Below are 247,599 nucleotides of genomic sequence, written 5' to 3' on the forward strand. Positions count from 1 at the left end.
CTACCCCAAGCGGTTGTCTAACTTGAAACGCCGTAATAAAACCTCTCTAAATTGTGTGGAGAGCGGGGTCGAGGGCATCGAGTGAAGTAGTTTCTTGGCACTCGAGTGATTTTCTATGATGAGAAAATCAAATGCGTACATACTTGTAGTCTATCCCACATTTGGCTAGTTAAAATAATATACTCCTTATTATTATCTTCTTATCAATACAGTTCGGCATGAGTAGAGTAAGAAAGGTGCTCACACACTCTTTAAGTTTTGTTGTGAAATACAATTAATGAATTATCAATCAATCAATCAAGTTTTGTTGTGAAAATGGATCTGCCTTCGCGGTGCCGGGCTGGATTCTAAAGCCAAAGAAAAGGGATGTGCTGGGACTTCTCAGTGCTAATGCACCGAGCCAAAGATTCAAGATGCATGAATCCATTTCTCGGGGTCAGTCGTGAACTAGACCTGAGCTCATTGAGAGGGCTTTACTACAATGATTCGCCCCCAGGAAGCACAAAGGGCCTAGGAGTCATAGCGGTGGCTTACAGATTGACAGTTACGATCACCGCCTTAAAAATATTCAAGAAACAAACAGGTGACACTGAAAAGGCATAAGAATAAGGGGCGGCTGCATCGAGGAAGTAGCTCGCACCGGGGAGGCTCGGGGTATATTGCACATTTTCTGTTCAAAAATCTACACAGCAATTGAGCCCCTCAACACGAAATAAGGGCTGACTCTGGCCGCCATCGAAAGTGAGCCCTAACTGTGGTTAACAGTCACATAATTCTTAGTACGAAGCTGTATATAAGTCTCCTACCCCCGCACTCTACTTTCATCGTCCTTCTTCCTCTCATCATCGTAGGCCCTGTCTCTAAACCTCTATGCCCATCGGATTTGACTACCTTCAGGCATACAGCACGGGCATCAAGCCTGATAAAACCAATTCCTGTAACACATATCTTTTTTTTTTATCTTCTCGTTTTTTTTTTTTTTTCTCCATCCCCTTCGTTTTGTTGTCTAATACGCTAACACTTGCCCACCGACCATCCAGACCATCAACCGATGACATTGAACTTCTGAGAGTAATATCTTCTGGAATTCCGAGAATTCCTCAGCTCCCAAGTTACCTTACAGGCCGAGGAGAGTCTTTTTCTCAGCTCATCGCTCCTGTCTATTCTTGGCGATGCCGAGGATTCGAATGTGGATGGGATGTGGGCCATGACGGAGCGAATACCAACCCGGAAAGTGAAAATTGTACAAGAACTAAAGATTGCGGATTGCGCGCAGGGCTTTTGTACAATTTCCACCTGACTTATTGGTAACCGATTATGGGGCGGTAAATGTCTCAAAAGTAATTTTACCAACGGTAGTAAATTATTTTACCACCGGTGGTGAAAATAATACCAGTATTTATACCCTATAATGCTAATTTTTATGATAAAAGCACAGACCTTTTGGCCAAAAGGGGCCATATAATGCCAATATATATGAAAATTGTCCACCGGTGGGGAATCTCACCATCGGTGGCGGTATTTCACCACCGGTGGGAAATTTTCATAAGTTTTGGCATTAATGATTGAACATTTACTTATTTAGTATAGCGCAGCATAAAGACCGAAACTCAGTGTTTATACCGGTGGAAATGTACTAATGTAGGATAGCGTGCAGATACAATGACTGAAATTCAGTGCTTATACCACCGGTGGTAAATAATTTACTACCGTTGGTAAAATTACTTTTGACACATTTACCGCTCCATAACCGATCCCCTGAAGAACAGATGTATCGTAGTCAAGTCTCTCATCACGTCCCCATTTTGGATTTAGACATGGTACGTGAGATATGAGTAGGTTTTTAGTCAAATTTCACGTCACTCCAACAGACCCAAATTTCACAACCTACATTAAACATGTTTGTGGAGATATATTTCCTTGCACATATATCATTAGCCCTATCAGCTCCTCCACGCCATAGGTATCCCAGCGGGATCTTTACGCATGTTATAACCCAGAATATCATTCCTGTGCATCGGTCCTTATTGGTTTAAGATTTCCGGAGCCACATCTGGGAGGAACACGTCAAACGCCCCGAAACAAACGCTACAAGTTAAATACCGAGGGAACAGGCAAGATATTAGGATTCCAAGTCAAAGATCACCAGACGGATGATCAAGCTGCCCAAAGTCCTAGCTTTCAGTAGAGAAAGCCAATGGCAAATGTCCAAACTCCGAAATGGCAAAAAAATACCTGTCATATGTGTATGTGCCCCAGTTCAATGTTTCCACCCTGCCGAAACTCCGAGTTCCGAATTGTCTAAACTCGACTTTGCATAATCCTGACTTCCATGATTCCAGATTAGTCCGATATAACTAAGAAATCTATGCTTATAAATACCCAAAAACTAATACCGTCGACATCAATACTCAACCCACCCCTACCATAACGAAGACCAGCACAAACCAAACTTTTAAATAGAGTAAGCAATTGCATTATTAGAACTCATATAACTACTAGTGGTATCTAACTCGCCCATATTTGGAGCCTGAGAAAAGAAAAGAAAAAAATAAAATACACTAAGCTCACGCAGCCCAAATCCATAACGAAACAAAACAAATTACATGTATCTACCACTGACTACCAAGTACTTATGCACCCCCATCCCGTTCCCTGCAATGGTATCTAAATTTCCTAAAAACGCCAATATCCCATAGACTCTACCACCTGTAATACAAAAATGTAGTGAAAAAAGAGAGAAAGGAGAGAAAGGAGAGCAAGATAAACGACAAACAGGTTTGAAGAAAAAACAAAAGAGACTTACAAAAAGGTATATGCACTATTCACGGGCGGCCTGCAACATACCCCAGACCTTCATCTTGCCCCTCTGTGTGGCTATTTGATACGCTGTTCTCCCCACATTGTCTCTAACGCGGAGGTCTGCACCACGACCAAGGAGCACCCTAACCACCTCCTCGCTATCTTTCGCGGCAGCCAAGTGCAGCGCAGTCCTCCCATAGTGATCCACCCCTCCTACATCTGCCCCAGCTTCTACCAGAGCCCTGACAACATTAGCCCTACCGAACTTCGCAGCTAGCTGAAGCGGTGTTCTGCCAAAGACATCCCTGGCATCTACATCTCCGCCGCGCTCCAACAAGATATTGATTGACGGAACACCCCCATAAATAGCGGCTAAATGTATCGCCGTGCGTCCCTCATGGTCCACCACGCCGACATGCGCGCCAGTGTGCAGACATAGTATCGTGAGTGGGACCCCCCAGTACCTCACCGCCAGGTGCAGCGGCGTGCGGCCATAACTATCCTGAATGCTTGTTGAAGCACCTGCATAGATCAGGAGGCGCGCGACCTCCTGGTATTGCCCCGCGAGGCAGAGCGGCGTCTCTCCGTAGCTACCCTGGATATTTGGGTCTGCACCATGCTCCAGAAGCGTCTTGACGAGGTCGGTAACGCCGAGTCGGGCCGCCATATGCAGCGGAGTCCATCCGCCATTATCCTGATGGGCCGTTGAAGCACCTTTCTTCAGGAGTCTGTTAACAAGTGGGAGGGCCTTCGCCTTGACAGCGCGGTGGAGCGGCGTCTCGTTCGTGTGCTGGTCGAGGAAGACGAAGCTGATATTGGGGTCTGTTGACTCGAAGAGGGCCTTGATGGTACAATCTAGGGGTTTACCGGGAATAGGGTGCACGGCGTGTTTATTTGGGGGCGAGACACTGACAACGACGATGTTCGAGGCCTTTCGGAGGATATTACGGGCGGCGGGGTTGTTGTTGGTTACGACCGACCAGTAGAGGGCTGTGAGGGCGTGGGTGGGTTGGCAGGCGATGTCGAGGAAAACGGGGGTTAGAAGGTGGTTGAGGCGATGGTTGGTGAGGAGGAGAGAGAGGAGGTCAGAAGGGGTGGTGAGGGATGAGGCGATCAGGAGGAGGAGCTCGTTGGGCAGAGTTAGGAGTGACATTTTTGCAATACAGCTGTGGTAGATACTTCTTGACAAGATCTGTAGAGTGCATTAGTGAGATGCCATGCACGTACTGGGGAGGGGGTGTTGGTGCTTACCTCTGCAACAATCTTGTCTCTCGCTGAATGTTGCTTGAGAGGGTTGACGTGAAATCAAAGTTTTGTGGGGAAACCGCGGTATTTAAATCGCCGCTGATTCAAAAAGTATTAACGTCATCACTTCCCCCACAAACGGCTGGGTGAGGGGAAGAGAACCTTCGTCTTGTTTTTATACTTTCTTCTTTTTATATTTCACAAGAAGGGTGGGGCTCGCATCTATGAACTAGCACTTTGCCCGCATGCGTTGACTTTTTTTTTTTTTTTTTTTTTGCCTTGGTCGTGTTTAGCATCGTTACAACCAGATTCTGCAATCTTGCAGCCTGAACCAGAGTACTCGTAGTCTCCTGGCGTTTTTGGACTGGGCCACTATTGCATACACCCAAAATCAGGATCTTGGCGTATTTTTGTATGGTATGCAATATCAGTCGCGTTCAAAAACGTCAGGAAGTTACGAGTAGAGCATTGCCAATCAGCCAATCACAGTGCTGCCGCGGCTTCCCTGTCCGCCTTCGAGTGAGAATATGTGATATATCCTCCCCGGGTGTAATACAAATAGTCAACTACAATACGGGTGAGTAAGGTAAGCTCCAAACCCGATTGTAAGGCTAAATCACGGCAGAAACGGATATCATACAGCTTATATTGTATGTGCCTACTACAAGAGGTCCAATCGTTGGAATATGTATGCTTAAAATCCCAGATGGTGATCATGTTTTATGTAAAGTGCAGAAAGCGCATACATACATCTAGAGTAATATTATTACAGTGCACACCCGCTGCCCGTGGTGTTTAGCAAACAAGTACTTTATTTTTGATATGCTCGCCCCAGCTAGCTAGCTAACGGAAATTCTATGCGATAACTACGGTTTAAACTATTCGTAAATCTAGGAAATGAAGGGAAATAACAATGCCGGAAAAAAGAGATTCCTAACAATAATCGGGATATATGTGGGTTTCTTGACCCGAGATATAGATGCCAGACAAAAGCAACAGTAATAGAGATGAAAAATATAAGGGCAATAGCAGTGCAAGACAGACAGGTGCGTGCTAATTAACATGAAGAGAAATACTCAATGGAGAAAAGAAAGGAAACTCAAACTAATCTTTCTGGAATAGATGACTAAAAAAGTATGATGATAAAGAACATTACCACAGATGAAAAGAGAGAAACGAGCCAACGTGCATGCTCTGCAGTACTGTCCCCGCTCCCACAATCTCAAGTACCAAGATTCCCCTTTTCTAGCTCATCCAACAATTACACGCGCAACAAGTTAAAACTCATATAAAAGATATCCCAAGTTTCAAACTCGCTTTCAACAATCCAAAATAAAGAAATGCACACGCAGCCTGGACCATGCTAGAGAAATTTTAATAATAGCTCCTTTTTTTTTTAAAAAAAAAAAGAATCCCCCCCCCCTTCCTCCTCCCAGACCAGCAGGTGGCTTCTTTCTGTTCGTCAGGGTCATCAAACTCGTTACAGGATAATTCAAAAGCCTATAAATACCCGATTAGCGTTGCAATCATGATTGGAGTCTAGTGTACAACTTACAAAGGTTATTCATTACTCGTGCACCGGCTCTAACTCAGCTAGGGTGGCCATTTCTGATTTGTCTTGCTTCTCATCTAAATCTGTGATACCAAGGCCGGCGGTAGTGGTGGTGGTTGCAATAGACATCGCCTCTTCCCGTGCGGCTTGGTCCGCGCGTGCCTGCGCTGACGCAGAAACGATGTCTGCGAGACGTCTTAGGCGGGATGTCTGCAGGTACGATGGAAGGTATGTCTCAAGTGCGCTGATCTGTCTGGGCTCTGCGATCTCGTAGGGACCACTATCATCCATATCAACGGCCTGCAATAATAGTACATCACTCTTCTCAGTAACCCTTGATGCAACAGCCTTCATGATCTCCCCATTAATAGGTTGCTCATAGTCAGCCACCAAATATTGATTGAGTAACTTTTGGATCTGATTCGGCGATAGCATCCAGCAGATGTCTTGGATAATCTCGATATCACTGAGTGTTGCCTTCTTGAGCTGCAAGAGTTTCGTAGCTTGCTAGGGGGTATATTAGTCAAATGTACTATATTCAGGGGAAAGTATCTTCTTACCATCAGGTGCTCTAACTGGAGTGTTCCCTCGGGCATATCATGGCTCTTGCACCACTCTTCGATACGAGTGATGTTGTAGTTAATCTGCAGCCCACGCTTCCATGACAAGAAGTTCCTTCTCAATAGGAGGTCGTTAAATGCCGTAACACCTACAAGTTTCAAGAGCTCGGTGACTGCTTGAGTGATGATTGAGTCCTCAATATAGTACCCCCTGAGCGCCTTGTAGATCTTGTTCAGAAGACTCAACAGGTCATCCATGCTGTACGCAGGTGTACTTGATGTTTGCAAGAACTTGTTCAAAAATCTATTGCCATCGTTTGTGATAAAGCCGGGAAGTGACTGTGACTCGATGATCGCTGGGACAATCATCTTGTGTAATCGCCTCTTGAGAACCTTCATCCATGTATGGTAGATATTGAACTCAAGACTCTCCAAATCATGCTTGACAATCTCTAGTAGTCGGTCATACTCGAAATCGTCCTTTTTCTGCATCTCGTACCAGTCCTCGGCGAGGAAGACGAAAGACAGCATCTCGTGGACATTGGAGAGCCAGAACGCGCCTTGGTTAATGGCATCGTCGCCATCGTGGGCCTAAAACATAGTCAGCTTCCCTCCTATCTCTATTACCAGAAAACTACTTCACTCACCATAACTTCATGCTGTATCGATTGCATGACATTTGCCAAAAAGCGCTCAGATTCTTTGACAAACCCATTGTTCCACATCTCAGACGTAACCACATTGATGATATAGGCCGGGAACAAGACCTCCTTCTCCAAAGGCGGAGTTGTCGGGTTAGGCTGTGGGATTTTGAGGTTCCTTACCAAGCCAACGGCAACCTCATCACTGAGCCCTTCATCATCCTCAAGTATCCTGTGCAACTCGTACTCATTATTCTCAATGGGACTAAAGGCTAGCACCTCCGCGTCCCGGTGCCGCATAGGCACAGATTGGGGCATCATTGAAACAGGGCGAGTCTGGTACGAGGACCGATACATCCCATCGCCCTCAAACCTCCCAGTTGCGCCACTTACATCAGCACTACGTCTCTTTGGCTTCTTATTCGACACAAAATTGATGAGTCCATTGGCAAGGCCACCCGCAGGTTTCTCCGATACACCATTCTCCTCAATCGGTGGACCAGCATGCTGAAGTTGATCCTCTAAAGCCTGGATCTGTTGCCTGAGAGTCGTCTTCTCGTCCTCGTGTGCTTGGTCTCGAGACTTTGCAAGGTCGAGCTCCGATGTCCTGTTAGACAGGGCCTCGCGCAAGGACTTTCCTTCCTCCTGTAACCTCTTCATGTTTGCCGTCGACTCGTCAAATTGGCGTTGCAGAGCCTTCATCTCCTCGTCCATTTGTGACAACCGAGCTGAAGCGATACCAGCTTGATTGGCTTCTAATTGCAGCTCCTTGTTGCGGTTCTCGAGCGTCGCATGCTTCGTTCGCCAGTTTTTAACCTGGTTGTCGAAACTTTCTACCTTCTCCAGTAGTGCCTTATTGTCTTGCTTAAGCTTTCCTACCGTTTGGGTAAGCTCAACGACCTTGTTCTCAAGCTTGTACGATATCTGCTTAAGGTCACGTGCTTCCTCGCGCATTGTCCTATATTGACGTCGAGCAAGCTTACCCCGCCAAATACTTTGAATATAGATAGCCCTCTTTCGATAGGTTCTCCAGGCTTTCAAGAAACGCCTTCAAAGATAGAGAGTTACTTTCCGGTATACAATAAACTCATGGGAGAAAAACAACATACCTTGATCGCCAAGCCTTTTGAATATATCTTACAGCGTTTCCGATTATCCGATCGGTGATGCTCTTCCTCGTGAGGTAACCCTTGGCCACTAGTAACAAGTTAGACCGAAATACCACAGGAACTTAGGGTTAATTTAATGCTTACCAGCTTGTAATGCAATAACATTGTCGCGTATCTTGTGGTAAGCCTTACGTTCCTTTGAACCACGCCAAAACCTTTGGATTGTAGTAACAGCTCTGACAGTACGCATCTCCTGCGCCTCCTTGCGAGCAAGATATCCCCTAGACCATGCCTGGACGTGCAGTATCGAAGCACGAGCTTCCAAGTACTTACGCCTATAGTATTTCTTTCTCAAATTCTTCTGAATCAAGATAGCACATTCATTCAACCGACTCGTTCTCATGTTCTCCAGATACGCCAACTAAAATCCTAGTAAGTAACAAAATTCACGTCATTGTGGAATAGGCTTTCATACCATGCCAGCACGGAAAAAGATCTTTGACATTCCCAATTGGAACTTGTCTTTACCATCCTTTTGCCCATCCTTTGGATGACCCTCCGCTGGAATTGTCTTCTGCAGAATACAGAGTCCAACGTCCCGAATACTTCCCGCCTTCCACTTATCTGACTCAATCAACATATAATAGCGGCTAGCAAATTCCTCATATGTCCATCGGGTCGGGTAACCAGCGCAACTGATCTTTACAGTTTCCAGTACACCACAGGCTTGAAGCTGGCTGAGAACCATGGGACCTTCGAACTTCCACGCTACCTTTGCTTCGTTCGGTTTGATACAACGGATATAATGGACATTAGTGCCACCAATAGTGCTCATGAGGTCAATAAGCGAAGACTTGAATATACCACCCAAAGTTGGCTTTCGGACAGTGGCACCAGTTCTTCTTCCGGGTGGAGCGGGGGCGGCAGCGGGAGCACCGGGCTTGACTGGGGTAGATATCTCCTTATCCCTGACTGATGATCCAGCCTGAAGAACCTCTGTGAGAAAGGGGTTCGTAGAGGCTCTGAGGAGTTCCAAATGCTCATCTGGCACCGTATCCCGGTTTTTCTCGATGAATCCCTCAGAATCGTACGTAACATCGACAGCATAGTGACACACTGTGAAAGCAGACTTTCCGAATCTAGGCTTCTGATAAGGGAAATCCTTGGGCTTGCCGATACCGAAATTTTGGTGAAGCTTATTGACAAAACTTTCGTCCGTTCCTGCAGGAAGACGAGATTCCTCGTCCAAAAGGGAAAGTACACCCAATTTTCCTTCAATCAAATCGATACATGGCCTATTGTCAGAGAACTCGATGTATGCCCAGTTGATTTGCTCTCTTGCGTACTCCTCCTGCTCTAGCTTAAAGACGTGCTGGTTGAATTCCTGTTGTAGCTTTTCGTTCGCATAATTGATACAAAACTGTTCGAAAGAATTGCGCTTGAAATGCTCAAAACCGTAGATATCCAATACACCAATGAAGGACTTGACCTTCTCCCGAACCTCTTCCGTAGCCAATCCGGCATTGATGGTTTCCACGAGCCAGTCAAACAAACTCGAATAGATGAACTTAGAGATAGAATCACGGACGACAAGTGCTTGTTTCTGACTCAAGGGAGAAACAGTCTTCTCGTTTCGCATAACCAATTGCTTTTTTGTAGTCCATTTGGCGAATTCTTCGTTGTCAACTCCGAGAAGTTCACAAGCTTTGACTAACGATGGTTCTGTACCAGAAAGTATAGATCCTCCTCGGGCAGCTTCGATATTTGTGTTACCAAGATGCAGTAAGGCTGCCAAGACCTTCCATATACGGGATTGAGTGATCTCAGGAACACCAATCGTTCCAAGAGCGGAGCGGGTATCCTTGAACTCGGCAGCATCATTGACATGTGGAATGTGTGGGTCTCCTCCTTGGTTCAGATAGGCGTAATCCTCGACAGCGCCAAGACCCAAAGCTTTTCTCTCCTCTTCTGTAGATCCAGCAATCAACTGATAAAAGATATGGTAGTTTCTCTCGGTTGCTGGTTGGTAAACCAATCTAGATCTCTCGAGCAAGTACGTCCGAATCTTGGCTCCCACAATGTCGATGTTCTTGTCGAACAGAATCTCAATATACTTTCCGAAACGGGATGAGTTGTCGTTACGGGTAGTTTTCGCGTTACCGAAAGCTTCCATGATCGGATTGGTAGCAAGAATCTGCTCCTCCGTTTTGCTCATGGTTTCCCCCGCCGCGCCCTTCTTCCGCTTGCCAGGTCGGCTTGGGTCTTCGACAGTAGCAAAGTATCGCATGATGTATTTCGCGCTGACTGTTTTACCAGCACCAGACTCTCCCGAAACAACAATGGTTTGATTCTTATCATCCCGAACCATTGCCCTAGAAACCTCCGTCAGCTCCAATTCTGTGTCTGTTATTATTTCAGGGGGTCATTACTGGTAAGCAGTATCAGCGATTGCGAATAGATGAGGGTCCTGATCCTCACGCCTTTTCCCGGCATAAGCCTGTACAAGACCCGGATCATATAGATAGTCCATTCGATCGAACGGATTTGTCGCAATGAGGACAATACCGGAATAGGTATAAATCTCACGCTTTGCATATCGAAGTTTGATGGCTTGCAAAACTATACAAGAATTGAAAGATCAGCTTCATAAAACACGTAAAAATTGATCTCTTATGTTAATTACCTGCAGGCTCATTGAGATGTGATAAACTGGTAAGATCGTCTGATGCCTCAAGAATGGGAGGGTTCATTAGCGGCGGAAGATCCTTATCCTCTTCATTGCCTTCGAGCACAACAAGAGATGTTGTTTTAGTGATTCTCTAGAATCGTGTTTTGTCAGATATTTACTCCCATTCCGTTGTCCTTTATCCGGGAAAGCAGCTGAATCTTACCTCTCCAAACCGATCACCATGAGTGATTTCAAACACCAAAGTAGCTGTTGTTCCAGTTATGTTTTTGGAGACCACTTTGGAGGAGACCCATCCTTCTGTGGGATCCTGGATCCACGCCCCTGTGTCGATATTATACGTGTGCGCCATGATTCGGCGGTAACTGCCCCCTAATGCTGTGGGCTAGCAGGTAGATTGACTACAGTTCTCCTTCGGGGGTTTAGTGAAGATGAAGATGGCTGATTTGAAGTCAAGTAACTCGAACAAATAACAGCAAAGGATGAAAAGGGAACCAAGAAATGGAATTTGGGATGAAGGTAAAGATGGTTGCCAGTTGTAGTTGATGAGGGGATGAGGTTCAGGGCGGGGTGGTTGTTGTTCCGTAGGGGAGAATAGCTGATAGAAGCTGACAGCTTTCCAGAAGAACCCTTTTCTTCCTGGGGTTGTCCGACAAAGTATGTAGAAAGAACCTTCGGAGATGGGCACAAGGAAATAAATCTGAACCAGGAATGATTGAAAGGTAACAGAGAGGTGAGTGAAGATATGATGGGAAAGACCCCGTGGATGCTTGGCACTGAATTTCCGCGAAAAGGGGCAGGACCAGGCGGGTTAAACTGTCTCAGGCAAGCCAACTAACTTCGGAGGCTTCATCCTCCTCCTCCCTTCCGTACACATGGACACCCGTAAGAATGCCCACTTACTGGAATTTAAGCTTACATGTACCTACTAAATCCAGTATCTCTTGCTATCACTAATGAATGGGTTTTGTGTAACCATCCGAATTCATAACGCTGCTAGACAAAATTGTTTGAGCATTCCTAAGGTACTTCTACGTATGTATATACAAACCGTTGAGTGTTCACCGCAATTGTACCAGTGTTCGTGTCCTTACCCCCACCCCAGGCACAATCAGGAACGTGACCTGCACCAACAGGCAAAAGCAAATCTGGGACCGTTTACTAAGAGCCTCACCCCTCGATAATCGACCTGTCTTCTGAAGTCCTGCTAAACACGATCAGACACTAGCGAAATTTAAACGGTGAATACAAGTACAATCTGGCTATCTCCTGGTTTCAACCCCAATCCAGCCAACGAGAGATATTTCACCGGTTCAATATTTTTCAATATAAATTTCACACAAGAGTTCATCGTATCTATCGTGGCAAACAATATATATCACAGTGTTCAAAGCTTACAACATGGAAAGCAATCTTTCATACATGTAGTTTTACCCCAATAGAGCATAGCATAGCATGTACATGACATACGTTCCCAGCCACACCACACGTGAAATTCATGAATAGGACACAGAGACATTCACCACAGGAAGAATTTAGAAGAAAAAAGAAAAAGAAAACCGGAGATAAACACAGCAAAAGAGTAAATAGGACAAGACCAAACTACACATTCCTGTCCTGCCCGATGAAACACGACAAGACAGAAGAAACACTAAAAAAGAAAATGTGATCCGTAAGAGATCGTAATAGTTTATAAAGGGGGTTGAAAACGAAGAGAGAAACAAATTTCCTAGCACAAGATCACTTTTGTCTTTTGAATCCTACCCAGATACCCCCCCTCACCATTTTGCCCGCTCCAAAGTCCCTGAAAACCCCAAGAACATTTAGACATACACTCATAGGCTCGTGGTAACATGATAGTCAGAAATGACTATGCGGGAGATGCAACAATTAACGCATTTAGCTTTGCTTGCAGTCGGCAGCCTCCTGCTTAGGCTTTGTACCATCATCCTTAACATACAGTAAGCTCGCGTCCAATTGAAAATAAAAGATAGGAGTTGGGAGTTACGTCATCTTCGGACTCTTCATCATCGTCATCCTTGTCCTCGCTGAGCTCATCGTCATCATCCTCATCATCATCGAACTCTTCGTTGTCCATGTCATCCTCCAGTTCCTCGAACTGAAGAGCTTCACCAGTGTACCAGTCAACGGCACGGGGGATAAGCTTCTCTTTGATGTCCTCACCGAGGTGGTAGTCGAGCTCGAGCCTCTCTTCAAGTTCAGTGGAAGCTTCATCGTCCTCTTCGTCGCCACCGGTGGCCTCTGGAGGAGAGAAGAAGTTGAAGAAACTTTCAGTGGGAACAGTCCTCTTTACAACACGGGTCTGCTTGGTGTCTGCTAAGAGTGTTAGATCCAAGGATTGATCGGAACGAGATGAATAAAATGGGAGTGGAACACATACTCTTATTGCGCTGCTTTTTGCTCTCAACTCTGACAGTAAGATCTTTGCCTTCTTTCCAGTTGATTTTATCACCTTCTGCGTGGTCGTAGATGAAGTCACCACCGTAACCACTCTCCTCCTGGTAATAATAGGTCTTTGTGATCTCCTTGTTGGTGAAAAAGTCGTTTTCGGCAAATTCGAAGATAAGCTTGAAGCCGGGACGGTCAAGGTAGGTCATGCGGATATCGGTGAGATGCTTAAGGGCAGCCTCGTCCCTATCGGTGATGGTCTCGGCGAGCGAGAGGTGGTTCTTCATGGCAGACAGCCAGAACTCTGGAACACCCTTAAGGTCCTCTGCATCCTTCTTGTCTTCGGTTTTAACATCCTCCTCCTTCTCTTCATCATCCTCCTCCTCATCATCTGCTTTTCCGGCCTTGACCTCGTCTTCTGAAGGCTCAAGGGTACCATTGACGATCTTAGCACGCTTTTGATACAGAGGGGTGAATTTAGCAAAGTATTTCTTTTCGAGCTGCAAAACCTCCTCCTGGAAATCGGCCTCGATTTTCGAGTGCTCCTTTTGGACACCCTTCAAGCCAGCGATACGACGGCGGACAGCCGGCGGAAGAGACTCAATATAGCCGGAAGAACGTCCGACAAGCGAGCCAAGCTTTCCTTGAATCATCGAGACCAACCGGGGGTCGGAAGCAAAGATTGAAGCAGCGGTGGCGCGGTCAAACTGTTCTGTTAAGGGAATTCCGCCACGGGTCAGCAAAAAATTGTGCAAGAAAAAGATTGTTTCGCTAAGTGGCAAACAGGATTACAAACCTTCCTTGATGGTGGAAACCTTTGGCTCAACAGCATGAGAGTTGATTGGGGCATTGACAGAAGGGGTGTTTTGGGGGGTGCTGTGTTTTTACTCATGGTTAGTTGGATTATTCCTGACTAGATAAACAGAGGGAAAATCTGATAGAGAGAATAGGCGTTGACTTACGGAGCACCAGCGAGGGTGTCGAGCTTCTTATTCCTGATGGGTTCGGACATGGCTAATTATGAATATTTTTCCCGCGAGGAACTTTACGGCTGGGATGATAAAACGAGAGGAAATTCCGCTCGCAAAAAAGAGATACAGAAAACCTTGAGAAGAGATGAGTTGAGCAGGAGAGATGCAGTAAGGGGAGTGTTCGGAAACGATGGAAAGTGGAGGAGGTTGATGGACGCAGAAAAGTGATGAGAGGAGAATCAATGAAGAATGGAGGGGCCTACTAGGGCTGGGCCCTCCAAGCAGCGGGGGAAGCTTAGTAAACAAACACGTGACAGGGCAGGGGCGCTTTTACCCCACCACGGCCACACTTCCACCTGGCCGGCCTTCAACAATTTTTTTTTTGTTGCCTCTGCTGAGCGCGTCGCGTACAAGGCGGTAAAGCATAACCCCCCCCTCCCCTTCTGCCTTCTTTTTTCTTTTTTTGGGTCTGTTTTGAGAGATGTTTTAGACAAAAGCTACATGCACATATGAGCTTGATGCCGGTTGGGCCGGTGAAAAAAACGACCAAGGATTTCCAGCGCGAAAGCTTGAAATCCCGACTATGTGTTTGAATCAATTGCACCCCTTTCCCGGGCTAACAGAGCGATTTCCCGTTTCCGGCGTTTATTGATATTGATCCGCATACAATATTAGGCTACGCAGAGCATCCTAAATACGTTAACTACGTCAACGGTGGAATTTAATCACCTGATCTCTGCATTAGAATGAAAGAAACCCAAAGCAACTGGCATGAAGCTTCTTCTCATCTCATCTCTCAAAGACTGATGTACTGCGCACCAATCCATTCTGGTGTGTGCATAAACGTAGAGATCTGACCCCACTGTTGGGTCTCTATCTCTTACGAACTTTTTCTCAACTGTCCATATACTAAACGACAGACAAAGCGCTAATCATGGCAAATACGGCCCCAGTGATTCTTATTTGAAGAGCTTTGGACACTACTGCCCATGCTCCCAGAAGCGCAGGTCGGCGATCAGATGTAGGTACATGTACTCTACCTACTTGCATGCAGTTACATGTAGTCATGGTCCATCACTCGGGATCTGCATTACTACACAAAAATATAGCCTGTTGTATGAATTACTCCCAAAAATCGAGAACAATCTTTCCCCTCTTCAAGTTCCGCTTGTTTTGATCATTTAAATCTCATATAAAGAAAGCATTCTTATTCAAAACTGCTTGGAAAATATTTCCTTGTTCAATCCTGCCATTCTGGTTGTGCACCCTAGACAGAAGTAAGGTAGACTAGCTGCGTCACTAGCATAAAACAAATATATCCCCTTAGACTAGCTTTTCTTATCTTTGGTCAGGGTCTTGTTAAGTGATAAGAACATAATCTATCACTCGATCTAATAAGACAGGAGGGGAAGATTCGGCAATGAGCTTTGATCGCCTTTGGGTATTTTTAATAGAACGATTTAGGGATGATACGGTTCCAACTCATCACTTTTGTGTTTGTGTTCAGTCCAGTAGCAAACTCGACTGCTTGATTGATCAGCTGCTCCAGTGGGTTCGTCCACTTGAATATCTCGAGATAGAGCGGAAGCCCATTCTACCCCTCGCGCGCGTATTTTTATGCAAGTATGGACATCGCAGGTTCTATTTAATGCATGACATACACTCACGCAGCCTGTTGGCTAGAGCTTCTTGGCCAAGGACTAACCTATGCGCAAGAGCGGGAGCGGCGCAAATCAAACGTTGTGGTTGGAATAGCGAGAAAAATCAGTATGCACTGTTTCTTGCGTCAGCAGAGGCAGGAGTGAGTGACAATTACCAGATCCAACAAAATCAGGCTGTGTTTCTAGGACCAATGGCAGACCTCCACAATAATTGTGGGGTTGTATGTAGAAGAGTACTTAGGGTAAAATATACGCAGAAGGTGAAACTTAGAGTACATAAACTAGGGGCATTGTCGTTGTCAATTGCCAGCAGTTAGTACCAGCGGCAAAGATTGTTAGCTGACTCTCAATTGAAAGAATTGAAAGAATTGAAAAAGCACTAAAACCACCACCAGTACCTATTTTGATACCTATCTCGTGTTGCGGTTAATATGGTTGCTGCCAAGCCTAGACACCATACCTACTCCCGTGATGTTCTGGAAGCAGGACAGACTAGGATCTGTGGTGTACCATCTCGGCACCTCTGAAGCGACCACCCTGCAGCGTCGAGCATCTCCCTGACATCCCTCGTAAGGACCAGAAAGCACACTCTGCTACCACCACTCTTCACAAGTTACAGTTTGTGGATTCTGGTTCCTTCTCGACAGTAACCCGAGCTCCAAGCCACCGTTAGCCACCAGTCTCTCGAGCCGCATCAAAAGACAAAGGAGAGGACAGAAAGCGACAAATATAAACAAGTAGATATGCTCTCAGGAATACTTCTTTTCAACCAGAAGGGCGAGAATCTGATCTTTCGCCAATTTCGAAATGACTGTAAGCTTCGCGCCCTATCTATGATCAGTCATTTTGAGATCGTCTTCTAACACCAAAACAATGTAGGTCGGCCAAGACTGTCTGATGTCTTCCGAATCCAGGTCATTTCGAATGCCCAAGTCCGTTCTCCAATTCTCACACTCGGGTCAACTACGTTCTCCCATGTCAAGCACGAAAACATCTACATTGTTGCTGTAACCAAGAGCAACGCCAATGCCGCATTAGTTTTCGAATTTCTGTACAGGCTGATCGCGTTAGGAAAGAGCTATTTTGGGAAATTTGACGAGGAGGCCGTGAAGAACAATTTCGTGCTGATTTATGAACTTCTCGACGGTGCGTTTATTTCCCCTCTCCTCAATTATTTGCTGGAAGAAGTGGCGGGTATGTCAAGAGTGGTGGGGTGCTTCGGCAATAGTTGGATAGGGGTTCGGACTCGGAATACTGAAACCTTACCTTATGAACAGAAATCCTGGATTTTGGGTATCCCCAGAATACCGAAACTGATACACTAAAGATGTACATCACAACCGAGGGGGTAAAGTCTGAGCGAGCAATAGTAAGTGTTAATTACTTTTAAAATTTACTCCCAGAGCGGCATAGTAACTTCAATTGTAGGAAGATTCAACACGCATCACTATGCAAGCCACCGGTGCCCTCTCGTGGCGGCGTGCGGATGTAAAATACCGCAAGAATGAAGCCTTCGTCGACGTCATCGAGGACGTGAATCTTCTCATGTCTGCCGGCGGTACCGTCCTTCGGGCAGACGTTTCGGGGCAGATCATAATGCGTGCTTACCTCTCTGGCACCCCGGAATGCAAATTTGGTCTCAATGATCGTCTTCTGCTCGACGGAGATGGACTTACCAGACCATCTGGAAATAAAAGTGGCACCAAGGCAACAAGAGCTGCTGCTGGGAGTGTGACACTTGAGGATTGCCAGTTTCATCAATGTGTAAAGCTCGGAAAATTCGATACCGATAGGATTATATCGTTCGTACCGCCTGATGGAGAGTTTGAGTTAATGAGATATCGTGCAACGGAAAATGTGAATCTGCCATTCAGGGTGCATGCTATAGTGAACGAAATTGGGAAGACGAAGGTTGAATACCAGGTCGCAATCAGGGCGAACTATGGTACTAAGCTCTTTGCCACTAATGTTGTTGTGCGTGTTCCGACACCCTTGAATACAGCTGGTATTCAAACTCGAACGAGCCAAGGAAAGGCCAAGTACGAGCCCTCAGAGAATATCATTGTTTGGAAGTAAGCATCCCTACCAAATATCACGATCTCTTCACGCTTCAGATTTCTCACAGAAATAACACAGGATTCCTCGTTTCACCGGCCAGAGCGAATATGTTCTATCCGCAGACGCTACCCTCACATCGATGACGAACCAGAAAGCATGGTCACGACCGCCATTGTCGCTCAGCTTCAGTTTGTTGATGTTTACATCCTCGGGCCTCTTGGTACGATACTTGAAAGTATTCGAGAAAAGTAATTACTCAAGCGTCAAGTGGGTTAGATATATGACAAGGGCGGGAAGCTACGAGATCAGATTTTGATGACAGGACAATTGGAGCAGAGAAGGGAGTTATTAAAAATGACCGAAAGAAACGGGGACGTGAAGGGACTGAGCTGGTATAATGGTTTTCTAATTTCATAAATGTGTTCTATTTTGTGTCATGTACTTTCTTGTTGTGTGCGAAGTGTTCAATATGGTTAAGTACATTACAGGTACTGGTTCATACATCCTCGGTTTTCCGGTGTTTGTTTAGTCTATAGATTTAGTTGGAACCTTTGTTTCGGTGGCATGATATCAAGTTGTAGCAAGGTAGACGGGGCAAGGTCGAACATATTTGCGATAGTTTCAAGCCTATATATATGTTGGGAGGGAATTATCTGCTTTTTGATGTGGGTGTTCAAGTTTGCCGAGAAACCCCAGTAGCTACATGTAGACAGGGCCCAGCTAGTCCATTTAACAAATATTACATATAGGTACATTTACACGCAGTTACAAGTCATGCGCAGCTCAGAATCTAGATTCCCACCGAAAGACATTCAAGTACACACATACTGGAGTCTTATCACTTTATATGATTGCCAACCTTAAACACTTCATATGATCATGATAGGAGGACATCATTTTAACTTTCGGGTCTCACAGGCTTTGATCCTTTTCTTTTCACAGGAATCGTAATCAAAAGTTACCTTTATATGAGTGATACTGCGTGCAAAAGCCATGGAGAGTACGCCCTTTATTGACTGGTCATTCGCGTTGTTGGAGTGATACCGAGTGACAAAACATGATCACAATCATAGTTGCTATTTATGGTATTGCACCTAATACTCTACATGTAGTTACACTTGTAATATCCATGTAACTTGCCGTGAGACGTCCTGTCTGCACCGAGACACAAACACATGCACAAGTCAAAACAATGCGACGGCCAGGTGTCGTCCATTGCGCAGAATTTCTGATTCAGCTGGTCATCATTCTCAAGGAAGGAAAACCTTATCGGCATATCAAATATTTCCCATCCATTCGCCTATTAGCCGAAAGATTGGCGATTTCCCGTCGATCGACGTGACTCGATGATCCCAGTTCACGATCCCACCCCATCCCGACCCGACAAGGGCTGTTCCGCCTTCATACCTCTTGGGGGAGTCCATGCGAGCTGGAATGTTAATAGGAGCCGATGGGTGGGACTTGTGGATGGTCTGTACAAGCGTAAGGTGGTCCAGGAAACTGGGTGGGGATGTTTTGATACCATCGTATATATGCAGGCCTTACTGGTAAGACCCGTTTTGCGCTTGGAATTCACCGCGGTGCTGGCTGAACTTTGAACTTCATAATCCGCACCTATGGTCTTCTTAGCGAGCCTGATATCTTATCATATGCATAACCTTAATTAATTAATACCGGAAGAGGACATGTGTGATATGTCTTTGATATGGAAAAGTAATTATTGACAACTCGATGAAGTAAGAACTCCATTGAGACAATAATTCTATGGTCGCATAATTGGTCCGTTCGGTCATTATATCGGTGCTTAACAATAAATCATTCCCTTCCGTTTCCATATCAATGAATGATATGATATCAGATAATATAATTGTATGTCTAGCCTTGGCAAACACCTCTGCGATCTTATCACGAAAGATAAAACAAAGGTATCAGCATATCATGTATCATTGACACGCCGGTTATGATATCGGTTTTTGGGACTAGCCCAAGCGTGTTCGAGCAACTCTCAGAATGGTGGGGCAAGAGTATATCTATTCGTCTGTTAGCTTTCACACCTATTCAGGCTGGAGTTGGCGGATTGATAAATACTAACCTGTCGTCGTGGATATATGGGGAAAAAGAAGTGGCTTCCCGTGAAAAGAGATCCTTTTGCAACACCGGAAAGCTTCGGGTTCACCTTCCATCACAGGCTGCCGGTTTTGCATAGTGGGTCGCAAATAGTCACAAGGTCCGGAAGCCAGGCGAATATCAGAAGCCATATATTCGGGTTCCGGGCAGACCATATGCAGAGCGATCCGGATTGCCCTCGGGCCGGGCCATACACCGCCGCTAAATCAAAATTCAATTTCTACTGCACATCTAGGACATCAGGTGATCCTGCCACTATCGCAAATTTCTCTCAAAATGAGTATCATTAGATCGTAAGAACTCCATACGATACGATCCATACTGAGAGTGAGGTTGGGGATGGATAAATATCGCTTGGGGTATAGTCTTTGAAACACAAAATGTATGATAGCTGCTTTTGGGAAGGACCGGTCGTTCCATTGTGCTCTATAGTGGAGTATTCCAGCGATTCGGACTCCTATAGTAAAATCAGTAGTGTATGTGGGAACAGATCCTTCTAACGTCCAAAAAAACCATCGGGGTCAGGTCTGCTTAGCGGTATGGACGACTTTTACCATCTGATTGAGATTCACTGCTACCAGAGAGCGGGAAAGGACCACCGCGATTGTATGGCGTCATCCGAGCGCGAAAGAGGGCGCTGGGTAGATGTGTTATAACTGGGCACCTCCTGATGGGCACATCTTATATGTAATGGCTTGCTCACACTGTTTGGCTAACGAAACGACAGGGTTTTACAATTGATTGGAGTATAGGAAATTAAAGGTAAAGAGGGCGGTTGTATGGTCTGGCAAAGCAGGGGTTCGTTGACGGCCTCATAGAGCAGCAATGGGTGACTTTGACGTGTGGATAAGTGGCTTTGATAGGAGGTTTGTGCACTAGGCGCCTACCCGTCACACCGAGTGACACGAGATGATCGTCATGACCCAAGCCAGTGGTTATGAGTGATAGCATGTGATTCAGAGACAAACAAAATCATACCGGAAAACATGATAAGGACAAACAACAGCCCATCACCTTGTATGCTATAAACAAAATGCATCTAAAATCTATATAACTCAGAGATGAGTGAGATGAGTATGATAAAATTTTTACTGAGACAAACACCAGTCCATCTTATCGATCATGATCGATGGCCGTCCATCTAGCTGTCGGCGCATTGAGAGCCAATCCCACGATAAAGATGGCAAATTGGTTTTTGTTTGCCGCCAGAGAACGCTGATCATGATCATGATCGTCATTACTATTGCTGCCTCATCAATTGAAATGGCTGAAGTGTGAGTAATATTCGAATATAGTCCACATCCACCAGGCCAATCAGGCCTTATCCGCGGTAGTTCGACGGCGGTTGTTACCGGCCTGCACTATGATTCGTTCTGGAACTCTAGAGAAATTTTTCTAGCTTCTCGGCATCCATTGGACTGCATGAATGATCGCCTGGAGAAGGAGCTCCCAGCCAATCTCGTGTACCTCTCATCATCAGCAAGCTTACTGGCCACTGCAGACCTCGTCGGAGATACTGTGGCCTAAAAGAAATCAGCCCAGATGCACAACAAATACAATGACCAGACCACCCCAAGTATCCACCTTGTCCTCGCAACATGAAACTGCACCCCGGAAGCAAGGTAGCATCAATACTATCATCAGCACAACAGGCCGGGACAGGTCCGCTCAATTTCAGGCGGTGAAGCAGGCAGGCCAGTAAGATCGGCCGATTCTAAATCGATACTGCCGGAGGGAGAACTCTGTCAAGTAAGTTGAAAAAAAAAATCCGCATATCTTCCAAATACTCAAAACCGAGCCTAGGGTGGGGTATGATCCAGGCCGGTCTATCGTCAGAGATGCGGACATGCAGTATAGTACTTTCATAAGTATAATCTAACACTATCGGTAACATCAAGCGATGAGCTGTATACAGGTCCACAGACGGCGTGCGCAGCCTACGACTGCCTCCTCGAGGTTGATGGCACAAGATGTTCATCACGATGGTCATGATGATGCTGACTCCACCGGGGATGAAGAATTGACGCCGTGGTTTTGTTATAACCAAGTCCTGCACGGGGGTCCAAGGATGGACCCGGGCTGGCGTTGATTGCCTTTGATCCTGTGAGGTCGTCTGTGCCGGCTTATGTACAAGGGCAAGCCGGTAGTACTGCTGCGGGGTAGAGGTCTCACAGATCGTGCTCTAGGAATTCCTTGGAAGTCAGAGCACGTGGGAGGAGAAAATCCACGGAGACGAGGAAGTGACGGATTTTGGAGATTGCGCCAGTGGTGTTATCTAACGGGGGGTGTTCGAGATACCATATCCGATGTCAAATGGAGGAGCTGGAAATCCCAACAAGACGGAAGATCTAAGCAAATATTATCCGGAAGAGATGTTGGGATCATGGGATATATAAGAAATATGTATGTTGTGTTCTTGGGCCGGCTGGTGAGTTCCCGATGGGTTCAAAGATACGAAGTTGTGCGCACCCCGTCTGCTTAATACAGATGTTTGACGTCGAGTCATATATCGATATATGTATAGGATATACACGGTATTCTCAATCCCACACAGGTCTATCCGTCATCCCGTTTCGACGCTGATTGCGCAAAAACGATATGTACCCCAAGTGCAGCATTCGATAGAGCACAGATAGACGCGTGCTTTGAAACGTGCTTTTTGATCTGAGCACCCATCATATCTATCTGTCCTCAATTCATCCCAGAGGTACGTCCATGCGATGAAATCAAGTTGTCCACCTTGTATAATTGTCATGGGTTGCCTTGGTTGCCATCTTATATGTGAGTTAAGGCTTTCGAATTTCACCTCGTCACCACAACGTCCAACCCAACAGTAGACATGGATACGAGGGGGGGAGAGGGAAGGGTGGGGGAAGCATCGCATCTTATTTCTGCGCCATTCCGAAATCCGCAGTCCCTGCCCTCAAGCTTCTTCAGGCTCTCGCGTCACCCGGCGTACCGAGAAAAAAAAAGGTTTGGGATCATGATCCATCTGCTCATCGCACTCATTACAGGTGTCTATTAGCGAGAACTCCTCAAAACAAGTTAGCCCTCTGCATCCATGGCAATGTCAAGGAAAGAAATAGAGAATTCCGAGTATAGAGTAAAGCTGTCCTCTACTCTACACACCTAGCTTTGTACTCTACCTTACTCATTCACTCACTCACTGCCTTGCTGCAAGTTTGCCTTCCTGGCTGGCATGGTCACGGTATGTACTGTATGTAGGGTACTTTCTCAGCGGATACTGAAAGAGAAGAAGCAAGAGAGAAAGACAAAAGACATGTTCTAAAGCTCGAGCCTATTCTCCAAAAACGTCATAATGTCTGTGAATAGAGTAGTATCAGTAGTAATGCTCCCCAGTTACGGTGTTGAAACCTCCGCATATGCACGTAGCACTTTTATCGGTAGGGCGGGCAAGCAAGCAAGCAACACCCATCACGGTCTTGGAACATGCAGTTCACAGTAACGAACGAATGCATATCGCTATGCCCGAGAATGACCGCGAGGAGAGTGAAAGGCTTCGCCCCTAACCTACCCGGCCTCAATCCCGGTCCCGGTAGCTGCAAACAGATGCAAAACAGTTCCAACACGGAATATTATATTAGTAGTAGTAGTAGAGTAGCAGTAACAAGCGAATAGTTCTCAACACCAACCTCATCCTTACCAGGTTTTGGGTAGGGCATTTCGGAAGTTATCGGTAGGTACAGACGTAATCGTGAGACCCTGGGCCGAAAAAAAAGAATAAAGTCGGCAGATTAGCGGCACGAAATTAATTACAAAGAAAGAAAAGAAAGAAAGCGGCACGAATAAACATAAGTGCAGTACAATATGTACTCATGTGCGTACTCTACCTATCTTCTTCACAATCATAGTCCGTGCTGGTCACAAGACCGCGTAGAGATTGTTGATAGACATGTATTTATATCTTCCGTTCACATACATACATGGGCTTTGTTCACTTCAGTGGAGGTTCATATGCTGTCCGATCACCTGGTGTTCCGGAGTTTCAATGTGGATTCTCATCTGTGACTTGTCCGCCCCCAACCGTCTAACGGGCTATGATTCCTCAGCCTACATATATGTAGTGCCGTACCATGTATATCAGTACACAAGATAGGTAATTAAGGAGGCATGTAAAACTACTTTGAGTACAACTTTGATCATTACCAACCTCATTCTAGTTCCATATTGTAAATAAGAAGGGGGGAGATGGGGGGGTAGAAGCATATTTATATACTCATGTATGATTGAAACCAGAACAGGACAATGATGACAGAGAAAAGGGTTGGCAATAATAGCCCAAGGGTAACATATAACTAATACAATTGCTTCGAAAAGAAAATGATTTGCAACAATAAATAAAAAAATAAAAAAAAAGGTGCCTCGGAAAAATATCCTGTCTGGTATCCAATCCAACCAACCCCTGTCTCGCCCAATCTTGACATCACTCATGTTAAAACGTCCATGTCCAACCAACAAAAAAAACTGAAAACAAAGACACAAAAAAAATGCGAAGCCATTAGCCAAACGGGCTAAGTGAAAAAAACGACTTCCAACTCCTCAAATTCCCTTGGTCGAAACGTATCCCATAAAAAACGTAAAACGTCAAAAAACGGTCCCAGCACAAAAACAGTACCTCAAAAAATGAAAATAATAGGTAAAACCCATGCGAGAAAATATGCATGCAACCCATGCTTCAAACCAATTGAAATTCAATCCGGAAAAAAGCGAGAGGCAGGGGAAAAAGACAGTGTGAGTAATCCAAAAAAAAATAAAAAAAAATAAAAGGAAAGGAACCAAAAGTTTAGGCGTCAAGAATGGTCCCTGGATTAGGCGACGTCGTAATCTCGTTCGCCCTCAGCATCTGCATCACCGACTTCGCCTTGTTCGTTGCTACCCCCTGCGCCTTGGGGATCTTGTAAATGGCCACGTTGGTTGGGCAGTTGATACATCTGTTGATCATGAGCCAATGGAACAGAATTAGGTATTGGCAAATGGTCCCGTGCTCCAGGGTGTGAAACAAATGGGAAAGCGGGGGAAACATGGGAGGATGGTCGGTGATAGGAGGGTCTTACATGAGGCTGGTGTGGCATTGGTGGATATCCATACATCCCCTCTAAGCTCTCTTGGTAAATCGGATGCGATGGATAGTTTCCCTGCTGTGGGACCCCTCCACCATAAATGTTTGGCTGATTATACCGTTCCGGATCTTGAGCCATTGCAGGATGGTTAAGGTAATCTTGCCCAGCGGGAATCTGAGGTTGCTGCTGGGGGGGAACCTGTTGTTGAGGCTGCTGCTGCTGTGGTGGTTGCTGTGGAGGTTGCTGTGGTTGTTGTTGTTGATGACTTGCACCACCTCCGGACCGTTTGGTATGCGATGCTTCCTCCCGTGGGACAATATCAATAAGGAAATCAAACATGTCGCTCTTCGCCAATGCCGACGCAATATCGGAACGTTGCAGGGTACGGCGTTTATTCTCCTCGGCGTGGATCCAGGCGCGCATTGTGAGTTCCGTGATGAATATGTCACACCCTTTTGCAAAAAGTATAGGTGCCTCTGCGGAAATCATCTTGACCTCTGGATCTGCCTTCATGACTTTCTTTATCCTTGCCAATGGCAATTGATGAAGCTTGTAATCATGTTCTTCATTTTCTAATTGATTTATGGTCTGTTGCCAGTACGTTGTAAGGATATCGCGGTAATGACCGTGCAAACCTTGAGAAACCTGCGAATCCATCAATATTTTGCTCAAATGTGATGGAGGGAGAAGTCGGTAATGGTGAGAAGGATGGAGTTAGAATACATTTGCGAATGCGCCGCTGTATATATCTGGAGCTGGCACTGATGAAGATGCTACGAGCGCCGCGCTGGCTCCATACTGTTGAATCCATCCCGAACCGGAAGTCAGCATTCTGCGCGCAACACATCATCCATCACCTGGGGGGTCGAGATAAAAATCCAGATAATTCTTAAAAAAGAATCGAAACGGGGTGATTGTTTCAAAAGGAAAGGTAGACTGACATGGCCCATCACGGAGATGTCGTAAGGAGGGACATTGGGCTGCTGGTGTTGCGACTGCGAAGGATCGTGCCTTGAGCCCGCAGAGGGGAATTGCGGATCCATTCTATTCTATCGACAAAACAATGAACGCTGTTGGAACAATAGTAAGAAGGCACTTTGGATTGAATGATACTCTAGTGGCGCGAGGGTGAATGGCGGGACGAATGGCGGAAGAAATAGATGAAACTGGGGAAGAAGCGGAAAGTTCGAAGATTATGTATGTATTCCAGAGTACGACGAGTAGTAGTAGTCTATGTAAGTAGTATGCTTATGCCGTTGGGGACGTAAAAACACACACACACACACACAACCACACACACAACCAAGCAACTGCAGCAGCGAAACACAAGACTGTGACGTGAGAGACCGGGGGGATGTAGGTCGGGGGGGCCGGGAGGGAGTGGCCTTGTGCTTTGGTGCTTTGATATTAACTGGGGTTGTGGTAATAAAATGGGGTCCAGTTAGTGGGGGAGGGTGACAACTATTGGTGGTTGTGCTGCACAGGAAGAGACTTGGGACTACACTTGATGGCGCAGGACAGATTTCTGGGCAGGACGAGTGACGAACCAGGTTGGCCGACAACGTCGACCAACAAAAAACTGTGACTGGGTAAAGGTAAAAATTGAATGGATGGATGGATAGGTGCTCTATGTGGATGCGGAGGAGCTGGCGAGGCAGGAGTTGCAGAAACAGCAGCAGCAGCAGGAAGCAGCAGCAGGCAAGCGCACACCCCACTGACTGGTTCACTGGTAAAAACGGTGGGCGTGTAGAACATTTCCTGGGCCCTTCTCAATATCTAATTCTTCTTCCCGTTTTGTCTTCCTTTACCAGTCTATCTCCCATTCTCAATTATCGTCTTTCCGTTATTGTAGGCACATATTCTAACTCGTAGCTATCACTGCTGCTCGGCCTCAATGCCTCTCTCGTTACTCTGACGCTGTCGCTCGGTCTCTCACTCGATCTCGTCTGCTTCTCGCGGCAGGAATGAGGTGTCGCTGCAGAAAGCGCACGCGCTAGCTCATGTGCGGTTAGTTCATCTGCGGTTTCCTCTCAGCCTCAGAATCTGCCTAGCCACCGCCCATCATCACACAAACACATCCCCACGCGGTTTTCAGCCTCATGCCCCTCGGGCGGTGAAACGTTCAGCCACACCTCGGTTTTTTTTTTTCTTCAAATCTTTTTACCGACTGTCCATGCCCAGACATTTCTTGACTGCTTTTTTCTTTTTCGTCCTTCCCCTTCACTCTCTCAAATTTTCCTCTCGTGTTGGTATCTTTTCTCTTTCTTCTCTTCTCCCACTCCTACCCCGCAATGCCAACAGAAGAACCCCTTGAACTCTTACAAACAGCAGTAGGAGCAGAGAAAGGGAGAAACATCCATGACGTGGTCAAGGCTTCCACCGTCTCTCTTTCCTCGCCGTCTGGTGGTGTGGTAGAAGGTGATGACGCCGAATTGTCGGATGAAACCATCAACCGCCTTCTCCGCGAGGCCGAGGAAAGAATGAGAGTCTCGTCTGCACTCTTGAATTCATCCACAGTCGTTAACAAAATCTCTATGACGAAGTATGCACATCCCTTCCTTTAATCACACCTTTTCCTTTCGAATTATCTTTTTCCCCTGTGTGTGTGGGAGGCAGTGTGCCCCGCCATGCATTATTTGGTTGTTTCCCTTAAATAAACTACTGCGGGCTGATACGTGTACCTGCACTAGATTCCCTAAGCTCGACCCTGGCTCTGCTTTGGCAAACGCACCCATCAAATCCCAGGGTTCTGTTTCTAGAATATCGGATCCTTCTATGCTGGTATCCTCATCTGATCGCGAGCTGGCGGACACCTCAGCAGCTGCAGGGGGGATTTCGCGTGTGGATCGGGCTGCATCCAAGAAGAAGACCAAAGAAGTTTGTCGCCTTTTTCTTACTTCCATTGATTTTTACTTTCACCCCTATGTTTCGGATTTGCCTATGAGGAAAAATTCCCATTTAGACCCTGAGCGAAATCAGGCCCCGTCTTGGGTGCCTGTCTTGCACATCCTGATGTCTTTTACATCATAGTTACTCTGAGGCTCCCCTCCGAAACACCTGTTTTGCTTTTGTTTTCGCGTCCTATCGCATCTCTTCGGAGATTTTTGTTCAATGAGGACTAACAAAATGCCAGGATAAGGAAAAAACTGCCGGAGCAAACTGGTTCGATATGCCAAGGACAGACTTGACTCCACAGCTCAAGCGAGACCTACAGCTCATCAAGATGCGTAATGTCTTAGACCCGCACCGTCATTACAAAAAGGATAATTCTGCTCTTCCAGAGTATTCTCAGGTCGGAACGATCATTGAGGGCAACACGGAGTTCTTTTCCTCGAGGATCACTAAGAAGGACAGAAAACGGACCATTGCAGAGGAAATCATGGCTGATGAAGGGAACCGCAAAAGGTTCAAAAAAAAGTACGAAGAGATCACAAGCAGCAAAAGGAGCGGCAAGAAAGAGTTTTACAGAAAGCTCCTTGCGCAGAGGGGCAGCTCGAAAATTTAATATGCGCTCCTCTTTTTACTGCATATCCACTATACTTAATATCTTCATTGCTTTACTGTATATTACTAGGGATCCGGAGTTTGGGCGATAATATAAGTTGCAGTTTTTTTGTGGGAATATTTAAATTGATAGTTAGCTCAGCTTGCTTTGTTTGTTATCTTATCTTTGATCCTTGTGATTCTCTCGGTAGAGATATGTAGATGACTTAGGTACCCGGCCATCGATGTGGTCGCTGTCAATGACAATGTCATTATCAAGGGTCTCCCGGCTAAAAATATGACATGTGCCGCCCACATGGGATCGTTCTACTGCCAGCGTCAGGGACCGATTAGATCTGGTCTGTGCACGATTACAACATCACTCAGTATTCCTACACAGCCGATCACCGTCATAGATATTATTATTTCTTACCCACTGGACCAGGGTATAAGCTCATCCCCCACCTATCAAAAAATTCAACGTAGTTTACGCAGACAGGTAGCCAGGTAGTTATTGTTCTAGAATATTTATGCGTTCCTGCCAGCTTTACAAATTGTCGTATGTAAAAACAGCTGGAGGATCATAGGGCCTAAGGGCAGAACCCAAGGCAGAATCGACCACCCAAACGCGATATACAATTATAAGAAGGAAGCGGTTTGAGACAACAGCAGGGTTTACGTATGCCAGGCATGGGAGCTATGGCGAAGAGGAAAATATTGGGATCGAGATATGTTTGGAGTAATCAATGGCCCTTGACAAAACTTCTTGTAGAAAATGTGGGTTCAATTGAGTTCTTTAAGGGTCAGTAATATTGTAAGTAGCAATAGGGTTAGGGGGTTAATATTTACTTGGCATTGTATTTAGCTAAGCCTAGTTGGTATTCGTACAAGTAATAGCTACTACATGTATTTACCTATGATAGGGAAACGCCGCTGAACGACAACGTTTTCCCACCGGTAGGTCGCATAGCAACGGGCGGGAAACATAAAAAGCGAGATTATCTCAGCTGTTATCGATGAAACCAGCTAGCTGTAAAAACTCGTGCAAAAACAGACTGGAGTACACATGGGACCGTGCAGGAGTTTGTATTGGGATTCTGGGTGGTGATTAATGTACTCAACCTCACTGATAGTTTAGGTAATATTGCAATCAAAAGAGAGGGACCCTACTCACTCATGGTCTTTTATTCTCTTTAGTCTAAGGTAAATATCTGGCGTGATCTTGACTGACAGAGTTCCCGGTCAAAATTATGATTTGCATTTTGATATGCTGTGCATGTGGACAGCAACGCCAGCCAGCTAAAAGTACTTACGATGCAGTCTCTCAAAGATACCCAATATATAACTGAAATAAATGCATTTACAGTAGATGAGAATTTTAGATAGAAGGTTCCATGATGCGCCCTTGATAATCAAAGGTAGCTTTGCAGTTACAAAAATGAAGGATGAATATCTGGACTCGTATATTTGAGTCCAGCTGGGCTCTTATAGCTATAATGAAAACCCCGCGGCACACCATAGTCTCCTTACCTCCTCCATACTGCTGACTCTCACCGAGCCATCATTATACTCCGAAGACTCTATGTGGACAGCAATAAAAGTTTCGTTTAATATCAAATATCTCTTGGAACATTAGGGAGAGACACGAGGCTTCACCGGCTATATATATACTAACCTATAGCCCAGATAATTCCGGCTGACAATCTCAAAAATTTACAGCTCCTCCAGAGAAAGGGTCAGGTGAATATATCATGTGAACGCTGAATTGATATCATAAGGGGGCCTCGCAGTAGTTTCTGAAGCTATTACAGTTATCTTCTTTTATAGCTATATAGAGACGGCATCACCTTAATCTCATCAAATTTTAGGTGGAAACATGATTTGGATTGATCACGAAATTTATAATTTGTTGCACATCTACGGGAGGTATGCATGGGGCACTGTCGTTAATGTGTATCACCTATAAAGATCAATATAGCACCGAATTGCCGCTATATTCGGGGATACTCGGGTTGAATAGAAGATAGGTCCCACGGCATTCGTGAATAACCTCTTTGGTTTCATACGAATAAGATTGCGACATGCTATTTAGAATCGGAGTTTAGCGAAAAAGCTGGCGGTGCCGGTTAACCATACATAAGTTCAAATAACTGTGTTCAAGACATTCGCCAAACAAGGATACTGCAACAGAGTCAATTGAGTGAAACATGCATATATGCCCAAGGAGCTTGAATCCGCTTCCCACAGATTTAACCGTTTACCAAACATGGTAGAATAAAGACATATAAGGACGCAGATGAATGTTTATCTAACTAAGATTGTATATTCTGTTTCTAGCAATGTCTATTCAGAGGAGGCTCGAAACAGGGTGTCCGGTAACAAAGTTGCATGTAGGTACTGATTCTGGTTTTAGAAACAGCTAGGGTAGTAGTTAGACTCCGTTTACTTATTTCGGCACATGCATATGTCGGCCAAGACCGAATCCTGGCGTTTAGTAGCTGAAGATCTGCATAGTCGGCAATCTTTACGAGTAATGCACAAATGATCGTGAGAAAACGAGCGGGATGTCTAGTAAATCAGTCAATCCTTTGCGGTATTTTGATGGCTAGGTGCGGGGAAGATGTTGGTTTGTTCATCGCGATCGTACCAAGCTAGCTGAGTAGGTACCTAGGGGGCGATCATAAACCATCCGCATTGCATCAAATTGATCTCCCACGATGTTTATCTGCAGGTTCTCATAAGTTTGGAGTTCCTCAGTTTAAGTTCAGGTAGCCATTTGGATCGGTAGATATTTGCTCATGTGGCCACGGCAACTAGCTCTAGGTACCTCTAGTTCCGCCTGCAAAGATGATTGTAAAGGGAAATCTTTTAGGACACATCTCACAATGTCATGATACTAGGCTTGGAAAGATTGCCGAATGCCCTAAATATTTGGTGCGGGGTTTAAGGTTTCACCCAGGGCTTAGTATGTTTCGCTACATGCCACCGAGCCTGAAATTTGTATTTAAAGGGCCTAAATTCTCAAGTCGAGTCTAAGTAGTTTCAATAACCAGAACTACTCGAATCAGTAATCATGTCTGGAGGAACTGCTACTTCGCCTGTACGTTTGATTATATGTGTTGACGGGACCTGGGATACGTCTGAGGGCTCTTACGATGCAATTAAAGGCATGTACCCAAACTTCTAGTCATTGGTCGTGATGTTGTTGGTAAATGCTAATTTCTATCCTTAACTATATTTATAGGTGCTTTAAGCGGGGCTGCGGACAATGTAAAGTCAATCAATGATATGGTAAAAAGTGGAGCCGTTGGGGACACATCTGGCAAGACTTATGACCAGGTAGGAAACAGGATATATTATATTCTTCGGTATATATACGAATTTGATAAACTAATTTGAGTATCCCAATAATTTCAGCGTGCACATTATTTTCAGGGAGTTGGGACCGAGGAGAGTGCCAGGCCGGCCAACGTCGATTACCCTGGAATGCACTTGGTTGTAAGAGCAACTTCCACCTTCCAAGGAGCAACTGGAGAAGGTATCCATCGAATTAACCCCCTCTGAAGTATTTACTCGGGACAAAAACTTAACCAACGGATATATAGGCTACCTGGATATCCTCAAAAAGGCTTACAAGGTGAGCTAGATCCTAGAAGATGTAACTGTCTTGGAAATAAATATCTGATATGCAAACCTAGGTCTGCTGTTCAGAGCTACAACAGTGGGAGAATGATGAGATATTTATGTTTGGTTTCAGTCGTGGAGCTTGTAAGAAAGCAAAAAAAGCCAAAGCCTTGGTATAAACAAGACGAAATCTGACGGCCTGCTTCACAGTTATTGTCCGTGCACTTGCATCCTTCCTACAATATGTTGGAGTGATTAAACCAGAACATATGAAAACGGATGCGGATTTTGATACTCGGTTTTATGATCTCATAAGAAAGTATTATGAACTTACAAAAAAGGCGCAGTTCTTAGGTCGGGTAAGTAGTACCTTGAATCCGCGTTTTATGAATATTTGAGTTGTATTTTTCCTTCGTTCACTAACATGAGCATGAATATATATATAGTCTGATCGTCCTAAAGATTTGACGTAAGCAAAATACAAATATCGACATTTTTCTTCCATGAATCTTAACTCACTTAAGTTATAAAGATCTTACTGCCAACCATCCCCTCGCGTTCGGTTTATTGGAGTTTTCGATACCGTCAAAGCCGTATTTCAACTTCCAGTCCACAACACGCTTAAGAACGGTGTCCCAATAATCGATTTCGAGCAAGATGCACCTCACCTCGTCGGCCATTTCCGGCATGCACTAGCACTGAATGAGGGAAGACCTCTTTTTAGCCCAACCCTTTGGAAATCTGATGTGAAGTTGGCAGACAGCAGTTATGAAGAAGCCTGGTTTTTAGGTTTTCATCATGATATTGGTGGAGGCTCTGAGCGTCAAGGTTTAGGCCTGTGGCCCTTGCAATGGATGTTGCGCGCTGCAATGGACAAAGGATTGGTACTCGACACCGAGAAGGAACGATATAACGTTCTTTTCTCGGGAGAGGGGAATGTCTTTGAGTCAGCCCATGCCTCAGATATGGCAATGAAGATGACAGACATGATACACTATCATACATCTAAGGCCGGTGAGATGTTTAAGCTGTATCTGAATGAATCTAGCTGGGGGCTTTTGGACACGCCTCGAAATTACCTAGAATATCTCACAAAAGCGCCGTATGTCCAACACACCAAGGCCAGAGTGTTTTTACACCCGTCAACATACTTGGTCTTTGACATCAGTTTGTCCCTTCGCATTCAACTCTACGAGTGGAGGTTCTTCCGCAATTTTATCCGCGATAGGCACTTGGTAATTCCAGAGAATGTGTTGCCATGGTGGGAAAACCAAACGGTAGAAAGTATTCTGAAAGAAGCTTCATCTGTTAAGCACATGCGCCTTTTAATTTATGGTCGGCCGGCAATTGGAAAATCCTCTCTTATCAGCAGAACCTTTGGAAAGTGGGTCAAGTCAGACCCTAGTTCGGGAGCAGCGCCAGTGGCTGGAGCAGTGGTAAGAATTCTCTTGATCTCTAAGGCCATACATCCATGCTTATAGTCTATTAGGTTTCGGAGATTGATAAATCGATTTGTTCGGACATTGGGACGCCAATATTGATTCCCGAAAACGACCTGGTTCGTGTGCATTACTCAGATGGCTTTGGGCCTGGTGGCAGCGACAGTTTTGAAGTTGTCGATCAGTTCTTGACCCAGTACCGGGGGAGAACAAATCCAGAGGATAAGCTTCATGCTATCTGGTAAGTAGACCATTTCCATATAAAAGTCGATTCAAGAGTTTATCTCACATATAAAATATTTAGGTACTGTATCGATTGCACTGAGGACGAAACCAATGCTTCGGAGAAAGCATTCTTCAATTTGGACTTTGGAAAGATTCCAGTAGTTGTCGTTTTAATGAAAGAAGAAGAGTTGAAAACCAAGATTCGCAAAGAATTGTCTGGAAGGCGTGCAGCCGACGAGAAGCAGGTTGAGGAACGCTTTAACCAAATAATTGAGAAGAAAAAAGCAGAACTGGCGAAACTCTCTCCTCGGAGCTGGGTATCTATTGGAAGCAGTAAGTTTTTGACCTAGACTTTTCATGATTGATATCAATATCTAAAATCCGTTTTGCAGGTGTCAACACAATCAAGACACTTCTTTCAGAAACATCTCGAAACCTTGTCGATACAGCTGCTCAGCTCACTCAACTCAAAGCCCAGAGAGTTTCAGTTAAACCCAAGGTTGCTCTGGCTACCGCTGAAAGTATTCGCGCCTATGCGATTTGGAAAAAGTCTAAGTTTGATGGAGAAAAGATCGACTTTCTCCGCGATGCCAAAGATGAGCCAAAACTCTTTCGACTGCTCATGAGGCCCGTTCTTGATAGCTTTAATATGCGTTTCCCCGGCGATGATGTTCTGATTCAGTCCCTACTCAGTAAATCGTGGCGGGACCTTGACAGTTACCCAGCAAACTTGTGGGATAAGGACATCCCGGGTGACCTGATTTTAATGTGTATGCTTGATACCATCATTATTATGGCTCGTGCTTTCAACCATACCCAGATCCGTCAACCGTTGGGTGCAATTGCTCAACCCTTGAATACAGTTGCTCTCCAGCTTGCCTGTACGTGGTATACACTTGCCACCCTTAACAAACAGAAAGCGATGCATTCGAGGATCAAATCTATGCTCTCCGAGAAAGACTGGTCGCCAAAGGACATCTCAATGGGAAGCCTGCAGATGAAAGTGATAGAAGCTGTTGAGGTTGGATTAGAGAGCGCCGAAACATTTTTGGAGGATGTAGGAACTGGAGCACTCGATGGCGTTAAAAAGGTTGTCGGAGGGATTGGATCTCGCCTTCCTATCTTTTCATAAGTTGTCCTGGAATTTTTTGTTGGCTATTGAGATCGCTTTGTTTAATTTATTCCTTATTTTGCACTGAATTGATAACACTATGCTATCTTATGACCTTTATTGGCCGAACCTGAGATGATGTCTGTAGACCCCAAAAAAACAATTGAAAAAAGACTATCACAGGTTACCACATATAGTCATTTAGATAGTTATACCTTTGTAATGGTTTCATCCATAACAATACTCCTTCTATTATTACTACGAAGTCTGCCTGTATGGCATTGGTATACTGCACGGATAACTCCCCAATGGGAAGAAATAGTGATAAGTTCTGTATTGCACTACTCGACTAACTTGTCGTCTATTCTGTGATTTCTGTCCTTATGTTTAGTGACTAATGAACCAATGAGAAATAAGATACTAGAAAGAGCCGCAACTATGAGTACATGCTCCGCCATCGACCCTCATACCAATTTAGCCATACCTTCGTGTCATAACGAAATAACTGAAAAAAAAACATGGGGGAAACATGGGTGGGAGAAAAATTAATAGCCAAATGAGAAAGGAAGAGATATAAATTTCCCCACGTGCCGTCAAACATCCTTTTTCAGATGATAAGTCTTTTTGTCATTCGTGACGGTCAATCTCTTGATACTCGACACAAGTCTCGCCTTAACCTCGTCGTTTCTGACCCTCGATTTAAATTTGTCTGCGATAAACTTCAATGTTACACCCCCAGGGTTGCTTGACAAGAGGCTCTTGATTTCCTCGTCCGTGATGAACGCTGCTTCAACCGTTAGTCAACACCCACTTCCAAGATTTTTTATTTGGGGGGGGGGGGGGGGGGGGCGCGCCAATCACCGGCCATTAGGTCAGCTAAATTAAATTTGATGAAGGTATCCCGCCTCCAACCAAAGGTAGTTTAGCAGACCAAATGGCCCACCGTCGTCTCATATAGCATGAAATGGAGGAACATACCGTCACCTCCAGCTGGTGCAGGAGGCGCAGGGCTTCCCTGCCTACTCGCAGCTGCACTTGGCGATAATGATCGTCCACCGGACAGAAGCTTGATCCTCTGCTTCTTGCTTCCTGGTCCATCGCTCGTTTCCCCTGACTTCTCGTCTGCAGTCGCATTACCATCGTTCTTGCGTTTCTTTGCGCTCATACCCGCGACTGAGGGAGGGGACGGAGAAGGCTCAGAAGACGAGATTTGCTGGAGATTCTCGGGGGGGACCTTGAGCTTTACGATACTCTTCTTGTCTGTTCCTACGGGCAATGTGCTTGTGCCCAGCTTCGGCGCTTGGCTCTTCTTCGGCTTCTTCCTCGACTCGGCCCCGGATTCGATCCCAGAAAGGTTTGGGGACCCTGAACGCTTGAGCTTCGACCCAGCGGTGGGGAGAGGGGTGGATGTACCAGGTGCTTGTGTTGCTTTCTTAGATACAACAGGTTTAGCTGTTTTTAGATCAGAAGGAGCAGCAGCGGGAGTAGAAGGAGCGGCAGCAGCAGCGGCAGCGGGAGTGGTTGTGGCAGCTTTTGCTGCAGCTGCGGCTGCGGCCTTCTCGGCAGCCTTTTCAGCAACCAATTTCTCGAGTGCTTCTTTCTCAGCTGCCTCGACCTTTCTAGCTTCCTCAGCCTTCTTGGCTTCTTCTTGTTTACGCGCTTCCTCCTCTTCGTCATCGGAATCGTCGTCCTATAACCGAGCCGGGGGTTAGTAACAGTACAATTGAGTGCAGAAGTTCTGTATCAAATTATATTGGACGGAATGACATACAGTTGAAGCATATGGATCTGCGTCGGAGTCCGTTTCGTATGTGTAGTTACCCTCACGGTTCATGAGGGCTTTCTTGACCTTTTTACCATGCTTACGACGGACGGCCTCAAGCTTTTTCTTCTCCTTTTCTTCTTCCTCGTATTCACGTTCGCCACGGGCGTCAAAGAAGTTCGCAGACAGTTGTTCCTTTTTGATACGATTCTGTAGGGGAGTAACTTTTTTGAGTAACTGTATTTTAGATAAAGCAAAGAGCGCATAACTGATATTACCTCGATTTCTTTGTTTTCATGCTCCTCACCTTCCATGATGGGAGCTTCTTCATCATCGGCGAATTGGTCATCGTCAAAGTCAAGGTCATCTGCATCTGTTTCTGCTTTTGGCAATCTATCACCCTTCCGAGTAAAGAGCTTTTTTGTCGCCCTCGCATTTTCTTCGAGAGTTCTTCGCTCTCGCTCTTTCTCCTCTGTTCGATTCATCAACCATCTTGGTGGTTTTGCATTTTGTTTCATTACGACCTCCGCCTCCTCTGACGTCATGGTCTTGAACTTGTTCTTCTCCGTAAACTTATACCACTTCTCAATAGGCACCATCTTAAAGGCACCGTCATCCAGCACAAACATTGCGAATACTCCCTTGCTAAGTGAACTCTCAAGTTGCCCAACCCACGTGTTCTTATTATCAAAATCTTCAATAAACCATGGAAAGAATTCCTCGTAGCGTAGCTTTTTCTCGGCATCATTAGATTTGTAGACTTGTTGGGTCTTCTTCTGGAACGCGTTCTTCTTCTGCTTCTGCGCACCGCCATAGGGCGCGATCTTCTCCAGAGCAGCGGCTTTATCGGCGTCCTTCTTGTCCTGTTCAGCCTGATTCTTCGCCTTTTCCTCCTCCTCCGCAGCTTTGTGGGCAGCGGCAACTGCGTTTGCAGCAGCCTCCTCCTTCGCACCCTGAAGTGGGGCCCTTGGATCCCGTCGATGAAGCTTTATGGGTCTTGTGAATTCCTGGCTGTCGAGAGGGTTAACGATGCGCTTCGACTGCATGCGCATTACGTGGTAACGGAGGTCCTTCATGAGGGAGGCCTTTGTGGTTGTGAGCTTGTATTCCTGCCATTGGACCTCTTCTTCCTGCTTGACGGGGGCAGCAGTTGTAGTGGCGGTAGATGCAGACGCAGCAGGAACAACAGCAACTGGGGCGGTTGGAGGTGTCGGCATCGAGGTCGATGCGTGACGAGGAGCGATGGCAGTTGCCCCGCCTGCTATGGCAGCAGCAGAGGGACGGATACCGGGAGCTGGCCGTGGACGCTTCTGGCGCTGCACCAGAGGGTTGTCGTTTACAGGTCTTCTGCGAGCTACTGGCCGAGGAGCATCATTTGGGCCTGCAGCGACAGCAGTAGAAGCTGGAGACGCCATGATGCGATGGGAGATACTGCGGAGAGAAGATTAGCGAAGGTTCAAGTGTTGTATTTAAACAAGTCGTAGGTTGGTGTGGTGGTGGTGGCGATGGTAGAGTTCTGTTCTGGAGATGAGTGAGCGGGTGATTGTTAGGACTTGTCCGAATACTGATCTGCCTGACGTGACGCCAAACAGGATCCCTCAGCCGCCATGCTGGTTATGTAATGCGAATATCGCGCCAAGCCTTTGGTATCGACCTCACTCGTCACCAGCGCGACCGGGACCAAATAACACCAACGGAATAACAAGTAGCTCCAGTACCACTTCTACGCTTTTAAGACACTTCTCCCCGGATAATAGAACATTAATACCTCACCATGAAGCCTCTCTTTTCTGCGTATGCCTCCTTCCTTGCTCTGCTACACCTTGAGCCCTCCCAAAACCTCTCCTGGAAGAATGCTAACGTACGTACATAGATTCACTGCCTGGTCATGGTAACTACTTCTCTCCCTCACGCTCTCGTGTAGTCGCAGAAAGGTCTTGCCAGCCCGGATTGACTAACTATTTCACTAGCATCGTCATTTCCGCATTCGCCATCGTCATTCTTAGCGCCCTTGGGACGCTTTTCAAGTCTGGGTACGACTCCACCGCATTGCCCCTTGGAATATAAAGCGACGTTTACTAACTCCGTTTTTGTAGACATGAATCGATGATGGGCTCTACCAATGACCCCAAAGACGGCAAGAGCGTTGCTGCCACCATATTTGGCGCTGTTATTGTCTACATTGTTCGTGCCACTTTCTCTCCTCTATACATTTGATGCAAGCTAACCGTAGTTCTTAATCTAGGGTTTCCTCGTATTCTGCTCAGGGCAGGCATGGCTCCATAGTCGACAGCGATCGTCGATTCAGTTATCGTAGATTTGTTGGCTGTCTTTCTACTGGGACCCGAGCTGGTGTAATAACTTGAATTATCGTATACGGTTTCTTTTGACGGGATGGAATGGAATGGACAGGTCTTTGGTTAATCTTTTACATACATACCTCTCTATGGCGCAGGATGTTTTTTAGTACTTGTTTTGTTTGCTTCCTATTTATCTTGTGCTTTTAGTAGCTGCCCGAGGCGGAGAAGAGAATTGATAGAATTTGGTCCTTCCTCGGACGTTTGTGGTTCTTTTTAAGGGTGTGACAACTTTTTAAACCCGTGCAGCTGCCGGATATACACGGGTTGTCACACGAATACATAGTCTTCAAAGTGAATCTAATCCACGTGCAGCACTTGATCATGTACGGTTCCGAAATCGTGAAGGTAGTCTACGATAAAAGGGCGATTTCCGGCCGATCAGGGGCCTAGGACTCAGGCCAATACCACAGCGTGCACCATTCGGCCCGGTGAACATCCCTGTTTAAATCGTCGTGTAACCCTTCGGTCCTTGGCCCCAATTGACTACTAGTAGAGTTACTGTACCTACATGTAGCTACTTATGAATGAATTACTGAGCTCCTTGCGTCTTTATGTTTCAGTAGAAACACCTTTCGGAGTCAGCCTAGTATGGTAATTGTTGCTCCATATATTATCGAATACTGGCGTCATGCCAAGAATTATCGAAAGATGGCGTTTTAATGCTATCCGTACCATCCCGATAATAACTTAGGCAAGTTTGACTCTAAAGCTCCTACTAATACCATGGTCTTTCTGGCTATTAGTTGAAAAGTAGTGGTAGGCTGCAAGTCATGGTGAGTCACTCGATGACGCCAAGGCCGAGATTTTGAATAAAGTCGCCCGCTCCTCAACCATCCGCTAATTGAAAAGGAAGTCAGTCTATCCAACCCATGAAGCACGATGTGGTCTCGAGATCTTTAGCTAAGGCGAAGGCCATGACTACCGTGTATGCGACCCCGGAATTAAGTCAAGACCTGGGCGAATAGCAGGGCCTAAGTTGCCTCTCACACGAAATGGAGTAGCTCGACGTTTACAGGCAGAGAATAAGCACGCCGTCTAAGACTTGTCTCCTACTGTAAGAGGGCTAGTTAGTGGTTAGTGTTCTCTTTCCATATGAGTCTCAATTTCAATGTGTGCAAGAGGGTTGTTTCGCCCTTCAGTAAAATCGTCTTGCTGCCATGGTACATATAGTGCGTAGCGCCTCCGAACAGCGTGTTAGACCATACTTCGCTTGGATAACTCTGACTCCGCTGCCGGTCAGACTACTCATCGTTATAGATGACAAAGTCCTGTTTTTGGAGTGTGGAGCGAGAGGGAGACCTCGTCCATGATGGAGGAGGCAGTCAAGGATTGATCCCGGCCTTGTAAGCTTAACCTCATTGTTAAGAAGGAAAACTCCTCGGCGACTCGATGATGATATATTGTATCTGCTGTATGGGTTGAAAGATTTAAACTTTAAATCTTTTCTCAAAGCTTCGGAAGCGCTCAAGCATCAGATGAAGAAAGCCATGATCAGGAAGATAGATCCTGTCTACCATGTACCATCGTTCGCTACTTTTGGCGGCGATAGCTTGAGGTGTGTAATTATCACGAAGCCGTATTACCCAAGATTCGGCGGCTATTAGGTATAAGATGAGGATGGTAATTGATGACTGTGATTCTAGTGATAGCTGCGACATTGGTGATAACTGGGATGTTAGTGATAACTGGGATGTAGTGATAGCTGCGATGTTAGTGATGCTGTGATGTTAGTGATGACTGCGATGTTAGTGACAACTGTAGTATCCGTGCCTGTGGGTTTGTGGTTGTTTGGGTTTGTGTTTGTGTGGGGTGTGGTTGTATGGGTTGTGGTCGTGTAGGTGTGTGGGCATGTGGGCGCCAAGAGCGAGTGATATAGTATGAACAATCATAACCGGCTAGTTGCTGGTTGAGCTAGACCATTGCAACCCTTCACCCCATTAAGCGTGCGGTCCTTATGAGCGAAACTTCACTGGAGGACACATGTATATATTAAGAGGGCCAATTGATCTATCCATTCGCCTTTGTGTGGTTCTGCATAGCTCCCTACACAAAATCCGGGGAAACTTAGGGCGGGGAACACTTGCCACGCCAGCGAATATCTCAAACAATTCCTGCGGATTATACGATCTAATAAGCAATGTTTCATGAGTAATATAATCTTACGAGGTTATCTATAACTGTCCTCTAGAGTATGTGGATAATGCACTAAGATCCAAAGTGTTATTATATACTACAGTGCCCAAAAAGCGGGTGGATTCAGTACCCTATCTGGCAAGGTTACTGTATTGCTGTGGTATAATGGTTAAGATTCCGATTTAATTCGAAATTTTTGCACATTCCGTATTGCTAGTTACAGTAACCTTTTTAGTACTGTAGCTTATCCTGATAACAGAGTGGCCAAAATAACCTGGCGCCCAAATAAATCGTCTTAGAAAGATCTATTTGCTATAAATCCACAGTCTCCCCCACCTCTCTAAAACCCCATAGTACTACTTTTAGTTTTGGGTTAGTCCCAGCTACTCCTCAGCAGCACACAGAATCTCTCATGAATCCCTGATCTCCCAGTCTCTAATCTTTTGAACTGGGAGCATTGCTCCAATCCCGGTTTCCCGTTTCAAATTTCTGGAGACGGGGACAAGCTACGGTTGGAGCAATCCACGGTGGGTTAGGGTTCTTTGTAGGTTTTTGTAGATAGCTCTTTTTGTACGGAGCTTTTTTTACAAATAATTACATATCTGGATCTATATCAGAAGAAACACTGCGAGGCACGAGCTCGTGCCAAGCTGTATCTAATATAAAGTCTGGGTACGAGGTAAGCCAAGGTAATGTTCAGAAGTTGCGTTCCAAATCATTGACGAGTAGCCGTACTGCATTGGATTGCAACCAATTCAGTGTCAACCGAACAGGCCGGCCCTAAGCGCATTGCAACGTATCTTAAAGGACCTGACCAGCTGGCAAATCTAAATGCTGTTAGAGCACCGGGCCCCTTCGCATAATTCCGTACTTATTGAGCATCGGCTTCGACACTTCAACACTTCCTGAAAGCCGTTAAGCTGTACGCACTTTTACTTTTCCAAAGCGAACCCCCTATGAATAAACGCCCAAAACGGCCCCTCGCAACCCACCCACCGGGCGAGTGATCCTCCATGACCCAACCCCCGGTTACCCTACCTCCCCCAGGGCCAGGGTTCCACACACCCCTGCAACGCAACCCACCAAACGAAAAAAAATAATTCCAGTTCCGCAAAAAACCCAAGCTCCCAAAAACCAACTACGCTCCAAAGCAATGCCCGGCCGCGCAGCCTCCCCCACGGGGAGCGAATTCGAGTACGACATTTCCGCAGCCCTCGGCGCCGCCGACAGCGACAGCGAGACCGAAGCCTACAACCCGCGGCGACTGCACGCCGAGAAGAGTGTCAACGAGATCTTGGGCGAGGAGGACGACGACGACGATGGTGATGAGGCGTTTATTGCGGCGCAGCAGGCGGCGAGTAATCGCAAGGGGAGCAATTTGAAGGGGAAGAATACGGTGAAGAAGGGTGGTGGGTTTCAGCAGATGGGTATGTGTGATTTTGGTCTTTTTGTGGGGGAGATAGTGGGGGGGGGGAGGGGAGTAGTATCTAGTGGGGAGAAGTGAGCTAATTGGGGGGGGGAGTGTAGGATTGAATATTGGGATTTTGAAGGCGATTAGTAGGAAGGGTTTCTCGGTGCCGACTCCAATTCAGAGGAAGACGATTCCGTTGGTGCTGGAGGGAATGGATGTTGTGGGAATGGCCAGGACGGGATCTGGAAAGACTGCGGCTTTTGTTATTCCCATGATTGAGAAGTTGAAGGCGCATAGTGTTAAGGTGTGCCTACTATAGTTATACTCAGTTCTACATATATGCAATTGTATACTAAACTACCCAGGTCGGCGCAAGAGCAATCATCCTCTCACCCTCCCGTGAACTGGCTCTGCAGACACTCAAGGTCGTCAAGGAGCTCTCCCGCGGCACCGATCTCAAGGCCTGCCTCCTCGTCGGAGGTGACAGTCTCGAGGACCAATTCGGCTTCATGGCCTCCAACCCCGACATTGTGATTGCCACTCCCGGTCGTTTCCTGCACTTGAAGGTCGAGATGGAGCTCGACCTCAAGTCCGTACAATACATCGTCTTCGACGAAGCCGACCGCCTCTTCGAGATGGGGTTCTCGGCGCAGCTCACCGAGATTCTGCACGCTCTCCCATCCAACCGCCAGACGCTCCTCTTCTCCGCAACCCTCCCAAAGAGTCTCGTCGAGTTCGCAAAGGCCGGTCTCCAAGAACCCGCGCTTGTGCGCCTCGACGCCGACTCAAAGATCTCGCAGGACCTCGAGTCATCCTTCTTCACCGTAAAATCTTCCGAGAAGGAGGGCGCTCTCCTGCACCTGATTCAGGACGTCATCAAGATCCCGCAAGGCCCTGTTGCCGCACCCCCGCCTGTTACAGGCGCAAACGCAAAGAAGCGGAAACGACCTGAAGGCACCTCCGCACACGAGGCGGCATCGCCGCATTCAACTATTATCTTCGCGGCCACCAAGCACCACGTCGAATACCTCTCCCACCTCATCTCCACCTCCGGATACCCTGTCTCATACGTCTACGGTACCCTCGACCAGACCGCCCGTCGAAACCAGGTCGCGCGCTTCCGTGCCGGCGAGACAAGCATCCTCGTCGTGACCGACGTCGCCGCAAGAGGTATCGATATCCCCCTCCTCTCAAACGTCATCAACTACGACTTCCCCCCGCAGCCAAAGGTCTACATCCATCGTGTTGGACGAACCGCCCGTGCCGGTAAGAAGGGATGGGCCTACTCGCTCGTCCGCGGCGAAGACGCCCCCTACCTCCTCGATCTCCAGCTCTTCCTCGGCAAGAAGCTCGTCCTCGGCCGCGACAGCGAACACAGGTCAAAGTCCGACTTCGACTACACCGCCGATGTCGTCGTCGGGGGGCTCGTCCGCGACAGCGTGGAACGCTGCATGGAGCACATCAATAAGCTCCTTGTGGAGGATAGCGAGCTCGCATCGCTCCGCGGCGTCATGGTGAAGGGTGAGAAGCTCTACCAGAAGACGAAGGTCGCTGCCTCCACCGAGAGCGTCAAGCGCGCCAAGGACACCATTGCGCAGAAGGGCTGGAGCGCCGCACATCCGCTGTTTAGCGACGATGTGGCGGACGCGGAGCTGGAGCGCGTCAAGATGCTGGCCCGCGTGGCTAACTTCCGCCCTAGCGAGACGATCTTTGAGATTGGGCAGCGCGGGCTGAACCGCAGTGAGGCTGCGAACGTGATGCGCAACAGGCGGGAGAAGATCAAGATTGATCCGAGCAAGAAGCGCGGCGCGATGGAGGATGCGGCGGCGGCGGAGGAGGAGGTCAGTGATGAGGAGATGGAGGAGGTGAACTTTGAGGGCGATCCGGGCAGCGATGTGGATGGGGCCGATGAGGACGTGGATATGGATGCGGCCAGCGACGGCGAGCTGGAGGCAACGTTCAAGAAGCCGGCGGTGACGAGGATGAACAAGAAGATGAAGAAGGCGCAGAGCTGGGAGGATAAAGAGCACTTCATGTCCTATGTGCCCACCTCCTCCCTCGCCGAAGAGCGCGGCTATTCCGTCACCGGCGGGTCCTTCGCCGAGGCCGCCCGCAGCGCCACCTTCGACCTGACGAACGACGACGGCGGAAAGGGCTTCGCGGAGGCGCACAAGGCGAAGGGCATGCGCTGGGACAAGAAGGCCAAGAAGTTTGTCCAGCGCGCCAACGACGAGGACGGCTCAAAGGGTGCCAAGATGATCATTGGCGAGTCCGGGCAGAAGATTGCCGCGTCGTTCCAGTCGGGCCGCTTCTCGAGGTGGAAGAGCGCCCATAAGGTTGGGCGGCTGCCTAGAGTCGGTGAGAACGAGACGCCGGGGGCTAGTGGGAACCGATTTGCGACGCCGGGCGCGCCGGGTGGTGGCGGCGGCGGAGTCGGTGGTAGACGCGGTGGAAGACAGTTCCATAAGAGTGTCAAGGCGCCGAAGCCGGCGGATAAGGCGAGGGATGACTATGAGGTCAGGAAGAAGAGGTACTCGGAGGCGAAGGAGAAGGGCCTGGTCAAGGGCTCAGTGAAGAGCGAGTTGAAGAGCAGGGACCAGATCGGTAAGGACCTGAAGCTGAAGCAGAGGAGGAGAGAGAAGAATGCAAGGCCGCAGAGGAAGAAAAAGTTCTAGACTGCGGTGAAGCATGGACAAGGCTGTTAGTTAGATTTAATTTCCTTTTTTGAAAACTTATTTTTACATGGCAAGCAAAGGGTTAATAAAAAGTTTACATATTTGTTATTGAATTGCAGTATCAGGTTAGTGCAGCAGCTGTATGTATCATATCGCCAGTGTCGTTGTACTCGGGGCAATTGTGCCTGTGCTGTATGTATGTTGTAGATGAAGGTGCAGATTCCAGAATGTTGAATCTCGATTCTCGATTTCCGATTATCGATTATCGACTGTGGCTGATACACAAGAATCCGGTATAGGAAGCTGCAAGAAATAAGCTCTTTCCTTTCTGACAGGCACAGAAACACCACCAATCCCGCCAATATCTCAACCCATCCAACCATTGTCCCTCAGGCGAAATAGCTACATCCATGCCAAGTACCTACATCCATAAATCACAGTAAGCGGTTATCGTAAGCACAGCAGCAGCGGCATCCAGGAAATCAGATATCATATAAGTTAATTGAAACCCCCCCCCCCCCCCCCCCCCAATTTAGGAGGAATACAGTTCTGTTTGACATGCGTATGGGAAATAAATAACGCCTGCTGTCCGCGGCCGTCCGGCCAACCAAAAAAGCAATGATTCGATGCCACAGAAGTTGGAATTATCCTAACTGCATTATGTTGTTGCCCCATCACCGCGGCCGACCGACTGCTGACGTCGAGTCTTTACTGGCGGGATTATTACCTGGCGGTCTGCACACTGCAACCAAGCAAGATCGGCCTACTTTGCGACCCAGTAAGTCGGTAACAGTATCTGGTAGTGGTGGTGGTCACTCCAGCTGGAAGGGGGAAAGGGGGGCGGGTATGCTCATGAGTGAAGGGAAAAGTACCTATCGATGGAGATGAAACATCGAGGGGGATCTACAAGCGCCAATAGCGCGTTTGAGAGAACTTTTCTTCAGCAGCAGCGCTTTCTGAAGATTCACTCACTAAACTAGAGTCGCTCACTCCCCCTAAACTAGTCGCTCACTCCCTACTTTACTCACTCACTCCTAGTCAGTGTCAGTCAGTCAGTAAATCACTGTTGCAATTTTCTATTCTTGGCCTACTATTCTTGGCCCCTCTCCCGCTGCCCATGTGGAGATACAGAGATCATAGACATGTTTGAGGGCGAACAGACGGACGGAACATGGAACAATTGGAATGTTTCCGGGACGGGCTGGGGATATGCACCGACTGGCGGAGGTGCGTCCGTGTGGATGGAGAAAGCAGTTGAAGACCAGGGGAGTTGTGGCAGCCAGCCATGGGGTGGGTGGATGGCCACCACAATCCACCGCCTGGGGATCTGCAGGGATGATGGAACGCCCCAGCGCCTCTCTTTCTCCACGGCAGGCTGACTGACCCCTGTGGAAGCACTTTGGCTGGGCCTTGGATGAGCAAAGACCTGCCTGAGCTTGGAACATCTCTCCTGCACAGCAGTCTGTGAGAGACAGACAGACAGACGGTAGAAGCCATGATCGGTCTGGTCTAGCAGGGTGGATGGAAGAAAAGTGGCCAGCCTAGAGGGAGATAGACAGAAGAGCAGCACGCGTCGTCCACCACCCCTCCTCACTCGTTCTCACTTTCCTTACCCCCCCGCCCAGTATTTGCCATCCATGAATTCGCTAAATTGAAGCTGTCGTCCGCATCTTGTCCCTACCCGCCTCTCCTTTTCTTTCTTGGTTGTTCTGCTTCTCTGAGGTGTTTTTTGTTCTTGGTCTTCTTCTTCGTCTTTGTACTCGTCTTCTTCCTCTTTTTCCTTCTTCTCTCGTTAATTAAAGATAACCGTCTTCACCATCCTCATCGTCGTACATACAATACAGAAACATCCATAGTTATTCCGGGAAGAACAAAAAAGTTACCTTCAGTTTAATTGCACCGGTTGCTGCTCGTTTTCTATCTCTCGCTCTATCTATCCATTCCTATTTATTACTGCCGCTGTCACCACCCCACAAACACTCAAGAAAAACCACTTGTCCGGATTCGCTCTTGTTACCACCGTTGCCTCTCACTCACCCCACACTCCTAAAAAAAGAGAGGTTGAGCTAGAGCATCAGTAGAACCGTCTGTCAATTGTTTATTTATTAACGGAAGCCCACACTCCCGACGACAAAGCACCCTATTACATCGGTCGTCGTCAGCTTTTCCTACAGCAACCCCCATCACGAAACTAGACTAACCACCACCACATCAACTCTTTCCCCTCGATACTCAGAGCACCTCCAGCAAAGATGATGAACAAGGTAAGCCCGTTATCAACATTTCTGCCTGTCCTACAATGCTGATTTTATGGGGGGATTGCCAGAAGCTCGACAGGCTCAAGCAATGGGCAGGTGAACGAATGGGAGGCGAGGTGAAAACCGGCGCATCCGATGAGTTCAAGAACCTGGAAATGGAGATGAATCTCCGACACGAAGGTACCACCGCATCCTGACATCACGGGAACACTTGGTTGCTTGGGGAGACTGGCCGGTCTAACAAAATCGCTGCTATAGGAATGGAAAAGCTCCACAAGTCCATGAACGTCTACGTCCAATCGGTTTCCGCAAAAAAAGAGGGCGAGGCCAGGGAGAAGATGCTACCTGTGGATGTGTTGGCCCAGACTATGATCACCCATGGAGAGGAATTCGAGCAGGATAGCTTATTCGGCAATTGTCTCATTAGTATGCCCTCATCCCCCTTGCTTGGTGCTACCTGCATTGATCTCCCAGCTGACGACTTGAAGAAATGGGACAGGCGAATGAGAAGATTGCCCGGATACAGGATGCATACGTAGCGTCAGCCAGCGAGAGCTGGCTCGAGTCGTTGGAACGATCGCTGGCCCAGCTCAAGGAATATCAGGTAAGGAGACATGCGATGTGTGCCCAATCGGTGCGTTACTGATATTCCAATGTTTCCAGGCTTCTCGTAAGAAGCTCGAGTCTCGAAGACTTGCCTATGACGCAACCTTGTCCAAGATGCAGAAGCAGAAGCGCGAGGACTTCCGTGTTGAAGAAGAGCTGCGGGCTCAGCGCATCAAGTACGAGGAGTCCAGCGAAGATGTTCTCCGCCGAATGGGTGATATTCAGGAATCTGAGGCCGAGTCAATGGCAGACTTGGGCGCATTCCTGGATGCGGAGCTTGAGTATCATGATAGATGCAGAGACATCTTGATGAACGTTAGACGGAGTTGGCCGGCCGGGTACTACCATCCCGTTATTTCCTTATTGGGCGATCTAGGGAGCTAATGTTTATAATTAGATCAACCACGAGCAAGGTTAAGCGGATCCGTTCCCGCTCGGAGACGGCTCATGCTTTCACTGGTAATGGAACCCGTGAGCGTGAGGAATCCCCACCACCACCGGTGGCCGAACGTCCGTCCATCCGGTCCCGTCACAATGCCGGCTCACCAGAATCGGAGAGATCCGGTCAGTACCGTCTCCCGACACCGGACTACCGTGATGATAGGCTCCCGCAGAAGCCAGTATTCCAGAGGACAAATACTGCCCCAGTAGGACGCAACTACGATTCCATGGGGTCCGAGAGGATGGGAAGAGCCGGGTCAGACCAAGGGGCACCGCCACCATTGCCTTCGCAACGTAGCCTGCGACCCGTCAACACGGAGGTGTTCGCTGACAGCACAAACTCTTCGGTCCACAGCTCTCCCGACAGGCACACATATGATGACCGTTCTTCTTCCCCGGCGAGATCGAACACCCCTTCGATCGGTAGCGCGAAGTTGAGGAGCACCAGTAGCTCATACACATCGACTACAAATAGTGTAAGGAAACAGCCACCGCCGCCACCAGTGAGCAGAAGTTTGAAGAAGCCTCCACCACCGCCTCCAGCGAAAAGATCGGCGTTAGCAAGTGTAAACAACGATTAAGGGTTATAGCTTTATCTTGGTTTATCCCTGTCTTGCGTCTTACGAGTTCATTTTTATCGCTAGCCACGAGAATAAAAAGAAGTTCAATCTCTACCTGTTCCAAAAGGTAATTGGAGGGGCGGCAATTGTCTGGTGTTTTTTTTTTATTGCTGTATAGGTCTGCAGTGGGTAGTGGTAACAAGTTTTTTTTTTCTTTGATCGTAGCTTTTCTTCAGTGTTCATTTTTTTCTTTCTTTTTTTGTTTATCAGGCGGGTAGGATAGAAATACGGGAGGGTTAAGTTAAAGGTTATTCTTTGGGCCCAAAGTTGGCATATGCAATGGTTAGGGTTGAGAAAGGTCAATGATCGATTGTCTGGTAACCATTAATAAAAATCACAACTGACAGAGTTTCTTTTTCCACCAAAACCAAACCAAACCAGACTTGTTTTTTGCAGATATGGCCCTGGACAACGGGCGGAGGCGAGCGATCGCTTCCGAGGAATCTTTTGCCTATGTAATTTCAATTTACCGAGGTCATAGATGCGGGTGCCCCGGTTCCCCCGCATCTCTCTCGCGTGGCATATCTTGACGTTTTTTTTTTTTTTTTTTACCGGTGATGGTGGTGGTGGCTTTTTTTCACGAGCTCGGGGACCGACCGACTTGACCGACGGCGAAGACAAAAAACCACGCATGGCGATGCCAAGATCATCGGTGATGTGTTGATGATGCTTGTTGTGTTACACAGACACACACATGCCCCAGGGCTGCAGATTTACATATGCAGGCCAGTTAAGGCTGTCTGCATCCCGATGGCCTGGGTCGTGCGGGGGATTTTGGGGGGGGGGGGCGGGGGGCGCCGGGAGGGGTTTGTGGGATTGGATGGTAGGAAGAAGCTTGAATTTTGTGGTGGGCTTGGGAGTGTTGGCGGAGGTCGGACCGGTTGTTGTTGTGGGGGTTGGGGTTTGTATGGGGTAGATGGCGAGATTGGGTTGGGTAGATGGATGGCGAGGTTGGGGTATATGAAAATAGTGAGGGATGGGGGTGAGGTTGATAGCCTGTAGAGTGGTTAGATTGTAGGTGGTACATGATGTATGATAATCATAATAAGGATGTGGTTTTAGGTTTTTTGCCTGGTCTGGCTGGGTTATCAGGCTGAATACATGTACGTCGGTGTAGGTGTTGGCGTGTGCTTGTAGGGTGTTATATTCCCAGGTATAGTAATAGAGGTTGGGGGCTGAAGGTTAATTGGGGACTGGGGTGGTGAGGTGATGGGTGAGCTGAAGGAGGAGGAGGAGGTGTGCGAGTGATGGGTTGTGAAGTAGCGGTGGTGGGGGTTGTGGGGTTTGGGTTGCGCTAGGAGTTGGAAGTTTGGATTTGTGGTAGTGTGGAAATAGGGTTTAGACTAGCTAGATGGGGTGGGAGTAACCCTAGGGAGGGAGCGACGTTGTGGGTAGGGTGTGAGTCCCGGTAATCCCCCCAGGAACAGCCCTTCGCGGGGGGTAAAGCTTCGCCAGCCGGATAGAGTATAGGGTGGGATGAATGAGCGAGTGATAATCTATGATGGACGTGGTTTTTTTAATCATATGATAGACGTGGTGTGTGCGGGGGATAAGGCTTCTGTTTGTAAAGGGCCCACTTTACTGGGTTGATTCCTGGGTAGAGATGTTTCTGTAGAGAGTGTGACAGGATGGATCGATCGAAGCTGGTTGGGAGACAGGCTAGCTTAGAAATACACAACAAGAATAAAAAGTACTGTTCATCATCGCCGGTAAGCACCTCTAGAGACTACTCACACCCCTGAATTCGAGCCCAGAACCTTCTGGTACCACGCGGTGTCGACGAGCTTCGTAGTACACCACTACGCCACTCGCCATTGTTCCTCAACCTTTGAGCGAGCTGGTGCCAAGATACATCCGGACCCCTAGCCTGAAGTAATGATAGCCAACTATGCACGGCACGGACCATGGCCGTTGGAGACTTCGTGGAATCACGCACCGAATCGATATCACAAACACCATCAAAAAAGACTGCTCGGGCGCATCCTTCGATTTTAATCCCACTGAAACCTCAATCACTGACTTGCATGCTTGGGGCTAGATATATGTAGATAAATGGAGGAGAGAGGAGTTATGTGGTTTGGCCCAGTTATCAGCTATGGCTGGTAGTTCGGACTTTCATTATTTGCCAGCTTCTATCTGGCCAGGCGAATTTCTCACTGCTCAACTCACTCCGTCCCGCTACCTCCCCCAGCGGGGTATTCACAAACTATCACTCGATAGGCAACCTCAGGCGTCGCTACACCATACCATACATACACCCTAGCCAGAAGTAACACTTTAATCTCGAATGTTAGATATTAATCTCGAGTGTTGGATATGTGTCGTTCAAGGCAATAAGGTCAGCGGGAGACCCGCTGTCAAGAGGAATGACATCCTACCCGGATTCCTATAAGACAGGCTGCATTAGCTTTATAATTTAGATATCGATATTAATTGAAGCTCTCAGACTCAAAATCGTTCCAAACCCTATCCCCGTTTCCCCCTCTTTGTTTAACCCACTCTACTTGTTGGTAGCCAGGTGTACTAAACGCTACCGCGATTAGACCGCGATTAATTTCCTGTCCATCGCTACCGCCGCAAGAGTAGGAGCCTGCAACACCGCCCCCCACTCCTGCTACCCAATACCATGCCCCGGGGGGGGGGGGGGGGTCAAAGCAAGTAACACGTCTGCAGCAGCACCCCGTCAAGTGGTAGAGATGCGATGTAGGAAGAGCATGGCAGGCTTTGCGTCGTTTTATATAAAAGTACGGGTGGGCCGGAAGCCTTTCGATCGAACCCTACTTAGCCCTAGGCCTTCTCCCTATTATCAGTGACTTTCGTCAGGTCAATTAAGGTTCTCAGAGCGCCAATAGACGCATTCTACAGGTCATAATTGGAGGCCGCTCTCCAAGGATTCTGTTCGGGTGGAGGAGGCGTCTGGGCAATGTTTCAGTACAGCGTTCACAGATAAGGATCACGGGTAGCTACATGGTGTAGTAGGCCGCTAGGCTACAACAACGGGCAAGAAACGACGCATCTAGTCCAATTATCTTACTCCTTCAACGAGTGGAGGAGCGCTTAAGTCGGGATTAAGAGCATAGCGTCACCTGTATCTACGTTTTGGTAAAAAGGCACCACCATGCCGGTTTGTGAGGAACTTGTAAGTTGGATCTATTTTCCCAGCAAGATCCAATGCGAGTGATAATTCATGAAAGAAAATAGTTGTAAGTATGCACACGCCAGCGATATATGTACTCCATTCGCAGAACTTTCCCTTATCTCCGCGAGAACAGAAACGACCACTGGCCTGTATTCTAAATGATAGCTAGGAGACTACTAGTACATGTAGGGGCTTGTCTGGCGTTACTGAGTTCCTTTATGATGAAACAAGAGGGTCATGATAAGAGGGTTAGGGTTCCCTAGCTCCTCTTATCCTCACCTATTAAGTATTACTTCCGGGTCACTGACAATTGTGTGGGCGAGCGTGGTCTAGTGGTAGACGCCTCGTCAACGGAGGACACTCTTCGGCAAGACTTTTTGTGTTTAAATTTATTGACATTTTTTTCTGGAGCTTATTACCCGTAGGTTAAATGTGGTATCGATCAGATCTCTGGCCCGTAACCGCAGCCTGATTATCTTAGCTTCTCGCACATTTGGCCAATTATTGGTCTCCCTCTCCCCCATGGTCAGGGCCGGATGTAGGATTAGGGTTTAGCAAAACTTTTTTAGACTGTATTCTTTTATAGTATAGTAGATTATGTATATATTCTCATTCTTTGGATAGATTCTCGCGCGTGGTCGTTCTTGGACCTAGAAAAAAGATTCACAAAAAAAAAGAAAAAAAAGGAAACAGGCGGTTTGCATTCAATGGCGAAGGTCCCATGTGTATATAATATATACAGGATTAAGCTCTTTGATTCTAGCAAATAGACGTCATTTATTCGCGAGACTATTTCTGCATTGTCGTTTTAGACATAGTCATACTGAGATATCCTGACAAACGTTGAGTGATCCTTTATGATTCAATTCCATTTCCTCATTCCTTGAGTATCCTTTTATCCACCCTCTAACTTTTATAAATAAACAGGAAAAAAAAGAAAAACGTAGCTAAATTAAATCCCATGTGGTGATAGCTATACTATCCATCCCACCAATCTAAGCAATAATAATTCAGTCCCAGGAGACATAATACAGTAGAATAATTTTGTCACAGGCCGCGGTCATCCTCTAAGCAGTGCTCGTCCTGCATTGGAAAGAAATCCCCGCCATAAGACGTGCAATCGCCGCCCTGTCAGGATGACACGCGATCAACCTTGGACTCCTCCCAATAGAGTCATGAATATCCGGATCAGCCCCGTGATCGAGCAACACCTTGACCGACTCCGAATCCCCCATACGCGCCGAGATACCCAGGGCAGTCCTCCCCCTATTATCTTGAGCGTCTAGAGCAGCCTTTCCATGAGGATTTTCCAGAAGCATCTCCAGTATCTCTGTATACCCGCGCCTCGCCGCCTCATGCACCGCCGTACGCCCTGACTGCCCAACCCCCATAGTGGCCCCCAGATCCAGCAGCATGCGGATCGTAGACGCGTGGCCAAGCTGTGAAGCAATCGAGAGGGCGTCACGGGACTGTGGGTCCTTCTTGTGCACATCGGCGCCCTTGGAGACGAGGAATTGCAGCATGTCATCCTTTATCCAGATCACGGCTGTGTGCAGGGCCAAGAAGCCATGGTTGGGGGAGTCCAGCTCGACGCCACATTTGAGTAGCTGCTCCACTGCGGGCTTGTTGTCCTTTGCTATTGCGTACTGCAGCACTCGGGAGCAGAGCTTGAGGTGGCATTGTGGAGAGTCATCACTGGAGGATGGTTTGACGCTGGCACGCTTGGTGATGAGTTTGTTGACGAGGTCGGCGTGACCCCCTGATGCGTAGGTGTAGAGAACACGGATTGCGTGCATGTCAGTGCTAGGAGCATAGACAGCAAAGTCGAAGAGAACATCTGCGAGAAGTCGATAGAATTCGGGGCAGGTGAGAATGAGGGTGTAGACTTCTTCGGGATGTTCGAGATATCTGGCAATCTCGAAAAGAAGCTCATTGGGAAGCTCAAGGAGGTTGATCATTGTGAAAATTGATTGATTTGGAGATGGGGGGATTTGGTATCTGTCGGTTCTACTGGTTGTGGACCTCAATATATGTAGAGGACAGGTCGGTTATGCCGAGCTGAGACGGGTTGTTGTTGGTGACGTTTATATAAGTATCTCGCGGGAAGCTGAAGCTACTGACAATAGTCACACCTGTTGTCGGAAAATAAACAGAATCGCGTGGAGACTGGTTCGGTTCGATCGCTACAAACGCCTTACTTTAATTGCCCATTAAATACTTCCGACTCCGCACAAAATTAGTTTCCGCTCAATCTTCTTCTCCGTCTCGGCAGCATGCAGTACAGGGTATGCGATACCTCTGTACGTAGTACTCGGGGTTCTCTCTCACCGGTAATCTGTCTACCCTAAATCCGACGTGAAATCTGTTCTTCTATAGAACTTAAAATTATATAAGCTTACACCAACTAGCTGAATTAGTTTTGTTAGCGATAGACGGATCTGAAATGGGTTTCCTCCAAGACCGGTTGGTGTTTGTGTTGTATCATCTAGTTAGCATTTCCACGTGATGCGTACTAGTTGATGAGTAAGAGCTGACGAGAATCATCCCAAGAGGAGATAGAGAGGTCTTGGTAGTCAGCAAGTCCAGGTTAATAGATTCAGAACGAGGTAAAAGCGATTCCAAACGTCTTGGGATACTCATCTCGGGGATCAAATATAATTGTCGAAGTTTCTAGAGGTGACACTTTTGACCGGCGCGCTCTTTGGTTCTCCTATCCACATAAGGAAAAATGACTATAGACTATGTAGCTAAGTGGAAACAGCTTTAAGAGTACTCAAAAACTTAAGCCGGGTCCTGGAAGGGGGAGATGTCAGTGTAGAGAGAAGAACTTCTAACAGCATGAATTCAAGTGGGAACTGTTTTCTATTAAATATTTTGGCTAGCATTCTCGAAAGATTCTAAATTCCCTCTCCGTAAACTTGTGCAAAACCTTACTCCCGTTTCCGTTGCAATGTTAGTTTTGTAGCGGTTTCCTTATGAGGATATCTAAGCCCAAAGATTAGGTGGAAGAATGCAAAAGATATTATGAAATGCGCCCTTTGAGTAGTACACATGAGATGGAAGAGCAGTATGAGGAGGATGGACCGACGAGAATACAGCACTACAAACTCGGGTTATGACCATCCCGCTAAACCCATCCTTAAATCCATCCTTAAATCTATTGTTAAATCCACGCCCCCATCTTAAGCAAGCCTGATATTAGTATTTGGACCAAAGAAAACCTGGCCCCGGACACCAATGTTTCCTGTGCCGTCGGGAGAACACGGAAAAGGGATTGTCAGGTAAGAGCAGTCGTACAGATTGTGTGCACGTGATCGGATGCCGGGAGCTGGTGAAATAAATGGATAGATATGAGCCTGAAATACGTCGAATAATGAAGTGTTGGTGTTTGTATTTGTGCTTGCGTCTGTGGTTGCGTTGCTCGATATTGAAGGTCGAAAATTTAGATTATCTGCTAACTATGCCAGTGGGGGCCGGACGATAAGCCTATGCTTGGAGCTACTGTGGTCGGTTTGGTTCGGAGGAATAGGAGTCCTCAAATTCAGTGCTGGGAAGACTGTGCGTATACGTGGATCGAGCGCCTGTTAGAAGAACCCGAACGATTTTGGGTATCCGGCATCGACACTCTATCGTCACCGACCCGCAAATCTAAACTTTGAAAGGAGGGACCTGTCCAGCCAAGCTGCAAAGTGGTACAGGGTAATATCATTTCTAGTCATACTGCCGTAGTGGTGACGGGCCGGGTGTAGGTGGCTTCTGTTTAAAACATGCTAATAAACTTAAATAACAGATACCTCTGTCTCATGCCATGCCAGTAATCAACCACTGACGCCCATCTCACAAGGAGCTCAAGCCGATCCATCTCTTCACCATCCACCTCCCTAAATTATCAAACATCCCCTTCTCCGCTTCCTGTTACTAGAGTGAGTAATAGTTCCAAACGTATTTGGGGTGGGGGTGATCACGTGAGTGGGGGTATAGACTTTTGAAAAAGATCTATCTGTCTGAATCCATGGAAGTAACACGCCTGCAAACGTTCTTCTAGGTGTTAAATATCGTTCCAGCTATTGCTTTCGTGAATCTATGGACTGTGTTTCTCATGGTGGTTCCTCGAGTCTTGAAGGTTGATATTGGGGATTTCTTGGCTAGCGAACGGGATGCACACGCGTAGACTAATCTAAGCCTTTTTCCTCCCGGGCCATGATTTCTCCGGCACTAATGCGCATCGCCGGGTGAGATCCAAATGCTCAAGGTTGGTAGAAATCCTGAGAGTACATATTTTTAATATCAAAGTACCACCCACCACCACTGAGTCACGGTCGAGATCAACAGAAAATAAGGCACTCAATCAGAAACTGCGTCCGACCACCCTATCTATATCATAAATTCACAAAAGATAAAGTATGTACCCAACCAAAAAGAAAGTTGTCCACGCATACAAGACAAGCACCGGAAGGCTGCAATACGAGTGATCTTCGATGACAAAACATAGTTATGAGTTGTTGAAATTCCCCTATTAACCCATATGCTGATAGGATAGATATTACGCGGCCTATTTTCCCTTTAATCTTCGTACCATGACTACCGGAACTCTTTGTGTATCATCACCGCCTAAGCTGCTAGCAACCTCTGAGTCATGCAACCACACGAGTGATGGTCCATGACCCGCAGCTTTATCGATATCATCACCTGACTAGACAAAAGGAAGGGAGAAAGCGACGCGGTACGCCCGCCAGTATTCAACATGGAGAAAACGAAGCGAATCACCTCCCGGAGTCATCGGGGAAGCCTGAATTTTTCTTTGACTCCTCCAATGTTGCTTCGTTGCCTCGTGTGGAGGTGCGCAGTATCGGTGCGACAGACAATAGTTGTTCGTGTAACGGTCCTCTAACCGTTTTGGAGAAACGACAGTTCTGCACTTTTGATTGGCATATATGTGACATCACGTCATATTAATACTCGCCCCGCAGAAGTCATGTGCAGATACAGCTAACGAGGAAGATCTTATTGGTTATTTCAATATTATTGGTTATTTTAACGTAGAGAGATCTAGAGCATTTCTCAAAGCAGAAAAAACGGACGATTACAATTCTTAGTCTCGATATGACTCTACTTATTTACCCCCCCCCCCAGGGGCACCTCTACCCTATGACCAGGGGGCAAAACTCTGCTTAGATCAGACCAAGACCTCTGGCCATGATAAAATATATGTGCCTTGTTTCTCGCCCGAGATCTCTCTATCATGCCATTGATCAACGGTTGACAAAAATTCTGTCCAAAAATCAGTACTCTGCTTTAGACTCACGATTTGGTAAACAAGCGCACATTTAACTAAAGCTTATTTTCTATTGGGCCAGGGGTCGCAGTTGCCGGAACTCCGTGTTTATGATGAGTACATACTTTATGCGCGCGGGGCCGAGGATGGATGAAATCTTGCGAAATTTGGACCCTGGTTTTAAATTGGGACTGGTTTGGTTCGCCCAATTTTTTATGCAATGGGAATACGGGGATATTGATTAAATATGTGCTCTGTACTATTTGCATTTCAGGTTGAAATTACTCAACATGTAAAGTAAAAAAGAAAACCATCAGGATGTTTTTTTTTTGTACTCGGGTACAGGAATAAGAACCAAAAAAATGCTGCCATACAAATAACCCTATTGCATTTTCTGGTTCTTTCTCCTGTACCCGAGTACTGAATTGATTCATCCTTGGCACATATTGCCGTAGCAGCAGCGCAGCAAAATGAAAGGGTGATGTTTGGTTTGTTGTTGAAGAGGAGTCAAGAGTTCAAGACATTATGCGATTTGGGTTTGGATCTCTGCTTCTCGGAACGACGATTTCCCGGTCTTTGTGATTCTCCTGAGCGGCACTGGGATTTCGTTTGAAGGGTCTCACTTTAGCGAAGGCTTAGCCTCTTTCGGGAAAGTTTACCATTACCACCACGCGTTCTGGGGAGCTGGAGGTGTTTCAGTTGATTAGATTTAGAGCTGGTTAGGAGCAGGTGCCCTGCCTATGATAGATACAGCTACACATGTAGTTTCCAGAAGAGGTACCTTGCTAGATATCGTACCTACATACCCGTTGTGTGAGTGTGTGCGTAAGACTCTAAGTGGATGATGGACTGTGTGTAGGCACACTCACAAGCTAGGAGTAACGGCACTGGTGTACGAAAGTCAAAGTGCGGCCCGTAGCCAGTCAGGCTGTCCCGATTAGGTAGTTCCAGTTGCTTGTATCTCTACTTTCTTCTAGGGGGGCAAAGAAGATGTGAGGGTTGGGTGGGGGAGGGTGGAGGATGGTGGAGGCGTTTTTCCTTGTATTACCATGATCACAACCACCACAACCGTCGGAACTTCGTCGTTCCGAGATTTCATGAGGAAAGTTAAGATTAAGTTGGTGACTATATAGAAAAGCCACATTAGGCCCCATGTCAAGCAAGTTTGGAGATTCAATACTTAATAAACTGCCTCTGTCCCCTTTTTTTTTATTTATTCGTCAGTCGATTAGTGCAGTGCTGTTCTGTTCTGTACAATTCAGTCCAGTCCATTCATTCTCACCATCAGAAGCTGTACTGTTTTTTTACAGTCTTGTTCTTCTCTTCCCTCTCAGATATCTCTGGTCGGCCTACTTATTGCGGTTGCCTGCCCCGACAGGAATTCAGAGACAGATAAGGTCAGTTGAAACCCACAAGCCCTACCTACTATCTACTATCTAGATACTACCACAACACCCAACCCAACCCAACCAAGCCCTCAAGCCCTCAAGCCCTACCTTACTGTACCCAGCAGACCATCCCATCCACCCCACTTGCTCCAACCTCCCAATGCCTCGCCCCACCCGTCAGCTCCTTGCCCGATCCAGCGTCGGTTGCGGGCCGAGATCGTGCAGACAAAAGCTTGAGCTTGCCCATGATGGATTTGGAATATATCGCTAACCGTCTATATTATAGCACAGGAGAAGAGCTCTACAGTACATACATAAAAGGAGTGAAATACCCACCTAGTAGAACATAAAAACAATAAAATCACACTCCCCAAATAAACCGGGCTCGCTATAGCCTCCCTCCCCCCTCTAAAAGGCCAGCCACAATGGCTTCCTCCCTCTCCGAAAAAGAGCCCATATCGGCACCCACCACCCCCGTGCCCGCCGCCCCCGCCGCCGACACGACAGTCAAGATCCCCTCCTCGACTACCTCCGACTCGGGGGAAGACCCGTTGGCCCACCTCACCCCCGAGGAAGCGGCGATCGTGCGGCGCCAGCTGGATATTCCCGATGTCAAGCTGACATACTTTACGCTGTTCCGCTATGCCACGACGAATGATAAGATATTGATTGCGTGTGCGTGTCTGGCGAGTATTATTGCCGGCGCGGTCATGCCGCTCATGACGGTGGTGTTTGGTGAGCTTGCGGGAGTGTTTCAGAAGTTTGCGCTGGGAACGATTACGCCGGAGCATATGCAGAGTGAGGTGAATCGGTTTACTGTGTGAGTATATATATTTTGTTATTGTGATCTGGAATTGGTGGATGTGGTTTGCTGATGGATGATATAGTTATTTCGTGTACATGGCCATCGGCGAGTTTGTGATGGTCTACTTCGAGACCGTGGCCTTCATCTACTGCGGCGAACACATGGGGCAGAAGATCCGCGAACAATACCTTGCCGCCATCCTCCGCCAGAACGTCGCCTTCTTCGATAAGCTCGGCGCAGGCGAGATCACGACCCGCATCACGGCCGACACCAACCTCATCCAGGAGGGCATCTCGGAGAAGATTGGCCTCACGCTCACCGCCCTCGCAACCTTCTTCACGGCGTTCATCATCGGCTTCGTCAAGAGCTGGAAGCTCACGCTGATCTTGTGCTCGACGGTGGTCGCGATCACGCTCATCATGGGTGTTGGCTCAACGTTCATGGTCAAGTATAATAAGCAGTCGCTGGCGTCGTATGCGGAGGGTGGAACCGTCGTGGAGGAGGTCATCTCGTCCATTAGGAATACGACGGCATTTAGCACGCAGGAGAAGTTGGCGAAGATGTATGACGAGCACTTGCGCGTGGCCGAGAAGTGGGGGATGAAGATGAAGATGTCGTTGGCAGTGATGCTGGGGTTCATGATGTGCATTGTGTATCTCAACTACGGGCTTGCGTTCTGGCAGGGTAGTCGCTTCCTGGTTACGGGCGATACGAACTTGTCGGCGATCTTGACGGTGCTGTTGGCTGTCCTCATTGGTGCGTTCTCGCTCGGAAATGTGGCGCCGAATATCCAGGCGTTTGGCACGGCTGTTGCGGCGGCGGCCAAGATCTTCTCGACGATTGACCGTGTGTCGCCTTTAGACCCGGCGTCGGATGAGGGCACGAAGCTGCCTGAGGTGCAGGGCACGATTGAGCTGAGGAATATTAAGCACATCTACCCAAGTCGCCCGGAGGTCGAGGTCATCAAGAATATGAATGTAGTGATTCCCGCGGGCAAGGTGACGGCGCTGGTGGGTGCGTCCGGGTCTGGGAAGTCAACGATCATTGGCCTTGTGGAGCGCTTCTACGATCCCGTGGGCGGGCAGGTGCTGCTCGACGGGCACGACATCTCGACGCTGAATCTCCGATGGCTGAGGGAGAACATCTCGCTTGTCTCGCAGGAGCCGGTGCTATTTGGAACTACTATCTATGGGAATGTCTGCCATGGGCTCATCGGTACAAAGCACGAGAACGCCTCTGAGGAGGAGAAGCGTGACCTGGTTGTGAAGGCCTGCATTATGTCCAACGCCGACGGCTTCATCCGCACTCTCCCCGAAGGATACGAGACGAATGTTGGTGAGCGCGGGTTCCTCATGTCCGGCGGTCAGAAGCAGCGTATCGCCATTGCCCGTGCAATTGTCTCCGACCCCAAGATCCTGTTGCTCGACGAGGCCACCTCGGCGCTCGACACCCGCTCTGAGGGCGTTGTGCAGGCCGCACTCGACGCGGCCTCGAAGGGACGAACTACCATTGTTATCGCTCACAGACTCTCGACCATCAAGACCGCCGACAACATCATCGTCATGATGAACGGCGAGATTGTGGAAGCCGGCACCCACGACGCCCTGCTCGAGCGCAAGGCCGCCTACTACAACCTTGTTGAGGCGCAGCGCATCTCCGCAGCCAATGATAGCGCCGCTCTGGCCGTTGGTGGCAGCGACGACGAGGAGGACATCGACGACGACGAGAAGCTGAAGCTGACGCTCACGCATGCAAGCACCAAGGGCGGCGCGCCCGTGGACCTGGAGGACCTCGAGCTCGGCACCAAGCTTGGCCGCACGGGAACCGCAAAGTCGAAGAGCTCTGTGGCGCTCGCAAACCGCGCCGCCGAGAAGACACCGCAGTACTCACTGTGGACGCTGATCAAGCTGACCGCCGGCTTCAACAAGACCGAGAAGTTCTACATGGCTGTCGGCCTCTTCTTCTCCGTCATTGCCGGTGGTGGGTATCCTACGCAGGCTGTCTTCTTCTCGAAATCCATTGTGGCCCTCTCGCAGCCGCCGTCAGGCTATGGCCAGCTGAGGAAAGATGCAAACTTCTGGTCGCTCATGTATCTCATGCTCGCGCTCGTCCAGCTGCTTGCCTATCTCTGCCAGGGTGTGGCTTTTGCCCTCTGCTCTGAGCGTCTCGTCCGCCGTGTCCGTGACCGCGCCTTCCGCACCATCCTGCGCCAGGAGATTGGCTACTTTGACCGCGAGGAGAACAGCACCGGTGCCCTGACGTCCTTCCTCTCTACCGAGACCACGCACCTTAGCGGTATCTCTGGTGTCACGCTCGGTACGCTCCTTATCGTCTCCACAACCCTCATCGCCGCCATCTCCGTCTCGTGCGCCGTGGGCTGGAAGCTCGCTCTCGTCTGCACCGCCACGATCCCAATCCTGCTCTCGTGCGGTTTCCTGCGCTTCTGGATGCTCTTGCGATTCCAACAGCGCTCCAAGAAGGCCTATGAATCATCTGCGTCCTTCGCCTGCGAGGCCACTGCCGCAATCCGCACCGTCGCTTCCCTGACCCGTGAACAAGACGTTTGGGACATCTACCACGCCCAGCTCAAAGCGCAGGCCAAGAAGTCTTTCGTCTCTATCATATCCTCATCGTCCCTCTACGCCGCCTCCCAGTCACTCATGTTCCTCTGCATCGCGCTCGGCTTCTGGTACGGCGGTACGCTCATCAAGACACGCGAGTACGATATGCAGAAGTTCTTCCTCGTTTTTGCGGCCATCGTCTTTGGCGCCCAGTCTGCAGGCACAATCTTCTCCTTCGCCCCAGATATGGGCAAAGCCCGTGCCGCCGCCTCAGAGCTCAAAGCCCTGTTCGACCGCGTTCCCGAGATTGATAGCTGGAGCGAGGACGGTGCCCCCTGTGAGTCCATGGACGGCGCCGTCGAGTTCCGCGACGTGCACTTCCGCTACCCCACACGCCCTGAGCAGCCCGTTCTGCGCGGTCTGGACCTCACCGTGAAGCCAGGCCAATACGTCGCCCTTGTCGGACCCTCGGGCTGCGGTAAGAGTACCACTATCTCCCTCATCGAGCGCTTCTACAACCCGCTGGCTGGCGGCGTGTTCGTCGACGGTAGGGAAATCTCGTCACTCAAGATCAATGATTACAGAAAGCACATTGCGCTGGTCAGTCAGGAGCCGACGCTGTACCAGGGGACGATTAGAGAGAATATTTTGTTGGGTGGCGCGAGGGAGGTGATTCCCGATGAGGAGGTGGTGGCGGCGTGTAAGGCGGCGAATATTTATGATTTTATTGTAAGTCTCTCCCACTTCCTTTCTCCCTTCTTCTACCCCCCCACCCCCCCCCTCCTTCCTTTCCCTGATAAACAGAAAGCTAATAGCAAACAGATGTCACTGCCAGAAGGTTTCTCGACCATGTGCGGGTCCAAAGGCGCCCTCCTCTCCGGCGGCCAGAAGCAACGTATTGCAATCGCCCGCGCACTCATCCGAAACCCCAAGATCCTCCTCCTCGACGAAGCCACCAGCGCGCTCGACTCGGAGAGCGAGAAGGTTGTGCAAGCGGCACTCGACGCGGCCGCGAAGGGGCGCACGACGATTGCGGTCGCCCATAGGCTCAGCACGATCCAGAAGGCGGATATCATCTATGTGTTTGATGCGGGGCGCATCGTGGAGGCGGGGACGCATAGCGAGTTGTTGGGGAAGAAGGGGAAGTATTTTGAGTTGGTGAATATGCAGAGTTTGGGGAAGAATGAGTAGTGGGTTGTGTGGTGCGGGTGCGTGTGCGTGTGCGGGTGAGGCTGATGACGCTTTTTAATGGGTGGTGGGTTTATGCATGCTTGGATACGAGTTTCTTTTTTTTCGCTCTCTATCCTGGGTACTCTATGTTGATTATTTTTACGGCTTTTTTAAATCTCTTTCTTTTCCTCCCCCCTCCTACCTTACTCTATCTCTATATAGGAAATTGATTTTGTATAATAACTTTGTTTTCTGTCATTCTTACGGGCGCGGTGTTGATTGCATCTTGAAATGTCGGTATTTTTCTTCTTTCTTTTATTGTTCGGTCTGTTTTTATATGAGATCTAGAGTATGGTAGTGAAGTGAGTTAACGTGAGCGCGCGGGAGACGCTAGTTATGTATGTGATCTATTGGTAGCTAATTAGTACTATTGATGAAGTCGTGGATTGTATGTGCATGTGGATTATAGTTATAGTGTTATGCAGTAATATCATCATGGTGCTCTGGAAAATCTTCTCTCCCCTTGCTTGGTTACATTGTTGGTGTCGGGGATTATGATAGGGTCATGGAGTGTCACTCGTACGCCAAGATCGGCTCTTAAAACTGCACGTGAAAGCGCCCTAGACACCTATATATCACCAGATGATATCATTTTGGCAAATACCTTTCCGGGAGCAGATATATATCCATAGGGCTGTTCTCAGGGACGGCACGAGTCTCGGGGGAGAAAAAGGGCAACAAAGAACTTCACTGGAAAGGGCGGCGGATTTGTTTCGAAAAGACTCTGCCTACTTATATGTGCCCTAAAGTTGGTGCCACGAGAGTGTGAGTGTGGTCTTTGCTCATCGAAGATAGTGATGGGCACAATGCAAGACGAGACGGGATTTTAGAGCATAGTCTTGTCTCGTCTTGTAATATTAGGGTTCATGTTTTGTAATTGCCAATACATAAGGGTCGGTCTTGCCGAAGTCTCGGGACTTTGCAATCACAGACATAGATGTCTTAATAGTGAGAATCTTAAAGCGGGTTAGGGTTATCAATTCAAACTTATGGTTGAAATGAATGAAATAAACATATCTTTTGCTTAAAAACAAAGTCCCGAGACTTTTGCAGAATGATCTCGAGATCTTGCATATTGAACTTGACGTGGTCTCGTTTTATCTTGTCCAAAGTCTCGAGACGAAGTCTCGCCAGGTTTTGTCTCATGCCCACCACTAATCAAAGATCTCTTTTTATCTTATCGGTCGGTCGGTGGTGTCTGGCGGGTAAGTCGTCTTTACCACCTATTCCTGGGTATCATCAGTAGGACGTTTGGCCAAATAGGAAGAGGGGGGTTTGAATCCCCACGAAGCTTATTTTTTGTATTTTTCTTCTTTGTTTTCCAGCTGTGGAGATAAGAGATAAAAACATGAGAGCGAGAAACGATAACTGTAATAGAGTAAATGGTACTTAATAAATAGGGAAAAAGGCAAGAGAATAGAGGCAAATTATTGAGGGCCTCTAGAGAGAGTATATAAGCTTTCGACTAGAGTAAGTGTCAACCAAATATAAGCTTCTGCACGCTCTTCTCCTCGAGCCAAGCCGCCCCTACACGTTGGTCAACGGAGTTCTCCATCCACCAAAATTCCCAGCGGAACGATCCGCCCAGACGTTATATGTATTGTCCAAGCGCGCCCAAGATTAAACGGGGGCCGATCCTGCCACTGGGTTGGAATCTTTATTTACCCCCGTTCATTTACTGGTGGGGTGGAATGCACTGGCCACCCTGCATCCTACTCCATAAATGTCTGGGTATGCCCAGTTGGAGACATTCTTAATATTACCTTACTACCGTCAAATGTTGCAGATGAGGCACTCTTAACACTAGCAATGAATTGAAACGTGACGCAATAAATCAAGGGAGAGGGATCGAGTAGGTCTACCTAGCGAATGGGCCGTCGAAACGGCCAGTACCACGTCCATAAAACTGCAATTAAGGCTCTCAGAACGAATAGTTGAGCCTCTTATCAGATCTGCTGTATTGACTATTGGGTCCGCTCCATCCACCAGCCTCGTGGATAGAGCGTTAAGTCAACAGGGGGGGAGGGGGACTCGTTCATTCGAGTAGAATACCTGGGAGAGGATGAGAATATCAAGGCATTTCAGTCTCATTAGAATGGGTCGGGCTTTGGCCGTCTTAAATTCTGTCCTACTATGCTTCGAGCCTCGGGAGAACCCAAGATTCAGGAGGCTGCGGCGCACCCGGTTGTATCGAGTTTTGGGACTCCTGTGGTACAAGTTAGTATGGCGCTGCTATTGACTGACTTCGGACCGCGTCGAGGCATACATCTCGAGATGAGGATTAAACGTCTCAATCTCGCGCGCAGCGGGAGGGGAGTGTTTGAAAATGAAATTTCGAAATCAAAAGCAGATACCATTGCTCTTCGAGAGGCATAGCCAATCTATATAAGATCTGGAGGGAAGTTATTGGCGTCTTTGGATATGAGGAGGCGTGCCATGCCGTGCCGTTTTTATTGCTCTAATAGTTAATGGGTCATAATGTATCACTCGTATTTTAGTGTCATGCCAAGATCATCTAGTGAAGTTCTTTACTCCCCGTAGATAAATAATAGCTTTTTAATCAATAAGTCATATTTTATGGTATTAGAGCATTCTTCAAGCGAGTCTATAGTTCTGTGACCAGTATAAATAGTAGATTTTATAGTCCAAAGTCCCAATCACAATACATAAGCTTTTCAACCAATCCCATATTCCAATTCCAAAAACAGAACCATAGCCCTTCATCCCGCCAATAAAAAACAAACATTACATATCAAGAAATAAAACATTACCCGCTCTATCTAGAGCTTCATGTCGCTGGAGTTGCACGCACCCCACCATCCACAATTACTACAGAATTTCTCGATCTTCTTACAGACATTCTGGCCATAGTTGTTACAGGTAGATCTATCGTTTCCCCAGTTCTTTGCATTACAGGCGCTAACATCAATATAACAGTCAGCATAAGCTCCCCAGCACCCAGTAGATTTAGTGAAAGGTTTAGGTGTTGTGGCACACCACTTTCCGGCGCAGATGGCGGTGGAGGTTGGCGCTGCGGAAGTGGTAGTGCTAGTGGCGGGCGTGGTGGCCACAGAGGTAGTGGAGGTGGCAGATGAGACAGAGCTCGTGCTGGAAGTTGAAGCCGCAGTGGTAGAGGTGGAAGTCGACGAGGACACCGATGATGATGCAGAGCTCGAAGTGGTGGTGGTTGTGGCCGAGGAAGTAGAAGAAGAAATAGAGGAAGAAGAAATAGAAGAAGAAATAGAGGAAGATAAAGTAGAAGAAGCAATTATAGAAGAAGAAGAAGAACTAACCGAAGAGGTACCAGAGGCATCTCTATACCAGTTTGCCTCAGGATCACCCAAGCAAGCACCGGCAGTCACAGCTATTCATCACCGCAAAGTCAGCATAAATACCTAAGAGAATAGTTAAAAGAGAGGCGTACCCTTGAAGCCGTAGGCAACCATCTGGTCTAGGAAATACCCGGTCAAGTTGTGTACGGACTGATCATGGATATCGTGTTCGATCGACAAGAAGTCATCAACGGCCGAGTTAGCAGAAGACAAGATGTTGTGAACGACATCCTTTGAGAGCTGCTGAGTCTCGGGGGTGGTGTGGAGGTAATCCTGGGTGTCGAGATCGAAGTAGGTGACGTGGTATCCGAGCTTGGTCATGGTAGACTTGCAGACATCGTTGCACTCAGAGTATGGAGGACGCATATAAGTTGGGATCTTCCCGATGATGTTGCGGAGCGCCATCTCGTTCTTGATCATCTCCGTTTCCTGATCAGCAGCAGAGTACGAAGACAAGTTTGCGTGAGACCAAGTGTGAGAAGCGACCTGATGACCGTCTGTGATCATCCTCTGGATAACTGACGTCCAAGCAGCAGTTGTATCAATTGAACCCTTTCCGTTGTTGTTTCCGGTGATGAAGAAGGTAGCCTTGACACCATATGATGCGAGAAGATCGAGAAGGTCATTGGTGTAGAGGTATGGGCCATCATCGAAAGTCAAACCAACAACACCCGGGTTGTTACCACAGTCATAGATATCCGCACCGTATGGCACACTTCCCAAAACTGGTCTCGGAATGCTCGCGGTACTGGCACCAGCTGGTGTCAAGCTCGCATCGCAGGTACCATATCCAACCAAGCAATCCGGAGACTTGCAGTAGTCCTCGGTGGTACCGCAGTAACCGGCAGGACTACAGCACTCTCCATTACCACAAACCGCACCATTGTTCATTGGCCCACAGAGGGTATCACTGCCAGTGTCGGCCCCGGTATCACAGGTTCCATAGGTAGATTGGCAGCCGGTATCGCAGTAGTCAGTGGTGTTTCCACAGTATCCGTACTGCGAACAGCAGAGACCAGCGGCACATGAATTTCCACCATTTGCAGCACCGCAGAGGAGAGGGTCGACGGGGGTGGTGACGGTACCGTCACCACCGCCAGTGCAGGATCCGAAGTCGGATTGGCACCCGGTGCCACAGTAGTCTGAGGTAGAACCGCAGTAACCCTATTAAAATTTTAATTAGTATGGAGATAAAACCTAAAATTACCGAGATATGTATCAAGAGGTGGTACTAACATATTGAGAGCAGCAGGTTCCGGCAGTTGTTGAATCACAGGTGTAGTTGTTACCAGCTCCGTTATACGCAAACCCACAAGTGTTGTCTGGGGATACCGCACGCTTGAAGAGGGTCTCCAAGGTGGCATCAGTGAGCGGGTGGGCGACTACCAAGCTGCTGAAAGCAGCCAAGGCCCCAATGAGGGATGCAGTACTGGAACGCATGTTTTCTGCTCAGAGTATCGAGATAGATATGAATTAAGTAGTAATAGTAATAGATCAGCGAAGGGATAGGCGTGCAAAGACACCAAAAAGATAGTAGCAGCGCTTGAAACGAGTGAAAGAGCTGTGGTGGTGAGCAGGAATATTTGGAAAGGTAGAAGGGTAGGAGGGTATATATAGTATATCGATACTCTACTCGCCCCCCCTAAACAAGCGGGCGGGACCTGAGATGAGAAACACCGAATGATTCACCCAAAATTGTGGCATCGCATTAAGAACCATAGAGTACAAAAAAAAGCCCTGGACAGGAAGCACAGACGTCCCTCATGCTCGGTCTGCCTAGAATTTCTGCTTCTACTGCTGCCGGATAACGGCATCCCTGGTCGATACGAGTAGGCATGTATGATGTGGAATGTGCAGTAATTGGTAAGTAAGTACTTTATTACTTCTGCGTTATCAATTGCAATCACTACCAAATCTACTCTACTTCTTTCCCGATGGGTGCTAACAAACCAAGAAGATCCCCCTCAAAGAAGGATTTCCTCAGTTTTCTCAACCCCCCCCCCCCCCCCCCCATATTCAATGAAGCCAGGGCCTAGGGGCCAGATCGAACAACATAAGAGTAGAGCAGGGCGTAACCTATCGCGCTCTTCCCGGGTAAACATCCATCCCTACTATATTCCAGGCCCAATATTCCAGAACAGGACGACTCCACTAGCAACGGAGGCCCCTGTAACATATTTAGTACGCATATAACGCCCCAGGGGAATCCAAAAACACTAGAGCATACGTACTGGCACTCCCAGAGTAGAAATCAACCAGGGGCGGGAGGATGATAGTCATCTAAGAAAGGAAAAGCAGGTACAGTTTACGGGTTACACGCAAACATCTGCCTCCCATGGATAATATGTGCAGCAGCAGAAGGGGAAGAAAACGTGAAAATGCAATGCTGTGAGACCAAGAAAAGCTTCTTTGTGTACCTACGTTGTCTTCTTTTTCTTCTTCGTGTATCATGTCTTAGGTGCCGAGGTCCCGGGAAAGAGAGTAAGACATTGCCATTGGGCTCACGAAACTGATCGAATGGTGGAGTAATTGTAAATAGCAATTCGAGGGGAACTCCTTGTGGGTGATTTTGTTGGTTGGTTGGTACCTGGCGACTAAATGTGGTCTAGGGCTTGGCCTCCTTTATTCTCGGCAGTGGCCGATTATCAATATCAGATCCTGACCCGCGCTGACTGAGCTCTATAGGTAAGTATCTACACACACGTACCTACATGTAGATAGGTATGTGCCCTGGGAGAATTTTGTCTGGCGAGTCGCGGATACAGGTACGGCAGACAGTTAGAGCGTGCTCCTCATCTGATTGCTTCCATAGGTAAAAATCGTATGTGCAGAAAGCCACCTTCGACTATGAACGCCATGAGGAAAACACTCTACCGCCTTAACCTCGTGAAACTTTACAGCAGCTAACTAACCTCAGTAGAGTAACTAGGTAAATGTACTTACTTACCACCTCCCCCACCCTTGAGGATTCTTCCCTACCTGCTTCAATTGCGCCTGTAGTGTTCCTACCTTTATTAAAGATTTCCAGGATTCAGGGTCCTAGTTTCATCCCTACGAACTAGAACTTCTATGTTTAGTAACCCAACAAGTGCCTCTAACAACGACAAACGAACTAAACTAGCCAACTCGCCTTCCTCGCTTCGACAAATCCCTAGATCCCACTAACTAAACCTCCTCCCGACACGCGCTAGAAGCCGATGAAAATCAGCGGCACGTAAAAACTCCGACTAAAGACAACAGATTTGGGTACCATACGTTACATCATAGTCTTTCTTATTTACTACATGTACTATATGTAGAGCTAGAAACAAATTCAATAGAACCTTCGGATCGGTTGCCCCTAAAAATACAAACAAAATATCTAGCCGTTGTTCTGTCTCTCCTTACTAGCTGTTCTGCAAGCCGAGGCAGTAGGCCAAGGTTCGCTTAAGTGATCGTCGGATTGCTACAGACGTCAGTTGCGTCGGGTGAGAGCAGCATACTCCAAATACGTTCTCAATTTTACGACTGTAGTTACACTACCGAACGAATAAGCTGAAATAGGCAGAGTAAAAGCAAAGTAAACCTGCAAAGTGTACTCCCGAGCCAATCGTAAAAATGTCTTCAACGCCAGAATCGGAATTGGAGACACAACAATCAGACGGCTCTCCGGCACCGTCACAACAATCAACACAATTACAGCCCGCCTTGCAGCTATCAGCCCGCGAACGCAAGCTGGTTTGTCTCCTCATTCCATCCGATCCCATCTTGTGATGTGCCTTTGGCTGACCCTCAACCCCGCAGGAATCACTCAAGGCTAGCAATCTCGCGCTCGAGAAACAGATCGCGCAAGTCCAGGCTAAGCACGATGAGAGTGTGAAGAAGCTCAAGTTTCTCTTACCTTGCCCATATTGCTTGCCTCGTACTTTTGTTAACATTGTCATGTAAACAGAAACCCGGCAGCATCGGAGACGGTGAAGCAGCATATTAAGTTACTCCATGACTTCAATGAGATACGGGATGTTGGACTAGGGCTGATCGGTACGTACCCTTCCATCTAAGTTATCCTACCCCCTCTATTATGCATTCTAGATGATTTGTTTAAGCTTACTCAATGTCCTGCACAGGGATGGTTGCGGAGAACCGGCAACGGAGGGTGGGAGAAGTCATGTCTGGTATGTTGTTGCTTTTCCCTCGTGGTAATATCACATTACTTGAAATTGTATCTCTGCATGCAAACTGCAAATTGGTGGCTTGATGAACACGCGTACTGATAGTAGACGGCCCAGAATTTGGAGTATCTCTTGGTGATTGATAGGTGCCGATACGAGCTGAACTCATCCTCTCAATTACTTACAGCATCAAGTAGGTCACGTTGAGTGAGATGATAGTGAACGGTCTCTCATAGGGTATTTGCAAACGATTACTTAGCTAGTATGCCTGACATTACTATAACTCTTCAAGTAAAAGTAGATGATTCTTTCTAGGAATTAGCCTAAATACTGGTTGATATATGCAAGCCACGTAGAGAAGTAACGTTTATATCGTGGTGCGATATCGATATATTACCTACATCTGTACAGCTGTAGCCCTTTACATATTAAAACAATATCAGTAGGAATTCTTACTGCATTAACGTTAGTGTCGAGGTCCAGTCTTCTTAAAAACTTGACCCCTCTACCTCTTCCTCCTCACGATACCACGTAACAAATCCCCCTCTAGTCTCTCCCCACTAACGGCATGGCATTGTGTAGCACGAGACCAGCACTTCACCCCACTAAGGGCCTTGAGCAAGACATGCAGGGGTTCAATTGGCTGCAGGAACCGAACCGTCAACTAGTCTCCTATTAGTGCATTCCACGGCTCCGGATTATTAACCCACGGATCTTCGGCCTCGCTCGTCGCTCGGCCTCAAAATACCGGGAACTAATAAGACCCGAGATCTTTTCTCAGGTCTCCAGGGCAATTTCCCAATAGGTCTAGCGCTGATCAAACACATCTACTGTCGCAGGTCAACACAAGCGCTAGAAGTCCGTGTCTTGTCTTGTCTTGTCTTGCAAGCTTGTTTTTTTGTTTTGTTTTGTTTTGTTTTGGTTCAAAAAAAAGACAGCGGGTCTCCTATTCTGTTTTTAGGTGTTGTATTGGTTGGTTGGACATTGGTTGCTAACGCCCAAGCTCTGGTGTTGTTTGTACGTTTATAGCTGAACCGAGGCAAAGATGATCAGGGGGAAGTACTTAACTCAAATACTTGCAGTACACGACGTATTTGGCCCATGGATTGTCGATAAGCAATTCGAATCTCGTAATGGAGTTTCCAAGTGCGTTCTTTCTGGTGCCTGGATCGAAGCCAACCTTAATTCAATCACCGTTTAATCTCGCTAGTACTGAGGCACAGGAACGCGCTATGTAACGAAACGGTGCGAAGCACAGGCACCGTCTGTGAGTCGTGGGCTCTCTTTCGCCACTCGACGATTAGCTATCACGTATAGACGCACGTGGCTCTAGGTTTAGCTACAATGCAAGTACTCTATATAGAGAGAAGAGACCATTTGAGTCTTGTCGGAATCTCTATGATTGATGCACCTATTATGACAAGGACCCGTACGCTTTGTAGAATTCTGCTGTGTTAAAACGCGTATAGTATACTGTACCAACTCTACTCCATCCTAGGAATATTTGAATGCTGGTTAATTATAAAGTGATGAGACCCAGAAAAATATGGCCCAAGATACCTTCGGGATCAGGTGTCATTCCTTCGGAAAACAGATTTCTCGTGATATGATAGGAGCCAGTATTTCTATACTCGCCTGCCAGCATAAGAACCAGAAAATGGGAGTGACAAAGTCAAGGGTTGTTTGTATGGAGTGGCGCCGTTCTGCCATACAGATAATCCTTGACTTTGTCACTCGCATTTTCTGGTTCTTATGCTGGTAGGCGAGTATATATTGATCTACATTACAAGAGGCTAATATTATATTTGCCAATCATTCATTGCCAGAGTAGATAAATATAGACTGGTTAAGTGTGCTTATCCTCTTAAAGACTCGCCAGCCACTCTTGACGATATCTCTCTCCGGTTTTTTCCTTTTCTTAATCCATCACCAAAAACATCGGCACGATAATTATTTATAAATGTATGTATCCGATCTCTTGGCCCACGCCACAATCAATCGCTCGGAAATTTAGAACAAACCAAGAAACCGAGTGATACCCAATGACTGACTTACTGTAGGCCAAGTAATGTCTCACTTGCCTGCACCGCCGATCGCAAATCTCCCACTGATCTGGATGGCGAAGTTTAAATCAGTTCTTATTGTGTGGAAAAAGAGGAAAAAGAACATCAATTGGCTCCGTTCCACAACATCCCGCTGTAATATCCGGTCGCTTTAACGGTTCACGGGGCCGCTCAAGGGGTGACTGCTGGATGTCTCGGCCTCGTTCATCTTTGGCTTTACATTTCCGACCTCAATCTATTAGACTTGGATACCTCGAAGTGCCCCAAGTCCAAGTATCAATTAATATTTTATCGAAGCGCGGCCAAATAATCAGCGAATACATGTACATGCCCATGTAACACGTACTTACTATCGTAAGATGTAGATTGGTACTCATAGCGTATGTATGTATTTATATACATGCGTACTATACAATGTACTATAAATTTACACGCAGTTCAAAAACACCTCGAGCACCTCGAATTTATCGATCTCGTACCTAGATTACATATTATGTAGTCATTGCGGAATACCAACGTCAACCCCATCATACATGCTGTTCGTCGATCACGGAAATATCACTCTGGCCCGTACGCGCGTGATCGATTCCACTCACGTTAATTAATTGCCCATCGATCCCGCCTCCGCTCTAAAATTAAACTGGATATTCATGGACGAAGGGTCTGGCTTAGGGTCCGGCTAGCACTTTTTGCTTCCTTGCGTTTTCCCTTTTTTTCCCTCTCCCTTTGCATATGGAGGAACGGTGGGCTTGGAGCCGGTCATTTAATCACCGAGAAATAGAACTTGGGACGTTGTGTCTATTTGTTAGCGTCAGGTCATCCCGAAGCAAGCCAAGAGCATGTGGCAGTCGAGGTATCTTGACTAGTTTCGTGTAAACGAAAGGTTCAAAATCGCATAATTTATGTATATAGCGCGTCTATATATCTATTTAGATATTATATATATATAGGGCCCTTAAAAGAAAGAAAAAGGTTGATATGGGTATCGGTCAGTACTCAACCTAGCAGATTGTTATTCGCACTTGATAAAGACCCGAGTTACCAAACTCAAAGGGTTGCTGGGATATATGTTCTCATCACTTATAGAAACCTTCATCCGATCATACTCTTTGGTTTTATGTTGATGTTATTTTAGTAAATGGCGGATATAGGACGCTGTTCAGTCTCTAATAGGGAGAGAGGGCAGGAGCATTGCTATGTATGTACATATATGTAGCTATAGCGAACTGGATACTACGGAGAAAGATATCATTGGAGCCTTCCCCTTCAGAAGTCAGCTGTGTTTCATACCAGGAGCCAAAGAAAAACTATGTATAGAGGTATGAATGTACTATGTAAGTGGTGATTGGAATAGGGTGTTGGTTTAAGGCACAATAAGTTGGAGCTAGTAAAATTGATAGAACCTGCGCACCCGGGCATGTGGAACGATTGTCTCAAGCTGATAATACATCTATTTTATGGATTTTCCATAGTAGTATTATACATCAAAGATAAATATGATTATATCTGAATATCGAATTCAGACACAGCCAGTGATTTTAATAGTGGATACCAGTAAAAGTTTCTTAAATATCCCACAATCAACAAAGTTTTATATCCGCCGTACTCCCTGCTTGTCTAGTCTTGTGTATAGGTTGTTTCTATACAGACAAGCTGCACCTCAGGTCTAGGGAAGGGAGTACCGCTTGTCCTCTATTCCTTTGAACCAAAAGGTTTCAAGTTACCCGTACTCTTTTGCAAGGAGGTATCATCATAACCTTGAAGGATATGAAGGTGAAAAGCATCGCTCTTCATATGCTCCTGCCATGCATCCAATGTACCGAGAATTTTCTGGCAACAATCACACTGAAAATCCACATGTTCATCCCAAGGATAAACTAGGCCTGTTTTTTCAGCACAATGGGTTTGCATTTTCTCTAAAGTTTTGTAGACCCTTCGACAGTTCGCTCTCGGGCATGCAAAATCAAGAGGGTGAAATTTGCTGATGTGTAACTCAAGTGCTTTGTCCTTCGGAAAATCAAGCCTACAGTCCAAGCAGTAGTTGTGGTTTGTACTCGTATCCTTGTGATTTTTCCAAATAACTAGAGTATCATGTGATGGGCCTTTTTCACTAAGAACCACCTTGCATCGATGACAATACATCCAACCTGACCGATCCGTTACGGTTAGAAGAGAAGGGTCGTAACAAACAGAGCTTGCGTACTTCAGGATCTTCCGATCACAATGGATCAAGTCTTCAGACTCGTGGCGTCGACGTGTGGAGAGTGATGGGAAGATCATGTAACAAACTTTGCAGTTGTAACAATGCTCGAGGTTGAACCTCAGATAATTTCCTAGATGGGAGCGACCAGAAACACCACGTCCGCGTACATGTTCAGCAAGATCCTCAGCCGTACTGTAGTCCAGTCCACATGCCCAGCAAACATGGTGTTTTGCTGTAAATCCCCAGTGATGTAAAAGATTCTTAACTACTTTTGAGCAGCGAAAACAGAAAATGGGAGTTTCGGTATAATTCGGATGTTTGAGTTTCCAGAGACCAGCATTAAACGCATGATATTCATCATGGCTGAAGTGATGGATCAAGTCTTCATGGGTCCTGAATTGATATACGCAATTTGGACATTTAAATTCATATTCCGCATAGGCGTAGGGAACTCGAAGGTAATGTTGTCCGCCGATTTCCATAATTCGCAATTTAGCTGAGATAACAAATTGAGAGAAAGATTGAACTAATTCAGTGTTTAGTGTCAAAGGGGAGGATGAAGAAAGTAGTAGTAGAGTTCAACTGGAAGATAGTGTGAATACTGTTGCTTGAAGTTATCGGGTTTTGGTTGGAGTGGTGATGTGGATAAGTGTACCGATGGCAGGCACTGACGGTGTGGCTGTTCTCACATCGGTCAGCTTGAAACCCGAGTTCACGGTGGCCTTTTATCAAGCGCTTCATATTCGGATACCACACATACCAGCCTTGAAGGATCTACCCCTAATTCGGAATATGTTTGCCTAATTAAACATTGCTCAAATTTATTTTTTCCGGAGGAATTTAGAGAAGATCCCTCCATATCAATTTCACCAAAGATTACTAATTACATAGATCAAAATTCAAGTATACACAATATATCAAAATGTAAATCTAAAGAGACTGAAATAGATGTGAGAGAAAGTCTGAAACCAATCATTGATGATCACTCGATCGTATTTAACGTAAATCTGAGCTTTTTGATTTATCCTTAAGCTTACCATGATGCTCCAGGAATATTCATACTGTTTACAATTGAATGAAATGAAGATCACAGTGTGAAGCTATTTCCACGGCAATTACAAATCAATCAAAGCTCCAGGTGACTATAGAGGTGTAAACATCTAGTATTCGGATTACACATTTAGCTCTATGGTATCGTAATACAACATTTTATTAGCTCCAGAAATTCCCTGGAACATACTGTATTGCAAGAACTTTTATTCATATTCGCCGTATTCCTTAAGGACCTTCCTTCCATCCTCAAGAGCTTTAGCGGCTTTCTCCTTTGCTTCGGCGGTCTCGGCCTCGGATGCATCGTCCTATTTTTATTTATGTTAGACGATATTATTGTGAGACTTTAAAAAATGGATAGCTAGATGGCAGCACTAACAAGAGCCATTTGAAGAAGTTCAAGGGATGAAGCCAATCTCTTTCTAACCGCAGGAGCCATCACAAGAGTTTCTTCAAGAGCTTTTTTCTATATTCAAAGAGTCAATACGTGTAAAGAGCTGTCTCCAGAACTTGAAGAAAGACGAACCGGTTGCCTCAGCTCATATTCGTCAGCGCCGTCTGCTTCGAGCTTTTCGACTTGAGCTTTCTGCTGAGCAGCTTCTTTATGATAAGAAGCCTCCTCTTTTACGAGTCGGATAACAGAGGATGTTTTAATAGCGAGGGCTGATGGAGGAGGCATGGTTTGGTTGACTCAACCTTAAGGTTTGGTCGTAGAACGAGTATCATTACCCGGACCGTATTGCCCTGAGCCCTGGGAGCCGCTTCCTAGGATCGCTTAGCGTAACGCGTGCAGCTCTTACCTCTCCCCTCCTGCTGTCTGATGCCATAGAGAATATCGAGCACCACAAATTAAAACCAAATCCCAACAAACTACTATCATCATCATCATCATCTTCCATCCATCCACCGGTAACCAGAACTTCTGTCCGTCATGGTAGCTACTCCCCCAACTTTGTTTACCGAATGTTTCAGGATGGATTGTGGGGTCGTTGCGGGGTGGTTGCTGATTGAGGCTTCGGCTTAGACATCGATCGGAACAGGATACGATCTTTCAAATTCCGTCTTCAGTCCCGATGGAAGAAATTTTCAGGTTAGTTAGTGGCTTTCTCTCTCTCTGTGTTTTTTCTCGAGTCTTTGACCAGATGAGAGTTCCTCGCTGATTAGAGTTTGGTCAATGTCTAGGTAGAATATGCTACTAAAGCTGTCGAGAACGGCGGAACCGCCATCGGAATACGGTGCAAAGATGGCGTCGTCCTTGCAGTCGAAAAGCTGATTGGGAGCAAGCTTTTGGTCCCAGGAAGTAACAAAAGAATTGCTACGGTCGATAGACATGTTGGACTCGTAAATCTCACCCCCCAGAGCGCACTCTTCTCAGTACTACCAACAGCAGATAAATTGACCGTTACCGGTCCTGTTTTTAGGCATGTTCCGGTCTTATCCCCGATGCTCGTCATTTTACCTCCCGCGCCCGTAGTGAGGCTGCATCCTGGCGAAAGTTCTATCACACCCCGATCCCAGTTTCCAGTTTGGCGGACAGGATGGGCGGGTATGCCCAGGCATACACTCTCTATTCTAGTGTGAGACCATTTGGAGTCACTGCAATCATTGCAGGGATGGACGAGGAAGGTGGCCCGGGTTTGTGGATGGTTGAGCCAAGCGGTGTCGGTTGGGTATGCAGCTCGCTCTAAAGATTCCTTCAAAAAGATAGACAAAGAGCTCTCGTTATTTACTAAAACTCTTAATACAGGGCTACTTTGGTGCTGCTACTGGTCGTGGTCGTCAGGCTGCCAAAGCCGAGCTCGAGAAGCTACCTTTGCCCAACATCACCGTTAAAGAGGCCGTCAAGCATGCCGCCCGAATCATATACTTTGCGCACGACGATAATTCCAAAGATAAAGATTTTGAACTTGAAATGACATGGGTCAGACATGAAAAACTTGTTACCGCTGAATCAGGCGAGGGTATAGTAAAGGGATGGGGAAAACACGAAGAGGTTCCAAAAGAGCTGGTCGCTGAAGCCGAGAGGCTGGCTAAGGAAAGTATGGTCGAGGGTGGAGATGATGAGGAGATGGAAGTAGAAGAGTAATACTCTGAGTGCACATTGTGCTGCGACCAACTTATTCTTTTCAAAGAGATAGAATAGACGGCGGTTAAAGCTCATGAAATAAATAAATACAGATGGTCAATACAGCGGCCGAGATTTGATATCATATTGTTTTTGGTGAAGCGATGATTACCTTACTGAAAGTTGTGTTTGCCAGCTCTGTTCCAGTCTATATGCTTGGATGATTTTGGACTCATATTTCCGAGCAATTAAATACGGAGAAACCACAATATGGAATATGCAACATAGACATAGGTTGTAAAATCTACTGCGCATCCCACCTCTTGCAGGTCTGCCTTGTCAACTTAAATCTTGAATCTTTTACTCAAAGGAAAAGTCAACATAACCGCAAAGTACACCTCTTAAACTACGCCAATGGTCATCAAGATTCGTATATACAATCCATCGGAAAAGAGTATTATTCTTAGAAATCGACAAACAGTGGATCATCCGCTAAAATTGTGTAAGACGATAGCCTTCTTTCGATCGTTCAAGGGTGTGGTTCGATCGCAAATATAGCGGAGAACCAGCGGGTGCTAAACTGCTCTCCTCGAAACTTATGTTCCCCAACAACCAAGCCGCCGAACAGAGCCTGCTGGAAATGTAATAGCTACTTCGGAAACTGGGAGTATTATATACACCATCAGCGAGACTATGGGTAACAGAGACAAAAAAGCATATTATACACTAGCATAATACCTCAAAGTCGCATGAATTTTAATTTGCACCGCAGCTGCTGCTGCTGTATAATGTTTCAATCATACGGTTTCTTAAGCACCACATACTAGAGGGCCCTTTCCACTGGAGAAACCTACTAGAGGAAGACCGAGATGAACCTGATATGGAAATTTGCTGTCATCAATGTAATTGTAGTGACAATATTGCTTATATCAACGACTGAGACAAGCACGAGCTCTTCAATAGAAATCATAATCTTTATGGTGTTTGCGATTTTGATATCCCCAAGGTTGAAGGACTGGCAGTCCATATTTAGAGGCGTCTTTCTGACGGAAAACATTGGTTTGTGAGAGAAAGAGACTTATTAACTATTTTCGAGTTCCAAGAAAGCCTGGAAGATTATTGCTATTCCTAGACTAAGCAGAATGATCTGGGTGGGGAACTTGCGAAATTTTAGTGCGATCACTATATGAAAATCCTTGGGATATTGAGGCAAATCCATATGAAATCTATTCACCAAGACGTGCTTGATGGCTTCGAGCTGACCCGGGGAAAGGGGGGGGGGGGGGATGATACTGATCGATATGCGTCTGTTAATAGCCGCTAAGCACCGGTGGTAGATATATATATATATAGCTATGGTAAAGTTTTACTTATTAATCTCATGATCATATATAGATGATTTTGCAATTTGCGTGTATAACTTTAGTAGGCTAGAAGTTGCACTGCATGTTGTATGAATAATCTTGACTGGCCCTTCTAGTTATGAATATTTCATAATCATCACGTCTAAACTATATAGTCTTCCTCATCGTCACTAGGAACGTTTTCTAATGGTTGCGTACTATAGCTATTTCTAATATTGGTTGCATATTACACAAGTAGACAAAGACCTACTCCCGAGATGGAAGGGAACTGGCATTAAAAGGCGTGTAGCTATTGCAATTTGATGGATATAAAAGAACAAACACTGACAGAACTACAGCTATATTTTTATATATCCAGGTCGAACTTCCCTGATAGCATTTTATCATGAACTACATGTACATACTAAAGCTACTCATTGAATGACTTAGAGTGCATACTAGAGCTAATAAATCGCAGATTACCTATAAGGAGAGATGGAGATGAGGTTTAGTGCGTGCGCGTGCCTGTACCCAATAATTCAGAATGGCAGCAATAATCTAAGAAATTACTATCGCAATACCGCCCGCACCTTCATTTCCTCACTACACTTGGGCGGCCGGAGGCCGCACTCCGCTTGTATAAATATGATATTGCGCGCAGCGCTGCATGATCGATGTGGTTGTTACTAATTATAAGGCCTTCAACAGCCGGGAAACCCTTTGTTCACCAGGCGTCACTCGTCTTGGCAAAATTACCAGAATGAACAATCTGGTTAGACAAAGGACGTGGATTATTATAACTATGTCTCCAGTGTTTTGCCTTGCACATTTAAAACTAGAAAACTGAATATTAATATAATAAACTACCTCGAATTTACATGTGAATTTTTTGTTTATAAAAATATAACTAGTGAAACGGCAATGACGGCGATTCGGTTCCGGTTCCTCGTTCCTTTGCGCATTTAAGGCTTCATTGTGACAAAAGAAAGTCCCTTATTTATGATAAGCAAAAATTTGGCTGGGAATGAGCCAAAGGCTTTAAGCCGCTAAGGAGGGGGGACAAAGGATATAATAAAAAGGAGGTGGATAACATAAAAAAAACGAGGATAATACCGCTTCTAACAATGAATAATAAGCTAAATCGACACTCGTCGGGGTAAAAAGTTGATACCATTCTAAGTATATATGTGAATTGAACGAGCGTTATAAAATGCAGGGATAGGGCATGTAAGTAAATAAAAAGAAAGTAGAAAAGAAAGAAAAAAGAAATATGCAAGAGGTACTAAGACCCGCAGGAATGAAACCCTAAAACTCCATCGCCCAAATCATATACACCACTATTACACCACTATTCCAAATTTTGTGTGGGATTCGCTATTGTCGGATCGGGTCCTCGCAAACTCTACACGCCACCTTTCTTAACACCTTCCCAAAAATTTATAACCCTTCTTTTGATTAATCAATCAGATCATCGTGCCCAAATTCAGAGCGCGGTCCCTTGGGAAGAGCCGGGGTTTCCACTCCCAGGAGTTCCAGAGCCCCAATTGCCGTCTCTGGCCATTTGGTTTAAATTTTTTGACAAGTTATCCTCTTCGAAAACTGTTCCTTGCGACAGTGTAAGTGAAGGCAGTCTCTCAATGGTTGAAGGTGCAGTTTTATAAACGCCATCACCAACATAGTACTTGACTGGTTCTTGTTGCGGCCCTGCAGGTGTAGGGGTAGTAGGCGGTAGAGTAAATAACTGTGGTGCTTTTCCCTCGTAGGGGTGCTTCCCCTGTAAACTATTTCGAGGATGTGCCGGGGTGCTTGGGGCTTGTGATGTCCCCCAGCTCGGACTTGGAGGGTACTGTCTCTGGTATGGTGGGGGTAGAGGTGCAGTTGAAGTAAAACCTGGTGGAGTGAAGTAAGGAGGTTGGCTATTATAGGGAGTTTGAGTAGAGTTATTAGACTGGAACGGATTCCCAGTAGGTCCCGGGGTATTCCGAACTGGCCCTCCCGGGACGCCATAGGGACCGTATCCGACAGGAGGAGGGGGTTGGTATGGAGCTTGGGGAGGCACTGATGAACGCGAGGGGTCATAACTATACTCGCCAGACGGTGCGTATGGAGATGAAGATTGAACTGGGCTCGTATAAGGATAAGAAGACCCGGCCCATGTGGGATTGGGACTATCGCGGGGATCATATGGGGGCCTTGACTGACTCCTCAGGGGGGAAGGCGTCGTGGCGGCAGTATATGGCTTTAGATACGGGGGTTGAACGGTAGAATTAGACTGTATTGTAAACTTTGACGCAGGGTATCCAGTCGGAGGATAACCCATCTGAGTTGGTGTTTGGGGCGGCTTTGGTGAAAGAATACGACCTTTGCCCTGTAAAGGATATTCGGGCTGCACATACGATAACGGGGTGGAGGGGTTGTTGGGCTTTCGACCCGGTCTACCAGGTTCTTTGCGTGAAGTCCCTCTTGCTCTAAAAGTAGCACTAGGACCTGGTCGGTTACCTGCTGCTCCGGAGGCACCATTTGAAGAAGATGAAGACATCAGGACGGGGGTGAATCCAGGTGGATCAGCAAAGAGTTTCTGTGCATTCTTTTGCGGACTATGGTTCACGGTGACCACATTATTTCCTTTTATCGGTTTGTCAAAATTTCTATCGGTCAAAAATGGATGTCTAGCACCAGTAGAAACCCCTGGATAGATAGCATCATAAGGCGGCCTTTTGAGTGGTTTTACGGTTTCTAGTCTGTCGTTTGGAGGTTTCGGGTTATCTGGAAGCTTGGGCCGAAGATTTTCTTTGCTAGAATCTTGTTGTACTTTTTCGGATCCATCGCGAAGGCGTTTTTGTGGTGAACCTACAGCCTTGATCAAGGTTCCATTTCCGGGTACTGATGGGGTTAATTTATCGTTTGAATGACCTTTGAGAAAAAGGTTGTCAATTTCTTGATATCATAACTACGAATTATAAGGTAAGATGAACCTACCGTTTGCCTTTTGGGGAAGATCAGCACTGGTGCCCAGCATTTGTACCTCCCCATCTTCCATGGCCCTAGCTGGATAAGACACAGGATCTTGAGATGATGCATCAGGGGTCAATACGAAATCAAAATGCTTAGATGTGAGAGGGCCAGATGATGGCGATCTCTCTCGAGAAGGTTCAATGCCTGAAGTCTTAGGTTCGGCAAGATAATTGGGGCTTGGCACTATGACCTCTTCCCTCTCAGACTCCACCGAGGATTCCCGCCCCTCCCCGCTGTTCCGGTGAAGATTGGAAGGAACAAAATCCCACATTTCACTTTCTCGATCAACAAGCTCTCTGTTTTCATGGTCCTTTCCCGAACCACTCTGATCAGGACTTTTCTCGTTAGGTAGATCCTTGTCTACAGACATAATTTCATCCTCATCATCGTAGTAGTAGTCCCCTTCAGAATATTTATCGAACTCGTCCTCTGAATCAAGTTCTATGCCCTCCTTCAAGCGAACTAAGCTGTCAACAGCCATGGCTTCGCGAGTGGTGTATCTCCTTGGTGGGAGAACCTGGGCAGGGTTTTTAGGGTCATATTTGTCTAAACACGTGGTGTTAGGTAAACAATCTTTTATGAGATATACTAATCGAGAAGACTCACGGTCAAGAACAAAATCAAGTTTTCCGACTCCTGACTTGTCGTTATCTCGAAGACGATCGTAGATTGATTGATTCGACAAAAGTTCATCCAATATTTGACTATCAATCTCCATATCATCTGTGTTATTTGCTTCTAATCCTGGCGATTGAGGGGGTGTCATAAGTGAGGCCTTTTCAACTCTAATGCACTCGCCAAATATTCTTCTCGCTCTTGCAGTGCATGTCTCACTGACCTTGCGGTCGAATAGACCTTCGTTAGTCCGAGTGGCCAATTGCGGTCGATCATATCTACAACGATCGCGGCCTTCACGATGCATAAATGTTTCGATCAAATCGGTCATCGTAACATTCTCGGTCCTGTTTATTCCACATCTGCGGAGGATCCATTGATTGAGATATGGATCTCTGACTTTCCAAAGCTCAGAGATGTCACGCTTCTCTCGGATGAATGCCACGACACAGCGATCCATCCACTCGCCCATCGATATCTAGAAAAAATAAGGGTTAAAAAAACTACATAAATCTTTTTATACACCAAGTAAAATATAGTAGAAAAATGCCTACCTCAAAAGATCGTTGTACGATTTTACAGCTGTTTTGAAAAACTTGTACCCCGTTGATCTGTTTAAACTCCTTTTCGCCATCTAGATAGCTCAAGTGTGTCTCGAGCCTATCATCCAACGTGCCATAGATCTCCTTAGCCCATGGCGCCTGACTGGTAACGTCCCGACCTGTCTTCAATTCCTTCAAAGTTTTGCTTGCACGAGTCTGATGGCGAGTAACTATTAGTTTTGCAATAACTTTAAATCGATCCTTTATATCAGAGTTGCGTTTTTTGAGATCTTCCAGTGGTGCCAAGTCGGCAGCAAGCTTAATCTTCTTTTCCCGAAGTGCATCTAGCTTGCTGTGTAATGGATTACGATAAGAAGTGCCTGTGACACCAGAATACCACTCGGTTGCCGACGTAGTGTCTTGTTCTTTCTCCTCTTTTTCTGGAACCCTCATCAATGCGGCCTCTACTACAGGCCCCTCTGCCACAGTCCTGACTGGGACGCTGCCGCCTCGGCCGCCTCGTCCTCTTCCCCGTGTGCGATATGCACCTCTTCCACCCCTTGAGCCGGGGCCACCACGTGACCCTCTTCCTCGGCCTCTACCTCTACTACCTCTGGGCCTACCGACTTCTGCACGAGCTCTTCCCCGGGCTCTTCCCCGACCCCTACCTCTCCCCCTTGTGGGGGTGGTAGGTGCAGCATCCGATGTAGGAGGAGCTGCATTAGCTGATCCATTTTCAAGAATCCTTCTTCTCTTTGGCTGTCGATCCTCAACCTCCGAAGAAGATCCATCGTGGCCTGAAGTCTCCATCGTAGTAGGAGTATTAGGTGTCTCAGCAGCTATAGCAACAGCAGTAGTGTTCAAATTGCTGTTCTCCTTTGCCAATTCACTATCGGCAGGACTACTGTGTAAGCCCTTCCTGGCGCGCAAACTAACCTGCAATGGCATTGAAGGAAGGCGGGCCAATGTTCTTGGAGCCGGAGGAGTAGGGACAGTAGGAGCAGGTGAAACCTCATCCTCATCTACTTCTATTTCCTCAGGCTCACCATCTTGCGGTTGAGGTGTAGGAGGCCTCGATGAGTCCTCATTGTTATTCTCTTCTGAGCCTTGATCAGTGAGTCTACGTTGTGGATAAGATTGCCCACGAACGCGTCCTCGACCTCGACCACCACGTTGACCTCTTCGGCCCCTCATGATGATTGATGTTGGTTGGTGGTGTACTAAGAGCAACCACAACACACACACAACAAAAAAGATTATTACGAATAAAAGTTGCTATAAATTATTAGCCAGTTAAAATGAAGTAATAGTTATAAGATATATATGATGTATATTGTTCAAGTAGATGATGGGTTGTCGATGACGACGACGAAAGGTGTTTATGTAAGGAAAAGAAGAAAGGGGGGGGGGGGGGGGTAGGTAGGTTAGGTTAGAGGCAATAATGGGATTAAGCGACAGGGGTATCAAGACTGATACAAATTTTTAAAAGGAAAAACGATTCTTCCACAAACAGAAATAGCAACAACGTGTTGTGAAAGAGAGACAAGGCAGGGAAAGGCAAGAAGGGTGATGGTTGGGGGGGGGGGGGGGGGTTGTGGCACTTACAGATTTCCGAGATGGGTTGTTAGACAGACAGAGAGATCAGAGAGGTTGATCAAATATAAGCACCCTGCAAACAGGAGGTACTTCTATAAACTCGTGAAGGTATTATTAGCTCTTGGTTTTCGGAGATGATAATTCAAATAGAAATAGTAGAGCGTATTTAAAAAAAGATTCTACTGACTTTTTATCAATCAGACCTTTTCTCAGTGCAGTGTAATGAAGCGCAGTGAGTCGAGGCTGATGGATAGAAAGGCGCAAAAAAAAAAACGTGTGAATGATGACCTACACCCCCAAGCCAATCGTTCGGGGATGTAAAAAAACGAAAAACGGAAGTGTACGAGGAAACGGCCGCGTTTATCAAAAGACGCACAAAGTAGAATGAATATAGAAAGAAGGATTAATTACCGGTAAAATAAAAAGGCTTGATTAGATATGGTATCAGTCGAGACAGATGGAGTTGAGAGGTAGGCCAGGTTCAGTCAGGCAGGTTGTGTTGCAAGAGGGCTCTGGATCGAAGGGATGATGGATGGGAAGATTACTGGCGATGCGCGGAGGTTGATTGATTTGATCTAGACAGCCCTCCTCCGGTTTTTCCGGCGCCCAAAGAAAATAAAGAAATATCGGCCGTGTACTTTCCTTAGCTCTCAAGACCTTCAAGAGAAAAGTGGAATCAATGCTCTCCAGGCGGTTGGCAGATACTTTTCTATGAGTGCATGTAGGTTCTTTTGGGTAGAGAAAGATAGATGTGGTCTGGGAAGCTGTGTTGCCCAGACAAGACCTCCCCTGTATTGGGAAAAAGAACAGAGGTACGTTCGGCTCGCCACACCCTTAGTAAGAAGTGTAGCAACAAATGCACAGCTTTAAGAACAAGCTGAAGAAGAATTTCCACGTGCCTGCCTGACTAGCGGAGATAGAATGAGAGGGGTAATGGAGGTGCAACTAAGGGTTGGTCGATAAAGAGTTGAAGAAAGTCGTTAAAAGGCAATCAACAACTGATGCTTAGTGTAGAGTAAGGGAAAACGCTTGGAAACTTGCGGATTGGGATACTGAACCAGTCCAGATTGAAATGCCATCCCATATGATTAAGGTCATGATCAATCAATGTTGCCTTACTTTTACTCACCTCATACAATACTCTTGACAAGCGGGAGAGTTTCATGATATCCAATGAGTCTACAGAATTTCACCATGATGACTCTACTTACTACTTGTTTTTTGTTCAATGCCTTTATAATTAAGTGAGGATCTGGTGAGGTTGAAATCTACCAAGCATGAATTTACGCAACCAGCCATTTGTAACATGATCATCTCCTTTCGACCGGGGCTGAATTGCAACAGCTGCATCTCAGACAATATCGATATTATCTTTCTCGACGTTTTATGTTTGGCAAGATTTAAGCAATATCTTTAAATTTCTTAGAGCCACCTTGCGTGTTATTTTGATGTGAACTTCAACGTTATAGAATTAATAACATTCAAGTAACATCACTACGCACATGTGCATGCAATATATTTTTATATACGCGTGCCTATAAAACCTTTCGTCTCCAAGAAAAGATGTCCAGCAACTCATAGGTATTGTATATGTATAGTTCTTGGACATAAATCACCGTCTTCGCGCCAAAACACACGCCAAAATGGGCAACCTCTCTAACCTTCAATTATTTATCAATTACCACAGAACCTTCAGGATAGGGAGATACACTATAGAATAAGATATATTTCAAAGCGTAAGTTTGTTCAACAAATGTGTGGGAAGTTATGTAGCTTTGACGCATGCAGCGCAGCCTTAGTACATTTCCTGAAAATAACCGAACAAAATTCTCTACCATTAATTCTACAATGAATATTTTTGAAATTCAAGTCTGTCAAGTGATTCTCCTAATAATTAAGCTATATTAAACTAATTGGTACAAGTTATATCTTAAAATGGCGGGTTCTGGAGCGATTGGAAAAAGTGCCAGTTTCGGCGTGCGTTTTTTGATGTGGTTTTGCTTCGCGACGGTGATTTATATCTACTAGGTACATGTAGGTACATGTAGCTACCGTTACCAGCCCTTGGCGTGCACGCATGCTGAAAGAAATGAGAAAACGAAACTAGAGTACATGTACCTACATCATATTAATGTAGTACATGTAAAACGCACAGGACTCTGGCTGATAGCCTGTAACTACAATATGCACGTAAGGTAAGGAAACGAAACAACTCGGCAAGCCGGAAACCCGAATCAACGGTGCGGCAGGGTATGTAATATAGGGCTTTCGGATCTAACCGAATTTCATGGCACGGGCCAGGGAGACCTAGGACTAAGGAAGCTCGTATAAAATATAGTGTAAAATACAGTGTATGTATCAGTATGACTCTAAATTCCCCTGGTAGCGTGTGAAAGCGGCGTAGACAAATGAATTTTCACAAGGACTAGCTACATGTACTAGGCTAAATCAACTCACTTCCAACCAGTCGCAAGCACGAGGGGGTTTAACGTCGAATTTCATGATACCTCCAACTTCCCTTATAGGATGCTTGTACTACCTTGGCTCCTCCTTTTTCACGGAGGCGTGATAGCTTGAGGAATTTAAGCTTCTTTATTTGCGCTTAGAAAAAGGATAAGAAGCCCGAATTTCGCTCCTTCTATATTACCTTTTTTTCGGCACCATCATTCGTTACATTGGCCGGTATTCACATTCCTTTGAGATTTACTGATCTGATTCATTCGTTAATATCAATCAACTTAATCCAACAACAATAATAAAATCAACCGCCAACAATATGGTCTCTCAACGCTCTTTACTTAGCGCCCCGCGCCTATTGACTATCCTTCTGGCATCCTTCTCTGTAATTTCTAGTGTAAATGGAGCCGCGCAGAGTGAGGACGATTCGACAGAAACCATTAATGGTATTACCATCAGCGAGGCCGACCAGGCACCAGATTGCATGTACGAATGCCCTGCACTGGAGAAATACGGCTCTGGAAGTGAACTGCCTCAGGTATGCCCAATTGCGTTACTGCCTCATCACATGACCTCCTTATAAACCTAACTGGGGCTGATAATCACCCGGTGCCGGGCATCTAGTGTGTCACGGAGCAACTCACGGATAATTCACAATACGCTGATATGATCAAAAGTGGCGACTACGGGAGTGATGAGGAGACTCTGCAAGCTATCAACGAAATCATGAGTTGTATTTGCACAGATGTCGACTTTGTTAAAGAACTGGCCGACTGTGTTTTCAATGAGCCTGTAAGTTTCCAGCCAGCCACACTTTGCTCCTATCCACACAGAGTTATCAGGCTAATATATATAACTGTTTCTATTAATAGTGTGGCAACAACAACACCGCAGTGTAGGTTTTTTAATTCTCTATTTGGAAGAGGATTTTCATCAAGAGCCTTTTAGAGTAGTAGTGCTGACTTCTCTGATCTACATTCAGTTATGAGGCTATCAGTATTGGCTACAAAGTTTGTGGAGTTATGTACAATGTCACCTACCCAGCCCCTACAGGTAAGCAACCTGCATTATTATCATCCCCCTCCCACCCACACTTAGCATGGATTTCCCTCACCGGCACTCAAAAATCCATTTGCGACAATTTCTTTCTTGAAAAGACTCGTCAGCACATTATGGCATCCCCTGCCCAGCCCTGGTGAAAAAATAATTCCTTTTTTAGAAGCACTGCTGATCGAAAGGTGCAAAATGATATAAAGAGGTGGTCAAGATGCTCCAGATTTCAGTTCCCTCCGGTGTTATCGTTCCTACTACAATCACAGGAGTACCCCAAGCAACCACCTGGCCAGGAAAAACAGTTGACGCAACTCCATCTGCTACCAATCCTTCCTCTGCTACTGCTACTTCGTCGTCCTCCTCCTCAAACTCAAGCGACACTGTCATTGCAAACACAAACGCAGCCATGAAGTCTTCTCCAAGCTACTACCTCGTATTCCTCGCGTTCTTCGCCTTCCTCGCTGCCTCGGTTTCAGCCCAGTCAAATGGCACAAACCCCATCTCCAGCACCACTACTGGTATTGCCTCTACTACAACGACAATCGCGAACGGGACTTTGACATCTACATCTACTGTTGCCGTCACAAGTGGTGCTTCAAATGGAACTTTGACCTCAACTTCAACCGCTACAAATAACCTCACAACTTCTACCACCAGCACCCGAACTTCCTCCGCTGGTACCAGCTCTACCACAGCTGGCAGTTCCGCCAGCGCCTCTTCAACCGGTGATGCGCCTGGTGATGCTATTAGGAACGGTGCCTCTTTCGGTCTTGTGGCTGCGGGTGCCGTTGCTGCTGCATTCCTGTTCTAGAGAGTCGAAAAATAGATTGAGATATAATAGCCACCTCTTTACATCTTCTTCATCACACCGAATGGGGATATGTTGAAATGGCAATTGTTTTTCTGTTTTTCTTCCTTTTGTCATGTACTATTATGGGAAATGTGTAAAGGGACGGAATAGGGAACGTAGTAATTCAGGGGTATGTTCACGTTACGTGGGGGTGGTTGTAATGGAGAGAAATAAAATACGAGAATTATCTTTATCTGTTACTTTTGTCCTACACATCATTTCCACATCGCGGGTGAAACCTCGCGTACATGATGCATACATGTACGTATGAAAATTGCTTTTTGCGACAGGTTACGTACATAACGTGTAGAGTAGAGCGTAAGTATTGTATTAATAGTGTTAATTCGGGCTTTGTTTAGTTAGACCCACAGCCATGAAGTAACCACCAGTCACAAACCCTCTTAGATAGGCCACGCACATTCAATGGTGAGGAGATCATGTTGACTGCATTACTAACTGAAGTTTGAACGCCGAAGAAGGCACGGCCTGAATAGCCATCTGATTCTCTCTTGTATGTAATAGAAAATCATAAGATCCTACATATGTACATCTAGCTAGTATTTATGTGACGGTAATAGAAACTACACGTAGTAGTAGCGACAACGTTAACGGGTGATATCGTATGATGTTCAAATTTCCCCATTGTCGTAAATCTCGACTAATTTCATTCTGGTTAGGAACAAAGGACTAAAAGCAGACCCGGGACCTCAAATTAAGCTTAACTTTCAGCGGCGCGAGAGGGACAACGCCTAGGATTGGTATCATCAAGTCCCCAATCATTTGGCGGCAGGATTTCAAAATCAACCCGTTTTACCGACACTATTCCTCCAAGATTCTTCTAAGAGAATACCTACCTTCTACTTCTCATCGTGTGTAATAACAAGACCAATTTATGCAATGCTCGCCAAGCGCATATCCATGTCTCATCAGCGGCCCCATCGGTTCAAACCCCGAAGCTCTCGTACCTGACATGAATGCCCAGATTCCACATCAAGTGCAATTCCATGTAATAGCCGGGCATTCTATTGCTGCCTAATTAATTGACGGACTATCTGAACGGAGTAGCCTCAGTTTACTTCCATGAAGACAAGAGGATTTCGGGACATCGCATATTGAACTCCGATGGTATGCAATATAGAACTTCTGGGCAGTGGCCTTTATAAACTGGAGATGTTGTAGATAATTTCTTCACCAACTTTGCAATACTCCCACGATGTTCTTGAAAGGACTCTCTCTTCTTGCTGTGGCCGGCGGTGCCCAGTTTGCCATCGCGTTCAGGGTTGTTACTGCCGAAGAAGCATGGTCTGCAATCAACCCCGGATGGAATGTAAGTGCATATGTGCAGTTAGTAACTAGTGTCATTCTGATTATTCCCACAGCTTGGAAATACTCTCGATGCTATCCCAGATGAGACCAGTTGGGGCAATGCGGCAGTGGTCGAATCTACATTCGACGAGATCAAAAGAGCCGGTTTCAAGTCCGTCCGTATTCCCGTAACATGGACCGACCACTTTGCAAGTCAAGCTCCAGACTGTATGTCATGATAGCTTTCCACTACATGAGCTTTCAATACCGGTGCTGACGTTGGGCATAGATATTGTTAATGCAACATGGATGGATCGTGTTGAGACGGTCGTGGATTGGTCTCTTAGTAAAGGTTTCTGGGTAGTCCTCAATGTCCACCACGACAGCTGGCAATGGGCAGACTTTACAATTGAACCGGAAACTCTCGAAGAGAGGAAGACCAAGTTTGAGAAACTTTGGCTCCAGATCGCGGACCGGTTCAAGTCAAAGTCTGAGAAACTCATTCTTGAGCCTTTGAACGAACCAGCTGGTAGCAGTAGTCAAGAGAATGCCGAACAGTAAGTCAATTATTTGTGCTATTATCATTATTGTTACTAATACAACCTAGATATAACGATGCAAATCAACGTTTTGTCAATATCGTCCGCTCTTCCGGTGGTTACAATGCCGATCGCCTCCTCACCCTCCCCGGCTTGAACACAAACATCCAACGCACGGTTGATTGGTTCGTCGAGCCGGCCAATGCCTCCAACTACATCCTCCATGTCCATGACTATGACCCCTGGGACTTCGTCTCTACCTCCTGGGGTCGCACCTTTTGGGGAACGGCCGCCGATAAACAGGCGATTGAAGATACTTTTATTGCACTTCAAACAAAGTTCCAGGCTCCTGCAATGATCGGTGAGTGGGGTCTCACGGGAACGTCGGTGGAAAACGGAGCGGCATGGAATTACTTTGACTTCTTCGTCCGCACAAGTAAGAAGTATGAGCTTGGTGCACAGCTCTGGGATAACGGAAACGATCATTATGATCGCGTTAATAAGAAATGGAGAGATCCAGTTAAACTGGCAATCATTCAGAATGCGGTGAAGGATATTCCGAATACTCTACCTGCATATGGTCAGCTTGCCACAATCTGGGTAAAGAAGGGACAATCCGCTGGGGCAGCAGCACAGGTGAACTTGGAGTACAACGAGAACGTGTTGAGGAGTGTTGTCAGTAATCAAGGTAGCACGCTGAAGAAAGGAACTGACTACATTACCACCGCAACGGGGTTCAATCTCACGTCGGCGTATTTTGACAAGGTTACCAGTAATCCAGCTGTCGGTGTGAGGGATACATTAACAGTCAAGAGTTCAGCTGGTATTCAGCTTCCACTTGAGGTCACAGTGTACGATACTCCAACTGTGGCTCAGAACGTATACGAACTTACGAGCACGGCCGATTTGAGCATCCCAGTTGTGTGGAATGGAGCAAAATTAGCGACTGTTAAGGCAGTTAGGAAGGACGGCGTATACCTCAAGGATGACTGGACACAGTGGAACGGGCCTCTACAGCAAGCGTAATTTCCCCATATCTCACCCCCTTAGCTATCGCTAACGTAGACGCAGTCGCATCAATTGGGGTGACTTTGGAACCAATGGGAACAACCTAGTCCTTTACTCCTCCATTTTGAATATAGTGAAGAGTTCAGGACAAGCCGTTGATTTTACTTGTAAGATCACACTGAAATTCCATTTGTCGAATAGATATATGCTAATACCGTGATAGTCGAGTTCTGGCCGAGGACTGACCAAACTAATAATGTTACTGTAACCGTTTCAGTCGTCTAGGAGATATACTTGGAGGATAGTGCATGCAGTGAATTATATGGCATAGAAGTACATACATACCTTATTAAATCGCATATTTAAACCCCCATATATTAAAACCAGCTCTCTATGTGACTGTCTCCAATATCTGTATTCTAATTTGGAAAAGATCTATTTTTATCCAAGAGGCAGACCTGAAAGTTGATAATTAGAGAGCTAGATGGACACGGCCACTCGAGCTATTAATAGGGTGAAGATATAAAATCACATCAACTTCAAGGGGCAATCAGCATCACTTCTGTATCTAAATTATAATTCGGCTCCCCCGATATTTCCTCTTAAGGTTGTTGGACGACTCTAAACTTGAGCCGGGATAAAGATATTATGGATATGGAAGTTTGCAAAGCTTCGATAATGAAATACATATACCTTAGGTTGAAGAGAGAAAACATGGTTATTGATTGTGATGATAAAAGGTGGCCTCTAGGAATGTGTAGAGTGATATAAGTAAGAGTAGAAATGGTCCAATAGTGGGAATTTGCACGTGTAACGCAGCTGAACATAGACCTAGCGGGACCACTGAGATACACAAAGCAGGATCACAGCCGCTTTATAAAGTTATCGGGAAATGAAATGAGACTTGAAGTTACAAACACGTATCTCCATTACTCACGGGGGCCGCATTTATGGTTGGTATTAGCTGGAACGAGCAAGCAAAGGGACAAGAAACCACGTACATGTACGTTATTTGTAAGACCCTGGGGACCGTCGCCAACCCAAAGTTAAAGGTGTCGCTAGTGGTGTGGTTAACCGCTCTCGATCAACCATGCCATGATGACGTTTTCACAAGGAGTTTGGGAAGTGTAAAACGCACCAACTACATGCACATAATTCAAACCATCAGGATATAGGAAGCGTTAATTTTGAGGCACGAATACAGTCACGGATACAGTTAACTACATGTAAATTTAACCATCTCAATCCCCGAACACGAAAACTTTTGAGATGACTGCACATGATGTATACTTTACATGCAACGTATACATACATGATGCGGTATCACCGATTATGTGGGAGAGGACATACAGTACGTAACTGTAGCACATATACTAAGGCCCGACCCATCCACACCTCCGACTCCGTGAATCCACCCTAGGCTCTGCCGTGGTGCATGTACATGTAGACACGACTTATGGCATACATGTATCTCTGGCCGCATAACGATCGAGTGATAATCTGTGAATGGCAACCTTCCATGTAGTTTAAGATGGTTTGGGTTATTGCTACAGAGTCTAGATGCGTATTAACAATCATTGATCTCATCATATGAAAATTTACAAATACCTCCTTTCACTATAGTACTACCAGGAGACATTTACCCAATTTCAACGATTGATTTTCGAAAGCTTTTGTCTATATACAATGACACGTAACGACACTGTATCAATCTATGGTCCTGTTAATTAAACCTGAGATGAACGTTAAATTTTTCCTTCCGTCCAATAAGAGCACATATTTGGGTAGAGTAAATAGTACATTAGTGTAGTAGACCAAGGCTAAGGGTGATTTGTGAGTTTAGTAATTAACTATAGCCAAAGCTGGGGAATACATACATGTATGTTATGCAGAAAAGATCTATTCAAAGATAAATTACATGTACGTAAGTGTCTGAATGAAGCTCTTTCTTTCACACTACAGCCGTAACTGTATTTTTAGTATTGTTTGGGTTTGGTAGGCGTCCCCGATTGCTCCTGGATGTTAGAAGTGACTAATGCTCTTGCTTGCTGGCGCTATAACTGGCCATGAATCAAAATCAAAATACTTAAGTAGATCGAATCTCCACCCTATGCATGCAATATTAAGTGATTGCGGTTCCTTTGAATCAACCTCCTGGACGAATTTGCAGGCATGTCTATATTATTTCCGAGCCGATTGGATGCAGACAGCCGCCAAGTTATTGGAATAAGGAAGGAGCTTTGAGTGGACCGATACAAAATAAGTTGCATATCCATGAAGCACTTCGCCTTCGGACCGTTTCAGGATGGCAAGTCTTCTGTAGGAAGGTAAACAACTTCTCTGCCTAGGGAGGTCCGGTGAAGATGAACCTCTGACTAGCATCTGCAAACTGACTGGAACAAGGGCATAGGGCGACTGAGGGCGTCTAGACAGGGAAGTGGTGTGGCCTTTTCACTAAAGTACCGACCCGAGCACCTATGCAGATAGATGCATGAAAAGGTGGAGACGAAACGCGAAACAAGTTGATCTCAGGGTTAGGGTTCATCATCAGGCAACTCCAGGCGGCACCAATCAACCACACATCCCCAAATTGCAAAGCTCACCCCCGTCCGTAACACCCAACAAGCTGCCTGCTGCTGCTCCACGGCTTGTTTTCCGCTGTGCAGTTAGAAAAGCTGATATCTACAATTCCCCTACTTTCACCCCTTCTTCTCTCATCACTCCTCCCATCTCTTCGCTCGAGAATCATCTCTCTCTTTACTCACAGATGGCTCAACAGCAGTGGATCGTCACCCAGGACAAGACCTTCAGAAAATGGTATGCTCCCCCCCCTGTTATCGCCGCCCCGCTTCCCCTCCATCCGCTGCGTTATCCTTCCCCTGAATGAGGACTGGCAGATGTGAACTGTGACTGATGGTGGTATTGAACCAATGTTTTCAGGCTCAACTCCAAACTTGCAATTAGGAACATTCCTCCCGCAAACTCTTTGCAGAAAGATCTTGCCACAGGGGTATTGCGCCCTCCTTTCCTTGCTCTGTCCCACCCTTCTTCACGTGGCGCATGTGCGCGCGATAAACAAACAAACAATGGTGGGGTGACTGACCTGGTAGCGAGCCAACCTGACAGGTACTACTCATCCACCTCCTAGAAATCCTCGGCAATGAATCACTGGGGAAGTATGCTTCGAACCCTCGACTACGAGTGCAAATGTGCGAGAATGTCCACAAGGCGCTCGAGTATATCCGTGGCCGCGGGATTCAACTCTTGAACATCGGCGCCGAAGATATTGTAGATGGGAATCTCAAGCTTATCCTGGGTCTGCTATGGATGTTGATTCTACGATTCACGATCAACATCAACGAGGAAGGTTTAACAGCTAAGGAAGGTTTACTACTCTGGTGCCAGCGTAAGACGGCATGCTATGAGGAGGTTGATATCCGCGACTTCTCGAGTTCATGGAATAATGGTCTCGCTTTGTAAGCAGCTTCCTCCCCCCTCCCTGTGAGCTACACTAACAAAATAAACAGCTGCGCCCTCTTGGATATCCACAGACCGGATTTGATCGACTACGATGCTCTGGACAAATCTGACCACAGGGGGAACACTGCCCTCGCTTTCCGCATCGCAACCGAGGAAATCGGCATCCCCGCCCTTCTCGATGTTGAGGATGTCTGCGATGTCGCTAGGCCGGATGAAAAATCCTTGATGACCTACATCGCTTACTGGTTTCACGCATTCTCGCAACTTGACAGAATCGAGACTGCTGGGCGTAGGGTTGAGAAATTCGTAGAAGTTATGCAAGGGGCATGGAGTATGCAACATAATTTCGAAAAACGGATGACCGAGCTGCTTAAGCAGATTAACGAAGTTCGCAATACGTGGACCACCGCAAAATTCTCGGGAACATATGCGGACGCAAAGAGCCAATATGCCAATTTTGGTGCCTATAAACGGACGCTGAAGCGCGCGTGGGTGGCGGAGAAGGCGGACTTGGTAAGTTTATTGGGTAATATTAAGACCAAGTTGAGTACCTATCGATTGAAAGACTACGATCCACCCGCTGGGTTGAGTTTGGCGAATCTGGACAAAGAATGGAAAATCCTCCTTCAGTTTGAGGGCAAGAGGAGTATGCAGATAAACGAGAAAATCAGGGATATCAAAGAGGGACTGCGTCGAGAATTTGCCAACGCTGCAAATGAGTTTGCATTATGCTTAAATACCGTATCGCTTCAAATCAGCGAACTTGACGGAGAACCCGAGGTTAGTTGCAACCACTTTTTTCATGAATGCTCACTCGGACTTGTTGCTGACAAGCCTACTATAGTACCAACTCCGAATAGTTCGCACACTCCACAACAACATTATTCCCCTCGAACTTGAGCTCGACCGCATTGAGAAATTAACAGAAGACTGCGAAGAGGCCAATATTGAAGAAAATGACTACACTGTGTACTCATATGACGAGCTTGAATACGAATACGGGCTTGCAAAGGAAAGTGTTGCCAAGAAGCTATCTTTCTTAGATAACCAGATTGTCGCCCGGAACATGACAAATCTTACGCCTATTCAACTGGAAGAGTTTGAATCTGTGTTCCGCCACTTCGACCGTGATCTCTCTAACTCTCTCCACGAGCTTGAGTTCTCTGCTGCCCTCGCATCACTCGGTTTGGTCTATGATGAGGAAGAAATGCACAGCGTCTTCAATACCGTAAGCTGCGGCGGCCGGTCAGTGACGTTTGAGCAGTTTATCCGCTTCATGGTCGAAGTAACAGAGGACCAGAACTCAGCGGAGCAAGTATGGCAGAGTTTCCGAGAAGTTGCCGATGGCAAGCCTTATGTAACCGAGGTGGACCTACGCCACTCTTTGATACCGGATGGAATGATTGAGCAGCTCGTGAAAACGATGCCAAAGGTCCGTGTCAAGGTCGAGGATGGTGATGAAGAGAGGGAGGAGGAGGGATTCGATTACGAAAAATACATGGAAATTTTGACAGGGAAAGGGCCAGGGACAAATGGCGCTGGTCATCGTTAGAAGGGGCAAGCCCTAAGACGGACGGAAATTGTTTAAGTATTAATTATAGCATTGGGTTCGCGGTTTTATCCTTTCCTTTTTCTTTTTCTTGAAAAGCGGACACAGCGTTCAATGGGCATAGGGGGGAATCATATAATTTGGTTTTTGGGTCAAGCACAAAGCTAATGGCCTTTCTTATTCCCCTTCGCCTCACCTTATGCCACCCCTTGTTATTTTTTTCGTACCTTCGATTGAAATACCCTTTACTGCTAGCTAAACTTTGGGATGTTTTTGAATACCTGGGTTATCTTTCCTCCCTGGACCTGTTCTATCTTTTTTTCTTTCTTGATACCTTTATTTTACCACTTCTCTTTTATACTTTTTTTGTCTGTGGTTTTCACAAATTACATTTTGTTTCTGGTGGGCGGTCGGTTGGTCGGTCGGCAGGGGGGTGTTATTTGACCTTGAATGAAATGATCGCGGCGCGCTCAGGAAGGAAAACCAAGGGATGTAATTATGATGCATGTTATTTTACCTTTCCCTTCATATTCTTTTCTTGCCCTTCTTTTTGTGTCTGTTCTTAAGCTTGCTGCGGGTAGAATTTGTACCTCTAGTTATTAGTAATATGGAGAAGCTAGGTGGGTGTGAATTCTATCTATCTAGGCCGCCGTTTGGTCTGGTTTTTGTTGTACCTATGTAGTTACATGTAGTCAATCATCATCTCTCACTCTCATGCGCGCACTGACCTACATACCTGGCTATGGCTCCACATCCATATCGTACATGTCTCACTCGGGGGGTATAATGCATGATGTGATATGATGGAGGGGTCGAATGCGTGATTATTTGGCAAAAGAAAAGAAGTGTCAGCCTGGCTTCTAGAAGAGCCAGGGACAACTCCGCCACCACAAAAGACTCCTATTGGCTAATCCAACCATACCAGCTTTCATCTAACACAGGTAGGATCCACATAAAGAGATTGGTCCTGAGGCCGGGAAATATAGGACAAGGACGCGATCTGAGGGGTGGCTCACCCACAGACGTGGTGGAGGTGGGAGTAATAATATGATAGCTAGACCTCCGTCCCGTGTAGATGAAGACACGATACCGATCGGAGCCTATATATACATCTATCCTCCAGTTACATTCCATTAGTATATACCACCAACGCTCATATCAGATGTAGAGTTTTCCGTTTAAGATATCTTCCCCCTCGCCTATGACCGACTGCCTAAGAAGGAATTAGAGGAGGAACAATCGATAGTTGAAATTCAGACATATTCTACAGGGTCCATCCAATCTAGTAAAAAAGCCAAGCGTTGTCGGTAGCGAGTGATATACTGTGACCCACACCTCACTTGAGCATGTTGCTTCTAGCCCATTCATAACAGTGCTTATCCGCCGGCACTAGCGGGCAGGATAGTATGAGCATATATTGGTAGGTCAAAGATATTGGCGTATAGGGAACCTCGTGACTTTATGGATCCGGATTATTCGGAATTCCTCGTCAAGGATATCCCTTTGATATAAATTGTGCTTCATTCACTGTGGGGTGTTCTGATAGGCCAACACATCAATATTCAGTGTAGCCAGCGAGACCTGTCGAGGCAAGGCAGAGTGTGTGCAATAATTCCGACAGACCTTTTAGCGGAGGCAGCCGGTCTCTACCGACATCTAGGAACATCGCTCGAGGTGAGGTATAAAGCTGATACCCATGAATCGTCATCCTCAAAGTTGAATACTGGAAGGCACATCAACTATCGACTAATATTGACGTATCAAACGGTACGTAGATGATGGTAGGTTCCACTATATATATACCGTTCGTTGAACGGTAAGATTGACGGCTCACAAATAGGCCAGTGAAGAGAATCTCTCATAGTTTGTGTCTTTTGGTACGGTACTAGGTGTACGGAATGGCCTTAATCAACTTGAGATGGGGAGGTGAGTCGAGGAACTGGCTGCCGGTTTGCGAAATGGCTGTACGTACTAGTTTAAGCCCACCGGGTAACACGATCGCTCTACCCAAAGGTCACCTCACTCTGATAAGACACGCTTTTCAAGTCTCATACCCACCACCACCACCACCACCACCACCACCACCACCACTACGACCACACTCTATACTGTCACTGCTACTGTCAAAGCTGGTAATCGTCAAGAACCACATCTTGCCCTATGGCCTCTCATATTGACGGCATTCAAGTAGTAGCATAAGGACAAGCAACTACTTCACGCAGGTGCCTATTGCTACACTATTGAGAACAACTCGTACCCTCACAAGAACAAGTGGACCAAGTCACTACCACATGAATCCCCTTCTCTTCCTTGCCCCCTCCGCTAACACTAGCTTCAAAAAGGCAACTTTAACTTCGGATACGGCCATGAATCACAAGGTATCACTCGCAACATATCCGTGTATAAACTTCACATATCATACATGAAGACCAACCCGCAGAACCTGAGAACGGGCCGGCTCTACTGGCACTGTCATTGCCGATAGTGGCGGGTATGAAGCGGCCTGGATTGTAGATAAAAAGGTCCCGGCTATTCGGGCTTGGGAGTGCTACAGAAGCTTATCCACGCAAACCGGGTACTCCCCCGTAAGTGTATATATGGCTAAATAGAAGAGAAAGGAAGAGGCGCAAGTACTGGTGTCCGCAGGGGTCGGTCGACCCATAGAGTTGAGGCTGGGCACCCGCAGAAATTAACCCGACCGGCCCCACAAAAACCAAGCGAGAAGACCACGTGCCAACCATCCCTCCTCACCTGTTGCAAATAGCCAGAGAAAAAATAAAGAAAAGAAGGATCTGGAATCGAGTTGAGCCCCATGAAAAGAAGCCTACACACTATCCCACTCTAAGGTCTCTGCGGTAGAATAACCCATGGTGAATAACACGGATATCCGGATGCGACGGGAGATGATGGAGGGTGGAAGAATGCTGCTTTATAGATGGCCATTAGGCGAAATCTTACCGACGGTGGTGAATGTAGTTTCGAGCTTGCAGTGTCGGCTTTTATCGGATCAAAGATGACTCCGCTGGTTGGTCATAAGTGCTTCTGTCTGCTAGTTTATTGTGTATGCACAAGAGAATGATACGTTCATCTAGTTAACAGTATAGCTAGTCATAAATACGGGTAATCCCACGCCTATCATCTACAGGAGAGGACTAGGCTCGAGTTTTGAGTAACAACTTTTGTTGGGATGTGTGTGCGTGTGAGGAGCCAAGTTGCAAGTTGGCCGATGTGGGTGGGAGATGCAGGGGATGTTGGTCACGACTGATCACTCGACTGCAACCCCGGTACTGTAACGACCACATTGGGCCATCGGCCTTGGCTGTCTTGCACATACATGTACATGTATGTACGGATGTTAGTAATACATGTACTTTATGTAGATGTTGTATAAGTACATGTATCTAACGTTTCAGTAGCAGGTGGTCACGGTTATCGGACAAGGGGTTTGAGATTGAGATATGGCTAACTATGTACATATGTAGACACCCGGTACTTTGATTGCTAAAGTGTCAGATTATTCGTCTGGATTAATTTTCCTTGGATCCATCAACGTGGCCTTTATCCTCCATTTTAAAGATCCTGTAGGAATATGAGATCATGGGGGCCATCGAGCTCTGTATAAATCATCTTCACTTGCCAGTTTAATTAAGCTTGGTGTTACGAACTGGTGGGGTCGTAATCTCGTTTCTATCCTTACTCGCACCAAGCTATGTGATCACTACAGCGCTCGCCATATTATATTGGATAAGGCCTGTCGGTGTTATGATGGAGATGTGCACGTTCTTCGGTTCCATAATTGAATCGGCGGTATATTTGCAACAGAAGCTACATCACTCCACAGATGCTACACTGTAGGGACATAGCGGAAGAACGGATTAATTGCAGGGGAGTGAACTCTATGCACTCAAAATAGACTATGAGACAACTGTTTGGCAGCGCGGAAATGGAAGGGACGGGCAATGGCGCCATCGTGAGGTCAGTGCTGTAAAATTGCCCGGTCCATCATGGTCTTTGTCTAAGAAGAAGCAGCTTAGTGTTACGCGTAGGCATCACAGCGGTGTTCTTGGGAGTACAGCTAACTACATGTACTAAAGTAGATGTTGAGACTTGGGGGAAGTTGGTCCAACCAGCTAAAGCCGTCCGACGATAGAGACGTCTTCGCACAACAACAAAATAGAGTGCTGGTGGTGATCACTCACATTTGAATCCTCAGATCGTGTCCAACCAAGTACTCGGGATTCGGAATTCGGAACATATGTATTAGGGCTGCCTGTCTGTTGGTGATGGATGATGATGATGTGCTTGACATATCCGTAATTCCCCCGTTGGCCGTTGGCCGTTGGGTCCTTGATTTCTTGGCAGGGGGGTGAGATGCTGGGCAGCTGGACCCTGGTAATTAGCTCTGTAGCCAGGGTGTTAGTTCTTTTTTTGGAAGGGTTGTTTGGCTGCGGCTGTGAGAAAGAAGAAGAAGACGACGACGACGACGAGGGCATGTTTTTCTTTCTTCATTCCCCCGTGTTTGTGGGGTCGAGCATACACATATAATAAGGTACCACAAGTACTGTAGAAGGGAATAAAGTTGGGTATCTACTTTAAACAGCCATCTATATATCTGCTACACTCAACTGCTATTGGCCAATCTGTCCACCGGCTAGATCTAGCACATCCACATCCATACTTCCTGGCTGTCACTCACTCACTCCCGAGTTTTCCAGGACCTGTCTGTGATACCCTTGACTTGATACCCTTCCTCCTGCATTGGAAGCTGGGCCCCACCCACCCACCCACCCACTTCCCCCCGTGCTGCATTACGTTGTAATCCTGCCCCCCCCCCCCCCCCCCCGCGCCCGATACAGACAGTTCCTTTTCAGGAGACCGATTCAACATTGCGCAGGCGCAAGAAAATCAATCTATCTTTTTGTTTCTTATCAAATATCTGTCTCCTGCACAAACTCACCAACCTATTCACCCATTCACCCACCCCCATCCACTTTACACGACTTACGCAACCCACGCGAGCCAACCTCCGATAAACGTCAACCAGTTGCAGCCTCTCTTTTTCTGCCCTTTACCCCCCCGTGCCATTTGTTGAGTGTGCTGGTTGGCCCCGGCGAATTCCATACACAGCGGAGGAGAGAGAGAGAGAGAGAGAGAGGAGTGCAGAAGTAGTCGAGTGTGAGGGAAGGAGGAAGGAGCCTAGCTGCGTTCTTGGACGATAATGCCCTCGCTGTCACTATCATCATGTTCGTTTAGCCTCACGCCGCTACAATCAAAATTCCTCGCGTCCTTTTTTGCTACGACTTTGCTTGTGCTCGTGCTGTTCTTTGTGTCAAACCCGAGATCAGCGTACTCGTTCGATACCAGTGTTCGACTGCCTGGGTTGGAAACTTTGGGGGGTTTGGAGCTGAATGGCGACTTTTGTGCACCGTTGGATGAGGACTGCCGCGGAGGAGGAGCAGCTGGTGGAGGCGATGTTGACGATACTGATGACTGGCATGAGCAGATACTGGAACTACAGGACCTTCAGGAATTGAGGACGAGGGATAATGAGATCGTTCGAGGGCTGGGGAACGGTGTTCCTGGACGGTATAACCTCCAGTTTGGGGAAATCAACTACTGGCTTTTGGAGCCGAACGATCTCTACGGCTCGACTACCGCTAAGCGGGGCGCTGGAAGTGAATTACGGAAGAGGGATGGGGAGAATGGGAACGAAAAACGACAAGACGACAATGCCGTGGAGCTCTACATCACGTTCAATACATGTCTACAGCCCCAACCAAATCAGGACCTTCCGGAGTCGCAGCGCCCCATAGCACCACCTCCAGAGCTCCAGGTTTTCATGTCCAACACCGGCGAGAATCAGGCCCCAGGGCCGGCAGTTACTGACAAGCCGCAGACCGTGATACCGATTATTGGTGGTTTTGGAAATCTCACAATCACGACATCCGGCTCGACGTGGATTGGTGTCTACGCCCCTACTGTTGACGATACCGACGAATGGGTTGATATCTGGAACTACGAGATTGTGCTCTCCACCACCAGGCCGTATCACCAATACATCGAGGACCAATTCCTCTATCTTATCGACACAGACGACAGCTCCGCGCTGCTCATCACAGGGAACATGACTACAACCTCCTCCCGCGAGGGCGGTTTTGACGAAGACGTAGACGGCGACGAGCTCATGACCCGCACTCCTCCCTACAAAATGTACGCGCAAAATACCGGCGTGCAGTCCCGCTTCAATGGGCTTGAGCGCTCTTACTGCGCCGTGAAGGGGCTCGCCCAAACCAGCACCTCCGACGTATCCATGACTCGCCGGGGGCTGGGTAACCTCCCCAAGGAGCAGTTCCACCTCCGGGAACTCAACAGCTCCTCTACATATATTGGGTTCCTGACCCGCCCCGGCGGAAATGGCTCAGACCCGGACGACACCTCGGGAACAGTCTGGCGTGCAATGCGTATTAACACCAAGGGCGACGGGAACTGCCAGATTATCTACAACCTCCCCTTCTGCAGCGAAGTCGCATACGCAGTGCCCAGCAACCCCACCCTTTTCGGCATCGAGCAGCTCACGTCCTTCTACGACAACATCGCCGTATCGTGGTACAAGAACTTTAGCTACTCGCTGCAGCAGGTTCCGTGCAATGCCAGCAAGTCTTCGGCCTACTCGCTCGCACGCACATGCGATGACTGCGCCGCCGCGTACAAAAACTGGCTGTGCGCGGTGACCATCCCGCGGTGCATGGACTACTCATCGACACTCCCATACCTCGCTGAGCGCGCATCAAATGAGCTCTTCTATAACGCCACCGACAAAGGCTTGCAGCTGCACCCATATTCGCCGACGCTATCCCCGGCGTCGCTCGCCGCACACACAAACACGACTGGGACTAGCGTTGCCAGTCGAAATAAACAGATTGACCAGGTAATACGGCCGGGCCCTTATAAGGAGGTTAAGCCGTGCATGGACCTGTGCTGGACGCTTGTGCAGAGCTGCCCAACGACGTTTGGCTTTTCGTGCCCGAACATGAAGCAGGCGGGGGGCGAGCAGAGCTATGGCGACCGGGACGGTGATGGTGACGTCACCTGTAGTTATTTGGGTGCGGTGTACTTCTTAAGTGCGGCCGGGAGAGGGTGGAGCGTGGGGCTGGGCGCAGCAGGGTGGGTGTTGTGGATGGTTGTGTGGACGCTGGTGTGAGAGGGTATGTAGACGCCGTCTATGGGGTGCTGACGTTCTTTGCACCTGCGGCGTACATTTCTTGCTCCTTTATTTGTTGTTCTTCTTCTTCACTGTCTTCTATGCACTCTTTTTCTGGTTGGACCTTTCTGTTTGAAATTACTATTGTTTAGTGGGGTGGAGGAGCGAACTGACTGAGAAGAGAGAAAAAACGTTTATGATTTGAGTGGTTTGGGGGTCCGGGGGTCGGGGGGTCGGGGGGGCGAGGCGTTTAATTTGTATTCTTTTTTTTTCCCTTTTTTCTTTCCTTTCTTTATATCCATATTTTCCTTTGGCTTTTTTTTTTTTTTTTTTTTTTTTTTTTCATTTCCCTTCTATTTTCTTGTGGTGAGTTTTTGATACTCCTTTTTAATACCCTTTTTCTTCTTTTTCCTTTTTAGCACGCATCTCTCTCTCTCTTGCCTTTTTTTTTTTTGTTTGGCATATCATATGTTATGTTAGATTAGGATTCGGAAACGGATGGATGGATGGATGGACCTTGGAAATTAGGGATGTTAGATAGATGTGCCGCATGTGCGTGTGTGCGGGGGGAGTGCAATTTGAGGGTTATGTTGAAGATGCTTGTTGCTGTGCTTGCTGTGTGTGCTATGAGTAGGTAGGCTGAAATGATTATTTGGCTGCTTCCTGCTGTTGGCGAGGTAAGGTGGTGCGGCTTGCCGGTTAGGTGAGAGACAGTATGGTAGCTACATGTAGCTAGCTATAGCTGGAGAGTTAGAATACTCATGTGTAAGCAATGGGCGGTCCAATTGATGCAACACCGCAACCCACGACCAGACTAGTAAAGTGCTAGAGATGAGAGCTTCTCTAGTGATCGATGGCTCAAAGGTTAAAAATAGATTAATGCGCGGTCCGGCACGGGGTGTCTTATTGGGATCGAGTGATATTGTAGAAAACGGGTCTTTCCCGCCGCGGCACGTACCGAGGGTGGAGTTGCCGCGGGGGGGGGGGGGGGGGGGGGTGGGGGGGAGCGCTCAGTCATGGGGAATCACCCGGTTTTTGGGGGGGGGGGTATACTCGTGTGGCGTATAAGGAACTTATTTTACTATTATTACTGTTGTTACTAAATATTGGTATTGCTATTGCTATTGGTAATTGCTAGTAGTATTAATTAGTATTGCGGGCAATTTGTATTGGTATTTTACGACCTGGATTTACTACTGATATTTGCATGGCATTTAGTACTGGTGTTTGGCCGGCGAGTGTAGTCTAGGTTTATAGGGGGGGGGGGGGGGGGGGTAGACAGTACAGCTCGTCTTGCACTAGCTACACCGAGCGTGTTGATCATGATCGAGTCCCCATGACCATCAGTAAGTAGGTCAGGGCTCGATTCCTGGGGGGGTGGTGGGAGTGTTGAATGGGCTAGCTACTAGCTGCGGGGTGTATACTATTGGCGGGAAAAAAACTGTAGCCCACAGTACTGTATTGGGGCCGATACCCCCCCCCCCCCCCCCCCGCGGCGGTGAAGCTGGTACATATACAACCCATAAGCATCACTTTTTGAAAAAAACATTTATTGGCCCGAGCTAGGGGCCGGCGGCCTAGCTAGTGGCCGGCGGGGTATGTGTGTGTGTGTGTGTGTGTGTGTGTGTGATATCGATCAGAGCTCTAGCTAGCCTCTGGCCCCCCCATCCCATAACCGCAGCTAGCAGCCTAATTGGTTATAATTATCTTATATAGTAGCTTCTCGTTCATAATTTGGTCTCCCTCTCCACCCCCCCCCCCCCCCCCCACCCCGTCGGAACCTTTTTTTTCAGACCATGTTCTTTTACAGTAGAGTAGATAGACGTATATATATGTGCCGATTTTGCCAGCGATTTAGGCGCGTGGTTGGGGGGGGGGGGGCATGGCTCGTGGGTGTGGGTGTGGGTGTGGGTGTGGGTGTGGGTGTGGGTGTGGGTGTGGGTGTATTACATGTTGAACCCCCATCCTACGCCCAACATAGATGCAAGACTACATACTTGTGCCATATATATAAGCAAGCAGAAGCAGAAGCAGAAGCAGAGCTACCTCTACACATACACCATAGCTAGCCGGCCGCACGCGGCCCATATCCTGCAGCTGCCTAGGCTACTTCATGCAAACCCACCACATTGTCATGCCTGTTATACGTAACAGCCACAGCCACAGCCACAGCCACAGCCACAGTCGCAGTCACAGAGGGGGGGGGGAGGGGCAATGAAGACGTGAGCGATGGGATGGGATGGGATGGGCTAAGCCCGTCTTGGTGGGGGTGGATGGCCGATCGAGTGATGGTCTGTGATCCGCGCTCCGGAGGCCGGGGTGCGCCGCGGATGGACCTGGTGGTGGTGGTGGCAGAGTGTGTGTAGGTGGGGAGGGAGGGAGGGGTGTTGGGGTGCTTGTAACTCGCTCGTAGTGGGTGCTTGTAGGTTTTTTTTTTCAGGCCCCGGGGGGGGGGGTTACGGACGGTATGTAGTCTGGTAATGATCGCGCGGCTGCTTCGGTCTTTATAGTTAGTTACGAGAGGCTGGGCTGGAGGGCTGGAACTGGAATAGAAGGCTGGACGGATGGCAATCGTGTCTATAGATTACTGCTAACTACATACTTATGCATTTCTAGGCTACTTTACTATACACGCAGAAGAAACCCACAATCAAAGCAAAGCAATGCAAAGAAAAGAAAAGAAAAGCGATGAAAAAAAAGAAAACCATGCCAAATAAGCCAAAAGCCCAAACACACAAAAAAAAAAAAAAAACAACCATCACAATTTAACTTTTTACCCCCCCCCTTTCCCTCCCCCCTACCCTACCCTACCCTACCACACCCACCCCCTACCCCCTCCTCCTCCTCTTCCCCCTCTCCCCCCCCTTCACCTCCTCCTCCTCCTCCTCCTCAACCTCCGCATACACCGTCACCGGCTGCGTCTCCCTCCACGCCGCCGTAAACATCGGCTCCCGCTCCGCCACCTCCGCATACTTCAGCAGCGCCGCCCTCGGATCCTCATCCCTCATACTCGCCAGCGGAATACTACTCTCAATGTGCCCCTGATCCGGCTGACTCTTCCCCCACGGCGTGACCGCGGGCCTGCCCGGCCTCCGCGGATCCTTCTCCCCGCCCGCACCACCGCCACCGCCGCCCCTCCGCCCCGCGCCGCCGCCCGTGCCCAGGATGGCGTTCGGCAGGATGACCGCGTCGCCAGACACGGCGGCCGTCTCGGTCGTGTCGTCGATGTGGCGCTTTCGCGGGGCCTTTGCGACGACGAGGAGCGCGCCCTTGGACGAGAGGGTGGGCGAGTAGAGGGCGTGGATCTCGCCGTTGGCGGAGCCCGTGAGGATGTGGTTGATGCGCGGGTGCCAGGTTGCGGCGATGAGCGGGGAGCCGGGGGTCACGGGGAGGGCGTGCTCGGTGCGGAGGGTGGCGGCGGAGAGGATGTGGAGGGTGCCCGTGGTGTCGCCGGTGATGAGGGTGGTGCTGTTGGGGGAGAAGACGATGTTGGCTTCCGGGTGCAGGGGGGTGGGAAAGTCGGTGCGCGTTGTGATGGGTGTTTTGAGCTTGCGGGTGTCCCAGACTGTGGGGGGGGTGTTAGTTTTGTTATGAGAGAGAGAGAGAGAGAGGTAATGGTCAGGATGGGGGGAAATGATCGGGATGGGGGGAAATGATCGGGATGGGGGGAAATGATCGGGATGACCGTTATGGCGGAAAAGAAAAAGGAGAAAGGGGGCAAACCCACGCTTTATGTCCCCGTCCTGCCCCCGCGTCACCAGCATGCGCCCATCATGCGAGAAGGCAATGCCGCCCGTCCACGTCTCCCTCCTATGCGCATCGCGCACCTCCATCGCCGGCCGGCTATACGGCCCATCGCCCGCATACAGCGCCAGCACGCCATCCAGCGCCACCGTCGCAATCAGGTTCAGCCCGCCCGTGCTGCCCCCCGCCCACGCCAGACAGCACATCCTGCTCCGCCCGCCCTTGCCCGTGCGGCTCTTGTGCACCATGATATCCCGATGCTGCCGCTTCCTGGCCACATCCCAGATGCGCACCGTCGAGTCCGTCCCCGCCGTCGCCACCACCCCGCGCTCCGTCGGGTGCCACGCGCCCGCCGTCAGCTCCGACACGTGCCCCTTCGTGTTGTGCATGTCGCGCAGATACATGTCGCCCTTGACAAACTCGACGAGCGTGTCGCCGTGGCGCGAGAGGATCTTGGCCTGCGGGGCCGCGGGCACGACGAGGATGCTCTGCCCGGAGTCGGCGTGCGAGAAGAGCGCGGCGTGCACGTGGTGCGACTCGGAGGGCTCGAGCGACTTGAAGGCGTGCAGGTGGTCGCGGCTCATGGAGGGGAAGTCCCACAGCTTGACGAGGTAGTCATGGCTGCCCGTGGCGATGCGCGTGCCCGAGGGGTCCAGGCTGATGGCGGACACGGGCTTGGTGTGGTCTTTGAGCACGATCTCGTGCGAGATTGGGTACTCGTCTTCGTCGTCGTCGTCGTCGCTGTCACTATCCTCATCATCACCATCATCATCATCCTCGTCCTCGTCCATAGCCATAGCACCACCACCACCACCACCACCACCACTCGCATTCCGCCGCGAAACCTCCGCCTCGTCGTCAGAGTCGTCGACGCGGCGCTGCGCAACAACAACCTGCTTCCCCTTGCCCTTGCCCTTGCGCGGCGGCGAGTCGGGCGCGTCGAGGGGGCGCCGGCGCGTCTGCGCGAATTGCGCCTCGACGTTGGGTTTTGCGGTCTGCTTCCCGAAGGAGGCCGGCAGGAATGCGCGCAGGGCGGCTTCGTCGGCCGTGAGTGGGGGTTCGGGTTCGGGTTCGGGTTCGGGTTCGTGCGGTGTGTTGTCGTCGTCGGCGGCGCCCCCGGGGAGGTCGCGCTCCTCGGGGAGCATTTTGAGGGGTTTGGATTTGGATTTGGACATTGTGGTGGTGCTGTTGTGTGGTTGTTGTAGATAGGTAGTTGTTGTGAATAGTTGAATAGTTGAATATATAGTTACAATCCCAGCCTGCAGCTCTTGGTAGCTTCCCAATTGGCCCAGCCCTGTACTGCACTCCGGGTAACCCCCCACCACACTCCCTCCGCCCCTCCGCCCCTCCACACACACACCCGCCCACACCCGCACACCACACTCCCGCAGCACACTCCCGCACCTTACACTCCCACCACACACACAGCACACACAGCACACACAGCATGGACCCGCACACCCCCTTCGACCCGCAGTCGCTCCTCAAGAAGCCCACCCGCCCCGACCCCTGGGCCCGCATGTACCTCCTCCCTCCTCCCCCTGCACCCAACCAGCCGCGCTACATGTAACTAACACCTACAGAGAGACATGGCGCTACACGGGCCCGTTCACGCGCTGGAACCGCTTCAAGGGCGCCTTCCCCGGGCTGGGCATCGCGACGGTGGCGTTCGCGGGGTACTGCGCGTATGAGGCTGTGTTTATGAAGGAGGAGAAGCACCATGGGGAGGGGCACCACTAGCGGGGGTTAGATATGGGGATGGGGGGAATTTGGAGGAAGAAGAAGAGGGGGGGGGGGGGGGCAGGGGGGCTATGTAGATAGCTAATGGAATTTCTCTTTTTTTCTTTTTTTTTTTTCTGGCAATGGCATTGGGGGGGGTTTGGGACTGGGTTTGCGGGTTTGCGGGGGTAGATGGGGGGTGGGGATGGCCGGCGGGATCGGATCGGATCGGATGGTAGATATGGATATGTAGGGCTGGTGCACGTGGTGTGTGGGTATCAATTGGAATATAAGAGCTTCCCGGGTACAGATGCAGATGCAGATGCAGATGCAGATGCAGCTAGAGATAATGAATTGCACCGTACCGTAGCATTGTGTAGTCGGCCGTGCCAGTAGTAGTAGTAGCAGCAGCAGCAGTAGTAGTAGAAGTATCACCCGTAGCAAATAGACACCAGCAGTAAACACAGCTGCAGGAGTAGTGCCAATAGCACCAAATACCAGTACTAAATGCCAATATCAGTAGTAAATATAAATATCGGTAGTAAAATACCCAGTACTAACTACATAGCAATGCAAATGCCAATTAACAATACCAATACCAAATACTAATACCATGGACATTTAGTAACAACAGCAACAACAGTAAATAAGTTCCTGTATATCCCCCCCCCCCCCCCCGTAGACCTACTTCATTAACCATCCCATCCCATCCCCGCAATTGCCACCTCTGTGACTGTGATAGGCGGTCCGGTGAATCTTGCAGGATCGGAGGTATCTAACCCCCCGGGGGTATATATGTGTACATGTGTGTGTAGAGGTAGCTCTGCCGCTGCTTCTGTTTCTGCTTCCGCTTTTCTACTTGCTTGCTTGCGGCATCTATACTCCTGGATATATATATATATATATATATGTTGGTACTGTAGGATGGGCCGGGTCAAACATGCAACCCAAAAGCACAGCCAACCCCCCCAAACACGCACTTAATTGCTGGTGAATTGGCACAAACGCGTCTACCTACTATACTGTAAAAAGAATATGGTCCGAAAAAAAGGTTCCGACCCTGACCATGTGGGGGGCGGGGGGGGGGGGAGGGAGACCAAATTACGAGCGAGAAGCTATATAAGATAATTATAATCAATTAGCTGCTACAGTTACGGGCCAGGGCTCTCTCTCTGATCGATATCACACACACACACACATACACATACACATACACCACCCACTAGCTAGGCCAGCCCTCGGGCTAATAAATTTTAAACAAAAAGTGATGCTTATGAGATGTATACAGTTCACGGGGGGGGGGTATCGGCCCAATCAATACAGTACTGCAATATAACGGGGCTACATTTTCCCGCTAAAGTATACACCCCACAGCCAGCCCATTTAACACTCCCACCCCCCGGACCTACTGATGGCCATGGGACTCAGCACACTCGGTGTAGCGCAAGACGAGCTGTCTACACTCGCCCACACGCACTGTCAGTGGCCCGGAAGTAGTACTTAAAGAGAGGGGGGGGGGGGGGCGAGCTAGGGAAACCTATGTAACCCTGCCATGACAATCTACCACGACGTACAAGATGTACATATATACAGAACATGCAGCTCCTTCTCCTCCGGTGGTATATTTTCCTCGCCCGCAAGTATGACGTTGTCATGGAGGGAGGCAGCTTGAGTTTTAATACTGGTCGACGCTATATACTTTATATAGCAAGTACTTGTATGTACTAATGTAGCTAATTGTAAGGATAGAGGCCTAGGCTTGATATCCCCCTTCCTCCTCCTCCTCCTCCTCCTCTTCTCCCTGGCCCCCGAACCCTGGACGGGGGCTTTGGAGGCGGTACTATCTTTATGGGGATTAGTTTTTTTTTTTTATTATTCTTTGGGTATTATTTAGACGTTGGCTTTTTTTTTTTTTTTTTTTTTTTTTTTTTGAGGGGGGGTGTACTTCCGGATAGATATGCGGAGGATTGGTTCGGTCTATGGGGGGGGGGGGGGGTGGCTATATGTACTTATCTACTTGCTTAGTTGATCGTTCTACGGGAGTGGTATTTGGGGCTCTTTGCTGAGCGGATAAGTACTCTGGTCTCCGGAACCCCGAGTACACATACACGCGCCATGCGAGTGACAAACCATGATTACCGAGGCCGCAGGCGTCAATGCAACCAACAACCACCAATGATCAATGGGGAACAAGTCTGGTATTGAATTTCAAAAAAACGCCCTAGTAACTACATGCTACCAATAAAACCATAACCATAAAAAAAAAAAAAAAAAAAAAAGCACATGACCCGTTCACAATTTTGCGCCCAATCTTCTCTTGCTCTGGTAGTGCGGCAGCTCCTTGACGCCGTCCTTGCTGTCGACAATCTCCTTCGCGGCCCGCTGCTCCATGGGGACATAGTCGCGCAGCTTCTCGCCGACATATACCTGTCTCGGGCGCCAGATCTTTGCGCCCGACGAGTCGAGTGCCTGTTTCCAATGCGCCACTACACTCTGTCAGCGCTCTGTTATCACTGGGGGTAGAGGGGCAACTTACGCCAACCCGCAACCCTCGGAACCGCAAACAGGATCGGGTAAAAGTCCAGCGGGAAGCCCATCGCTTTATAGATAAGCCCCGACCAGTAATCCACATTGGGGTACAGCTTCTTCTCCACAAACCACGGGTCCGCCAACGCCGCGTCCTTGAGCGCGATCGCAACTTCGATCAATGGCTCGCGGCCACACGCCTCAAACACCATCTCCGACACCTCCTTGATGATCTTTGACCGCGGGTCCGTATTCTTGTAGACCCTGTGGCCGAAGCCAAACAGGAGCTCCTTCTTCTCCTTGACGTCCGCCAGGAACTTCGGCACGTTCTCGACTTTTCCAATCTTCTCAATCATGCGGATGACGGCCTCATTGGCACCGCCGTGAAGGGGCCCGTAGAGTGCGGCCGCGGAGGCCGCGACAGCAGAGTACGGGTCGACGAGGGAGCTGCCGACATGCGTCATGGTGGAGGTAGAGCAGTTCATCTCGTGGTCCGCATGCAGGATGAACAGGATCTCGAGGGCCCTCGCGAGGCGTGCGTCGGGCTTGTAGTTCTCGCCCTCGGACATGGAGTCCATCATGTAGAGCATGTTCTCGGCGTAGCCCAGGTCCGCGCGCGGCGAGATGAAGGGCCGGTTCATGCGCACGCGCATCGAGAAGGCGGCGACGGTGGCGGCCTTGCCGAGGATGCGGATGATGTTCTTGTTCATGATGTCCTTGTTGTTGATGTAGAGGTTGCGGCCCTGGAGCGCGGGATTGGCCTCGGGCGCGAATGCGCCCATTGCCGCAAAGGCGGAGATGAATACGGACATGGGGTGGGAGTCTGGCGATGTTAGGATTCACAAAGGTGGCGTGGGGAGGGGTGTCTGGTCTTACCGTAACGCATAGAGCCGATCAGCTTCGTGAGGTCGTCCGCGAGGAAGGTGTGGTGCATAACCTCGTATTTCCACAGGTCGTACTGCTGCTTTGCCGGCAGATCGCCGTAGATGAGGAGATAGGCCGTCTCCAGAAAGTCGCTCTTCTCGGCCAGCTGCTCGATCGGGTATCCGCGGTGCATGAGGAAGCCCTTGTCGCCGTCTATGAATGTGATCTTCGACGAGATGGCGGCGGTGTTGAGGTATGCGGGGTCAAAGATGCGAATGCCGTTGGCAGTGTCGTCCGTGTCGATTCCATCCTCGGTTTTGGGCACTGGGGCTTTGAGGGCTTTGAAGGCGGTCGCGGGGATAGCGTTGTGGGTTATGGGGATGACGATGGTCTTGCCGGTGCGGTTGTCCGTCACTGTTATCGAGTTGTCGCCTTTGGGAGGCCTTTAGAGGTGTTAGCTACGCGTTGCGAGGGAGAGGGTATGGTATGGGGGAGGCTTACGCTTGTGAGGTTATGACGGCCATGGTGAAGGGTGTTTATGCAGGGACGGGTGTGCTAAGGCGTGTCAACGGGAGTGCTAGAAGGTGTGGAGCAGAGTCTAGAAGAAAGTCCGAGCTGGGGGGGCGAAGGAGGGTGTAAAGTACTATTTAGACAGCAAGAATGGGGTAGATGTTGTAATTGTGAGAAGGGCAGGCAGGATGTAAGAAAGACAGGATGTGAGAGAGAGAGAGACTGACTGACCCGTGATCGTGAGGTCTCCGTAAGCTTGTGATAGGGCGACGGATCGGTTGTTGCTCTAGTACGTCATCTGCTTTACCGAGGCATCTCGGTCGTCCCAGCACCCAATGAATCCCTCTGTTTTGGAATATTGATATTGTCGAATCGGCTGTGGGTATTTTGGCGCATGTGTTTTGACTCGAGCTCTTAACATAAAGTAATTCCTAGCTAAAGTAGATATGTAGAGATTCATGTTGTAGTTATGCCCTTGTTGCCAAAAGTACGAACATGGAGGCTTCTCTGCTATCGTCAATACATTTCAAGTCCTCCACCAAAAGCAGAAAAACACCCACCTCCATATGTGATATACAATGTGTATTACCGACGGAATCACGGAACCACGTAGGGCTCCGGTAACATCACCGCTCCAGTACAAAAAAGCCCCTCCCGAAATCTCGGAAGATCGGATGAGAACCGGACGGCGTAGCGGAAATGGGTTGTGGGGTAAGTACATGTAGCTACAGTAGCGCTACATGATGAAGTAAGAGTAGAGAGGGAAAGAAGGGGAGGGGAACACATCGGATGATAGTACTTGACTTCAAGTAGAGTAATACACATAGGTACTAGCTCTTGGGGATTTCGCATCACGTGAGTCGTCACCGCGCCTAAGAATCACAGTTGATCACTCGTCATTCATTACCTGCGCTCCGAAAAAAAGGAATTTGTCTTCAGTACTGCCTGTAGTCTCAACTAAGCTTATTCACTCTGTAGACTTATTTTCATCGTTTATGTGTAATCTAGATAGATCAGTTAGATAACAAATCAACTCATCATTCATGGATGATCACTCGCACATGTTCATCATATTATAAGCCCAGAATTGGCTCAACAAGTCGTCATATATTCCGAACAAGCTTCGAAAATAAAGTAATGAAATTTTAGCACCCACCTAAGCCATTGTATATAGACAAGTAGGAAGATATATTTACGGATACACAACAACAGATTTCCTTCTTATTCTCTACATACAATATTTATATATCATAATTAAACCTCCACATTCTGCGCACGAAATACAATAACAAGAAACGCTCTTCCAGGACCTGACTGAGAATAACACTCAAAGCCTCCCCTCCTCCCAGTACCTCCTCCCGCCTCCCATAAGATTTAGAAGCCTACCACCCTTCATGTATGCTTTTCTTTGTGCTGATTCTCATCCATATTAGATATGCCTTTGATATAATAAATATCTATTAGAGTTTAGCGTACGAACCTATTCGCTTTTAATTGCCAGTCTCCTCAGTCGCTTCGTTTCGCTTCACATACTTTTTCTCCTTGGTCTAAGGGCAATACTACGAGAGACTGTCTTCTTTTGGTGAAGTCCTACATTATGTCAGATTTCATCGAGAGTAAACCTGGATGGTGACTGGTTATTATTTACCTGAAAAAATCTGAATTATATCCATAGATAACTTGTGCTCTTCTACACACTGTAGAGCTGTCTTCCCATCGACATCCTCTACTGAAGTGTCCGCGTCCCCTGTTTCAAACAAAGCCTTTATTGACTCTGCAGATCCCCATCTGGCTGCGAGGTGAAGTGCCGTCTTTCCATTGATATCTACGGCTGAAATGTCGGCACCTCTAAAAGCTAAGAGCTTAATTAATTCCTTTGACTCAATACTGTCATTGTTTATTGCCGCATGATGAAGTGCCGTCCAACCATCACTATCCGTAGCTGAGATATCCGCACCTTTGGAAAGTAAGAGATCAATTGCCTGCATATTTCCCTGTATAGTTGCATGGTGAAGTGCCGTCTGGCCCTCATTATCTGCAGCAGAGACGTCGACGCCTTTTGAAAGTAGGAGATCAATTGTCTGTGAATGTCCATGTATAGCTGCATAGTGAAGTGCCGTCTGGCCCTCATTGTCTGCAGCAGAGACGTCGGCGCCTTTGGAAAGTAGGAGATCAATTGCCTGTGAATGTCCACGTATAGTTGCATGGTGAAGTGCCGTCTGGCCCTCATTATCTGCAACAGAGACGTCGACGCCTTTTGAAAGTAGGAGATCAATTGCCTGTGAATGTCCATGTATAGCTGCATAGTGAAGTGCCGTCTGGCCCTCATTATCTGCAACAGAGACGTCGACGCCTTTTGAAAGTAGGAGATCAATTGCCTGTGAATGTCCACATATAATTGCATGGTGAAGTGCCGTCTGGCCCTCATTGTCTGCAGCAGAGACGTCGACGCCTTTTGAAAGTAGGAGATCAATTGCCTGTGAATGTCCATGTATAGCTGCATAGTGAAGTGCCGTCTGGCCCTCATTGTCTGCAGCAGAGACGTCGGCGCCTTTGGAAAGTAGGAGATCAATTGCCTGTGAATGTCCACGTATAGTTGCATGGTGAAGTGCCGTCTGGCCCTCATTATCTGCAACAGAGACGTCGACGCCTTTTGAAAGTAGGAGATCAATTGCCTGTGAATGTCCATGTATAGCTGCATAGTGAAGTGCCGTCTGGCCCTCATTATCTGCAGCAGAGACGTCGGCGCCTTTGGAAAGTAGGAGATCAATTGCCTGTGAATGTCCACGTATAGCTGCATGGTGAAGTGCCGTCTGGCCCTCATTGTCTGCAGCAGAGACGTCGGCGCCTTTTGAAAGTAGGAGATCAATTGCCTGTGAATGTCCATGTATAGCTGCATAGTGAAGTGCCGTCTGGCCCTCATTATCTGCAGCAGAGACGTCGGCGCCTTTGGAAAGTAGGAGATCAATTGCCTGTGAATGTCCACGTATAATTGCATGGTGAAGTGCCGTCTGGCCCTCATTGTCTGCAGCAGAGACGTCGGCGCCTTTTGAAAGTAGGAGATCAATTGCCTGTGAATGTCCATGTATAGCTGCATAGTGAAGTGCCGTCTGGCCCATATTGCCTGCAGCAGAGACGTCGGCGCCTCTGGAAAACAGGAACTCCATTGCTTCTATATTTCCTAGGACCGAGGCATTGCGGAGCGCCGTCATACCGCGGCTATCTGTAGCTGAGGAGATGTCGGCGACCCCGGAAATTAGAGGCTCGAATAGCTCTATAAATCCATATTCCACTGCAAAACGAAACGCTCCCAGAAGATTCCCATCTGTCATCGAGAATTTGGCATCATTCTCAATCATTAGACGAATAATGGGCACCATGTTTTTCGATTGACTTATTTTCCAACACATCCAAAAACCACTCGAATTGAGGATTTTATTAAGTCCGACCCATTCATGTCCACTCTTCTTCGCAGTGGGAATACCAGAGTTATTCGCCAGTAACTTCTGAGCAACAGGAAGATGTCCCAGTATACACCCAATCTGTAACGGGCTAGCGCTAGCTAGGGTACTTCCAAGGACATGAGGCACTAAAATATCCAACCATTGAGGTTTCTGGCTCAAAGTGAATACGAGTTTCAAGAGCAAGTCCTCCGATAAACCCTCTTCACACTCGCTAAGATGAAACACGAAGTAAAACTCACTGCAAAGATATATCAAAAGGGGGGGTAGAGTCGTGTTGGCCAGGCGGAGCCTGTGACTGTAATAGAAATTGATATTAATATTGGGAAGAGGAGTGATATGTGTAGTGATTACTCTACTCGAGACATAGGTCACACAGGCATTCGCGACCTTAAAGTTTGCATTCTCCAGGATAATACGATGTGTAAGAAGGTACTCCTGAGCGGTGTAGTGAACCAGTCGTACGGCGTTACTATCTTTATCGAAATTTACCAACCCAGCACAGACATCGATCATCGTCTGCAAGTGCGGTAAATCTGATTCTTCGAAAGTAGTGCAGTCCTCATCGGCCGTTACGGCTTCTTGGAGTTGATGGATCGTAAGCACTTTTCTAGCTTTCACAAGCCATGAAAGGACCCTTGTTGCGAGCTCAACGCGACTTGGAGGGTGTTGGGCATAAAGAATATCCATAGCTCTGTCGTATGTTGGGCTTAAAGATTTATTTATACTACTTTCTGAATCCCTTTTAATTCTTTCAAGCTCCATAAGAATTTGTTTTGTGGTTGTTTGTTGACATAGGCATTCGATATGGAAATGGACAAGTAAAAACCTGAGAAATGTCAATCAACATTTTCGAGAATAAACCCAAGTTTTTCTCTATGAACTTACATCCCCTTAGCACAGTCCGTAAGCTCAGAGATAATTTTTTTTCTGTAGTTGCCTTGGCTAACAAGACTCTCAGCTTGGGGGTATTCGGAAATCTTTTGTTCAATATAGGTCGCGACGTCTTCGTCTTTCGCCCAGAGCTTCATTTTCGATATCTTTTCGAAGGAAATCTGGACATCTTCTGGGTGCTCCCTACTTGTCAAAAATAACTTCATCCCATTACCCCCCATCCTATGAAATAATGGTAAAAGCTCCTTTCTTTGACTACTTTGATCGCATTCATCTAGGGCATCAAAGATGAAAAAAGTTCTGGTAAAAAACTTTGTGACATCGAGGAGAATGTCGTACAACTCCCCAGAGTTCGGTGTTTTCTGATCTTTATGAAAGTTTTCAAGCTTCTTGGGTAAGGGTTGTGTAGATGCCTGGGAAATGAGCTGCTTTGTAAGGCTAGAAAGGACGTGAGTCGGCTTTTGTTTGTCTTGCTCTTTGTAGTTGAAGTATATATAAGCTACCCCGTAGCCCACTTGACCCTGGAGATTGTCGATCATTAGAGAGCTAGAAAGGTTAGAATTGTATATACATTGCAGTCATAGAGATATATAGAACACCTTAAAAATGTCTTTCCAGCGCCAGCTATACCACACAACGCTTTAATTAGTATATTTATGTTCATAACTCGAGCCCAATGCCATAGTACTTACGAATACCGTATCCCCAAAGAAGGTCATGATTTCCAGGCTTTTTCCAATATTGGACCTCAGGTGCATTTAGAATCCACTGTCCCGTGTTCTTCTTTCTTCTACCGCTGATTTCATTATGTCGCTCATTAAAGGAACCCGGGAATAACCAATTGAGAACTGCAACGCGCTTGTCATCTAAGCATATATAACCAGAGCACCTATTAGCCGAGTATTTACATTTGTATGCAGACCTATAGAGTCTCTTGGGTCCCAATCTTACGTACCATCCCTTCTGATATCCTCCTTTCGCCTATGCTCTCTTATCTCCTTCATACCACGACTTAATGTAGATTAGCATCGCTACAGCTCAAAACGATCAGTAGCCAAAGAGGAAAGCTCGCCCCAGAGTACCTAGACACCAGTAATATGTTGGGGATACAATTTCCGTTTTTTCTCTGCGTCTCATGCGTATATATTCTCCATCCTGAAAATCTCACTTCTCCATAATCCCTGTAGATCTATACTCCATGACCTCAGTCCCGAAGCTCCATCTATATACGTGTATCCCTAATTCGTTTACTGCTGTCTATCTTATACCCTACTCTTTTATGATGTTTACTGATCCGTGATACATAGGAATATGTATGCGCATATGCCAAAGTACATGTAAACAGGAGATATAATATTCGGGACGAGATTACAGGATGACGCATGAGCCGCAGAGCACGGGGAATTCTCTCCGACACACTACCTGTGTACTAGAGAAACTTGCGGGGGAGAAACTCACCTCTGGTCACTGCTCATGGCAAGTAACAAGTTGGTTTTAAACCGTTCGATTTCTAGCAAAAACTGAAAAGTTTCAGCTTCCTCGAGCGGCCATTTAAGCTTCTTCCACCAATACTGCATTCTATTTAATGGCTTATTTGACTCTAATTTCCGGTGTCGTCTCGTTATCTCCTGGCGATAGCTTCGGATTGGAGACTCTAGTCGTTGTAGAACTGTTGATTCGGGATCCCGCGCATCCTTTTCTAGATCTCCAAGTGTCTTCGCAAGCATCTGAAGCTCTTCGAATAGTTTTTGAACGACGGATTGTGCGTTTTTGACTTTGTCGATGTACTCATAACTCAAAACAGCCACTTTTATTGTGATGTCAATGAGCGAAAGAATGCTCGATGTAGCGCTTAGTGCCTCCATATCGGTTAGGGTATCGAGTGACGGTATATCCTAGTATATCGAGAGCAGATTGTTCTTGTTATCGTAGTTTGTGGGTGATGATGGTGATAGTAATGATGGTTAGTCGCAGCAAGGCTGAGAACGGATACATGAGCAGTTGCGGGGTGGTCTTTGTGTAACCCGACTTCAGATCGATGTACACTGCAGCAGTTTTTAATCGACTCTTAATTGGCCGAGCAATTGAAGGCAGTAATTGGCTTCTGGGTAGATACATACTATGTACATCTTATATACATATATGTACCTTCAACGTAACGAATTAAGCCGAAATCCCAGAAGAAATAATAGATGAAGTTCTATGTATTTAGGCTTATATAATTATCAGTTGTGCCATCACTAAATCATTTTTTTCTACTACGATCGCGAGCAGAACTTCAATCTATCTACAAATTAAAAAAAAGAAGAAGGAAATGTACCTTAGTAGTTTGATGACACTAGACCTTCCGACAGAAAATGAGAGCTTCTAGGCCCATCGGCGATGTCTAGCACTGATACCGGGCTCAGTGATATTCCAAGAGGACAAGTTACTGGGTACATGGTGTACGTCTACGTACGTGGTTGCGAGTAGGACCTCTAGCTAGTATCCGGGCCACACAACAACTGCAGCAACACATAGTACACCGAACAAATGACTATTTAAAAAAACATCGTATTTAAAGACCGCACCACCAAGCACCACCCACCCGCATGCCTCATCAATCGCTACAGCCTAGTTGACCCGCCAGCTAATATTGACCAACAGTTCTATCCAGTACTTAATTCTTCCCAGTAAACCGGATCCTCCAACACTGGTAACTGGCAATCCCTATCAGACCCAACCACTTCACGCCCCCCTGGTATTCTGCTACATAGCATCCATTCCGCGGGTGTGTCAGGGCGAGTGATAATTCATGACCCACACACCCGTGGCCGCCCGTGGGGTCAACCAGAACGAAAGACAGTGTATGAAGCATGCATAGTAGGGTCTCGCTAGTAAGATCTGGGCTGGTTGGGAACGTCACATAGTGTGCTACTATCCAGAACATTCATAATCTTACGAATACTGACCCGCTTAATGTTGGCGGTAATGTTGGGCACGAGCCTGGCCCCGATCAGCTCGAGCTGGCTCTAGTTGTTGGAACGAACGCTCAATATGCTTGAGCTCCAGAGCGTGGATCCAGCTTCCGTCAATACACCTAAAAACGGTCATCTCGATATACGTTTTCATTTTTAACGACGGATTCAGGGGATTTATTATTCAATTTCGCCGTCATCAGCCCATTACTCGGCCATAGTTTATAAAGCGCGCCCTAGGCTCGAGCTTTCTCTAATATTAGCTTGAGTTGGCTTGAGCTATGAGGAAGAGAGCTCGGGGTGTTTGAGCCTAAAGGTCGAGCCTAACACTAGTTGGCGGCGGTGTGCTGCTGTCGAGATGATGCTACTATCGATATATCAGGACTCCGGTATATTAAAGATAAATCCGTATTTGTCGTCACTGGGTATCGTGTTGTAGTATCTATGCACATAGCAAAGAAGCAGACTAGGCTGGGATTTGTGAGACTCGGAGCGCTCACGATGCGTCCAGTAAAGTAGATGTAGATTTTGAGTACGATTATGTGGGATTCTAGCTACCTAACATTTTGAGTATTTGGATTGGTTATTATCAGCTACTATGTAGATAGATAGATAAGTTATAGCTACGTACTATAGCTAAGCTATGGAATAGATATGTTCTGTTAATACGCTGTACTGGGAGTGTGTTAGTATCTACATGGCGATCTACCACAGATCCGTAATAAGATCCGGAGTCATATATGCCCTCACCGCTACTACAACAATTCCTATATCCCCCCACGACCAATCCCTCCAACCACAACAGACAGACAGATAACCCTACCACCCCCAGTCCTCAGCCACACCTCCCAGCCACCGCCACAACCCTCCCAGCTCCAGCCCAACCCTCCCAGCTCCCAACCCGCACCCAAGCTCCTCCAAACCTCCACCCCCCCACACCTCCCCACACACACACACATACACCATGACAACCACCCCCTTCCCCCTCCCCCCCGGGCTCCCCCCCACCGACACGCTCTACTACCCCGCGCTCTCCACCTCTTCCACCACCACCGAGCGCGAAACCTACATCCTCTTCCTCCCCGGCAACCCCGGGCTGATCGAGTACTACCGCCGCTTCCTGGGGACGCTGGCGGCGCTGCTTGCGCGCAAAGTACATGTGCTCGGCGTGTCGCATGCGGGGTTTTACTCGCAGCAGACGGCCGCTAGGGAGGTAGTGGAAGGAGGGGGAGAGGGAGAGGGAGAGGGAGAGGGTGCGGGGAAAGGGTATTGGACGCTGGCGGAGCAGGTGGTGCAGAAGGTGGGTATTGTGGAGTGGATTGTAGGTGGAGGCGCGGCGGGGGTAGGTGATGGCAAGGGTGGGCTGGAGAACGAGGGTAAGCTGGCCGAGGGTGAGAAGGAAAGGAGGATGAGGCCGAGGGTGATAATTATGGGGCACTCGGTGGGCGCGTATATTGCCATGGAGACGCTGCGGGTGCTGGGGGAGAAGCGGGAGAAGCGGCGGGCGGAGGGTGGCGGTGAGGATGGAGCTGAGGGGGAAGCTGAGGATGAACCTGAGGTGTTTGGAGGTGTGATGTTGTTTCCTACGGTGGTCGATATTGCGAAGAGCCCTAGTGGGAAGATATTAAGTGTATGTACCAGCTCTCTGTTCCGGAGGTTATCTAGCTAGCTAGAAACACCCTTTAGTCAGTCCATTAGTTAGCTAACCCCCCCATTACAGGCCCTCCTAACACTAACCGGCGCCTACCTCCCCCTCCTCATCTCGCACCTCTCCCACCCGCTCTCCCTCCTCCCCACCCGCCTCGTCTACGCCATGATCCGCCTACTGACCTTTCACCCCCCGTCCGCGACCGCCACAACGCTCTCACTCCTCACCACGCCCGGCGCCGTATTCCAAGCGCTATCTATGGCGCGCGACGAGATGGCCGAGATCACGCACGACCGCTGGGACTACGGCATCTGGGGGAGCGAGAAGGCGGGCGTGAGCCGGCTGTGGTTCTACTTTGGTAAGAACGATCATTGGGTTGCGGAGGAGACGAGGGAGGCTATCATGAAGACGCGGGGTAGGGGCATGGGCGAGGAGTGGAAGCCGAGGATGGTGCTGGATGAGGGGGGTGTGCCGCATGGGTTTTGTATAGGTGAGTTGAGTCTGAGTCCTTTGCTTTTGTGTTTTTGGGAGGGTGCTGATGTGTGAGGTAGAACATGGCGAGGTTATGGCAGAGAAGGTGGCAGGGTGGGTGAAGGGGATGTTGGAGGAGTAGAGGCCTGCGGGTGAGTTAGTAGAGCGTAGAAGTGATAGGATAGATTTCTTTGTTTTTTTTCCATTTTCTTCTTTTTTTTTGCCGCTTTCTTCTTTGATTCCCAAAGGCATGTTTGCATTTCCCGGTGTCGATTTGGCACCTGTATATACCATTGTTTTTTTCTAGCGGCCAGTTTCAATAGATTGGGTGCTTGTTTTCTGTTACCGTTGGCACGGCCGAGTGATATTCTGTGCATCCATGCAACACAGGAAACCTAACCAACACAAGCGAGTCAGGCCTTCGCAGTGCGCATTATGGTCAGATAAGGACAGCATAGATACTAGGCCTATAACTATAACCCTCGCGAGCTCGTCTATAATTTGCACCGTTCAAACACAGACGGTCCTTAAGCTTCTCCCCAGCTGTCCATAATGGCCGTACTAAATTGGATATCCTTAGTTCTTGGACCATGGTCTTTACTCATCCCATCGTCTACTATGTAGTGCATGGATGAATTCACCTTCATCCCACAATCCTATCAATTCCAAGATTTCCTGGCACCGCGCGTGACATTCTGTAAACCCGGGACCTCCAAAGGATACGTAGCCCATCCACTGCACGGGCTTGACTGCAGTACTGGTCACGACACATACATGTATGCAGTCCGACTCCTCTTCCCACGGCCCTAGAGTCGCTAAGGCAGGCCTTCAGTCATCTTCGGCTATTCCTTCAAGACCCCTGGCTGGCCGGCACTCGGTGCATTACCGAGCAGTCCCACCCGACTCCCATGCATTAATGGATTAGAAGAGATCGGTCCAGGGTTAGGGTTATCATGTTCCCGGGGTACTCAGTACCATACACGACCTCGTAAAAATCGAAGACAGATAATTGACTCTCCACAGAGTTAAATACTGTAGCAGTCCCGTGTGTATTTATAATCCCTCATAGATATAGATGTAGAGTGGTGCAATAATCTTTGATGTTTGCTCTACATCATACAAATGTTTCACCGCAGCCCGCGGCCGGTGATGACTCCGTACGTACGCTCGCTGGGCCCGCACGCACGGTGTGCACGGGTCTTGGTGTGAGCTTAGTGGTGGGGTGTGTCGTCTACCGTACAGGGCACGACCTGGTAGACTGAGCGAGGAGGGAATAGAACAAGAGGAAGAGGAATGGAGTGGAGTGGGGTGGGGGGAGGAAGGAAGGTATGGATTTACCGAGTGGGTGGGTGCCCGGCGGAGTGAAGACATGTCAATATTGTGGTGGGTCGGCCGGTCTTCCAGGGACAGTGGAGAAACATAATCTCTCGCCCGGTGATTCATCAATATAAACAAATCAATACGAAATACGACCCACTGGAAATTCCCTTACCATGATCCCAATCTTACCATCTCAATCTTGCAATATTACAATCTCACAATCTTACCCACCACCAACCAGCACACACTCACTCACCCACCCACCCAGCAACAACGCCCGAGTGATATCCCATGTCCCACTACCTCTCCACACCTCTGAAATCTAGGTCCCGGGTCAACAAACGCACAACCCCCCCGCAGGGCCGCACCCGGGCACCCAATCCAGTCGTCCCCGCCGCAGGGCCCTCGGAAATTTGGGGACGACCAGGCACGGAAGCTGTGTTGCCGTCTACCGCGCGCTGTTCCTTTTCCGTTCCGGGATGTGCACCCGATCGATCGGTTACCGAGAGTGGGAAGTGGTCTCCTAGGCCGCTAGGCGCGGAGGAAAGTGAGCATGGGCCATGGCAGGCAGGACAGGCAAGACAGGTGAGACAGCCTGCCTTGTGGGTATTGCTTTTTTGGAGTGCTGCTTGCTGCTTTTGGGGATGGTATGGGTGGTGGCACTGGGATGGGACAGAGGAAACGTTTAAACAGAGAGAGAGGTGTAGGAAGAGAGAAACAAGAGTCTTGAATTGAGAATCGTGAAGAGAAGAGGAAGGCTGGGGATGATAAGCTTTGATAGACCCTACTGTTCTGCATGCAAGGAGAATGAGGGGAATGTGGAGTTTGCGTTTGGTGTTTTGGTTGGGGAGGGTTACCATAGGGATGATCCACAAACAGCGGCGGTCGTCGTATGATCGCCCGCCCATCGATCACGTTACCGTTACATGATACGCGGAGGCAGAGGTAGGGAAATTTAAAAAAGAGATTGGATCTTTACATGTGATCTCCATTCATGAAGCGAAGTGCAGCCAGCAGAGATGTATTTTTGGCTTTTGACGGAAAATGTCGAATTGACATGCTTATGGCTGGATGGAGGCTGGAAAAAAGGGCTGGCTGGGCTGGCTGGGCTGGCTGGGTGTGCAGAATTTAATCCGAATCCTGACTTTGCCATCACCTCTGTATGATGATGATATCAACGCCATACCGCACGATGAAAACAAGAACCCAAAGCTCAGCTTTGGCGCACAGAAGAAGCTCTGTGTGTAGGTGTGCGAGTCCAGAGTAAGTATTTGCTCTTTGGTCATGCCTGGTGACGAGTGACAGCTTCAGCCTCCAGCGCTTCCTCACATCAATCCACACACATCCACACCCGCACTGGCGCTGCCCCTGCCTGAAGAGGCTAAATGTTTGCGAGGAAGAAGGAAACCGCGGAGAGCGGGAGCCAACGAACTCGCCAAGTTCTTCCATTCAACTTCGTTCCTGGAGCTAGCCCTGAAGAGTTACCTGCGCGGCTAAACCAAGTGAAACTAAACAACTGTCTGTTAAAACACGTTGCTTGGCCCAGCGAGAAACGGGCAGAAAGGGCCACACTGCAACAGAAAAAGTACAAGAAGAGTTAGAGGAGCATGATAATGCGTGAGTGTAAATACTCAAACAGGCAATCGGTGACAGCCTTAGTAGGTAGGTGGGCACAACTGGTTCTGGTGGTTGCCCCCCTCAACCTTAGTTTGTCTGTATTGTCAGCCACCCCCCCGGTCCATGTCCAATCCCAAGACGTCCAACCTCCCCTGAGTAGAGTTGACAAACGTTGAGTATGAGAGTGAGTAAAGGACGTGAACGGGTGTAAGGAATCGTGTATGAGTGCCCTTTCACCCCCTTCAACCTAACCTATCCTCCTCCCAACTACTCTACCCCATTATCCCTTCTCATCATCGTCAATCTCCTCCCCCTCCCACCTACCCCCCCACACAATTTCCTCCTCTAATTTCGCTACCCACTTCAACTTAGTACTATCCTTCTTCGCTTTCCCTTCGTTTCTTCCCCCATCTCATACTGCTTCGTTGCCAATCGTCTGAGCCAACCGTTCAAACAATCCCGGGGAACTGGGCACGTTTACTGTTTCACGGAATTTTTTAAACCTCTTACTCGAGTCTCCTCATAATTCTATGTAAAAAGCCCTTCTTTCCCCCCTATCCCCGAATTGTCATCGGTTGACTCTGACCAATTGCTAATCTGTCTACAGCCGACAAGTCACTCTGATACATCGCCATCGAATAACCCCCCCGAAACCCACGTTTTGTTACCCACCTAAGCATCCAATCGCCAACGCACCATCAGGAGGCAGGTCTTCCAGCAAGTACATACATATACATCCACTATCAACTCGCACTCGATCATATACAGGAGCTTCATAGGTAGATCATGGCCGACCAACAGCTTCCAATCATGGCGCCCCACGCACCTGCCCTGTCTGATAACGTCAGTCTCCCACCACACACTCCGAACTTCCCCTCTTCGCCTGATACTCCGCCATCATCAAAAGAAGAAGAGCACCAGGAAACGCTCTCCAATTCTCCCCCCAAAGATTCCACCCCGCCTGATATCCCAACCTCGGACACACCCTCAAATCTCTCTTTGTTGGCGCCGTCACAGGATCACCCCAGCGACACTGAAACGGAGAATTTACCTGGGGACAATATAACGGCCTCGGCATCAGCACAGGGCAACGGTGACCAGGATTCGGCGTGTACTGAAGCGCCTCCGACCGATAAAGAGGCTTCTCCGAAAAAGCTATCTACGACCCCACAGCCGGCACCACTCCAGAAGGTTCCCTCAGCTACAAAACACACTCGGACAGATTCCTCAGCAATGGGATTTACAGGCGACAAAGTGCAAGACAAGAAGGTTGGCGCGGTTGCGTTGTTCTCGTCGTTGTTTGCGGCGAAGGGAGCTGCTGAGCTCGACCACCCCGTCGCGGCAGCTGCGCCGGTTACACAGGCCTCTACTGCCGCGGCAAGGCAAAGATCAGGCTCCACGCTGACGGTGCAGAACTCCAAGAATGGAAACAAGGGTTTCTTCAATTCGATCGGCAGCTCGTTTGGGCATGCCATCCAGAAAAACGCCTCGGCGGGCAGCTCGCCGCCAGAGTCGCCAACGCGATCTTCGCGCTCGATGCGTGATTATTCGCCAGAGATTGGGCCGACTATGTTGATCGATGAGTTTGCGGGGATCCCGTTCCGTAATCTGTTGAACTCGTTTGTTCAGGAGCCGGAAGGAACCGCGGAGACTCCGGAGGAGGCTCAGAAACGTACACCTGAAGCGCGTCTTGAGGAGCTTGCTATTACCGCGGGTGATCTTTTGGAGCGTGTCTATGAGGCCTACAAGTCCAGGACCCAGGCCCTCGGTGATATGCACAATGAACAGGAGGTTACGAAGGAGGTCATGGAGGAGTCACGAATTAAGCTATCGGAGTACAAGATGCAGCTTGGACGTCTTGCTACCGAGGAAAGCATACTACGAGAGGCGCAGGATGTGAAGCTTGCAGAAGGAGAGAAGCGGATCAAAGAGCTGGAGAGAGAGCTACAGAGGGAAAGGGCGAAGCGGGAAGAGCTGGAAGGGGAGCTTGAGAGACGGACGACATTGAGGGTAAATAAGAGGACCTCCGCAGCCAGTGACAGTGGATTCGAGAGTGACACTGAGAGCATGTTCTCTCGGGCCAGCCAGGTCGTTAGTCCCATAGACAGCTTCATGGATGGCGGTGTCGACGACCGGAGCCTCACTATTTCAACAAGCACCAAGTGTGAGCACTGCACTCGCACCCTCACTCCATCGAGCGCCTCGATCAGAAACCCGACGCCACTATCGCAGGCATGGAGCGCTGGATCGGACGGGACGGCCACGCCCACACAGACCCCCGTCACCAGCCCAGTCACAACCACTAAATGGGGATTCGCGTCGCTCACACGCCGCGGCACCGGCGGCTGGATTGGCAACAACGATACCGACGTTCGTGCCGAAAACCGCATGCTGAGAGCGCGAGTTGGAGAGCTAGAAGCCGTGGTGAACGATGTATTGGAAGTTGTTGCTGGAAGAGAACGCATCAACGTATAATAGGACTTCAGCACTTTTTTCTCTTCCTTTCTTTCTCGGGGGCCATTGCCTTGCTTTTTTCTTTCTTTTTCGTTTTGCTACTATTAAATGGGTATGGTGTTGTGTGGTGTACTTTTTATGCTTCTTCTTTTCCGTTAATTTCCCTTGGCTACGGGAGTATAACAAATTGGTGGCGTGAGTGCTGGTTATGGAAGAGAGAGAGCGCTCGGGCTCGATTGTATAGGAAGCCTAACCTGGCTAGCAGGTGAATGGGGAGAGATGGGGCGATGGACTGACCATCCAAGGACTGAACAAAAACGGGGGGATTTTTTCTTGCTGTTGCACGATCATATGGGGCTGCAACTTTTTCTTGTTTTCTTTTCTTCCTGTCATTTGGGTGTTTTTTTATTTGATTTCCTTGCTTTTTTATTTTACTATATTTGTGCTATCATGTGGGTTGGTTGGGTTGATTGATGACGAGGACCATTATATGTGTTATGCTTCCTTCTTCTTCTTTCCGCCTTCCCCCTTGTATCATCCTACTTCATCGGGAATTACTTTCGCCACGCTCTTTTAACTGTGTTTATGATACGATATACCCCCTTCCCCTACATTCATGTTCTCTTACATATACTTCGATCTGGTTCTGGATTTGATGATGAGGTGATTGTTTTTTCATGTCTTTATTTTGCAGACATATCTGTAAATTTATAGTGGAATATGATAGATTTGATTTTTTGATTTTTTTTCTTCTTTCTTTCGAGGGTTGTTGAGGTTGATGGTGAGGTTGATGGTGAGGTTGATGGTGAGGTTGAGGATTGTGCTTGGCGGTGGTGGTTAGTTTGGCTGGCTTGGCTGGTTGATCGTTGGCTGGTTGGATGGTCGCAGTTGACTGGATAGTTGATTACTTTGTTTGGTTGTCTTGTCTGGTTGTTTGGCTGGGATTTAGTTAGTTGATTACTTACTCTAACCAGCCACCGATAGTGTGTGTTATGTGGGGGCCGTTGATCACCGTTTTGATTAACGGGCGAGTACCGTACGGTTTTGTACTGTACTGTTTTTTGTTGTGTCGTTCTTTCTTACGCTCTCTACGAACATTGTTCTCTGTTTTTTTGTTGTTTCCCAACCCTTAGTAATGTTGCGAGATGATGACTGGCTTTTTTTTGCGCTTTCTTTTCTTACGCTCTTTATGATACCGCGGATGCGGGTTGTATATGTACCTACTTAGACGGTTGTAGGTTAGTGGAATATGATGGTTTTTACAAATATCTGCTTTCTTTCTAGAGAAATTATTGGGGGCGACAAGCGAGCGATGGAGCGAGTGATGGGCTGTGATTAAGACTATAACGTCGTAAGGGTACGACTTGTGACTACAGTAACTACATGTATGAAACAAAAATGGTCGTGGTCTTCCCTCTTAATGGCTATTCGCGGAGGAGAATTTGGGTCGCTGTCATGTCATGAATTTGGACAGGGTGTCTGGGCGTGTAAGTACGGCGGATTGCCGATATCCTCCCCGGAAAGACACTCCTAGGAGCAGTATGCGGGAGTCGGGGCAACATCGCTTTATAATATGCGGTCGTAACTGTGGAGAGGACATTTAGTGCTGTGTAAGCCTTAGTGCTAGACTATATGTGGCTGGTATATCTTCTCGGTTGGGGGACTCTTCCAGATCTTGTAATCAAGCAAGCATCTAGTGTATTATGTTAAGGGTCGCTTCCACTCCGGACCGGGACTGTCTCTCACTATCGATACCAAGGCAGTTATTGACTTTCAGAAACCTGGGTACGTACGTTGAAAGATTCAATTGCCCAACATCCACATACACTTACGGACAATAGGTAGTACCGAAAAGAAGGTGTAGTATTATGAGATGCTAGCTAAAGCAAAGTAAGACTAGGAAAACAGCTACACAAAAACCAGCCGGGTATAAAGAAAAGAAAGGGAAAAAAAAAGGAGTGAACGCCAAAGGCCAATCAAAGAAAATAACTACTATATAAAAAAAAAAAAAAGGAAAGAATCTCAGAGCAGTACTAGCTACATGTAGTTACATCTATCAAAGCTCCATATCTGCCTCTGGCGGGAAGAACATCTCAAGAGTGACGCCTAACGACTCAAACTCTCTTTCGTGGTCGAAGAAGATCGAAACCCGGTGATCTGCCTTGATGTTAGTTTAAGCCGTTCCCCAAATGAAAGAAATAAATACTCACTATCTTCATACTCGACCTCCAAGGTATACGTCGGCCCCCCATTCCCTCCGGGGAACTCCCAGAAGTTATCTAACAACAACTGCCTCCAATCCGGCGTCTCGAAGATCCAATCTATTAACTTTTTCTTCTCAACCATGGCCTCACTTGCCGGTGCTGGTGCTCTAGAACCCTCCTCAGAACTAAGATCAGCAGCACCACCACAATGAGCAGAAGCACCACTACGTATACTACTACCACAATTGGCAGCACCACCACTATAATTGGCAGCGCCCTCCTCCTCATGATCGCCGGCGGAGGGCTTGATGTATATTGCTACATCGCCCACCTGCTCGTTCCCAGAGATGATCTTGTCCCGTCGGTCGTTGGTGTATATCTGGCGGCATATTTCTGGATATAGCACGTGGATGTGGTCTGTTACGACGGCGAACGCCGGGATGGAATAGCAGGCGTGATAGTGGATCGAACTGAAGGGGTGCGTGTAGTAGAAGTTGACTTTTGTGTCACGGATATTGAAGAAGCGGTGGCGGGAGCGGATCAGGATATTTCGGGCGGCCTCTGGTGCCGGCTCAGCCACAGGCGCTTCCTGCCCTCCTCCTCCTCCTCCTCCTCCTCCACCTCCACCACCACTACCTCCTACTTGCACCGGTGCTGGCACTGGTACCGGTGGACTCTCTCGTTTCCTCTCCGACTCTGGCGGCACTGGAACCGCCTCAGCTCGTTTCTGCTCTTTCTCCATCTCCTCCTTCTCCCGGTTCAGCTGCACCTCATGTCCCAAAAACAACTTAATCAGCTCCTCTGGCTTCCTACTCGTCTTCCCCGCGCGATGTAGCTCCCCAATAAATGGCAACCACTCCCCGGATAGCCCATCACATAGTATAAAACAGTGCTGTGCGGGCCCAACGGGCTCTTCAGGATTGCACGCATCAATCAGATTGATCGTGTCCTGTATCAAGCCCACATACGCCGCCACAGACCCGCACTCGCCCAGCTCAATGGAATACAGCCTTTTACGCAGCCAATACTCGTCCACCATAATCGCCTTCTCGCTCATATCCTTGAGGCTCCGCCACAGCTCCGCCGGGTCGTCGATATCGGCGATCTTGGCTTGCACCTCGCTGTCGCAGTTGAGGAAGATCTGCGAGGTGGCTAGGTCCTGACGCACATGGAAGTGCTCGATTTCTTGACGGCTGCTACCGCTGCTGAGGGAAGGGGCACTTTCGCGCCCTTGGGCGAGTCCCCAGACTAGGTTCATTTTGAGGAGGTTCTTCATGAGGGGTGCCCAGGTGCTATAGTTTGCGATTGTGAGCTTGGGCAGGTCGATTAGTGGGGTGCCGTTAGGGGACGACATGGTTGGTAGGTTTCTGTTTTTATTTTTATTATTTTAAGGGAAAGATTTAATTTGGTATTAGAATAGGAGAAGGGTTGGTGGTGGGATGGTGGTGATGAAAGAGATAAACTCAACTCTCTGGAGTCTCTCATCCTCCTCCTTCTTGCCCCGCTATTATATGGATGGATGCATGGACAGCAAGAAAACAAGGCTGACGACCTACAGGTTCAGGCAGCCAGCCGTCGATAGCTACCTACCTATTAGCCAGCCGCCCGTATTCATGCATACATGCAGTTGTAGATAGAACGCGGGGTTTCTTTCCACCAATTGAGCACCCAGTCTCAGGATCAGTTGTTTTGGATACCGACTATGGGGGATAATTGTTACTATTTGAGAGCTATTAATGCTCACAAAATAAAAGAGGTCAATGATTATAGGTTGGCATTTGTGTACTAGTAGTTAGTCTCGCTTGACGCGATGCGGGGCGATCGGCCGGGATGGGCTTACGCGAGCAGGTTTATTAGAAAACAGTAGGGTACTTTGGGCTACATCATACATGTAGTAGTAGGCAGAGTAGGTACAGTAGGAATAGTAAACACAGTCGAAACACTAGTAGAAGCAACTTGAAACGAAACACAACATCAGCCCATTCGGGAAACGCCAAATTAAACCATCAGCCCATCACCCGGCCTTCGAGTGACCGTCCATGACCCCCTCTCTTTCTCTCGCCCAACCTTCTAGAACAAGGCAACCATGCTCGAAGCCCAATCGCCAACCCCTGCTGCCGCTGGCACCAACCCACAACGGGGCAAACTTGAGTGCGAATGCCTCTCTTGAGTATGGTATAATATCCCACAACGGGGCAAACTTGAGTGCGAATGCCTCTCTTGAGTATGGTATAATATCCCACTCCCGACTAGCTAGTATGTAGCGTTCCTTGGAATCCCGACGGTATGTACAAATTGTGTATGGATTTATTTTATTACAAACATCTACTTGTAAAAAAACATCCACTCTCCACATGTATGTAGGTTAAGTTGCATGTACTCGCAATTTCACAGCGTTTCCGGACGCAACTGCTATTGCATACACAGAAAAAACCCGCCAAGGCTATCTTTTGTATGGCATGCAATAGTGGTCGCGTCCGGAAACGTCAAAAAACTACGAGTATGTAGCTCACCAGGATCCCGCCGCTGCGATAAGAGCTGCGATATGATAACTACCTATACGTTATCGGCACCCGGGCCCCCCGCTATGGGGGCTTATCGCCAATCACAGACAATAAAGTTTACCAACGATCATTGATATTACATGCAGTCAGCTTACCGTACACAATACGATACATAGTATTTATACCACAGCTCCCCGCAGATATATATACCTGCCCAAACACCTCCCCCATCCTTCTCCTTTCCTTTCCCATCAATTAACACAAACAATCGCAACAATGCTCGAACGACTTCAACAGATCCACGACCACCTCTTCAAGCCCGGCACACCGCAGCCCCACCCTCTCGACCCGCTCTCCGAGCTCGAGATCGAGTACGCGGTGTCCATCGTGTCGAAAGACCACGGCCCGAAGCTGCGCTACAACACGGTGTGCCTCTCAGAGCCGAAGAAGGCAGAGATGTTGGCGTGGCTTGAAACCCCCGAGGTGGCGCCGAGGCCGCTGAGGGAGGCGGAGGTCGTGGTGGTGGGAGATGGGTATTTGTGTGATGGGATTGTGGATCTGACGAATGGGGTGATCAAGACGTGGGAGAAGCTGACGGGAGTGCAGCCGATGGTGAGGAATACTCTGTATTTAAGTTGAGGAATTGGGGAGTAAGATGGCTGATTAGTGGTGGGTGGATGTGTAGCTCACGGTGGAGGACTTGCAAGGGACTGAGAAGATTATTAGGGCGAATCCCAAGGTGATTGAACAATGCGCAATCCTGGGAATTCCAGAGAAGGACATGCGCAAAGTCTACTGTGACCGTAAGCTTGCACCTTCCCCACGTAGCTTACGATATTACATATGTCTAACTCCGGTTCGAAGCATGGACAATTGGCTACGATGAGCGCTTCGGCAATAACATCCGCCTCCAGCAAGCCCTGCTCTACTACCGGCCCAATCTCGACGACATGCAATATGCCTTCCCGCTCGACTTTTGTCCAATCGTCAACACCACCACGGGCGAGGTGGTCGATATCGATATCCCCGCCGTGCGGCGGCCCGTCAACACCATTGCCAGCAACTACAACCTCGACCCCGCCGCCTACAGGACCGATGTGAAGCCGATCAATATCACGCAGCCTGAGGGCGTGTCATTCACGGTACAGGGGCGGGTTATTGAGTGGCAGAAGTTTAAGCTCCATGTGGGCTTCAGTCACAAGGAAGGGATTGTGCTCAATAATGTGACATATAATGATGGTGGAGTCGTTAGGCCGCTGTTTTGGAGACTGTCATTGGCGGAGATGGTAGTCCCGTATGGGAGCCCGGAGTATCCGCACCATAGGAAACATGCATTTGATCTGGGAGAGTATGGCGGCGGGTATATGACCAACTCACTCAGGTAATAACTTCTTTCCATGGTCGGCTCTGTCTTTCAATATATGTGTATGGCTAAATATATGATTTCCCAGCCTTGGATGCGACTGCAAAGGTGTGATCCACTACATGGACGCATCCTTCATCACCGCCGCCGGCATCCCCACCACAATCCCCAACGCCATCTGCATCCACGAAGAAGACTCGGGCATCCTCTTCAAGCACACCGACTTCCGCGACAATTCGGTGATTGTCACTCGCGGCCGCAAGCTCGTCATCTCGCACATCTTCACCGCCGCAAACTACGAGTACTGCATCTACTGGAACCTACACCAAGACGGTACCATCCAGCTCGAGATCAAGCTCACGGGCATCCTCAACACCTACGCCATGGCGCCCGATGAGGATACTAAAGGCTGGGGCACCCAGGTGCATCCCGGCGTAAATGCGCATAACCATCAGCACTTGTTCTGCCTCAGGATTGATCCCATGATTGATGGGCAGAAGAACACGGTGTTCCAGGTTGATGCAACCCGCGGCGAGGGCGAGGTAGGTAGCGCCGAGAACAAGTATGGAAATGCGTTTTATGCGAAGAAGACAAAGTACTCGACTGTGGGCGAGTCGTTTTCGGACTACGACGCCAGTTCGTCGAGGACGTGGGATATCTGTAATACTAACAAGACGCACCCGTATTCGGGGAAATTCCCCAGCTATAAACTCGTCTCAAGGGAGACTCCGCCATTGCTGGTGAAGGAGGGTGGATTAGTATGGAAGCGGGCTGGGTTCGCAAGACATTCTATACATGTCACTAAATGTATGCCCACCCACCCTTACTCCCTGTTAGTATAAAACTCTATCTGACACTGACTACTAGACGCCGACAACCAAATACACCCTGCCGGCCGCCACGTCCCACAGACCTCAGGAGAGCCCCCAATGGGTCTACCAGAGTGGGTTGGCGATGGCACGGCTAGTATTGATAACGAGGACATTGTCATCTGGCACACGTTCGGCCTCACACACTTTCCCGCCCCAGAGGACTTCCCGGTCATGCCCGCTGAGTCGATGAGCTTGCTGCTAAGGCCGCGTCACTTCTTTTTGAGGAATCCTGCGCTAGATGTGCCGCCGAGTTATGTGTCGGTGCCGAGTCAGGTGGCGGCGGGGAGAGCGGGCGCTGTCACGGGGGATGGTGCTAGTCAGTTAGCATTTGAGCAGAAGGGTTGCTGTGCAAAGTAGATGATGGATGGGCTGCGTGTATATACTCTTGTTTCTGTTTTTTTGTCTATAAATTTAGTTAGTTATTGGGCGTGTTTTTGTCTGGCGACGTTATCCCTCTGAAGCCCGAGGTATTTCAAGTTTCTGATATTCTAAATGGAATTCTTAGTAGGAGATAATACTAGCTCTGGAAACACTGCTAAGAGGTAAGGAGAAAATATGCTTTATGAACACCGCGTCGACCTGTTTCCAGTGCGCTCGTATGACATGAGAATATAAGATTTCGAGTACCGTCTTAGTACGGGACACCTCTACTCTCATATACAAGTAGAGGCACAGGACATGAGTAGAATGTCAGTATTCAACTCTCGAAGAGTCCAAGAATCGAAGGCATCGCCAAGCTGCATGATCTGGCCTCTCCATTTACGAAGCAACCTTTGGTCTTCGTAAGAAAATAGTAGTTGCTAAATCCAGTCTATAGCTACATGTAGTTCTATCTGGTGTACGAAACTATATGGCCCGGTTGTGACTCCCATGAGGGAAAAAGTGTGAGAATGGAAGCCTATGTCTGGCCAAAACAGTTCTTTTTCCTGCCCCCTTTGCTGAACTACAGTGCTTGCGCCACAGCACATTTTCCAGATCTGTTCTTTTGCATACCAGCTTGACCTCAGAATAACCTCATTTGAAGCGGCTGGGCCAGTATACGAGAAGTGAAATTTATTCTTGATCTGCGTATTGTCTTCAATTTTCCTCTCCGGAGGAGACCGCTAACTGATACTCTGGAATATCATAAGAATGGATGCTTGAGAAGGCTCAACGCGCAAAACGCAATGGGTAGACTTCACGCAATGGTTTGGTCCTCCCGTATTGATATGTCCTTACCGCATCTGCGGCACCTGCAAAGTAAAGTGAAGACAAAGTTTTCCTCCTCTCCGGTAGAAGCTATCCCAGTAAAGCACCCAGGGAAACCGAAGCCCGCGATGTTATACATACAGGAAGAGCAAACACACACCGCCTGCTCTACCAGCTGGTCGGTGCCAAAATGGCTGTCTGTGATGTGTGCTAGTGATGCTGTATGACCGGCCGATATAAGACTTGTTTGTTAGATGGCCTCCGGATCCAGGATGCGTACCCTCTTCAAAAGAAATTGCTGCTGTGAAGAGTATTTGTTAGTAAGTTGTGGAAGAATGCCATGTTTGTTTCGCGATGAGCCCTCGCGTGCCTGGGCACAGGTGTACCGAAGCTGTAACTTTAGGCGTGGTTTCCATGCGTGCGTAGGATATGGCAAATCTATCAAGCTCTGCGTGGGAAGGGAAGATGGAAGTGTCACTGTCTGGTGATGAACATGAATAGCAATTAGATGTAGAGGGGAGCGAGGTTGATGAGTTGGGATGTCAACGGTGGTCTAGTTAAGGTTTCTGCCAAGGACGTTGTCCAAAGCAAACCTTATTTTGCATCACAGAACATCACTCGCGCGCCAAGAAAACGACTTCGCGCACTTAGCCAGCGTACGTACCCTCCCTCTGCCCAGACTACATGTAACACCAACGCCGATTTACTTTCTGATGAGAGGTAGAATCTGTGCATCGGCAGCAAAACTACATGTGGTCAACGCCAATCACCACACTTCAGCTCCTTCGTTTACGAACTCTTCCCCCCCCCCCAAACCTACTAACTCCATATACACAGCGTCACCCCTTTCCCCCTCCTCTCCCCCATCTTCATCAACGCTAGGACCGGGAACGCGTATCTAGGCCCGGATGCATCCTTGTCTTGCCATCATCAGCCTGCAACTCAACTACTGCTCGCCAGTTACGAGTTCACTCATCGTGGCCGGCGTTGGGACTCAAGCGCTAGCTTTTCCGGTTCGGGTGTTTCCATCCCTTCCAACATTGGGGCGCCTGTGTGCTAGCCGAGAGGTTGCGGCGGGGATATGAACGAAGAGCGAGGCTAGGGGAGGAAGTCTAGGGTACTTAGTAACTTCGCCCCCTCACCTGGTGCCGATGAGAGCAACTCGGGGATAGCCCCGTATTACTCCGATTGTACCTCAGAGAAACACATGTAGTGATGAGGATAAGCCCAAGACTTCATGACCTTAATTAAGCACTGCTAGAATAGTTCCCAACCCGTAAAATAAAAAGTAGTGATGGGTACGAGACGGGATGAGACGAGACTTGGGAAAGTACGTAAGTACCCTCTCGTGTTGTATCCTTCAAAGTGAGTCTTGTAAATCGAGACAATGGCCCACCCAGCAACCCTGGCAAAGCGTTGAAGCTTTCCGTCATGTGACATAACCTTGGGGACTGGGGAAGCTCTGAAATAATACTATGTAACTAACGCAAAACCTATCTTTACCATCCTCCCAGGTACACTGTACTTCAAGCTTTGTTAGTATAGTGGTCTATGCACCTGGTTAGGAAACTTATGACGACAGCAGGTAACTGGGTTCGATTCCCTAGCGAAGCCAATTCAAATCTTTTTTTTTCTTTCTTTTTTACCCCGATTTTATTTTTTGAAATGGAAAGATAAAGAGTGGGCCGGACGGAACTACTAAGCTGATAATTACATGTACATGTACTTTCTATGGGTATGTTTATGTGGAGGGGGGAAGTCAAAGAGATCGCGTGCCCATCCGTATGTAGCCCGGGTGGCCTTAGCCATACCACCCGGCCTACATGTACCTGCCGCACAACATTTTAGCCACGGCCGGGGCCACAACACACGGGATGATAGACCACGCCCAAGCTACACCCCGGACAATAAACCGCGCCTACGTACCAATCCAATACTCTCCACGGCCCGACTCAAAACATACAACCACACCCCCCTCGAATCAGCCGGATGGGGGTTGGTTCATGAAATATCACTCGCCACCAAAAAAACCGGCCACTCGACAAGAGGCCTGACGCGTGTCTCCCGCTCGCAAGAAGATCTACTGCCGGCTCACGTGGGTGGGGTTGCTGGGGGTGGGGGTGGGAAGTAGATTACGGGTCTATAGTAGTCATATATGTACTTTGTGAATTCTTTTTTGTTTGGGTCCGCCTCTCGTTTTTTACTCCTGGCGGGGGGACGGACGGGCTGTTGCTTCGTTTGTTGTTTATTTTTCACGATTATACCTCAAGACTTGGGGGGTAGAGAGAGGCGGGCCTAGTAGAATAATCTGGTGAGTAAAATAGCTACGCGGGCCCGGTTTTTCTACTGGCTGTACCGACTGGCAGGTGTGTGTTTTGGGGGCGGCAGCATCCGTAGAACCAGGATGTGAACGCGAGTGACACCCCCCCCCCCCCCCCCCCAAATGACCATGACCACGCAACACGCAAGCGGCAAAAAAAAACCAGTAAACACTCTAAATGCAATATAAATTGACCTTTTCAATATCGACATCGGACATTCCCACTTGACACATGCACATGCACATCACATCCCCCCCGGTCCTCCCTGCTCTTCTTTCTTTCTTTCTTTCTTCCTTTCTCCTCTTCCTCCTCCTTCAAACTAAACTTTAAAAAAAAAAAAAAAAAGAAAAGAAAAATCATAGCGCAAAACCACACAAACTAGAAACAAAAGATGTATAAGAAGTTATACCTCCCCAGCCTAGCCAAGAAGGGAAAAGAAGCACACACACACACACAGTCGCCAGGATATGATTGTAGAAGCAGAAAGCAGAAGAAGAGGCGGAAGAAGAAGAAGAAGGGAATGGTAGTTACAAAAGACACTATATGGCGGTATAACGACTGGAATATGATGCAGTAAGTAAAAGTAAAAGTAAAAGTAAAAGTTGAAGGAAAAAAAAAAGGGTAGAAAGTAAAGTAGAAAAGTAAAAGTAAAGAAAAGATGCAAAGCAGAAACACCTATTTCCGTCCCGCGCGCGCACGGGACCCGAACAGAAAGCGAGAAAAAAAAAAATGCAGAAGACATTCAGAAAAAGCACAAGAAGAACAAGCAGAAAAGAAAGAAAACCGGAAAGCCCAGCAGCCCCAAGGCCAGCTCCACCCCCCCCCCAAAAAAGCGCAACTATTCTAATATCAAGAAGCCAAACATCACCAAACATCACCCCCACTGATTTTTTTTTAAAAAAAGAGCCCCAAACACACACACACATGCACAGAAGAAAGCAAAAAAAAAAAAAAAGGAAAAGCTCCCAAATACATCATCGATCATTCATCATCGGTAACTGCCCTCATTCGAGTAGTCGCCGCTCCCCAGACTGCCCATGCGGCCGCTGCTTCCCCGGCCGTTCATGCTGTTCATGCGGAGGCTGTGGTGGCCCGCCTCGCTGCCGAGCGGGCCGATGGTGCTGCCCGTCTCCGATGCGTCCTCGTCGACGAACCTGGACCCTGTGTCGTCCTCGTCTGTGGCGGCGGGGATGGGGTCGGGGATCTGTATATCGAGCTACACCACACACCCCACCATTAGTCTCCACCAGGCAAGCAGGCAAGCCGGGAACCCGAAACGAAGGGGAAGAAGGGGTCCCGGAAGCTAGATACGCACATTCATATACCCCGCCCTCCTCAACGGTATAAACACCGCCCTCTGCCCCAACCTCTCCAACTCGCCATTCCACCACTCCAGATACGCCTCCACGCCCCTCAGCACCCTCTTACAATGACTATCCACCACCTCCTCCCACAGCCACAGCGTCACCAGCCCCACCAGCGCATCCACCCAGTTCCACACATTCCACGGATCATACGCGCGCAGCATCTCCTCATTGACCCGCGCCACCACCACCCGGAACTGCTCCTCCGTCACGTGCGGCTCGAGGATGTCGGGAAACACGTTCGAGTACGCCGGCGCGAGGTCGCCGTACACCATGAAGTCGCGGCTGATGCGGATGATGCGCGTGGTGCGGTAGAGCGCGCTGTCCACGGGCACGTACGGGTTGCGGTGCGGGAAGCACGGGTGCGTGCTGTTCCACTCGCTGTCGCGCGAGCCCGGCCGCGACTCCTCGTCGCCGATAGAAGGCAGCGTTGTAGCGCCGGGCGGCGGCAGCGCCGGCGAGGTGATGGTGACCTGCGAGGCCTGCTGCGGGACGAGCACCTGGGCGCGCTGGTGCTTGGAGCGGAGGTCGTCGAGCGGGACGTCGTCGGGGTCGCCGAGCCACGAGCGGGGGGTGGGCGTGGACGTGGACGTGGAGGTGGCCGTCATCTGCAGCGGGAGCTTGATGGGGGTGTTTGAGCGGGTGGTGGAGGAGGGCGTGGTGGAGAGGTAGGAGCCGGGGTGGTGGTGCGGGGTGTGCGGTGTGTGCGGTGTGTGCGGTGTGTGGCGGGGGCTCATGGGCGTGTGGCGGGTGCTGGTGCTGCTGCGGCGGCGGGAGGAGTGGTGGTGGTGGTGGTGGTGGTGGTGGTGCTGCGTGGTGGTGAGGCGCGGGCCCTGCAGGGGGAGCACGGTGATGGAGTAGGCGCTGCGGGCGTCGGCTGTTATTGTTGTTGCTGCGGTGGTGGTGGGGGAGGGGGAGGGGGAGGAGGAGGAGGAGGAGGAGGGGGAGGAGGCAGCTTCGAGGAGCTCCTCGGACGACGACGAGGAGAAGGCAGTGCTTGTGGCTGTTGGCGGGGCAGCGGCGTGGGGCGGCGGTTTGGGGGCTCGCCGGGTGGTGGTGGTGGTGGTGTAGACGGACGGCGGCCGGGTGAGGTGCAGGGTGCGGTGCTGCTGGCTGTGGCGGCGCGGATGGGCGTAGGGGGCCGGTGGGTGACGGCGGGCGGGCGATGGGGAGGCCGTTGTTGCGGTTAGGGGGGTTGTGGTGCTGGTGCTGGTGGTGGTGGTGGTGTGTGAAGGGGTGTTGGGGGGCCGGGGCTTGGCGCGGAAGGAAGCGAGGAGTGGTTGGTGGGAGACGCGACGGAGACGGGTAGGCAGAGGCAGAGGCAGAGGCAGGTAAGCAGACAGGCAGGGAGGGAGTATCAAGCAGCAATAGTGATAGCAGGGAATGTTATAATCAAGCCCTCGCTCACTCAATCAAGCAATCAAGGCAAGTAAGGTAGGTAAGGCAAGTCGGCGGGCGGCGGGTCGTTTCTTTTTCCTCTGAATCCAACAGATCTGCAAGTTAACGGCCAAACACACGAGAGAGGCTCCAGAGATCGAGATTTAAAGACGGGACGAACTGGGGGGCGTGGGTGTCGAGGGAAGATTCCGTCGGGTCCTATATTGTAGATATCCTCCCAATTAATTGAGATTCAGCTGATTGTAGTTATTAGTATCGACACAGCTGCTACAGTAGTACACTAGAGATCCGTTAGAACAATCTGAATGAATGCGGGTAGATAACGTCGTGGAGAAATAAACAATTGTAATAGGGATGAAGCCAAAGCCAAAGCCAAAGTCGAAAGAAAAGAAAGGTCGGGCCCCACCAGCCAGCGAGCGAGCGAGCGCACTCCTTTCTCTTCTATGTAAGTAGTACCTGGAACTATTCTCCTCTTGATTACGGGAGTTTGCGTAAGGTAAAACAGAACGCTCTGCACGACCCACCAGTGCACCACCGGCCACCACCACCACCACCACCACCACAACGACCAAAGAGTCAATTGCTGCCTTTAGGCATTATCTCTGCTAGCTAGCAGTTAAGGCTAACACTCGGACTGGGCGGAGCCAAGCTCCGGAGAACGTCTCTTGGTGCAGCTAGTTAGGGAGGTGCTGTAGAGCCTGTAGTGGACGGTACCGGTACCTAGGGCTACGTACTAATCGATGATCTCCAATTGCAATTTCAATTGAGTAGCAGGCTCTTGAGTTACTACTATGTACTGCTCTGCTATGGCAATGATCAAAACCCCCGTTCCCATTCCACCCCCAACCCTGGGATAGAGCACCTTATCCCCCCCCCCCCCTTACCCTACTCCCTCTCCCACGTGCAGCGTAGCCCCATCCAGCATAGCACCACAATCCCCCCCCCCTCTCTCTCTATCTCTAGCTCCAGGGGCACAACCGCAAGTGCAACCCTCCCCCCATCGGCCAGGGTCCCCGTGACGTCACCTCTCCCCGTTTCCAAAAATTAAAAATTCACCCTCCTTCAGCTCTTCAGTCAGGGCAAACGCGCGCAAACCGAAGCTCTCACCACACACACCCTGCATGGTGGGTGGGTGGGTGGGTGGGTGGGCGCCAAGCAATAAACACCACGACACGCTCGCACTGCACGTAGACGTTAGGGGAGACACACGGCCATCAATTGAATGTGCAAAATTGCACACACGCTGTTGCTGTTGCTGTTGCTGTTGTAGCTGGGGAGTGCAAACCCTACTCTAAGCGATTGCGGGACGGGCCACAGGGAGAAGAAGGGCAACTTTTTTTCTTTTCTTGCTTGCTGCAATCACTCACACTCAGGCTCCACTACCTCCATCACTTCTTTCCCCACCATCATCATCATCATCATCTCTCACCATCACCACCACCACCACCACCACCACCACCACCACCACCACCACCACCACACATCATCACATCAACAACCTCATCTCAACTCTCACACTCACACTCACCAACACCACCACCGCATCACACCACATCAATCCCACACGCCACACAACAATCCCATCACCATCACTCACCAACCCCATGCCCCACCACCAACCCCTCTAACCACCACCCACCCACCCACCCACAACAAACACCACAGTTTGCCCACCACCCACCACCCACCATGGACATAGACCCACCCCCAATGACCTCCCCCACCACCTCCCCCACCGACCACCCCTCCACCGCCCTGACGCTCCCCCTCCCAGCCGACCCCTACGACTGGACCCCCCCACAAGTCACCTCCCACCTCCTCCCGCTGCTCCCCCCCGCAATCCACGCCCCCCTCACCACCACCCTCCTCTCCAACGACGTCGACGGCGAAACCCTCCTCACGCTCGTGACCTACAGCCGCCTCCAGACCGACCTGCACCTCCGCTCCATGGGCCACCGCGGCCGCGTCCTCCGCGCCATCGACGCCCTGCGCCGCCGAAGCCCCAAATACCAGTCCTCCCTCGCCCCCGCGGAGGAACTGCAAGCAGAGATCAAGCCCCTGGGCGGGCTCGACACGCTGCAGCACCGCCGACGGCAGCAGCAGCGGCACACCACGCCCGATGCAACACTAACACTGACGCGCTTCCCGACGTCGCCCTCCCCCACACCCACACCCACACCCACACCCACCCCCACCCCCCCACCATCCACCCCCCCACCCCACCCGCACTCCCAATCCCAATCCCAACCGCACTCCCTCCCCCTCGCGCTCTCCCCGCCCCCACCCCCCAGGCCACCAAGCGAAGACCCCTTCCACCTCCTCCAAACCACCACCGACGACCCCCTCTTCGTCGCCGACGCCGCCGCCCTCCTGCGCAGCCACAGCGCCGTCCGCATCGTGCGCAACAAGCACACGGGCGCCATCGAGGCCGTGCCACTGTCCTCGCCGCGCAAGCTGGCCATCGAGTACCACCACCACCACGAGGACACTGAGGATGAGGATGAGGATGAGGCGGCGCTGGACTACACGCTCGACGACGGGTGGGCGCCCGCGGAGAGGCCGGGGTCGCCCGAGCTGCCGGAGTCGCAGCTGGTTGATGCCACGCCGATGCCGACGCCCCCGCCCACTGCTACCGCCGCTGCCGCTGCCGCGCCGGCTGCGCTGCAGTTGTCGAATAAGCGGAAGCGCCCCTCTGGCGACGATGGGGATGGGGACAATGAGGAGGAGGAGGAGGAGGAGGAGGAGGAGGAGGAGGAGGAGGAGGAGGCACTCCCGCTAGTGGTTGAGAAGGAGGATGTAGTCGAGAAGGACGGCGGCCGGCGTAAGGTGTGGCGGGGGAAGGAGAAGGAGAGGGGGAGGGGGAGGACGAGGTATTTACCGCTGAAGGGGACGCCCGTGGATAGGCTGATTTATGGGGATGTGGGTGTTGGCGAGGATGTGCAGGTGGAGGAGGAGGAGGAGGATGGGAATTTTGTGATCGGTAAGGGCTCTTTCTGCTTTTTTGATTTGTGCTTTTTAATTGTGCTTTTTGATTGTGCTTTTTGATTTGTGCTTTTTTTTTTTTTTTTTTTTTTTTTTTGGGTTTTTGGGGATTTTGCCCTTTTTTTTTTGGTTTTGGACAGTGTTTATTGTTTACTATTTACTCTGTTTGATCTGTCCTATTTGTCCCCTCTGGGACAGAGGAGTTGTATATCTGGCAGCTAGAGCTCCTTCTTCCTTTCTTTGTTCTTTCCCAAGAAGATAGTACATATTGCTACCCCCCCCCCCCTCCCTCCCCTCTCATGTAAAGAGCAAACCCACTATCTAAACCCCACTACATACCAAACCTACGTGTACTAACACACATCCACAGTCCATAAGCCCACCCCGCGCGGCCACCAACTCTACATCGACCGCCAAATCCGCCACCTCCTACGCAGCGCCGAGACCTCCGAAACCACACACAACGGCCACGTCCGCCACGGCATCAAGCCCTACCACTCATCCCTGGTGCTGAAGCACCACCACCAGTCCATCACCGTGTTCACCGCGCAGCCCGACGGCTCCTGCAAAGTCACCAGGGAAACCACCGCCACCGTAAGCCTACCATGGGACGAAGCGCCGCAGGCATCGCAGCCGACCTCCGACGTGCAGATGGTCCGCTTCGCCGCGGACAAGAAGGATGCCACCGCCGCCAAGGACGGCGCCGCCGGCGACTGGGACTACCTGCTCAAGTGGCAGAACATCGATAACGACACCGAGCTGCCGACGCTCGGCGACTCGGGCTCCGAGGGCGAGTACTCGCTCGAGACGTGGGGGGAGCTGACGTCCGAGAACGGCGGCGCGCCGCTGGGCCGGCCGCTGGGGAGGAGCAACCAGGTTGCGCTGAGCGCGGAGGAGATTCTCGAGGTGCTCAACGAGGGCGAGCAGGCGGTTATTGGTAACTGGCGCAAGCGCGAGCTGCCGCGGCAGGAGGCGAAGGCGTGGCGCATGTACTGCTGGGCGAAGAAGAGGCGGGAGCGGAAGCGGACGGCGAGGGATGCGAGGGGGTATGTCAAGGAGCTGACGGAGAGGCTGGAGAAGATGAAGGCTGAGATTGTGGGTGTGGGGTGGACGCAGAAGGCGCTGGTGAAGAAGCAGGTGAAGGTCATGGAGCCCAGTATTGCTGAGCGGGAGCTCAACAAGTGGATCGTGGGGTTGATGGAGAGGAAGAAGGCGCCGCCAAGGCCGGAGACAGCTACGAGAGCAAAGGCCGTCACTCAAAACGCTCAAAACGCTCAAGACGGCGATGTCGAGATGGCCGATGGAGACGAGGATGCTGACGACGAAGACGGCGAAAGCCTCGGAAGCACCACTGACGCATACGATAGTGACGACGACGAAGGCCTCGACGGCTTTATTGTTGATGACAACGTGAAGGACATGGTAAATGGCGTCGCAGTCGAAGTCGAGGGCGAGACTGAGGTTCTGGAAGAGCTGGCGCGAAAGGCGGCCGAGGCCGAGGCCGAGATAATCGACTCGGACGGAGAAAGCACCGACTCCCCACGCCGACGACCACCCAGGCGGACGGGGGCGGTCCGGCTATTTAGTGACGACGAGGAAGGACAAGTTATTAGAGATGACGTAGACGCGCACATGGGCGGAATGGGCGACGAAGATAGCATTGAAGAGAGCGAGATAGAGGAAGGCGAGATAGAGGAAGGCACCACGACGCTGGACAAAGGAAAAGGCAGGGTCGTGCCGGATTCTGCCTCTGATTCCGGCTCCGCAAAGGTCAAGGCCGAACCCGTATCCACGCAGAAACCTCGGAGCGCTGTGCCGACTGCTCTAAAGAAAGATATACCGATCATTGACCTTACCGGCGAGGATGATGACCCGCCACCGAAGCGGGGCGCGTGGAAGGCCAGGTGCGAGAAAAGACAGCGCTTGGGCCTGGCTCAAAATTTTGACGACGACGATGACGAGAAAGCAGAGAAGCCGCAGGAATTACTCGAGAGACTGGTCCAAGAGACCGAGCAGCACGAGAGGTCAGCGATGTGGTACCGGCTTGAGCAATTCACCCCTTCAGAGTCATACGACTCGATGATGAGCGTCGCCCAACAACTCTACCGGACCAAGTTCAAGGATGTGCCGGGTTTAGATGAGTATGTGCGCTTGTGGCCCAAGAAGAAGTTCGAGGCGCTAAATGAGACCGATAGATATAACGCGCAGATATTCAGAATGATCTCGACTATCTATGTTTCCTGGGCGCTGGGAATTACTGACACTTCGCAGAAGCTCAAGAAGAACGAGGTGGATCGCCTGACTGACAAAGACAAATTTGGAAAATATATGGGCCTGTTGAAGAATGCTCTGGCGCCGTACTGTCTGGAAGAAGATGTTACTGCTCCTCCGTCATCGCCCCCGCCCCCGCCGCCCCCGCCGCCGAAGGAGAAGAGGAGAAAATCTGGTGTTGGGTATGCTCTAGCGACCTTCTCTATGCACAGTCGCGCGTCCTTGCTAACCGTTTCTTGGTTCCTTTAGGCGGACAGTGGATCTTAACGACTCGGAAGTCAATGTCGCGCCCAGTAGTAGCACCGGCCTAAAGAAGCTGAAGGAGGTTGTAATAGACCCCAATTCGAAAGAACAGCGTGATCGCTTGAATAAAAAGGAGAAGCAGAGGCAGGATAGAGAAAGGGCAGCGAGAAAGAGAAATGCCGGAATTCCTCGGGATCCAAAAAAGATTCCTGTCAACTTGGGTAAGTACGCCAAAGACAACGACATCTTTCTGGACAATTCCTTCACAGATTATTTGAAGAAACACCAGATCGACGGGATCTTGTTTATGTGGCAACAATTGATCCAGGCGGGGCAGAATAGAGGTGCGCTACTGGCTCATACCATGGGACTGGGGAAAACGTTGCAGGTCATTACACTACTTTATACGATCGCGACAGCAGCCGCATCGAACGATAAGAAGACTTATGAGCAAATACCTGAGCATCTAAGAGAATCAAAGACCTTGATCCTCAGTCCTCCGGGACTGATTGATAACTGGTGGGATGAATTTTACCGCTGGCTGCCGACATCACCAACCGGAGAAGTAGATTTTAGCAACATAGGGAGGATCTGGAGGGCAGATTCGATAGTAACGCCACCAGAGAGACGAGTATTAAATATACAGGAGTGGTACGAGAATGGAGGAGTCCTGCTCATAGGGTACCAGGGCTTTCGCAATTTTATACTCAATTCACCCCCATATCCAGAGGAGATACATCAGCAGATCAAAACGATGCTCCTTGATGGGCCAAATATCATTATTGCGGACGAAGCCCATCAGTTGAAGAACCAAAACACGAAGATCTCGGATGCTGCACGTGGATTTAGGTCAATGTCTAGAATTGCGATGACGGGTTCTCCATTATCCAATAACCTAATAGAGTATTGGTCCATGATCGAATGGATTGATCCCGGTTTTCTAGGCCCAAGGAGGGAGTTTGAGGGGAAATATGTCGCGCCGATTGCGGCGGGTTTGTACGCAGACAGCAGTCACTGGGACAAGCGGAGGTGTTTAAAGATGCTTAGGGTTCTCAAGAAAGACATTGGCCCCAAAGTCCACAGAATGGATATCAGCGCCATCGAGCAGGAACTACCGGGAAAGACCGAATTTCTGATCAAAGTGCCGCTGACCCAGTTGCAGTGGGAGATGTACACAAATTTCGTCAATGACCCGACGACCACGGGACAGATGCCGGGAGAGGGAGCGGCAAAGCTTGGACGAAAATTCTTCGACGCTGTTCACCTTCTCTCCTTGATTTGCAACCACCCTCTTTCGTTCGTTGAGACCTTGGACACGCGAGAGGGCAAAAACCAGGCGTTAGTGCCTTTGAAACCCCCCACACCACCCTCAGCCTCGGATGATGAGACCTCCGTCATTGACGTCGACGATATGGACGACGATGTAAATGATCTTCTAAGCGCGACCAATAAACCGTATCCATGGGCGAGGGCACTCATGAACACGGTACAAGACCCAATGGCAGTTGAACACTCGCACAAGATGTACCTGCTCAAGATTATCATCGACAATGCGACCAACGCGAAAGATAAGACGCTGATATTCACTCACAGCACTCTAACCCTTGGCTTCCTTGAGAAAACTTTGAAATCGTGGGGTGTCTCCTTCATAAAGATCGACGGAAAAACACCCATGGGCTCGCGGCAAAGGCTCACAAAGCAATTCAACGAAAAGGACATTCAAGTTGGGCTCATCTCCACCGAGGCTGGCGGGTTGGGCCTAAATCTTCCAGGCGCAAACAGGGTCATCATCTTTGACTTCAAGTGGTCGCCTATGTGGGAGGAGCAGGCTATCGGCAGAGCCTACAGAATTGGACAAAAGAAGCACGTGTTCGTGTACAGGTTCCATGCTTCTGGGACGTTCGAGGAGATAGTGCGAAATACAGTCCTCTTCAAGAACCAATTGCAAATTAGGGTTGTCGATCAACAGGATCCCATCCGCAATGCTACCAGGTGTGCAAAGGCGTACTTTAGGGATCCATACGTTGTTCAGAAGGAGGATATCTCAGGGTTCAAAGGGAAGGATCCTCTAGTTCTAGATAAAATGATGGACCAGTAAGCCTCCACTCCCCAAAATATCAGATGAAAATTAGCCTAACCAGTTCGCCTCGTAGGGTTGATTGCATCCTAGCGATTGAAAACACGGAGACCTTCCAGGACATTGAGGACACGTTAACAGAAGAAGAGATCCGCGAAAGTGACCAGCTGCTCCGGGCGGAACAAGAACAACGCAATAGCAATAAAACTCTAGATGATAACGCACGCAAGGCTGATGCTGAGTATCGTAGAACGGATCTGGGGGCTGCAATAATCCCCCCCAACCCCTTTAACGAAACAGATATGCAGCTACAACGAGAGGAGCAGCTACAACAAGAGATGGAGCGACGAGAGGAACAGCTACAACAAGAGAAGGAGCGACGGGAGGAGCAGTTACAACAAGAGAAGGAGCGTCTAAAACGGGAGAAGAAACAACAAGAGGAGCAAGCGAGGATACTCCTGGAGAATCAAGCGAGAGCACTCGTTCGTGCCAGGGGCCTTGCAACCCTTAATCGAACCCCTCTTCCGACTCCAGAACCAACTGCCCGGCAACCTGCTACTGCCCCAAAGTCAAGAAACCCCCCTCCCACACCGGGTCCCAACGAGCTTGTTGCTTCCCTCCCTCCAACTGTTGCTGGGCGTACAAAGAGCCTGAGCGTACCCAACACCCCTGCCGCCGTTCAAAAGGCCGCGCAGATAGAAAGGCGTGGTTCTTCTTCGCCGTCAATGCCTGGAAGTAAAGGCCGGGGGAGTCACAGAGGTTCGGATTTGCATAACGCGCCCGCCCCCATCTCGGTCCCCGCCAAAGCTAATCAGACGGCAAAGAGAGTCACGCCTTCCACAACACCCACGGCCCCCCCCGCACAGAAAACCCCGGCTCCAGAGGTAAGCCCCGCCTTGGACGAAACGACGAACAAATTTAAGCTTAACCTCACCAAGCTACCAAAGATATTTGGCGACAAACCTAGACGTAGTCCCACCGATAAACCTAATGACTAAGATGAGATGATGCATGTACAGGATGATTGCTTACGTCCCTATATACCTTTTAATCTGCCCTTATTTTTAATTTGTTGCTTTCGTCTGTGTGTGAAGGGGGAGTTGGAGCGGTGGGGAGGTACTGATTTGAAAGGGGGAGGAAAACGCGGCGTTGATGTTTGTGAATACCTGGAGGAGTTGGTTTTTGTTTTTTCTCTTTCATTTATTTTGCCTGTTTGTTGTTCAAAGTATCCATAACCATTCTGTAGTGAGCTTTAACTATATTGGCACCGCTTGTAAGATTTCCCAGCTTTTATTTATCCCCACTAGCGCAAGCTCTCGCTAGCTATAGCAATAGAGTACGGGACGCCCTTACTCCACAAGCACAGCAGCGATCGCCGAGCCCGAGTGATGTCTGATGATGCCGCCTCGCTTCTCTCGGGGGGCAGTGCAGGGATCAACCCAATGAAGTGTCACAATGTCAATCAACCCAGAAAAAAAAAGAAGCTCAAAACCTGCATGGAAACCACCCATGATAGGTGCACACAAAGTCCCAGCTGCAGGAGAGTGAAGCGGGATATCTCGCCGAGAACTAGGCGCAGCCTTCGTACCCCCTCCAAGAGCTCGGGAAATGTCAATAAATACCTTCCTACCCCCCGAACGGTTATCAAGAAGCTCGGACAAGTACAGATACAGCTATGGTCAGAACCTTATTCAGTCGTCGGGAACTTCCCTGTGTCATTCTTGGGCTTTTATCGCTCCTCCCTCTCCTCGCGCTTGCCGCCCCCGCCCCCGCCCCACCGCAGCTCCAGCAGCGTCAGGCCCAAGCATCCTCTCCGGTAGATAATGAATGCGGCTTCAGCGGTGACGACAACACCTATGGCCTCGGAATTCGTATCGGCGTGTACTTGCAATGGGTCACCTCAGCCGTCGCATACGGGTTCCTCCCCACCGAAGCCCAGAGCGTACGTGGTGTAAACAACTGCTTCCAAGCCGCCATGTTCGCCGGTCTCCTCTTTATTACAATTACCAAAGGAAGCGATCTCTATGCAGTTGAAGCGTACATGATGCTTATCTTCTGCATGGGAGGGGTGTGCTCGGGCGACGCCAAAGAAGATGGCGGCATCTTCAAGGCAAAGAAGTTCGCATATCACAAAGCGTCGAACATCGGTGGACTGATTCGGTTTGTCCTGAGTACAGGGTTCTGTGTGTATGGACTGTGGTTCTTTTTCACGGGGATGGACCATATGAAGCACCCAGGATGTAGCACATGGGCCTACTTCTTTGCCAAGGTTAACCTCTACACTTGGCTGCGCACGTTTATGAAGGCCGTTTTTGTTCTCATGGGCATAATTCATTCGATGGTTATATTTTGGCCCATCGCACATAAGCTATGTTGCTTCCCTACGAGCCACAATGAAGAAATCGACTTAGCCGTCGCCAGTTTTGGACAGTCAGAGATAGAGCCAGAAAACACATCAAGGTCAAAGGCGGAGAAGGGCCTTGAGAGCACGAGCATGGTGATACTAAGTGGTTCCTTAATCTCGTTTATGTTGACTGTGGAGTTGATGATTCGATGGAATCATATCCTTGGGGTAAATGAGTTGGGATCGACAGGACAGTTGTTACCGTTAATCATGGCTATTGGTAGTTTTATCAGGGTATTGCATCTTCTCAGGAAAGAAGGGAAGTCTACGGGGAGGTCTATGGATCCGGATGACAATGATATATGTGGTGGCAGTACCATATGATAACTAAGATATATTTGCTTTAGAGTTCTGCAGCGTTCTTTACTTATTATTGGCATTTTCTTTTGTAGGATTGGGTAAATGTACATATCTATATAAACAAGCTTGATGACTTTTTGAACGAGATTACAAGAATTTCATGTTATATAGCAGAACAGTGACATCTTATAATCTTGAATATTTAGACATCTGGTCGAGTGCCCCACTGTGGCTGCATCCGCCCAAGGCCAGAGCCCCCTTTGCGGTTTTTATATATGCGTATGACACTTGAGACATCGTACAGTTAGCTTTTCCCTATTAACTATCTCTGAGTGCACGGGGCAGCAAACCATTTGAGAGATTCCCGAGTTCTCTGATGGCCCACATCGGCTGCAGCCTATTTTCAATGCCTTGTTTTTACTACAGCAAGTTACTTCTTGATTCGGTGACCTATCGGCTATGAGGTTTAGCTGGGGATTCAGCCTTGTGCAAAAAGACGGAGGCGAAGATTTATGTCAAAGCTTCTTCTACTACCCACAGCAAGGGATAGTTGGGGAAGATGAATACGGCTGGCCGGACATTGGTCAAAGTCAAAAGAAAGCACTTGACACGTTACTCCAATATCTGCCTTGACTGAGTGTGGCTTCACCATCATACATATAGTGGCATACGTAAGTACTCATATTACACGTTTGTGCATTCATTTTGCAACCTCTCCAGAGAAACTGCTGGCAGCCTCTTTATGGGAAATATAAAATCTTCGCTGGCCGAGTAAGGCAGGAGGTAAGGCTTTTACCTCTATCTTATCCTCTCGTTAAAACCTCTATTTGTTTAGACTGCATTGTAGATGAAGATATCCAGAACTCCTAGCGCGAAGTCGAAACCTGAGGTCGTGCTGCTGCCTAAGCTTGGCAAAAATCCGGAGGTCTTCCGTTTATGCCCACGACTCGGCCCGGGCTCCGCTCGGTGGGGGTACCCTATCAAGGAACCAAAAACCAGATAGCTCGGTTTATAGGTCTCCGTCGTTCACTGAGCAGATCCTATAGCAGAAGTACATAACCCGTATGCGTTCATGATTCAGAGTTCAATAACTTTCAACCAGAGTATATTGCATGGCCCGATGTTGATGCCCTCTGGTAAGGTGGTGGATGTGGGTTGAGGTAATAATTATATTTCTGTGAAGTTGATAATTTCAAGCGTTTATGTCCCTAAAACCCTGTTGTGAATCATCGTGCCATTAGTGGCGCTCAGAACTACAATTTCGCGAATCGCGGGGGCGGGAGCGGAAACACAATATTGTAGCGACGCTCTAGTGATTACTACTCATCACATAGGCTATATGTACTAGCCATCTTCTTCGCATCTCATGAAAATCCGTTGGAGAGTAACTGTACATTCCCCTGTTTTGTATACTATAGTATACAAAAGAGACTCGGATTCCGTAATATGGATACAGTAAACTCTTTACCCGAGCAGTCATCTCTGCGGCTGGTCACCACTTAACGCAAACTTATTTATAACTCTTAATTGAAGTATATCTTCCCTTCGCCGCTGCAGACTGCATTTGAAGTAATGATTGTTCTGACAACTTTTATCCGACAGGCGAAAGGTCGACACACGACACAGTTCCCCTCATGTCATCCTACATGCGTATGACAAAAAGATAAGAATCGATGCAGTGCAAGGAAACCCCTCCCCCGTATAGGATACCTCGTTGCGTTAGAAGCGCGACCGAGTGATACCGCATGCACCAAACCACGCTGTGCTGCTTTTCTCCACATCATGTCGGCCAGCACCCAGTGCTACCCAGAAAACCCACTAAAAAACCGATTGTAACTTTTGAAGTAACCCCATAAATAATTCCTCCATATCTACTGATTGACTGACTACCCTGCCCTCCCTGTCCATCGATCTGGCCAAATAAAAAACAAAAAAGTAAAGGGCTTCAAACGAGAACGTACATACTATCTGTACACAACATACCCTGACGCCTACTCATCCACAACACCGATATTCACTTGACCATAGAAGCCACGCGTAGCTACCGCCACCTGTACGAAAGAAAAAGAAAATAAGTACGGTGGATAGAAATGGATAAGAATTCATACCCAGAAAACGAAAACAATCCAGATGGCGAAAATGAAAACGATTTCCTAACTCCCCCCATAAAAGAAAAGATATAGTAATAAGAAAAGTAGAACCATTTTGGACAAGAAAGAAAAGAAGTAGAGTGCTCAAATAAGAACGCTCCGGCAGAAACAAAAACAAATTGGAAAGAGATGCAGAAAAGTGTTAATTATACAGTTGATTCCCCTTGCTTGCCAGAAAAAAAGAAAGAAAAAGCGACAACTCCTCAAGGAAAGACAAAGAAGATAAAGACAGCTAGTTAATAAAGGGAAGATGTGGTTAGACGGAGAGTATTGCACCGGATCATCGCTATCCCCTACCATGGAAAAATTCCCGAAAAAGAAATAACAGGACAAAGCCCGCCAGCGACAGAGCATATCCCTATTATCACCTGACACTTCAACAGCAACGTTCTCTTAACCAAAGTTAGCAGACATACACCCCACCCCCACCTGCCATGAACTCTGTAGTAGTTACATTTGCAGGAGGTGTCATGTCTCTTCTTGGGCTCGTAGGTTTAGCTCTCTTCGGGCTCTGCCTCTCCTCACTTTCATAGCCCCTCCCACTTTCATCGCCGTCATCGGAATCATCTCTCCTTCTCTTCCCTGGGGTCAAGCAGGGAGGTGTCTGTGTTCCCCTCGTTGGAGAAACACTTCCGCCAATCGGGCTCATCTCCTGGACGATATCCATCATTTGCGAGTCTACACTCTCCGCCCCTTCAGCACGGTTTTGGGCTTTGTCTTTACCCTTGCCGTCAGAACTGCTACTGCCATGAGAACGTTCCTTTCGATCCTTTCGATGTTGGTCGCGTTTGGCCTTGTTTTCCTTTTCTTTCTGGATATGGTGTATCACTTTCTCGATGTACTGTTTGACGAAAATCTTTACTTTGCCCCTGCGTTTTTCGGACTCAAGCAGAAGGTGAGGGTTGACAATTTTGCGTCCATCTTTCATCTCCTTTTTAACGAGGATTTCCGTGATCTATAGATAAATTGTGAGTAAGGGCCAAGCTGCTTTAATATATGTGCGAATAGAGACGTACATCTTTAGCGTGTTTTTTGACTGCATCACGGCCGCCAAGCTCATTTGTGTATTTACTGACAGCGTTTGCAACAACTTTGGCAAACTAAGAACAACATAATCAGTATTTATCCAGCCATCAAGGAAATAGACTACTCACAGTCTTCATCAAAATATTCTTCGTCTTATCGTCGTCATATACCTTTTCTCTCCTCTCCTTTTCTTTCCTCTCTCTATCCTTACTACTCCGTCTCTTTTGCTGTTCCGTAACTTCAACAACTTTTTTTTCGGTTTCTTCGGGAGCTTTCTCCACCTTCATCACCTTTTTCTCGTCAATGTTCTGCGTAATCGAGTCTATGATTGCCTGCAGCGCATTTCTTTTCGGGTCAAGAGGAAGTTCGCCATGCCTTAGCGGAGGTGGAGGCGGTTTCAAAGGTCTATCGTCCGACCGACATGGCTCAGTTGGCATATCCCATCTTGTCCTGCCATCGTTTGAGTAGTAATATAATTGTTGATCGTGCCAAGCCTTGTGCCAGCCCCAAGGAATATCTCGTCGCGGCTTGTTGTCATTGTTATTGCTATACTGAGCTCTATCTGCTCGAGGCCCGCGAGGAGGTTGGCTTTGGAAAGATTTCTCCCGGGGTTGCGGGCGCGGGCGAGTGGGCGGGGTTGCAGTCCGATCGGGTGGTGGAGTGCCTGATTTAGACCGCGAATCTCTGTTATCACGGTCATTGTATGCATTGTTTCGCTCTTTGTCGTTTGTAGAAGTTGGCGCGCGCCGGGGGATACGGAAGCCTGTCTCAAGAGAACTCCACTCCTGTATGAGAGTGTTTGATGCTTCACGAACCTGTTCGTCTTCAACCGTGGTGAATTCTACAACTATGGTTTCGATTTTGGACTGTGTGATTTTATTCTTTGTGATACGAGGGAACCTGAAAAGGATTCGAAGAGCAGTTAAAACGACGTTCATATCGTCTTTAGTGTCCTGGATAATCCTCCCAAGGATTTGGTAACCGTGCATCTTGACAATGCGAGCGAACACAGCATCGTCCTCACTTGCGATGATGCGGTCAAGGAGTTTGGTGATAATCCATTTCTCCTTGCAGTGAAGGAGTGAAGACATGACTTTGGTGACATCTGCTTCGCTCATTGGTCTGGTGCCAGGTGTGCCACTCTCAGTGTAGTCATCGTCATCTTCTCCGGTCTTCTTTGGTCGTCTACCCTTCTTGGCTGTGGCAGTTACCCAGTCCTCTGAATCCTCGAGACCAAGAGCTTCGATAATATTATGAGAAAGTTTGGGAGCTGCGTCGGTTTGAGTTTTGCCCCCGATGTACCCCAGACAGTTGGGTTCTTGGCAGAAGCAGGTTTGGGGTTCGGCGCCATATCGGTCGACATTGTAATCAAATACCAGTTCCTCGCCCGCAATGATATCTCTCTTCGAAAAGATACCCATTCGCAGCTTGTCACCCACGACCCACTTGTCTATGAAGCAGTTTGGATTGCAAGAGTGGTTGCAGAAACGAGCCAGGCCACCTTTTTTGGTGGCGTCGATGAATTCGTTCTTTCCGAGTGACATGAAATAAAAGTGTTTAATTCCTTCCTGGAAATATTTGTGCGTTCTTCTACGGAATTTGCCTTCATCAATCACTTCGCCAACGTATTCGTAGAGGAAGGTGTTGATCGGGATGTCAACATTTGCTCGGAGCCCGAATCCCTTTTTCTCGGTTTTGATGACCGAAACATTTGCGTACTGGCGTTTTTGGAAGCGCTTGTTCTGACAATCGGAGCCGCAAGAGGAATCATCTTGTGTGCATTCCATGGAGGTCATTCGATTGATACAATCGGAATTTTCGCCGCAGGCAACATTATGTGTCCCATCTGTGGCGGCGCGTCAGCGAAACCGAACAAAAAAAAATCTACCGAAAAAACAGCCAAGAACCAGTAGCTCTAGGACCTGGTAAAAGGGGAGAGGGAAAGTTCTCTAAAGTGCGTGGAATGGATGAATGAAATGGTCTTACCCCACTCTTCTCTACACTCGCAAGACATTCCATCGCCATCCTGTCCAGAGTCTCCGATATGTTTATTACTGTAGATGCACGCATCTATGACGGCGAATGTAGATGTCGCCTCCTCAGTACTGTCCGGATAATCGTTGAACAAAGCCGGCGGCTTCTTCTCCTTGAGCACTTTGGTCGACGATGGTGCCCGCAACAGCTTTGGCTTCTGTGAATCGCCAGTTTCCGCCTCGGCCGGCGACCCCTTGTCCTCCTCGCCCTTAGTCGGTGATGAAGAAGGAGTATTCCCATGTGCAGGTGAAGCCGAAGACGCCTTGGAACTACCGTTCCCTTTCTTCTTTTCCTCCTTGATCTCATCTCCCATCCTCAATATCTTTCCTCCAGCAACGATGTCTCGAGGAGAATCCTCGAGCTTGATCTCCCCCATAGCGGTTTCCGCGCCGTCGCTGCTAGGACTGCGGCTTGTGCTAGTCCTTTCCCTCTTCATGTTTTCGCGTATTGCTGTTATATAGATCAAGGGGTATTTATGATGACTAGTAAAAAAAAAAAGTGTTGTTGTTGGTGGTTACTAGTAGCAGTGGTGGTGGTTAATTGTCGTGGTTTCGTGGGTCCCAGGCTGTCTGTTAGGTCACGCTTGCTTGGTGGCCCTCACTCCGTCTCTCCTCCGTCCGAACCTCGACAAAAAAAAAAACAGAAATTCCTCCTGTTCCAACTTTAAAACACCGCCTCACGCACACAAACAAGCACGCACGATACTCTGCGCTTGGTGTCCGAATCTTTGAACAATAATCCCTTCACACTATAGCCGCGGTGTATCCGTGTTTCTTGAAGACCCTTGGGAAAAAAACTCTTCTCTGGTGGCACTGCACTGGCAACAAAAAAAATTGATTTCAAGAAATCAGAATCAAGAGCGCCGTAGTAGTGTTAAAAGAATAAAAATTATAATATCTATGAAGAAAAATGTGGCAAAAGAGGGACCAGAGCTCAGGCGAAAAGGGAGAAAGGGGAGAACTGAATACTCCCGTCAATTCTGGCTGTTGCGTGGGTGGAATTTCGCTCGATTCGAGGACCACTTGGGGTTGGAAGAGGTGGGTGCTTCTGCAGAATCTGTGATTCTAAGCAAAACGTCGGGTTTGGTGAAATGGCGGGCTTGAAGCTTTGTAGACGACCAGACGAGTCCCAATGAAGAACGACAAGAAGGGCGCTAGCGTTTCGTCCCTATGCCCCTGTCAAACGCCCCTCCTCCCTCTCCTCCTCCCTCCCGATGAGCTTGACTGCGCGTGGCGGGGTGTTATTCTTCTCTCCTATGAAAGTTTTATATGGGCTGATAAGCACAATACCGATCTCCCTCCCTCCCTCCTTGTTGCCGTACTGTAAAATCCCCACAAGTTCTCTCTCTCCGGCTCCCTATCGGGACAGTCACGCACGTATAAACATTATTCTGCTGCAGCCTTGTAACAGCGTGATGGACAAATTCCTGGGTAAGCATGAGCCTCATAAGAAGAAATGGGACTATGCCAAGCCAGACTTGGCGCACTTCAGCCGGGCTTCACATTCTGGGTTCAGTTGAGAATCTTGTTTTCCGGTGGTTTGGGTTGGTTGTAGTCGCAAGATATGAGGTTGAGAGGTCTGGATGTTGGACAAGGACAAGTGTGGTATGGTATAGTTGAATCTCTGAGAGCACATAACTTGATTCCGCGGTTTTGGTTGTTATATTTTTTGCACGTTTCATGAGAAGCTGTCATGCACGTGGTCGCCAGGTACATTCGTGACGGTAGAGCTGGGGACAAGCTATAAAAAGGGCTGTGGACATTGATAGGCAGTTACAGGGTTGTTGTATGCGTAAAGGGCCCACTGGGGCATCTATACCTATGATATCCTGGCTGCGGATGAACTATCACCCGTTCTCTGGAAGCTTCGGCGCAGTTTCCTGCCTCGAGCAGGGCCTTTTGGTAGCAAATATAGAACTACATGTATATATCAGCAAGCTGGCTTTAAAGCATATATTCAATTGTTATTTCTCCACTTTCATCTCTTCATTCTCTCCTGGAGAACATCATATCGTCTAGAAGAGCGCGTACCAAAATAGGATTATTTAAGATATACGTCTTCTCTGAAATCGCATGTTCTTAATATGAAAAACTCAAATAAATAGAACCGAAAGTACCAAATACTTGGGGAGCAGGGGCTAGAACAATGTCAGAAGTCTCATCGTAGCTTATTACTAAGGTTTTTCTAGTTGAATATACAGTTTCTGGTGATTCATGGTTCATCACTCGCATCTCAAAAGACTCTCCAGTACATGAGGTACCAAAGATAAACACCTTTGTTATCCCAAATTCACAGGAAGGGCTCGGGTTGATAAAAAGTTACATACTCTCATTAAATCATAAAACCCTCCCGGATTTGAAGGGTTTAAAAATCGTGCACATGTGTTCGTGGTTACACACATGGTCATTAAACTTTATACATTCAGAAAAAGTTTCAAACATTCAATGAGATATATCAATATGTGCCCTCATGCAGTGCAGATGCGCGAAACATTTCATGGTTTCATTTACTTCCCGCCCCCCACATAACGCCTGCAAGAACAAATTATAAAAGATATGGAGGTAAAACATAATAAGATGGACCAAATCAAGTCATGACAAAAGTCGTGAATGTGATTAGGACAGATAAAAACAATTTCAGAGACTTATAATTACGGATTTCGTGTCTCATCATCCACCGACCGACGAATCCAATTCCTGCTTTCCATCAAACAACCTTCATTTTTATTCTCGCCTAGCTACTCATCTTGACCGGCTACCGCTCCGTCCGGTCCATCTGGCTTATCGGTATAGAAAAGAGAAAGAAGAAAAACAAGAAAACTAACGAACAAAGACCTAATGAAAAATGTCTACGGCTCCATATCATCGTCAGGCTGCTCAAACAAGAAGTTGGCTGCAAGCTCTTCGTTTTTATCACAAGCGAAGTACGCTTGAATTACCATGTCTCTGTCAAAACCCAGACGGCATAGCTAAACCGGATATTAGCGTCTAATTATAGGGATTCTAATTGGGTAAATTTGTAGACTGGGACGGGGGCGTATAACATACTCTCTCAATAGCATCTCTCTCTTCAGGAGTGACCGCGATCTGCTGAGCACCCGGCGGCAAAGGTGCACCCTCACCATCGTCAGGGTCTTCACTAAGCAACTGCAAGAATGCATCCGGATTCTGACTGATTAAAGCAGCGAGTTGAGGGTTTCCTGACCCAACTTGTTGCAAGATTGGCTCGAGCATTTGTGGTTGCTGTTGAACAACTTGGCGAAGCTGTTGAAACTGCGGGTTGTTGCGGAGGAAATCAAGATTTCCAAGTCCTCCAGCTCCAGCTCCACCACGAGCACCACCTCCAGAGCGCTGGCTAGCAGCAGCAGCAGCAGCTTCAAACAAGTTGATGTTCTCTGGATTTGAAGGTTCTGCCGATGCATCTCCTCCAGCTGGAGCAGCCGATCGTGGGGCAGATGGTGCTTGAGCGGCGGGACGAGCATCTGGTGACTGAGGTTGTCTCTCTTGCTGGACATGATCAGGAATACCCTGCAACAAGTCAATCTAAGCCTCTGCCGCAGAAATGAAAGATATCAAAGTACGAATACATACGTTGAGGAGATAATCCACAGCTCTGTCTGGGTTGAAGAATGCAGCTCTCATAGCTCTTTCAGCCTCACTCCTCTCAAATCCCATTGCAATCATATTTTGAATAGCAGACTCGCCGTCTCCTCCCATAGCAAGCGCTGAAGGATCATTGAAGTTGGAGGGGGCTGCAGAACCTGAGCCGGCGGGTGTTGGGGTCTCCGGAACAGCAGAACTGGAGGAACCAGCAGCAGCAGATTGAGCTGGCGCAAAAAGGGTAGCTGGCACAGTGGGTTGCGCAGGTGTTGAAGGAACTTTAGCTGGGGTAGCTGCGGCCTTAGAGCTTGAAGCTGCTGCAGGTGTGGCCTTGGGCTATCATCCACCTTCATCAGTCGCCGTCCAAAAGGGGGCCAAAGGCTATACACGGCAAATTACCTTTGATACCATGCAGACTACGAAGCCTTTCTCCTCGATATTGTAGGATTCTACTGTTTTATCATCTTGCAAGATTTTGCCTTGTGATAGAAGGTCCGTTAGCCTGTAAAATACCTTCAAAATGTCTAAAGTATAAAGCGAATGTAATAAGCACCTGAATAGATGAGCTTCTGGAGAGAGGCATCCCATCCCTTCTCGGCAGTGATTTTTTCCTTGAGCTGACCGATCTATCATATCCCAGTTAGTATCCGCATGTATAAACGTAAGTGAGCTAAAACGAGCTAAAACGAACAGTATCAGACGGCTCGGCATCAATGAGGAACTTTTGCTGTTTGAGATCCTATTAGAAAAGAAAGCGGTCAGTATTGCGTTATGTTGCGTTGATAAACTCGAAAGATTCGAGAAATGACAAGTGGGGGAGGGGCAACGGCTATGACCCACCTTAAAAGTGAGCTTCATGTTGATAAAAGAACAGTACTTTAGATTATTTATTGGGATTTAGCCAGACGGCTTTTGTTAGATGGGAGGTAGATGGAAGATGGATGGAGATGGAGACGATGAAGAAAGACGATGATAGTGGTGGGGTGGGAGTGTTGGTGGATGTGGAGAGAGGCAAAGAAGCGAGAAGCTCTTGCTGGCTCTTGGGTAACACAAAAATGTAGGCTCCCACTAGGGTGCGATACTATTACTAAGACGGGAGACCACTAAGAGTTCAGCACGAGACCGCGGGGCTCTGTTTGTTCAGAGAAGATCTGGACTGCATGATCATCACTTACAGCAACGCAAGTAAATATTTTGGGATGTTTTATTTCATGTTAAGAATTGGATGTGTTAGGATTAGATCGTCGCCTGTGCATGCATTGGAACTGGCCCGTGCGCACGGGGGGATTTCCTGGCGTTGTTGTTTTGTTTTGGTCCATCAGTGTTCCCCGTCAACTATCGACCGCATACGGACGGAAAGCTCGGAAAATCCCCGAATAAAACAAAACAAACACCATAACATGTAGCGCTCCCCGAAGGGGAATTATCTACTTCACCTTTCCTCTCATCCTCACCTCCTACCATCATCACCCCTACCCCTGCCCCATTCCCTCTCATTCTCATTTCATTTCGCCCCTCCCTCCCTCCTCTACCTATCGTCCGAGATCTCCTCTCCCGAGATCCGGGTCGTATCATATCTAACGGCGGCTTCATGGCGTAATACCCTGGTTCTTTCTCGCCCAGCAAATACTGCCTGACGGATCAAGCCACAATATTGACACGAGAACCCCACAACGTTTCTCCACGTCACACGTTGATTTTGTTGTCTTGAAGTCCTTGATGTACAAATTTCTGGCAAACGTTTAATGATCATCACCAAATCAATGCTGCACGCCAAAACCAAATCTTCAAGTAAACCTAACTCTAATCAACCAACAACAATAACCCCTTTACTCCCTTCACCACTTTGCAACCACCCGGACCATAGGCATCAGCTTCTACCGGAAAAAGGAGACAGAGAGACAGGCCACTCTGGTCTGCTCCCGTTTCCATATATACCCTCACCACCGGCTACCCGTTAAACGACATGTCTTTCCGCCCCTCGAGACACATAATTCGTCTCCTGGGCTCTATCACCATAGTGCTCACAGTGAGCACAACTGTATTCTTCATCCTGTATTCCGCCTCTACTATCTCAGCCCGTTCCGTCCTCTCGTCGTCCTGCACCGCAGCTGCAGCATTCGACATTACAACATGTATTCTTATACTTCTTTTCACTATATTCCCCCCCGGAAAACGGCTATATCTGTTAGGTGGGGTTGTCTCAACTGCCCTGGCTGTTGTTCTTTCCACTCTCGCATTAGGGTGGATGAGCTTTCGTCCGAAGGCAATGCCAAATACTATGTTCGGCCGTGACAGAGACCCGATGGTTATTGCGGGGTTTTCATTATTTGTTGTTTCCCTTGTTTTTCAGGCAATATTTTGGACACTACAAGCATTTAACTGCCCTCGCCCATCCGATGGAACCGAAAGACTCGAATCAGCGTCAGAAACGGTCATAGAAAAGCCTCCTGGGCCAGTTGATTTTACTTCACACAATTTCTCTTCTTCTACAACTCTTGGAGACAATAGCCACAATCCCTTTGTTCTGCGTCCAACTCCTACCCACTCAAAACTTCATAATCCAACTGTTCTATACGTCATTCAAACTCCTCCGATCACAGGGCTTGGGGCTGAGGTTGATCCTTTTGACACGTGGGATACATCAGATGTTTGTGCAACTCAGAGGGCGGCTTGCACTCTAGCTGCAATCGAATGTGAACAGAACACAGATGCAACCATAGGGTTGGGAATATTCACGCCCGCCGATATTACTATTGCAGATTGCAAAACTGCTGGGATTGAGGTCGAAATGGAGGAGGTTCTCGATGCTGTACGGATTCATCCGCCAGTAATTGAAAGACAAAGCAGCCCGCCAATACCAGACTACGACATGACACCCCGAAGCGCTAGTTTTCCGGGAAATGCTTTTCGAGAACACATATCGATGATGAGAATGTCTAGAACCCCAACCCTAGTTATAAGTCCTACTGGGGATAGTCGAGAATTTGATGAAGGAAGCGGGAGGCTAGTAAATATTAGGGGTTCTCAAAGCGAATTTGGAACTGGGAATTTACTAGTCAGGCCTCAGACCATGGTGTAACGACCTATATTTCAACTATACGAATAAACGACCCAAGACGATACAGTGATACGACATCTACCTTCATTTCATTATCTCTGAGAGACGAGAGTACGAATTACGATCATCATCGGATAGCTGCATTATTTTATTATATAAAAATCTCCAATCTTAATGACAGCACCGTCACCCTCCACAGCAGAGGAGAAAATAGATCGATACAAGAAGGAGACGGACGAAAACTATCTAAGATATAATTATATGCTACTTTTACGAATTATTGTCTCAACATCAGAGTTTTTAAATTATTTCTGCGTAATTTGTTTATATCGGCGGTAGTTTTTCTTTGATCTTGATTGATCATCCGATTGTTCTGCATTTTCGTCTTCCGTTCAGCCTAACTATACCCGAGCAAGCAAGTCTTCTCACAGCTATAAGTAGTTTACCATATTTCAATCATTTACTAGAGTTTTTCTTTTTGGCTCATGCTCGTCCAGTGGCGACGCAGCTGTGTGACGATGTTTATATATTAAGATTATGCCGAGTTGACCTCTGTTTGATTGTAGCGTTGTATTCTATTTTCCTTCCCTGTCTCGGTGTTCAACTGCTTTTTAGATGTTAAGGGAAAGCACATACACTCTCTTTCTCTGATAAATACCCAACTGTCATATATGTATCCAGTCTAGTGAGTTTCGTTTTTCTTGGTTTCTCTTTTTTTTTGATTACTCTTTATTAATCGTAGATATCTGTAAAGCCCAATTTTAAGCCAAAGAGCAGGCGCTTTGAGACAAATTATTTGGGATTTTTCAAGACAGATCAATTTCGTTGTTTAATCATAAAATCTCACTCGTGTTTTACATAAACGAGCCGTCCGGCCATCGCTCCCGGCATAAGATAATTATATAATAGCACTGGCATTACTATAGGTCTTGTCCAAGTAAGTCTCCTGAATGTCTGGAGCGGGGACTGTGGCGCCGGAAATGCAATGTGATCAATCAACTCACCTCCATTCTTCATTCTCGCTCCCGTGCTCTGCATGGTCAACCAGTCATGCGTTGGATCCTGGAGAACCAATCGACTGCTGGCCTACCTACTCGGTCAAAAAAAGACAGATGCTACCAAGCAAAAAGCCACATTACATAGCTACAAGCATTTTCCGGCCTTTGGCCGGAGTAGGAACTGTTATGGCTTAAACAATATCAGTTTACCAACGCTTAAGATCACTGAAACCCCAAGATGCCCTGTGCACGTATCTGATATACTATTTGGTTGACTCAAGGTATGTTGGAACCAATATCTACTGGCTGACTCAAACATATTTGATAGAATATCTACTAACTCCAACATATTTGATAGAATATCTACTTACTGACAAACATATTTGATAGAGAAAAAGAAAACCCCTCAAACCTGGCCAATCAAAACCTTTAAATAACACATTGCATATCGGTATATCTATATACTTATTAGATATAGATCAGTTATCGATGGGCTTAGCTGTGGTTGGCCAACCCGAGCTAATCATAAAATGGGGGCCGGGCCGTAATCGATCGACCCCAAAGGGATTTGCCGCTAGATAGTATGAAGTACTGGGATTCAGCGCTTATACACAGACATCCTTGGTTTTTGGCGCTCATTGGTGTTTAAAGCCTTTAGTTGACCGCTAGTAAGTTACCGCCAGTGGTAAACACAATGCCAAAAAGCACACACTCTCCGCTTTAAACTGAATATCAGTGCTTTACCTGCTAGTGAGAAAGCATTTTGTTTAGAAATTCGTGAGCTTTACTAGACGAGATGATATTCTATTGGACTTCAGCCATGTTGTAGCTTCTCGCCAATTGCAATTGCGCAACTATTTCACTTAATAAGTCATTAAGGAACAATTGCAAACCAAAGTTGGGCCTATGCACAATGACCTTAGAACTCTACTATTTCCTGGCCACGTGCCTCTTAGATCGAAACCTGCAATTTGCATCCAATTCAATGGAGTCTGCTGAATTGTTTGTTACGACAATAGAGGAAAGCTGTCTAACCTCCCAATTAATGTTTAGATTAGACCAACATCAAAACCCATAATATGCAAGTCACGACTTCCTCCCAATAATCCTCCAAGTAGGGCCAAGTACATGTGCGTACTACATGTGGTTGATACATAAGAGAAAAGCACCACACCCTGCAACACAGAAATACATCTAGGACCCAGGAGATGGGTACCTCTACATGTCAGCTAAGCAGCCCAACAATATATACCCTTCTCTCGATCGAGCTAACAGATCACCTATCTCTCATATGACTAAAGAATTTTTTTCGGCCCGTCATAGTCCCAAGTGCAGTATCGAAACTGTTTACATGTGACGTAACTGAGACTCATCATATCACAATATCAATAGTAGGCGGCTGACAGCTAAGGTTCATTACATAGACGTACGTCTGCGTAACACTTTTCAATGTCAGTCTTGAGAACATGCTGCCTGCTTAGTTTTGCATCTAGTTGCAAGTAGTTGGATTCGTGAAGGGCGCCGTAGCTAGCGGTGGTCGTTAGTAACTGCATAAGTGGCCGGTCTCCCTACCGAAACACATGCAGATATAGTTTTGGGGTCCTTAAGACACCTAACCCTAGCGTGGGACACTAGCTTGACCCCACACTACATAGGAATAAACATGAACCTGTTTAATTACATGCAATTCCTTTCGTTTAATTCTTCAATTGAAACATATCAATCGATACAGAATTTATATAAGACTCCACACTTCCCCAGCTTACGTTCTAGCTATTTATATAGCTTCTATATACATACCAACTTTTAAAAATAAGAAAACCCAGTACCCATCTAAAACGTTCACCCCGGTTCCAGCTCCAATTCCACTATCCGACCATCCTCATCAATGCATCCCAGCAAATAATCCTTCACAAATTCAAAATAGACCCCACATCCAAACAGCAAAAAAAGATGATAATGCTACGGGAGGATTCAAACACACTGTTGAGAGAAATGTAAACTATATATATAGCATATAGCTACTTTCCATCTGTGTTACCAGTACACCACCGCAGCTTTAAACCCAGCTTTTCCCGGTGACAGTGGAAGAGCGAAACCCCAGAAGGTGGAGATATAGTTTAATTCTGCATAGGATAACTGGGTTTGACGGTCGATAGGGTTAGGGGTGCATGATGGGTAAATTCGCTGATGCAAGGTTCGAGATACTTGTAATATACGACTCACAGGGGATAGTAAAGCTTTGATGCCGCAATTTTCATGCTAACCTCATGGCCAATTTAAAGTTTACACTGTATGAAGCAACTATATTAATCATGGTCCGTGAGTTCATGTCCGATCATTACCGGCCATAATTCATACTCTATATATTTCCCGCAACTAACAATAGAAAAACCACTAGCCTAACCTTACCACTTCTTACAACAAAACAGTAGATAACGGCTTGTAGCATCCTTCTCTATAAATGTCCTTTACACCACCACATCTCTTCCCCTAAAGCCCACCACTTCAATCTCAAAAACTGCCATGAGAAATGAGGACTACACCAATTCACCCGTCCGCAACACCTACAAACCACTTCCCCCCCAAAAAAAAAGGTGAATCCCACACCAACACACCCCAAAACCGTTCCAAACTTCTCGCTCCTCCGTTCCTGTAGTCAGCCCGCAAAATATTTGCGTCAAGAGCGATCACTCGACCGCCAAGACACCGTTTCCTGGGGCTCTTAGAAGTACATAGGCAGATGTCTTCTGTCTTCTCCAGATAGCACATTTCCATTGGATATGATTTGCGGTAGGTGTTGTGGGTTAGGATTTTTGGTCTATGGTCACGTCGTGACGTCACGTTATGAGGAATTTGTTACTCTGGCCCAGCCCACGCTTACGAAATACTACCCAGCAGAGCATGATTGATACTGCCAGTTGGCTAAATAGGACAAGTCACAACCATCCGGTTTCAGTTACATGTCCGGCAGGGACTCAACAAACGTACATAGAGCACATAACTCAAGGGTCAGGAGCAGCTGCAGCCTGAGGTGACCCATCAGTTTAACAGGACTAGATATGGATTAGCCTACAGCAGAAGTGATAGCCAAAGCCCTTGGTTAGCACCATCACGCCATACAGGATGCATAGTGCGGGGCCCTGGCTAGACTCGGAAGCTACATGTGCATTTGATAAAACGAGTGATATTATGTGACTCCAATAATAGCTGGGTGTCGGATGACAACTTTGGTTTTGATCAAGGGGGACGTTGTAGGTTAGGTTCTAGCTCTAGGTGCGTATACATACATGTGGTTTGTTAGCTGTAGCTGGCTAATCTGCAATTGTGATAGAGCTGATCGATTTGGTGAATAACGCCAAACGATACTCCATTGCGAGACTTTAAGCGTATAGGTACCAATTATATGTAAACGCATCGTAGAATTCCTCGAGAGAATAGACATGCAGTATGAGTGTATAGTGCTGGTTCATTGTGTGTATTCATGTAGCTACATACATCAGTGTCCCGAAAGTATGCTAGTACGATCGACAAGAGCCCTCAGCTACATGTATGTAGTCGGTTGAACCTCTCTGTCGTTTAAGCATATATGTGGCGTCAGTGCCTATGCATGTATAAAGAAGAAATCATCACGGCTCTCAACTCCCTTATAAACACATCACCTCCCCTCCACCAAACATCCCCACAACAGTAGTCCCCATCATGACCGTCTCTAATCTACCCCGCTGCTACCCCCGCTGATGCTCTCACCGCCCCGCAACCCGAATCCGGTAGACCAGATATAGGTATCAGCCGACATATCATATGTGACACTCTGAGAACTGCACCTTCGAAGGGGAGTTATGAGTGTAGTTCCAGTCTGGTGGCCGTAACGATCCCACTGAAACTTAAACCTATCTACTTACTTCCCGGCAGTTAATCGATATAGTACCACATACATAGTATCGTCAAACCCCGGATCTGGCGGTCGTTGCGCAAGCCAAAAACTCCAGCACGGTACTCTAACGTCCTCAACACTGAAAACAGCAATGATCCTCCGAACTGGTTTTTGAAACATGATCGGCGCTCGTCGTCGTCGTCGTCGTCGTCGTACTGATTTCCTTACAACGATTGGTCTCTGTGGGTAATTAATGTATCCGATCCTTTGTGCCCTAAGTACATATGTAAGTAATAAAACATTCTTCGAGAATAATATAATACCTGTGCCTACTCCAATCAGATCACAACTACATGTATATGTACACCGGGGACTCATGATCAAGGCACGGTGCCGGCCGGCCAGGCTGCGCTGAGACAGGGGAGATGGCAGTATCAAGTAGTGGGGAGCTGCAATTGCGGCGGCGGCGATGGTGGCTTAAGTGGCCATGATCGTGGTTGAGTTGAGTTTCTGATCCCTATATCCAGAGAGTAAATATGTTGACTCAGGAAGGGCCTGAGGTTCTCCCCAAAGTGATCTAACCATCTCACACCTAAATTTGTCGTTACCACCAACCCCACCTCCACATTTTCCAAACCAAACTCAATTAAATTTGGGCTACACCTACCTCATTGCGCCTGTGGCACTCCCGAACCAAAACGACAAATCCCCCAAACCCATTTCCCTTTCCCCCCAGCAGCAGTTTCCCAGCCAGCCAGTTACAGTTAGTTGCACACAAAGAAAAAAACCCGAGCGGAGCGGGGGTTTTGACTCAGTCGCACAAGCACATAAAAAACAAATCAAAAATAACAAAAGCCACCACCCAGCGAGTGATGGCCCGTGAAGCCAGATTCTCGGGTAAAAGGCTCTATGTACAACTACACACCTACACAGGGTATTAACCCCAACCCACATCACAGCCAGATAGCGGCCCTTCCACTGCTTCGTGCAGCAAGCAGCTTGACGCTTTCTTGCTTTACCTTTCAGCCATCAGCCATCGATATCCATCCATCCACACACACACACCCCACAGCTGCCCACGTCCCCCATCCCATCCAGCTGGTCTCGCCAAGCCACTCAGTCAGAGTATTGCTTTTTTCCCTACCTAGCATCCATCCTACTCTACTCTAGCTCCCTGAGTGAGTCCTACCCAACCCAAAAACCCAGCCCATCCTTCCCCAAGCCCGTGGGTTCATCCCACCTCACACCTCCTCAAACACACTTCGTAGGAAAAAAAAATTTCTAGCAAAAGAGATCGATCGATCGCTCGCGATGCCCTCTGACACCGGGAGTCTGGTTCGAGGGTTGAGGGTAGGTGTGGGGAAAAGGTGGTCATGGCCCTCTCCCCCTTCCCCCTCCGCCCTCCACATCCATCGCGAGGGATGGATGTAGGTACGGAGTAGAATGCAGGTTCTTACTGTACTCTACTCTACGAAGGGGGAGATCGGGAGGCGCGGTGCGCGGGCGCGGTGGGCGGATCGAAACGTGATGCCGATAGCCACCCACCCACCTATCCAGCGTCACTACTCTACGACGACGTTGTCGTCGACAACGACAGCAGATGATCATGATGAAGCAGCAGAGGCAGCTACAGTTACAATAGTAATGGGGAATATGGGGGTGGGTGCCTGGTGATTGCTGTGCTGTACAGACCGGTTCGGAATCAATGACAGACGTACCTACTGTACACGTCAAGCTCCGTTCTGGAAGGTGGAGAAGCTTAGAAGACCTCAGCTGCACAAGGCGGAAAACAGGCTGACAGCAACGACAACACCTCCAATTGATTTGGTCGCGATATAATTATGGGTTGTGAAAAAAAGCTATGTAGACTGACTAACGTAGACTACTACATGTAGCTTTAGAAGCTAGTTAATAAATAATTCGTGGTCGACCCCTGTAACTGTAGCATGATAGGATCAGAATACTAATCGATCGCAGGCAGCAACAATGGGACGAACCCATCTGATCATGTTCATGACGGAGCTAGCTAGGGCGGAGATTAAGATATGTGAGAGAGCTCTAGGAGCTCTCAAGAAGGAGGAAGAAAAATAGAGGGATGGGCCGCCGCGTAAACAGCTAGATCCTCCGATGGTCTTCTGTACTGTATGTATATCAAAAAAAGAGAGAGAGAGAGAGAGTACTAGAGTAGACGTAGCAGTATCGAAAACCAAAACCCTCCTCCTCACAACCACCACCACCATGACGACGACGACGACAACAACCACCCCGAATACAGACAGAAGAAGACCATTTTTTCCAACTAAAGGAAGTAGTAAGAGTACTTGGATAGTAGCAAATAAACAAAACAAATCAAAAAATCAAAAAAATCAGACCAGCCAACCCACCCACACGCACACACGCACACACACACATAGCCAACTACCAGCCTTCTTTACGTTTATGAGCGGTCAAAAAAAAGAGGTTGTAAAAAACGAAAGACAGCCAGCCAGATAGACAGCCAGCCTAGCCAAAAATAAAAAAATAAAAATAAAAAAAAGATTATAAAAAAAAGATTCATAGATAGCTGCAAAAAATCAACATAGCCAACCAAACCCAAACGACAAAGAAAACCCCTCCGGTGTCCCGCTTCCCGGGCCACCCCTTAGGCCTCCCAAGCAAATACTGAACCACCCTGATAGCGCGCGCGAAAACAGAAAACAGAACAAAAGTGCCCCCCTGCCCTCCCTAGAAGAATAGTAAAGAAAAAGAGGAAGAAAGATGGAATAAGTAGTGAATAGTAGTAAATAGTAAGAGTAGTAGTAGTAGTGAATAATAATAGTAGTAGTAGTGGTAGTAGTAGTAGCAGTGGTAGTAGTAGTAATAGTAAAAATCAGACAAAAAAAGAGAAAGCCTCCCGGTACGTAGAATACAATAATTCTAGTGCTCGAAACCGCCGAAACCTCCTATCTTCGTACAGCGCCTTACCCTCCCCGAATTCGTAACATGTTTCCGCCCCCAGATCGCAATCCGAATATTCGCATAAACATATCCGACGTTGTTTTATCCTGTTTGTATTTTTTTAATGATCAATTGAGGTGAGGTTTCAGCGAGATATAACTCTAAACCGTCGTCTCCCTCACCTCATCTCACCCCGTTATACCACTACTCTTCCTCCTCCTCTTCTTCCTCCTCTTCCTCCTCTTCCTCCTCCTCCTGCTGCTCACTCTCCTTCTCCTCCGCCTTCACCTTCTCCCCCGCCTTGCTTTCCTCCTTCTCACCCTCCTCCCCCTGTGCCAACTGCTTCCTCTTCCATTCCCTCTCATGCGCCTTCCTCATCTCCGCCTCCGCCTTTGTCGGCCTCCCTCTGCGCCTCTTGACCTGTCCGTCGGGGCCCACCACCAGCGGGCTCGCCGTCTTCGGTACATACGGCTTCGGCTTCGGGAGGATCTCTCCGCGGGCCTCTGCGGCGCGGCGCGCCTCCGTCTCCGCCTTTGTCGGCCTGCCGCGCTTGCGCTTCGTCACTGGTGTCTCCAGCGCGCCGCTCGACGACTGGGCCTCTGCGGCGGCGTCCGAGGTTTCATCTTCGCGCTGGCGCTTCCTGTTGCTGCTGGGCGAGGACACGGGGAGGACCGTGGTGGTCGTGGGGGTGTCGCTGCTGGCAGTGGTGGTGGTCGTAGTCGTGGGTGCGGGCGGGGCGCGCAACTTCATGGTGGTGAAGAGATGTTGGGCTTGGGCTTTTGTGCGGCCTGGACTCAGGGGGTGTGTGTGGTTAGCGGTGGTGGTGAGGGAGAGATGAGGGGGGGTGGCAATGGGTAGGTATGCGTGCGTGTGTGGGGACGGTGCTAGAGGGGACTGCTAATGATCTAGGGAATGGTATTGAGGATATGTGTCTGGCGGGCATGAAGACAAAAAATTGCAATTTATGTCTACATGCCCGCTCTATCAGACTCGGGAGATTGGGGAATTAACAGCTCCCTCCCCCTGGCTTGCCCGCTCCGGCCGGGGTCCTGGTCGTGATCCTTCCCCGAGTCCGGATATGAGGGTTTCGGGCCCGGGGATAAGGAGGACGAACGCATCAGGATGTACCATAGCCCCATGCCGCAACACAATACAAAAGCAGGATCATAGATCCAAGGCAATGGCGTAGAATCGCCGTATGCATGTGTGTATATATATATAATATATATATAGTTGTGAAAACAAAGACGAATTCGAAGAAGAGGCGGTTTTGCGAAAGCAATTGCAACGAAAAGAAAAAAGAGACTTCGGGAGTGAGAGGGCTACAGACCTACAGGAATGTTGATAGCTCTCCAATTAGGATCTTGGTTGACCTGATTCGCAATCTCCAAGAGAAGTTGGATCTACGTTCCAGAGAAAAGACGAAGAAAAAGCATCAGTTGTCAGCACACACGTTTTTTCTCTCTCTTCGATCACCCTTCCCCTTCCCCTCCCTCTACCATCCCACACGCAGCAGAATGGAGATTGATCATAGGGCAGTATGATAGATGCAAAAAAACAAGGAAAAAAAATCAGGATCTGGGATATATAGATAGGGCAGATCTGGGATATTCAGGCATACCTTCTCTGCGTCACTCCAAGGAGGCAAGGCCTTGTTGTGAGCCATCAAACTTCTGATTTAGGTTGCTGGGGAAAGTGAGGGAAAGATTGTTTCGGCGAAACAGGATGCGAGCTGCTGCTGCTACTTTTCTGGAGAGAGGGGATCTAAGCAATTGCTGCAAATATCTATTGAATAGCAAGATATTGGCAAATGAATTCAAGATCGCAGAAAACGAAGAGGCGTGAGGAGATATGTGTATGGAGGTACACTCTGTCCTATACAACTACTATTGCAGTATACGTATTGGAAAAAAAGGGTTCGAAGGGTTAATGGTGAGAAAGAGAAAGAAAAGGATTAAGAAAAAAAAAATGGAAGAAAGGGAAAAGAGAGAAAAAAAGAGAAAAAAAAAATAAAAAAAAAGGCAAAAAGAAAAAGAGAAAAAAAAAAAGGAAAAAAGCAAATTCTAAAAGAGGGTAGGTAAGAAGGGATTAAGAAAAAAAAAAAAAAATAGGACACACGGGAGGAGGGGTGGGTAGTAGGCAGGCAATCGACGGCGGATTTGTTGTCCAGCGCAAAGTTCAGCGCAAAAGAACGAAAACGGAGAGAAACCTGGAGATAGAAAGGAAAGGACAAAAAAAAGCAAATGAAGGAAAAGGGAAAAAAATTACCTATGTAGACCCAGTCTGACTGACTACCTGATAATATAGTGTAACTACACAGGATCTCTGGGTCCTTCCTAGATAAAAGAGTACGAGGAAGATCAAAAGAAAAGAATCCAAGAAAAGAAAGGAAAATTAGAAAACAAGTGAATTTAATAACTACATACATACAAGCTAGAAAGAGTCGAGAAGAGGAAAGAACGAGAGAAGAAAAAAAATAAAATAAAAAATAAAAATAAAAAAACGAGAAACGCAGGCGCTCACGTACGGTTTCCGTGAAATGAAATCCAAAGAATCCCTGCACGATTGCGAGGGTCGGGCGCAGGTGCAGAGACGAGCGACTCGCCTAGCTACGATCCCTCCCCCCTCGCTCTTTGCGCGTCTGTTGTCGGTCACCACCCCTTCCTCACGTTATTTTGCGTGGAGGTAATGTCCTAGGGCTGGCCTTTGCGCGAAAAGACGTGACTTGGATGCAACGTCGTGTCGTGTCGTGTTACTCTACAAGCCTCTCCCTGCCCCATACGCAGCACACCCTACCACTGACCAGTGTATGTACCAGCTCTTCCTACAGTTACCTACCCTTCCCACTACTGCCTGCTGCATCTCAACCCATACCCACACATATCCCTCCCCCCATATCTATCGTGATCATGTAGGTACCTACATACTGTGCACTGCTTGCCTGCTGCACTGTACCCCATCCCATCCCCCCGCGTATGTAGCGATAACGAATTAATTACTTTATTCGACTTCAATTCATGGGCTCCGTTGCCGAACACGTTTCTTTAATTCGATTCCCTTCGGACGGGAACGAACGAGATTCACTCTTGACCACTAACAGACGAAAACAGCTAACTTTTCCCACTGCCAGTCTCGGGAAGGATGATGGGCTTGCTAGGGATGAGGAAGTGAGAAAAATAAAAAAAATAAAAAAAAATAAAAAAAAAAAATAAAGGAAGGAAAAATAAAAGAATTATCATAAAGGAGGGTAGAAAATTTACCTATTAACCATCCTAGGCCTAGCTCAAGTCCTCAATTGAACAATTGCAACCTTCCTAAAGAACAAGCCCATCCAATTTCGTACTGCCAACAAGAATGAAATTCGAAATCTACCTTCAGCTCTAGGAATGTATTGCCCAGTGCCCACCTAACTCGCCCACGGCCAACCTACCAACTCCTATCAATGAGATACGTAACCCCACCTAGGTGTTCATACGTAAACGTACCTGAGGCCGGGGGGTCCTGTATCACGGTGCCAGCTTTCAATGTGATGTAGGTATACAGGTAGGTACTTTATTTCAAATAAAATAAAAAATAAAATAAATGGTTAATTCCAAACCGGTTTTCACAAGTACATTTAGTACGTACCAACTCTTTCCTCCGCCTTCAGTTAAGCTCCATCTCTTGCTTTTTCCACCCGTGTTGCTTGACATACCCTCAATTCGGCACCCCATATGCAATGTTTTTATCTGACTCTTCGAGGATCGAATCCGAATGCGCTGTCTGTACAAGTCAGTGAAATAGAGTACTCTACTCCAGAGCACCTGTCTACATACATATACATCACAATCAAAGTAGGTACCTACATGATCACATACCAGCTCCCCCTCCACGCTTTCGTGCACTGCCGCCGCACCTCACCCGTCCGTCCGTCCCAAGATCCGCCCACCCCTTCTCCATAAAGTTTCCCCGTTCCATCTCTCAGCTCCGGGAGCTTATCGATTCGATCATGTCAAAATCCGCTCCCTTCCCGGATCATTCCTTCATCTAACTAAGCTACAGCCTGAAACTCCACACCACACTGTCGGGAAAGTCTCGTGTCGCACGCAACATTTTTCTTTCTTTGATACGAAACCTTTGGTTGTTTGGCACTGATTTCTCGTCTTGTCACCGATAAGGGAGATTGAATAAATTGAAAACGCCTCACATGCATCTCTCGAAAGAGAAACCACTCTCTGAGTAATAACTAAATTAATCACAAGAGTCGGAGGAAGGATGGGAAGGATGGCTGGAAGAAGAATAATAAGAAATTCCATCCATGTAGCAACGCGCTTCCATGTGACGTGATCACATCTAGGAGGGTCACTCAGATTGTATAAAAGAACGGCGATGACCGAATTCGAGAAGGAGTGAGAGAGATTTACCGGGAGTGGCATGGCTGTATGCTTCTTTTGGTACATCCCCCCCCCCCCCCCCCCCAAACCTATTCTTCTCTTCCGCACTGAACCCAGCTGTACGGTACCTGATGAACACCCGAATGCAGCCGATTCTAATCTGGAAGTAACGCGCTTGTCCCACGAATTATGGACCAGGGAGTTAACTTTACTGCAATATAACTTAAATTGACAATTAAGAGACCGTACTGATGAAAACTCCGAAAGGGTTAGGTGAATTATAGAACTGACTTGTCTTTTATTAACCACCCCCTTCCCCTGGCCCCCAGGTGCGGGAGAAGAGTTGAATCAGTGATCTCCTAGCTTCTAGTCCCCGCCGCCGGCACAAGGTTGCCCAACGTTCGCGACTTCAAGCAATAAAGGCTATATGGCAATTTGCGTTATATCAATCACAATCACATGGTAAATTATAAAGGATTTATTACCAGGCGAAATTAGCAACTTACACATATAGCCCTAGCTCAAGGCCCATAGTCTTCTCTACCACTTGCGGCGATGGGTGTGGGAATCTCATTGTCAAAACTCAGACATTTCACCCAGCGCACGCACTGATCAGAGCCTGGAGGGAGGGGGAGATTACAAAATGAGAGAGCTGGAGGGACACGTTGTATGTAGGTAGGTTGCGTTGTAGAGACAACGCATTTCTTTACACATCTAGAACCGTAGTCAACGTGCACGTGTAACATATAGATGCTTGTGCAGCTCTGGGACAATTATCTTCGGAATTTGGGGGGACGTTCATGCCTTTCACAATGAAAATGGGACCTGAATACGGATTTAGTTATAACAGAAGGTAAGTATAATATTCGAATAAAGTCGTGGCTGCCTATATCTGCGTGCAGTGAATTAGTGATGACGAGGTGTATCCTCCAAAATCTCCTGATTAAGTACGAGTCTACCAGCAGATATTAAGGCGCCTATGTAGACCAAATGTACATACATCGCGCTTTAAGCGAATATAACTGCTATGCTTAGCCGTCGCAAGAGAGAGAAAGAGGGTGCAAATATTGATCATTGCCGTCCAGATGAGAGCTGCGGAGGCTTATCGCCCACCGCTTAGCAGGGATTTAGGTCTTCCCTGCTCATGATGAATGAACAACAAATAGTGCAGCATTTACCAAGCTGAGAGCCAGAAATACACCGGGTAAATAGTCCTCTAAAGATACTTAAGTGATGAAATCATCACTTGGACTGTTGAAGCGGTAATGATCTCATCGAGTGATCGCTGGTGATTTTGCGCAGTTCAGCAGTTAAACCAGTTGATAGGGATTATTAACACGCTAGTCTTCAAAGAAGTATAACAGCTTTGAATTAACTGTGGTGTTCCTCCCTTGTTTTGCCGATATCAGAACACCTGGTGCACGCGCTTTCCCCCACCAGCAGTCGGACATCTACCCGAGCGGAGAGAAGGAATCACATTTCATATTCCCCATGAGTACCGGCTCAGACTTGTATTCTTAGAGCTGTACACGAAGGAAGACCAGCTACTTGCGGAATTTTGGATCGATTTGTAGGAGATAGTGTAGAGATCACCATATTATTGTGATCTGCCATGTTCATTTATAATGGCATTGGTCAGATAGTTGATATTCCAGTTTCACGGGGTGTCCCAGACATAGCTGGACGTTGACGGTTGAAATCACGGGACACAAATAACCTGCGTGTCTTGCAGGTGTGCATGGGCCATACATGAACCCAATAGGATCTGTTGCCAGTGGTACGCCAATCGGTTAAGTATCTCGTTTTCTCCATTTCTTGGCGTTTGACAGTGTCCAATCATTTGGGTATCACAGGCTCCCCAAAACAACGCTGTTTGCCCATATGGGCCAACAGTTTCTTAATCTGCCACCGCATCAAGTAGCAAATGCTTTAGACGCGGCTATCGTGGGATCTCGCTCTAAAAATATCTGGTGTTTGAGAAATCGGTTTTTATGCCAGTCCGGGCCAAAGCATGGATCATCACTCGCTTGAGTTATGTCACGTGATGTCACTTTGAGGAGGTTCTCCAACCGAGTTTATTTCTGCTAGTGACATCTCGATTAACATGTTAAGATTACTGTGCCAAACGAAATGAATGGGCGCTCCTTACCATCTGTAAACATGCGCATCGGTAAGATGCTATCCACATGCTAATTCAGAGCATCGTATGTATGCAGGGCATATTCTTTCAAGAATTTGCGAATTCCACCCGAACTGGATAAGTGGTTCCTCGGAGGATTGGCTTTGGTACTAGCCCGTACTCGTACAATCAATGCGTACTTCCGTGAGTCACGAAAGTTAGATGTCCTGTTCCTCCTGTTGGTTATCGATGAGACCAGGATAGCCAATTGTTTCTGTAAACGAGTAATATGATAAAAACGGGGGGAATGCAATACTGTACGATGGCGACGTGCAGCGATGGCGTAGTGAGTATGAGGGGCGATGGCCGTTGTACTGGCAACGACTGGCAATAATGTTTCTAGTAGCAAGTGCTTAGAGTACCATGCGCCAGTTTGACTGGCTTCATCAAAGATATCACTAGTTCCCATTGGTATTATATTAGTAACATAATGAATCTGATCCCTAGTACGTATGTCTTGTAGTTTTTGGTTGAACCCGAGATTTTGTGTCCAGGGTGATGGCCTGCATGATCAATAACTGAAAGCTGAGAGTGTCAACTAGCATAGTTTCAGATAAATCCATGTTTACCACTTGACGATGATGAGTGTAAAGGGGATTTTGTTTGCGATATCGAACAGACTTGAAGTTATTCAGGGGATGGGAGCGGGGATCGTAACTGAGGTTGAACGCTACCGATGACGTTTCTAAAGTCACATGTGCAGGCCCCCGTCTTGACCATAGTTTTTTTGATCCCACGGCATCATAGGTATACTACATGTAGTCTCGTACCCATCTCCTACTAGGAGGGTTGGGTACGAGCCTATACGTATACGTATACCCATATACACATAAACATTGCTTAGATAATTAGGGTAAACATTATTATAAGCCATCTAGCCGTGCGTTGGCCTTGGGACTCTAATATAGCGCTTTTCAAACCACGGCGATAATCAGAATATCATTACATGCAATATTCTCCAACACACTTAAGAGAAAAAGAAAAATAAACTAAATTGCTGAGGCATCTGTGAGAGCTGTTTGAGGTTGTGGTCCCTGCATGATAATTATGCTATTCATGGATCATGTGTATACATGTAGATAGCCAATCGTTGGCATAGTACCAAGCCTTAGGATGGATCACGCAGCTTACTTGTTCTTGACAGCTAGCTATTAAATTAAATATGTGTAGTGACATCAACAGCAGAGTCAAACAAATATCCTCGTTCTAATCTCCCAAGGTTAAATTTCAATACAGACACCGTAGGGTGTCTTAAAGAGAAAATGCATATGTGACTCGGTGTCAGGAAGATACTTATATATGGCATGTATCGGGGGCTGGTAAAATTTGAGTGTTCTAATCTGATGTCTGATAACTACATATTAACACATGTACTTCACATATATATTAGGTACTTCGTAAGTAAACAAACCTTGATCAGGTCATGTTCTAATAACATACATGTATCAGCTACTATTCGCCCTGCAACCATATGCATACCAATCCGTTGTATCTAAGCTACATGTATGTACATGTAGTTAGTGCATAAATCGGTAGCCCTATCAGTGCAATGCATATGTTACCATCGTGGCCCCTCTGATTGCTCCTCGAATGATGAGCAACTTTACCTACCTTGACAAAGCATCGATGCCGACCTTTCCGTACGTGGTACTTGATCGATGGTTCACATGCGTTGTGGTACCGCCATCACGGATCTAGTGTCCAATTGGTAGCTATCTTTCGTTGATCTACCCCTTAGAATCCCCTGACAAATGTTGCCCAAGGCCACTGGGTCCATGAAAAAGTTGACAGTATCATACTTGTCGCCAACTTATTCGTTTATGTGAGGCCTGTGCACCGGGGTTCTCCGAAAATCTACATAACCTTGAGACCTATCCAAACCTTCCTCCCGTGAAAAACCGTACCAGTAACTAAACTCCAGAGTTGAAGCCGAATCATATTAATTCCAAGTCTTTCAACCTCATAGAGATCAGTGATCATGATCTCGTCAAACAGGGGCCGGAATCCAACCTAGTGAATGGAGAAATAGTGATATGGGAGCATAGGATTATAATAGAAACGCCGGATACTAATGTATAGCTTAATACTCTATTGGAACAAATCCTGCTTCAGACTATGCGCCGATATACGTATGTACTTCCTTGGGTGAATTAATACTACCAGAAAGTCTAATTAACTAATATAATACTATGTAGCTATATATATACGTAGTTAAATTCTATTCTAGCGATAATATATTCCTAGTCATTAATTAGAAACTAGATCTAAGATACTGCTCGTTATTTGTGGTTAGGTTCGAAGACTATCAAACGTATGGGATTCTATCATGGATAGGTACTGTAAGCTGAATGCTACTTAATTAGTAGTCATTGTCAATAATTTTTATTATGTAGCAAGTCCTAATACTAGTCTTGCATGTACCTATAGAATAAACACTCGGCCTCAGTCAAAGTTTATATTCACGCAAAATGAAAAAAAAAAAAAAAAAAAAAGGATTTGAAATCGAACGTAAAGCTGACAGGTCGCAAAAGGGTGCGTGAGACATGCATTAATCTTAAATTCCGACGATTATGAGGCCCTGTAAGAGATATATATCTCAATGGTATAACGTAGATTGATTCGAAGTTCGAATGTTCTGCAGCTGGGCATTCAGCCGCAATTACTCTTACGAAACGCCCTGGCTCCTGGCTGTTTGTGAATTAGGATTTCAAATTCTTGAAGTTAATATTTGTACTCAGTTAACTAAGTGCGCGCTTCTTGCCTCAAGAAGAATAACCATTTGATTCCTCATGGTTATTGGATTCACAATCTATCACTCGGTTGTGGAAACTCCAGTCATGTGAGCAGAAAATGTGGTGTGAGAATTGGTGTTTCTATAGTTTATCTGACCTAAATTTCAAAGCATATCAAACGCATCTGAAGACCTGAAAATGTTCGCTGGATCGGAAACGGGTACTAGCCTGGTCCGGAGTGGTTATTTAAGTGAGATTGTACCCACCGGGATTTCCCGATAGTGCGAATACGTTCGTGCAGAGCGAGCATACACGATACCCCATCTAATTTCGACCTGTACAGCCAACGCGGCGCAAAGCTGTGATAAAGAGATTCAGAATCGAGGCTGTCAGTTATCAGCATACAAACGTCGTGCAGTCGGGATTCTACGAAACAGTCGGGATGGAAATACAGGCTAACGATTAAACCCCACAACCCGTTCACTGCTCACTACGTGACACTGGGGGCGTTATCGACCAACCATCCTATCAACATCGATCTTATCAATTCTACCCTATCACCGTCACCTTGTCAATCCCATATTATCTTATCAAACCTCATCCACTGGCACTTTGGGTAAGATCGGCTTAAGCCAAAAGCCGTCAAGACCGCCTATTCGAAGCGACGATAGAATCGGTCAGTTACGGATGGAATCACATCCTGAACCAAACACCATGGTAAGTGAGAGAGCTATGCGTATGTGCGATATTGTGAACCCTATTTTTATACTCTACCTGAAAGCTAACGGGTTTTCTATAGTCGGTTATCACTTTGCATGGCTGTCGATCTTCGTACAAGTCTAACCATGCACGCAGAGAAATTAAAAACAATCATGCAAGGCTACCAGTTGCAATGAGGCGGCCCAAAAACTAGAGCCATGTCTTTCGACCACAACTCTTTCAGTATGTCCAGTACCAGTACTTTCTAGAATGTTCTATTGATTTAGACCACTCTGGAGAAATAGCGATTTACCATTCCACACGGATACATCATTTGACTGATTGATTCGTTGGGCATGGACACATCATTTTTGAAGAATATCACTCATGGGAAGTACTGCCATTTTGAATTGATTAGATAGGAACATCACATCTGTCGCTACTATCTGCTTCGGAGATATCCGGAGCTCAAGCAGTTACTACTGAGAAACGAGGCATTAAACGAGTTCCGATATCATGCTTACAATTCTATCTAGTAAACCTGATGGCAATTCGACAAATTTGATAAGATCATAATTCTTTGGCAGATTTATCTTCAAAGGCTACCTTATGGTCCTTCGTGGAATGCGCCATTGGCGACCCATCGGATATCCATCACCAAGATACCAATTAACTACCTCTATGATGATTCCCAAACCTCCCGATGTATCCCCTAGTACTTATGGACGGTATTAATGTCCGAGGTGATTTTTGATCAGATCCAGACCCTACGAGAGATTACTCACTGGCCGGCGTGGCTTGGTTGATCATTGACACCATGAGTCAGGTGAAACATTGCGTTCGGCCCTTAAGGCATTTCTGCCTACTTGGTCCAGATAGGTAATTATAAGAATCTTGAATCACCCCACAATTCGCGACCGATAAGATCATCCCTTAGATCTGCTTTCCCGCCAAACCGTTAACATAAAGTGTCATAAACCGGGGCAGACCGGCTGTACAAACAGCCCATTTTCCAGGATCATGTGACACTGTCGTTCACAGAGTTCATTGCGAAGCATGCAATGGGGACGAAAGCCTAAAGTTTCCCCTGAAGATAAAACAACCGCCCTTGGAAACATGTCGCACCTAATCCGGTAGAACGGATTTTTTTCAAGGTGTGGAATTTAGTTACTTTACACGTGACGTAACTCATAAAGAAAAAATCGTTGACAGGGGCTAGTACTAGTCGTTAGATGGTTAGGAGCGAACTTCAACGTCAGTCACGATGCCTACTGTGGGGTACATCTCAAAACGCCCACAAAAGCCTTGGTTAGCCCGGTTCAAACGGAATTTTCAAACAGGTTCGGACTCCCACGAACCCCGGACCGGAACAGGGTCCAGTCCAGAGTTTCAAGCTTACACATGGCCAATTGATGACGTTTTGCTTTGAACAAACGGCATAACTTTGACGCCGGAACAAGAAACTCCGCCCCCACAAAACCAGGGCTTTCTTTGACCCATAAATTTCGGGGAAAGCTTAATTATTGCGCGATAGCTGGTACTTCCGCGCTTGGCGTAGTAATCACAATTACCAATCGAAACATCATAACAGAGCAATTCCACAGACCAGGTATTGTCCTTAATATTTCTCTTCCCACAAACCGGTATTTTGGTCAAGCGAGAAACGATAAAACCTTGCGTAGTGTAACTTCGATCATGAGATATCACTCGTATCATATTCATATCCGGAACTGTACTTTGGTAACCGTGATGGCCGAAACACACAAACGCCTTAATTCAAAAACGGTTACATGATAAATGGTGTTTCTGAGGATCTAGCGGTTTGCCACCTAAGGATCCTGGCTATATTCCAACTATTTATATTCTCTCCAACTCTGTTTCTCTAACCCCCTTGCACAAACGCAGTATATTAATAAATTATTATGTGCATGCAGTAGCTTAGCCCTACTGCAACTCACTACTAGACGCAGGAATAGGCTAGATCGATATAGATGACACCATGATACCACATTTGCAAAACGGATGAGGTTGATTATTGAAACGTTAACCGGCATAACCTGAACAAAGTGTTTACTAATTGCCTTGTACGTTGATGTAAACGCCGAGTCATTACGTCAGGAAATATTTTCACACCTACAAATACTTGACACCGGGTGATTGTTCATGACTGAAAGAAAACACAGGCGCGCGTGCACAGGCGTTTAGCCAGTAGTAAGTTGCACCCGCTTTTGCACCCGGTACCACATGTGCTCATCATTACCCACGCTGCACACCACACCCGCGATCACGGAGGAGATCTCGAGCAGAATTAATACATAACTTGGAAAAAAAGAATAAACCAGAGTAGAGTAAGTAGACAGAGCAGCATACCTACCTACCGCGTACCGGTAGGTATGCAATATACAGCATGCTTAATTACTGGCCTCGTCCTTACCCGCGAGGCAGATCTTTCAGCTTCCGATAGGACAGGGCCCAAGGCCGGGCAATATGAATCTCACCCTGCCTGCCTGTGCTGCGCAGCGCAGCCTGCCTATCCTAATTCCGGCAGATAGATTTTCTCGACATCATGTAGAGTAGGCCTACCTTGCCTTGTAAGAACCTACCATACATACATTGCTTACATTAAGCGGGGGAATAGGCAAAAAAGGCTTGATTTTTTTACTCTCCCTGCGTGGTTTGCTGAAGGTTTCAGTAGATGACAGGTGTACGATACTCTACCTACTTTCTAGGAAATTCCGCTCGGGGGCGGGACCTGACGCGGAAATATTGAAATGGATCGATTCGTTGTGCTGGCCATATCTTGAGCAGATCAGAGTGCTACTGTTACAGAGTAGTTACAGTGCACACGGTACAGGATGGTATTGAAATTTGACTACATTAGTTGGGAGCAGTACTACTTAGTTCCACTCTACTCTACTGGTGGTGGTGGATGGGCTAGCTGGGCGTATTTATTAGCAAGGGAGACAGACAGGCGCGCTACTATTTCTGCTCGCTGGCTGGCTGGCTGGTACGACAAGTGTGATTAAATCTTTTTTTTCTTTTCAAAAAAAGAGTAGATGACCGGATCACCTGCACCAATGAAACACTAGGAGTCGTAGATTATCCCATCATTGAAATTTAAATGCTGCCTTACTAAGCCAGATGTGTAAATCGGGAATTTAGCGATAGGTACAGTGCCACGCTTCCACACTGCAAACGCGTGGCACAGCCCACGCACCCAAAGTGCTACATGGAAGGGTACCGATACTATCCATACGCACGCTCCACTGCCGAAGAGAAGGTAAAAAAATTAGATCCAGGCTGTCACCTCGTCGAATCCGTTCTCGACAACACGGTGTGCGTCCTTGTCCTCGAGGTTCAAGGGTGCGTTGCCGGGACGAACAATGATTGCTGCGTCCATTCCGGCCTGTTTTGCCGCTGCGACTTCTGGAAAGATGCACGTTGATGTTAGTAGGGGGAATGGAGGTGAGGTGATGAATGAGAAGCTTTGGGGATCGGGGCGGAAATGTGCCTCGTTGCGGGTAGTATTTCCTTTTGAACTGGGCGGGATGAGGATGGGGGGTAGGGGAGGGGATGCGCGAGATGAGATGAAAAGCGTGAGTGTAGGTAGAAGGACGGCGATAGGATAGATGCAGCGTGAGAGAAAGATCAGAGTTTTTTTTGGGGGGGGAGGGATGTAGAGGTGGTGGTCGTGGTGGTAGTGGTAGTGGTGGGGTTAGTGTAAGCTTAAGTGCATGATCATGGTATTGGGACTAGGATTGATGATTGATTGGGGGAAAGGAAAATATTGGCAACAAACCCTTGACGTTGTCGCTAAGGAAGAGCCAAGAGGCCGCATCGATGCCGGTCTTTTCGGCAATGATCTTGTAGGAGGCGGCTTCTGTCTTCGGGCCGGCGCTCACGGTGTCGAAGTAGCCCGAGAAGTACTTGGTCATGTCGCTGACTTCGGCATCGGTGTGCTGGAAGAGGAGCTTCTGGGCTGAATGATGACAGTGATGATGTGAGCTTTGATTCCCACCATTGTTTATTTTCATTGATTGCGGAATCATCTCCGGACCCTTGGGAGTATTCCTTGTACATCCTCCATGGATGTAAAGTAGGTAGGCAAGCATTCTTACTCTACCTACTCTCTACCAGTCCACTCTAGAGCGCCCACATTGCTGGTCACGTAGCGCAGGTAGATAGCCGGAAAGAAGCATCAACCCCGACAAAGATGAACGACGCTTGTCGTCCACTTAAGGGTTGTGTTCCTCGGGTTCTCGCCGAGAAGAGGGGAAATAGAACAGGACAGGGTATGTAGGTATCAGAAGGGTACGTAGAAAAGAAAGAAGGGTATGTAGAAGGATACAACAACAGAGCAAGCACTAGCTAGGTATGTCTTACCGGCGACGGATCCGGACGAATATATGTCGACCGTCAGTCCGAGCTCTTCGGACCAGTGCTTTATCGCTGGAAAGACATCTGGGTAGATTGGTGCTTGGTAGGCTCCATCACGATAGCCAGACTGCCAGATAAGTCCTAAAGATAAAGTAGATTAGTTAGTTTATTAATTGTCGGTCACACACATTATTTCAGTTTTGTTTCGTGCAGATTGTTTATCACCCCTCCCTTATCGGAGTTTATCAAACAAGATAGATCTCCATGTGCCCAATCCAACACAAGGACCCAAAGATGAGTACTGATGGATAAGGAAGAGGAGACATTGCTGGGCGGGCACAGAGTGAAGGTGCACAAACTTTAGGTGTAAATGAAAGAGAGTGATGACGTGGGATTGCAGGCATTGGAATTGACTTTCGGGCCGGTGAATTTGGCAGAATGGAAAATGGATAAGCAGTGTAAAGGGATGAGGAAGGGAATGACAATGAAATCATAAACAATAAATTCATAAACTCAACAGTGGTTGCATGGACAACATGCAAACAAAGAAAGGAGAGGGAAAGCCACGAGAAGAAAAAAAAAAAAAAGGGAAGAAAAATTCTCATGTCTCAAAGGGGTAGGTAGGTAGGAGTAGGAATGAGGACGTAAAGGATGAGTGATTCAATCATCTCATTCTTCTGGCGAGGATGAATTTCCCGATGACATGATATGTCACGCAACTAATGGAATGCTTTTCTGCCCTCTGCCTGCCTGTCCTGTCGTGCCTACCCCTTCACTGTACATACTGTCGGAACGCGTAGACGAGACAATTAACGGGAACCCAAGCGCTCGCTTCCGTTTCGGAACGTCTTTTTTTTTTCTTTGCGGGGAACGGGAGTGCATGAGAAGTCCTTTCCCGGGCGAGTGAAACGAAAGAGAGCTCGAGATCAACTTCCTCAATAGGAAAACAGCACAGCTCTCGGATTGTGGCATGCCAAAGTGCCAAAATCCCATTCACGTTAAATGAAATGGGATCGTGTCGAAAGCAACACGAAATAGAAGCTTATGAAAACGAAGCCCCGAGCTCTGAAATGAAGAAATGGTGGAAATGGAAATGAAAAAGAAATTAAATGTAAAGCAAGACAGGACAACAGGACAACAAGACAACGACGTCGTCGTCGTCGTAAGAAATGTGGATTACTGACCTTGCAGCTGCTTCAAACAACTCACTTTGATGTCCTTCTCAGAGACTTCTCGAACGTAACTCATCAGCTGTTCCGGAGAATCCCTTACGTCCTCAGGAAAGGCATCGCGGTAAGGTCTGAAGGATGGACTATCCCACTCGGACCGGATATATCCCGGGAGAGCAGCAATGGCATACGGGAACTGCCCCAGCCGACATCCCCAACAGACAACTCGTCAGCAAATCTCGTGGTGGAAATTATTTGGAGACGATCACCGTTTCGTAAAGAATAAACGTAGTTGATCAGAATAGTGAAGGGGGGTGCCCATGGCTCATGACGATCAAACGCCCTCAGTTGCAATTAGGTCCGTTGTAAATTGACCTGCCATCACCGCGCATCTTATTTCCACCACGATTTCCCAAGTAATGGAATTATTTGCCGATCTCGAAGAGAAGAGCCAAGACACCCCAATAACCTTCGTGGGAATAAAGCAAAAAAAATGCTTAGCATGTCCAACTTACAAGAACATCACGAACGAAGCTGATCGAGCACACCTGTTTTGTCACGTAAGAACGCAGCCCATGGAAAGCATCACGAGCACGCGTAGCTTAAGGTTAGCCAATGGAACTTGAAGTGCATGGTACTTCTTCTAGGAAGGTACTCCATGTTTATACTTTGCTTTTTTTGTGTTCTTCCCCTCATCTTTACAACGGGAGGGAGCAAGCCAGCAAGATCATGTTGATCGGGGAGGGGAGGGATGTATTTACCGTTCCTTGAGACAACAGAGGGTGTGTGAACAGACACACGAAACATGTCAGCAAGATGCTTTTCTAATATACTCTTTGAAGTTGCTTATGGATTGACAACTCGTATTTTGGTTTCCCCATAATCATTGACCATTCTAACGGCCTTGGAATTTGTTTACCTTCTACAATATGCTCAAATTATATGTAAGCCAAGACCCGTCAGCGGTTAGCGAGGAGGCATCCTTGTCGAGCGGCGCCGTGGATGAAACTGTGGGGAATAGAGGCGAGGGGGGGGGGTATGGAAGAGGGGGGACGAATGGGAGAAGAGGGACAAACCGATATCCAGTAGGATAGCCTTGTATGTGGGCATATTTGGCTGAATTTTATTTAACGGACGCAAGTGGTGTGTTGTTAGATCAACGTGCGGCGGAGGTATGTAGGAAGCTCAGGCGGAAGTTGCTTGTTTGGCCTTTGGTTGGATGGGGATTTATTAACTTACTGGCTTATTGTAATAATAGTAGAGACCTATTATCGTTTTTGGCTATTTTTTGCGAACTGCTGATATGCTGTTTCGGGTGCCCTCCTTCTGGGATACTGGAGCTGTTCTGTTGGGGATTTCTTTTTTGGGGCGTTGATCAAGAGAGAAGGTTGTTTCGCGATGCGTGTAGTGGGCCCTTTTATGACAGATCGTACGCAGGAGCTGAGATGGGCAGGGTCTAGTTAAGTTAACTGGGCCACCACTTAATGCTGTGTCGTGATGATGGAATTACCTTTAACTTGCAGGCAGTGCAACGAACCTCGGAGTAGGTTAAGTGAGGATAGTAAGGGAGTTCGTGAAATGTTGTTGAGACGGGCGATTTTGTTGTTGGGGTACGTACGGTGCGGAAAAAAGTCGATTGCGTGCAAATGCGCGAGCTCCAGGACGGTTATTCCACAATCTCAGCATGCCCTACCTACATTCACGAGGGCAGGGGGCTGGCTGGCTGGAAGAGGGGTTGGAGGAGGTTTCGAAATTTCATGGCAAATGTTTTTTGGCAACCCTCTCAAACAAGATGCGGTAGGCATTTTGGTGATGTTTATGGACATTGCAGTGATCCTATTTGCTGAACTGATTCCCTAGAAACGTTTATTGCTGCGTTTAAACGATTATAGGGAGCGCATCAATAGGCAAAGCGGTTTTGCAGGGAATTCTGCCGGGGGGAGGAGAGACATTGAGACATCAGTTACGCTTGGCGCATAATCTGTCCCCAAAGGTACCGAGAACACCTTGGAGTCCCATTTTTGTGGATTATCGATTTGTACGTGCACGGGCCTTGCAAAGAGAGCAAGAGACTCTGTTGCGCAGTCTGCCGGGCCAGGGACAGGACCACGGTCCACAAGCTTGAATTTCAAGGGTCTCGAAAATTGGAATTCCTTACATAGATGTAAGTACTTCCTCTTACCGGCCGTGCCATCAGAGAACACATGTATGTAATAATGAGTGGGATGTATTATGTTTACACACAGATCATACAAGGAACTTTGAGCCTGAGGAGTTTGAAATGTGGTGGATTTTGACACACTGTCCCCTTCTTTGTTTTCGGCCGGCGGGCTCCATTAGGGCGGCGAATAATTAGTCAAAACGTTTAATGAGAGTTGGAAACGAGATCACAGCTCGCTAGAAAGCCGCGTGCTCTCCACGAAGACGACTACCAGGGACAACGATAGCCGTTATCTGCGCCCGCAAACGCCGAAAGAGGGACGGACGACAGTCAGTTTTGGCGCTGGCTGGCAAATCTCACGCTCAGGATGAAGAAGGGGGTATTTTAGCTTTGCATTTTGCATCTCTAAAAACCCGGTGCACATGACGAAGAATTAGAACGAGATGGAAGCCGTGGAAGGGTGGGTATGGGATGGGTGATTTAGGTGTGTATGGGGTGCTCGCCATCCACACTCTCACAAACCCTCACACCGAGTCCTTTTTCGAGTAAACCTGCAAGATTTTGGAGCATTTCTAATGGTCGGCAGGCGCGTCAGAGTGGGTCGGCCTCTCGGTGGGACTTGGAGGATCACAACCAAGAACAGCGCCAACGTCACTGAAATTAGACAGCCAATAACATCAAGGAATCATACCCCTGTACCCCGTCAATTTAGAGCGGTTTACAAGGTTCCCTTCAGGGACGCTAGGCTGAAAATGTGATGGTCTGCTTCCACGTAACCTACGCCCACGATGTTCTGGGCAGATTGATCACACACCTAGGTACACACACCTTTTCCGCCTTTAAGTGGGAGCAGCAAGCAAGTGCAACTGCAGTAGGGAGGGAAGGAAGGGGAAGTAGCAGAGCAGGAGGAGGGCTGTACGACGCGGCCATACTAAGTCAGTCGGCCACCAAAAGCCCTTTCTGGCCCCCTCCGCCTAGAAAGGCGGGTGCAGTCGCCATTTTACTAGTGATCCATATATCAGCATTTTGCCCCTTCTCTTTCTCGTGCTTTCCACCTCCCTCATCGTTGTTTCCAGCCTGCGTTGTCACCATACCGACACATCTGTCCTGTCAATCTAGAGTCAGCTTTCCCCTGGGGGTCCCACCTCTTCTATCTCTCTCCCCCCCCCTTCCTTCCTCCTTCTCTTCACATCACAACCACACCACTCCTTCGCACGACTGAAACTGCAATCCATCAGCTAGAGACGTTTTTCTACGTGTTCTCACGGGAACAGCTTCGCTAAGCCGGATATCCACTCCCCGTTGCAGCATCATCGTTCGTCGCCGTCTATAACCAACTCCTAGCCCCCTGGGCTCATCGACTGTAACTCAACTGTTCCATTCGAACCCCTCGACTCTATTTAACGATAAAGACAACAACCGGGGCTTTTGTTGCTAGGGTACAAGATCAAAAACAACTGCCATCAGAGAATAGATAGCTAGTGACAAGCAATTCATTGTTGGCTCTTGTAGAGCTTCAATCAACTTCTGGTCATCCATTCTCTGATACCTTGCGTCCGGTACCTGCTAGTAGTGTACTCATCTCTTAAATAATTACCTGAGCAATCAAATACCCCCCCCCCATAGCTCGAGAGAGCTATCATCTGAACGAGTTTCCTTATCGTCGATCCGTGAGTCACACCACCATCCGGACTAAACTACAAACTTTTTTTTACATATATATCCTCATATATTGCAAGTTGGAAGTAGAATCAGCAAGCATTCACGGTGCTAACAGTTATTTCCCTGTACAGTTCATAGCAAATCTCTCATGCGTTCATAAGTCCATCCGCTCTTTTTTTCTTTTCTTTTCAAACAACACACGGTACAGCCCACGACCATTTCGATTATCTATTCTCTCTCCGAGGAACGTACCGCCTATATGCGTCTTGTGTTGCCGGTCTAAACATCCAATCATTTCCCTTTTCTCTCTTGCCCCCTCTCGATTAGTATCAATCCTATCAATACCCAATATCCCATCACATCAACAGATTTGAACGTCTGTTTTCTCGAAGAATTATAGATTCTTCATAAACCTTAGGTTTGAAACCTCAGCGAGGGGCATTCCTCAAGTGTGTGTATGACCATCAAAACCGCCTTCAGATAGACTGTTCTGGTTTTTACGAACAACTCGATCGACTCTTGAGTTCAAATAAGATAGTACTTTCCACCTATACCATAATCCTTAAACAACAAATTACAGCACAACTAAACTCAATGGATTGCATTAAAGACATTTTCCAAGAGGGTTCTCTCCTCGATGGGTATGATATCCATTGTATTGCATATCATGACGTGACTCACAGCTTACGATCGTTGAATTTATAGACGCTTCGAATCCATCAAGCTCCTCAACCACGGCTCTTTCGGCATGGTGTACCTCGCCAAAGACGTTTACACCAATGAATTGGTAGCCATCAAGTGCTTGGCTAAGGCTAACACTGGCACCGAAGGTGCAGGCCTCGCTATTGATGAGCTTTCTCAGGAACTGGAATACCACACTCAAATTGGCTCTCATCCAAACATAGTCAACTTGGCCCACTCCTTCGAGACCGAGACCCATGTCTTTCTTGCACTTGAGTACTGCCCTATGGGGGATCTTTATGAGACCATCTGCTCTGGCCGTGGACCTCTGGAGACTGAGCATGTCAGAGAGTTTATGCTGCAGCTGGTTTCAGCTGTGGAGCATATGCACGCCAGGGGTGTCTATCACCGTGACATCAAGCCGGAGAACATCTTCTTGAGTGCGTCTGGATCTGTCAAGCTTGGTGACTTTGGTTTGGCTACCATGGAACAGTGGACAGACGAGTCTGCTGTGGGAAGTGACCGCTACATGGCACCTGAACAATATGACTCTTTTGGTGGATACTCTCCTGAGCAGGCAGACATTTGGGCCATCGGCATCTGTCTATTGAACATTTTGTTTGCCCGTAACCCATTCACAGTCCCCTCAGAGAGTGACCCCCTCTTTGCAGACTACGTTCTTGATAGAGAGTCTCTCTTTGACATCTTCCCAACCATGTCCTACGACACCTTTGAGGTTCTTATCAACTGCTTATCACTCGACCCCAACAAGCGTTCCCTCAAGGGTGTCCGTGAGGCGCTTGAAAGAGCTGTCTGCTGGACCACTGACGAGGAAAGTCTTGATGACTTCTGCACCGAGGATAGAGATGTCGTTGTTGCTTCAGCCAATCGCGAGCCCCTCCGCACCCCATCCATTCCCAGTCCCCAGGTTGCACAAGGTGGCTCTTTCCCTTGGGCCCAGGCTTTGCACTCCACTCCCATGGCACGCCAGCTTTCTGTCATTCCCGACCAAGAGGAGCCCATGGTTCGTTACAGCGAGGATATGTTTGTCAACAGCCCCGATCGTTATGCTCATGACATGGGCTTCTACGTTCCCCCAACCCCCTCATTCGATTCTGGTCTTGGTGGCTCTTTCTCTTCCATGGAGCAACGTTTCAACCTCCGCGAAGACAAAATGCGCGAAAGCAAAGTACGCACTGAGACAATCCCCATTCAGACTTCAGCGGTTGGAAAGACCGAGAATGCTTTGAGTATGACTTTCGGCAAGCCTGAAGAGCCAATTTCTAAGTCTTGGAGTGATTGGGTCATCGAGGATGAGGAGGAGGAGGAGCGCGAGCGCGAGGAACGTGAGAAGGAGCTTAAGCGTAGAAGCTGGAGCTACGAATCCGACCAAGGCTACGATGATGACGGCTATGATGCCGAATGGGTTGGAGGTGGATGGGAGGACCTCACTGTGTAGGTACATACTTGATCTACGCTTCTGTCATCAGATTGGTCAATTGTTCTCTTCTTTTCGATCTTGGGAATTTTGAATCATGGCAGTGAAGCTGGTCGTGTAGGTGTCGATTTATTTTGAGGGATTTCCTTTTTTTTTTTTGCCTTAACCCAGCTGGTGGTGTGGTCAAGGAGGTTCGGGTCAGCATCAATTTTTGTATCTACTGGGATTTTTGCATCCCGACATATTCGAAATACCCTAGCCTCATACCTGGGTTTTCCTGCACATAAGTTTTCCACCTTTTCTTTCTGTACACTTTATTCCCTTCCATTGTTATCTTATTCCCCCCTTACTTCATTGTCCATTTCTTTTCACATTGTTATTACTACTCCTGCTTTGCTTGCTATCTTAGCCCATTTTTTCTTTCTTACTCAATCTCATCGACTTGGTTCTTGGGGGTTTGCTTTTTTCTATTGGGATTTCATGCTTGGGTGGTGTTCGTTTTATATCTGACATCTTATATGGCGGGTTTTGGGTTTTGGGTGGGTGGTGATGATTGTTGGTGCGCTTCGTTCTGTTTGATCGATATCTCTTTCTTTTATTCATTTCCTTTTACTTTTCCTTGCATTTATACGACAACATTAACGAAAAAAAGACGGGGGGGGGGGGGGTTGAATTGTGTATTGTGGTTGTGGTTGAGCTACTGGGTGTTCTTTTAGGTTTGATCTCCTTTTTTTTCCGCTGGCGGTGGCTGCCGGCTGGAAGTGTGTTATTATTGACATTTTGTTTTGTCTATTTTCCTTTACCGGCTTCAATTGGGGGTGTGTTGAATAGTTTGTTTTACTACTATTTCGTTTTTAACATGGTATTGGTGGGGGCAGTTTTTTTCTCTTTCTACTCAGGATATCTTTTCATTATTGGGGTTTACTTGTGGGATTAGCTCTTTTTTTGCTTATATTTTTGTTGTGGGTTTGGAGATGGGGCGGCGGGAACATTAGCATACTTAGAGCTGGTTTCGGGGACGAGATTGTAGGAAGTTGGGTTTGTTCATACATAGTCTCTTGCCAGGTCTGTTGGGGCACGCGGAGGATCCCTTTTTTTTCGAGCTTCTTTTTTCTAGGTGCCGTATTCGAGGCAAAAACAAAAGAGCTGCGGGAGAGTCAAATAAAAATATCAGATTTTGATTCTTCAATAATTATAACTTTTTTGAACTAAAGTGATCAAGAACCACAATTTGCTTGCTTTCTTTTGCCCACAAGAGATCATAAACCAATTTATTGCTACCCATGCGAGTCGGTTTTGCTATAACTGGACCACTTGATGCGCTGGCACGAGTTGTTTGGTTATCTGCGGGGTTCTGGCAGGTTCTGGGGGGGTTAGGGTTGTGATAGTGGGGTTGGCGGGGTTTACGGAATGGCAAAAATTTGGGGTTTCCCCTCCTTTCCTTCTTTTCCCTTTCCTCCCCGCTGCTGCCACGATCCACAACTCCGACTGCAAAAACAATGCTGGGTCTTGTTGCCAGTCATACACCAAACAGCAAGATGGAAGATACATGATGCAGCATTGATTACTGCTGATGATCGAACCGGCCTACTGATACTGGGGAATGGGGAAGATAGAACGGCCCGAGTTGTTGGGAGGAGAGGGGAGGGGGGCGGGGGTTAATCGGCGGACCTTCCGTCCCGTCGGAAGTATCAATTAATTACTAGCTATACTCGAACGGTCAGTGGTTTCGACACTAGAGTCCCTGTTACAGACGACGACCATCGACAAGCTCTATCGTAATATCAGTAGAGTGATTGTCACTTATCCTTCTGTCACCCATCAACGCTTTGATATTCAGCCATCCACTCATGACATCGGCCCGACTTCAACCTAAACGATTGGTAGTCAATGTTATTGGCGATATGTGTTGGATATAGGAGGGGTTAAAAGGAGATATATGCGGCTGGGATTCGTGGGTTGAAGTGTCGCAGGGGAAGTCCTGTTTATCTGATGCAGATAGGGTGATTATGGTTGTGGTGTAGATGGGTGCGTGGGTGGATGGGTGGATAGATTGATTGTTGGATGGACAGGCGAGGGGAGATTGACGAGGAAGAGAAACGACTCGGCTTGACTCCATCGTTGAATGGGGGGGTGGGTGGGTGAACGCGTGGGAGAGCAGGTGGCACTGAGACTGAGACAATAATCCTTGTGTGGATCAGGAGTTATAGCACTTTGCGTATGCCGGCCTCTGGATAGCAAGGTTACCGAAACGCCTCCCGGACCCGGATTCAAGGATCCAACTTGTCCCGTGTATGGGATACCCTGTTCGGCTCGGAGGTAGGGAGTGCATTATGTACATATATGTATATGAGGGCGATATCGATGAGGGTCTGAGCGGTTAACAACACGCTAGGTAGTGGTCCGAGGAAAGACTTTCTATTCGGAAATGTTCTGGAAATGTGAGAGAGGCGGAAACAGTGGCTCAGACTTTGATTCCTGGGCATCTATTGGTTTGGCTCCTCCCAAGGAGGAGCGCTTATATGAGGATCGGAAATTTTTGCCTCTAGTTGTCTAGGGCGTAGATTTGAGCACCAATCGTAATATCAAAAGGTGGGGGAAATTCTACTGGCTAATGTTAATAGCTCATTTTTGGTAGAGGGACCGAATGTGGGTGATAGGATATGATTGAGACCGCATACCTAGCCGATATTCTTGTTTCATCTAAGAACTCAAATACGACATATTCTCAGTTGACAGTTGTTAATGTACGCGTTCATTCACATACACCAAAGGCGAACAGCAATCTAATCGTTGCGTTACGTACTGGTTAGCGTGAAACATAATATTGCTTCTGCATATAAATCCACTTACCAATGACCACGGAGAAATGTCTTGATACAGAGGAATATAGAGAGCCAGTTCGTTCATTTTGAAGCTTCGATGCAGATTTCTCTGTCTTCTGGAAAGGAACGTCATAAACTGGTTGGCTTCATAACATTCCAGTCGCCATAAGCCAGCACTTTTACCAACCAAAAAAGGATCCTTGTAGGATCGGTGGGACCAGGTGAAGTCTTGGACTGGATCGAGTGATATATGTACTCCACAATATACGAACACGGTTGCAGCGGGTCGATTTGATCCATTGGCTGGATGATCTCCCATCATCGGCTCCTGTTCCCCAGGATATGCAGCCTGAGTCTCTCCGCTGACGTTTTTGCCAAAAAGCTTGATGATTTCGCTTGTGCCCGACCCTCACCCCCTCAGAAGTCGATGTATCGAATATCACGAGGATCGTCGTGTTGTCTATGTAACGCAGAGTAAGCTATAAGGGATATGGTAATAATGAGAAAACATACATACACGTCTCACCAGCATCATGCTACGATGCTACGTATACCGGTGCTGAGATGTGTTCGGTCAGTTTACTTGATTGCCCCCGATGATCGTGCAATTAATCGAATTTGATGATCGGACACAAAATTGAGGGGCTTGGTGAAGGAGCCAGCTATGATGCATTATTCGTGCACATCATACCGGTTACTGTGTTGATCCGGTGAGCGGGGAAGGGGGGGGGGGGGGGAATCCAATAAGCATAGTGCTACTAGTTGGTAAGGAAGTCATGAAGTGACCTTTCAATTATGATCTACCGGTATACCGCCGCTCCGTACCGGGTTTCATAGCATACGAGATTTCTGGGAGAACATATATTTCTTGTTTGTTCTGAGTGAGTGAGTTGGGTTTGGGTAAAAAAGGTTGCCCCCATTTTGCTGTAAGGATAGCCAATGGTCAATGGCACATCACATATATGCCACGCGTATGGTGGATGGTCGTCCTACCAGACGTATCCAGCTTCGTGCGGGGAATGGAACTCGATGGTGTCCGCCAAGTCTTCCATGTGTATGAAGCCGCAAATGGTCCAGTCCATATGTTTCCACGTCCTGCAGAGAGCCGTGTGTCTGCATTGAAAGGCCTAGTGCATATTGGTGGAGCAGTACTTTGATCCTGCTATATATAGCCTGCCTCTGATAGCTCCACGATGTCCTCCAAAGTGCCATCCACGATGTCGACATCCTTTGCAATTGAGGTGCACTTTGAGGTGCCCCTTGAGGTGCACTTTGATGTGTCCTTTGATGTGTCCTTTGATGTGTCCTCCACGCTGTTCTCCACGACGTCCTCTAGATTACGATATGTGCCTGCAGTACACATATTTTACTTAAAACCTATGTTATTCTGAAACAGATAGTATATATGATGGTACAAAAGTTAATTTGGTTACTTACATGTCCATATGTTTCATGTTCGTGTGACAATATTGCCAATGTTCTTGAAGACCTCCCGTTCCGGTTTACCGTCATGGAAGAGCTGGTTCTTGCAGTCAAAGAAGGAGATGTGGTTTACAGCAATTGAGAACACAGCCAGCCATGTTTTTACTTCCATGCCAGCCACGTGGGATGGTGACAGACTACATGGAGGATCCGGATTAACCTACATGTACATAACATACAGTAGTTTATAGCAACGTCATCTATATCATCTAAGTTAACCCCGATTTTCTTATCTTTCCCTTACTCCTACTAATGAATAAGCTTTTTATCGATGTCAAGCTTGGGAGAATTGATGGCCATTCAGTTCGCGCTAGAAGATTGCTAATCTATTTGCCATTTACGTCTACGCGGGATTTCCTTTTGAGATTCTGTAATATCACGTCATAGATTTCTTTTTTTATGAAAGGAATTATATTATATACTCTACATCCTTGGCCATGGGATATAAAAATAAAACCGCCTTGAGGAAATATTCGCTGATCGATCTTCGAAGCCTAATTATCTTTCATATAAAAGCCCTCCGTCATATCTTCCATTCATATATATATGTGTATCACCCCTCCAGCTAGCCTTTCACTTATACACAAGTGTATGTCTTTCACTCTTTAAATTTTAAAGACATTGGGCGCGGCCTGCCCAAGAAGACATAACGAGAGCCGAATATTATGCTGTAAAATTATAGCCGAGCCCTTGCTGTAAACCAAAACAGATGACCCCCGAGCTTTGTTGAGTGTATTCGGAATCCGGAACGCCAAGTTTAATATCCAGCTAAATCTGGCCTTTGAGACATCAACTCGAACCTAAAATCCACAACGTCCACAAACAACACCACGCTCGAGTAACTATCTCGAAATACTCTGTCTCTAACTACCATAATTATCCAACTTCCACCAGTCTCAAAAGCCTAAACTTTGTCCCCTCTGTCACAAATCCCCAATACTCAAATTCTATCTCCTTCATCACCACTCAGCACTCGGAGCTCAACAACAGTGTACTTCCGTTATATCCGTCGCCTCTTGGCATTCGGTACAAAGCCCTACCATGCGGGGTAACGGATGATATCTACTCCGACAGGCTGCGCAACACATTCTATGGCTAACTGTACGTATACGCACATGTAAGGGTTGCGTCAAAAAGAGTGCTTGGTTGTTGTAATGAACCTCGGTGCCGATAGCCAGCCATGATATCAGCCGCGATACAGATAGGTAGCGATTCATATTGGTGAAGATGCTCAGTTGGACTCAGTCTATAAGTTGGAGGATTCTGGAGAAGAATGGCCAGTTAAAAGAATAGTCAAGAAAATAAGCGTTTCGGAAACAGGCATGTTTATATTACCTACCTACCTACTTTCTTCCTGAGTGCTTTCTTCCCAAGCTGTGCTATCTAACAATCTCCAAACCCTAGGTATTACTACGTTAGCTATGAAGCAATCAAGCGTGCCTCGGCAACCCATCTATTATTCCCTGCAGCTAGTTGTTACCCGAGATTATTACCAAGAATTTCTAATTGGGGGGAGCCTTATTGTACTCACTACTGTACCTACATCGGTACTACGTAGCGGCACTACGAAAGTTGTTTTGTTGAATATTCACCTAAGTGCTATATAGATCTAGATGAACGAACGACTCTTTATTCAATTCCCATAACCAAAATCTCCTCCGTTCTCTAGATCGGTATTCTTCCCTCCAGATTACTTTTCCTCCCAAAGTTTAACCCTACCTGAAATTCATATTCACAATTCACCCACCGCAACTATGACCGTCAAATCCCGCTGGCAATGCACAATCCCTCAATGCTCCTTCCCCACCTACGTCTTCACCTCTCCCACGCACCCACTCCCCAAAACACCCCTCTACATCGATGCCCTCTCTCCAACCAATCATTACCTTACCATATACTCCTACCGCAGCACCGTGGTGCGTATCGCCTCCGGTCTCATCTCCTACGGCCTCCTCCCCGGCGATAGTGTGCTCCTCTACTCGGGAAACAATATCTACTTCCCGGCCGTGTTCACGGGCATCATCGCCGCCGGTGGTGTCTTCACGGGCGCGAATCCCACGTTCACCGCGCGCGAGCTGGCATATCAGTTGAAAGACTCAGAGGCCAAGTTTTTACTCACAAGTGTAGGGTCGATTGATGTGGGGATTGAGGCGGCGAAGATGGTGGGGTTGGATCCGGAGAAGGTATTTGTGTTTGATGATGGACTATATGTGGATGATGAGGGCGGCATCGTGAGGTGGGCGACGAGGGAGAGAGTCAAGGGTATAAGGCATTGGAGTGATATTGTCATGGCGGGGAATGATAAGTTTGCTTGGGATGAATTGAGTACCGAGGAGGAGGTGAATAGAACGGCGGCGATCAATTATTCGTCTGGGTATTCTCCCCCCCTGAATCTGCCCCCTGGTAAAGTCATTAATTGAGGATTATACCAGTACCACCGGCGTTCCAAAAGGAGTAGAAATCACACACCGTAATTTCGTCGCAAATGCCCAGCAAAATGTCCATGTCCGCCACCAGAGCCAAAAGCCCTACGCGCCCCCGCGCTGGCTCTGCGTCATTCCCATGTACCACGCAGTTAGTACCCCAACCCACCATGAAAAACAGTGATGATTCATTTGTTCAGAGATTCTAACCTATTCACAGTATGGGCAAACGTACTACGCCACAATAGCCTCTGTGCGTCAAATCCCCACCTGGATCTTGCCTAAATTCGACTTCCTCACCTTCCTCTCCTGCGTGGAGCAGTTTAAGATCACCAACATCGGCGGCGTCCCGCCTATCATGGTCGCGCTCGCAAAGCATCCCGAGGTCGTAAAATACAACCTGAGCTCCGTCGTCAACCTGGGCTGTGGCGCCGCGCCATTGAGTCGAGAGATTAGCCGTACCGTGGAGGAGCGGGTTAGCCGGGGCCGGGGCCTGAAGGAGAATATCAACCTGAAGCAGGGGTGGGGAATGACTGAGTATGTATCTTTTTTTATAGGCTGTGAGTATTAATGACTAGAGATATGAGCTGATGAAGATGCTGGTAGGGCGACATGTTCACTTATGGGCTTCCATCCGGATGATAGAGATGAAGATGGATCTATCGGCGAGGTGTTCCCGAACTGTGAAGGAAAGATCATGGATGCAGAGACGGGGACAAAGGAGCTGTCTGTTGGCGAGAAGGGCGAGATCTGGGCTCGGGGCCCGAATATCATGAAGGGGTACTACAAGAACCCGAAAGCCACGCGGGAGACCATCACAGAGGACGGATGGTTAAAGACCGGCGATATCGGGTACTACAACGAGCAGAAGAAGTGGTATATCGTTGACCGGAAGAAGGTATGATATGACGGCTTCTTCAAGATCTTGGGCCTATCGGCACACATAGTCTGACAGGGCCGCGACATCTAGGAACTTATCAAGGTTAAAGGAAACCAGGTGGCACCAGCGGAACTAGAAGGGCTTCTACTGGAGAACCCCGGGATTGCTGACGCGGCAGTCATCGGGATTGCCTAGTTCGTCTCCCCCACCCCCGATATCTATAATATCTCTAACACTAGCACAGTGCCGAAGATGAAAGACCGCGAGCCTATATCGTACTCAAGCCCGGTACCTCACTAACAGCCGACGACGTGAAGAAGTGGGTTTCCGAGCGGGCAAGCAGACACAAATGGCTCACCGGCGGCGTAGTGCTGGTGAAAGACGTTCCCAGGAATCCGGTATGTGACACTTTCATTTTCCTGATATGTCTTTATTTGATACTGACTCAATTTTGCTTGTAGTCGGGGAAAATATTGAAGAAGGTGCTGCGAGAGAGGGCAAAGACCGAGGTGGTGGATACGGCGGACCACAGGGCGAAGCTGTGAGGAGTATATATATAGGTACCTGCGCTTGTGTATATAAGTACATGACTTTATGATCGTCAATTTCATACGTTTTTTAGAATTATAACCATTCTCCGAAGTGTTTGCGACTTGAGATCTAGTGTATCTGGTCTAGCCAGATGAGCGGACGCCTTTTACGTAGCTCTGTAGAAATTATTGTAATCTAGTGACTATTGCTTAAGCCCAAGAACCAACACCCGCAAACACATACTCAGCCGTTGAGCGGAACCCCCACTAACTACATACATGTATGTAGCCAAGTCATGTCCCCAAGCCCCAACCCTAAGAACCCCGCGCAGCCCAGCGCAACATACTCGCGTCTATCCTTCCCCACCTGTCCAAACCATCCGTCCATTCCAGCTAACATGTAGGCACGCCCGTCTCTCACGTTGCAAACTGGTATATACAACACACCACATCGTCTGGCTACATTTGGGTTCATCATGTGCTATCACTCGGGCGCCAAGAACCACTGCGACAACCTAGGCTTGGCATTGCGTTCCGGACGCATAGCTCAGGGCTGATCATGGCCCTCTACCACTGAAATGGAAAAGATACCGCGGCTTTTCCCCCCTCATGCGGTTGGCTACGAACTGATAGGTCTACCTGCCATCAGTGCTATCTGAAGGAGATACATGTTTACATGAGAGCGAGGCGCACATCGAACATGTTATCCCATGGTCCGTCAATGCTGACCCCCCTATAATAGAGGAATAAAATTTTGTATGGGAGATCTATTATTTGATAAGATCTGTTAGTACACAAAACTTGCTTTTTTCTGGGGTCAGCATTTCACTGACGGACGATGGGATAACCCAGGTGCAGTTTGCAACAACTGGCTCGGCTCCACCTATTCCAGACATAAGGGTCGGTCCCGGCATAAGATCCGTATTTTAACTTAACAGCAGCCATATTGAACAGGTACAGCTGCACAAAGCGCGGATAGTAGCAACATTGATGAGCGGTCAGCAGTCTACCCTGGTGGAGTAGGCGGCGTATAAACCCCGTAAGCCCGAAACATGCTGTCATTTTCTTTATGGGGGCTAAAAGTTTGGTTTTTACTATCAAGTTTTTATCATTGATGTAAAGTTGTTAGTCCCCGCTCAAATGGGTCATCAGAAGCTTAGGATAGCTTGTATACACAGTTTAAGGGAGTGATGGTGCTTTCTATGGATAGATATCTGATTGGGGGGAGCCGGGATTGCCCACCCAATCAAAGAGTTGTTAGGGGATGAACATTCGGGCTTTAGGATAAGTGTGCGAATCTCTCGACTTGAAATTCGATTAATTCTTCGACCCTTTGGATAGGTCTTTTTTCTGGAGACACTTAGTATATCAAAGTATTAGTACATATAGTGTCGTCATACAAGGATAAGATTGTACTTGTCCTTATTTCCGTTTCGCACAACTTTACCATTAGTAAGGAGAAGCCTCTGTAATAATTAATAATTAACTGTTTACCTGCCATTAGCACATGTATTTATTATCTACAGTAGTAGCGATATTACATGTAGTAAGAGAAATCGATCCGAGCTTTCCCACCGTAACAGTCCGCGCCGCCGCACAAGACATCACTCGCAGCCCACCACAAGCCGGGTAACCCAACCACACCCAAAAAAACTCAGCAGCAGAAAACTCCAAATCCCAAGCTCTAAAACTTCACCAAGTTAACCTTCACCTCCAACCAAACTCGCCCTATACGCCACAATGCCTTCCCGCGGAAACCCCAACGTCCCCACCTCCGTCAAGAATCGCTCGCGCAGCCGTAAAGCCGGCGTCAAAGCTGGTGTCAAGGCGCGCGCCCGCCCCATCGCCGCCCGCTCCGCTACCATCGAAACACAGACCCAGAGCGGCTCCGGTGTCCACCGCGGGCGCACACTCAGCGCCAAGAAGGTGCGCCGCACCGAGCGCCGTGTTGGGTTCGCGAAGCAGAGGAAGGAGGAGGCCTTGGATGAGATTAGGAAGGCGGGGGAGAACGGCATTGTCGAGATGACTGGTTAGTAGTGCCCGCTTGTGTGTATGGAGAGTGTGGATAGAGTGTGTAGGTTAACAATGATGGTATAGATGTTGCGGCGCTCCCATTGTCGAAGAGGCAGCAGAAGCTTGCGGAGAGAGCGGAGGCTAGAGCGGAGGCGGCGGTGAGGGCTGCTGAGAAGGAGGCGGTTAAGGCTGCCGAGAAGGCGGCGAAGGCGGCGGAGGAGGCTGCTGCTGCTGCAAAGGCTGCTGAGGAGAACGAGGACGAGGACGAGGACGAGGCCGGTATGGACATCGACTAAGCGCCAAGCCATACGACGAGGAGACCCCAGAGGGATTGTAAAGGGCGATCGACGACTTAATACGAGAAAAGGCGACGGAAGGCTATATAGTAGCCGAAATCTGTATATGTACTCTCTACGGACGGAACAGGGCGGATAAAAGTTAGTTGGATTTTGGGCGGCGTTTTCTGCTTTTTTTTTTTACTTAGGAATTTAAAGATAAGGAATTCACTTACAGTTGAGAAGAAGTTTTTCTTTATTTCTTAGAACAAAGTTGTAAATATTGGAGTTTGAATCCTTCAATTGGTAGTTCCTTTTTGATATTTTCGGTGATGGTGCAAGATTTTTATTAATTGAAGCAATGATAGAATTGCAACAATTTTTGCGGACCCGGAAATTTAAGGTATCGCCGAGTGCACTAAAAATTTGTTTTTGTTTTTCTTAGAACAACTCCTGTAAACTCGACATTTGCGGAGATATTTGGTTTTGGTACTAGTGCTGTATGTGCAGGTCATAAATCCCAAGTAATCATCTGGTACCACTCTCGGTATCCCGATTCTGGCGAATCCCGAATCCCGAATCCCGGATTCCTTGCAAATCCTCGTGCCACACCGCAGGCGGCGAGCATTGTAATCTGTGCCTCCCATCCACATCGGGGGATAAATTCCTTAGAATTTCCCAGTGCCCTTCCAAAAATACAGTGTTACGTCAGTCCCGAGATTGCATGAAGAATGAGAGAGTAATATTTGGAGAGTGTAGACGCTGAGAAGTGAGATTGTGGCAGCCGCCGCCGGATTGGTAAACTGCAGGGCTGCAGACAAAGAGGGTTATCGATAAGGGGCGGCTATGTATGTATGTTGGGGATAACGGTGGTGTAGTGGTGTGAAAGGTGGGGGTTACGCGCCGAAGGGGGATAGGTTGTGTTACGCTGGTGAGACTGTAGAACACACGGGTGTGGCATCTATTTGAATTTAGAGACATTGGGATGTGGAGATGTGGAGTAAAATGTGTTCTTTTGTTTATGTATGCTTTGGGTTCCGCTTACCTGCCTCGAATCTCGGGAGAGAACGTCTGGATATTCAAATTTAGAAGCTTTTCTTTTTTTGCCCCCTTCTTTTCCTATTCACCGCTGTATGGAGAGATAATGATCCAGCGCAGCTCGAAAGCTCACATACGTAGAGCTTCATGTTGTTGTTGTCTTTATTGTTATCACGGTACGTACCATCCTGTCTCTATTCTATATCCGATCTCCGGCTGAGAGCGAGCGAACGTGCCTAATTTACCACTCCTTCCGCCGCCTCCTTCTTTCCCGCAGCCACGGGATTGGTACGGGAAGGAACGTTGTAGAACAAGGGAATCACCTTGCATGTGTCTATTATGTCTGTGTCTCTCATGTCTCTGTGCGACAACTAGGTAATTGAGGTACGTCTTGGCACGGGAAATAGCTGCTGACCCCCAGCGGCGGTGATGGAGTTGAAGAGAGTATGTACTTTATGGTACGCCCTACTCTAGGGATGTATGCAGCTAGAAGGACGATAATATAGAGTTGCGGTCAGTCAGCCAGTCATTCAGTCACCAGGCGGCCCAGGAGGCAGCGATATTCGGAGAGTGCGGCTGAGCTTCCTTCGGGGATGGTAAGCCCGAAGTCTCATCTAGGCAATCGGCCAGGGCTCAGGAATCTCAGGGACTTTAGGGTGAGGTTTTGTTTAGTTCTCCCGCTAGTGGGGCCCAATTGCTGATGGCGAGGAGGACAAGGGCATTGTCTATCATCCAATTGCATATGGCTAATTATAATAAGCAATAACTTAATACATAACTAAACCTGAGACGTTGATCTTTCTGGGCGCTGTTTGAGGTAGTTGAGATACGTAACCTCAGGAAGGTAATCTACAGGAGAATGAACAAATTTAAATAGGTCGTTCTAGTTATTTGGCGGTAGATTTGTAGTGAGGTGCCGCGTTTTTGCTGAATATGGAGATCGGCCTGTACGTTTGAATAGAGTAAACTACATGTAGCTTGTGCCTGTAGATTCGCCCAGGAGGAGCAGGAACAGGAGAGGAAGATAGTAAGTGGGGGCGTTTTATTTTTAGAACAGAGGAGAGACCTCTAAACCCAGGTTATGATAGCAGGGAAGGGGAAGGGGAAGGAATAGAACAAGAGGAACAAGGTTTAGGGTTCCGGGTAGAGAGAAAGAGAGGAGAGGGGTTGAAATTAAGATTGAGATGGTGCACGGCGCGAGCGATGTTCTTCGGTCGTGCATGCAGCGCAGTTGCTTCTGTGTTGTTCGTTTGTTGCGCCTGTTTCTGTTTCTTGCATTGTACTTTAACTGCTGTATGTAGGGTTCCTCATGTCACTGCACCTACGTTTACCCCTTCCTTTTGTCTCTATTCAAGAGTACATAGCAGTCGCGCCTGATTCTGACCGGTTTACTTCTCAGTAGCCAGCAAAAGAAGAAAAAAGAAACAGCGGCAGAGTAGCAGCAGTATTAAAGACATAAGCAGAAGTTATTGGTAGCAGGTACCTACATCGATAGTAATATTACATGAAGCCCTAAGTAGGTGTAGTACCCCACACAAAGTTACGCCGAGCACTGGCAGGCAGCAGTAGCAACAAGCGTCCCTAGGAATTCTATTCCATTCTCAGATTTCAGCAAGTGTGTGACCGATATACTGTGTACTGTTCCACGACTACTACCCCCCTCACCTCCCCTCTCAAAGCCGAGAAGCGCCAACCATCCCGGCTTTCATCTCCCTGGATACAATCATCATCATCTACTCAGCAATAAAGAAACTTGTCTCTATCGAAAACTTCTTTGTGGCACACTTGACCGTTACTCTCGGTCAAATTCTCTGCTCGCACAGCTACTTTTTTCGGTAAGCATCACTTTCCCTTCACTCCCCATCAGCTCCCTTCCTAGCTTTCCTGCATCTCACCAGTCCTCCCTTCGCCAGTCTACTTACGCTGCAACCAGCCGAAGAATATACAAGGCAGGAAAGAGCACCCGTAGCTCAGCTTCTTCGAGCCCACAAACTCCTACCACAAAAGCCCAGAGACAAAAAAGCACCGACATTTCAATTATTCCAGAGATTCGGAACGTGTCATAACGTGTGAGTCGAAATATCAAAAAGTAAGTTAACCTCCAAATAACCTGTGAAGAGGTTGTATGTGGCTTGTAAAATTCCGTTGCTCATCCCCGAAGTTTGCCCGCCGTTAAGGGGCTTTTCGCGTCTTCTGCCCGCCAACCCCACCGGGTCCTTCACAACACTCTCATTCTATAAACCATCAACCACCACATTCACCTCCGCCTCCGTTAACTATTTCGAGTTTGACGGCTTGGAACCCCGTCGAGCTGTTTTATCTACCACCTACATCACTCCCTTCCTTCCTGCACCCTCCTGCGTTGGTTCCCCTTGCATTTGAGTTTGTCCTAAACTGGTAGAAGTCAGTTACCTCCATCCTCTTACACTACTACTCAAACCCTACCCCCACTCCTCCCCGAACGAGAAAAAGGATCAACCATGGCCTCAGGTTATCAATACAATGACAATTCCTTCTTGAACCCCGGACCTGCCCCGCGTCCACCTCAGGGCCGTCCTCCTGTCGCGAGCTCTGCTGCGTCTATAGCCTCCACAATCCATCACCCTCACCACTCCACCGTGTCAACCATCAACTCCCCATCTCCATACGGGTCTAACATGAGTCTGGTCAACACAAACACCAGTCAAATTATTGCTAACAACGGGACTCAGATGTCGTACGCAGATGGAAAGATTCACGAAGGATGGGCTTCCATTAAGGAGGATGGGTTGAAGTCCCTCTACTGGACAAAGAAGTACCTAATTCTGCGCGAGATTTCGCTGGATTTCCACAAGAATGAGTCGTCAACGTCCATGTCTCTCTCTATCCCCCTGAAGGACATCATCTCTGTCAACCGCACAGACTTGAAGCCCTACTGCTTTGAAGTTGTTCGCACATCCTCATCCCAACAGGGAAATACCATCTCCCCCGATGCGCCTCGACGCACCGTGTTTGTCTCCGTCAAGTCAGACCAGGACCTTTATGCCTGGATTGACGAGGTGTACTCTCGGTGCCCGTCCATGGGCGGTGTGTCCAACCCCACAAATTTCACTCACAAGGTACATGTCGGCTTTGATCCCATTAGCGGGGGTTTCACAGGTCTTCCCGAAGAGTGGAGTAAGCTGTTGAACTCCAGCGCCATCACAAAGGAGGACTACCAGAAGAACCCGCAGGCTGTCATCGAGGTGTTGGAGTTCTACACCGAGGGCCAGCAGCGCATGAATGAGGAGGGTGGATTCGCCGGCATGCCACCGCCGCAGGGACTCAGTGCGACACAACAGCGGCAATTGGCTGGGTTGGCTAACCAACAGCAAGAAGAGCGTGAACGTGAGCAGTGGGAGCTGGAGCGTGAACGTGATGCGTATAGAGAACAGGAGTACGAAAAGTCTCAGCGTGAACAGCAGGCACAGCGTGAAAAACAAGAGCGGGAACGCCGCCAGATTGAGCGCGAGAACGAACAGCGTGAACAGGAAGAACGTCAAAGAGAGGAAGACCTGTTCAACCAGTCCGGTCATCAACAGGATGATTACGAGGAGGAGGATTACCCTCAAAAGGTTAGCACAGCTCAGCAGCCGATTATGATGACTGGAGGTGGTGGAGGCTTGTCTTCTCAAGGGCGTTATAACCCAATGGCTCCCAAGACTTCCGGCTCTCAGCGAACACCTGCGAAGGGAGCGAATGGCCGGGATATGGATCCCAGAAGGCCTGCTCCTTCTGCTCCTGGCGGAACTCTTCCCAGACCAACTCATGGCTCTCAGAGAACACCAGGTGGTCAAACTACCCTACGTACTCCTCCGTCAAGGCCGGACCAGAAGACTCCGTCAAGGGAACCCAGCCCAGCTGCTGGAGCTCGTGGTCCGACCCCTGTCAACACCAAGCAGACAACACTTCAGTCTTCAAACCAGGCTTCACGCATCCCAGCTCCTACAACCCCGACTGTCAAGCCACTCAATGTCCCGACAAAGCCGGCGAACGCGGCAAAGGAGGTCATTACAAAGCAGGAACGCAAGGAAAACCAGAGGCGTGTTTCGGGCATGACCGAAGCCCAGGTTATGGAGAAGCTGCGCTCTGTTGTATCACCTGGAGACCCCAATCAATCATACACAAAGCTCAAGAAGGTTGGTCAGGGAGCTTCTGGATCCGTTTATGTTGCCAAGATCAACTCATCGCCAGCTTCTGCCATGGCCGCATCTATGCTTTCAAGCTCTGGAAAGAACAACGCCAGGGTGGCCATTAAGCAGATGGATCTCGCACACCAACCAAGGAAGGAGTTGATCGTCAACGAGATCTTGGTCATGAAGGAGAGTCAGCACCCGAACATTGTCAACTTCTTGGACGCCTTCCTCAAGGGGAACAGCGAGCTTTGGGTTGTTATGGAATACATGGAGGGAGGTGCACTTACAGATGTCATTGAGGCCAATACTCTTGAGGAAGATCAGATTGCCACTATCTGTTTCGAGGTATATTTGATATCATACTTGGATCACCGTGTTGGATACTGATTTTATTCTTTCAAATAGACTTGCAAGGGATTGGAACATTTGCACGCCCAGAACATCATTCACAGAGATATTAAGAGTGACAACGTCCTATTGGATGCCTATGGTCACGTGAAGATTAGTATGTTACACTTTCATTGAGTGCATCCGTATTTATCCTCCTTTTTATATTTCACAAGCTAACCACATAATTTTTGATAGCCGATTTCGGGTTTTGCGCCAAGCTCACCGAACAAAAATCCAAGCGTGCCACCATGGTCGGTACCCCGTACTGGATGGCACCCGAGGTCGTCAAGCAGAAGGAGTACGATGCCAAGGTTGATATTTGGTCTCTTGGTATTATGGCTATCGAGATGATCGAATCCGAACCACCCTACTTGAACGAGGAGCCTCTCAAGGCCCTCTACCTTATTGCAACTCATGGAACACCCACCTTGAAGAAGCCTGAGAAGTTGAGTAAGGAGCTCAAGAACTTTTTGGCTGTGTGCTTGTGCGTGGATGTCAAGCACCGTGCTACTGCCGAGGAGCTCTTGAAGCACGACTTCCTCAGGAAGGGATGCCCCTTGGCCAGTTTGGCAGCGTTATTGGCCTCTAAACAGAAAAATTAAACCGTAATATCCACCTAACGGAGGTATTTGGATGACGATTACGAAAGCTTAGATTTTGGGTCAATTTGGGGTTCAGTTACTTATCTTTTTTTTTTAACGGGGTGACTGAAATGTGTAAATTTCTTTCTTCTAGAGTCCCTGTTTTACGGAAGCTAGATGGGAAAAATGAAAAATGCATATCGTTTTTGTTGCAATTGGTCGGGAGGATGTGGCGATATACCTATTTTTATATTTCTTTTCTTCATTTCTTTGTTGTTTCATGTTTTTACGAAGGCCTGCCTGCATATGACTTCAGTTGGGAGCCCTTTTATTGTTTTTTTGCGAAAGCTGGTTTCATTTTTACGTTTCGACCTCATCATATCATACGTCTACTTAACTACCCTTTTTACGTTACCTACAATACTCTTAACTGCCCCCTTTTTACGTTATCTATTTTCCCTACGTCAACGTTATGTGTTTTTTTTTTTTTAAAAAAAACTCTTCTTTTATGATTCCTTTTTTTGTTCAATGGTTCTTTGGGAAGGGAATGGGGAAACAACAAAAAGAAGACAGGATAAAGATCAGCCTTTTTATTAATGGCACGAGCCTCTTTCCATGTATCTGCTTTTTTTCTTTTCTTCATATTCCTTTTTTTTTGCTCTCATTATTGGTATCACTTTGTTATATCTAGCTGGCGTTTGTTCGTCCATCATGAGTTTTTGATAGCCGCTTTTTATACCATAGTTTTTCTTTTCCTTTTTTCATTCTTCAAATCTTTTTAATTTTGAGGTTTGGTGGGGTTTATTTTTGCGGGTTCTGCTTTTTTGTTGGTAGGGTTCGATTTGATACTGAAATAGAGTTGGGTGCGCAGCGTTAACTATCATGACATGTCGTCGTTGGGGGTGGTGGTTGGTGATGATGGTGGTGAGAAAAAAAGGTCTAGGATCTGGAAACTGGGTCCTGGGACATTTGCCTGCTGGGGTGTCATTGTCATGCATGGTCCGTCACTCGGAGGAGAGACATTTCTGATTGGTTTGGGGGTGGTTCTATAACCCCGTAATCAGGGAGTTTGCTATTTATGGATTTTTCTGCTGGGGAACAACTTTTTTATTGTTAGCTATGTTTAAAGATGCGGTATTTAGAAGCTTGAGGGTTGCTATAGGGAGGATGTGGTACTGTAGAGAAATTCCAGGTCACATCTATCAATCTTCTTCTTCTTCTTCTTCTTCTTCTTCTTCCGGGCACTTGCTTTCTTCGAATTCTTCTGTAGGTGGTAAGTTCGTGTTGTAATGGTATGAAGTATGAAGTGGGGAGAATTAAAGAGAAGCAGACACTGTGCTGCGTCTAAATATCCACACCACTTAACTACCCTACCTATCATTGGCAACGTTGCCCAAATTATCATTGGCAACGTTGTCCAACCTATCATTGGCACCGTTACCACGAGGACTCTACATCTTTAGCTTCCTATTCAAGCACGTTTGTCCAAATTCCTAGCCTTACCTCTATATACTACCTGCTATCAGCCCGGCATTGATGCATGTATCTCCCCTTTACGACTAGTCACTTTTGAAGCAACGACGAAACTGTTGGTAGTTAAGCAGGGTGACGCTCGGGCCGATATCTAGCTACAGCGGTATATGTACTTGTAATTGATTAGAAATCTAGTATTTGTCGTTACCCCAGGTTCGTCGTTGCTCCAAAAGCGACTCTACATGTTCTCCTATATGTCATAGTCATTATTATAACAGAGCTAGAGGTCATCTCCAAACAGTGTTTTATCCTCTACACTAGCACTAGTAGTACCTGGGCGGGAGGCCTGAAATCGATAACTTTACACATTAGAGCATTTTAGTCCCCATATTTCTGCCGTAATTCGGCCATATTTCTGCTGCAGAAGCCACGTGCGCCACACCATTTTACGTGGAAGAAATATGGCCGAATAATGGATTACAGGGATGGACTAAAATGCTCATTATTCCTGGAATCGAGAGTCCCATCAACATCTCCCTTATTAACTCATTCTTGGCATATTATTCCCGCGGCGTCTTCCGTATCACAGGATAGATTTCTGAGGTGTGATAAACGCTCATGTATCTATCCGCTCTTGCATGGGTTGCGTGAAAAGAGACTACTCTAGACGGCCCAATGATGGTTTCGACGATGAAATGGCGAGCACCCACTGAGTGATATATCGACTCCATACTCTAGAGGCTTACATACGTCTAGTAATATATCCCATATCTCCTTCTCCTATAATATGAAAGGTCAGTGCGGAAAATAATTTCGCAAACGACGGGTACTGATTAACCAAAAACCTGCCGAGGGAGAGAAGGAGGGGGAAGAAAGAAGGGAGGGCCGAGGATTAAGGCTTGAGGCAGGCTTCTAGATCCTAGGTTAATCAAGGCGTGTACTCTACGTGTGCATGAGTCCAACAAACGTACTCTCAGCACACTTTGGTAAATCCCCTCCTAAAGCCATGGATCTAGTTGTTGTCACCAATAACGTATTTGACCCAGCACTGTCAGACTTAGGCCTAATCACAACCAAATTTATTCACAGTCGAATTTCAATGCCAATGACCGATTGACCAGTTTCACACGGCACCAGGTTTGCGGTGGTAACACCGGGCTATGTACCTCTAGTCATACATAAAGGATATTATTCACAGTCCTCCAATTGCAATGACCTCCAATTATTTCTCGAACCGCAGTTACTAATTACGAAGGCCGGTGGTCATGGCCAACATATGTCAAAACTAATTAAGCTCCCGATCCAGCCAAGCGCACCACTACCCTATTAATATATTGCTCGATCAAACATTACATTACTCGTGCATGACGGCGTTTGGGAATTATAACTCGGTGTCATCGGCCTCACAGATGCCATTCTATTAACTACTACAACCTTCTTCTCCTTCTCCTCCTTCCTCCTTCCCCTTCCCGCCTCTTCCTCCGCTCAGACCTCATTTATAGTGGCCGCCTGAAGAATGCATATCAGTATCTGATATAGCTCTTCTCCATGCAGCATCTCGCCGGTAACAAAAGTTTTATTCCCGACCACATGTATCTGTACTAGTAGCATCCGTCAATATTTATGCACGAGACAATCGCCTTACATTACAGCCTTACATTACAACCTTAGCACTGGATGCCTGAACGCAGCTTCGCGTATATAATTCGCAGTAACTCACTCCCCTAATTCCAACCCCACCATACCAAACACGCACAAACGAACACCCCACAATCCCCACGATATTATCACCACCACCGCAATAATGGACTACGAATTCCAGAACGCCAACACCTGGGAAGAAACCAGCCCCGTCACGCCCGTCCGCAAAGCAAAACCCAAAAAGAAAAGCAGAAAAAAGAAGCCCTCCGCACCCGCCTCCGTTGCCGGCTCGGCTCGCGCGACCAGTCCCGCCCGTTCCATTAACAACGGCGTCCGCGTTGACCCCAGCAGCCCGCCCCCAGGCAGCGCGACCGGTAGAGCCCCCGCAAGACCCGTCAGTAGTAGGAGTAGCAATAGTAACGCAGCAGCGCGCGCAACCAGTCCTGCCAGATCAACCACCAGCAACAGGTCTAGGAACAGCAACAACAACGGTAACAACAACAGAAACGCTGCTCGGCCGCCAAGTCCCGCGAGATCAACAAGTAGTAGGAGCAGTGTCGGCAATAACAGAAATGCATCTGCTGCAGGCCGGGCGACAAGTCCTGCAAGATCTGTCAGCAGCGCGGGAGGTAGGGCCCGCTCGGGATCTTCGACTGTCTGGGGTGGGACGGCCACTCCTTCCAGAGCGCAGTCTGTAAAGAGTCCATCGTCGGTGATTGCGCCGTCGGAGTATGATGATCCTTGGGGCGAGAACCGTAAGTCGTATCCTGAGAGCGTGCGGGACGATTTTTACGACGGGGACGACGATGAGGAACTGAATGAGCTGGATGATCTGCATACTATATCGGCGTACACTAGGCCGATTTATTACGGCGATGGGGATATATGGGGTGAAGCAGATCCATATGAGGGTCCTGATGGGCTGCGGAGAGAGAACGAGGGTGTAAGGTTGGAGAGACTCGGGGCCGCTCCAAATGGTAGGTTGATATACGTATATACATTGAATATTATATCTTGCCGGCCTTGTGTCTTATTTTTCTGCGCAATCTATAGGACACTATGAGATAGCGGAGCGCCGTAGTGCCATCTTTGATGAACGGTTCTTTGGGCCCAGAGGTGTAAATCTCCGCCATATCGCGCAAAAGACAAACACGTACGTGAGCATGCCGAATGACGATGCAGACCCTGTAAGAAATAAACCCCTCATGCTTCCATAGCTCCCGGAGAATCATGTATTGACAAACCATGATATAGCAAGTGCACATATGGGGGCGGCCAGACCAGGTCGCTCTCGCCACCCGAGATCTTATGCTCCTGTCAGAGCACATCTTCCACCAGATGAACCTCAATGAAAAGCTCAAAAAAGACGGCCGAAAAAAAGGTCGTCCCGGCCGTGAACGTGACTGGGTCAGAATCCGAGCCCAGCCCAGCGAGCGCAAGCAGCGCTACCTCGACCAGGAGAGGCGTAGGAATGAGAGGTGCCGGCAGCTGCGGCGGCCTCCTCCCAAAGCCCCTTTCGAGTTTAATGCTGTAGGAACCTTTTTATGGCCAAAGGAAGCCAATGCACAGGACCATCTTGGGACGAGTTTTGAGCTGCTGGATGATGTGAGGGTTGAGCATGATGTTTGGATCCTTGACCACAGGCAGCTGGATGGGTATATGTTTCAAGTCCTTGGGGAGGACCCGGACGCCGTGGATAAAGCTGTTGCAAGGCTGTATGGAGCATTCTGCGCGGCAGCTGCAAAGAATCGCACAATCATAGATAAGCACCTTCTTCATCCTCCGTCTATGGATTTAAAGAACATCCGTGTTGGCCTTATCAAAGAGCGGGAGCTGGAGAATTGCCAGACGATAGAAAGGTTTGGGGGGAGCACAACGGGGGCCCGGGCTCTCCTCGTTGGCGAATCTCCATCCTGGGAATTTGTAGAGAGCTGGAAGACCAGGCGAGAAGTCTTGGAGGCGGCCAATGACCGTTTTATCAGGAGAGTGATGCAAGAAGGATTGAGGGAAGTCGTTTACTTTAGAGGTTATGCTTCTTTGAAGATAAATTTTGGGACTTTGGTTCTCTTCGGTTATAGAAAACCACCGCCTGAGGGATTCTCTATAGAGGATTTCTCTAGTATGGTCCGGGATCCGATGACAGCTGGAGAGCTCATCAAACAGTACGTTATATCCCCACACTTTGGCTAGATACATATGCACTAACAACCCTCTAGCATAGGAAAAGAGCACGTTGCAAAGGCATTAATCACCGAATGCCACGCACGAAAGGACCTCTTCCACCATGTGAACCGCGGCCACTCCAAATTCGCCGAAAACCCCTACAGCGACCTCGCCGACGGCCAGGGAGAAATCCACGACATCCAAGACGACCTCGATATCCCCGACCCCAACATCGAGGCCACATTCGAGTGCACAATCTTCAACGGACCCCTCTCCTCCAAGATCCGCCTCGAGATTGAGTTTGAGCGCATCCCCGGTAAGCATCCGGGCGATATGGCAAACGCCGCCGGTGACCTCTACCGGGTCGGCATGCGCCGCTGGCTCTTTATCCAAAAGAGTGCCAACCCCAACAACATACGGGGCGGTGCCAGGCAACGCCGTAGGGGCCCTGTCGACATCAAGGTCATGGATCTGGAGTCAGACCTTGCGTGGCAGATAGAGTTCAACACGTACGAGTTCTGCCCCGACGCAGACAAGTACCCGATTTTCAAGGACTTCCTGAAGAAGATCCGCATCGAGGAGATCCCCGACGAGTCTGATCCCATTGGACCCCCGCGCCCTGGTAGCGCGGAGGCCAGGAGGAGGGTCAAGAGGATCAACTGGGCGAATCTCCCAGGACTGGTGGTGGACAAGATCGTGCAGAAGACGAAGCACCAGTATTGGATCTCGAGAACGCAGTACAAGTTCGAGATCACCCAGTACGAAACCTTCTTCCCCGAGAGCATCGGGCCGAGCCGTGTGAGTCTGACCAATCTATACCCGGTCGGCATCCAAATCTCCTGGAAAGGACTGGCGACAGACCATGACGTCCGCTGGGGGGCATCCCTCACGCATGCCGACTGGACACACAATCTCGCGCAGCAATCTTTGATCGGACTGGGGCGCTCGGGTGACTGGGAGCCAGAGATAGACAGCTTTTTTACAAGTTCTGGGGTCGGGGGGTTCAATCACCCAATGTGGACAAGGGATTGGAATGTCCTAAGTGGCCCGGACCCCTGGGGTGGGGATGGGTGGAAGGAGCTCATGACGAGACTAAAGGAATTAACAAAGTTTATTGCGCAAGTGAGGGATATGAATCTGGTGTTTAAGGAGCCGGGATACGCTGGGCCAGAGGAGTTTGATGAGTAGAGCGCATATACCACTTTTTGAGAAGATTTGGTAGGCTTGGACTCGATCATTTAGTATCTACTTATATTTATGCAGGTATCGGTGTTTCTTCTTTTGTTTTGTTGTATGTATGTATGTAGTGAGGAGGGGCTTCGAGCTGTATTGTACCTACATGTACACAACCTACAGAGCTACATGTAACTGTTGGAATGGGTGGCCTACATATATATGTATACAACATACCTAGAAGATAAGAAGGAAAGGTGTTGTCTAAAACCAGATCTTTATCATTCTTATCAACGAATTGATCCCGCGCCCGTATCCTGGCCCTCCATTACAGGGCGGGCAGCATCGCCAGACGAGGAGATATTTCGAAGACAAGCAAATTGTGTCTCGTAGTTTTATGTAGATAACCACATTCAGCACCTAAGTAGATGACGTCATTAGAGTGACCGAATACATGTGGTGAGTGATTTCCCATGATCGAATTTTTTTGCCCACAACGTCATCCATCCAGAAGATAGCCAACCAGCCCGAGCAAAATCGTTACCAGCAATAGTGGGGCAGATACTCAACCAGACACAGCCACTCTTGGGGTGGTTCATGGGGCCAGGTGGTTTGTGTTATTGTTTGATTAATGTCATCAAACAACAGAATTTCTTTTTAAACGAGCAATTGAAAGGTGGAAGGAACCCACCTGCTGATTAGGTGCGTATGCTTCTTCAGAGCGTTTGTACCCGCGTGTGGATGTTCTAGCAAGCTTATTTTAACCGTATAACCGTATGGGCCCAACACTTTGCCATATTAGTATTCTAAATTAGATGAACAAAGGACTGTAGCCCCCTGCGCTATCATGTTGGGGTGCTATTCTATGCTGCCAAGATCTGTCAAATATGATGAACTTTTGTTGTGCCAGCAGCTGTGGAGGCATGAAGCATCATCTGAAGATCTGACTACTTGCGGCGAGAATAAGTTTCCGCCAAATTTGTATGTGAAAATGCGGTTGCAACAAAAAGTGGCGGCGGAACTTATTCTCGCAGCAAGTACTATAACTAAGTCTTGGCATCGAGTGATATTGGATGAATATGTATGTCACGAGTTGCACAAAGTATCCAAGCCCTCTTGAAAAAGAAACCTCAAATCTTTTGTCTATATGATCTGATCCTTTTTCAATCCCTCGACAGACCAACCACTTCTATTGAGTCGTCATGAATTATCACTCGATACTTATGTAGCATTGTCCGACACCGGACAAATGCCCCATAAGATGCATTACAATTGTGTTTAAAGGGATGATATAATCAAACAGCCACCCTAAAACGCCATGACCACTCGCTTGAGACTTCCGCCGCGCCAATATCTGCTGGTACTAAGGTACCTATACCATCCCGCCATTTTTTCTTTTTCTTTTTCATATCATGCCCACCTATAGCCCTACAACAGCATTTGTAGTTATGGTACATATTAATATTATGGTACACCACCCAATTTACTGTTGTAGGCGATATTTTTCGTAGAATTGAGAGGTTCAATAGCCCTGGTTTTGTCCGCTGCTATCCCTGTACTTTGCATTCTGAAATAGACTCAAGAGGTCGGCGCCACCGCCACTAACCCCCATTCCCGTATTGACAGGCTGTTCGTAGGATACCTGTGGTTTTGGCTGCCACTGCTGTTGCCATTGCTGCTGTGCCAGGTGCTGCGGTGGTAGCTGGGGCGCCATTTGCTGTCCTCCCAACCCCATTTCTTGATATCCCCAACCTGATTGTGGATAATATCCTTGTTGCTGCTGTACTGGCTGCTGATGCTGATGCTGCAGCGGCTCTTGAGGCTGTTGGATCCCCCTTTGTTGAAACAGTTCTAATACAGAAATGCTCCTCCCTGCCTGTGTCTGCTGCTGCTGTGGCTCTAGCTGCGGTACAGGCGTGGGTACTGCAGCAGCAGCACTAGTCGCCTGAAACGTAGTTGCACATTCCTTCGTCATTTTTAGAAACTTTTCCTTGTCTTCCGCCGTACTTGTGCCCGATTCTGAGAAAATAAAGAGTCCATATGCCACCTCATCCTCTGTACCCGACCCATTTCCATTCCCGTTCGCGGCTGCCCCATTATCGCGTTGTATGGGCTCGTTTGCTCGGAGAACACAAATCTCCCCGCTTTCTAGATCGATATCATCAGGGTTTCGGAGTTTATAGTGCCAGTTATTGAGACTGCAGCGATTTAGGAGGAAAAGCATGTATTCCTCAGTTTTAGGTATTGGGTCTTCGGGAGTCGGTAGTGGGGGGTTGAGGGAGACGAGGAAGAGAGAGCCTTCGAAACCAGCTTTGCTCCATGAATTTGAGGTTGATGACCATATGTATATGTGTGCGTAGGTAGCAATGGTAAGAATTTCGTGTAGGCGAGGTTGGTAGCGCCTGAGGACCGCGTAATTGACGTCTGTAGGAGTTCTTGGAGCCATAGTGGATGTAGAGGCTTTTTGGTGGGTGATATCTCGTGTATGAGGAGGGAGAGGGGCAGTTATCACTGAATTCTCGTGGGCTGCCTGATTTGAAAGTGGGAACAAGGTTCGCCCTGATGACGGTGATGCGCTGTACAGATACCAGTTGCAACATCGCAACACCTAAAGCAGCCTCAGGCACATGCGGGGATTACGCTGAGTCATAAGCGGATCTTAAAATGCTGCTTTTGCATTCCGAGCTGGGCACGGAGAAAGTGTTACACGGACGAAACGACACAGCAGCCTAACCTTCGTGTCCCCCCCCCCCCCCCCCCCCATCAACAACTACCTGAGAGATGCCAGTTCGACTCCTTGCTATATCATCATCACCTTAGAACCTTAAAGAAACTTAGATATTAAATAACGATGCCGCCGGCACGAGCCAACCCCTTTGGCCCGACTATGCATGTCCCCTCCTCCTTCGCACAGCAACAGGGCGGACATCCGATGGGAGTAGGCGGAGGTGGTGGGGGAGGTGGGGGGGGTATGCACAGCTTGATGGAAACTAATAGGTGAGCCGATCTGTACCCATACTATGGGATCAGAGGCGAACAGGAGAAAGTAAGGTGGTGGGAGAAAGGGACTAAGGCTAGACCTTAATCCTCACCTGCTGCTACCTCCCGCACCCTTGATCTAAGAGGTCCCCGCAACCTTGTTTAGATAGCTGCTAAATGTTAGAATGTAAAGATACCCGTCACAACAGCAAATGTTCAATGCTCAACAACAAGCCGCTGCCGTCGCTGCCCAAAGAAGCAACCAACAACAACAGCTACAAGCCCAACAGCAAGCCCAACAGCAACAAGCACAGCAACAAGCGCGGGAGCATCTTCAACAGCAGCAGCAAAGTCTTCTTGGTCTAATGGGTAGAGGCTCTTCAATAAACGGTGGGAATATTCCAGCAGGATTGGTTGGCAGGCCCGGTATGGGTGCCAACATGGGCGTTGGAGTTGGTGGGGGTGCTGTAGGTCTCGATGGAAGGTCCAATGGAGCTCTACCGCAAGGAGATTCGCAGATCAGAGATGTCTGGGCAGAAGATCTAAATAGAGAGATGGGGGTTCTTCGAAGCGTGGTGGATAAGTACCCGTATATTGCTATGGTTAGTTACAATTGGCTGAGTACCAAAATTGAATCCCTCCCCTAAATTCAAACCTATTTACGCCTATTCCCTATGCACGACGATCAACTAAATTCAGCGAACTAGGACACTGAATTCCCAGGTATCGTGGCTCGTCCCATCGGTGCATTCAAATCCAAAGCCGACTACCATTACCAAACTCTCCGATGCAACGTCGACATGCTCAAGATCATTCAGCTCGGAATAACTCTCTCCGACGAGAACGGAGAACTCGCTAAGGTTGATGGTACTGTCTGTACTTGGCAATTCAACTTCAAATTCTCTCTCAACGAGGACATGTATGCTCAAGAATCTATCGATCTCCTCACCAAAAGCGGTATCGACTTCGTAAAACATGCCAACCACGGTATCGACGTGTATGCATTTGGCGATCTCCTAATTTCCTCTGGTTTAGTAATGCTGGATGAAGTCAAGTGGATTTCGTTCCATTCGGGGTACGATTTTGGATACTTGGTCAAGATTATGTCCTGTAAACCGCTGCCAACGGAAGAATCAGAATTCCGAACGCTCCTTGGAAAATATTTCCCTGCACTCTATGATATCAAGTTCCTCATGAAATCATGTCGGTCATTGAAAGGTGGTCTACAGGATATTGCGGAAGATATGTGCGTGGCGAGAATCGGCCCACAGCATCAAGCAGGAAGTGATAGTTTACTCACCGGCAACATCTTTTTTGAGATGAGGGATCGATTCTTTGATGGAAAGATTGATGATTCAAAGTTTCTGTAAGTCCTCTCCTTTCCACTTAACTTCTTCATAGGCTAACAAATTCCTCCACCTCCAAGTGGCCAAGTCTGGGGTCTCAACGGTGCTGGTATCTCTCCGCCAAACATCAACGGTGCAGGAACGGTTGTCTACAACAATGGCATACCAGTTCCATCAACACCAACAAACGCAAACGGAAACAGGGAGTCTACATCAACGCCTACCGGCAACACAACTCCTGGGCAGGAGAGCCAGAACGCAAGGCAAACTCCTGGGACGCCAAGTTTTTACGGTAAAATGGGGGGTATGTAAATGGCAGCGATGTTTCGGACGTATTGCGGTAATCGCGGTGTTGGGGAATATTGAGTTTTTTCTTTCTTTCCTTTCTTTTGAAAATTACCTTTAAAATTCCGGGAAAAACAAAAGATTCATTTAAAAACTACTTACTGTCTTCTACTGGGTTTCACACTCCTGGGAGTTTTGCTTTCTTTTTACTCTGCTTCTTGCGGGTGTTTTGTTTCTGCGCGGGATTCCTAGTTTCTGTTTTCTTTCTTACTTATAGTTAGCAAAGGGGTTGTGTTATTTGTATGCTTCTTTCTCCCTGTTCATGGGGCATGGGTTACGGCAGGATATGGTATGATACGCAAGGTTTCAAGGCAATGTCTGTGTGTATGTAGTAGTAGTATTAGTGTTGAAGGCGTAGGGTGTGTACGCACACTGTATAGTTTGATTTTAGTGCGTAAAAACGAATAAGAAGGAATAAGGCTATTCAAGTTTGTAGAAAGAAATATGAAAAACAAGCTTGTTCATGGTGAAGGTTATGATCCTCCGCGACGTCGCAAATTACAGTGGTTTGCGGTGTCTTCCTAATTATTCTCGGCAACTGCATTTGCTATTGGGATTATAACTCGGGATTCCTGGTACCACAGTTGAAATATAACTGTCGAGTGAGTGATGGTGACGCAGTTAAGATGCTAGTGTCTTGGAACTCCTATCACATTAGCTGTACGATGACACGAATCCGACAACAGGAAATGCGTCCACACAACAGCCACACCGACCGAAGCTTTAATGGATGACTTGGGTTCCACAGTGCAGATGCGTGTATTGCATGTAGCACGTGTGTTTCTACACCAAATCCTACAACTGCTTGTCTGTGCCTTCTCAGATTATTTCAATTTTTTTTTATCTGAATCCGTGCATTCAGGAGCCCCGCCCTAAAAGGTTGTGTCATGTTGGCACTTCCACAGCTAAAATGCGGTGTCATAAAATCACTCTTCCCTACATACCAAAATTGATGTCAATTAGGGAGGGTAGACATAAACCTTGTCCAAGGTTCGCCTATTTGGCATAAGGCTCTCGCTATGTGATATTTTGCAAATTATGATTCAGTAACAGGCGGCGATTGACAGCTGAATCAGATGTCCAAAAAGAGCTCTAGTCCGAAAAGCGATGATGGCGGATAATTGATGGCGATTGGCGGTGATAATAGTGGTTCTCTATAGAGTCCCTATCGGTGTGATGGCGATGATAAAAGACTATACGGAATTCAAGTCAATATCTTATTTAGATTGGAGAAATTTCGAAAGGCGCCCAATATTATACCTGTGAGAATATGTAGAGGGTATTGGGTGTGCATGAGCCGATCAATGGTGAAATAAGGACGCACATGCATGTAGTTGATCTAGACGTCGAAATAAAGGATTTTTGCTTAGACAAATGATTGAAGCTCAGACAGCAGATCCTGATGGCTACAATTAAGAAGAGACCAGATTATAGAAATGTCAGTTCCGTTTACTTCCTTCAACCAGTACGTATTACTTTAACAAAATTACAAAGCCCTTTCTGGCCTTATACCCATCAACAAATACGTACATGTAAGTATGCCCACATCCAAGAAAGGCACATGCTTATGGAATTTACTGTTTAGGTAGCTCCATACTTTAAACTTCTAGAAATGCCACTGGGCGGCACAATGTTGGCAACACAATAAATCAAGTACGCCGCACGCCTGGGATCGTAGGTTGGACCTGCTTCTCGTTTTGAATAAGAGCACACGCCTAATCTTTGATAAGGCTAAGACTCGCCAGATAACTATTGCAAATTCGATTACATTGCGGTTCAGTTAAATGCCTTCGCGATATCAATTTCAGATGTCGCGTTAACTCTCCCAAACGAGCCAAAGCTCGCCAAGCTTTGAGTCCCCCCTCACTAGCCCCACCATGGCAAATCGGTTCAATTGACTCAACGACCCCTCAAAAATCTGTATTTCTAGCTCCCAGGTGCCCAGCTCTAGCTCAAAACATACCAGAGAAGAGAAAGTGACAGATACAAGATGGAATACGATACTAAGACAAGTAGGATATACCTCAATTGCTGAGATTCTAGTCCAGGAAGCTGATCATTTACCCCTGCAGCGCCGTACAAGACCTCCGATAAGTCTTCTTTCGCGTATGTTTCCGTACGAGATCGGTGGCCTGTCATTTTGGTACTGTTTTCCCGACTCTCGTTCTCGCTTTTGGACGGAACTGACAGGACTAGACACAAGCTATTGACGATGTTTTCCGACATACTATGGCCTCAAAGGACCCTGAGCATACGAAAGAAGGAAAGACAATCGTTGAGCAACTTGCCAAGATGAAATATGAGATGCAACACGATCGGGTGGTTACGTGAGAATATATCTAACAGCTTTAAACTCTCAATGAATGCTAATTCGGCAAATTAGACCCTTAGAAGATGACGGCGAAGAAGATATCAAGGATTACAACAAGGAACTAGAACAGCTTGGTAACCCCAAGTGGTTTGAGGCCCCCTGGTTGTTTATTGAATGCTACTTTTACCGGTAATTAGTATTCCAACCCGGCCATCTTAACATTGCTAAGTTCATGTTTAGTCGAATTCAAGTCTCAATGAACCTAACAAAGACCTGGAAATCACACGACGTTTTCCACCTCCAAAAGAACGACACATTCAAGTCCTCTCTCGCCGCAGTTCTCGAGCTAGCTTCAAAATACCGTCGGATTGTCGAAGGACCTTCCGCCGCCGAAGAACTTACCCCTGAACAGGTCGCCGAGAAAGAAAAATTGCTGTTCATCGAGATGGCAGAGATCTGCCTCTGGGGAAATGCCACAGATCTGAGTCTGTTGACCAGTTTATCCTACGAAGATATCCAGAAACTCCAAGGAAGTGAGGCACGGAAAAACAGTGAAAAGAACATCCTTGTCAATGATCTTTCGGATGTTTACGAAATGCTCCTGAAGCAGAAGAATGAGGGCAAGAAAGAGCGAAGAGTAGACATTGTCCTTGATAATTCTGGGTTCGAGCTTTTCGTAGACTTGATCTTGGGAGGTTATCTTCTCTACGCCGGACTGGCGACAGAGATTGTGTTCCACCCCAAGAGTCTTCCGTGGTTCGTCAGTGATGTCTTGCCAAAGGATTTTGCCGATCTTTTGAACGCTCTACACGATCCTGTGGCCTACTTCTCTTCTTCAGAGGAGCCTGAAAATAACAAGGAGAAGAAGGTTGAATCCCTGAGCGATTCTCAGAAATCAGACCTCGAATCCTTGTTTTCTCACTGGAGTAAATTCCACGCCGACGGCAAGTTTGTACTCCGTCCTAATAGGTTCTGGACGGCTGGTGGCTCCTACTGGCGTCTGCCAAAGACTGCTCCAGAACTCTTTGAAGACCTGCAGAAATCGGAACTAGTCATTTTCAAGGGAGACCTCAATTACCGAAAACTCACCGGTGACGCCGACTGGAATCCTACAACGAAGTTTGAGGAGGCTATCGGGCCATTGGGAGAGGTTGGGAGCGGCATCAGAGTACTTGCACTTAGAACCTGTAAGGCCGATGTTGTTGTGGGACTTCCTGAAGGGAAGGATGAGGAGTTGAGGGCCGGTGACGCAGCGGGTGAGGGAAGAAAGTGGGCATGGAGCGGTAAATGGGCCGTGGTCGAATTCTGGGACGGGAAGGCGTAAGTCCCAGAAGGCCAACCTCTGAAGCCTTTTTTAATGTTATAGAGTTAGCCACCTTAATTGATGTTCCAATGCTTTCTAGATCTAGATAGGTTGGAATAGAAGAATGATACCAAATGATTTTACCCCAGAATCCGGATATTCGGATTCATCTATGGCCGGTCGTATAAAACATGTGAACGAGGACTGGTCGGTGTTTACTTTCACCGAGATCGATATGCAGATGATTGTTTCTGTTCCCCAGTCTGATTTACACGTGAGATATGGGGTCATTGATTGTCACACGAGATCCTTTATACCCCTCCCGGATTAACTCCGGTCGCTCCCCCTTACAGCTGTCACATCAGAAGCTCTATTTTTGAGCTATTTCCGGGTTCCATCCTGACGAGATTGAGTGTTTATATGTCGGACGAGGATTCCCAATGCAGATATGATTGACGTCAGCGGAGTAACGGGAACAGGTACCTTACGATTTAAATATTAGAAACCCCGAACTACCATTTTACCCCGCAAAATAGTAGACCCCCCGCCGCTAAATGTAACCTTAATAATGGTAGGCAGGCATTAGCAGAGGGAAATCATTGGCTTTAGGCTGATTGGCCATGGGGGAGACAGGGAAGGTAGGGATATCTAGATGAAGGAGGTTGCATGCTACTATGTAGGTACGGTAGGTACCTGAGCAGGTATAAAAGATGTGAAGGGGGAACATGTTTTTCCTTTCTTTTTCTCTTGACACTTCTGGATATCGATATCTCAATCGTGAACGGTTCACCTATCACTCGATAAAGACCACGTGATTAGCTATGCTGTTCAAGTCCAACTTAGTCGCCCTAGGGGCCATACTGTTCTCCGGTGCTGTCCATGCTTCTCTCCAAATCGTAAGTTCAAGCCTGGCCTATCCTATACCTATATGACTCCTATTTAATCAGACCCTCTGACAAACTTTAGGTCTCCGGCGGTTCCTGGACCGCCACAAACACAGGCATGCACATCCAAGCGCACGGTGCTGGTGTCATAAAGGTCGGATCCACCTACTACCTTATTGGCGAAAACAAGCTCGATGGCTACTCTTTCCAATCGATCCGCTGCTACTCCTCCACTAACCTTATCGATTGGACCTTCGTCAACAATCTTCTCACGCTGCAAGACTCTGGGGATCTCGGACCAAACAGAGTCGTTGAGAGGCCCAAAATCTTGTATAACTCTGCGACTAGCCAGTATGTCATGTACATGCACGTCGACTCGAGCAACTATGCCGACGCAAGGGTCGGGGTTAGTACCAGTAGCAGCGTGTGTGGAGACTACACGTACAGGGGTAGCTTCAGGCCGCTAGGATTCCAGAGCAGGGATATGGGGTTGTATCAAGACTCGGATGGGGCCGGATACCTGTTGACTGAAGATGTCGGTTTGATCATTGACTTTCCTTGGCGGTGAATGGGGACTGACTGAGTTTTGAAACAGAGAGAGAATGGTCTGAGAATTGATCGCCTGTCGGATGATTATCTGAATGTGACGTCAAATGTCTATACCTGGGCGGAGAAGTACGAGTCCCCGGCTGTTATCAAGAAGAATGGGGTGTACTTTATGTTTGCGAGTCAGCTTACCGGGTGGAGTATGGTTTCCCTTTTCCTGAAGACTAGCTATCGTGGGCAGTGCTGATGCTGGTTAATAGATGCGAACGATAACAAGTATTCTACCGCAACAAGCCTGAGTGGGCCATGGTCAGCATGGGCAAATTGTAAGTAACGGTGCATCTCAGAGTTGGTAAAATGTGCTAATCTTCGAGGATTAGTCGCAACCAGCGGGTCCAACACTTACACATCTCAAACCAACTATGTCCTGACCATTGGCGACATGGCCATGTAAGATCCCTACGATGAAATGCTAGTTGAAACACTTATATTAACGCTTTGTTCCAGGTATATGGGTGACCGCTGGGTTTCCTCCAACCTGATGTCCTCCACGTAAGCTATCTACCAGTTCAATTTCCTTCCAGCCCTACTAACCCCATATCCATAGATATGTCTGGCTCCCACTTACAATCTCCGGCACCACCGCCTCCCTCACCTGGTACTACAACTGGGTCATCAACGCCGCCGCCGGTACCTGGTCCACCCCACCCGCCGACAACTCCTACGAAGCTGAATCTAGCACCAACACTCGCACCAGCGGCACCCAAATCTTGTCCTGCACCGACTGCTCCGGCACCTCCGCCGTTGGCTACATTGGCGGTTCTGCAGGCGACACGCTCACCTTTAACGGAATTTCCTCCTCAGCCACAACCAGGACTACCATCAGGATGAGATATACAAACGGCGATACCACACAGCGATTTGCAGACATCACGGTCAATGGCGTCACACAGAGGATTGCCTTTGTACCCACAGGCAGCGGACAGATTACGGGAGTAGCGAGTATGACTTTCAACTTGAACAGCGGGACGGGCAACACGCTCAAGGTTGCGGGGGTTGATGGTGCATACGCTCCAGATGTGGACCGGATTGTGGTGCCGGTTTCGTAGATATCAAAACATGTTGCTGTGATGATACTTGTATGTATGCAACTGCTGTTTGTGTATATATAGATTGGTGTAGCAGGGGGGGATGTTTGGTTATTACTGCAATTTCCAGACTTATTAGTGGGAAAAAAGAAGGAAAAAAAAGGAATTGATGTTTTCAACCCACCAGTTCGAAAGTGCTCTGTTTCAAGGTCCATCAGGATGTAGTGATTTTATTGGTTTTCTATTAATTTTCCGAATCAATTTCTCCTCTAAAGTTTTCCCGTCACCATAGATCACTCGCCTGTCAACCATAAACCATTCGCCGATCAACCTCATTTCTCCGCCTCCCTACCAATCCCATTTCCTCACCTACCATATACCTACCCCCCCAAAAAAAAAAAAAATCTAGCCCCCCACATCGCTCCCCACCTTTCTACTCACCACCTCCCTATATCCCCACCCCCCCTTCTCACCGATCACCTTCTCCTCCTCCGTCTGATCCATCCACTACTTATACTCCTTCTCATACTCGTCATACTCATCCTTAAGGAGGTGCGCCTTATCCCTAAGCCTCGCAGTCACCCTCCTCACAAGCCCGGGCCTAGTCTCTCCGCTGGTCAGCACGCAGGCGTCGCAGTCGCTCGCGCCTTTGACGTGCGTCGAGTTGCTGTATTCGGGCTCGTGGGGCTTCTCGTGGCAGATGGGGGCCGTGGGGTGGCGCGCGTAGTGCTTGTGCGTGCATTTGTAGGTGGTGATGGTGTATTTGCACATTGTGTGTGTGGTGTTGTGGTGTTGTGGTGTTGTGATGTTGTGGTGTTGTGAGGCTGTGTGTGTTGTGTGATGTTATGCCTGCGCTTGGTGGTTATAAAGGGGGGAGAGAGCTTTTCAAGTGCGTGCGTTGGTGGTTGTAAATAGAGGTTGATACATGAAAAGCCTTGATGTTTTTCAAGAGAGTTTTTCTGTCCCCCATGGAAATTTTACAAAGCATACACAATGTACGTATACTTGAAGAACAAACAGATACACACATATAGTCCTTGTCAACAATAGTTTTGCAAATCCGCGGTACCTGACCAAACACAACAAAAGAAAAATGCTGGACACTCATTCGGTACAAGAGATTTCTTTCTTTACGTAAATAAAGCCAATACACGGAAAAACCTTCCTGATGATACGGAAGGAGAAAGAATTACTATTTAATAACATACGTACATGTAGTGGGCCTGGACCGAGCTACACTAGCTACAATTCATGAATTCATTGATCATTGACTGTGTAAGGTATTTGGTGGATACGAAGAATGGTTGTTTTTTGATATTGCTGTTGTAATTGTGGGTGTCGTGCATGTGGGAATTAACAGAAACATACGGGAGGGTCACTATATATATATACTAGGAAATATAGTAATAAAAGGAGTCGAGGCACTTACACAATGATCTACGAAATACAGAATAGAAGCTTTCGATTATGATTAAACTATCTATTAACTAACCATCCCAAGAACAGAAAGAATGAAACTACCTAATATTCCGCTCTTTTTATTTACAAATCTCATACCCACTCCAGGCCCTTCCCATGCTACACCACCCATCACCCCCGAGTGACCACCCATGACCCCGCCTAAATCCTCACCCCCCACCCCCCCATACTCTCATCCCACTCCCACCATCCCCTCCACCCCACCGGCGTCTCCCTCCCCCAACACCACGCCCCGACCCCCGCCACCCACTTCCACACACTAACCGGCACCGGCTGCATCGCCCACATCCCGCCATACTTCACCTCCTCAAAGAAGCTCCCACTCGTCACCACAAACCACATATTCGCCCACACATACGGGCCCCACCTCCTCACCCACCCCTGCACCACCCCCTCCCCCTCATACACGCACCTCGGACACCACCGCACCACCGCCATCTCAATCCCCACCCCGACCGGCTGCCACAAGAAGAACCGCGCAGACCCCCACCCGCCCCCCGCCTGCGTATACGCACCGCCATAATGCATCGCCGCCGACAGCGCAAACGGCCACCCCAGCTGCATCACTGCCGCCGCGGGAGAGCCCCGACCAAGGCCACACCGGCGTACAACGCACCGTGCCGGCGCCGTAAACACGTTTTTGAAGAGGCCGTGCCACGCCCTGCTCCACCAGCCCGTGGTGCCCCGCCCCCAGTCACCCGCTGACCAGCTGCCAAACATGTCGGGCCATGAGTGCCAGTGCAGGTAGCGCCTGCGCCAGCCGTCTTCGGTGCCGAGGAGGGCGCCGAGGAGAACGGCGGCCAGGGAGACGAGCGTGTAGCCACCGTTGAGGGAGACGTAGAGGAGTGTGCCGGTGAGCATGTGGCGGGTGGTGTAGAGAGATACACGGTACAGCAGCCCGAGTGCGCCGGGGGGGATTTCGGGGAGGCCGAGGGGCACGGGGTGCTGCTGGGGGCGGGTGCTCCGTAAGAAGAGGCTCGGATATACTGGTTCCTTGACGGAGGGGTCTTCATATGCGTTTCCGGGAGGGAGGAAGTATCCGCGGTCGACGTGCTGCACCAAGAACATGGCCATATCGAGCCATGCGTAGATTATGAGGATCCGATTGAAGCGGCGGCGGAGGTAGACGCTCCGGGACTCTACCTCTGTGGAGGAGAGCGGCGGGATGGGCCGTATTTGCCAGGACCAGCCAATGCCGCGCATGGTGACTATCAGGTCGAAAGTCCACCATATCCTGCGTTTCAGGTCACGTGGGTATGCTTCTCCTTCTTCTTCTTCGTTTTTCTTCGTCTCCCCCGCGGTAATGGGCAGTCTCCGGAACTCTGTGCGAGGGTCCCGCAGCAGGAGGAGATTGATGGAGGCGAATACGTGGTACATCACGTATGAGCCCACAATGAAGCTGGCCGACGGGCTCGGAGATGTGGTCTGCAGGAGATTGTAGTACGACAGTGCAAGCAGTGGGAGTATCAACGTGGTGGCCAGAAGGCGGTTTGGGATCATGAGGGCTGCCCATAGCAGGACGTTGGGCGTGGCGAATTCGTGGAGGACGAGAGGCCGTTTCGAGGTTTCCATTTTTTTGTCCTGGAGAGAGGATTTGGGTATGGTGGTTTGGCCTTGAGTTGGATCCCCTTTCTACAGCGGGCTAGATATCGGAAGTTTGCTTTTCGCCATGTATTGTACAGCTGACCTAGCTCGAGATGATGTCATCACGAGACAGGACTGACGGTGAGACCTTGGGAGAGTGCAGGGACAGCCCCTGGCGGGGACGGGGGGTCGCTGCCAGGAGCGTTTGGGCATATTGCTGGTTGGTTTCTACGCTCAGTATCTTCTGCTGGCTACTGGCTGCAGAGACATGTAAATAGTAGGCTGCAGGTTAGTAAATCAGATGAGCTGCTGCGAAATGCAGCAGGGTCTACACTAGCCACTTGTAGATAGTGGGTTAGGGTTGTAGCTTGTATGGTTACACAGTGAATACTCCGACAGCCAAGTAGAAGGAGTTGGTTGTCGTCCTCGAAAGAAATTAAGGAATTGGGAGTCCATCCTGTGTCCACAACTCAACAGACCACGAGCCTGGGTTAGCACTTGCAGCAGCTGTTCCTTCACCCCTCCTAACGGCCCTAAATATGTATACATACAAGTACATACCAGTGCAGTGCCGGTTCGCAATGTATTGGAAATTGGCCGAGTATGGGGGTTAATCCGTCGCAAAGCCTGCCAGTTGAGGAACTGCTCGCAGCAGAGAAAATGTGAAGTGACTCGGGAGGTTGATCCTTGGTTGCTTGTGTTCATAATGAGAGAAGAGAGAGTAAAGGGTTCAGTCCACTCTCCTCGATTAAGTGCAGAGCTTCTTTAATGACAACTATATTACTAGTGTTCTTTAACCACGTATGATGTATTCATTCTTATCTATTAGGACTAGTTGTCAGTAAGCTGGCCAGGCCCCGAATGTGCCTGTTGTTGGGATAATGCGTGTACTATTTCGAACTGAATCATACTTCATGATTAGTGCCTAACTAGGGTCTAGAAAGTACGTCCAAATCAGACTCTATGAAGTGCCAAGTCAGTGAAGTGCCGATAAAGTAGTGGTAGTGAAGCACCAAATCAGAATAGATGAAATATATTAATCAGACCAGAGCAGAAATGAGGCCGGCAACACCTCCCTAGAGTATTTATCCTTTGACAGTGTGGTCCACGAGGGCGAAGCACTTCTAGCACGCGGTACACCCTTTAATGGGGCCGATGTACCTCGATACGTGGTATATTCCTAGTCGAGCCGACTCGAGGCAACCCAGAGCAGATCTTCTCAGAGGCAGATGCCTCGATGCGCCTCGTGGACCACACTGTTCTTTGGGTACCGTCGAGATAACAAGAAACTCACGAGTGGATTATGGCCCGGATCAGCGTGTAAAAAGAATAATTCCCCTCTACTCAGGCGGTGCTTCCTGGTTTCTAAACGAGTTTAAGGCATAGGCGAGATCTCCGCAGCAATAACGCTCAAATCGCAGGTTCGATGGGCCGTAGATCAGCTGCATGAACTGCCTATTTCGGAAGCGGTGTATTCGAGTGACCGAACGTGACCGGGGGCTAGGGTTGTGATCTCGCGTTGCTGAGTCAACCTAAACATCTTCGACGCACCGCGATTTCCTCAAACCTTCGCGCAGCTCGACAGAGAGCTTCATTTCTCAATCCCCGACATCGCCCACTCCTTCCCACAACAATCACCGCCCCCGAAACTCTCCAAAACACAGACCGTTCAGCCCCGTCAGAGCTGTCGATACAATCCTCACAGCCGCCACCTCCGAGCCAAGTTTCCCTGCGCGTCTCAGGGACCACATCACAATACCCAGACGACCCCCCCCCCAGGTCACCCATTCCCTCCCGCACCTAACCCCCGCGTGCAGTCCCAATGGCCTCCGCCGCCCTCCTCCTCAACGGCCTGACCCCCCTCCGCCACAGCCGCTACGCGGACATCCCCCACAGCATCGACATCCCCGTGTCCGCCGGCGACGAGGACGACGATGACGAGACGGCCGTGGTCGAGGTGGACCCCAACGGGCTGCCCGACGACCCCACGGAGCTGTGCACGCTGCTCGAGAACGAGCGCAGCCCCAGGCAGTTCTGGATGTACATTGCGCTGGCCTATGCGAAGCACGAGCGGGTCGACATCGCGATCGAGATCATGACGAAGGGGCTGCAGGCCCGCGCGGGCGACGCGGCTGAGAAGCTGCCGATGCTGAACCTGCTCACGTGGCTGTATCTGCAGCGGAGTAGGGAGGCGGCGAGGAATGTGCCTGGTGGGTAATTGCGGAGCAGCACTGCTCTACCCCCTTTAGGAGGATGTTGTGGAAGTGAAGTGTTTGGATGGATGGCTAACTGGATGGGTGTATAGAGGGGGCGATAGCCTCAGAGGCAAAGACAAAGGACTACTATCTCCAGCTCGCAACCCAAGCGCTCAACGAGTCCTCCCGCCTCGACCCCTCATCCGTGATCTCCGGCCTCGCCCGTGGTGTCTACTCAGTCTTCAAGGCGTCCGTCTCCACATCCACCGAGAAGGGCCACCACCTCGACACCGCCACCAAGATCTTCGACGATGCCATCCGGAACTCGCGGTCCGGCAACATGCTCGCCACAATGGGCAAGGCTAGAGTTTTCTACGCACGCAGGCGATTCGACAAGGCTCTTGAATGCTACCAGGAAGTGCTTCTAAAGAGACCTGATATGGACCCGGACCCAAGGCTCGGGATCGGTCTCTGCTTTTGGAATCTCGGGCACAAGGACGATGCCGCCATCGCCTGGGAGCGGGCACTGGAGCTGGACCCGACGTCGAAGGTGGCGCATATCCTGCTGGCGTTGTACCACCTCAGCGTCACCGCCGCCACGCCCGAGTATGATCCGAAGTTCATGGAGAACTACCGCCAGGTCATTGACCACACGCAGAAGGCGTACAAGATCGACAAGAACTTCCCCATGGCGTGCACAACGTTCTCGAGCCACTTTTTCTCAAAGAAGGGGTACCCGCAGTGTGAGGCGCTGGCCAAGAAGGCCATTGAGTACAGTGACGTCGCGGCGGTGACGGCGGATGGGTGGTATCTTTTGGGGCGTAAGTGGCATGCAGAGGGCGATTGGGAGAAGGCATTGACATACTACCGCCGGAGCGACAGTCTCCGCGAGGGATGGCTACCCGCCAAACTAGGGGTTGGGCAGGTTCAGGTCTTGATGAAAGGTTTGTTTTATATTCCATTCCACACATGTCACTCTACAGAAGAACACTAAGTCTAACAACCCGCAGACATCTCCTCCGCAAAATACACCTTCGAGGCCGTCGTCCAAAGCTACCCCAAATGCCTCGAAGCCAAGACCATCCTCGGCACCCTCTACGCGCACGAAGTGCTCCAATCCATCCCGCGCACCGGCTTCGCCGCCTCCAAAGAAGACGTCACGGACCTTCACCGCCGCGCCATCGGCCTCCTCGAAAGCGTGCGCGCAGCCTGGAAAGACAAGAAGACCGACCCGACGCGCGAAGCCCTCCTCCTGACGCTCGCGCGCCTCTACGAGAACGACCAGCCCGAGAAGGCGCTCGCCTGCCTGCAGGCCGTGCACGACATCTACACGCAGCTGCGCGAGACCGACGAGGAGACCATGGTGCCGCTGCAGCTCCTCAACAACATGGCCACCTTCCACTGGCACAACGAGAAGTACGACCTGGCGCGGCAGCTCTACCAGACAGCCCTCAGCTCCATCCCGGAGCTCAAAGAGAAGGACGACAGCGCGGACACGGACGCGCTGGCCACCACGCTCACGTACAACCTTGCGCGGTGCGAGGAGGCCGCGGGGAACCTCGACGAGGCGACGAAGCAGTATGAGCAGCTGCTGACGCGCCACGACGACTACGTCGACGCCAACATGCGGCTGGCGTATATGGCGCTGCGGCGGGGCGGGGAGGAGGGCCCGAAGCGCATCCAGAGGCTGATGCAGAGTGATGGTAGCAACCTGGAGGTGCGCGCGCTGTACGGGTGGTATCTCGGCAAGCAGAAGCGCAAGACGGCCATCAACATCGCCGAGGACCCCGAGCAGCGCCACTACAAGCACAGCCTGCAGTACCACGACAAGCACGACCGCTACTCGCTCACGGGCATGGGCAATCTGTATCTGCTGACGGCGAGGGAGATGCGGCGCGACACGGAGGGCGAGAAGGAGAAGCGCAGAAAGACGTATGAGAAGGCCGTCGAGTTCTTTGATAAGGCGCTGCAGCTGGACCCGAAGAATGCGTATGCGGCGCAGGGCGTGGCCATCGCGATGGTCGAGGACCGCAAGGACCTGAAGAGCGCCGTGCAGGTGTTTACGAAGGTGAAGGAGACGCTGGCGAGGGATGCGCATGCGTTGGTGAACTTGGGGCATTGTCTGGCGGGGCTGGAGCAGTGGGGGAGGGCCATTGAGAATGTGAGTTTGAGTCTTTTTTGCCCTCCTCCGTCTTTTTTGATTTTGATTACGGTGCTTGCTTATTGTCCGTGCCTTTTGATATTGGGGTTGTTACGCAATTCGTGGTATCCTGGATGGATGCTCGAATGTTGTTTTGCTCTCTATCTTCATTTTATTGTTATTACTATCATCTTCTTTACCCTCTACCCATACCCATACCCATACCCATACCCGCTCTCCCTGCATCCGATCCTACCACGATCATTCTCTATCTCTATTTCATTTCATCTACCGTACTCGCCCCCTGCCTATTGCCTGATTCCCACGCCCATCATCGTATTCACCTTGAATGCCGGGGAGTCGGCGTTTCTAAGCAGCCATCACTCCACTCTCTCCTATCCCGTACCTACAGCGTTACTTCTGCTCTGCTTAGGCTATTCTCGCCCGTATCGCACTGCATATCGCTCGCTCGCTCTACCTCCAGCGCGTAACACCCCTGCTCCATCATGTCACGCCTGCTTCTCACGCAGGGCTATTACATAGCTACATGCCATACCTACATAGCTACCTTCCCCCAAAGCCCTTGCTGCTTATGCAGCATCCTACCACCCCTCCCTCCCCCATTTCTTCACTTTCCCTCACTCTCATCCCAGCTCCACTCATCTTGTCAACGGTAATGGAAAATGGAAATGGGGCCAGTCTTGCTAATATGATTATCCCGCATCTAGTACGAGACGGCGCTCACAAAGTTCCAGCACGGCAAGGACCCCACGACGCTGACGTGCCTCGGCCGCGTGTGGTTCGCAAAGGGCAAGAAGGAGCGCGAGTCGGAGCCCGAGAAGTCGCTCGAGAGCTTCAAGAATGCGCTGGACTATGCGAAGCGGGTTTGTCCCCCCCCCCCTTGCCTTCCTCTCTTTCCCCACTGCTATCTACCTGCGAGAAGAGGCGTTCTTAAGCGAGAAGAGTTGCGGGGATTAGTGATGCTTGCTGCGGGGATGATCGCTGCTGGTTGCTGGTTGATGCTTGATGCTTGATGCTAACGGGGGGTGCAGGCACTGGCAATTGCGCTGGACAATGTCATGTTCATGTTCAACGTCGCCTTCGTGCAGTTCCAGATTGTGCAGTTCTCGATCAATCTGCCGGAGACGCTGCGGACGCTGGAGGATCTGGAGGCGGCGAGTAAAGGGCTGGATGAGGCGATTCAGTAAGTTGCTTATTTCTTTCTTTTTGGTCTTGTCTTCTTGATCGGTCGTGTGCCTGCATTGCCGATGGCACGGGTTCCATGTCGGGCAGGCATCTTGGTGCATTCCTTCTGTCCCCCGCCCGAACATGGAACCGCGTACATCGGCGGGCCATTCAACTCGGCAGAACCGTGGACGATCATTACCCTACATTATCTCGTCCCCGCTAACCCGCTCCGCCCCCCTAGGATGTTCACCGACGTCGCGCACTCCAAAAACCCCCCCTACCCCGCCCCCGAGATCGAAGCCCGCTCCACCATGGGCCGCAACACGCTGCGCAAGCAGATGGAGCGCGCGCTCCAAAAGCAGCGCGAATACGAAGAAAAGAACGCCTCCAAGCTCGCCGAGGCCCGGCGCAAACGCGACGAAGACCTCGCCCGCCGCCAAGCCGCCGCCGACGCCCTCCGCCGCGACGAAGAGGAGCGCAAGCGCGCCATCGCCGAGCAGCGCCGCAAGATGCAGGAGGAGGCGCGCGAATACGCCGAGCGCAAGGCCGCCGAGGAGATGGCGCGCGACGACGGCGACTTTGACGGCGACGGCGAGAAGCGCAAGAAGCGCGGCGGCGGCGGCGCAGGCGGGAGTAGGTCTGGCCGTGGCGGCGGCGGGGGCGGGGGCGGCGGTGCGGGTGGCGGAGGCGGGAGGAGTAAGCGGAAGCAGAAGGATGAGACGGTCGGCTCGGACACGGAGTCGGATGCGGCCGGGGCGGCGAAGGCGCGCAGGAATCGCAGTAAGAGCGCCATCACGGACGACGACGGCGAGAAGCCGCCGGCGAAGAAGAGGAAGAAGCTTACGCGCCGGCGCGCGGCGAGCCCCGGCGCGGGCGGCCGCGGCAAGTTTAAGTCCAGCGAGGTTGTCAACAGCAGCGATGACGACGACCTCGACGACCTTGTTGTTCCTGCTGACAAGGCGGCGGCCACGACCACTGCTGCGGCGGCCGCGGCAAGCGCGGACGAGGGCAGGGGGAAGGCGCAGAGGAAGAGGAAGCCGAGGGCGGCTGTTAGCGACGATGAGGAGGAGGAGGATGGGGATGATGATCTCTTTGGGGACGATGAGGAGAAGGGCGCGAAGGCGGATGTGGAGATGCCGGACCGCGCCCCCACGCCAGGGGGTGCGGCGGGCGATGACGAGGAGGATTGATTACATAGGTGCGTGGTCAATGTGTTTCCTCTACGGTTTCACACAGGGGGCAGAGAAGGAAAGAAGGAAAGAAAGAAGAAAAAAAAAGGATGAAATTAGCTAGCTAGCTTGGTGTGCGTGTCATTGTAGATTAATTCTGGAGCAAATCATTTTTTTTCTTTCTTTTCTCTTTTTCACTTTTTTTTTGTTTTTTAAAGTATCTTTTTTTCCTTTCTCTTTTTTACTTTTCTTTGAATATCTGTAACTACCAGCACAGCAATTAAGGGATGATCACGAGGATGACGACTGCGGCGCGCGGGGAGAAAGGGGGGAGGCGGGGGAGGGGGAGGGGCAGCTGGCAGTGGGTCGGGGGGGGGAGGGTTAGCTATTTTCCAGTGTAGTTTTACATACATCATTTGGGCCAAACCAGCATCACGGGACAGGCACATACATGTACATCGATACATTTACGATTTCTTCTACATACACTTTCTTCCACCTTGCAGTAGTCCGCATCTTCTTCCTCTTCTTTTCTTCTTCCGTGACCTGTTCCTGTGCCTGTGCCTGTGCCTGTGCCTGTGCCTGTGCCTGTCTACAAATCCGTCCCTTACCGGGCCGGCAGGTACAATCTCCAATCTCCAATCTCCAATCCCCAATTCCCAATCCCGGCCGGCGAACCTTGGCTTTCAGTCTTCTTTTTTTTTTTTTTTTTTTTTTTTTCTCTCTCTCTTCCCTTTCTTTTTCTTTTTCTTTTCCACGAGCGGCGGCCGGTCCGCCGTCGTCCTAACCTACATACATGTATGTACCTACATGTACCTACATCTCAAACCCTACCCTAACTCCAACCCTACCCTACCACGCGCAGCAAAGGAAAGAAAGAAGGAAGGGGGGGAAAAAAAAAAAATCCCCACGTGTATTGCGTCAAGGAGCTCCTCCCATTGGCTCCCGATCTCGCCGGGAGGGCCCGGGGCGGGGGGAGTTAATTAGACGTCGTAGAAACCCGAAAAAATCCACGGCGCGCGCGGCCGCCCGTGGAAGGATGGTAGATGTACTGTGCCTGTAATTTCGATGGAGCCATGGGAAATAGGGAAGATCGTGATGATCTGCGTGGGTGGTGGTGGTGGTGGTGGGGGATTGCGAACTGTTTTTTTTTTTTTTTTTTTTTTTTTTTTTTCGATTTGCTTTGGGGGGTTCAATTGGGTTTGCCGGGTTAGGTTTTTGGCAAGTGGTTCTGGGTGGTGCGCTTGCAGCGGGGAGAAAATTGGGTTATGGTATGGTAGAGTAGAAAAAATTAGGGGACATTTGACCCTTTGAGGTTGCGATATTGGGAGACATCTCACGAGAGTGGCTGGTGGCAGGCCGGCCGGTTGGTGATGCAATACCTAATTCAAGCCAAAAGCAAAGCAAGCCAAAAATGAGGAGAGCGGGTACCGATTCCATAGTAGCCAGCCAACAGACTCTCACGCGCGCACGCCTAGCTCTAGAGTAGTACTCTACTGAGATCTCGCCAGTCAGATATCAGATATCTGGATTTTTTGCAAATTTGCATTTTCATGTCATATCACATACTCCAGCTCGAAATCTACTCTTTAATTTTTTAATCTTCCAAGCGCTGTCCAGTCCAGTCCTGCCCAGTCCAATCCAGTCCAATCCAGTCCATGGCCACCACCACCACCACCGCCGCGCGCCTCAATTAACTCTAACTCTAATTTACGAAATATTGCGATATGTCTGTTTCTCCACATTCATAACCATCATCTTCGCGGGGGGGCGGGGGGCGGGGGGCGGGGGGCCGGTGGGCGGAGAGAGAGGCCGTCATGTCACAGCTTATAGCTAGCTCTAGCACGTTGCATGTCAAATTCCTAATATCGATCATATCCAATACCCAATCGCCAATTGCCAATCGCCAATTGCCAATTGTGTGGGGGGGATCAAGACCAATTATCACCATCGTGAAATTCAAGTGTAGCTGTAGTAGGTATATACATCACGTTGTCAAATTTCCTAATGCCATACCCAATACCCAATACCCAATACCCAATACCCAATCGCCAATTGCCAATTTTGTGGGGGGGGAGGGCGGGCGGACCAATTATCACCATCGTGAAATTCAAGAGTAGCTGTAGACTGTAGTAGGTACATGTAGTAAAGTACAATATAGTTAAAGTGGTTAAGTTACACCCCCTGAACCACCTCTCTCTGGCCCGATCAGGCACCCCTCGCTCGTATTAACACCACACATGGCCATTTCTTTCTTTTTTTCGTTCCTTTCTACTACCCCTTCCTGCTACTCTACACCACAGACAGATCGATGATCGCAGAAAAGCAATTAAGCACAAAAAAAAAAAAAAAAAACCAATCAAGTCCTAATTTAATCATCTACTCTACTGAGCTACTACTCCTCCCCATGGCACGCAAAGCAGCTGGTCATCTCCGCCCGCGTGCGCGCCCACGATACATATCGGTACTGTCGATCCAGCCACCACATACTCTACCCACAACCGCGGGTGGTGGGGGGAGGGGGGGGGGGTGGAGGTAGGTAAATAGGCCGGCCTCGTGGGGTACGCGTGGGAAATAACCCTCATGTCGCTAGCTACCTAGCGCACCGTCTGTTGGGTCGCGATAGTAGGTTATTATAGGCAGCTGGGACGATGGGTAAATGATTACTATACCCAGTAACTAGTTGCCCACAATCACCCGAGTTTGTGGCACTGTAGATAGCAAGGTGGAGGGTGGATATGTAAGTTGATAGCTTGACAGCTTGCTGGGTTTGGGGGTGTTAATTAGCCAAACCCTAGCCCTGCCCTGTTCCTTACCACTGGCCCTATGGGCCTACTATACTCTACCTTGCCGTTGGGATTCGGGGGATCGATAGTAGAGAGTGCCTGTATAGTGCGTACCTAGCTGTGTGCAATCTATTTACTGTACCCAACCATGTACCGACCAGCTGTCATAGCTGTCTGTGTCTGTCGACAACGCGGCCAGCAGAATCCGGAAACACTATCTAAGCACCGGAGAAGGGGGGGGGGGGGGAGGAAGCATTCTAGAAAGGAAGGACAGTCCTGTCCACACCCACTGTCTAAGATACTACTCTAGATATCCATTCCCCCTATCAAGAAATACCCAAACCAATTGAATACTACAAACCCCCACAGCAGGACATGACAGGGCCGCGGACCATCACCATATATCAGATAGAGTGTTTTTTTTCTGGGTTCCATGTCCGCGTCGGCCCGGCGGGGTACAGATAGACATGAACCAGCTGCCAGCCAGCCAGCCAGCCAGTAGTTGTTGCTACCAAACCGTACTGCACCCGAGGAGACGAACGTTATAGCTACCGCTGTCAATAGTAGCCGTATTGGCGATGAGGGCAAGACATATATGTCGGCCTAAGTACATGCTCAGGGATGATACTACCCAGAACATGCAGGGGAACGGCTAAGCGTTTGGACGGCATCGCGGGCAGCCAACCGGCAATGGGCAGTAGCTAGATAGTTGATGTACGGGGTGATGGGTGATGGGTGATGAGTGATGGGTAATGATGGTGGTGGTGGTGATAGTTACATATAGTCTGGTTTACTCTAAGGATCACAGGTTACCCCGGAACCGAGTGATAGCGTGTGTACGAGCATCCAATCCATCCCGTCTTTTTTTTGCGCGGCCGGACGAGGCATTTTCTAATCAACCAACAGCCTCCTGCTCCCACAAGCCCACGCAGTTTGTTCCGGAATTCTGGTAACGAGAACCCGGCGGCGAGGTGCAGGGCAGGGACTGGCTGTACTCGTGGAGATAGAGTTGCTGGACCTCAGTGTTGATAGAGTATTGCATATATGTTAGCTATGGTGCGAGAGGCCTTGTGGGGCGACCTTGTAATCCCTGTTCACACCAGTTCAGTATTGTAGCCCTTACAGCCATAAAGTCGAGTTAGAGGTGAGGCTCTTCAATGTTTGCTTCCCGGAGCCAATGAAAGAATTGACTGAACTGGTGTGTACAGGGTTGACAAGTTCGCCCTCTACTCCCTCTTGCACCATAGATGGTTAAATACGCCGATTGAGTAAAGCGTGTCTATCGCGAATATCACTCGTAAAGCTAGGAGCAAACAATGCGACATCACAATTGAAGCTTCGCGGTATATCGGGACGGAGGGAGCAGGCCCCCGCGGATCGGCCCCATGAAGCTCGGGCTTGAGCTCAGGCAGGACACGAGATACCTATTATGATATATGATAGGACAAGACCGACGATGATAGCTCAATTGCGGGTAGAAGCGAAATCTCTCATGGCTGACCTGTGCCTGTATTATGGTGCCATGGTTTCTTGCATCATTTTGTGGAGCGACTCCAGATTTATTTTACTTTTTTGCCGCCAATTGATATCTCAGAATTATCGTGGAGGCGGAGACAGCACTTAGACCTCGAATTAAGGTTAATTCGAATTCATGTCACTTTCTCATTAAACACACAAACATCTAGATGTCGACGAACGAATAAAAGTGTAAAATCCAGGCCGACCAACATTGCGTTGTTTGCGGGAGTAGCCACCGGCTTAAGCTTCAGTGGAAGCCAGACCGTTGAGCAAGCTCTAGAACCACCAACTCTCACTCACCTCCGAACATCTAGAGTTGCCCGTTTGTTTCAACCCCGTGCGTTTCATCTTCGCCGGGGGGAACGGGAGAAACAAACCCGACGAAACAATACGAATTAAACACGCACACCGCAGTGCAGTGCAGCGCGTATATCCGCCGACGTCGTCGTGGACCGTCGTTGTCGTTGTCGTCGGCCTCCCTTCGCCCACACGCCACCCCCCCCCCCCCCCCCTTCCTCTTCCAATTAGCTACCGTCCGCCGTATTCCCCAGAAAATTCCTTTTTTTGCACATCGCCCGAGGTGCCAGGATTGAGCCATTTGTTTGCCTGCGAGTCCTACACTCCTACGGGGCCTGCATACCCTACCCTGCACTTTGCTCTTTTCTACTTACCCCGGAGAAAGCCAAGGGGTGCACGCACGTGTGGGGGCGTGGTGTGCGGTGCAGTGGTCAATTGATCATTGATGATGATGGAAGTGCCACCGTAGTGGTGCTGGTGCTTGTCCTGGCGGTCCAAAGATGAGATACAAATCGAAGTTCAATTTCGCTTCCATGGTTGGCAAATGGTCTGTTCCATGCCCGATGCCATGCCACACAGAGTGGAGAGTCCGCCATTACGGTAAACAAACGTGCGCAAAGCCAATTCCACAAATGAGATGATAAAAATAAGAGATTGGCGGTGCAGCATTATAGAAATAGAATAAAAAGCGAGATGAGATGAGGTACATAGTAGATGAGGTAGATGAAGGTAGATGAGATGAGATGAGGTATGTAGCCGCATTCGTAGCCACAGACCGCCCGTGTCCCAGGCCTGCTGCACTCTATCTCGCTCGCTGACTAAAACAAACGACTGAGCGCGTCAACATATATTGACCTTACTTTAGAAAAAAGCGCCGATACCTGCTTGCCTACATGTAGATAACGGTAATGAAAACTTCGAATTAAATAATTCCGGCCCCTAAGAAAAGTCCGAAGACGGTAACCTGGTTGTCGCATCGAAGATCGTCAGTCCCAGACAGCGGGCGGGTGGGGTCCCAATACCGTTATTATCCCCGGTCCTGTTTTTAATACTTACTCGATCAGTAAGGTCAATAGGGCTGGCAACGGAGAGGCGCTAAATAAAGTTCTTGGACGATAACCTCGTGGTGTTCGCCGACTCAACTGAAAGGAGGGAGTTAGGTCGCCGCCGTACTTGGATTGGATGTTACGAGCTTTCCTGCCTTCCTTCTTGGATCCTTCTTTCATGGCTTCTAGTATGTATCCCTTCGTGGCCATCAAGGTGCACATTAATGTCATTCTGCTGTAGGTATGCCCCTCAAGTTTCCTTTTGAAACAGCCCAACAGATAAACCCGTGAGAAAGTAGGAGACCTGTAGGTTCTGTAGTACTTGGTAGTTACTAGTGTACTACTAGCTAGTAGAGTAGTAGAGTAGAGCTTAGGGACTTTAGTAGTAGTGGATTCGAAACGAACTTATGCGGTGTCAGAATTCTCCATTATGGCTCTACATCTTTCTTGCATGCCCAGAAGACTATCCAGAGCTTTGACAAGGCTCAACATGATTCCCGATATTGTTTAAGATCCATTTAATTCCTCACCCCCCTTCTCCGCCAACCCGTGCGGCATGCGGTTTTTTTTCCCACAATTGTAAAATCCTTATTTTATTTTTATATCTTCTTTCTTTTCTCGCGTATACCGGATGACGTTAAGTGAATTAGTGTCTTGAGTTTTGCTCGGTGTGAGTAACAAGTTGAGCAATTAGGGTAGGTCCTTGAGCCCCTTGGAGTAGTAAACTCTGGTAGCGGGGGGTACGAACGAGTGCCTAATTCAAGACGGGAGGGGGAATCGAATGGGGAGAAAAGTGGGGATGATGAAGAGTAAGGAGTAAGATAGAGTTAGAGTTTCTTGACTTTTCATCTCCTTCCTCAACATCTTTCCTCTCCGCCCATCGTACCATATGTGTAGATGATAACCATATATCATGCAATCTTTCTTTTTCAGTGATCGAGTGATCGAGCTAGCATGAATGCTGCACTGCATCTCTCTGTTCCAGATCTATTCCCCTCCACACTCCACCTGACCAATACAAACCCCCATTCTGTCCGTCTGTGGTTGACTCAGACTCCCCAAAGCGGTGCGGCCGGAACCCAAATAATCCCACAACCACTTACGGTTCATGCAGGCACAGAGAGGGAAGAGATCCATTTCGGGAGGAGCAATCGCGCACATTAGGCATGACGTCAAAACGAGAATTCGAATACGTAGAGAGAAGGCTCTGATAATCTCCGTAAATACACATCTCTGGCTAGCCAACTAGACTACCTATCAGCAAGCGAGCGAGCGAGATGTGAAAAAGGATCTTGTTGTAGCCTGTTGGTCTGGTCCTTAGGGGTTAAGTTTGACCTCGCGGGGAGATTGCACCAAAGCACCTGGAAATCCACCACCACCACGACCTACTCTACTTCAGAAGAGTTGGTAGAGTAGTAGGGTTTGATTGGAGATGCTTGGCTCCTTCTCATTCCCGACGTGGGTTCGTTCGTTCGTTTGGGTCGCACATGACCCAGACCAGGACTGGCGCAATGATCATCTATACCACATCTGTAACCGTTCTAGCGCAGCATGCACAGATGGAGCTTAGCTGCCCTAACCACACTCCCAGTTTAGGAAATATGAAATGACCAGGTAGGGTATGATGCGGCACTCACTCGTCCGAACGGGGGAAGTGTAGAGTAGAGAAGGAGCAGGAGGAACAGGAGTAGTCTAAAGTGAGTACAGCAGCACCTTAGATGTAACGGTGCTGTGTTTTGTATTGTCAGACAGTTCACGATGCTTGTGCTGGGGACAACGATAACGCTTCTGCATGATATTTATGCGGTGCGCGTAAAGTGATGGGCGAGGTCACGGGCGGCGTGATGTTCTCACGTGCATTCGCGTGTATCAACGAGCGAATCTTTCTGGGAAGTGCCTTGAAGGGAATACAGGAAGGGATGATGATAAAATGGGGAGTAGCTTGTAGGCACCACATATCTCTACTCTACCAGATAGGGAAGTGGTGATATGTAGTGTACTTCCTCTAGGCGTAGCGCTTCCGCGCGCGGCTTCTCGTAGCGAGTCGGAAGGCCTACGTAACGCACAGTACCTATGTGCGTGTGTGTATTTCGCTTATGGTTATGATTATGAGGGTGTGAGACGGACAAAACAGAGTTGTTTGTAAGGACAGACAGGGAGGGGAGGAAAAGGGAATTAGTTGAAGTGTGTGTGTGTGTGTGTGTGTGTGTGTGTGGGACATCATTCGGGTATGTACCGTTGTGCACCCCCGACGTTGACGGCCGCCGGTGACAGGAGTGACAGCTATTTTGCATCCCCGTTGGAGCTTCGGAGAGGTCTACGAGAACGGATTTGTTTCCCTTTCGAATACTTTAACTCCCTCGAGAGAGATATGTGTGTGTGAGTGTGTAGTGAGGTGTGTGGGTGTCTCCCCGTAATGTATCTTGTTTAGACAGCCAGCCCAGTGGAACAGTGGACCCTGAATTGGTTATGTGGAAAAAAGAGACGAAGGAGGTCCGGCAACCCTCCGATCCTTCGATAGTGGAACAGTTCATTGGTGAGGATGGGGGATGTGATATTTTCATTGCCCATGTTTCTTTTTCTGGATGGTTTGCTGGCAGCGTTTCCGGGTCTCTGGGTTTTGTCGGTTGGGTCTCTTGTTTGCTTTTGTGAGTCGTAGTGGCCGTAGTTCACTAGACGTTCCGAAACACGCTTACACAAGTAGCTACAAGCGCTAGCTATGTAGCTGCGTCTTCTGTAACAGAAACCTTCTTTTCTTCTTGAATCACCTAATAATTATACAGCTAGAGTAGTACTACTGCATGTCGAAGGCCGGATATATATCTTTTTTGTTTTTCCGTATACATCTTGACTTCTCTTCTCAATGGGGAGAATTGAAGGTCTCACTGGGGTCCAATTGCACTCAATATCAACCGTGCACGGCATTCCTGCGCCGTAGGTCATCTTAACTGAGCACTTCTCTTTAGCACCTTGAGAAAGTATTGACATGGGGGCGCCAACGGGCCGGGAAAAACTATCGGAAAAGTCCGTCCCCTGTGAGAGAAAAAAAAAGTTATTCCCTACATCCCATGTCTGTCTCCAGCCTCAAGAGGAGAGGAGAATGGGAAGGGAAAAAAAAAACGAAAAAAACACGGACACACACAAGGTGACTCTGTTGGACCTAGTGTTCAAAAGATCATCCCTGAATGAGCTTTGCCCTACGAATACAGACCCGCTCTCCTCTTACTCCCTTGTTGGTTGAACGGAGATGGAAATGGAAGGAGAAGACAGGTCCGGATTTCGGTGAGGGTACCGCTGCCTTACGGCAGCTCACAAGAAGGAATATCCCACAATGTGTTCGGCTCCTAGTTACCGTGCTCGGGGTCGACATGAAGTCCGTTCGTTCTCAGCCTAGTGACATAATGATGATGAGAGCGATGATGAAGAGGTTCACGAAGCTTTTTTTTTTTTGAGGGGATGCGTAGCGTGAGGTGTAGCGTAGTGCGTGTCGATAGGTTTGTCAGTAGTGCAGACAAGTAAAGTAAGTTCCTACATGTAAAATATTATTCCCAGGGTCAAGTTACGTTACGGAAGCCAACCAAATAAAGCCGTTTGGCACGCGGCCCCGCATCCCTAGAATCCTTCGGAATCAATTGGACTGTGTAAGCGGATGAGTGCATGGCATGTCGAGACGCAGTTTTTTCCCCCTCTTGCCTCTCCCTTGTGACGATTTTTGTTAGTCGTTACGTATATACCCTTTCTTTCACTTGGTGAAACAGAGAAGCCGTATTATCTCTTGGGAGACTAATTCAAATATTGAGAAGGCATATGTCTTAGGTAAAATATAGTGTGGACAACAGGCGCCTCACAGAAGTGTAACTTGTGGGTGGCTCTGTATTTTGTTGCTTCTGGCGTAGGTAACTAGCCACTGAGATCGTGAAGCTGTATCAATTGCACGGACAATTGTTCAGTAGTATCGATGTGATTGTTTCTCTCTTCTTTCTCTCGGCGCAAGCGAACAGACGACGACGTCGTGCCGACACCCCGATAAACCATACATCGATGGTAGCTGCTAGACTCTGGGGCAGGCACAGGGAGCATTTACTAGGAATACCATAATACCTGGACCTAGGCATCTATCCTTCCCTACAACAACGACCCCTCGTCCTCCTCCCCTTGACGTGGGGAAGGGGCAGATGTGCTGAGATGGCTCAGCCCAACCCCCGTCATCATTTTGCCAAATAACTATCCCCGTAGAAATTCACACTGGGGGATCAGCAATCTAAAGCAAGGGAGCTAGGGACGGTACCTACTCCAGGTAAGTGGTTTCGACCTTCTGGAGGTCTGTTTTGTTTTTCAGGGTCTGGCTGTATGTCAGGCTATTTTTTGACCCTCTTTGTTTTGAAGCGAGGGATAGTCAGTTCGTACGATTATCGGACGGGGGGGGGAGTGTGTCTGTTCTGTTCTGTTCTGTCTATCTCGTCTTGTTTTTGGGAGTGGACTCGTGTTGTTAGCTACTGGTAGTGGGTTGTTTGGACCCCTTACCAAACTCAAGTTGTGGCTGAATCATGAATCTTCCAGGGAGCTTCTGTGGCAGGAAACAACAGTGCGTAGCCCGAGCACCTGCATAACCCTACAAAGGTCTCACAGCTTCGCCGGACATTTTTTTTACTACTGATGC

At 48.2% G+C, this 247,599-nt stretch overlaps 56 protein-coding genes across 56 annotated transcripts; 31 read left to right on the forward strand and 25 right to left on the reverse strand.

The window, feature by feature from the left end:
• Window positions 1-2,821: 2,821 nt before the first annotated feature.
• Window positions 2,822-3,955, reverse strand: H6S33_012580 (uncharacterized protein; the record flags this gene model as incomplete). The annotated part of the gene is made up of 1 exon (XM_044843946.1): window positions 2,822-3,955. The coding sequence occupies one exon, from the start codon at window positions 3,953-3,955 to the stop codon at window positions 2,822-2,824; it is 1,134 nt and encodes a 377-aa protein (XP_044695229.1).
• Window positions 3,956-5,614: 1,659 nt separating this feature from the next.
• On the reverse strand, window positions 5,615-10,947 carry H6S33_012581 (uncharacterized protein; the record flags this gene model as incomplete). Its single annotated transcript, XM_044843947.1, has 9 exons — window positions 5,615-6,106; window positions 6,160-6,750; window positions 6,807-7,758; window positions 7,910-7,997; window positions 8,054-8,330; window positions 8,385-10,281; window positions 10,339-10,528; window positions 10,593-10,728; window positions 10,801-10,947. The coding sequence occupies 9 exons, from the start codon at window positions 10,945-10,947 to the stop codon at window positions 5,615-5,617; spliced, it is 4,770 nt and encodes a 1,589-aa protein (XP_044695230.1).
• Window positions 10,948-12,494: 1,547 nt separating this feature from the next.
• Window positions 12,495-14,016, reverse strand: H6S33_012582 (uncharacterized protein; the record flags this gene model as incomplete). The annotated part of the gene is made up of 5 exons (XM_044843949.1): window positions 12,495-12,545; window positions 12,604-12,929; window positions 12,997-13,716; window positions 13,801-13,880; window positions 13,967-14,016. The coding sequence occupies 5 exons, from the start codon at window positions 14,014-14,016 to the stop codon at window positions 12,495-12,497; spliced, it is 1,227 nt and encodes a 408-aa protein (XP_044695231.1).
• A 2,363-nt stretch (window positions 14,017-16,379) lies between these two features.
• H6S33_012583 (uncharacterized protein) lies at window positions 16,380-18,010 on the forward strand (the record flags this gene model as incomplete). Its single annotated transcript, XM_044843950.1, has 5 exons — window positions 16,380-16,449; window positions 16,516-16,830; window positions 16,914-17,005; window positions 17,065-17,708; window positions 17,773-18,010. 5 exons carry the CDS (start codon window positions 16,380-16,382, stop codon window positions 18,008-18,010), a joined length of 1,359 nt encoding a protein of 452 aa, XP_044695232.1.
• Window positions 18,011-24,650: 6,640 nt separating this feature from the next.
• On the reverse strand, window positions 24,651-25,945 carry H6S33_012584 (uncharacterized protein; the record flags this gene model as incomplete). Its single annotated transcript, XM_044843951.1, has 3 exons — window positions 24,651-25,547; window positions 25,626-25,700; window positions 25,844-25,945. The coding sequence occupies 3 exons, from the start codon at window positions 25,943-25,945 to the stop codon at window positions 24,651-24,653; spliced, it is 1,074 nt and encodes a 357-aa protein (XP_044695233.1).
• Window positions 25,946-27,193: 1,248 nt separating this feature from the next.
• Window positions 27,194-28,407, forward strand: H6S33_012585 (uncharacterized protein; the record flags this gene model as incomplete). Its single annotated transcript, XM_044843952.1, has 3 exons — window positions 27,194-27,444; window positions 27,593-27,779; window positions 28,036-28,407. The coding sequence occupies 3 exons, from the start codon at window positions 27,194-27,196 to the stop codon at window positions 28,405-28,407; spliced, it is 810 nt and encodes a 269-aa protein (XP_044695234.1).
• Window positions 28,408-31,458: 3,051 nt separating this feature from the next.
• H6S33_012586 (uncharacterized protein) lies at window positions 31,459-34,805 on the forward strand (the record flags this gene model as incomplete). Its single annotated transcript, XM_044843953.1, has 11 exons — window positions 31,459-31,552; window positions 31,630-31,724; window positions 31,821-31,923; window positions 31,991-32,022; window positions 32,084-32,153; window positions 32,220-32,368; window positions 32,456-32,478; window positions 32,542-33,445; window positions 33,499-33,689; window positions 33,753-34,006; window positions 34,066-34,805. The coding sequence occupies 11 exons, from the start codon at window positions 31,459-31,461 to the stop codon at window positions 34,803-34,805; spliced, it is 2,655 nt and encodes an 884-aa protein (XP_044695235.1).
• A 572-nt stretch (window positions 34,806-35,377) lies between these two features.
• On the reverse strand, window positions 35,378-37,961 carry H6S33_012587 (uncharacterized protein; the record flags this gene model as incomplete). Its single annotated transcript, XM_044843954.1, has 4 exons — window positions 35,378-35,568; window positions 35,763-36,474; window positions 36,556-36,756; window positions 36,825-37,961. 4 exons carry the CDS (start codon window positions 37,959-37,961, stop codon window positions 35,378-35,380), a joined length of 2,241 nt encoding a protein of 746 aa, XP_044695236.1.
• Window positions 37,962-38,320: 359 nt separating this feature from the next.
• H6S33_012588 (uncharacterized protein) lies at window positions 38,321-38,863 on the forward strand (the record flags this gene model as incomplete). The annotated part of the gene is made up of 5 exons (XM_044843955.1): window positions 38,321-38,340; window positions 38,420-38,437; window positions 38,517-38,579; window positions 38,643-38,730; window positions 38,792-38,863. The coding sequence occupies 5 exons, from the start codon at window positions 38,321-38,323 to the stop codon at window positions 38,861-38,863; spliced, it is 261 nt and encodes an 86-aa protein (XP_044695237.1).
• A 3,329-nt stretch (window positions 38,864-42,192) lies between these two features.
• H6S33_012589 (uncharacterized protein) lies at window positions 42,193-45,125 on the forward strand (the record flags this gene model as incomplete). Its single annotated transcript, XM_044843956.1, has 3 exons — window positions 42,193-42,466; window positions 42,567-42,754; window positions 42,816-45,125. 3 exons carry the CDS (start codon window positions 42,193-42,195, stop codon window positions 45,123-45,125), a joined length of 2,772 nt encoding a protein of 923 aa, XP_044695238.1.
• Window positions 45,126-47,377: 2,252 nt separating this feature from the next.
• On the forward strand, window positions 47,378-49,011 carry H6S33_012590 (uncharacterized protein; the record flags this gene model as incomplete). Its single annotated transcript, XM_044843957.1, has 6 exons — window positions 47,378-47,389; window positions 47,452-47,563; window positions 47,642-47,809; window positions 47,872-47,987; window positions 48,047-48,327; window positions 48,387-49,011. 6 exons carry the CDS (start codon window positions 47,378-47,380, stop codon window positions 49,009-49,011), a joined length of 1,314 nt encoding a protein of 437 aa, XP_044695239.1.
• A 4,245-nt stretch (window positions 49,012-53,256) lies between these two features.
• Window positions 53,257-54,147, reverse strand: H6S33_012591 (uncharacterized protein; the record flags this gene model as incomplete). The annotated part of the gene is made up of 1 exon (XM_044843958.1): window positions 53,257-54,147. The coding sequence occupies one exon, from the start codon at window positions 54,145-54,147 to the stop codon at window positions 53,257-53,259; it is 891 nt and encodes a 296-aa protein (XP_044695240.1).
• A 5,130-nt stretch (window positions 54,148-59,277) lies between these two features.
• Window positions 59,278-63,409, forward strand: H6S33_012592 (uncharacterized protein; the record flags this gene model as incomplete). The annotated part of the gene is made up of 3 exons (XM_044843960.1): window positions 59,278-59,672; window positions 59,740-62,947; window positions 63,041-63,409. 3 exons carry the CDS (start codon window positions 59,278-59,280, stop codon window positions 63,407-63,409), a joined length of 3,972 nt encoding a protein of 1,323 aa, XP_044695241.1.
• Window positions 63,410-66,358: 2,949 nt separating this feature from the next.
• H6S33_012593 (uncharacterized protein) lies at window positions 66,359-68,220 on the reverse strand (the record flags this gene model as incomplete). The annotated part of the gene is made up of 4 exons (XM_044843961.1): window positions 66,359-66,367; window positions 66,742-66,812; window positions 66,873-67,944; window positions 68,017-68,220. The coding sequence occupies 4 exons, from the start codon at window positions 68,218-68,220 to the stop codon at window positions 66,359-66,361; spliced, it is 1,356 nt and encodes a 451-aa protein (XP_044695242.1).
• Window positions 68,221-70,377: 2,157 nt separating this feature from the next.
• On the forward strand, window positions 70,378-71,074 carry H6S33_012594 (uncharacterized protein; the record flags this gene model as incomplete). Its single annotated transcript, XM_044843962.1, has 5 exons — window positions 70,378-70,497; window positions 70,564-70,649; window positions 70,712-70,800; window positions 70,887-70,934; window positions 71,049-71,074. 5 exons carry the CDS (start codon window positions 70,378-70,380, stop codon window positions 71,072-71,074), a joined length of 369 nt encoding a protein of 122 aa, XP_044695243.1.
• Window positions 71,075-76,453: 5,379 nt separating this feature from the next.
• Window positions 76,454-76,926, reverse strand: H6S33_012595 (uncharacterized protein; the record flags this gene model as incomplete). Its single annotated transcript, XM_044843963.1, has 3 exons — window positions 76,454-76,555; window positions 76,627-76,713; window positions 76,774-76,926. The coding sequence occupies 3 exons, from the start codon at window positions 76,924-76,926 to the stop codon at window positions 76,454-76,456; spliced, it is 342 nt and encodes a 113-aa protein (XP_044695244.1).
• A 252-nt stretch (window positions 76,927-77,178) lies between these two features.
• Window positions 77,179-78,333, forward strand: H6S33_012596 (uncharacterized protein; the record flags this gene model as incomplete). Its single annotated transcript, XM_044843964.1, has 5 exons — window positions 77,179-77,181; window positions 77,272-77,337; window positions 77,430-77,588; window positions 77,669-77,917; window positions 77,995-78,333. 5 exons carry the CDS (start codon window positions 77,179-77,181, stop codon window positions 78,331-78,333), a joined length of 816 nt encoding a protein of 271 aa, XP_044695245.1.
• Window positions 78,334-81,138: 2,805 nt separating this feature from the next.
• H6S33_012597 (uncharacterized protein) lies at window positions 81,139-85,021 on the reverse strand (the record flags this gene model as incomplete). Its single annotated transcript, XM_044843965.1, has 4 exons — window positions 81,139-82,568; window positions 82,635-83,216; window positions 83,277-83,763; window positions 83,840-85,021. The coding sequence occupies 4 exons, from the start codon at window positions 85,019-85,021 to the stop codon at window positions 81,139-81,141; spliced, it is 3,681 nt and encodes a 1,226-aa protein (XP_044695246.1).
• Window positions 85,022-88,199: 3,178 nt separating this feature from the next.
• H6S33_012598 (uncharacterized protein) lies at window positions 88,200-89,744 on the forward strand (the record flags this gene model as incomplete). Its single annotated transcript, XM_044843966.1, has 5 exons — window positions 88,200-88,418; window positions 88,505-88,672; window positions 88,753-88,775; window positions 88,863-88,933; window positions 89,137-89,744. The coding sequence occupies 5 exons, from the start codon at window positions 88,200-88,202 to the stop codon at window positions 89,742-89,744; spliced, it is 1,089 nt and encodes a 362-aa protein (XP_044695247.1).
• Window positions 89,745-90,996: 1,252 nt separating this feature from the next.
• Window positions 90,997-92,920, forward strand: H6S33_012599 (uncharacterized protein; the record flags this gene model as incomplete). Its single annotated transcript, XM_044843967.1, has 6 exons — window positions 90,997-91,110; window positions 91,163-91,316; window positions 91,378-91,645; window positions 91,696-92,649; window positions 92,699-92,802; window positions 92,859-92,920. 6 exons carry the CDS (start codon window positions 90,997-90,999, stop codon window positions 92,918-92,920), a joined length of 1,656 nt encoding a protein of 551 aa, XP_044695248.1.
• Window positions 92,921-94,358: 1,438 nt separating this feature from the next.
• H6S33_012600 (uncharacterized protein) lies at window positions 94,359-95,017 on the reverse strand (the record flags this gene model as incomplete). Its single annotated transcript, XM_044843968.1, has 6 exons — window positions 94,359-94,368; window positions 94,436-94,455; window positions 94,513-94,534; window positions 94,605-94,647; window positions 94,722-94,743; window positions 94,919-95,017. 6 exons carry the CDS (start codon window positions 95,015-95,017, stop codon window positions 94,359-94,361), a joined length of 216 nt encoding a protein of 71 aa, XP_044695249.1.
• A 385-nt stretch (window positions 95,018-95,402) lies between these two features.
• Window positions 95,403-97,667, forward strand: H6S33_012601 (uncharacterized protein; the record flags this gene model as incomplete). Its single annotated transcript, XM_044843969.1, has 5 exons — window positions 95,403-95,452; window positions 95,576-95,645; window positions 95,762-96,111; window positions 96,163-96,895; window positions 96,960-97,667. The coding sequence occupies 5 exons, from the start codon at window positions 95,403-95,405 to the stop codon at window positions 97,665-97,667; spliced, it is 1,911 nt and encodes a 636-aa protein (XP_044695250.1).
• A 5,215-nt stretch (window positions 97,668-102,882) lies between these two features.
• On the forward strand, window positions 102,883-104,865 carry H6S33_012602 (uncharacterized protein; the record flags this gene model as incomplete). Its single annotated transcript, XM_044843971.1, has 2 exons — window positions 102,883-103,029; window positions 103,168-104,865. 2 exons carry the CDS (start codon window positions 102,883-102,885, stop codon window positions 104,863-104,865), a joined length of 1,845 nt encoding a protein of 614 aa, XP_044695251.1.
• A 2,828-nt stretch (window positions 104,866-107,693) lies between these two features.
• H6S33_012603 (uncharacterized protein) lies at window positions 107,694-109,784 on the reverse strand (the record flags this gene model as incomplete). Its single annotated transcript, XM_044843972.1, has 2 exons — window positions 107,694-108,430; window positions 108,593-109,784. The coding sequence occupies 2 exons, from the start codon at window positions 109,782-109,784 to the stop codon at window positions 107,694-107,696; spliced, it is 1,929 nt and encodes a 642-aa protein (XP_044695252.1).
• Window positions 109,785-110,056: 272 nt separating this feature from the next.
• On the forward strand, window positions 110,057-110,349 carry H6S33_012604 (uncharacterized protein; the record flags this gene model as incomplete). The annotated part of the gene is made up of 2 exons (XM_044843973.1): window positions 110,057-110,130; window positions 110,193-110,349. The coding sequence occupies 2 exons, from the start codon at window positions 110,057-110,059 to the stop codon at window positions 110,347-110,349; spliced, it is 231 nt and encodes a 76-aa protein (XP_044695253.1).
• Window positions 110,350-112,620: 2,271 nt separating this feature from the next.
• Window positions 112,621-114,242, reverse strand: H6S33_012605 (uncharacterized protein; the record flags this gene model as incomplete). Its single annotated transcript, XM_044843974.1, has 4 exons — window positions 112,621-112,814; window positions 112,865-113,677; window positions 113,731-114,161; window positions 114,220-114,242. 4 exons carry the CDS (start codon window positions 114,240-114,242, stop codon window positions 112,621-112,623), a joined length of 1,461 nt encoding a protein of 486 aa, XP_044695254.1.
• Window positions 114,243-115,753: 1,511 nt separating this feature from the next.
• H6S33_012606 (uncharacterized protein) lies at window positions 115,754-120,448 on the reverse strand (the record flags this gene model as incomplete). Its single annotated transcript, XM_044843975.1, has 9 exons — window positions 115,754-115,818; window positions 115,877-117,903; window positions 117,932-117,987; window positions 118,044-118,518; window positions 118,578-119,129; window positions 119,183-119,207; window positions 119,276-119,449; window positions 119,539-119,594; window positions 120,042-120,448. 9 exons carry the CDS (start codon window positions 120,446-120,448, stop codon window positions 115,754-115,756), a joined length of 3,837 nt encoding a protein of 1,278 aa, XP_044695255.1.
• A 2,056-nt stretch (window positions 120,449-122,504) lies between these two features.
• H6S33_012607 (uncharacterized protein) lies at window positions 122,505-123,801 on the forward strand (the record flags this gene model as incomplete). The annotated part of the gene is made up of 3 exons (XM_044843976.1): window positions 122,505-123,170; window positions 123,261-123,678; window positions 123,740-123,801. 3 exons carry the CDS (start codon window positions 122,505-122,507, stop codon window positions 123,799-123,801), a joined length of 1,146 nt encoding a protein of 381 aa, XP_044695256.1.
• Window positions 123,802-127,382: 3,581 nt separating this feature from the next.
• Window positions 127,383-129,071, forward strand: H6S33_012608 (uncharacterized protein; the record flags this gene model as incomplete). Its single annotated transcript, XM_044843977.1, has 1 exon — window positions 127,383-129,071. One exon carries the CDS (start codon window positions 127,383-127,385, stop codon window positions 129,069-129,071), a length of 1,689 nt encoding a protein of 562 aa, XP_044695257.1.
• A 2,035-nt stretch (window positions 129,072-131,106) lies between these two features.
• On the reverse strand, window positions 131,107-132,608 carry H6S33_012609 (uncharacterized protein; the record flags this gene model as incomplete). Its single annotated transcript, XM_044843978.1, has 2 exons — window positions 131,107-131,207; window positions 131,261-132,608. 2 exons carry the CDS (start codon window positions 132,606-132,608, stop codon window positions 131,107-131,109), a joined length of 1,449 nt encoding a protein of 482 aa, XP_044695258.1.
• A 1,426-nt stretch (window positions 132,609-134,034) lies between these two features.
• H6S33_012610 (uncharacterized protein) lies at window positions 134,035-136,350 on the forward strand (the record flags this gene model as incomplete). The annotated part of the gene is made up of 5 exons (XM_044843979.1): window positions 134,035-134,370; window positions 134,444-134,561; window positions 134,623-135,139; window positions 135,210-135,928; window positions 135,989-136,350. 5 exons carry the CDS (start codon window positions 134,035-134,037, stop codon window positions 136,348-136,350), a joined length of 2,052 nt encoding a protein of 683 aa, XP_044695259.1.
• A 4,140-nt stretch (window positions 136,351-140,490) lies between these two features.
• On the reverse strand, window positions 140,491-143,387 carry H6S33_012611 (uncharacterized protein; the record flags this gene model as incomplete). The annotated part of the gene is made up of 3 exons (XM_044843980.1): window positions 140,491-140,718; window positions 140,818-142,075; window positions 143,290-143,387. The coding sequence occupies 3 exons, from the start codon at window positions 143,385-143,387 to the stop codon at window positions 140,491-140,493; spliced, it is 1,584 nt and encodes a 527-aa protein (XP_044695260.1).
• A 566-nt stretch (window positions 143,388-143,953) lies between these two features.
• Window positions 143,954-150,835, forward strand: H6S33_012612 (uncharacterized protein; the record flags this gene model as incomplete). Its single annotated transcript, XM_044843982.1, has 7 exons — window positions 143,954-145,244; window positions 145,617-147,699; window positions 147,767-149,854; window positions 149,914-150,493; window positions 150,537-150,596; window positions 150,662-150,721; window positions 150,776-150,835. 7 exons carry the CDS (start codon window positions 143,954-143,956, stop codon window positions 150,833-150,835), a joined length of 6,222 nt encoding a protein of 2,073 aa, XP_044695261.1.
• A 677-nt stretch (window positions 150,836-151,512) lies between these two features.
• Window positions 151,513-152,565, forward strand: H6S33_012613 (uncharacterized protein; the record flags this gene model as incomplete). The annotated part of the gene is made up of 1 exon (XM_044843983.1): window positions 151,513-152,565. One exon carries the CDS (start codon window positions 151,513-151,515, stop codon window positions 152,563-152,565), a length of 1,053 nt encoding a protein of 350 aa, XP_044695262.1.
• Window positions 152,566-155,094: 2,529 nt separating this feature from the next.
• On the reverse strand, window positions 155,095-158,187 carry H6S33_012614 (uncharacterized protein; the record flags this gene model as incomplete). The annotated part of the gene is made up of 4 exons (XM_044843984.1): window positions 155,095-155,646; window positions 155,708-155,791; window positions 155,846-157,563; window positions 157,704-158,187. 4 exons carry the CDS (start codon window positions 158,185-158,187, stop codon window positions 155,095-155,097), a joined length of 2,838 nt encoding a protein of 945 aa, XP_044695263.1.
• A 2,412-nt stretch (window positions 158,188-160,599) lies between these two features.
• On the reverse strand, window positions 160,600-162,208 carry H6S33_012615 (uncharacterized protein; the record flags this gene model as incomplete). The annotated part of the gene is made up of 8 exons (XM_044843985.1): window positions 160,600-160,623; window positions 160,690-160,719; window positions 160,799-161,278; window positions 161,342-161,686; window positions 161,750-161,829; window positions 161,904-161,976; window positions 162,042-162,089; window positions 162,191-162,208. The coding sequence occupies 8 exons, from the start codon at window positions 162,206-162,208 to the stop codon at window positions 160,600-160,602; spliced, it is 1,098 nt and encodes a 365-aa protein (XP_044695264.1).
• Window positions 162,209-163,316: 1,108 nt separating this feature from the next.
• Window positions 163,317-164,432, forward strand: H6S33_012616 (uncharacterized protein; the record flags this gene model as incomplete). Its single annotated transcript, XM_044843986.1, has 1 exon — window positions 163,317-164,432. One exon carries the CDS (start codon window positions 163,317-163,319, stop codon window positions 164,430-164,432), a length of 1,116 nt encoding a protein of 371 aa, XP_044695265.1.
• A 7,995-nt stretch (window positions 164,433-172,427) lies between these two features.
• H6S33_012617 (uncharacterized protein) lies at window positions 172,428-172,973 on the reverse strand (the record flags this gene model as incomplete). The annotated part of the gene is made up of 1 exon (XM_044843987.1): window positions 172,428-172,973. The coding sequence occupies one exon, from the start codon at window positions 172,971-172,973 to the stop codon at window positions 172,428-172,430; it is 546 nt and encodes a 181-aa protein (XP_044695266.1).
• Window positions 172,974-175,629: 2,656 nt separating this feature from the next.
• On the reverse strand, window positions 175,630-176,180 carry H6S33_012618 (uncharacterized protein; the record flags this gene model as incomplete). The annotated part of the gene is made up of 5 exons (XM_044843988.1): window positions 175,630-175,649; window positions 175,709-175,773; window positions 175,851-175,985; window positions 176,039-176,064; window positions 176,124-176,180. 5 exons carry the CDS (start codon window positions 176,178-176,180, stop codon window positions 175,630-175,632), a joined length of 303 nt encoding a protein of 100 aa, XP_044695267.1.
• A 9,315-nt stretch (window positions 176,181-185,495) lies between these two features.
• H6S33_012619 (uncharacterized protein) lies at window positions 185,496-186,909 on the reverse strand (the record flags this gene model as incomplete). Its single annotated transcript, XM_044843989.1, has 4 exons — window positions 185,496-185,632; window positions 186,006-186,185; window positions 186,590-186,710; window positions 186,835-186,909. 4 exons carry the CDS (start codon window positions 186,907-186,909, stop codon window positions 185,496-185,498), a joined length of 513 nt encoding a protein of 170 aa, XP_044695268.1.
• A 5,260-nt stretch (window positions 186,910-192,169) lies between these two features.
• On the forward strand, window positions 192,170-193,715 carry H6S33_012620 (uncharacterized protein; the record flags this gene model as incomplete). The annotated part of the gene is made up of 2 exons (XM_044843990.1): window positions 192,170-192,216; window positions 192,281-193,715. 2 exons carry the CDS (start codon window positions 192,170-192,172, stop codon window positions 193,713-193,715), a joined length of 1,482 nt encoding a protein of 493 aa, XP_044695269.1.
• Window positions 193,716-195,819: 2,104 nt separating this feature from the next.
• On the forward strand, window positions 195,820-196,243 carry H6S33_012621 (uncharacterized protein; the record flags this gene model as incomplete). Its single annotated transcript, XM_044843991.1, has 4 exons — window positions 195,820-195,827; window positions 195,896-195,912; window positions 195,970-196,013; window positions 196,094-196,243. The coding sequence occupies 4 exons, from the start codon at window positions 195,820-195,822 to the stop codon at window positions 196,241-196,243; spliced, it is 219 nt and encodes a 72-aa protein (XP_044695270.1).
• A 1,265-nt stretch (window positions 196,244-197,508) lies between these two features.
• H6S33_012622 (uncharacterized protein) lies at window positions 197,509-197,882 on the reverse strand (the record flags this gene model as incomplete). Its single annotated transcript, XM_044843993.1, has 2 exons — window positions 197,509-197,646; window positions 197,712-197,882. 2 exons carry the CDS (start codon window positions 197,880-197,882, stop codon window positions 197,509-197,511), a joined length of 309 nt encoding a protein of 102 aa, XP_044695271.1.
• Window positions 197,883-199,092: 1,210 nt separating this feature from the next.
• H6S33_012623 (uncharacterized protein) lies at window positions 199,093-199,670 on the forward strand (the record flags this gene model as incomplete). Its single annotated transcript, XM_044843994.1, has 5 exons — window positions 199,093-199,102; window positions 199,176-199,206; window positions 199,295-199,321; window positions 199,406-199,524; window positions 199,609-199,670. 5 exons carry the CDS (start codon window positions 199,093-199,095, stop codon window positions 199,668-199,670), a joined length of 249 nt encoding a protein of 82 aa, XP_044695272.1.
• Window positions 199,671-199,755: 85 nt separating this feature from the next.
• Window positions 199,756-201,849, forward strand: H6S33_012624 (uncharacterized protein; the record flags this gene model as incomplete). Its single annotated transcript, XM_044843995.1, has 7 exons — window positions 199,756-200,375; window positions 200,434-200,575; window positions 200,645-200,961; window positions 201,031-201,322; window positions 201,395-201,498; window positions 201,549-201,702; window positions 201,766-201,849. 7 exons carry the CDS (start codon window positions 199,756-199,758, stop codon window positions 201,847-201,849), a joined length of 1,713 nt encoding a protein of 570 aa, XP_044695273.1.
• Window positions 201,850-203,574: 1,725 nt separating this feature from the next.
• Window positions 203,575-204,143, forward strand: H6S33_012625 (uncharacterized protein; the record flags this gene model as incomplete). Its single annotated transcript, XM_044843996.1, has 2 exons — window positions 203,575-203,863; window positions 203,932-204,143. 2 exons carry the CDS (start codon window positions 203,575-203,577, stop codon window positions 204,141-204,143), a joined length of 501 nt encoding a protein of 166 aa, XP_044695274.1.
• A 3,497-nt stretch (window positions 204,144-207,640) lies between these two features.
• On the forward strand, window positions 207,641-210,306 carry H6S33_012626 (uncharacterized protein; the record flags this gene model as incomplete). The annotated part of the gene is made up of 3 exons (XM_044843997.1): window positions 207,641-209,659; window positions 209,720-209,819; window positions 209,900-210,306. The coding sequence occupies 3 exons, from the start codon at window positions 207,641-207,643 to the stop codon at window positions 210,304-210,306; spliced, it is 2,526 nt and encodes an 841-aa protein (XP_044695275.1).
• Window positions 210,307-213,562: 3,256 nt separating this feature from the next.
• H6S33_012627 (uncharacterized protein) lies at window positions 213,563-216,750 on the forward strand (the record flags this gene model as incomplete). Its single annotated transcript, XM_044843998.1, has 6 exons — window positions 213,563-213,773; window positions 213,841-214,028; window positions 214,091-214,376; window positions 214,453-214,586; window positions 214,654-215,561; window positions 215,616-216,750. The coding sequence occupies 6 exons, from the start codon at window positions 213,563-213,565 to the stop codon at window positions 216,748-216,750; spliced, it is 2,862 nt and encodes a 953-aa protein (XP_044695276.1).
• A 1,507-nt stretch (window positions 216,751-218,257) lies between these two features.
• Window positions 218,258-219,181, reverse strand: H6S33_012628 (uncharacterized protein; the record flags this gene model as incomplete). Its single annotated transcript, XM_044843999.1, has 1 exon — window positions 218,258-219,181. The coding sequence occupies one exon, from the start codon at window positions 219,179-219,181 to the stop codon at window positions 218,258-218,260; it is 924 nt and encodes a 307-aa protein (XP_044695277.1).
• Window positions 219,182-219,586: 405 nt separating this feature from the next.
• On the forward strand, window positions 219,587-221,372 carry H6S33_012629 (uncharacterized protein; the record flags this gene model as incomplete). Its single annotated transcript, XM_044844000.1, has 4 exons — window positions 219,587-219,732; window positions 219,908-220,316; window positions 220,422-221,080; window positions 221,141-221,372. The coding sequence occupies 4 exons, from the start codon at window positions 219,587-219,589 to the stop codon at window positions 221,370-221,372; spliced, it is 1,446 nt and encodes a 481-aa protein (XP_044695278.1).
• Window positions 221,373-223,395: 2,023 nt separating this feature from the next.
• H6S33_012630 (uncharacterized protein) lies at window positions 223,396-225,040 on the forward strand (the record flags this gene model as incomplete). The annotated part of the gene is made up of 5 exons (XM_044844001.1): window positions 223,396-223,417; window positions 223,478-223,521; window positions 223,602-223,732; window positions 223,789-223,905; window positions 223,957-225,040. The coding sequence occupies 5 exons, from the start codon at window positions 223,396-223,398 to the stop codon at window positions 225,038-225,040; spliced, it is 1,398 nt and encodes a 465-aa protein (XP_044695279.1).
• An 800-nt stretch (window positions 225,041-225,840) lies between these two features.
• On the forward strand, window positions 225,841-227,558 carry H6S33_012631 (uncharacterized protein; the record flags this gene model as incomplete). Its single annotated transcript, XM_044844002.1, has 7 exons — window positions 225,841-225,915; window positions 225,986-226,438; window positions 226,499-226,649; window positions 226,710-226,775; window positions 226,830-226,899; window positions 226,957-227,001; window positions 227,057-227,558. The coding sequence occupies 7 exons, from the start codon at window positions 225,841-225,843 to the stop codon at window positions 227,556-227,558; spliced, it is 1,362 nt and encodes a 453-aa protein (XP_044695280.1).
• Window positions 227,559-228,044: 486 nt separating this feature from the next.
• On the reverse strand, window positions 228,045-228,308 carry H6S33_012632 (uncharacterized protein; the record flags this gene model as incomplete). Its single annotated transcript, XM_044844004.1, has 1 exon — window positions 228,045-228,308. One exon carries the CDS (start codon window positions 228,306-228,308, stop codon window positions 228,045-228,047), a length of 264 nt encoding a protein of 87 aa, XP_044695281.1.
• An 849-nt stretch (window positions 228,309-229,157) lies between these two features.
• H6S33_012633 (uncharacterized protein) lies at window positions 229,158-230,588 on the reverse strand (the record flags this gene model as incomplete). Its single annotated transcript, XM_044844005.1, has 1 exon — window positions 229,158-230,588. The coding sequence occupies one exon, from the start codon at window positions 230,586-230,588 to the stop codon at window positions 229,158-229,160; it is 1,431 nt and encodes a 476-aa protein (XP_044695282.1).
• Window positions 230,589-232,422: 1,834 nt separating this feature from the next.
• On the forward strand, window positions 232,423-237,313 carry H6S33_012634 (uncharacterized protein; the record flags this gene model as incomplete). Its single annotated transcript, XM_044844006.1, has 6 exons — window positions 232,423-232,810; window positions 232,906-233,739; window positions 233,806-234,956; window positions 235,664-235,819; window positions 235,988-236,139; window positions 236,365-237,313. The coding sequence occupies 6 exons, from the start codon at window positions 232,423-232,425 to the stop codon at window positions 237,311-237,313; spliced, it is 3,630 nt and encodes a 1,209-aa protein (XP_044695283.1).
• Window positions 237,314-242,324: 5,011 nt separating this feature from the next.
• On the reverse strand, window positions 242,325-242,489 carry H6S33_012635 (uncharacterized protein; the record flags this gene model as incomplete). Its single annotated transcript, XM_044844007.1, has 1 exon — window positions 242,325-242,489. The coding sequence occupies one exon, from the start codon at window positions 242,487-242,489 to the stop codon at window positions 242,325-242,327; it is 165 nt and encodes a 54-aa protein (XP_044695284.1).
• Window positions 242,490-247,599: the final 5,110 nt, after the last annotated feature.

This window comes from Morchella sextelata (genome assembly GCF_020137385.1).
Source record: "Morchella sextelata strain SCLS chromosome Unknown scls_8, whole genome shotgun sequence".
NCBI lineage: Eukaryota > Fungi > Ascomycota > Pezizomycetes > Pezizales > Morchellaceae > Morchella > Morchella sextelata.